The sequence below is a fragment of the Hermetia illucens genome, chromosome 1 (genome assembly GCF_905115235.1).
Source record: "Hermetia illucens chromosome 1, iHerIll2.2.curated.20191125, whole genome shotgun sequence".
Taxonomy (NCBI): domain Eukaryota; kingdom Metazoa; phylum Arthropoda; class Insecta; order Diptera; family Stratiomyidae; genus Hermetia; species Hermetia illucens.
Window position 1 is genome coordinate 29,336,167 of NC_051849.1, and position 288,358 is coordinate 29,624,524.

Consider the following 288,358-nt stretch of genomic DNA (forward strand, 5'->3'; position numbering starts at 1 on the left):
TAGTCTAAATGCATTGAACTTTGTAGACTTGTGGCAACAAATATCATCAGCATAAATTCATAAATAAACAGCTTTCATCCAAGCTGAATTTTATTTAATATTCTATTTCAACGAGGTCTTTAATGCAATTCAATTGCCTGCTGGCTTGCGGTGCTAAAAATTACTGAAATGTGTAATTATTGGTAGCAAGGCCACCTTGCACTGGCGCAATACGAATTTTTGCACCGCAAAATAGTAATGTTTATATCTAGCAATACTTTTTATCTTATCGCGACAATTTCTATCTTTTTTTCCATCTAAAAATCATTTAATTCCGCCATGACGTTGGCGGAATGTGAAGAGAGGGAGGTTACTGGAATCTGTGTAGATTGGTCTATTCTGGTATTTCGGAGTCGATATACTTGGCGAGTTCAGACTCTAATTTTTCTCTAATTGCAAGTTTTTTATTTAGCATTTCCTCCACACGTTTTCCATCGTGCTCAGCAGGAAAAAAAACGTGTCTGAATGAATCAAGCCACATTCATCTACGATAAAGAACGCTACGTTTCCACAATTTAGTACTGTGACCGTACACGATTCGTAAGATCGGTGCAAAGAGATTGCTTTTGCTCATTGTTACTGAATAGTGTGTAGTCTAGATTTTGAGTTAAGGTAATTGTTCAGACGAAAAGTTGTTTTGTGTATTAATATGGCTCCTTTCCTGCTGCCTGAGCCCAACTGCTAGTGCAACAGCTGGTTAACTCCGTTCATCTCTTAGTATTCGGTTAAATTCTGTCTGAACCAGTATCACTTTCGCTGCGCTGAAATCGCGTATCTTATCACCGATATTTAGCTGCATTAGATACTCAAACTCCCAGAATCTTTGAAACAGACGCAAGATTTCTAGAAATTTTAATAAAACCATAAATAATTAATAAAACCATAAATTTATTTATGGGCATCACGGGGAAACGTATCTGGGGCAGCAATAAAATTCTAGAGTGCTAAGGTGGATGAGAGCAACCAGTATTGAGTTGCACTTATTAAAGGAATATTTAAAATAAATGCATAACGTGGACATAACTTATTAGCAACTAAAAGTTCCTTGAAAAGTTTGGAAGTTTAGTGAATGGAATCCCTACAATGGTGACATGTGGACTCAGTGCGAATAGCTCCCGTTTCTAACAGATACTATGGAATATTTCCTCGCGGTTTCGTCGAGTTATATAGCCAAACTGTACAAACAACATTTATTTAACTCCTCTGTATAATTAATTCACATATCCAAAAACACTCGTTTACTTACGAAATAACACTAATTTGTTGAGATAAAGATGAAGAAAGAGTCGTATCTCGTCGGCCAAGTGTACAAAAGAAGATGATAGCATTCAATACTCTAATATTTTTTCGGTACCAGAGTAACTTGTTCTTATGCCTTACTGTGTTTTGGGCCTATAGCTACCTCTACTAGTCGCGATCGGTATAAATAAAACTTAAAATCCAATCATGTCTTATTGCTATTCGAACCGTAACCGTAAGCTCACCCTAATCATGGCTAGTGGTGGTTTAGTGTTAGTGTTTTTACTAATTGTAGCTACTTTTGGGTCAACTATAGGCCTGAGAAAAACAAGAGGTCGGGGCCTAACCAGCACTGTATCGCCTGAAAGGCAAATCCACCCTGATAAGGAGTTGCAGTTAGTTCATTTGGTATGTGCATTTTTATATACTTGCCTTTACGAAACATAGAAGCCTGAAAGAGTTCTAGGAACTCCGCGAAAAATTAGACAACAACCCTTAGAAAAGTTAAATCCTGAGGTTCCGGGATTCAGATACAGATCAACCATTCTCCCACAAGCATCTCAAAGTGGGAATCATAAAATTCGTGAATCAGTGAGTCCTGTGTCCTGTGAAAAACCTATGGACATGTATCCTTAAAGTATGTATCAGATAGTCCCTTGGATTGTGCCTCTAGTTTAGATTGCATAGTGAACACCATCAGCATCCCTTTTCATCTCGATCCAAATTATCTAGAATATCGCTATTATGTATTATGTAACCCCAGAATCAGTGAACAACAGGTTTAACCCAGAAAATGTTTGTGTAACTTTTTAATATCGAGAAATTTCAACTAAAATCTATTAAAGCGTGAAGTCAAGTTCATAAAATATAAAGAAATATGTTTACTTGGAATATTCAACATTCACATTTGCAAAATAACCGTGTAATGGAAATAGTGTAATATAAGGTCGACGGGTTGCTTTCATTCTAATCTTCGGCATTTTATACCGGTTTTCATCAATCATTTCTCTTTTTCCGTGTTGGGTTACAGTACATTATGGTGGTCCTTTTAGTACCTTTTACCTTTTTCAAAAGTTGATACCTTTTTGAACTGCGTTGATTCATCCAATTTTATTACGGAAGCCGCATGAATTTATTTTATTTATGTGATAATAATTTTTCCAATAATTATATACCTCGATGTTACGTTTGTTCGGGATCATAAATAGAAAATCGGGGAACAACCAATTAAAATAATTTCTTTGAAAAGCAATAAAGACCTCTTCCTTCGAAGTGCCCACATCTATTTCGTCGCCGTCGTCATTGAGGCTCCACTACCTCCAAAAGCCTCAATCCTTGGATCGCGTCCTTTGATTCCTGAACACGAGGACTGATGCGCTATATTCATCCATTGAATCCGTTCATCGTCTCCATAATAACCATCATCAACAGAGCAACAACCGGTATCCGGTCTAGGTCTGCTTTATTAAGGAGCTTCAGATAACCCGGTTTTAAGTCGAGGTCCAGGCATTCAATATGCCTAAAAGGCGTCCTGACCTACGCCAGTCGTTTCCATCGTCACTGGTAAAGGTTGAATTTTCAACCCCACCCTGGAGATAGTGTCTCAAAGTGGGAGGTTTTCGATATAATCATGGTAAAATTTGAATGTTTAACCCTACCCCTGGAGGGAGAAGGGATGTAGGAGGAAGATAAAGATTCTCTCTCTATAACTTTGTTAAGAAATCGCAATACCAGCTACCAGCCTCAAAAACATCGGTATTGCGTTTGTTCGGGGTCGTAAATAGAAAATCGGGGAATGGGGTGGAGATAATGCCCCTCCCCCGTGATCGACCAATTAATATAATTTCTTTGAAGAGCACTAAAGGCCAGAAAAGAATTATTTTCTCTTCCTTCGAAGTGCCTACATCTATTTTGTCGCCGTCGTCGTCATTGACGCTCTACTGCCTCCAAAAGCCTCAATTCTTGGATCGCGTCTTCTGATTTCTGAACCCGAGCATTGATGCGCTATATTCGTCTTCATAATCACCATCATCAACGGCGCAACAACCGGTACCCGGTATAGGCCCGCAGGGGCTCCAGAGTCGAGGTCTACCAATTCGATATGCCTAAAAGGGGTCCTGACCTACGCCAGTCGTTCCCATCGTCACTGGTAAAGGTTGACTTTTCCACCTCACCCTGGAGGTAGTGTCTCAAAGTGGGGGGTTTTCGATATCATCATGGTAAAATTTGAATGTTTAACACTACCGCCGGATGGAGAAGGGATGTAGGATGAAGATGAAGATTCTCTGTCTATACCAACCTCAAAAACAAGACATTTTGATATCCTAACGAAAGGACTTAATTTTGCACCTCATCCCTAGATAGAGCGACAAGGGCATTTCTCTGCAACCTTGTTAAAAAATAGCGGTAACCCCCCCCCCCCCCACTTTCTATAAACTTCTGGCTTCTCAAAGGGAAGATACTTTGACCTAATCATGGTGAAGACTGATTTGTTAAAACCACCCCTAGAGGGAGAGGGGGTAAAAAAGGTATGTAGGAAAAACAGAAAACTCCCATTCTAGGCCCACTGGGAACTTGTAGCGGCCGCCATCTTAAAAAATTACGGTGCACCAAACAAGGGACTATTTCCATGTCATTAATAAGCTTACTGGTGAGGACATGAAAGTATGGAGTATGTATGGAGGTGGAAATCTTAAAAAGATGCCCATATGCGCGGAAACACCGTGAAGTATTACCCCGCGGGGAGGTCTCTTGTTTACATCAGCAGAATTAAAACGTCCGTCGTATTTTCTGGACTCAATCTACTTCTTGTAGCTTTTCGTGTACGGCAGTTATTATTGCTCTTGGCGCACTCCAATTTGCTTCCGTCCTTAGCATTTCCTTCACGAGATTAGCATCATCATTAACGGCGCAACTACCGGTATCCGGTCTAAGCTTGCCTTAATGAGGAACTCCAGATATCCCGGTTTTGCGCCGAAGTCCACCAGTTCGGTATCCTTAAAAGCTGTTTGGCCAGGACGCCATCAAAAAAATTCCTCGGCAAAGAGTTCGCAATTTTTCTTGCCAAGAACCCAAGTTTCCGAGGAATACATGAGGACTGGCAAGATCATAGTCTTGTACAGTAAGAGCTTTGACCCTATGGTGAGACGTTTCGGGCAGAACACTTTCTGTAAACTGAAGTAGGCTCTGTTGGCTGCCAACAACGGTGCGCATATTTCATCATCGTAGTTGTTTTTGTGATTTTCGACCCTAGATAGGAGAAATTATCAACGGTCTCAAAATTGTAGTCTCCTATCTTTATTATTCTCGTTTGGCTAATGTGATTTGATGTTGTTGATTGGTTGGTTTTCGGTGCTGACGTTGCCACCATATATTTTGTCTTGCCTTCATTGATGTGCAGCCCAAGATCTCGCTCCGCCTGCTCGACCTGAATGAAGGCAGTTTGTACGTCTCGGGTGGTTCTTCCCATGATGTCGATATCGTCCGCATAGGCCAGTAGTTGGGTGGACTTAAAGAGGATCGCACCTCTTGCATTTACCTCCGCATCACGGATCACTTTTTTGAGGGCCAGGTTAAAGAGGACGGATGATAGGGCATCCCCTTGTCGTAGACCGTTGTTGATGTCGAATGGTCTTGAGAGTGATCCTGCTGCTTTTATCTGGCCTCGCCTAGTCAGTCTTAATAATTTCGTCGGGATACCGAATTCTCTCATGGCCGTGTACAGTTTTACCGTGGCGATGCGGTCATAGGCGGCTTTATCGATGAATAGATGGTGCAACTGATGTCCATATTCCAAAAGTTTTCCCATCATTTGACGCACAGAGAAAAGTTGATCTGTTGCTGATTTGCCTGGAGTGAAGCCTCTTTGGTATGGGCTAATAATCTGGGCATATGGGGCTACCCGGTCTAGCAAGATAGCGGAGAATATCTTGTAGATGGTACTCAGCAACATGATACATCAATAATTGCTGCACTGTGTGATATCTCCCTTTTTATGTATGAGACAGATAGTGCCTCTTTGCTAGTAGTCAGGCATTGATTTACTGTCCCACAGTTGATGAACCACTTGGTGTAATTGGTCGCCTCCATATTTAACCAATTCGGCTGTAATTCCATCGGCTCCTGGCGACTTATGATTTTTAAGCCGATGAATTGAATGGACTGTTTCTTCTATACTTGGTGGTGGTAGTATTTGTCCGTCGTTTTCAGTTGGCAGGACCTCCAACTTGCCGATGTTCTAGTTGTTCAGTAGTTCATCAAAGTACTCATTCCATCGCTCCAATATGCCCATTCTGTCGGAAATCAGCTTTCCCTCTTTGTCTCGGTAGGATGAGCATTGAGCTGTATAATGCTTCATCCTGCTGATTTGTTTTTAAAACTTGCGCGCCTGGTGCGGTTGCTCCCTGCACTTTTCTAGTTAACAGACTTGTTGTTTTTCCCAGGCTTCATTTTTCCGTCTGTGAAGTCGCTTCTCCGCTCGACGGAGTTCGTGATAAGTCTCTGCGCGTGTCCGCGTTCTTTGAGAATGCAACATTACTGCATACCGAGTACTGCATTCCAGTACCGAGTATTCTTCCGTGCCGTTGCTAGCTTACATTCATCGTCAAACCAGCCGTTCCGACTTTTCTTGCGGCTAGGGTCAAGTATCTTCAGGTGGTTGTGAAGATCATTTGTTGATGCTTCCCCTCCAGGATCTCTGTTGACTGCGGTTATTGCGGCATCCATTTCTCCCTTAATAGGTGTTACGAACGGGTGTGTTGTGAATGGTTTCGTTATTCACTCTCACCTGATTGTCAGAGGGGATTGTAATTCGTCTCGTAATTCGAGCTCGGAGCACTATGTCAACGAGATAGTGATCCCAGTCTATATTGGCCCCCTATATGTTCTGACATTCATCAAGCTGAGAGGTGGCGGCGGCGGCGGGTGGTCAATCAGCACATAGTCAATTTGGTTGAAAGTGGTCCCATCTGGAGAGGCCCACGTATGTTTGTGGACCGCTTTCCGCGCAAACCTGGTACTTCCAAAAACCATTTCGTGCGATACTGCTAACTGAATAATGCGCAGTCCGTCATCATTGGTATCCCTATGTAAGCTATGGGAGCCGACGTATCGCCTGAATGCGGGATCCGTCCCTACTTGACTGTTGAAATCTCCAAGTATTATTTTGATATCATACTTGGGGCAGGCGTCGAGGGTCCGCTCAACTGCTTCGTAGAAGGTATCCTTCTCCGGCTCTGCAGTCTAATCTGTAGGGGCGTGAACGATTATGAGGCTTATATTTCTAAACTTGCCTCGCAAACGCAGAATGCATAGCTTTATGCTCTTTCGTTTCACCTTAACCCATCACACTACGGATGCATAAGCGAACATTGGCTTAATAATGACAACATACATCCACATGACTACCTGAGGCCTAAGTTCCCATGTCGATTTTGCATTTCGGATAGAGTAGCGACAGCACACCATTTTGGGGGCAGGTTTCCATTGCTCCTGTTACTAGGTAGCGATCACCACCCACTTCAGTACACAGCAATCCCTGCGTTAGCTATGCTCTCTGGCGGCATCACAAAGCCTTCCAACGAATATGACCAACCAATCTCTCTAAACATTTCAACAAGAATGATGCTAAGCTGGTCTGTCTGAAGTTCTTTGAGTTTAAATAGTCATCTTTCCCAGGCTTAGATAAGAAAACTATCTTGACATTTTGCCAAAAAGTAGAAAAATATTTCTTAGCAGTTGCTCAGATGCCTCTTGTCGTTGGATTCGTGCGTGGTGCTTTGAACTGTTCAAAAGAGCAGCTCTCACTTTTCCATTGGTAATCACCGCTCTTGCTGGGTTTCAATTCCCCATGCAACACTTTGCAGGAACCACTAACTCTCCACTTCTGCCGCCTAATCTCCCGAATGGTGTACTTCCAAAAGAGTCTTTACTGATATAACTGTGGGGTTCGTGAAATTTCCATCCGGTTTTTTCAGAAAATCCAACTTGGCCGACTCAGGGGCTCTACACAACCTTGACATCCTTTTGCCTTCCAATTCATCACAATATACTTGAAATGAGTCTCGTTTCGAGCACTTAGCAGCCCTCTTATATTCACGCTGTGAGTTCCAAAAGTTTAACCAGTCTCCATTCTTATTGCTTTTCTAAGCAGGATTCAAAAGTCATCTGGTTCATTTTCTGAGTTATCGGTTCCACAAGACAATCGATTTACCGCGTTTGCTTCAGGAAATATTACAAGCCTCTTCAAAGCGGCGTAGAAGTGTGCGATTCAGAGTTTTCAATTGATCTTCTATCGCCAAAAGAATTAGTATGGGCGGACCCTACGTCATTTGACCAGCTGAAGTGATAAAATCAAATAGCTTCTCTCCTCTAGGATTGTATGGTATTTGCTACTGGACAACAAATTTGCTGAGCGTTTGCATCATAGCCTAAGAGCCCTTAGCTCTTAGGTTTTGCGTCGGTGAATGACACAAAGAATCATAAGGTAAGTAAGCAGAGGCAACTATAATGTTTCTCCTCGAGTCATTAACCTGGTATTGTAAGATGACCGCAACTAAGTTCTGGGAACAGAATTGTTTCAGCATGGATGCCTCTAATAATTTTAACATCAGGTCGCTGGTTCTCGATCTCCAGTCTCTAATTCACATGACACAGTACCATAGATTTTGTAAAACCGAAAACCAGGCCCTTGTGCCAGAAAGAAACAAGGGCAGTCCAGCAACTTTGCCCGCCTTGCTTCCAGTACAGGCTAATTTTACCAACCTTGTATGTTTATGGACATAAGTGTAGTCTAACGTAGAAACCGGCGCTAACTGAAGAGTATGTTGCGTCCGTCTTTCACCGAAAGTTCCGCTTTCTTGCATCCGATACTTGGTGATGGAGTAACGCCCATGTCCTCATTCCCAAACAGCCTCGCCTTCTTTCGCAGTACCATTCGCTATCGTGGGCTGAGAGCCTTCCCAGGTTCAAGCATTATTAGATCGGTTGCGTTCATATCTCCAGCTTGCCTTTCTTCTGCTTTTCGAGGTAGAACCTGAAGAGAAGACTCTGAAAATCAACATTCAGAATCTAGTTCCGTTGTCTTTGTGGCTGAAGTTTCCTTCTATTGAGCCTTCTTCTCCCGGCGAATTAGGTAACAGTGTCACCTACAGAACGGCCCCAGTTCCTCTTATTATGGGAGTTGCTGTACTCTCTTATCTGGCGAAACACGTCGTAGACACTGAGTGCAGGCTTTCCACTGAAGTGGAGACCATTGCATCTACAGATTTCTTCGTGGAGAACATGAATCTGGCGAGGCTTCCAAACCCGTGCCTCGGTCGCGAATTAATTGCTAAAAGCCGTGGGTACATTCGAAGTTTGACTCCTTACCACTTTGCAAACTTGTTAGCACTGATGAAGGGAACAAGTGGTTCCCGAAATATCGGTGATTGCAAGAATAAATATCCACACCAACGAAAAAGAAACAACAAGTTTTTATTATTTCAAAATCTAATTGTCTCGGTTCGATTTTAATCCATTTTATTTCATTTACTAGGTCTATCGCCATGGCCCGCGAACTCCAGCTGATACTTACCCAAATGATCCATACTTCAACGAAACATTCAGTCCGGTTGGATGGGGTCAAATTACAAACGTAAAATATTTTTTGCTTATCTACCACGGACATCATTTTACTGATTATTTATTCTCCCTGTTTAGGGAGGAAAGCGAACTCTTTATAAAATAGGCCAATGGTTGAGGAAGCGCTACGATACCTTCTTAGGAAGACACTATATGCCGGATGTAAGTATATATCTAATCCTTCCACATAACATTTTTGTTTCGTGGACTTTTGGAAAAGTAAAACTCTGGTAATTATAACAAACACATAGAGATATAACTATATCATTACTGTATCCTTCCAGTTACTCCATGCTCAAGCCACTGGCGTTTCACGAACACATATGTCTCTAGCAACAGTGCTGTCTGGTATGTGGCCACCCAAGAATACTCCTATGGAATGGAACCGAGCTTTGAATTGGCAGCCAATTCCTATATATTCCCAAGCTTTAGACGAGGATACTGTGAGTATCGCCTTCTCAGTTCCATGTTCTTTCTAATTTTCATCTAATTGTAGCTTCTCCTAGTACGTACGTCATGCCCACGGTATTATGAAGCTGTAGAAGAAGTATTGCAACTTCCTGAAGTCAAATCTGTGATTGATAAATATCGACCGATGATGAAGCAACTAGAAAAGATCACCGGAATGAAAATAAAAACTCCAGAGGACGTTGGTTCATTGTTCAGTACATTGAAGGCTGAGCAGGAATATGGACTAGAATTGCCACCATGGACTAAGGAATATTTCCCTGATAAACTCATTGAATTGAGTGAATTAAGCTATATCTATAATGTTTACACTGATGAACTTCAACGAGTTAAGGGAGGTAAGGCTATTTTAGAAGGGAAGAATGGCTATTTTAGAATTTTTTTATTGTGATTTGTGAGGACCAATAAACAAACTCCGGCAAAGACTATCCAAGACTGGGTAGGAAAAGAAGGGGAAGTAATTACTATAGGCTGCCAGTATGGAGGAACTTAAAGCATTCCCCTCGCGGGAGCTCTGGAAAGACTCACCTCTCGTTGATTTCCGAGCCGCCCGAAAGCCTTGCATTGCGTCTCAGCCTATCAGCAGGTTGACCTTCTTTGTTGCTATAGTGTTCGTCAGATGATGTAGTACTTCTAGCAGAGCTGATTGGTCGTGAGCCATGTAAGCCGAGGAAATATACACGTTCTCTGCCCCCGCCTGCTCCAGCTTGACGACGACTAGGTCGCTGGAACTCAGGTTCGGACACAGAAAAGCGTTCAGACTCTTCCTCGCGAGAATACATGCTCTAGGTCTGTCCTAATCAGTGTATCCTGTGCTGTAGAATAAATTAAAATATTTGCTTTGGAGCCTTTTGATGGTTCGGTCACCTCCGACCCAGGGCTCCAGTATTAATGTGATGCCGACAAGCAAATTAGCCGAGGCGCACTTCGAGTGCTGCAGATTTATCTTCGTTACCCTCAGCATGATCTGCTTGCACGTGGGGTTCTCCAACAGCTCGTTGGCGGTGTCGATTGGATCTAGGTCGTCGTCCGATTTTGCAGAGCGGAACACTTTTACCTTCGCGTTCCTAACTCCGAACCGCACTTTATAGTCAACATTTTCTAGTGCCTCCAGGCAATCTTCGTTTATACAGAGTAGAAAAGGTTGACTACTTATCTGGGATTCCTCCTCCTTGATAACAACCCAGTCGTCCATGAAAATTCTGAGGTTTTGAAGGCGCAGGGATTGGAAGAGCTTGTCCTTATCCATGCGGATTTTCGGCAACCAGATGCGGGCGACCGGTCTCCTGAAAATCTCGTCGCAAAGGATGACATTAAGCTTTACGCCCTTCCAGGCGTCGCTGATCTTAGCGACGCATGAACCGAGAAAATCCCTAGAGAATTGGTCCTCGCAAGCTATAACGTGGAACCCACGGACCACTTGATAGGAATCAAAGCAGGGGATGAACACCGTGTGTTTGCTTCGCGAGAACTCTGGAAAGCATTCTTCTGGCTCGTGCTGCTATAAGATCTTGAGTTATCTAGGCCTTACTTAACCCCTTATTTCCTCTTCTTAGCTTCCGACAAGGAAATTCAATAGATTTTCAAAGGCTATGGCTAAATTAACTTTTCCAATCGTATAATTTGCTGATTATTTATTTTATTACTTCCAGTATTTTGATGTTGAATTTGGTTCCCCATCTTTTCACCGAGCCTTGTCTCGCAATAGCCTTTTACTCTTACATGCCGCCTGCCTAGTTTGGGGTTTTAGACTTTCATTCATTTATATAGTTTAACTTTGTATTGACAACTCTTCTCATTCAAATATTGGATAGAATAGCAGAAGTCTATGTTTTCGCTTAGCGAGAAGAACTGCCATTAAGCAACTGGTTTCTGAAATACGTTTCCTTAACAAAAGGAAAAACGAAAAGTTATATTTCTTCTATTTTCCTATCTAATCTAGGAATATCGGCTTCACATAACTATGATTTTCATGAAGGTTTTCCCTATTCGATAAATCTAATCCCATCAGTATCTGCACGATGGGATTAGATAAATATTATGTCGTTTTATAAACCTTTGGAAGCCCGTGATTCTTTAAATGTATAAATGCAACACTTGAATTTATTAAGATTTTGTATAGAAGAAAACCTGGAATCTCACCATTACTTTAGGACCTTCTTCCCTATTTTTGCTGCACTAAATTGCAGCAGTGTATGGAATTCTCATCCACTAATATGACCCCTATTCTTTCCCCATGTTTCTGCGGCACCACCGTGAAGTATTACTTCATGAAAGGGTTCTGATCTACACCAGCACGTTCAAATCACAAGTCTGTCGCGCTTTACGAGCTCGACCCAGTCCATAGAGCATCCTTCGAATCGTGGCTACTGTTGTGTTTGCCCCACTTTCGACCTCTACATTCCCTTTTCGGGATTATGACTTCAATATTTAAGATGTCCCTAAACTTTCTTTCATCCATAAACCTCAGCTAACCTCAGGACGATCGGGAGACTTATTCAGTCGGAAGTGATATAAATGCGTGTTTCGTAAAGAACTACATCAATAGGTAATTGAATTCTCCATATTTTCGCTTGACTGTATGAGATCAGTGTGTAGGTTCTGCGGTCCTTTTCTGTACTTTCCCACCGTTGGCGTCGGCTCCTGTACAGCTTATTGCTAGTAGAGGTACGCAAAAAATTACCTTAGTAAGTGGTGTGATACCATATCACTTTCACGACATTTATTCCAATACATAACATTAAAAATCAGTAACTTCAAACCAAGAATCTGCACCTCCATATGCACATGAACCCGAAATCATTTTCTAGCCCAAAGTCAGCTCGAATCTAGTCCAAAAACCAGCCCCAAAACCAGTCCAAAAGCCAACCCGAAATCAACCTTGAGCAATTCCAAAGCCAGTTCGAAACCAATCTAAAAGCGAGCCCGAAGACAACCTAAAGCCAATTCGTTGCCGACGTAAAGCAACCCCAAAGCCAGTCCAATACTCGGCATGGGCATTGACAAATGTCGCCGGGACTTGTTAGTATAAGACGTGCTAATGTTACGTGATGCTATATTAATAATAATCGTTGGCACAACAATCCATATTGGATCAGGGCCTGGAAGTGTGTTAGAGCACTTCATTCAAGACCGTAACGGTACACTAGGAGGCAATGTGGTCAGCATTACGCTCGCCCGAGATTATTACCCTGATTTGACTCAGGTACTTATTCGCAGCTGAGTCGACTGGTATCCGACGTCAAGTCACGATACAAATCCCACTGCCACCAGTGAGATAGCTTTGTGCTCTAACCACTCAGCTATCCGGATGCTATATTACAACATGACTTTTTTAACGCGATGATGGGTGGTAACGCGATAACAGTTGGTAATGCAGTGATGCTTGGTAATGTGATAATGGTTGATAATGTGGTGATAATTTTTATTGCTGTAATGTTTGGATTGCGTTCGATGATAGCAATGTAATATCATACTTTAAGATTATGTCACTTTTGTAATATTACATACATCACCCACCCATCTCTAATTCCTAGTGACTTTTCGGTAGTCCGCATTCACTTTGGATGGATTTGCCGAGATGCATTCAGTCCGTTTAATAGCGATAATCCTCTTCATTAAATAGAAGGCCTCCTATATGTGCTGCACGATCTCAGTGTGGTCTGCCGATGCCACGGTTGCGTATAACAAGATGAAATTCAACGTCCCTGCAATAAACAGCTATCGATTATATTCTAGACCCTCGTTATTAGGCATAACCCTTGCGCCCTACACAATGTTCTATGCAGATGATCCCTTCCTAGCATCACACAACAACAAAGCTGATATCCAGCAACTCGTGATGATCTCATGCAACAGACTGCGACTGAATCTAAATATTATAAAACGGCCGAACGTAATGAAGTGGATACTAATACTGTCAATGGCAACAACCTGCTGAAAACTAAACGATTGAGATACCTCGGATCAATACTCTCAACCAATGGTGGGCTTCGCCATGGAGTCGCTTCAAGCATCAACGCCATTTAGATGAAGTGGCGTTCCACAACTGGCGTTCTTTGCGTTCGACCCATCATCGAACGTTTCAAATCCAAAATCTACCTCAGCGTCATTCAACCTGTCGTCCTCTACGGTTCCGTGTGCTAACCGACGACCAAAGACAATGGACACCACCTCGAGTTCTGAAATGAGGACGTTCGCCGTCGAAATGAGAATTGATCGTGGAGTTGCAAGTTGCAAGAAAATTGGCTCAAATGTTATAGTTATGTAATCCGTTCTAATGAGATCCTGAACAACGAAGTCAATGTCAAATAGTAAGCGACCAAAAATCGACCGAAACGACCGGCTTGATAAGATAGATGATTTATTTAAGAAAGTCTCAACTTTACTCGAATCTGTCCAGAGAAGAAGATTATTGATAGAGATGAACTTCTTCAACGCATAATCAAGTGCCGTCTGAAACTCATCTTTGCATTGATCATCGTCCCCAAATGTCTAAGGACTGATTTCCAAACGACCTCATAATCACCAGCCCGGAAGTTGGCAGTATTGTTTTTGCTATAATTGATAATAAAAACTGTCGCCATTGCTAGTTTAGCCATTCGTAACCTTGATTTGATGACGTAATTTTTTCCAAATTCATCACGTCTTCGGGTAATCCGCTAATACAATCACTAAACTACTAAACCAATCAAGGCTACCTCCTCTGGCACGCAAAGACCAGGCACTTCATCATACATGTTGCTCCAGAATATAGGTCTTACTACAGAACCTAGAGGAATACCTGCTCTTACAATGTACGTTTTCAGCCCGTCAACCGTCTTGTGCTAGTGAAGCCTCTACGAGAATTAAGTCAAAGCACCCTAATCTAACCCTTAGTTGGTTGAATTAAAGGTATTTCTGGCATCTAGCGTCGCTTCCCCATAACACTTGTCAGCTGTAGAACCCACTTGCTTAAACACATAATGTCGCTCTGATAGACCATCGGCCATTCCGATGAGCGGGGCTAGCCTGTTACATATCATCTGCTAGTAGTTTCATTTCCTTGTCGCCATCGTCGAGGTTCTACAGCGAGCCTTAGCCCTTTAGAAGGTCCTTGCTCCAACCATCTCGAACCATTGATCGCGTCATTCAATTTTGAAATCCCAGCAGTGATGCGCTGTCTTTATCAACAGAATCTGTTCAGCGCTTTCGAGGTTTTCCTACTAGTCTTCGTCCTTCTGCTTTCCCTTAGGATTCCTTTTTAGGTATCCGAGTGTGGTCCATACGGTGAACATGGCCACCCAATTGCAACTTCCGAAGTTTGATTGTTTAAGAATCTTAATGATTCTGATTAGCTATTGGTCGTCTTTAGTTTAGCTCCTATTATTCTTCGTAGGACCCTCCTCTTGAAGGTATTGACCAGATTTTCGGAAGTTTATGTTGATGTCCATGTTTTACATCCGTTACATAGCACAAGTCTTATTACCGTTTTGTATACTCGGAACGTCGCTTTCCTGTGTATGCAGCCGGCTTTCATTAAGGCGGAGAAGAAGGTTCTGTTTGCGAGCTCAATTTGGCGTTTTTTTAGTATATAAAGTTGTCTACATTTCCCAAGTTGTTTGGCGTCATTTTTCTCATCATAATTTTCGCTTTGTCTTCGTTAATTCGTAGACCAACTTCGTTTGCTATTTTGTCAAGATTTAAAAAATCTCCATTAGTGATATTTATATCGACTGCGTGTGGAACGAATTGGCGCAGACAACTTTCGTATAACCTGCTACCGTGCCAAATGGACCAGTAGAGATGTCAGTCCATCTCCGTGCCCTGTCAGACAGTCATTGACTCTGACCTGCGCTGTTGAATAGGATATTGTTTTTCTGATAAGACCTTCCAGTTTTGCAGGAATTCCCAAGTCATGCATTACTTTGTACAGTACTTTTTGGACAATGCTGCCATATGCCTGATAGAAGACAACGAATATGTGCTGGACGTTGACGTTGAATTCCCAGCATTTTTGTAGCGCGAATTTGACCATAAATAGTTGGTTAATTGTCAATCTTCCCATGCCAGTCAATCCAAAAACCATTTAGGTAGTCACCAATCATCTTATCGGCGTACAGTCTAATTCTCCTCTCTAGTATTTTTGTGAAGATTTGATAAAACGTGCGAAGCAGAGTTGGGAGTATAGTTGCTTTATTGAACTCATTTCTACTTTATCGGGTTCATCGGTTTGATTGAACAGTTTCCATGTCATAAAGTCGGTTCATGAATCAATATTTTGTTTTCATACATCATAGGATTACTCTTTCCCGATTATTTCTGACGGACAGTAAGCAAAAGTAAAATTTGGACACTGTCGTACATAATACGTAAGGGCTCAGAAATGGGGTGAAAGGAGGTAGTATGTGTTTTTTTACAAGAACGTTACGTATAGTCTGTTGGATACAATGCAAAACGAGTCAACGAAAAAGGGTAAAATAAAAGCCTTACTAAGTGCAAAAAAACATAGGAAACTCTATTAAGTGATGACGGCTTTACTCACCTCTGCCCTGGGCGCAGCATGACCGAAGCGGCTCGCAGATGTTAAGTACTCCTTTATATAATTCGGAGAACACAACATGACTACAAATTATAGTGACCGTAACTCCGCCCGTACTTTGAACCAAAACTTGCCCAGAGCTGAACATATTTTTTTAAGAATTATGGGGTCCTAAGTCCGCATCCGTTTGATGTTGGACCGGACCAAATGGGAAGCAACTTACTCCCTTCTTTTTTTTTTTGGTCCACGGACCCGTCGTTTAGGACTTAGCACCCAAACTTTAAAAATATTAGGCGATGACGGCTTTACTACAAAGTATGGGCGAATTTTCGCTCAATATAATTCGTAGTCATGTTATGTTCTGCAATTTATAATATATAAAGGAGCACTTAACATCTGCGAGCGGCTTCGGTCACGTTGTTCCCAGGGCAGGGGTGAGGCAGTGTCTGACGATTTATCTCTGCCCTGATAAGAACCCGTAAAGTCATCATCGCCTAATATTTTTAAAGTTTGGGTGCTAAGCCCTAAACGAGGGGTCCGTGGACCAAAAAAAGAGGGAGTAAATTGCTCCTCATTTGGTCTGGTCTGACATCAAGTGGATGCGTTAGGACCCCGTTATTCTTAAAAAAAGAAACTCTATTTTCGTATGCAAAATTGAAATCTGGACAGGGCCAAAAAATCGTAATAATGATATTAAAATTTCGTTCGAAATGGAACTTTCGCGAAGCCTACCGTTGATATAATCCTGCAGGTTCTTAATAATATTGCAGTCCGAGGATTGTGAAGAGGTTTTGAGTAGCTTCGGATAATTGACCACTATCACATGTGTGTTTTTCATTGATTTTCAGCAATAAAAAGGAGATTCTGATAATATATTGTAATCGATTAACACCATAGGAAATGAACCAAATTCAAAAAAGAATCAAACTTGGCCTTTTATAACCTATCAATTTCACCTCAGCATTTTGTGAAGTTTGCGAAAAAATTTCCACCTGTTCTACTATTTCCGGTGGCTCCAGTAAACATAATGTTAATACTACCCACAACAACCATAAAACTTAATCACGTATAACAAACACTTTCAACATTTCAACACTTTTTTCATCACCATTTCCAGGTCCCTTCCTAAAAAAAATGTTCAAGGAATGGGTCGAAAAACGTGACAATAAGCTAAGCCCCAAAGATCGAAAACTATTCATTTACACTGGCCATGATTCGACGGTAGTGAACATTCTGAGTGCTTTAAAAATTTGGGAACAACAAGTAAGTGCTTTCTAATTAAAATTCCATCTGATTTCACTACATTTTCCCAATTTATGTAGTACCCCGTCTACGCAATTATGAGCATGTTCGAGCTGTACAAAGATAAGAAAACTGGCGAATATGGAGTTGAGGTATTCTATTTTTCGCAGTGTGGAGAATGTTTGTTCTTAAATATTTTTAATTTCATCTTAGGTCTACTTAAGAAACACTACAGCCGGAGAACCAACACCACTCACAATTCCCGGTTGCACATTCCATTGCCCATTGGACAAAGTTATCGAACTAGCACAGCCCATAGTCAAGGAAGAGGCATCCTGTACAGCCAAAAACTCGGAATTCACCGAACCACCGCCAAGCGGACCGTAAGCCTTAACTAGGAGAATTTCAAACGTAATTTTAATGATAGGCTATTTTTGTAAAAAGATAAACTTGAAATATGTTCAATTATTACTTTTTATTTGTAATGAAAGTATATTTTGATACTTTAGTTGGTTGTTTTAATCTAATGTATTTGTCACATTCAATCCTTACTACCAATCGTCACTTTCGGCGAAAACTTTCGTTTTGTGTCTGCTTAGATCCTTTTTCGCAGATGTCCGCTTGGCGTGCTTTCCCTTGGGCTCAGTTTCATGTGTTGATGTTTTCATTTTCTTTTCGGTGGATCTGTTAATGAAATCAAATTGAATAATTACAATTATTTGTTTATTATTTATTTGTTGTGGTTTCCAAGCAATGGTTGGGAATAATACGTTGACAGTAAGGAGGGATATTTTGACTGAAAGGACTTGCCACACTCCGAACGAACCCTAAACTTGGATGAGACTATTTGAGTGCAATAATCAACGAGAACTTGCCAATATAATGGGTTCGACCATTTAACCGTCGATCAACATCTGAAATCCATGGTTAAGGTTTAAAAGCTAGGAAATGGGTACCATGTGGTTTGAACGAGAATAGCGAGGTTTGAACGAGCTTCAATAAGCGCTTCATTGCCCGCTCGTCATCATTCGACACAGCAACAGCACAAATCATTTTTGTCTCGCAGAGTCATCGGTGATGAAAAGTTGTGCTTGTACATCGCTTTTCCAGGCCAGAGCCAACCAAAAGAACAACGGTATCGGTTAGGCTCTCCAAAACCGTCAGGCTCACTTGTAATATGAACGGGGATGTTTCGTAATGTGATATCACACCTGCACTAACATTAGAAAACATTACTTATCTCAGGAGTAATATCATCATCACTTTGATGATGCGGTGATGTTAAGTGACGTTGTGATGTTTGAACCGCACTCGGTGACTGTAATGTGATATTAAATTTTAAGGTGATATTATTGAGTTTGTACACCACTTTATTAGCTTCTTATCATTCTTAGAGCGGAAGCCTGTCTTCTATCTGACTCTTTTTCTTTCACTCCTAACTTCCACTAAATTAACTTTGAAAAACAACTGTCAAAAAATTGTTTTTCCAGAGCGCTCAAAATGAAGATGTTCGTCACGCAAATTGCTCGCTCCACCACAGCGGCTACCAGATTTGGCACTCCATCGCCAGTTAAAACCAAAAGGGGGTTTCAGCGAGCAACCAGACGCGTGGCTCTCTCAGCGTGGCTGCCACAAGTCAGTCACAAAATACTGGTTGCGTTTTCTTCCGGAGAAAAGGCTTAAGCCGGTGAGGGAAACACTCTTGAGTATGCCTCCGATGTCGAGGCTAAAAACTTCGAAAGAGCCCTCCTAAGATGACTGCAGCGGCCTTCAACCCAATTAGGACCACGTTTTTCTTGTGGTTGGTGGCTGGTGGCGGCTCCAGCTTCGCCACAGCATCTTTGAGCAGGTACAACAATTGGCTGGAATTAAGGCTCGACCTAAAGTCTTAGGTTCTCCCTGTATACCAGCTCCGCGGAACTTGCAGCAAATTCTTGGTGATTGGCTGTCCGGAGGCCAAGTAGAACTAGTGGTAAGACTTGCGATCAAAAGGGTCCCTCTTGGGAATTATAGCGGCCTTCAGAGTACTTTGCCATCTTTCAAATATTCCATCAGACTACGAGTGGTAAACGATTTTCCAGGGGCGTTCGAATCCGAGGAGTTTGCCTAACTTAGAGAAAAAGACGACCCAAACTGCATTCACTGGTAAATGCACAACAAAGCATGGAATCCATTCTTTACAGAGGCCCTTAGCACAAGATTGTGTAGAAATGTCTTTCAGAGATATCGCCTCAGCCCACCTCGTGAACTTATCGATTATTTTGAGACCATACCTAAAACCGTGCAAACCTCGCAAAAGGTCATTTATATCGAGATGGATTGTGCGGAAGTGTTTGATGGACTAAAGGAACACGCCCACCTCTTTCTTCACATATTTTGTGGTTTTGCACTTCTGGCATACGATTCACTACGAGGATACGAGGAATTAATGTCCTCGTTCATGGACGGTCGGAATACTTTCCGGCGACTCACCGATTCGTTATCCAGAGGCGCGTGAAATACTTTCTTGCAGACGTCGGCCAGAATATGTGGCCTTGGTCCCTTGGCTGACAACTTGCAGTATGTACTGGACATTGAACCGAAGATAGGAAACTCCTTAAATGTTTATTTAAAGTTGATCCTGAGGTTCTGAAGAACTGCGTCACTCTTCTGCACCTCCGCGATTACCGGAAAATAACGATGGCGAGGCACTTGACCTCTGCGATACAGTTGCTGATGCAACTGTGTTATCCTCTCTGGTAAAGGGTTGAACCTCGAAAGTGAAATGACTGGTCAAGCTTCGGTGTCGAAGTTGACGAGGGGATGCTTTATCAGGCTTCTTTTTCAAAGGAAAGGTGAGTGGGTTATATCGAATATCGAAGATACGCGGCTAATAACTCACAATCCTAAATGATATAGTTCTGTTGAGTGGGGCTCAGCTGCTTGGAAAAGAAGCTCATCGGCTGCTAGATTTGGTTCTGACAATATCTGGAATATCAATGAATACGGCTAGAGGTTTATCTTGTTCAGGGAATGCCAAAAATGTAATTTCCACCAGCTGTAACTGGCGTTTAAAGCACAAACGCCTGTACAGTCTCTGGACACCACGCAATCAGGATGGGAAACAAGTAAGCGTTAAATATCGATGACGGTAGGCTTTAGGCAAGAAACGACACTAGAAGGTTAACATGCCCAAGAACCACCTCCAATCATGACCGATAACAGCTACGACAACGAAATCCGTGCACGGTTGTTGGCTGTCTTCATTGGTTATCAAGTGGCCGAGAAATCTCACCCTGCGATACTAGACCAGCCTCAATGTGATGTTGAGAAATGCACACGAAATGCTCAGATTCAGAGAAGAACGCAACCAGAACTTTATTAAACGAAACAAAAAGTGGAGGTTTCGCAGTCTGATGGACTACAAAGATTCTGCTTAAGAAAATTTTTTTGAGAATTGTGGGGTCCTAAGTCCGCATCAACTTAATTCCGGACCGGACCAAATGGGAAGATACTTATTCCCTCTTTTTTTTTGGTTCACGGACCCCTCGTTTAGGGCTTAGCACCCAAACTTTTCAAATATTAGGCGATGGCGGCTTTACGGTTTCTTACCAGGGCAGAGGCAAATCATCAGACGCGGCCTCACCTCTGCCCTGGGAGCAGAATGACCGAAGCGGTTCGCGTTTGATGATTTGTCTCTGCCCTGGTAAGAAACCGTAAAACCATCATCTCCTAATAATCTGCTTAAGAAGTTGTTCGAACTTTTTCCGCGCAAGTGTGAACTTCTGTTGTCTGTGCAGGTTGAGTTTCTTCCTGATGACCAGAGGAGGCTGTGGGGTCAATGAAGGATCTGTTGTGCAGTTCAACTAGCAATCTATCCAATGGCACAGGAAGTCTGCGCCTAAATGTAAGGGAGTATAATGAAACGGCAAGAAAACTCACGCTACATGCCGATCGCGTAGGACTGGTTACCGCGAGTTTTAACGATTGCGGTATTAATTTATGATCCTGGAATGTGGGAAAAGCCTAGACTTTAGCACCTGTATCAAGGAATCTTAAATTGTTAGGCGACGTAGTACTGGATTTCTGGTAGCCGTCGGCAAGTCCAGCTACTACTAGACCAATATAGCCCGTAATGTAGCCCTACTTCCCGGAAGTAATGCACCGACTTTTCCGGCAAACTCAAAAAAGATGACTGTAAGCTCTGCCGCTACTGAGCCAAATGGTTTGATGTGTCACGAGTCACGTCGCCAACCACGGGTTGTGCCTGTGTGCCCTCCAGAAGTCTTTGCAGCCACAAAGACTGCAGCAGCTCGGTGTCGACTTTGTCACTCAACTGTTTCATTTCGAGCAGCTGCTGGTTTGGGACACCGTCACCAACCATTAGCTCTGCCAATAAGTGATTGAATCAATTGATCAATTGTCTCGTCATCCAGCCCGACAAGTGCATGATCAAACTGTGTGGCGTCCATTGTGATGGAAGAGCAAGTTGGTAGGGCAGAAGTTCAGAAAGCTCAATGAGATGAACCACGGTCGCGGTGGCCTATGGCGGTCAATAATGGAGTTACCCGTGAAGCCAATCAAGCTAATCCATAAAAATGTGCGAAAATGCACAAGAAGGAAAGGACTAACAACTCATGCCGCAACATGCCCCTTCATGCATAAAGAATGGTATTTCAAAAGTCAAAAACAAAAGAATTTTGAAAAAATCGAATCGAATAGAATCGAAATCAAACATGGAAACATTAACTGTTGAAAAAATAGGTTAAAAAGGTTGTGGGGGTTGAAAAACTCGAAATTTGGCAAAACCAAATTCATCAAAAGAACGGAAATTATTTATGACGTGCAATAGTGGATGGGAAGGGGAATTGCTAAGCTTATAACTTCCTATAATGTCTCTTATAAGTTTCTACATTGTAGCTCAAGCTAAAACGTATTGAAATATGCATTACCCTTCCTCTTGATCGCCGCTTAACTTCCGCTTCTTTGCCTGGGAAGATGTGCTCGTATCATTTCCATTAATGCGCTGAAAAGTTATTGAAAATTATCATTCTATTCTTTTACAATTCCCTGAAGCACTTACATATTGCAAAGTCTCTTTATAGTCATTAAATGACTGCACTTTGAAGCCCGTGTATGGGCTAATTGTCTTCAGTACGGAGCTTGAATTCTCCTTTTTGTGCAGCGATATAAGAGCACTGGTTGCGTTTATCCATGTAATGAAAATCGGTCCGTAGTTTCGGAAATGATTTATAAGATCTGACTTGTTCCACTCTTCTGGAATAGTGACATGGAAAACATGATCACGAGATGGTACAGCTGGAGAGTGTTAAGATATTGTTAATTAACTTTATTTTTTGTGAAAATTTATATATACATATTACGTTCAACTCCGACAAGGTTTAGGTAGCCAATGTCCGGTAGTTTGACAAGAAACAGTCTGAAATGTGATAATAATTCATTTAGAATTTAATATTTTGATTAACCGTTCAGTTCCTTACCTATTAAGATAATCCTTAGCTTCGGTGAGATCATTCAAGAGTGTGTTGATGGATTCATGTAAAAACTTGGCTATGGTTAAGAATGCGACGGCTGTTAAATATGAATCATAACCAGCCTCGTGAGCCTTGTTATCTTGCAGGGAATAACTGAAGTTTGAATTGCCTGACTTCAGTTTTGGCAGTGAGAATGGCTCTTCACGAATTGTATTGATAATATCGCCTAATATACTCGACTTAATCAAAGGTTTAACCTTTGGTAAATTGCACATACACTTAGTATCTATAATACTGAAATTGAAGTATTTCATAGAAGAATGGTTCTGCATAATCTAGATAAAATGAGAGAATGAACTTACTTTGGAAAAATGCTAATTGCAAACTTCTTAAATTCTGCTAAATTGTCAGGAAGTGGTTTAAAAAATTGTCGAAGAATATAAATTAAATCTAAGAAAAGATTGTGCCCGATAATCGGCTTCCGCTGCAAAAGATAAAATTTAAAAAAACGCGTTTTAATCCAATCTAATGTTAACTAATAGTTTATAATTGTACCGAAATGGAAATCTTCTGTAATATTGTTGAAATCCCTATGCTATCTTCCAAATCTCGCATTTCACTTTCTTGCAACTCCTTCTCTATGCGCTCCTCCTCTTCCTCACTCTTGCGATGATGAACAACAATGACTTTGTTGTTATCCACGCTTTTTGTTGTAGCCCCTACTTTATCACCAAAATTAGCTTCTATCAACTCGTATATGAGCTTCCGTTGAAATGCATTACAGCCACCAATAACTTTCTCGTCCTCTTGTGAGTTGATAAAATTCTCAATTTCTTGTCTAAAGCAGAAAAAAATTCATGTTTACTTAAAACTAAGAAAAAACGCATTGACTTACTGTATTCTCGCAATAGCTTCCTTTTCCTCGTCCGGTACAGGAATATGATTAAACGAAGTGTTTGCCACTTCTGTAATATTTCTTGCTTCTTGTCGTGACTTTTGCTTTTCCTGCAGACGTTCTCGAAGAATTTTCTCTTCTTGTTCATTACAATAAGGAACGCCTTCGCAAAATAATTTGGTGAAATCAAAACCATTTTCTGCCAAAAATGCTATGCTTGATGCTTGGCACAGGAAGTTCGTTCTCCATGATTTTGGGCATACGTAAAAATTGTACGAATGATAAATGTAAGCATCATCGGAAGAGTTGATTGCTGGAGCTTGAATTAATGTAACACCAAGTTGAATGATAATGTAGCCCGCGGAATTTTCCACATATTTTCGATATGCATGATCTGGACTATCGTACGGCAGGATTTTACTGTGTTCCGCTGATACCCCAGTAAATTCACAGTCAATTGTGACAAAATCACTTTTTTCAAGGGCTATCTCAAAATCTTTGCATGCTTCGCGAAAATCTGAAATAGGCATAAGCATTTTCCAGTTCGATTAATAAATATTGAGTTGGGGAAAAAGAAATGTCGTTATTTTGTCAACAGATGGTGGCACTTAAACATATCTTGTGTTGTACTTATCGCATCGGATCATACTATATGGCGATTTGAAGACGACAATCTGTGCTACAAGTGTTGTGTTTGTACATTTCAGTCTCAAGTTATAGCGCGTCAAAGATGGAGTTTAACTTGAGACTGCAAGCAAGAAATTCATCATATTTTACGTTTTTACTACCTGAGAGGTAAAAATGCAACGAAGGCGGCCGAAAAAATTTGTGAAGTTTATGGGCCCGATACTGTAACGATTCACACAGCACAGCGTTGGTTTGATCGATTTCGTTCTGGTGTAGTGGATGTCGAAGATATACCCCGTACTGGTAGGCCAATCGTCGTAGGAACCGATAAAATCATCGAAATCATCCAGGTAGACCGGCATGTGAGCATTCGCTCGATTGACCAGGAACTGGGTATAGGCCACAAAATCGTTTGGAACCATTTGCAGAAGATTGTATTCCAAAAAAACTGAATGTTTAGGTGCCACACGAGTTGACGCAAAAAAATCTCTTGGATCGAATCAACGTTGCGAAAAGTGGCTATCTGAGTTTTTTTGCAAATAAGGAGGGGGGGGGGGGGTTTATAAGGGGGGAGTAATGAAGTTACCTCCTGAATGGCAACAAGTTTGCGAACAAAACGGCGCACATTTGACTTAAATCGGATAATTCTAAGTATGTTAAATAAAGCGTCAAATTTCGATCACAAATACGACATTTTTTTTCCCCTAACCCAATAAATTTGAGGTTATTTTTATTTTAATTTAAAAGAAAGGGTTTCATAATATCATTATTTAATATTGAAAATATATTGTGATTAGTCTGCATTGATGAAATCTTATTTTGATTAAACAGTTTCAAGTAAGATGACTGGACATCTCAGAGGGTATAGATAAACGCCCAAAAAACAGAATCCAGACACTTATTTAAAATATGTCAATATTCTTATGAAAAATGATAAAATGGACTATAGATTCCTGTTTTTAAATTAAATTGTGACACGTGATTGAAAATGGATTCATTCATCCTAAATTATAATAAAACAAACATCAGAGAGCATGTAAGTGAACTTAAGGCAGAAAACCACATTACAAGGTTTTTGTAATCGTAGAACGTTAGCCTAGCTATCCTAGAATACACTGACATTTGGAGCAATTCGATCAGCTCCACCGAAGTTGAAGAGACAATCAAATGAATAAAACTGGGAAAATCAACCAGTTGGGATGACGACATTTCTCTGAGATGTCCACAGTAATTTGTCTTTTTTCAGGTTTTGTGTTTACACAAAACAAGAGCAAGAATCGAGTCGGTGTCTGTCTGTCACAGCCGATTTATTCGGAAACGACTAGACCGATTGTCATGAAAATTGGTAAACGCGTGCGATCTGTTGTTCCCTTTACATGCAGCAAGTGGCGCCGTTTTGTATTGTTTAAGGGGGGAGGGGGGGCCTTTTTTCATAAAATGTGGCCATGTGGGGTATTAAATGAAAGGGCTCAATCAGTACTTTTCGAAGCTGGTTCCATATTTCATATCGGGTGAAACATAGGGGAGCGAGGGCTCAAAATATGACCATCAAAAAGTGTAACAGGTCTCGTTCTCAGAACCTATGCAACCGAAATATCTGAAAAAAATCACAGTGGTGCATCTCTACGAAATCTAGACCTCAAAATACATCCGGTTCCGATATCTGCACTTATAAAATTAATAACAGTATATTTCCACATTTTCGAAATTTGCTCGGCAACCCTCCTTATGTGCATCGCAGAAGCACAAAATTTGGCATGGGTTTAAGGGATAACATAGTGCATAATTTGATCAAAAAATGCAATTGACCCTATTTATGGTGTGTTATTAACTTTGAATAAGGTTAGTTATCGAATAAGCTGTTATTGTAGCTGATGAGAACGTTTGTTGAGAAGTTGATTGAGGTCTTGATACTTGATTTGCTGCTCTTTGAATGCCGAAGGATTGTTTGGCATGTGCTTATATTATGAAAAACCATTATCTCTCTTATTCGAATTAAGCTTAGAACTACTTATGCCAGGGCCGTAAAGAGAAAATCCAGTTCTGGGGAGAAAATTATGCAGATCCACAAAATTCCAGGCTTGAGGGAATTACCTTCTTCCACAAGGAAGCATTGTGGACTTGAAAATTTTTGAGCCTATAATCTAGTTCCAAACAAAAAAATGTGTAGCAGGCGATAAAATTATACCCACTTGGCTAATGTTTAGAGCCACAGGTGCGTTGACTTTAGGAGGAGACTTGAATAAAATTAGCTTGAGGTGAGCCCGTAAAATTTTTACTTCGGGTCCGTATCGTGGCCTCATCTCCACTTACTTCCAGGGTAGCGAGGAAGCCAGATTTTATCCACCGGATCAGTTGCTCAGTACGGCAACGGATCTGGCTAGAAGGCCTCAAGGCAGCATAAACGCCTGACAAATTGTAAGGTGCCCTACAGAATCTCTAGATAGAAGAACGTTTCACTGTGGAATTTCGGAAAGATTGGCCGAAGCAACTTATTTTCATGCCCTATTCTAACCAAATAAATTAAGCTAAAAGAAATAATTCTGAAAAAAGTTAGAGATTTTATCATCTCATATATATGTATCATAAATATGGGTGGCACTCATCCCTTGGTGGGGTATAGAGTGTCAACCACACCTACACGTTCACGGTTATCTGATATGCGCTTCAGCTCTCCCCACGACTCCCCGAGACGCAGGCGCCACCTCCAAATGCTCTTGGGACGTTCCATTCGTGGGTCATCTTCTGCGAGCGGGTTCCACTGCACGATATAAACAGCAATACAATTGTCGCCCCTCTCCCATATAGCAACATAGAAAGAACACTAGAACTTTCAGATTTCAGACAAAGCCGTGAAATCCGATCTAGCGTTGTAAATGCGTCGAGCGACATCCTGGTCGGTGTTCATAGACATACAAATTGATCGACGCCGTCGATGCTCTGCTTTTTAATGCAAATAGCGAGAGTTCCATGACCCGTGAGATTGAGTACATTGGTTTTGTTTGTACTTATCTTCAGTCCAACTCATTGGCCAAAGTCCATAACTCGAGGAGAGAGCAACCAGATGTCATCAGCGAAGTGGAAGTGTTTGAGGAAAGATGAAGGCGCATTGAACCCCTCTAGCTCCTTCAACAAAGCAGCTTGATAGCACTGATAACAGGAAGAAATAATATCAATCCTCTCGGACTCTGTTTTGGACCTCAAATTACTCTGAGATTTTACTTAGGTGCAGCACGTGACATTTTCCGCCATCATGTGCTGCTATGATAATAAATATTAATTTCTGCAGAGTACCCGTCATGCTTAAAGCACGCCAGATGTACTCCCTGTTCATGCTGTTGATAGCTTTCTCGAAATCGATGTAGAGCAGGAGAAGCGAACATCTAAAATCGTTGCACTGTTCCAAAATGTTCCGTAGGGTATTGATGTGGTCATTTCGGAAACTCTGTGCCCAGGATCTTTGTGACTATCAATTGTCACACTCAATACGGGTGTCTTTTTTTTGGAATCTTAAGAATCATCCGCTTCTTCCACTCTTTGGTAAATGTCTAGAGATCTACAGAAACTACAGGTGCAACAATAAATAACTCTGCGGGGAGATCTTCAAGCCCAACGGCTTTACTATTAGGTTGTTGCACATGAAATGGCCGATTTGGTACTAAAATTTGAAACGAATGTAAAGCTTACAAAAATTTATTTAATCAATCAAAATAGATGCCAGTCGATTCAAAACACTTCTCCCAGCGAGATACAAGAGTATGTATGCCAGTTTCGTAGAACTCCAATTTTCGGGTGTTGATAAATTCGACGAAGGCAATTTTGATGGCCTCTTCATTCCTAAATTGTTTTTCCGCCAAAAAAAGATCCAAATGCTTAAAAAAGTGGTAATCGGTTGGCGAAAGGTCCGGTGAATATGGTTAATGAGGCAGAGTTTGATAATGCAATTCGTTCAACTTTTGAACCGTTGTTGTTGTTGTTCTGGATACATGAGGCCGTGCATTGTCGTGAAGGAATATTACACCATCTCTGTTAACTGATCTCGGCCGTTGAATACTCCATTTTTGGTGCATTTCCTCGAGTTGAACACAGTATTTCTGTGCATTTATCGTTTCTCCAGGTCCCAAGAAAGAATAGTGGATAACTCCAGCTGTATACCACCAAACAGTCACCATTACCTTCTTCGGATGGAGGCTTGGTTTCGGCATATGCTTCTGTAGCTCATCAGCATCTAGCCATTGTGCTGATCGGCGACGATTGTCGTATGATATGCACTTTTCATCACGCCTCACTATTCTGTGCAAATGGGGATCGCTTCAGTTGCGGGAGAGTAAATAATTGCAAATTTCCATTCGGAGCGCCATGTTTTGCTCCGTAAGGATATGCGAAACCCATTTGACGAGCTTTTTCACCTTTCCAAGTTGTTGCAAGTGCCAGGAAACTGTCGAATAGTGTACGCCCAGTTTCTCTGCAATGTCTCTCACAGACTGACGTGTGTCGGATTCGACTAGCAAACGCAGCTCGTCGTTGTTAGTCGATGGTCCTGGATGTCCACGTGGCTCACTTGACGTCGCCTGACCGGAATTTTTCGAACCACCGCCGTGAGGCTTACCGAATCAGCTCCAAATGCGCTGTTAATGTTCCTGGTCGCCTCCGCTGCTTTATGATCGAGTTTGAACTCATACAGAAAAAGTATACGTTTTTGGCTCTTTCTCATCCTTTTTTCCTCTTTATTCACTGTTATCACAACGATGGTCAAAACTGAAATGGCTCCTTGATTAAATGTAGGAGTATTTGTATTTCATTATCCGACACCAACAGCGCCAAATGGTAGTGGCTTGATAGAGCAAAATCGCAACTAACTTCACTTGATTGCCAAATCGGGCATTTCATATGCAAGAACCTAATACGTTCCAATGCATTGATGGTCGAGATAATTTCTCTTATAATTGGAGGAATAGCCCGTATTCGTATGTAACGATGACTAGCTATTTCATCCAGAAAAGGTCACCGGATATAACACGACTAAGAACCTCCTTCTTTAGTTATTCGTCATCCTGGATGAGGAATAGACCATTGTGTGTGTGTGTGTGTATGGTGGGGGAGAAGCTACAGCTTCTGAGCACTCAGGTCGTGTTGGCCCATTGTACTCGCCTCCCCCGTCTAACGGAATATTCCGGATTCGTTAACGTATCGCAGGATTTCCATTAGTGGATGTGATGCTACCCGTCGCAATTGAAGGACATCGGCACCAAAGATCTGATGTCTGATGCGTCCATAGGCGGGGCATTCACATAGGAAATGCTCCGTGGATTCCGCTTCCTCATTACAGGAGGGACACGTATCATCCTCGGTAATTCCTATTCTGAACATATGCCCAGCTAGTGAATTATGGCCTGTCAGAATGCCCACAATACACCTGCAAGTCCTCCTGCTTTTCGACAGGATAAACTTTGCGGTACGTATGTTGAGTTCTGGCAAGAAAAGTTTGGTGTGTCGAGCAGCATTTAAGCTCTGCCACCTGTCGTTATGGGAAACTTGTTCCCAGTTTTTGGAAACAGATTTAGCCAATGCTACTGATACCCCAATTGCTGGCTCCGGTCCCGGCATAGGGGAGATTGACCCCTCTTTCGCTAAAGCGTCCGAGATTTCATTTCCCTCTATGCCACAGTGACCAGGTACGCAGAGTAGTTCCACCGTATTGAATCTAGACATAGAGTTCAAACGGTTTCTGGATCCCTGAACGATTTTCGAGGTGATCAAAGGACTGCTCAATGCCCTCAGTGCAGCTTGACTGTCACTGCAGATTGCGATGCGCCTGCCCTTCAACCGCTTGTCAATCACCCAGTTTGCCACCCTTAGGATCGCATAAACTTCGACTTGAAAAACCGTTGCATATTGTCCCCACTTCTCGTTTTTATTCGAGAGGTAGACTCCGGCTCCAGAACCCTCTTCTATTTTTGAGCCATCGGTGTAGAAGACTTCCGTATATCCCGCCACGCATTCCTCTGGGAGGCAACCATTAATGTCCTTCACAAAGAAAGATTTGCGGCCACATTGAAATTGTTCAGCAGCCTCGAGACTACTCCTGAATCTGCTGCTGATCGCGAAGTGGTGGATGTAATTGCACATACGATGTCGTTCAGTTTAAACCTAACCGACCTTATGACAAGCTCTGTGCTCACCAATGACGGGACGGAGGAAGCTGCAGAAATTCACAAAACTCTCACCATTATCGTTACAGTCGTCAAGGTCGTGCTTCCTCTTCATCTGTCTGATCAAGGTGTTGTCAGAGCCCACCTTGACATTCAGGCCCACTACGATCATAATGTCACCTTTAGTGTGGTGGTTCTTAACCTGGAACGATATCTTGCAATCAGAAGTCTCAGAGAAACCAGCCCTCAGACTGGAAGCAACTCGACACCGGATTTTTTCACCGAATATAGTCATGTGGGGAATCAGATGAAAGGGCGCAGATAGTACTTTTCGAAACTGATAATAGCTTTGATACTAGATGAAATATAGAGGAGTGAGGATTCAAAATGTGGGACCCAAAAAGTGTAACAGGTGTCGTTCTCAGAAACTATCAAACTGAAAAAAATTACAATTAGGGTGAGCGTAATATCTACGGAAAAATATGAAGGAGTATGTTGGATTTATAGCTATATTTGCATAGAAAAATGTGCGTTGAAGTTTCTTTGCATAAGATGAACACAATACCTTCATACCCGAAGCCCGAGCTTGCGGTATTCCGACTTATTTTCACTTAATAGCAGTATCTTGTATATCTTCCAAATACACCGACCAATACCATCGCTGATAAGTAACGATAATTCAAAATAGCGGCCCCAACTTTTTCTTATCTTCTTATTCTTATCGTTCAGCGGGCCCAGAAGTTCTCTAACACTTTAATGATTTTTTTTTTGCTTCTAAAGAAAACGAAGAAAGCACAGAGAAAAATTCAATATAATTCAGGATGAGTCCATTACATGAACGTTTAATATATATATTTTATTGAAGCAAAAATTCCAGCCTTAAGTAACCATTTGTTTCTTCCCAGTATTTCACAGTCGCTAAAAGGAATGATTTCCTCATTCTACTAACTAAATAGCCTCCAACCGCAGTTCTTTCAGGACAACAATCTTCGCTAATATTACCGAAACCAAATCGTATCAGAACACCTAATTTTCTAGTTTATACGTACTTGATTTAGTCACATCCATAATTGCTACAAGATCCTTTCCCAACCTAAACACAAAATGCTATAACACAATATTTCTGCTGATATTTTTCACCACACACGAACTGTAAACAAAGCGAAGCTAGTTGCCATATTTGACATCTCAGCTAGATTCCTTCATCTGATGTGTTCCCCTGCTTTTCAGATCCGAACGCAGCTACTACACTGTCTTAACTCTGATCTTTTCAAAAAGGTTCCGGAAAGTGCAAATTAAATTAATACAACCAGATTGTTATCTAACTCGTTAGTATCATTCTAATATTTTAAAAATTAATATCTAGATCAAAACAAAGTAGCCTTAGTGCCCTAGAAAAGAAGTGAAAACAATGCTACTTTCCTTATAGAATCATTCTAAGCTGACAACCCTTTATGTAAACATGTGCGAACTCCTCGCGGCATTTTCAAAATGTCAACGTCAGTCGGAGAGTGATGAAATCTGTCTCTAGTTTATTTCCCTTTAAAAATGCTTTTATTTTGCCCTACGTGCGGTAACCTTTTGCTAGTTGAAGAAAATACCGATTGTCTAAGGTTCTCCTGCAATACTTGCCCATATATTTGCAATATCAACAGAAAAATCACAACAAGGACATATCCAAAGTTGAAGGTTTGTATTCGAAGTATTCAGTTGTTGCTTTCATTTAATAAATCGTAAAATTTCACAGGAAGTTGATCATGTTATGGGCGGTGCTGCTGCATGGGAGAATGTAGATTCGACCGATGCTGAATGCCCGGCTTGTTCCCATAAACGAGCGTACTTTATGCAAATGCAAACTCGATCGGCTGATGAACCCATGACAACATTTTACAAGTGTTGTAATCAGCTTTGTGGACACAATTGGCGCGACTAATTCGTTAGAAGTAGATTATGAAGCGGATAGGAGGTCTATTGATGCGAAGCGTAAATATGATATCGGCAAAATCCTACTCGTCAGCCATTCCCATCGAAATGGATTCGGATCATATCAACTCAATTGGAGCAAGGATTCTCCACATAGCAGACCCGAAATCAGTGCAAACTGCATCCGAACTTCTACATCAAGGAGAGGTAATCGCTCTGCCAACGGACACGGTCTACGGGCTGGCCTGTAGCGCCAATGACCCACAGGCTATACAAAAGCTATACGCCATCAAAGGTCGTGACAAAACCAAACCTGTTGCAATTTGTGTAGCGAATTTGAAGAGTGTCCGCTACTGGGGCGAGGCGGAACACATTCCTCAAAAGCTTCTGGCATCGTTACTCCCAGGAGCCGTTACAGTTGTCCTCTACAAATCAAAAAACTTAGACAATCCACACTTGAATCCTGGTGTCGCAAAAATCGGAATCCGGATACCTGATTTTGACTTTATTGAGGATGTAACACAGAAGTTCGGTTTACCACTCGCTTTAACCAGCGCCAATCGATCATCGGAGAAAAGTACTTTAAATATAAACGAGTTCAGACATATTTGGCCGAAACTAAAGGCGGTATTCGATGCTGGGCAAATTGGACAGGATGAAAGGAGTCGTTCCGCATCGACTGTTATAGATCTCTCGAAACCAGGAAAATACAAGATAGTCCGCGAAGGAGTTGCGATAGACAAAACTCTAGAGATAATGAAAAAGTTTAATGTAGTTTTAGACGAGGATTAAGCATTTTATTACTGTGTAGCTTTGTTATGTCTTGAATATGAATTATTACTCAATAAATTATTGAATTCTACTCGCTGTGACTCAGACAGATTGATTGCAATACAATACAAGATACTGGAAACTGGTAAACTCAAGTCGAAAGCACACTTGTTGAAATTGTCGGATGGGGATTCTTTCTATGGAATTGGGATGTGTTGCTCGACATTGCAGCTTGTTGGCTTATTGTATGTCTTGCCAAAATTCACTTACTTAAATAGTACCGTCCTACTCAGTGGGTTAAGGAGATATTCTGCTACCTGTACCTGGTCGGGAACGTTTCGTGGCTTTTTCTTCCTCAAAAGTATATTTTCAATCGCCGCTCCGAGGAGCCCAATTAACGCTGTGATGCGTCTTTTTGATGCCACAGACTCCTAGGACCGTGACTGCTGTTATGAAAGCAAAAAGATGGGAGTCCAATATTATTCCTCTCTGAAAAGATCTTTCTGAGGTCCACGAAGAATAGTTTACCTAGTGTCCGTAGCTTGATCCTAACTGGACAATCGAAGTACAGCACAGGTAGTGAGCCTTCGCCGTCTGAGCGCGAGATTCCACCCTTGACAGTCGCCAGCGGGACACAGACTGTACCCTCCGACCGACTGCCAAAGGCAGAGCCCTGCCTGACGAGTCCGTCAGCCAACTCAATCCCCTCTATATTCTTTTGACCGGCGACTTAGAGCAAGTTGACCTTGAGTATGTTGCCCAGATTATTCAGCGCGTTTCTGCCTGCAAAATGTCGCCGCTGAGTCTTTGTTTTCTTCAGCCTTTGTGGTCGGCTCGTCGTGATCGGTTTCGCCATTTGGTCCTATCAAATGTCTGATCTAGATGCAATCTCATCATCATCAACGGCGCAACAACCGGTATCCGGTCTAGGCCTGCCTTAATAAGGAACTCCAGACATCCCGGTTTTGCGCCGAGGTCCACCAATTCGATATCCCTAAAAGCTGTCTGGCGTCCTGGCCCACGCCATCGCTCCATCTTAGGCAGGGTCTGCCTCGTCTTCTTTTCCTACCATAGATATTGCCCTTATAGACTTTCCGGGTGGGATCATCTTCATCCATACGGATTAAGTGACCCGCCCACCGTAACCTATTGAGCCGGATTTTATCCACAACCGTACGGTCATGGTATCGCTCATAGATTTCGTCATTGTGTAGGCTACGGAGATGCAATCTCGAAGCTTTTAAATCCGCATCTAGGGTATCAAGCCACTATTGTTTCGGCCGGCACCGGTACCGATCATCTTGTTTCTAACGACATTGGATCCATTTTCTTGGTCGGCCTGTCCCATCCTGCCACCAAGAGAAATCAGGTAGGATAACTCCAACTATACTTTATTTATCTCTTTCCCCGATCTCAGCACTTTATTTTTGTTTTACTGAGGATCGTACAAAATACGTTGCCTCAAACCCTCCTCCTTTACCTGGGGTTGGAACTAGGATAGTATATTAATAGCATGGCGGAGTTATGTCGTCGCTGAGTACAAGGCCTTAATGGCCGCTTGGCTGTCGATCAGAATGTCTACATTAAGCTTGGGGCTTGGATCATGCCCCAACCATCGATAGGTTCCAGTATCGCCAGTACTTTCGCTTGGAATAACCTTGCGAAAATTGGGAGACCGTACGACTTGGATGCACTGTGTGTATTCAAGAAAACCCCCGCACCGACTCCACAGACCATCTTTGATCCGTCATTAAAGAATACTGTGTCACAACTTTGCAACGCACCGCCAGTCTCAAAATCTGCCCTCGCTCGACAGTCCACAGCAAAGTATCTGGAATTCTCAGATTTTCCGAGGTACTTCGTCTAGGATGCTACTATGGCCGTAGGGTTTCGCTGTCCAGCATCCGAACTCACGTAGTCTGACGGCACTGCACACTACAACGTATTTAATGTGCAAGTCTAAAGCGAGGAGGTGCAGAAGTATTATACATTAAGAGCGCCTGCCGGGCAGGAGTGCAGAGCCCCGGCAGCACCTGCACACATGGTTCTTTAAATCCTATTAAGCTTCGTTCTATTGAACATTTTGCCCAAAACCTGCCCATGGGAGCAGAGGTGTTGATGGTAAGGTGGACGGTGAAATTAGGGTTTTAATTAAGGATTTTGGAGTAGACGACGTGGTTTGATGTGAACTTTGATAGATGCAAAATACGTTTGATTTGAGTTGATTTGGGAACACTTAGGTTGAGCGGCATCATGTAGTTTCCTCTAGATCTAGGAAGACATTAAGACCTTTTTATAAGTCTAGGCCAGACATGACTTTGTTAAGAAGTGAAGGACTTTTTTAGAGAAGGCACTTTCTACTATTTTCACGCAGAAATATGACCTATATCAGATTGGTCGTCAAAAGCATGCCTAGGTATTTAATCTGGATGTTTGTGATTCTATTTTGGTTGAAATCTATTTTTTCTCTTTTCCTGTTAAGACGGAGTTTTGATTTTGTGTATTTTGAATTTTTCTGAGAGTATTTAAACTTTACAACCCTATTTTACAGTGGTACTAGGAGAAGGTGGCAACAAATTTATTCCATTTGGAAGGCATACAATTGTGGTGGAATGGTTTAATTACTTGCTCTCTCTCAAGGTCGTCAAGTAGTCTGTCAAGAGTTTGATCAGGGGAACGGGTCTAATATCGTTTTTCGTTCGGTAACATTTTAAATTTTAAGGTAGATACGAATTTTATTGTATTCAATCCTTGTGGAATCTAATTTGGGTCCGAACATTGTTTCAGGATGGTAAGTAGCAGTGAGGCGGTGTTTTTAATTTTTTTTTTTCGTGGAGCTTTCTTGTCTTTCCATACTACTGAGAGCAAATATTTTAGGAATAGATGAAATAGGCGATTGACTTCGTTCGCTGGTACTTTAAAAAAGAAGACGATATTGGTTTTGAAATAGACTCCAATTTTCTTATAAGGTGACGAGGAGGAAGACAGGGAAGCGATTCTGTCGGCCGAAAGAAAACCAAGTTGCCGAGGAGAACCTCCACATAGTGGCATGCAATAGGCGAATTCTTCAAGGCCAAATTAGAGTGATCAAACTCGAGTCTGCACGGGGATTCATCTAAAATGTGTAAAATACTGTAAACTTATTCACTTTATCATCGCCTACTATGTATTATTTTCTCTAAAAATACTGTAAACTTATCATTGCCTACTATGTAATATTTTTCCTAAAATACTGTAAATTGATATGTACCGGCCTACTAAGTATAGGTAAAAATTGTATAAAAAAGGAAATATAAATTAAAAATACGTAGTTCGTTGGAACTATCAAACTCAAGCTTAACGTGTTTCATTCTGTGGAGTCCAAGCAATTCGCTGCTCCCATAATTTACACTGCTTGATTAGGTCATTGTGGAGTTCAGGCAATTGCTGCTCCCATAGCTGGTTAGTCTGGAGTTTTGGCATTTAGCTGCTCCGACTAACCATAATCTAATCTAGAAAGAAAGAAGAATAAGGTATTGCCGAGTGGATTGGCAACAATCACATAAGGTGGCACATCACAGGGATTGCCAAGTGGACTGGCAACAACCACATAAGGTGACACATCACATGGCGACCGTGACAGTCTAAAGACTTCATACATAAGTAACAGTCTAAAGACTTCTGCTTACTAGCGTTTCTACTTATTATCGTGAAAATTTGGAAATCAAGGTCGTGTAAATGAACGACATTGGGGAAAAGTTCGACCAGCTTTACCAGAAAATCTGGCAATTGCTCAAAAAACCAGAGCAAAACAATGGAGGCATAACACTATATAAAATTGGAGAGCAACCACCACGCTGGAAGCCGTCAGAATCAACATCGACAACTACGGTTGATGATAAACTTGCGGGACCTCGACGCCTTACGATAGAAGAATATAAGAAACGTACGAAACGACTATCCAATAACGAATCTGTCAGCGCTAAAGGAGGACGAAGAAGAGAACTCCAGCGGCAGTTCATAAAATATAAACGGTTAGAGGAAATCGCAGCTACACCAGAAGAGACCAACAAGTATAAATATTTAATAACCAAAGTTAAAAAAGAAATAAATTATTTAAAAAAAATGCAAAAAAAAAAAATAATAAAGTTAATCAGTAAAATAATATAAAAAAAAAAAATGTTTGTTCCAAATTAGAATTATGATAGTTTAATAAATGTAATAGTAATAAATAATAAATGATTTTTTTTTGTTTGTTCTAAATAATGTTAGTATTTATATCACATGATTGAAAGCACGACAATATAACAATATAAAAGTAGATGTCTGAAAATGTTATTCTTTGCTTTTTCTAAATGGACAAATTAGAATCTCTAAAAGAGAAACTTCAAATTACACTAATAAATCTACGGAAAAGTGTAAATCGTCCTTACAGTGAAAAAACTATACGTGAAAAACGCGAATTAATTGAACAAACACTAATAGACGCAAAGTCGACTGAACAAAATATACGAACAGACGTTAAAACAGCAACTCTAATTAAGGGAGTTTGCAAGGAAATACAGCAACTATCTGCTGAAATACTTTCAATATTAGACAAACAACAATTAGGGAACATGGCTTTCGACATTAAAACAGCCACAGCTTTAGTCAAATACTTTGACGGAAACCCAGAGGAAACAGAATCCTTCATTGAGTCAGTTTCACTATTGAACGAACTCACACCAGTAGAACACAAAGGTATTCTACTTAAATTTGTGAAAACCCGGATAACCGGCAAAGCCAAATACACGGTATCCGAGGAATTAAACACAATAACTAAACTAATCGATAAACTGAGAGTAAAATTCTCTATAAAAATATCGTCTGATGCCGTTCTGGCACAACTTAAAAGTTGTAAACAGGGAAATACCAAATTAACTGATTTTACAAATAAAATAGAGGACTTGTCAAGGCAATTGACAAGAGCCTTTATATCAGAAAAAGTCGCAGAGGGCGAAACTGCAGAGAAATTAGCCGAAAAATTTGCAATGCAAACAATAGCGGAAAATGTTTCGAACAGCGAAACCTCATTAATTTTGCGTGCCGGTAATCTTACAAATCTATCTGACACAATTGCAAAGGCAATTGCAGTCGATAAACCAATTCCCAAAAATGTCTATCATTACAAAACAAACAGAAGAGGTAACAATCACAATAATAACTTCAATAACCAAAACCGACGTAATAATCAAAGTTTTAATAATACCGCAAATAGAAATTCATATGAAAATTTTAACAGAAACAATACTCCAAATAGAAACCAAAATTATAACCGCAACCAAAATAACAGGTTCAGAAATAATAACAACAATTACCGAAGACCCTTCTGGAACAACAGTAACAACCGACAAAATATAAACCATTTGAGTTCGGGGGAATCCCAACCCCCTCAGTCGGTGCTAGAAACCAACCAAAATCGGTTGGGGGGAAATCAATAAGAAAGGTCACATTCCATACTATAAATCCATCGCTCACAAGCTTTGTACGAGCTTTCGTTGACATGTGCAACACAACATGTACCTTTATAATAGACACAGGAGCTGACATTTCTATATTTAAACGGGGAAAAATTGACAATAATCAAATATACTATCCAAATAACACATGCACAATACAGGGCATTACTGGGGTACAAAAAGAATCAATTGGTGCAACAAAAACCCATATAAAATTCGATAGTACTCTTTCAATTGAGCACACATTCCAAATAGTTGCTAATGACTTTCCACTAGACGCAGATGCAATTCTAGGTTTAGACTTCCTTACTAAACATAGGGCAATAATCGACTATGACACCTGGATATTGACAATTAATATCAATAATATTCTTCATGAAATTCCAATTCTAGATGGTCCTACACGGAACACAATCTTAATCCCGCCCAGATGCGAAGTAATACGCAAACTAAACAATCAATTCTTAAACGACATAGTTATACCCGGACAAGAAATACAACCCGGAATATTCTTAGCAGGATCAATTATTTCTCCTCAAAACCCACTAGTTAAAATCCTAAACACCACTTCAAGTACAGTAAAAATCAAAAACCTCAACCCTCAATGGGAACACCTTTCGGATTATTCTGTATACAACAATACCGATAAATTGCATAACAAACAAAGAATGCAAAAATTGTTAAATACATTGAACGTAGAACACGTACCAGAATATGCAATAAAAGACCTTAAAACACTATGCCGAGAATTCGCGGATATTTTTAATATGGAAAATGAGCCATTAACCACCAACAACTTTTATAGCCAACATATCCAGTTGAGTGATAACTCAGCGGTATACACAAAAAATTACCGTATACCTGAAGCCCACAAAACAGAAATAAATCGTCAAGTCAAACAAATGTTGGACGACGATATCATTGAGCACTCAACATCGCATTTCAACTCACCTATACTACTAGTCCCTAAAAAGTCATCAACAGGAGATAAGAAATGGCGTTTGGTAGTTGATTTTCGTAATCTTAACAAAAAAGTGGTAGCAGATAAATTCCCACTTCCCAGAATAGATGAAATTCTTGACCAAATGGGTCGAGCCAAATATTTTTCCACTTTAGATTTACTATCTGGATTTCATCAAATACCTCTAAAACAATCATCGCGAAAATACACAGCTTTTTCTACAAACCAGGGACATTACCAATTTACCCGCCTACCCTTCGGACTAAATATTAGTCCCAATAGCTTTCAGAGAATGATGACCATAGCATTATCAGGTTTATCACCCGACACAGCTTTCTTATACATTGACGACATAATAGTCACTGGATGTTCGAAAAACCATCACTTAAAAAATCTAACGTCAGTATTTCAGTGCTTACGAGCCAAAAATTTAAAGTTAAACCCTGATAAGTGTAAATTCTTTCAATCAGAAGTAACATATCTTGGACATCAGATCTCTGCCGAAGGAATACAACCTGATCCTTCAAAATTCGAAGTCATTAAACAATTTCCAGTACCAAAAAACCCAGACGAAGTAAGACGATTCGTCGCATTCTGTAATTATTACAGACGTTTTGTCCCAAATTTCGCTGAAATTGCCCTACCGTTAAATCAATTGTTGCGTAAAAATGTGAAATTCGAATGGACACCACTGTGTAGCACTGCATTCGACATCCTTAAAACAATATTAATGTCCCCACCCATACTTCAGTACCCTGATTTTAAACAACAGTTTACAATATCCACAGATGCATCCGAAAATGCATGTGGAGCAATACTATCACAGACAATAGATGGAACTGAATTGCCAATAGCTTTCGCTAGCAAAACATTCACTAAAGGTAAAAAAAATAAATCTACCATAGAAAAAGAACTAACAGCAATTCATTGGGCAATAATGTATTTCAAACCATATGTTTATGGAAGACATTTTATAGTAAGAACAGATCATAGGCCACTTATTTACTTATTTGGGATGAAAAACCCATCATCGAAACTAACACGGATGAGGCTTGATCTAGAAGAATATCAATTTGACATACAGTACATTAAAGGTAAAGAGAACATTGGCCCAGATACATTATCTAGAATAGAACTAGATATAACAGACCTGACAAACCTGAAAAATATCTTGCAAATACAAACAAGAGCAATGACCAAAAACACAAATCAATCAAAACTCATTCACAATACTTCAGAAAACCACATTACTAACAAAAACATGCAGCCTGATCAACTGCACGTTTTCGAGGTTCTATCACCTAATGAAGTAATGCATTTACCGGAATTGAAATTTAATATTGCGCAATATAAAAATAAAAATACTGATATAGAGATAAACATAATACATAAAAATAAAGTCCAAATAAAGCGGTATATAAATCTAAATAATAACCAATCAATTGAACCCGCATTAGTGCAGGAACTCACAGAGTTGGAAAAATATCTAAATAATAGGTTTCAGATCAAGACTCTGAAACTATCGGCCGAAAGTGAATTATTCACTATATTAAATACAACCGCATTTAAAACGCTAGCGAATCATACTTTGAAAAATATGGATATCCAAATATACAAACCACTAATTACGATAACGGACAAATCGAAAATAATAGAAATATTGCATAATAATCACTCTACTCCAACAGCAGGACACATTGGACAGAGTAGAATGTATAAAAAACTTCGTGAAATATACAAATGGAAAAACATGAAAAAAACAATCGCTAATTATATTAAAAACTGTAGTTCATGTACAAAAAATAAACATCAAAAACAAAATAGGGAATTACTAGAGATAACAACAACACCAACCAAAGTATTCGATACCATGTCCATAGACACAGTTGGACCGTTTACCAAAACCAACCAAGGTAATAAATACGCTGTAACTATGCAGTGTGATCTGAGCAAATATGTGATAATAATACCTATTCCAAACAAAGAAGCGAACACTGTTGCAAGAGCAATTGTCCATGGATTCATATTAAACTACGGACCCATGAACAAAATAAAAACAGATCTCGGTACTGAATACAAAAATCAAGTATTCTCAGAGATATGTAAATTGCTAAAAATTGAACAAATATTTGCAACACCAGCTCATCCTGAAACCATAGGAGCTCTAGAACGTAACCATAAGTGTCTAAACGAATACCTACGAAGTTTCGTTAACGAAAACAAAGACGATTGGGATGATTGGGTACAATACTACTCTTTCTGTTACAACACGTCACCCAATTCCATACATGGTTACACACCATTCGAGTTAGTGTTTGGAAAAAAAGTAAATATACCCTCAGAACTCTCTAAAACAAAACCAGAACCAATATATAATTACGATTTGTACAATAATGAACTAAAATACAGATTACAAAATTCCATTAGCAAAGCCAAACAACTTCTAGAAAAAGCAAAGAAAAAGACAAAGAACCAAAATGACCCAAAATGTAACCCATTATCATTGAAAATAGGAGATCAAGTTTTGTTATCCGTCGAAAACAGACGAAAACTAGACCCATTGTATGAAGGTCCTTATAGCATAATATCAATTGACAATGTAAATTGCCTGATAAAAGACCAGGACAATAAAATATCTAAAATTCACAAAAATAGGTTAAGACGAATAAATAAATAAATAAAATAAACAAAATTGCTTTGAAATTGCCTATACTGTTATAAATATAAATATACCACCTAATTAATCAATACCAATACAATACTATTACAATAAGTAGACTTTAAAAATATTACTCATTATTGTTAAAAAAAGAAAAAAAAAAAAAAAACTTCTAACTATACATAATATAAACAATAAAGAAAAAACGAATTGTCTACCGTTCCTAAAGACAATTCATTTTTTTCAAAAGGGGTAAGGTGTAAAATACTGTAAACTTATTCACTTTATCATCGCCTACTATGTATTATTTTCTCTAAAAATACTGTAAACTTATCATTGCCTACTATGTAATATTTTTCCTAAAATACTGTAAATTGATATGTACCGGCCTACTAAGTATAGGTAAAAATTGTATAAAAAAGGAAATATAAATTAAAAATACGTAGTTCGTTGGAACTATCAAACTCAAGCTTAACGTGTTTCATTCTGTGGAGTCCAAGCAATTCGCTGCTCCCATAATTTACACTGCTTGATTAGGTCATTGTGGAGTTCAGGCAATTGCTGCTCCCATAGCTGGTTAGTCTGGAGTTTTGGCATTTAGCTGCTCCGACTAACCATAATCTAATCTAGAAAGAAAGAAGAATAAGGTATTGCCGAGTGGATTGGCAACAATCACATAAGGTGGCACATCACAGGGATTGCCAAGTGGACTGGCAACAACCACATAAGGTGACACATCACAAATGGCTGCGGTCTCGAAACCTTACCACGGATAGCTCTATGAATTTACATGACTGAGGAGAATTCCCCGGAAATGTACTTTCATCACAGTTATTCGCGGTTGGCCCCCTAGGGGGGGGGGGTTTCATGGGGGTTGGAGTTGAGAGATCTACGCCTAAAACGTAGAGTAGCGTTTCAACTCGCTTGCCGTACTCCTTAGTTCAGTAAAGATTTAGGTTAGATAGGTCTTGCATCCACCAATATGAATGCTGAGCCATGCACTCTGTGTAGATTGCACCGCTGTTTCTTTTCCTTGTGTAGGTCACCAACAATTTTTCATTCTACTAGTAATTTTACTGGTACACATTTAGATTTTTTTTCATAACCGTTCTTTGAAATGAGTTTTCCATTCCGCGGGTGGTTCTTATCTTCACGCTTTCGAGTGTTTCCAGCAGTTTATTCTGATAGATGGCAGTCTGTGTATGCCGGTATTTCCTTACTGGAAAAGCAGGAAGGAAAATGGTTGGTAGAGTTCGATTGGCTCAAATTGATTAAATAGAGAGAACAATTTTAAATTTGTTCTTTTAAGGGAAACCATTTTTTTGGTGTCGCTGAATTTATGTGTAGTAATCGATGAGCAGTGAAAAGAGAGTTCACATTTAAGGATATTTTTTTTCAGTTTTTGGTGTGTTTTGGGTTTTTGTATACAATCTGTAAAGAAAAGCGACAAGTAGTAGTAGTAGACATAGTAGTCAGATGCGGGGTAGGTGGCTGGTCTGGGTTTTTTGTTTAAATGTATATAGTACAAGAAAATTGGCTCCAACATGAGTAAAATATATCAGAATATCGAGGCTGTTTATATTCTAAGCGATTGTTTTACTGGTTTCCTCCCTGGCAGAAACTATCATTACATCTATCGTTCTAACTTTACCAGGGGTATACTGATACCATGGGAACCGGGATAGCCTCTGGACTCACATACATCAGGAGAATTCCTGTTGTATGTGCGTTCAGTTCGGTTGTTTGGAGTTGGCCCCCTAGTGGGAGCTTCATGGGGGTTGCGGTTGTGTTCAAGCGAACAGAGACCTTCGGGTCTCAGCGTGGTGTTGCGTTTCAACAGGGGTGTGGTACTCCTTAGTTCGGTAGAGATTTTGGTAGCATCCACCAGTATGTATGCTGAGCTATGCACTCGGTATAGACTGGTACCGTCGTAGCATGCTGCGGCCACGAGATAGGTACTTACGTAATACCCCTAAGACTCTCGTATCCGAAATGACAATACCCGCGATTATCATAGGGTTGCACCGATCGTGGAATGTCGTCCGTCCTGTCGCTCTATATGGTTCTGAGAGTTGGCCAACTATAAAAGACAATGAACGGCGTCTTGCGGTGATGGAGACAAAAATGTTGCGTTGGACTAGTGGCGTGACACGATTTGATCACATCCAAAATGAGGATATCTGCAATCGATATGGGGTTGCACCGATCGTGGAAAAATTGTGAGAAAGGCGTCTTCGATGGTATGGTCACGTGATTCGCGCTAGCGAGAGTTCACGTGCCGGGATTGATCGAAGTCGATGGTAAACGACCACAAGGCAGGCCAAAACAACGGTAGCTTGATACGCTGAATCAACATTTAAAAGCCTCGAGACTGCATCTAGATCAGGAATTTGATAGAGGCAAACGGTGAACTCGATCACGACGAGCCAACCCCGGTGGAAGAAAAGAAGAAGACTATTTTTTTGAAAATCAACTGCGAACCTCCTTTAAGTCCATACTAAATCAGTGCAATAATATATGATAGGTACCACAACCAATCGAATATCGTATATATTCAAATATTATCACTTAAAAGATCAAAAAACTGCAAGCAGTAATCGAAACTTCAAAACGGTTTAAAATATAAAATGCACCGTTGAATTGATTGGGAATTGGTACTTAAACCATGGTTTTTTGATAAATCCAAATAAAATCACAATGGAATTATTTACCAAAAGGTGCAAACTAAGATATCTTTGCCTCATGGAGCTGAGAGAAATAACTTTTCAGCTTACCAAAGATATGAAATATCTAGGAATTAGTTAAGATAGGAAGCTTTTTTGGAACAATAATGATACGATCTCTCACAGCCTATAACCTACGCAATCGGAACTTTCCTTCAACATAGAGGCACAGGCCTCCTGTGTTAATGTAGAGATACATTGCTATAATTTACTCGCATGCAACCGTAGTATGCTAGATTACGGTGACGCAAAAGCATTTTCATTTGAAACTGGTCACACTTCAAAGAACTGTAGGTATTACTGACGCCATGAGCACGGCATCCAGTACAGATCTACACCGCCTTTGCAACCTTCGGGTAAAAGTATAAATATTCAGAGCACTACAATAAGCAGGTGCTAGACTAATTCCTTTGGATCTATGAACAGAGAGCAGACATTAGAGGCACAGAACATTGGAAGAGATATTAGGAGAACTAATTCCACCTCTTTGTTTTGTGCAAGATATAAAGTTTCTCAAGTCCTCAAACACAGAAAAACTGGGACAGACCAGAAGAATGCGGGGCGTATAACGAACGTATATGCGATCCTGAGAACGACAAATTATTAGATTGATTAACGATAGAAGGTCAAGTCCATCGCAATCTGCGGCGATAGCTAAGCAACTTTAATGGTTCTGAATAGCCCCTTGATCACTCAACAGTTCATAAATCCCTTTAAATAAAAAATATATTTAATCTTAGTGCCTGATCACTGTGGCATAATGAGAAACAAAATCCCAGAGGCCTTAACAGAAGAGGGTTCAATTTCTCCCATGTTAGGACCAGGACGAGTAATTGGTGTATCAATAGCATTGGGAAATGCTGCTCTGAAAAATTGGGAACATGTTTCTTATATCAACAAATGGAAGAGAGTAAATCCCATTAGACACATTTGGGCCGGTTGACTGCTCAAAGTAGAAGCGTTATATGGATAATCAAGTTTACCTCCTCTAACGGCGAAGCAGAATTTACGGAATGTGGATGATTGGCGCTAATGGACTCCAGTTGCGGTGAGTTGAAGGAATATCGTAGTGCTCCATTATGCGCTGTGCATCTATGTATATTTATTTGTGTATAAAAACATAATAAAAAGAACTCCACGTCGTTGAGAAGCTATGCCGCAGTGTATGAAGAGCTGACAGTACCGTGAACACATGCAGGAAAGTAGAGGAGACCGTTGATATCTACGAAGTCTCAAAAATAAAACACATATTGCACTTTGCTAGTAGGAATGGCTAATCAACTACTAAAAACGTTTGTCGTAGTCTGCTAAACATAAAACAAACATTTATCATACAATGTGAGGGATTCAGTTAAAAAGCTCCCTACAACCCTAATTTACTAGTATACGTTGCCACGTATATACTTGAAGACAAAATCTAATCAAATGATTTCTGAGCTGTGGTAAATTAATAGTAATCAAAACCTAGGCATGTTGGTGTAAGAATGATATCACACCTTTGCTAAATCTTCGTTAAAACTCATGTAATACTGTGAGGGTCAAAAACCATTCCCTCCATTTTCCTAGCATAGACAGAATTTCCACTATTCATTTCTCTATTAACTTCTTTAAAATAAGTCTTAACATGTACAAAAATTCCGAAATAAATGAGTTATGTGGATATTCCGAAAAATATGTATGACGCCGTGCAGTATTTACAAATTCGTGAGTTCCTCCATCGCTAACCAATATTCCTAAACGCTATTGGCTTTGACTACTGGTCGTTGCTTTTCCCAGGGCAATTGGCCACCGCTGTCTCGGCAGAGTCGAATTTAGTTTTTGCCATCGTGCCGGGGGCCAGACAATGTATGTGGCGCGGGCATTCATCAGTCCCAAGGACACGGGTCCAAAGTAATTACTGTCTAGTGAATTCCCTGAAAAACAACGGAGCAATATTTCTCTGTCTCAAGGTTCAACCATACAATCGCCACCTGTGTGATCACCTTCGACCCAGCAGTGCCCTTCTGGGACACGGACGAAGGGTTTTTTGTAGCCTATCGTCGACACCACATCTCCTTGAAGGGCAACTACCCGTTTTATGATTTTTGTGTCAGGATCCTTCGGCGACACTAAAGAGATTATATCGCCGCGTTTCACGTTCAAATCACGGATAGCCCATCTCGAAAGAAATACATAATCACTGATATTTTCATCTGGATTTAGAGCTGGTTGCATTGAAACGCCTGAAATACATTAGAGCAAGGGAACCCGATAAACAAACATGCTCCATTGCGATGCGGTTGAATCCAATTTTTACCTTCCACTCTCGCTACGTAGCCAACGCAGTCAAGGAATGTGACACCCACAGGCACACCGATCATCAGCGACCTTATAAAAAATCGAATCGTCATCGTTTTTATGAAGTTATTTTATTTAACCAAATCCCAAAAATAAAGATGGAAAATTTGAAGGAGCCCGGTCCGTGTTTACGAACGAGACTGGCTGTCAGATAATTGTGCAATTTTATTTTATTTTCAGCTGTCACTGGATTTTTCTTCAACTGAGTTACGAATTTGGGAAACACACTGAATACCTATGATTTGGCGGTGGTTGAGAAAAACCGTTGAAAGTCGAGATTGAATAAAATGGAAGAATTCATAATACCAATGTTTTCCAATGACAAAGGGAATATGTTGTTGCCAAAAAATATCGTTATCTGCAAAAAATAAATATTTTATTGGCGGAGGAAACGATCTCTCTGCATTATTTCGCAAGAAAGGTTTTCTTGGTTTAAAATTTTGCTAGAAGACTTTACAAAAATATTTGTCCTTCCTTGGACCAAAAGGATGCGATTAAATATGTCAAGGATTCTCCCTGTTCGATATGAAACGAGGAGAAAAATGAATTACTGCAGTTTGAAAGCCCGAGAAACCTCTAAGTATATTTAGGACCATAGGGAGAAAATACATACCCAGGAAGAAAATGATGCCCCTCTCCAGGAATTGCACAGCCACTCAAATTTTTTGAAAGTGCATATCCCCGTCCCTTTGACAAAACTTTAAGCAATGGGCAATCACCTTTTCCCACTCTATAGCTAATATCTTGAATAGCTTAGATTTAAAGGAATTTCTATCTATATAATTTCGAATCAGATGTTTTCAGGATATTTGCAGAGAAAATCACAAGACATCTTGCTCATTTGTTTTAATTATCGTAATCCATATTACGTAGCCAATATGGGGAAATGTTACTAATAAATCACATATATAAAGTCTAAATGTCTTTTGGATATTACAGTTTCTTCAATTCGACCCATTACTATTTAAAAGTGAATCAATGATTATGCTTGTTTCCTTTTTGTAAGACTTTAAAAGAAATGACTTTAGAAATAATGAGCAAATAGGTAAAGGCATCCACACGCTCTTCTCCTCATTCTTGATATTTTACCTTATTTTACTTCTAATAACATTATCTTTCAGTTTGATTGTCCTAACAATTAATGCTTTGCAACTGCTAAGCTTACAGTAGCGGGACAGGACAAAGATAACCACAAACATCCACGACAAACTGGGATTCGAACCTGGGCCAACGAAATAGAGAAGTCGGCCATCGCCCTATCAAAGTGCTTGGTCATAGGTAACTATGAAGACCCAAACACCAATACAGCATACCATACCAAAATGTTCAGAAGAATCAACTCTGTATAATAAATTTCTTTTGGTTACCGGGAACCTAGAAGATATAAACAACAATCAAGCACGCTAATCACAAGTTTTCAGAGAAACCAGAAACTCTTTACATCTGCGAAAACAAATTGCCTCGGTTATTGAAAACTAGGAAGCGATATAAGTTCTAACTTCGCGCATATTGTCAATCTGCTGTTATTACACTAACCTGAGTGAAATCGTCATCTACCCAACATGATACAATACAGTGACAGACTAGATGACCTCAATCACCGCCATGATAAAGGTAAATCTAGTGGCCAATCACCTAAAATTGAACTTATCATCAAAATCACCATTTGAAATCCATATATAGATATTAAACTGAATGACAAGAACCCAAACCAATACAATTCTACAACAAAAATTATCGGAAGGTTAATTTCACAATTTATTCAAACTAACAACAAACAAACAATTCTTTCATCAACTTAAGCAAAACATGCAATCTTCTTTGCACAAAGGCAGCAATAAACTTAATAAATATATCATATATTGCCATTTTCTAATTAATACTGATACAATATCATCATCATTAACGATCAACGACGGTACAACCCGTGTCCAGTCTCGGTATGCCTTAGGTTTGTTTCACATGCTGCCGACAAGTTAAAGTGAAACCTATTCATGTCGTCTGAGCTGAGATTTCGGTGCTATACAGCTTGAATTATCATCATCGTCATCAACAACGCAACAACCGCTATCCGATCTAGGCCTGCCTTAGTAAGAAACTCCAGATATCACGATATTTCCCCGTGGTCCACTACAGCTTCAATTAGATACCGAATAAATACTGAATGAAACCAAAACATCGTTTTACACTTGTCTTAAGGGAGAAACCACATTAGAAGGTTTTCAGAATCGATTTTTTTTTTATTATAAAGATCGTTAATTTAGCTATCCCAGAACACGCTGTTATAAATATCAAAGTGAAACTCGCCTTCCTCTAGATTTTATGAGTGTACAACCGAACAGTTATCAATTAGGCTCAGGCTCAAGCGCCCGGGGGTTATTTGCATTATATCCTTACGTAATCTTATAGCGTTATATAAATGGCGTATTTATAAATACTTGGCGTCAGTCCCTTCTACGAATATATTTGCTGTAATTGTATTTTGATTGTAATTAAAGTGAGAAATGCTTTCATATCCAAAAGACGCGTTTTTTTTTTCAAAGTGACTTTTTTTGTATTTGCGGGAATTCAAACTGAAAAAGTAATGAATCGATCTTTGTGAAATCTAAAGATATGATTCTTTATAAAATTATTGAGAATACGAACCAACGTTTAATATAATATCGTATTTTTAAGGAAACTTTTCTTTGCATTATTTGTAAAAAAATGGTAAAAATTAAAGTTTTTTTTCAATATCTACAATTTTTTTTATTTTAATCATTTTCACTCGCATTGAGGCATATATTCTTAAATAATAAGTTAGTAATGTAAAATTAAAAGCGTCTTTAGAAAAAAATAGTCGCTACACGTCCCGCTCTAGAACTCTAGTTGCGACCTTCAGCGGAATTATGTCCCCTAACTTTTTTATTTCTTGCCCAAATTTTTCAAAAAAATTTTAAAAGTTGCTCAGAATATAACCAATATAATGTCAAATATTAATTCAATTGCAATTGATTTTTCCCACTAAAAAAATCTTTTAAGTACTTTTAAGTAAGGGGTTATATACAGTCGTGATGGCCGGGAAAATTGAAAAAAAAATGATTGCACAGTCCAAAAGTACATTATCTCAAAAACATTTTCACCAAATCGTAATCATCCGAGCATTAGGCCCAAAGTTATAGTTATTACCCTACAGCTTCACCGTAGTTGCGTATATACTTCAAACTTTAATCGCCGAATATACTGCTTATAGTTGCAGCAACAAGATAGGTAAGGAGTCTGTAGACGGAATACTAAATGGTCCCGGAGTCGATGCTGCGATTTCTGAAAAAAACTACTTATTCAATTAACATCAACTTTATACTACTTATTTGTTATGATAATAGCTAGTCGCTGAAAGAAAGATTTTCAATTTCGTTTAAAGGTTGTTTTTAAGCGAGAAAATCAAAAATTGAACAACCCGAAAAAAAAAGAAAATTTTGTAAAACAGTCGCCATTTCTCTAAAAATTCGCATTTTGACAGCGACTAGATGATACGATTTATTAACGATAATTTCTTGAAATTCTGATATGTCCGTAGCAACTTAGTCACAAACAAGTCGGAACACCGGAAGCTGGTGTTCCTCTTATGACTACAAATCAACATATTTTTTTTTTATATTATATATATTTTTTATATTATATATATTATATATTTTTTTATATTTTAAACAGACATAAATATTATCCTCACCCTTATCAAATGAACTGCCTGTTACCGAATGCTGTGCATATACGTGCACGTATATAAATTGATCGTACCCATATTTCCGATTTACTTCGTGCACAACAGTATACATATGTAGAATGCACGAAATTCACTAAAAAGGGTAAGTTTCTTATTCTATAACTTAGTTAATAATAGTTGGATATTCTTCAAACTTGATGAAATTGTGTCTTATGTTATCCATTACATTACATAATATCAAATTTTGCACTTGTACTTTTGAGGCCTAGATTTCGTAGAGATGCACCACTGTTATTTTTTTTGGATTTTTTGTTTGATTAGGTTCTGAAAACGAGACCTACTTAATCATATATACGAAAAGTACTAATCGAGCCCTTTCATTTGATACCCCACATGACCATATTTAGTGAAAAAGAAAATGTTACATCCCCCTTTCACATGTTTAAGACGCATCCGTCAAACTCAACACAAAATGGCGCCACTGGCTATATGTAAAGGGATTCACAGACCACATCTTCTTACCAAATTTCGTGACAATTGGTTTAGCCATTTTCGAATAAATCGGGTGTGACAGACAAACAGACATGGAATCGATTCTAATAAAGTTTTGTTTCACAGAGAACCTTAAAAAGGACTTCATGGGAAAGCTCTTACGAGTACCTCACAGTCTGTGTAAATCAATGTTAACAGTTTTTAACGTTTTGTTTGTAGGACGAAATCTTATTATATTCGGTCCAATGTCTGTCTGTCACACGCAAAGTGTTGTACTGATTGACATTTTTTTCTTTTGGGAAAGTTGCTAATAAAGTTACAATAGGTCAAAGTTATCTTCTCCGTTTAAATTTACTGCAACCAAAATATTAAATATCAATATCATATTAAAGTGGGTAGTGCTAAGTAAATAGTGCTAAATATACAGATACATTACGGGCTACGTGCAAATGGGATAGTTCTGCACTCAGATATACTTAAATAAAAGACAAACAAAACCGTTCATACTTGAAGTGCCGAGTTTCTGGTGTCCTGACTTGTTTAATAGATATTTACAATGTTGTTGAAAAAAATTGGAGAGAATGTTATATTACTCATTGTAAAAGTCTGTAACTCCTTAATAAGGACCTCCAAAAAAATAGAAGCATTGACCTTATGGCGAGACGTTTTAAGCGGAAACTCCGTTGGCTTCCAACAACGTGCGCAGATTTCGACGCCATAGTTGTTATCGGTTGTGAGTTTCGACCATAGGAAAAATTTTTCCGTGCTTTCAAAGTTGTATTTGCCTATCTTCATTGTTTTCAGTTAAATAATATTACCTTAGACGATATTTTTCCTTTTTATTGGATAAAAGTTTTTGGAAATTTGTGCAAATACGTCTTTTGAGGAACAACTCATTTCATGTTAAAACTTTGGCTAACAAACTACCTCCTAGTTCAAACCATAAAGAATATTGTTTTCAGTTAAATAATACAATTTGATTTTGTTGTTTTTTTTTTTTTGTTGTTGATGCTGGCATCGTATACTTCGTCTTGATGCGCTATACAAACAAAAATTTGCAAAAACACCCTCTACAATAATTAATATTAATGCAATAAACAACAAGCTCCGTGGAAAAACTCATTATTCCTGCCAAAATCCTTCCAATATTTGATTTTTTTTTTATTGAACGCTATCCACAGATCTCTACAGAAGGAATCTCTTATATCAAGGATGCGAATGTAACTTTTCTTAATTTTTCGTTTTTTTTTTTTCTTGACCTAGGCAACCATATTTTTCTCGGTGCTAATCTCACTTTTTTTCCCTATTACTGCGAAACAATATATCCCTATTTACTGCGAAAGAAAATAACAACATAGATTTTGTTAGAATATTTTTTTTATCTATTTATGCCTTACATTTTGAAGTATAAACATTGAGCTAAGGTGAATCGGAAGGAAACAGCAAGGCAACGGTTGGAGAATTTTTTCTTTGTTCTAGACGACACCATCGATTGTTTTTTGAAAATTGTTCAAAATCAAAAACGAGTCGTTTTTGCGCAAAAGTACTACTGGGCCAACATTAAGTTGATGCAGGCTTTGGGCTAATTCGCATTTCTTAATTCGCAATTAAGAAATGGTAATTGTTTGGTTTGATTTTCTAAATTCTATTGTGTAATGTAGTTGTCCGTTGGCTTTTTTACAGAAAAAAATCCTTAAGCTGTCCGCTTGCCCTTTTATTATAAGAAACTTTCGTTATCTAAATTTTCCGTAAAAAAAACTTTCATCACTTATACGCTAGTCGATTATTTAAAATATTTTCGCCAATTTTTCTCACCAATCACAAAGAAACCAACATCGAAGTAAAATTCGAAAATCCAATTGGAATTTTCATGTTTTCGAATATCATTCAGCCAATCAAATTTAGCCACCACAAGTTCGGCAACTGAGCGCCGGCATATTGTATTTATTCGCTGGCCACGTCCCAAAGTGAGGTTTGTCGGGCACGGGATTCGTTTGGCATTCCACGTACTTTTGTAATTACTGTTTAGCATAGAGAAGTGAACAATTTCGTATAGTATATCGTTTAAGTGAAACATAAAACATGGTACGTAAATATTTAGCGGTTTTTCTGGCCGTGATTGTGGCTGGAGTGAACGCTGGAGAACAGGATGTCGTGGAGCTTACGGACAATGACTTCTCCACTAGAATTGCGGAATTCGATACCACCCTCGTTATGTTCTATGCACCCTGGTGAGTACATTTACGAGAGTTTATTTGGGAAATACTCATTATGCCGATTGTGGACTTTGTAGTAGCCGTTTTAAAGGTTGCTCTGACTCATATTCCGGGAAAGCCGGGGTTATTGTGTTTTATCTAATCTTGGCTGAAACAATGGATCTTTCATTTGTCGAATTAAGATTATAGTCCTTCTGAAGTGGTTTAATTCATCAGATAGATTCCGTTCCGCAACTATCATTTCCAGTGATCAGTTTCCATGCCAGAGAAAGTTCTCGGTTAACCGCAGAACCGCTTTCTCAAAGGTGTCGTTTGTCATCAAAAGAACTACCGTACAGTGAGTTTTTTTAACTTTCCAACTGCCTTGCAGCGGAAATCACATCGGTTATTAGAATTCCCTGACAACTTGGCACCGTGGCCGCTCAATGTTCTTTACTTTTCGTTTTATCACTTCTCTGCATTATCACTGTTGCTAGCAAGTGTAAGCTGATTTTTTTTATCAGAATATTCCCAACATTTCATCATACTAAGTACATGGGCAATTAAAAAACAGCCGCACTAAACATGGTAAATGATTTTCTCGATAGCACCCGCGGAAGAAACTTATTTCGACAACCAATAAGAAAAGCAGTCCGTCTTGGAGGTTCTTGAACTTGGAATACAAATGGGAGGTGGAGTTCGCGCTTTTTATCTGCTATTTCGCAGTTTCAACTATTTTTGGTTGTTTTACCTGTTGCCATAATTGAAATCTGTGAGGGATTACAAACCTACGCAGAGGCAAACAGCGAGCTATCTAATTACATGCAGAGGATATCAGGTTGCTTTTTGCGAACAAATCGACATTTTTGTGATGTGATATTTGCGATAACTAATCAGCGAATCAAACGAATTGCTTTGGCGGTAATAGTATCAAGAGAGGTATTAATTACTTTACGACTTTCATATGTGAAAGTTTTATGGAGTCCGCAATTGAATGAGTTAAAATGAGAAGGAAAGACGTCTTCGTTCCCAATTTTTCGTAATCCTAGAACTATATTTCATTTCAGTTCGTTTTAGATGTCCTTCTAGGAAATTCTTCCATTCAAGCTCTAAACTTGACTTATTAATTCTTTGAAGGGTAACTGTAACTGCAACGTCGGCTTTCCTGTGAATGTAGGGATATTACTTGTATAGTTTTTATTTTAAATAAATGGATTTACATATAATTTATCTGAAGAAAAGTGGAAGACACTTTGTAAGTGCAAGATTTACAATATATCGAATTTCATTGAAAGTAAGTCATCAAGGGTCTATCAATTTCATTCAAATGGTAAACTTGTGTAAACTTCAGATAAGGTGGAATTGGGTAGGACAGAATTAGCGATTTCTACAAATGGTTCAACTCGAAAGTGTTGCAGAAGATTGGAGAAGCTTTCATGCCACAGTCTTCGGAGGGTTACTATTCAAACTCAAAGAACTTCAGACAAATTAGCTTCACATCATTCTTGCGGAGACTGGTTGAGCGTCACATTCACCAGAGTGGAAAGTCCTTTGGATCTGCTCTCAATTCTTTCGTTTTGCAAATAAAGGACGCAACACTGAAATGCCAGCACCGCTTTTGATGGTATACTTTGCAATCTTAATTAACCTAAGTAAGTGCATATATGCTATGCTAACGAAGGTTTTAATCGCTATCGAACCATAGAAACAAAAAAAAAAAGCTGGGGAAGAAGGTATTCTATCGCAACTCTTGTGTAGTACGGGTAATCGATCTATGCTGAGTAAACTGCAAAGTTTGGCAATATACGGCCAAGAATATGCGAATGACGTGGTTATGCTTGTTGTTGACGGAGACTTTAGGAGGGTGTATAGAAATACATGACGTGCTGTGGATTTGATTAGTTGGTGCCTCAGGCATGAGCTTTCAGTAATTTTAAATAAAATCATGGTAGGTCGTGGTTATGGTAACATTAGCAAAAAATCGACGCTTCAGGCGGCAATTTGTTAATACTGTTTTATCTCGTAGGGAGCAATAATTTAATGTGAAAGGGGCTAACGTTGACTTATCATAACTTTGTTAAAAATAATAGGTTTTCGATCAAACTATGCAGATTAATGCTCCATACTAAATCCTATACATTTTATGTACCTTTTATGAACCTAACGGCGCGATGGTTGAGCAGGTAGAGCGCCAGCCTCCCAATCTAAATGCTCTCGGTTCGAATGCCAGTCGCCATGGGTACCTGTGTTTGTCTCGCTGCTGTGAGGTTATCACTTGCACAGCGTAAAGTGTGATGATAGTGAAACTAAAGCACAATCTGACTGTGTGGATGCCCTATACCCCACTAAGGAGTGAACAGGAAACACTAAACTTTATTTGAGCAGATATCTTAGAAGAGGGTATTTTAGAGCCTCGAGGACACATGATTAACTAAGACAGTTTCTTTTTTAGATTTTTCGGTTGAATAGTGTCTGAAAATAGATCCCATAAATAACTGACCATTTTCAATCCCTCGCCCTCCTTTACCACCAATTGCAAAACTGAGACTTTTTTCAAAACGTGCAAATCGAAACTTTTCATTTTGTTGTTTTCCACAAAATCTTAAAAGAAATAATTGGGATAGAGATATCGAATGTCGTTTTAGCTTTCCGACAATGGGGATATACATTGCATCTGTGGTGTGGTGGGCTGTAAAACAGACTATATTTCACTTTAGGCTAGCCTCATTACAAATAACTTCTAGTCTGGGTATTATTGGTACCATAAGCACGATATCCGGTACAGCTTAAGATGCGCTACTCAGTTTGCAACCCCTGGGTACATAATCTACCAAATAAAAGGTTGGACTATAATACACTTTGAAGTCAAACATCTCGAAAGCGAATGCGTTATCAAAGAAAAAACACTATTTTCTATTATCAATTTTTTTTAGTTTTATATTACACAAAAGAATTACGGAAAGGCAATAAAGTGCACATTCACCCCAGCAAAAAAAACTTGGACACTTCAGTTTATCTCATATGGCAACACGAAACGTGATATCGCTGTATTTAAAAGTTCTGGACTTCGTGGTATCTACCACAGGATATCTAATAGGCAGTACCCACACTAAATGCCCAGACTTGCAAATGTATTGCGGAAACTTATCCGTACACAAGATCGGCGCTAAAGAAGAACTAACCATAACCTTCGTCAAATCGTATTGGTGAGAGAGAGATGAAAATAATGTCAGCCTTGGCACTAATGCGTGCTCACCCATATAGTCAAAAGCAGTACACAGAAATGCGCCAATCTCACCAACTCATTGGCAAGTGCGGGCGGCATGTCAAACACAGTTGATCCAATTTTCGTTATATCTCCGTCATGCTCAAGGGAAGAGCAATTTGAAATCTACAGCTACAGTTTCTATATTAGGCTTGCCATCCGCTGTAATGTTCATGATAACGATCCAGAAGGAATGGATTCTCTAGAATGTCAAAAATACTCTTTTTCATCCGCCTCAGAGCCCGGATTTAAATCCGATAGAACACTTGTGGGCACACGTCGAAAACGAGCTATGCAAAAGAGGTAAAGAGCAAAAAGGGCTTGAAGAATCACAGAAAGGATATCTGGAGGTTTATCCCTGCAGAATTTGCATTTCACTTCAAAGTTTATTGCATTTGTCCAACTTGGTTACCTGTACATACTATTTGCAAGGCAACTGAAATTGGATGAAATTATGAATTCTTTAACAAATGAGATTAACGCTTTAACGAATGAAACGCTCTAAAATCTAAAGCTTTAGCAAATGAAAATAACTATGTTTCAAAACAAATTAACCATTTTTAGGACAAGCCAAATATCTGTCTTGTGAGATTTATGATCTGCTCAATATCACAACAATACTTTTCCAAATTCAAAAATTGTATTTCCTCTTTACATTTTCAAAAATTGTATACAATTCGTTTCCAGTCACCGTAGTTGGTAATAGCATCATTATATCCATATAAGAATTTTAACAGTCTAATGGCGATATACGTACAATTCCTGGCTGGATTAGATCTTTGAGTATACGCTCTCATGAATTATCAGCTAAGTCTTCGCATGCATATCTCTTTGTTTCGGAAAAACCTCAATGGGGCTTAACATAAGTGAATACGGGGACAAAAAACAGGATGAATAAGCCAGTAGAATGTACTATTTATTTTTATGGACTTTTGTGTTAATCTATGAAAAGCAATCACCCTGCTAGGATATACAAAGCTTCTCTAGTTTGTAGTATTTAAAAGAATATTAATCTGTTTTATGTAATTGTTATTTAGTATTTTAAAAGTATTATTTTCATTTGATAGACCGTAAATTTCTCTCGAAAGAATTGATTTGGAATATAGTTATTTTCATTAATTGAACCGTTAATTTCGTTTATTAAGGGATTAATTTCATTTGTTAAAGCGTTGAATTCATTTGCTAAAGAGTTAATTTCATTTATTAAAGTGTTAATTTTATTTGTAAGAACATTAACTTGATAAGTCCAAACGTTAACTTAATTTGACGAATAGTGAATTTGTCTTGCAAATGGTTTATATTCAGAGTACTGCAATGAAAGTAGTTTTAGACTAATTCGTTTAGGTCTGTGAATAAACAATGGACATTAGGGGCACAAAATATTGGTATAGATATTTGAAGACCTGAATCTAGCTCTTGTTATAACTTCTGATTCTCGGATCCCCCATTCATCTGTTTAATACGATATAAAAAGTAATCCCCAAGCACAGAGAAAACTGGGAGAGATCAGGAAAATGTGTGGCAGGGTATACTGAAGCTTTCTATAGCGATGGTCCAAAAACAGAACAAGTTTCTGAAGAAAATTACGTTTTTTCTTTTGGATGATACACCAAAAATCTCAGGAGGTTGAGGAACGATTGAAGGATAGGCAACCTCGTAAGCTACAAAGTTATCTAAGTAATTTTAAGAGTATTGAACAGTCCCTTAGTCACTTTAACTGTCGTCCAGGGCTACAAAACTCAATTTCAATACGATATTTGGTTTGGTTATCAATGTAGACACAGTTCGTCACATAATAAAATCTGGTATAATGCAACAAAAAAAAGAAAAAGAAACCAGCTCGTACGAAGGCCCCTGTTTTAGCGGAAAGGCACATCCATTGAAAAGAAGGAAGGCAAAAAATACTTTTTACTGACAGGAAGAAGTTTAATTTCGATGGATCTGAAGGTTACAGTTATCATATTCTCATGATCTACGAAATCAGAAATTGATATTGAACCTCTGTCAGACGGAAGTAAGGAATTGAGTACCACGGAAAAACAGCAAACAACAATTGTCAGTTTTTTCCGGTGGTAATATGAAGGGGATCAAGGCGACAAAAATACGATAGTTTGCTGCTGGAATTGCCGCAATCATATATAAAAATAAAAAACTAGACAAAAATTACATTATAGGCGGCGCAACCCATTATTGAAAATGATCTTTTTAATTAAATTTTCAAATTAAAATGGATTTTTCTACTTGGACTAAGCTTTTCCATGTTTGAGCTTTACATTTTCTCCTAATTTTTAGTTAAATTTGAAAATAATATTTTTTAAAACACAGTTTTTTCCATCAATTTATAAGCGTTGGATAGACTATTTTTTTGTTTAGAAATTGAGGAGTCCTAAGTCCGCATCCACTTAATGTCGGACCAGACCAAATGGAGAGTAACTTGCCCCCACACTTTATGGTCCATGGACTCCGCTTTTTGAGTTTAACATTGAATAAACTTCGTTATATTTGAATTTGATCTAAAAGTCTAAAGGTCAGCTGGTAATAGAAATTTCAAAGGTAAGCTATATTTTTGCATGAGAGTGAAACGAATCTGGCAATGGCTCTTTTCATCGAGAGAATTGAGTGATACGATTTGATTTACAAATGATTTTCTGCCTTTTATTTTTATACTTCGTTTGCATCACTTAATAATTTATTTCCCATCTACATATAGTTTTCAAAATTCTCCAAATTGTAGTCGCTATTTGTGAGGTTGTTTTTTAGTTGGCATCTGTTTTACAATGTGGGTCATGATCTTGGTTTTTCGTTGGCCAGTAATCGTATTCCCTTCGAAGCATTGTCGAATGTCACGAAGAGTTCTTTGGGGCCAAATAGGGAGTTTTGGATATTGATGTCATTAAAGTACTCTATTACTTATGTAAATTTATAGGAGACTTTCCTTATAGGTGGTCACCTCCGCGGCTCCCTGCTTCTCTTCCAAATTGTGAAGGGATTAGTAGTAGGGCGCATCAAAGCAAAAAAAGATCACTCGCATACTAAATTGTTCTTATTTTTGTAGATCAGCTATATCTTTCTCCATATTTGCCGCAAATATGTTGATAGCGCTTCTCATGATATTGTGTAGCCTTTTAAGAATTCCACGGGACTTCCGGCGCTATATTTTCGTTCAGTCCCTTTAACGTTCCATCAATCATTGGGTGTGGGACTTAGTTCCTTTTTTTAAAGTAGAATTATATGCCTACGCCACGGGTTCAGTTTGGAGGGTAACGATGTGTGTATCTTTTAATAAGGTTAACTTTTTTTCTTACAATACAACAATCGGACAATAACAGTAGCTTTTATTAGATAGTGATGATGATCGCAGTTCGCTCCTCAATAGGTATAAAAATCGAGAATGCTAGGAGCCATCTTTTCTGAATTAGCATAGGGTTATTCTGTTTGAAAGTTTTATCATCTAAACCCGCCCAGGTTCTATTGTGTGCGCGCATACGTGTTTTTAGGAAGCTGAACTGTTTGAATTTATTAAAACATCAAACACCGTATCCTGGGGTCGAAAAACTTCTCAAGTTAGATTTAACCATTTTGACTAAAAATATATGAATTGAAAATTATTTCACCCTTTTACAACATGGAAAATTTATGCGTTTTACTAAATTCCAAATGTTTTCCTCCTCTTTTTGCAGGTGCGGACATTGTAAAAAATTGAAGCCCGAATATGCAAAAGCCGCAGAAATGGTCCGTACCGATGACCCGCCAATAACTCTTGCTAAGGTAAGCTCTTTGAAAATTTACGCATAATATCATAGTCACTTCAATGGGCTCTGTTCTTTAGGTCGATTGTACCGAAGCTGGTAAGGAAACTTGCGGCAAACACGGAGTAAATGGCTATCCAACATTGAAGATCTTCAAAAAGGGCGAATTCTCACAAGAATATAGTGGTCCACGTGAAGCCAGCGGAATTGTTAAATATATGCGAGCTCAAGTCGGGCCAGCATCAAAGGATTTGTTAACCGTAGCTGACTTCAAGAAATTCTTGGAAAGTCCCGAAACATCAGTGGTTGGTCTATTTGAGAAGGAGAGCGATTTGAAGGGAACTTTCCTCAAATATGCTGATAAAATGCGTGAGAAATTGCGTTTTGGTCACAGCACTGCACCTGAAGTATTGAAAGAAGCAGGAGAAACGTAAGCTAATTATTAATAGAGAAGTTGCCTGTACTAATGACATTTTCCTTTTCAGTAACGCCATTGTAATCTTCCGTGCTCCTCAATTGCACAACAAATTCGAACCTTCCTCTGTCAAGTTTGAGGGCGAAACTCTTGGAGAATTGACTGAATTCGTACAGACTAACTTGTAAGTACTCTGAAATATTTCTGGCCAATAGTTTTTGTAAAAACAGCATCGTAATTCCAGCCATGGTTTGGTCGGTCATCGCACCCGTGAATCCACTCAAGAATTCAAGGTTCCACTTGTTGTTGCCTACTACAATGTCGACTATGTCAAGAATCCTAAAGGAACCAACTACTGGCGTAATCGTGTATTGAAAGTCGCAAAGGAATTCGCGGGACGAATCAATTTCGCTATCAGCGCCAAGGATGACTTCCAACATGAAATCAATGAATACGGCTACGATTACACCGGTGAAAAGCCATTGATCTTGGCTCGTGATGCTAAGAATCAGAAATTCATAATGAAGGATGAGTTCTCTGTGGAAACTTTGCAAAACTTCGTATCTAACCTTGAAGATGGAAAACTTGAACCCTACGTCAAATCTGAACCGATCCCAGAATCAAACGATGCACCTGTTAAAGTTGCAGTTGGCAAGAACTTCCAAGAGATTGTGATTGACAACGACAAAGATACTTTAGTTGAATTCTATGCTCCCTGGTGTGGACATTGCAAAAAACTGGCGCCAGTATTTGACGAAGTTGCCGAGAAATTGATTAAGGAAGATGTTTCAATCGTTAAGATGGACGCGACAGCAAATGATGTACCACCACCATTTGAAGTTCGAGGCTACCCAACTTTGTACTGGCTTCCAAAGAATTCGAAATCAAACCCACGACCATATCAAGGAGGTCGCGAGGTTAAGGACTTCATTGAATTCATTGCTAAGGAAGCCACAAACGAACTGAAAGGCTACGATCGCAAGGGCAACGAGAAGGCCTCGAAGGACGAATTGTAATTCGTGCAAAGATCTAACGAAGATCAAAAACATTCTTTAATAAACAACTAGTTTAGGGTATTGTTAGATTGTGCAATTTCTAATGATACTACATCTCAACATTTTCTAGGAAACATTTTCGTTATAAGAATTTTTCCTTTAATTTTACGTTGTGTCTTAATTGTAATCGCGTAATAGATAGAAAGAGGAAATCCATTCATTCGATTATTGTCATTGCATACGCAGGTGATAGGCGTTATTGTGTTGTGAGTTAATAAAATTCATACATTCATACATTTTACATAGAGAAAGAACCATTGCAAACAACAAAAAAGTAAAGCATCCGCCAACAATGACTATTTTAAGTTTAATTTATGCAGATGACCGCATAAATGATATGAGGAAATGTATAACATTGGATTGAGAAGAAACTGTCGAAAACAATTATCTCAGTATGAGTGATGAAAAGAAATTAGTAAAGAAACATTTTTATATTAATTTGAAATCAGTGTTTTTATTGCTTCCGAAGGGATGCTGACATGTTCACTTAATTGAGAGATGCATATAAACAAATTCAAGTATTAGAAAAGACTTATTCGGTACTGTTGTTTCATTGGGGCAGCGCAACAAAAATTCTCCAATTCATTCCATCAAAATGACTTGTATCTGTCCAATCTCCATCCTTAATTTTTATTAAAATGCTTAAGCAAAAAAAGTCCAACAAGCAAGAGTGAAAACCTAAAGGAAATTTTTGTCTTAAGTGTAGTTAGTCTTTTGAAAATTATCTTAAGGGGAGGGGCGATTTTTGCCCATTGGATGTAACACATAACGCTAAAGTTGTATTTTTCTTGTAGGAGGAAGTAGTAGGAAGTGAGCGCGTTGTCGGCAATTGGATCGACAACATGCTGGCCTATTGTACGCAAATGAACATCCCGACGGAAGTTTACATACTGGTGTTTCGCCAACGGCCAGAATTACTGCTTGAGGCGTTCAACGCTTGCTTGAGGGAGGGCATTTCGATGTCGCTGCAAAGTGACCACACTCGTGCTGATCAGCTCCTGTCTGCATACCGACCGCTGTGTATGCTTTATACGGCTGGGGAAGTGCTCGAGGAGCTCATCAGGAGTAGACTCGCTGAAGCGATCCGCGCTGCCGGGGACTTATCCCCAAGGCAGTTCGGATTCAGAACAGGGAGATCCACAGTGGATGCTTTTATGGAGGTGGTAGATGGGGTTCATCAAGCCGAGGCACACAGCCGCCGATCTCGACTGATAGTGCTCCTCATAACGCTTGATGTCAGAAATGCTTTCAATTCCTTAAGATGGACAGATATGCTAGGCACATTAAAAAATCACGTGCCAAGCTATCTCTTGCGGATATTGAGGGATTATCTGAAAGACCGCTCCCTGCTCTATGAGATGCTAGAGGGCCAAAGGAGGATGGAAATCACATCGGGAGTAGCACAGGGATCGATCCTAGGGACCTTTGGAACGCTTCTTATGATAGTTTGCTGAGACTCGATATGTCCGAAAAGTCGCGATTAGGCGGTTTTGCAGACGATGTTGCGGAGTTTGTTGCCGGACGCACTGTTGAACAGGCGCAAAGCAGACTGGCATATTGATGCGACGTGTAAGCGGATGGATGACTGCTCACGGTTCCAGCCTTACGCTGGAAAAAACCGAAATAGTCATCTTGACCAGAAGGAGAATCCCGACCCTGCGTCCCATATCGATCGGCAAGTTGACTATAGACTCAAAACCAGCGGTTAAATACCTTGGTTTAATGCTTGACTCGAAGATACGCTTGTTCGAGCAAATCAAAGCAGCAGCGGACAGGGCTACAGCTGGAATCGCGGCCTTGAGTCGGCTAATGGTGAATGTTGGGGGTCCTATATCTACTAGGAGACGTCTTCTTATGGGAGCAACGCAGTCGGTTCTGCTCTATGGTGCGGAGGTATAGGGTGACGCCCTTGACAAGGAGATGCATCATAAGCACCTTGCTCAAGTGCAAAGGCGGGGAGCTTTGCGAGTGGCGTCTGCTTATCGCACCGTCTCCGAACCGGCTGTGATGGTGATCGCGGGAGTGATCCCCGTTGTCCTCCTTGTCAAGGAGCGTAAGGCTATCTACCGCCGTAAGGGTGAAAACTTAAGAGAGGTGGTTGTCCGTAAAGAACATCAAAGCACCCTTACCGAGTGGCAACTTTCTTGGCAAAATGAGCCAAGGGGCAGATGGACTACGCGGCTCATCGACAATTTAGACCCGTGGTTGAACCAAATGCACGGTGAGATTTATTACAATCAATTTTTCTCATGACATCACGTCTTAGTGAACAAGACAAGACCATATGTATATATATGCATGCTGTTGTTGTGTAACTCACAGCAAAGATGCACAGGTGTGCATTTAAATTCCTCAAATATCCGTTGCCTTTTAGGTAAATTTGATGTCCTAGGCGTTATTCTATCGCTAGAAAAGATCTCGCTAGAATTTTATAGTCTTTAGAGTATGGAATTGAATCGGGTGATTGTATGTGAGTAGAATTGGGAAATAGTACTCTGGGAATTGAGGAGTTTATGATGTGAATTACAGATAACTGCTGACTCGAGGAGTGCGTTTACTGGAGCAGAGATGGGAATGTGTTAGCTTATATATAACTCCAGCGCGCGCAGGCTTTTGTATATTTATTCAAATAATAAATCTATTGTTTTCCAAGATTTCTTTCTAATTTCTGATTAGGCAAACTGTTAATTCTGGAATTAATTTAGATGTATTTTATTGTTTTAAGCTGATTTTTAAATTCTCGATACGAAATTTTCCTCCGGCGAAGTGAAAACAATTCTGGCTCGACTCAGCTAAGTGAGTTTAGTCGAAAAGAGTCATATTTCCCACCTGCTAGACTCCGCTCTTGCATGGCGGTCTCGACTTATGTTATGGCGACACCATAATGGTTAAATTAATCACAAGAAATCAACAGAGAGATGAGGAGATTGTTTGTTTCCCTTAATCCAAATTTTTTAAAACATTTTTTTTTAAACCTAGTTATCTACAAATAAGATATCAAGAGGATTTTGCTGGATGGGAAATGGAAAACGAGTTTTAAGGCAAGATTTGTGACGCGAACGACGGGTTTTCCGCGAACTTGAAACTTTAAACGAGTTTTTTTTAAAACTACGTTTTCGCTGCCCTGTCTTAATTGTAGAAATGCAGTTATCTCCACACAAAGATCAAGTTGAGCCGGTTCTGTGCGAGTGTTCTTTCTGTGTTGCTACATGGGAGTGTCACATGGAAAGTGACACCTACTGTTCCTCAAAAGTCTTCGTCAACACTTGTCTGCGTCGTAACATCGGAGTACGCTAGCCCGACACTATCTCAAACGAAGAACTTGGTTGTCGCACAGGTCTCGTAATGGTGCGCACTGGGAGCGGAAGTGACAGTGGAGGGGTCACATATTAAGGAGGGGCGACAATTGGGATACAGGCTACGCCATGCAGTAGAAACTACTAGGACTTTATCAAGCGCGGTTTACCCCTTTTTTGGTGGGTTAGGCCTAAACGGCGAAGCTCACGTTCAAGCGCCAACGAAGAGCTACGATATAGTGGAGAAAGGTAACATTGTGATAGTGATGGGTGATCTGAATGCACCTGACTTGTACTTGTGATGAGGAAGCCCGTACGAGCAATAAAATTGACTACTTTGCGATCAGCAGTAGATTTAGGAGTTCTCTCCTGGATGTACGTAACAAGAGAAGCACTATTAAACAAAAATCCAGGAACCGTTTCCTTATATTTTTCTGCGCTGATTGCAGGAAATTATACATTCGACAAACCAGAAGGAACGTGGATATATCTTTTAAGGAACACTTAAAGGAAGCAGAATTGGCGGAAAAAAGGGTGCGCCGGTTTTCAGATCAAAGGATCGATGAACGGAAGGAGTTGAAAGCTCTATTAACCGCTTCGAGGGTGACGAGAAAAGGGAATTTGCTATTGCACTGGTCGGGTAAGCGATGATTTCAGAAGTGTATTCCGCATCATGAGAGAACTTACATGTGGTCGCAAATCCTTCGATTGTCCTGTGAAGGACGTTAATGGTCGACTCCTTATCAACAATGACGAACAGCTGAAGGGGTGGAAAGAACACTTCACGTCGTTTTTAACCGCATCACATCTGGTGAAGTTCATCCTTTTAAAATGGCTCGTCATGGAGTAAAGTCGCTAGGCTTCTCGGTCTCGCAGATTTATTTATCGCTGCACTTGAAGCTACCGCAGATCTGCTACTTTCACTCATACAGAGATCTTGGGAATCCGAGACCTTTCCCAGAGAGTGGAAAAGGAAAAAAGGACACCCGTTTTGAGTATGACAACTGGAGGGGTATCTGCGTGCTTCATACCGTCGCAAAGATAATGGCTAAAATAATCCTGGTGTGCATAAAAGAACATCTCGAAAGCTTGATCGACAGAGAACAGTCTGCTTTCCGCTCTGGGTCTTCCTGCATTGGCCACATCAACAGCCTGCCGCTCATTTTAAAACAGTGTGTGAAGTTTAGATCTTCACTTCACCTGCTCTTCATCGATTTCTGTATGTGTATCGTGCTCTACGTAGGAGGGGCATTCCGGAACAGCTAACAGCTATTGTTAGAGCGACATATGACATAGCATTGTTGACGTGCTATACCCCACCAAGGGATAAATGGCAACCATATATACTATCTGCAAATGAAGTGGGTCATTTTCAAAGATCATAGCCAACAGCTGGGTAACCTACGTTTACAGAACGGGAGGCTCTAGTATTATTGGAGCGACCCTAAACCATTTGGAAGAGACTCTGATGATTGCGATCATATCGATAGATCGGCTTTGAGAAAATATTACCAAAAGAGAACAATGGTCAAAAAATGGCTTTTTGTATTACAGACTACAATAATTTATCGGACTCATCGATTGTATTATTGAACTGAGTCGGCTTGTCAAACAAATTATGACTATATTCCAGGCGAAGGAGAAGAGGCGACGGATTCACGCTTTTGGAATCTGTTTTGACAATCAGGCAGCCAACTAGATGTATGCCTGCGGTGTTTTTAGCGATTAAATTGAATGTGAATAATGAGACAATTTAATTTCCTATTCACTACTGATTATTTGTTATTCTAATATGCATATACAAAGTAGAAGAAGTAAAAGGTTGGCTTATTATTAATGATAAAATTAATAAAAATTACAAATACAAGCAAATGTACCCTTACGGCTTCCCTAGATGTCCTAGGACTTTCAAACAGTCTGGTTCAAACCATGTAGAAGTGCAGCATACTGCAAACGAGCTCGATGTTGCAGGAAGTTGTCGGCGGGTTTTCCCATTAACCTACCACTGGTCACCACCAGTAGTAGGTAGAATCGTCCGAAATTGTGATAACTCAAATCTCTACTTTGATTGAATCGATTCAGATCAAATTAGTCTGACATTTTTAAAAACAAAAAAATGCTCACTTCCTGTCCTTTATTGAAGTTTTTATTTTAATCAACGAAGACATGCTAGTTCTTTAAAAATATTATTCTTTCCATTCCAATATTCAAAATTTTTCAGAGTGCAAAGGAATTATGTTAAAAAATAGAGGATTTTTTGTTTAATTGATGATATCTATTTAGGGGATATATATATATTATAAATTACAAGGGCATTTCAAAACGGTTGATCGGAAACAATAATACGAAACCTGAAAAATATGGGATCCTTAGTCCAGCCAAATATAAATCACCTTACCAGTGTGGCTGAGTTCGAAAAATTTCTGGGGAGCTCGGAAACATCAGTTGTCGGTCTCTTCCAGGAGGACACCCAGTTAAAGGAGGTTTTCATGGAATATGCTTCTGAAATGTGCGATAAAATTCGCATTGGTTACAGCAATACAGCCTCTGTGTTAAGAAAACTCGGAGAAAAGTAAGCCTTTTTATATTTTAAATGATGAGAAAATTTAGAAACAGTTCCAATATTGCATTTTATATTTTTAGAGATGCTATCGTAATTTATCGAGCTCCACAGTTCCACAATGAATTTGAACCCAACTTTGTGAGATTTACTGGAAACTCGTTTGATGAGCTGGTCAACTTTGTGATGACTAACTAGTAAGCGAGCTATTTATTTGATTGAAATATTGTCTACCATCGCTTTAACAATTGCAGTCATGGCTTGGTTGGTCTTCGCACAAAAAAGTCCTTTCGAGAATTCGAACCTCCGTACGTTGTTGCCATTTATGAAGTCGACTACGCACTCCATCCAATACCGACGAATTACTGGCGCAATTTTATTTTGGAGGTAGCGAAAGAGTTCGATGGAGTAATGAAATTTGCCGTAAGTCCCCTAGAAGAGTTCCAAGGAGAAATCGAACATTTTGGAGTCATTTACAATGGGGAGGAACCGCTGGTCATTGCGAGAAATGAAAAAGGTCAAAAATTCGTTATGGAAGAAGCATTCTCTGTAGAGAATTTGCGAAATTTCGTTAAAAATATGTTTAGTGGGAAACTTGAGCCTCGTTTATTATCAGAACCAATACCTGAGTCAAATGATGGACCCGTAAAAATTGTCGTCGGGAAAACCTTCAAAGAACTCGTTATTGACAATAGACGGGATACGCTACTTCAAATCTACGCTCCTTGGTGTACTCATTGCGAGAAGCTAGAGCCTATATTTGAGGCTGTTGCCAGAAAACTCCGAGACGAAAAAGTGGTCTTTGCAAAAGTAAATGGTGTAGCCAATGATTTGCCAGAAGAATTTGATTACGACCGGTTTCCTTATATTTATTGGATTCCAAAACATTCCAAGTCAGAACCTCAAAAATATGAAGGTCCTCGCGAGGAAGACGAAATCATTAAATTCATTGCTAAGGAGGCAACATACGGACTGAAGAAATTCGATCGTGAGGGGAACAAGATGAACTCGAAGGTGGACAGATATGGATCAGCGCAAGAGGTGTCCCGCAAAATGAAGGAAAGGGGTTGGTGAACTGATCATGCCATTACTACTTTTCCAGGAAGAGTGGAATGGTGAGTGAAAAAGAATATTTTTGATATTCATTGGCATGATCGGCTCATTGAATTCTACTCAACAAACATATGAATAAGTGTTTCTGGAGTGATTTCCTGGAAATTTTAATTATGCTGAAAGAAAAAATAGGGCAGAAGGGAGGAGCAAAAAGAAATTTTCAGTTACACATCTAAGTACAATGTTTTATTGACATTTTAGAGAACTTTTATAGTGAAATACAATAAAATTCTTGATTTATATGGATCACAGTTTAATTTAAATGCCTTAATAAGGTCTGCCTGTTCTCAATACAGCCGATATCCTATATCGATAAATATAAAATGCTCTTTAGATATGAAGCCACTTGAGTCCCGGAAATTTGTGCGGTTTAATTAAGAATCCCAATGGTTCCAGTTGGACTTAACCCGATTAGGTAAGATAATATCATGGGACTGAAGAAGTCATGTCTCTTTTTTAAATGGCGAACGTATAATATAAAGATGTGACGAATAGTAGCTTCCACCACTGGCAATTGGTAACCTCATGCCGATTTTATTAAGGGCTTCAATTAGGCTTTTCCAAGCGTTTTTTGCAGTTCCTCCCTAGTAATGAATATTGAACTTGGTTTGGACTGATAAAGTAATGTTCTTATTCCAGTTATGTTTTCGGTATCATTTACAAACAAGTCGGCAGCCCGGAAGGTGGACGCTTTAGGTATGAAAGGTTTTGTGTATTTCTTGAGTGTGCATTTGTTCCATTAGTATGTAGCACGAAATATATGCATATATTATGTGAGGATATCCACTTCCTGGTGATATTGAATTTGCAAAGAAGGGACAATTTCGACTTATTACAACTTTGTTAGTAATAGTGCAATTTCCACCAAAATTATTACGATCATGCTCTATATTATAGCCAACAGTGCTGCAAAATTTCGTGGTGCGATAATGAACTTAAGGGAGGTTTGCAGTAAATTACTAAAAATTACAGTAATATACTATTATTCACTTGATTTGAGCAGATATCGCTATGGAAGGTATTTCAGAGCCTAGGCACAATATAGTGGACACCTCCTGATTTTTTTCAGATTTTTCGATTGAGTAGTTTCTAAGAATGGGCCCGTTAAAAAAATTACCATTCTCGCCCCCCCGCATTTCCTACCTTTCCAACAAATATCAAAAGGAAAACCGGCTTCGGAAACTGCTAATCGAGACCTTTCATTTGATGACTATATTTGGTGAAAAAAAATTCCACGTAAAAGGATGTAACTCACTGTATGCGTGAGCCTTCACAGTTCCCAGCTTACCACCAAATTTGGTGTCAATTGTTATAGTCGTACATGCCTATTAAACGGCGTCGGTAAACTTTTCGAACAAGTCATTCACCATAGGCTTGTACCGATCGCAGAAAAGGAGGGTGGCCTCTCAGATAGGCAGTTCGGATTCCGACAAGACAAGATCTATTGTCAGTGAGATCAGTACGGTGACGAAAATTGCTGAGGAGGCAGTAGAGGCTAATAAATCTTGCGCTTTAGTTACTCATGACGTGAAATCGTGGGTTTAGCCAAATTGGGCGCTCCCAAACACCTGATGCGCATAGTCATAGAATTCCTCCGGTTGAGGCAATTATGTTACAATTCGGACGATGGACCTAAGACATATAGATAACCTAAGGGGTTCCACAAGAATCAGTTCTCGGTCCTCTCCAGTGGATAATAATGTATGATGGAATTTTAAAGTTGCAATTGCCTAAAGGAGTGACAATCAATAATGACATTGAGGAGATCGAGGTCCGCACAAACGAGGTAATTTTTGTGATAAGGTCTTGGTTAGAAGACGCTGGTCTGACGCTCGTAGAGAATAAAATCGAAGTAGGCTTGATCACCAAGAGCAACCAAGGCTTCCGCGGTTGCTACATTATTGGCAAGAATGTTACCAGATGTAGGTGGTCCTAGGTAAACCCGCCGACGCCTTACCTCGAAACTTGTCAGCTCCATCTTGCTTTATGCAGCTCCAGTCTCGGCATCGGCACTAAAGCTAGATTTAATAAAAGAAAAATCGCAGCCCCATATCGATTGAGTGCATTGCAAACATCGTCCGCTTACCGTACAACATCAGACGAAGCAGCATTTGTGATAGCAGCCATGGACCCCCAATCGACACCTTGACGAACGAGGGTCGACGCCTCTATAATCCATATGCAATCGGTGAGTCCTGTATCTATCGTCGTCAATTAGCACGAAATGAAGCTATCATATTTTGGAGTGGCAGATTTTCTCTCTGCGGCAAGCGATGGAAAAACTGTTGGAATATGGACAACAGTTGCACCATCTCTTCATCGACTTTAAAGCCGCCTATGATAGCATAGCCAGGGTAAAACTGTACACGGCCATGAGAGAATTCGGTATCCCGACGAAATTAATTAGACTGACTAGGCTGACCCTGGCCAATGTGCGAGGCCAGATAAAAGCAGCAGGAAGACCAATCAACCAACAACATCAAACAGCACTGGTCAAACACGAAGAAGAATAAAGATAGGAGAATACAACTTTGAGACCGTTGATAATTTCTCCTATCTAGGGTCGAAAATCACAACCGATAACAGCTACGATGATGAAATCCACGCACGGTTGTTGTCAGCCAACAGAACCTATTTCAGCGTACAAAGACTGTTCCGCTCGAAACATCTCACCATAGGGTCAAAGCTCTTACTGTACAAGATTATGATCTTGCCAGAGAAGATTCCTCTGAAGAATTTTGAGCCCCCTACACCTGGGATTTTCCGAGATGGCGGCAATCCTGCTCTACTGGTCTGCGACAAGTTCCCTTGGATGATCCATTCGTCGGCCATCTTGAGAGAGTGGATTCCACTTCATGACGTAGCCTAATGCAACTGTCGTCCCTCCTTAACGTTGAGATAACTGCACTTCCACATTCTAGGCAAAGCACTGCCAGCAGTTTTAGCGCTGTTAATGTGTCTGACAACATCCAGTTCGGTGCTACCATAAGCAGAAATAACGTAAGCTAGAGACATAAATTGATTCAATGCTCTGCCCATTAATGTAAATAGGGAGAGTGCGATGACTCGTTACACTGAGAACCTTGGTTTTGTTGGTGTTTATATTCAGTCCAACTATACTTTCCTCTCTTTCCAAACCCAGAGCCATTTAAACAAGGTCTATGACTCGGTGAGACGGCAAACCTATCATCAGCGTAGTCGAGGTCATCGTTCGCATCCTCCGGACAAGGCAGAATGAAGAACGTCACCGATAACAGGAAGAAATAATGTCGGTGACAAGACACATGATGATGATGATGATAACAAGACACAATCCTAGCGGACTTCGCTTTCGACCTCAAAATCCGCTGAGATTTTACATCGATGCAGCACGTGACATTTTCCGCAAATATATGTCGCTCTGTTAATGGCCATTAGCGCAATTCACTCCCTATGAAGAGCAGGTAAGGCGAAGATCATCATCTTCACACAATATTGCAAAATTATATGGAGGAGTGTTGATGTGATCAATGCAGATAGATCCGGACATGAAACCAGCCTGTTCTCTGTCGATCAAGCTTTCGAGATGTTCTTTGATGCGTTCCAGGATTATTTTAGCTATTATCTTTGCGACGGCATGGAGCACACAGATACCCCATCCAATTGTCACCCTCAAAACAGGTGTCCTTCTTGGAAATCATAATTATCATCCCTTTCTTCCACTCCCAGGATCTGCAATAACTACAGATGCAGCTATAAATAACTCATCGGGGAGATCGTCAAGCCTAGCGATTTTACGCCGTTTGAGTACATTGATACCGGAGTGATTTCTCTTCTGTTTGAAGAAACAATCCGTCTCCGCATGTTACGGTGACTAGCCATTTTATCCACAAGAGGACGAACCTCTCCACTCCGTGGCGAAGTGTTCGTTCCACCTCTTCAGTTGCGACCACATGCAAGTTTTTTCGCGATGCAGTATACACTTCTGAAATCATTACGGCATCTTCCACTTCCCAGACCAGCGCAATAGCAAATTCACTTTTGTCACTCAGCGCGTCACATCTGCCATAACTCGAAGCCGTCAATAGAGCCTTCAATTTCTTCGATTCATCAATCCGCTTCCATGATTCCGCAGTCAGCCAGATCTTATGATGCTACTCCGGAACGTGGTCGATGGCCTGCGTGGCACCTGAAAAAAGAGCAATTTTGATTGCGGGGTTTTCAGTGTATCTGCTGTCGATCAGCAAGATGGCCTTTCCACTGTCGAGGGACAACTGGATCATACAAGCAAGCAGTCGATGTTAAATTTAGGCGGTCGCAGCTCTCGAAACCTACGATAAGTAGTAGACGCTACACGCAAGGGAAGATAAATGACTATCAAATGGTAATACCTTTCGAGGCCGATACGCACAAACGACAACTCTTAATCTGCTGCTGATCGCAAAGTGATCAATAAAATTGCTTATACGGTGTCGGCCGGTTGAAATCCAAAATCCCCTCCAGTATTTACACCCTAATTTCCAAAAGACATATGGTTCGTCTGGAGGTTTGCAGGTTTACCCGCTCTCGCTGTTCCCATGATATAGGAAATACCCCCTCCGAAATGCACACTTGGAATGACTTAACGAAAATTTTCGGTTTGGATTTTATCGCCACTTTATGTTTATTATTCGGTATGCCGCATAGGCCCTACCTACCATCTTATGGGTGGTCTGGTTAGGTGGTAAACCGATCAAAAGTAAGCTACAGTGAACTACCTTACCACCAATGGTTGATTTTTTGGCGGGCATCGCGGCTCTCACTGAGGAAGTGCTTAGGTTATTAAAGCAGTCTAGCCACACCTCCATAAAATATTGCCCATCTATTGCTTCCACAGAACAACTTGATGTATTCGCGTCAACTACGTTCCTTGGTATCATGTGTAACCGCGCAAAAGGTTCTAATAAACTGCGCCTGATTATGTTTGTTCCTCTACTTCTTCACTCTGACCTTTGAACTTGCTGACTAGCCTTTAGACTTTGCTCCTACGCTGAAATCAAAGTTAGCAAGCGTATCCTTACATTTCAACAATGTGAGACGCCATGGACCGCAGCGGCTATACACATGTATAATATATTGGTTATCTTCATCCACATGGAGCCAGTATCCGTCTGACTCATGGAGTGTTGTATAGTTCAGGAATGGGGTGCCTATATTGTTGCTCCACCATATGAATCTGTGACCTATACATTACAAAGATTTAAATAGAGTTCATTTGTGACGCTGATTTCTACTTCAAATTCGTAAGTGGGCCGTACAAGGAAATCCTGAGCAACCCTGCAGTGAGGTTTAAATGAACTTCGTTTTCTCATTGCAGTTCCCAGGCCTTCTTTTTTTCTTTGCATAGCATGCATTTGGAGTCCCTATTGCTCTCTTTAACAATACGTCCTGCGTTCTTATACATCCTGCATTAATCGGATCGATGCCGTTTGTACATGGCATTACGAAATAACCGTACATGAGATATCTCTTTAGTTAGGCTGTTCTCACAAATGACAGACAATCCATCCTATAGACGTTTCTACAGTTACTAATTAATTCTGTGCTGGCTCAATTGGTAGCCGCATCGTCACCGTGTGAATGCAGCCATATGCCTCTCTAAAGTTTAAGATCGATTCTTCTTCAAGTTTGTCCTTCAAGACGGGGCAGATTTTCCATCGGATGTTACTCCATTCAAACCCTTCATGCTGGTTTGACTTTTGTGGGCAAGCACTACGGTATTTTCCCTAAGCGAGCACAACCAAATTATGTAGAAGTCACAAGGTTTATCACTCACACAGGACCTTTTCAGTAAGAATATGATGTCTCTCCTCAGGTTCCTCGCAACCTTCTGATATATTTGCCTAGTGAGAAGCTTCGAATATCTTCAATCTGTCTACGAATGATTAGTCGTCCTTATTGAAAAGGCCAATACGCTCTGTGTCTTTTCTTTAGCAAGGATTCAGTCAGCCTGATTGGTTCTCTTGTTTTTCGCCCCACAGGCGCACAAACATTTGGGGCACCGGCTATCATTTAATGAACCATAGGTTCTTCTATTTTTTAAAATTTTTCCTTTTAGGCATTTGTTGGTTCACTAGATATTCCCCACTCTTTTGTTTGCTCATTTTTATCACTTGTAAACATGTCCACACAAGATGTCTTGGCATTTCTTTGATACCTTTTTCGCACTATGTGCCTATCCTTAGTAAATTTGAGCTCAACGATTTTCGCACCAAATAGCATGAATATTATTTTCTGCGAACGAGGACTCTATCTTCTACGAGTTTTCACCGGCTTCCGCTATCCTCCTTCTTCAACAAATACTGCCGATGTTATAGTAACTTTCGTTGACCAATGTCCTCTAATTGACTTATCCTTCTGCGTGTTTGCTGGCCAAGAGCTTGTTTGCTTACACCCAAAACCGCCCAGTATTGGGATTTTCAGTACCTACATCGTAGGTTTTATCCTTATTAAGTCTTTTTTAATTTGTGTTCCGGATGTACCTAAAAGTTCTTGCATAAGAAAAGCAGAAAACCTTTTTTCCTTTAGAGTTAATTTAACTCCACACAACTGCCTGATATGCACTTATAATGGGACAGCAGTAAAATTTAACCTACTCCTCCTTGCTTTCATGGCTCTATATGACGTTATTATTTTAAAAATTCAATTTGGCATTTCCACTAAACCAGAATATCCTTATTATTTTAAATTCAATTTGCCCTGATTAGGTGGCAGCCGTGAAAATCATTTATTTTATTATCTTCAGAAATCCAAATTTTGAATAGTTTTGTAAAATAAAAATTTTGAAAAATATTCTTTAAATTAAAAAAATCTTTTAATTACATTATTTGGTGCTAATTTGAAAATAAAATTATGGAAACAAAGAGATCAACAACTATCAAGCATTTCCGAAACGTTGCCGAATTTAGTAAATTTTTAAAACGTCCGGAAACGAAACTTGTTGGCTTTTTTGAAAAAGAAAGTGATTTATTATCAATTTTCTCTGAATATGCTCACAGTATGGATAAAAGGTTGCGTATTGGCTACTGCACAGATTCTGATATTCTGAGGTTGTACGAAGAAACGTATGTATTTTAGGAGTAACTATTTCAAATGATTCTGTTTTAATTGATTCCTTTTTAGAAATGCAATAATAATTTTCCGCGATCCTCAATTACAAAACAAATACGAACCATCAACAGTTAAGTTCGAGGGTAATACCCTACAAGAGTTGAAAGAATTTGTGAAAAAGAATTTGTAAGTTCTGGACTTTATTATCATTATATGCAAAATACCTTGTTTTCAATTTTTGAATCAAATGTCGCTGGAACAAATTTGGTTTTTATGGAACCCGCTCCTATTGAAACAAAAGGACATTCGGTTTTAGTGGATTCTATAAACTCTTATGTGAGGCGTAACGCGCCCACCATACCTACGCGAAATCGCTGCTAGTTCTCATTAATGTGCTTCAACTTTCCTCAAGGCTTACTGAGAAGTTTGCACTGTTCCTTAACTGTTCTAGGCAACATAGTTCTAGGAAGATCCATTCATCTTCTACTCTGGGTTTCCAGGATCAACTGCATGATATAGTCAGCAATGGACTTGTCGCTTTTTCTTAATATGTGAACTATTCACTACCACTTGCCTTCTCATCATCATGTCTACTGGTACTTGGCCTGTAAACCGACGTAGTTCTTCGTTCGAAATGATGTCGAACCAGAATAACCGATAACACCTCGAAGACAGGTGCTAAATGATTTGAAGAGTGTTGATGTGGTTTTTGCTGGAAAGTCCAGAAAGAAATCCAACCTATTCTCCATCGATGAAGCTATTGAAGGCGATTTTTGTCCTCGATACAATTCATACACATGTCGTGTTTTTCAATTGATATAAGGGAGGAAATGCCACCTAGTAACCACTTCGGTCATGCTGCTCCCAGGGCAGAGGGAGCATCTGATGAGTTGCCTCTGTCCTGGACGAAACCGCAAGTCATATACTTTCGAAGTTTGTTTTGGTGCATACTAGGCTCACTTAAGCTATTATATTATCCTTGCGACCACAAGGCAAACGCAAACACTTCTCCAATTGTTGCTCTCAGGGCGAGTGTCCTTTTTCGGAATTTTGAAGATCATCTCATTTCCACTCACTTGGGAGGGTCTCTGATTTTCGGAATTTGCAGATGAGTGGAAGTAGCAGCTCTGCTATTGGGGCGGGGAGACCATCACCCCGTTTGAGTTGCATTGATAACTGAGATGATTTAATTTTTATTTGGAGGAGCAGTTCGTATCCCCATATTAAGGTGACGAAGTGAAGTGAATGCCTACACAAGAAGTAGTTACATGACTGAGGATCATGGAGAAACGTTCCTTCCACCTCTTAAACTGATTTTCAACATGGATAAGGAGCCGACTTGTGACCATTTGCAAGTTCTTTCGTGGTGTAGTATATGTTAGCGCCAGCTTCCGTCTCCTTAACCAGCGCAATAAAAAATTCTTATTTGTCATGGCTCACTTGCCGAGGTTTGTTGCGATACCAGAGCCTAAGTCCGTTGCGTTCGTTCCTACACCCAGTGCTTGTCGCCCATATCCAAATTGTTGTAGTGAGACAAGTCTTATTGCACCCTTTTTGGATGAGGCTGAAAACTTGACTGGAACCTCTAAACAGAATTTGAATTTGTCCAGGTCAACAGTTTCGTAGACCCTACGTGAAAATTATATGCGCCTCTCTATTATGTGTGCCTCTCTATTATGTGTGCTTATCACCACTGTCATGTATTAGCTAGCTGATGACGCAGTTCTTAGCCCTCATAACAATATAATTCTCTTTAGCATTTCATGATGATGGGTACCTGGCATCTCTAAGATTTCGTGTAACCAGATAGCTTATTTTGGGTCATAAGTGATTGATAGAAATTGGGTAAATCGTTGTACATGATTTCTCAACACCGAGCTTAGTACAGAGTCCTTTACGAACCTGTTTGCGTGTATAATAATTTCATTGAGTCGTGAAGAAGACGAGGCAGACCCTGCCTGAGACCAGGGCGCCAGGACGCCAGATAACTTTCAGGGATGTCGAATTGGTGGACCTTGGCTTAAAACCGGGGTGTCTGGAGTTCCTTACTAAGGCAGGCCTACACCAGACACCGGTTCTTGGGCTGTTGACGATGAGTAGTACCAGAAGTGCCAAAAAAGCCACCAAACTAACATCAGTCATTACTAGGAATCTGCCGATTTGGTTTCAGTTGGCTGAGTTTAATGCACTTCCCACAGCAAAAAAACGACTTCACGGAATCGGACAACCTGAAAAACTTCCAGACCCGCAACTACCTGGAGCAATCACTGCTCTTTTCAGTATTCTTTCCACAGGCAGTAAGAGAAGAGGATAGGTACCGATACTAGTTTCTACCATATTCATAGTGGTGAGATTCAGAATTTTCCATTCTAAATTCAGAACAAAATGAAGGGTACTTCATACTTTTTTCAAAGAATTACATTTCTATCCTTAGCCAGTAGTATAATAAAATATTGCAAAAATTCTGAATTTTTATACAAAAATGCTGAATTTGTATGAATTGAACTTGGCTTGGAAAATTCTGAATTTGACTTGGCTTACTAGTCTTGACTTTCGGATCCGAAATTTCGGCTTCCGCAGTCTGCTACAAATTCTAGTAATCCTTCTCTGATTATTGGGATTGCCACTATCATCTCCCAAGTCTCTTGTGGCATGGAGATATTATCGCTCCCTTAAGGATAGAATAACCCCTGATCGATGTTAAAAGGAGTGCAGTCCCTCGCATAGTTTTTGAGTGAACCGATAACAACCATCACGACATTCTGAATCGAGTACTTTCAAGAGGTTCTCTCAATTCGCTACACAACTAACTTGAAATTTCTATAGACTTCTTTAGAGGATTGTTCTTCCCTTCTTAATTAATCTTACTTACACTCCTAGGCAATAGCGGGTTCGATGATGAGCAGAACGAAGGTTATGCAGTTCATTACTTAAACAATAGTTGGATTTTTCGCAGGGGAATATGTATCGCTAATATTTTAAATTGCATTTGTCCTGCGTATCTGTACAGGTACCTGATTTATCTATATCTATATAAAAGTTTGCGGATCCATCGCCTTCGATGAGTGGCTAGACGATCTCCTCTTTTGGGCTTGGTAAGCTCCTTACTGACTTTCTCTCTAACTGGAATAAAATTATCTGGTAAACACTATGGGGATACTTCTACCTTTTCAGTACCTACGCATATTATTTTTGTTGGCCACTAACTATACAAAGGCATGCATACAGCCGCCTATCATAGCTAATATAAGCCTGCCTCATAAAATCTCGTTTGGTTTGGCCACCGGACGCCTTTGCCGGGGCTCCACCAGTCTAATCCGTTGTTTACACATCATTGCAAAGATTTGCGGAAATCTCTATAGACCAGTCATTAGAGCTTTCAACCTCCGAATTCTTTCAGTCAAGACCGATTGATATGAAATTTGGGGCGGAAGTTGAGGGTGGCATAAGAAACAAAAGTTATATAATGTCGACGTGCGCTTCCCCCCTGGAGGGGTGTGGCAGCTCCTCTCAGGGGTGATATTTTTTCAAATAACCACAAAAATCGATTGAATGGTCAATTCTAAGTATTTTTCGTACATATTTGATAACAAAAGAATAACTGGACTAGTGGCTAAAAAATTAATACTTTCAAGATCAAATAACGCAAAACCAGTAACTTTTCGTGGAAATTGATCTAAAGCTGCCTGAATTGCTTAAGAAGATCTTTAAAAAAGGTATGATAGAAGCCCTTGGCATAAATAAAAAGGAGCCTGTGATCAAAATAAACTAATTACCTGAATTTTTTATATAAAAATCAATAAAAACAAAACCTGGTTTTCTCATATAAATCGAAAGTAAGCTGAATCCCTTCAGAATTTATTATATTTAAGCCCCGGAAGTAAATTATAAAAATGTCTCTGGATTTAAGGTGCGTGATTAGGAAAAAAGTGTGATTTACCCCCCAAAAAAGGCGCACATCCACCCTCAAATTTCATGTCAATCGGCTTTGACTGAAAGAATTCGAACATCACACCCGGTTTTCAACTTTAATGACTGGACTATAAGCGACTATTCACATTATTAAGCGTCGTCTATACGCTTGCCACTTGCTCAAACTCCAAACCTTCATCAAATATTTACCTTGATTTTGCGTGTCAACATTGTAATCGTAATCAAGTGCATTACCCTAGCCACAGGCGTGCAACCAAGTTGTCAACCAAGTTGTTAATTGGCACGAGATTGCACATGTGTGGGCTCGCTGCACATATACATTTTTATTTTTTTTCTTTTTCTGCTTTCGTGCACGAATTTTTTACAAAATTTTTAATTGATCTAAGCCATTTACTTAATGGTAGTGAAACGAATAAAAGGTAAATACAACAGTGCGGTGTTATAAATATAGACTTTAATGGGTAAGTAGAAATATTATATTTTACAAGTATATTATAGAAAAAACATAAGTTTAATTTTTTAAAAAAACAGGCAAAGTATTGTTTTTTAATCTCACGCAGTAAAAATGTGTTTGATGCATTCTTTTTCTGCTGGGACTCTACAAACTCCAAGAAATTCCCTTGTATCTGCAATGTGCAATGAACATTCCACGCCGGTAAAGTCGACAAGGTTCGTTCACACACTGCATTTCACACCGCTCGTTCATCTCGGACACATCTTTTGATTTTTGCCAAAAAAAACCGAGACCTCATCGGATCGGTAGCAAGCGCTCGCGGACGTACCCATACCAAACCAAAAACACTGTCCACACGTTTGCATTACGAATGCTTGTTGAGATTTGGCAAGTGTGTGGACACGCCAGACCACCAACAAGCGCTAGCTATCAAGCGAAACACCCTGTCTCCACGGTTACACCTGAGACTTTTTGTTAAGGCTTGACAAATATGTCAACACGGCTTTATAATTTCTCCCCCCCCCCCCCCCCCCCTTTTTTGCTTAACATGGATTAGAGGTCGTGTCCCATTCCTTATTCTTTACTCTTTATTCTCACAAGTTTCGCATCGAACGAACCGAAATATTCATACATGAGCAGGACCAGAGATCCAAGCCCAGGCCCTCTCTATTGCCAAAATGTTTATTTAATTTCCTTAAAGTCTCCATTCCGAGCCTGTTAGACAATATATCAAATGATCTCTAAAATTCTTCTTTCAATTACAGGCATGGATTGTTCGGTCACCGTACTCGCAAATCTGCTCGAGATTTCAAAGCCCCATGCATCATTGCATATTTTGATGAAGATTTAGTGGATAATCTTGACAAAATTAGTTACTGGCGTAAACGTATCTTAAAGGTCGCACGGATATTTGCTGGACGAATCAATTTTGCCTTTTGTGATAAGGAAGACTTCCCAGATGAGGTTGGGGAATTTGATTTCGACTTTGCTGATGGAAATCCGTTGATATTAGCTCATGACAGTAGCCACCGAACATTTAGGATGACGGACGAATTCTCCTTCGATAACTTACGTAATTTCGCCACAAAACTGGATAATGGCGGGCTTGAATCCACTATATCACAGGAGTCCATTCCACTGATGGATTCACACGTTAAAGTCGTGGGTGATGAAAGCTTTGAGGAGCTCGTACTTGAGAATGGCAAGGATACTCTTGTAGGGATATATGCCCCTTGGTGTGCTGACTGCGAATTCTTGAATCCAGTGTTTGAAGAAATCGCAGAGAAACTAAAAAAAGAAGCTGTTTCAATTGTACAAATTGATGATACTGTTGTCACACCACCAAAAGCTTTCCAATCTCCATTTTATCCCAGTATCCTTTGGCTCCCTAAGAATGATAAGTCAGAACCACAGCCATATACTGGACGTCGCCAAGTTCACGATATTATTAAATTTATTGCTGAGAAAGCGACCAGTGAGCTGAATGGTTATGACCGCGAGGGGAATGAAAAGCCTAAAAGAATACAAACTGTTACAAAGAAAGTAATGAAGATTTGAAATATTTTAGTGATTACAGCACCAATGATTGCTGGGGGTTTTTACAATTTTACGGGTAGACCCAATCTATGTGTAAATTGAGCTAAAGTAGTCTACTTCCTCTGTGGCAATTTAACACGTATAGAAGGGTGTTCAGCAGAAACCCATATTCAATTCTTTCTTTCTTTATATTTCTTTATAAAATCATTTTTAAAAAATTTATTTTATGTATTTTAAATCAAATTTCTATGGTGAATGATAATAAATTTATTTGCATAAATAATTTAAAATCGAATTTACTTATTCTGAAATGGCGAAGGAGATTTCTTAGTTCGCATAAGAATGGTTGAACATTTGCTTTATTAGAATTCTACATTAGGTCACCCACTCTTGGGCGGATTCTTGAGTTTCCTGGTCCCGGTTCTCACTATTATCTGCGCAGATGAGTTCTGCGCCTGGGTTTATCTCTCTCGATTGGCTCTCTAATTGGGTCTCCTGTGTATAGTTTTCTTGCTCCTGGGCTATGGAATAAGTGGACAATTTCTGTCTGTTCGCTCCTTGAAAGATTCCTAGATGAAGACCTTTCTTTTTTTACCTTCTGAATCTGACCGGGGAGAGGACCAGGGACCTGGATCAGGGTACCTCAAAGTCTTTTGCATTTAGCTAATATTAACTATATTTCGTCCGTTTGCTCATTAACAATCAGTTCTGTAGGGATACAATACTGTGGTGCAGAAATATGACTTTTGAATCCATGAATTCATAGCTACGATCCTATCACCTTTGCCGGAATCTGTGTAACGTTCAAATATTGCCTATGTATTTTTCATAAATAACCCGCAGGAGCTATGTCTGAACAGCAGCCTTTTTGTCGTTTCTCATTGAATTGGGTGGTCAGGCTATTGTAGCCAGGGAGTTTCTATCCGTACAGACAGCATCTATCGAAAGCGCTTTTCCGTAACGCCGTAACGACAGTGAATGTCCACAACATAGAGGACTACGTCACTGGCCTACCGCAATAGCATTATCTCCCACTTTTACTATTAACTATAACTATAAACTATTAAGCCTAGTAAATGTTCACGCCCCTACAGAGGAGATTGCAGAGTCGGGGAAGGATATCTTCTACGAGGCAGTAGAACGAACCCTCGAAGCCTGTTCCAAGTATGATATCAAAATCATACTTGGAGATTTCGCGGAAAGCGTTCCACAAACATACGTGGGCCTCTCCAGATGGGACCACGTGCTGATCGAACGCCGCCACCTCTCAGCCTTGATGAATGTAAGAATATACAGGGTGCGGCAGCATAACTTCTTTTTTTAAAATGCGCGCCACTCAGTTAGTTGATGTCATAGCGGAGCGCTAGTGGTTTCGTTCAAGAGGGGATACTGCAAAGTTTTGTCCCGACATGGTTCAGTCGACATCATGCGTTGGAATAGTGAGGAGCGTGCCTTTGCCGTTGAGGTTTACTTTTCAAGCGGATGTTCGGTTATTGCAACACAGCGTGCATTTCGAAATCGCTTTAATTTAGCCCCGTTGGCTCACGTCCCAGACCACAAATCAATTGTTACAAGGGTCACTACATTCAGACAAACTGCAAGTGCGACAAAAAGAAGAACTGGAGTCCCTCGGCCCATTAGATCACCTGAGAACATTGAAGCAGTGAGAGCGTCAATGTTGCGATCGCCACGGCGTTCTGCGCGCAAACACGCATCTGCCCCTGGACTATCCGATCGTTCTGAGAGAAGAATTCTTCGTGATGATCTTCATTTTCATCCCTATAAGATGGCGATAGTTCAGGAACTTTCAGAACGTGACTTCAATTCTCGGATGAACGCGTGTGAGCTTCTTCTTGACGTCGTTCCCGAGGGTGCTATTGTTTTTTTAGCGATGAAGCCCATTTTCATTTGTGTGGGTCGGTTAACAAACAAAACATGCGCTACTGGGCTGACAACAACCCTCGAGAATTGCATCAAAAGCCTTTGCATTCACCCAAAGTCATAGTGTGGTGTGCAATTTCCTCAGCTGGAATTATTGGTCCCTGTTTTTTTGAGGAAAATGAGGTTACAGTGACAGTGAATTCGGACCGGTATGTAAACATGCTACAGAATTTTTGGGGGACACTTGGTTCCAACAAGACGGTGCAACAGCACACACTTCAAGAGCATCGATGGCTGTTTTGAGGGAACACTCTCCAGAGCGCCTTATCTCAATTAGAGGCGATTTGGAATGGCCGGCACGCTCTCCCGATCTGTCCCCTTGTGATTTTTTTCTATGGGGTGTTTTGAAATCCCGTGTTTATGTGAACCGTCCAAGAACCCTACAATATTTGAAGACCAACATCCAAGAAGAAATTGCCAACATAACACCTGCTATGTTAACAAGAGTCATGACAAACATCAGAAATCGGTTTACGCAATGTACGGGGAATGGGGGACGTCACCTAACAGATTTGATCTTAAAAACAATGTAAATAAAAACTTTAGACATGTACCTACATTATAAAAAATAAATAAATATTTTCCGATGCATACAATAGTTTTTATTGAGTTTTGGAAAAAGGAAGTTATGCTGCCGCACCCTATATAGGGATGCCAATATAGACTCGGGTCACTATCTCGTTGGCATGGTGCTCCGAGCTCGAATAACAACACCACGTAGAGTCCCCTCTGACAATCAGGTGAGAGTTAACACTGAAGCCATCCACAATCCAGCCCTCCGCAACACCTATAAGAGGAAATGGATGCCGCAATAACCGCAGTCAACAGAGATACTGGAGATGAGGCATCAACATATGATCTTCACAAACACCTGAAGAACGTTATCATAAATACGGCCACAAAGATACTTGGCCCCAGCCGCAAAAAGAGTAGGAACGGCTGATTTGGCGATGAATGTAAGCTAGCAAGGGAACGGAAGAATGCCGCATACCGAGTAATGTTGCATTCTCAAAGAACGTGGGTACGCGCGGAGACATATCATGAACTCCGGCGAGCGGAGAAGCGACTTCACAGATGGAAAAAGAAAGCCTGGGAGAACCAACAGGTGTGTAAACTCGAATAGTACAGGGAGCAACCGCACCAGGCGCGGAAGTTTTACCAACAAATCAGCAGGATGAAGTTTTATACACCTCGACGCTCATCCTGCCGAGACAAAGAGGAAAATCTGATTTCCGACAAAATGGACATATTAGAGCGATGGATTGAGTATTTTGATGAACTGCTCAACAACCAAAATACCGTCGAGTTGGATGTCCCGCCAATTGAAGATGACGGATAAATGCTGCCACCACCAACCGCGGAAGAAATCTGATTTCCGAGAGAGTGGGCATAATACGCGATTGGGTTGAGTACTTTGATGAACTACGGAACAACCAGAACATCGGTTAATTGGAGGTTCTGCCAACTGAAGACGACGGAGAAATACTGCCACCACCAAGTATAGGAGAAACAGTCCGTGCAATTCATCGGCTTAAAAATCATAAGTCGCCAGGAGGCGATGGAATTACAGCCGAATTGGTTAAATATTGAGGCGACCAATTACACTAAGTGGTTTATCAACTGATCAAAGTATGGGACAGCGAATTAATGTCTGACGACTGGTAAAGAGGCATTATCTGTCTCATACATAAAAAGGGATATATCACACAGTGCGGCAATAATAGAGATATGACGTTGCTGAGTACCATCTATAAGATATTCTCCTCTATTTTGCTAGGCCGGATAGCCCCATACGCCAAGAACACCATTGGTCCATACCGAAGAGGCGGCACTCCAGGCAAATCAGTAATAGATCAGATTTTGTCTCTGCGGTAAGCGATGGAAAAACTGTTGGAATATGGACATCAGTTGCACTATCTTTTCTTCGACTATGAAGCCACCAATGATAGATAGCCAAGGTAAAACTGTACACGGTCATGAGAGAATTCGGTATCCCGACGAAATTGATAAGATTGACTAGGCTGATCCTGACCAATGTGCGAGGCGAGATAAAAACAGTAGGATCACTCTCAAGATCATTCGACATCAACAACGGTCTACGACAAGGGGATGCCCTATCATGCGTCCTCTTTAACCTGGCCTTCGAGAAAGTGATCCGTGATGTTTAGGTAAATGCGAGGCGTACGATCTTCTCTAAGTCCACCCAACTACTGGCCTATGCTGACGATATCAACATCATGGGAAGAATGACCCGAGACATACAAACTGCCTTCATCCAGATCGAGCAGGCGTCGATGGGCGCGAGATCTTGGGCTGCACATCAATGAAGGCACGACGAAATATATGTTGGCAACGTCAGCACTGGAAACCAACCAACCAACAACATCAAATCGCACTGGTCAAATGGGAAGAATAAAGATGGGAGAATACAACTTTGAAACTCTTGATAATTTCTCCCATCTACAACAGAGCCTATTTCAGCTTACAAAAACTATTTCACTTCGGGTCAAAGCTCTTACTGTACAAGACTATGATCTTGCGAATCATCATGTATTCCTCGGAGACTTGGGTTCTTAGCAAGAAAAATTGCGAACTCTTATCCACGTTCGAGAGAAGAATCCTCCGAAGAATTTTTGGCCCCCCTACATGAGGAAGGACGATTCCTTAGCCTACATAACGACGAATTCTATGATCAATACCAGGACCGTTAGGTTGTGGATAAAATAAAATAATAAATGCAGGCAGACCCTGCCTAAGATGGAGCGATGGCGTAGGTCAGGACGCCAGACAGCTTTTATGGATATCGAATTGGTAGACCTCGGCGCAAAACCGGGATGTCTGGAGTTTCTTATTAACGCACGCCTAGACCGGATACCGTTTGTTGCGCCGTTGATCATGATTATGACTCCAGATACACTTTCTATTGACACTGCCAAAATTTTTCTTGAAATCAATAAAAAGCAGATGAGGGTGATTTAAAATACGCACATTGCTCCACAATGATCCGGTATTGTGATCGGGATAGTAGGATCCAAAACGGAAACCTGCTTTCTTTCTTCCGAGATGTTATTGTACGCGCTTTAGGATGATTGTAGTCATTAGCAGAAAGTACGCATATACCCGGGACCAAGTCATGTAGCAATGCTGGAGGATACCTCTAACCAGATTATTAATTCTTTGATTACTGAAGTTTGGGTAGAGCCAAAGCCAGAATAGTAAAGCAATATAAACCTTGATATGCTGGAAGGACAATTGGTGATATGAATATGGCTGTCGAAGCGTAGCTTATCGCCGAGTGGATATGATTAGCAGCTGTAGCTCATTTATTGGTAAAAGTATGTAACGTTTAGAGGATGAATTTATGAACTGCTACTCATTAATTGTTCGATAAGAGTATTGTATTCCACAAATGTAATATTACATAGAAACTATTACAAAACATCACTGCTCAGCAGTTTCAGATTAATCTAATTTTTTCCCATACCAACATTTAACAGTCTGCAATAAACGAGCGCCATCCGTAGCACAGAGTGTATCCCCCAAAGTACTGCCCTGCCCACGATAAGCATTCCAATTCGACTTGGCAGACGAGCAAATCATAGCAAACTTCAGTTGAGAACATTTTGCAAAACAGGCAATACAATTCGGTTCGGTCGCGGTGGATCCACGGAAATTTTGCTCTCGCAATTTTCGGAATTTACATCAAAATTATTCAGTGATTGAACAAAATGTGAATATATCTCCCTTGCCTGTAACGTGAAATAATCATTTGATACAGACAACGTAACCAGCCCGTTGAGGAAATCACAGGAAAACATCTCGTGAGCCAGAATGACATCGAACGAACTGCTCTACGTCAAGGTTTGTATTCGTACGGATTCCCTGGCCCCTGAGAGATTTCTATTTATTGGAGTTTTTTGCTCATGCCGGGCGTAATTATTCATATGAATTTCAATTAAACGTGCATGTAAACAAATCGAGGGATCGGCCGTAATTTGATTTCACGTAATCCGATATGGAATTAGACAGGCCTTCGATTGGGCTTTGAAGATGAGTTAGGTCCCGCGACGGTTGGGTGTCGGGTCGTGGAGCGGTTTTGGTGTCGTGGCGGATGGAAATGAAAGGTGTTTTGTTTGATAAATAGAAATTACGTGTTTGACATTCTATTTGCATTGCACACCGACAAGGTTGACTGGATCGCTGCAATCAGAGCGCTAAAGCTGCGTATAATTCGTTGGGACTCAAGTCAATGGGGGGCGGATGGTATTCTGGAATTTCAGCGATTATTTGGCCTAATTCTTCGCTGGCGCAGAATAAATTCTTTATGCAGAGTGAGGAAAATCAATTAGTTTCTTGAAGGGACAGTTTTGTTTGTCCACGGGAGAAGGAAAATTCTTTGGGTGGAAGATCGCGGGTTGAGAGCTATGACGTAGGTTTTCGAGTGCGGGTGTGAGGTGGTTGTGTGTGGCGAAACAGGTGTAATCGGAGCAAGCGCATGTACCCGCCGCTGCCAGCTGATTGCCTTGCATGCAAATGAATCTTGTTATTGGGTCAGACGAGTGAAGAATTCGTCGTAAGAAGTGACACGTTTGGGTTCATTGCCACCGCAACGTACGGCCCATGTAATTCGAGAAATAAACGTAATTTTATTGCTCAAGAAACACAATCGATCCAAGAAACAGCTCCAGGGTTTATCACGATCACCAGGAACAACTCATTGTTAGTTTTGCCTCGTACGGGCACATCTTTGTCAGTTTTTGTTTGGCGAATTTCTATGAGTTTGAATTTTAATCTGGAACTCGTTTCGCCAGAACAATGCAATGCAATGAATACACAAAGCTACTGGTTTGGTACAAGATCCAAAATCAATGATGCATTAACATTACTTGATACCAGACTCTGCATTGTAATTCTGTTGATTTTCAGGAAATTGCAGTTAGAAATTGGATGAAAATAAAATCTCGCGCTTAATGAGATCAACTATGTCGATTTCTTATCTTTGTTAAAACATGAAAAGATAGTACTATAGCCTCTACTGACGCCATCACGTCTATGGTTAAGGAGTTTGAGTTGAGTTTGGATGAAGTCATTGCTTATCGCTAACCAATTGGGCATTAAGACACACTTGATAGGCTAAATCTAATGGAATAATAGGAAGCTAATTGTAATTTTTTGAGCAGATATTGCAGCATTAACTTTTATAATACTTTATTGTAGAGGCTACTGGAGGTCAACTCTTTCTCAATTTATTTATTGCACAGACTGCACAGCTCAGTGTCCCCTTCTTCGAATCTGAGCATCTACATTCGGTATAACTCGATAAAGCTAAATAGTCGTCAACTCAACTTCGACAAGTACTTTATAATGCAGCAGGATATAATACAAATAATGCGCAGTCAAACTCAAATCTTACAAGTTCTATTTAGAAACTAACGAATCGGCTAAAAGAAATTGTCTGAATGTGGGATCACGTGAGGTGGGACAGGTCCTGGTTGCCATTTACCCCTTGGTGGGTATAACGCGTCAATCACATCTATGCGTCATTGTTCGTGGTTATCTGAAATGCGCTTCAGCTTTCCCCACGATTTCCTGAGATCTTTGCACTTCTTCTCTATGGTTCTGCGCAAAGCGCCTTGGAAAAGTTCTATACCCCGGGCAACTTAGGAGTAGAGTAGATTCCAGTGTGTGACCTATCCACTGCCACTTCCACCTTCCGATCACAGTGCAGTGTGTGCCAGACTTATGTGTAGAGCAAATTCTTCGGTTGACATAGTATCAGGCCAATGTACACTGACGACATCGCGCAGATAAGTGCTGACGAAGGCTTGTAACTTTTGAGTAACAATGGGGTACACTTTCCATGTGCTACTCCCATATAACAACATAGAAAGAACATTAGCACAAAATAGTCTCAACTTGATTTTGGTGTTGAGAGATGTTCTGCCCATTAACGCAGATAGGGAGAGTGCGATAAGAAATAATATCGATGACAAGACGTTACCTTCGCGGAATTCGCTTTCGTCCTCAAGATTTTCCCGGTCTAAACTAAAATGATCCGTAGGGTATTGATGTGGCCAATGCAGAAGAATCTGGAGTGGAAGCTAGCCTGCCAATCAAGATTTGGCGATGTTCTTTAATGCCTCCCAGGACTATTTTACCCATTATCTTTGCAACGGCAGAATTGTCAAACTCATAGCGGGTGCGCTTCTTTGGAATCTTAGCTATCATGCCCTTCTTCCACTCTCTGGCAAATGTCTCGGATTTCCAAGATTTCCGTACAAGTGGAAGTAGCAGATTTGCTGCTTATGTAGGGGGCGAAAAATTCTTCGGAGGATTCTTCTCTCGAACGCGGCCAACAGTTCTAATTTTTTTTTTGCGAAGAACCCAAGTCTCCGAGGAATACATGAGGATTGGCAAGATCATAGCCTTGTACAGAAAGACATTTGGAGCGAAACAATTTTTGTAAGCTGAAATAGGGTTTGTTGACAGCCAACAACCGTGCGCGGATTTCATCGTCATACCTGTGATCGGTTGTGATTTTCGATCCTAAATAGGAGAAATTATCAACGGTCTCAAAGTTGTAGTCCCCGATCTTTATTGTTTTCATTCGATCAGTGCGATTCGATTTTGTTCGTTCTTTTGGTTTTAGCACTGACGTTGCCACCATGTATTTCGTCTTGCCTTCATTAATGCCCAAGATCTCACGCCGCCTGCTCGATCTGGATGAAGGTAGATTGTACATCTCGGGTTGTCCTTCCCGTGATGTCGATATCATCAGCGTCGACCGTAGTTGGGTGGACTTGAAGAGGATTCTGCCTCTCGCATTTACATCTGCATCGGGAATCACTTTCTCCAGAGCCAGGTTGAAGAGGACGTATGATAGGGCATCCCCTTGTCTTAGACCGTTGTTGATGTTGAATGGTTTCGAGAGTGATCCTGCTGCTTTTATCGGGCCTCGCACACTGGTCAGGGTCAGCCTAGTCAGTCTTATCAATTTCGTTGGGATACCGAATTCTCTCATGGTCGTGTACAGTTTTACTCTGGCTATGCTATCATAGGCGGCTTTAAAGTCGATGAAAAGATAGTGCAACTGATGTCCATATTCCAACAGCTTTTCCATCGCTTGCCGCACAGAGAATCCAATCTGTTGCTGATTTGCCTGGGGTGAAGTCCCTTTCGTATGGGACAATGATGTTCTGGACGTATGGGGCTGTCCGACCTAGCAAGATAGCGGAGAATATCTTATAGATGGTACTCAGCAATGTGATACCTATATAATTGCTGCACTGTGTGATATCTCCCTTTTTATGTATGAGACAGATAATGCCTCTTTGCCAGTCGTCAGGTATTGATTCGCTGTCCCATACCTTGAGCACACGTTGATGAACGACTTGGTGTAGTTGGTCGCCTCCATATTTAATCAATTCGGTTGTAATTTTATCGGCTCCTGGCGACTTATGACTTGTAAGTCGATGAATTGCACGGACTGTTTCTTCTATACTTGTGGTGTTAGCAGCATTTGTCCGTTGTCTCCAGTTGGCGGGACCTCCAACTCGCCGATATTTTGGTTGTTGTGGAGTTCATCAAAATGCTCAACCCATCGCCCCAATATGCCCATTCTGTTGGAAATCATATTTCCCTTTTTGTCTCGGCAGGATGAGCATTGAGGTGTATAAGGCTTCATCCTGGTGCGGCTGCTCCCTGTACGTTTCTAGTTCACAGGCTTGTTGGTTCTCCCAGGTTTCCTTTTTCCGTCTGTGAAGTCGCTGAGATAGTGACCCGAGTCTATATTGGCCCCCCTATATGTTCTGACATTCATCAAGGCTGAGAGGTGGCGGCGTTCAATCAGCACGTATTCAATTTGGTTGAAAATAGTCCCGCCTGGAGAGGCCCACGTATGTTTGTGGACCGCTTTCCGCGCAAACCAGGTACTTCCAACAACCATTTCGTGCGATACTACTAATTGAATAATCCGCAGTCCGTTATCATTTGTATTTTGGTGTAAGCTATGGGAGCCAACGTATCGCCTGAATACGGGCTCCTTTCCTACATGGCTGTTAAAATCTCCAAGTATTATTTTGATATCATACTTGGGACATGCTTCGAGGGTCCGTCCAACTGCCTCGTAGAAGGTATCCTTTTCCGATTCTGCAGTCTCCTCTGTAGGGGAGTAAACGTTTATGAGGCTTATATTTCTAAACTTGCCTCGCAAATGCAGAGTGCACAGCCTTTCGCTTATATTTTCAGCAGGTTTCACTTTTTGGCAGACGAAGAAACCTACTCCGAAGACATGGTTTACTGGATTGCCGCGATAATATATGGTGTAGTGGCTCTTCTCCAGGAAACCGGTCCCTGTCCATCGCATGTCTTGCAACGCTGTTACATCAGACTTATATTGGGACAGGGTATCGGTTAGCTGCTAAGCAGCATTCGGTCTGTACAGGGAGCGCACGTTCCATGAGAAAATACGCAAATCGTTAACCCGTTGTCGTTGCCGGGTTCGTCGTTGTAAAATCCATCGTGTCCGAGGCTCCTTCCGTGGCTTCGTAGCATCGGTTTTCCGTGTAGGGCCGCCAACCCCCAACCTGAAGGACTATTTGGTACATTTTGTCCCGTTTTTAGGTGCCTTCATCCTTCTCCGTCTGCAGTTTTTTATGAAGAAAGAATTCCTAGCGATCACCAAGTGGAGGTGGAGATAGGGTTTGGTAGTAGAGTTATTGGTGTTAGTTTAGCAGGTGTTTCCCAGGTTTTATGCTCCATCGTGGGTACCGATCCACGTTTCGCCCTGGGGCTTATACTACCCGGTGACCAACTGCATTGCCGGCTGTGAATTCAGCTCCACCAGACGCATTAAACTATCGCCGACATAGCTAGTGGTTCGGCACGAGTCCGACCTGTGTTTCCTCATTCTTCTAGTTCTACCGCCTGCGAGATTGGACGTATTTTTAATTGAACGTCTAAGTCCATAGTGGTGATCCCGACGGATACTTCCTGTGTCACTATGGACTGTTGGTGGATCTACAGAACAAAGTCTTAATAGACCCCGCAACCTCTTTAAAGTCGTCAACAAAAATTTCTACTTGCCTAAACGACACTCTTTCTCGAGGACATTGCCGAACATCGCTTCCGCACACTCTTCCGAAAATATCGCAACATTACTACTGAAAGTAATCTCTCCGAGCCGGTTAAGTACGATGTGCAGCCCCACATCAACACTATCGGCTCCCCGATTTTCAAAGGTGCGTCCCATATCACCCCAGAAGCTAACTATTGCAAAGAAAGATTTCAATGATCTCATGAAACAGGGTATTTGAGACTCTCCAATAGCTGTTGGTCCCTAAGCCAAACGGCGAAGCGGAGGTTACAGGCGCCTGAATGGTCTGCCAATTGCCGACAATTACCCTAATCCACTCATCCATGACTTTGGGCATTCACTGATAAATTGCCGTATTTTCACGACCTGGAATCTGGCCAAAGGTTGTTGTTTAGGATCTGCGGGATCCTAAGTCCCCATCCACTTGATGGTGGACCGGACTAAATGAGGAGCAACTTACTCCATCGTTTTTTAGTCCATGGATCCCTAGTATTGGAGCGTAGCACCCCAAGCATTAAGAATTGAAAAAATCAAAAATTTTTTCGATTTTTTCAATTCTTAATGCTTGGGGTGCTACGCTCCAATACTAGGGATCCATGGACTAAAAAACGAGGGAGTAAGTTGCTCCTCATTTAGTCCGATCCATCATCAAGTGGATGGGGACTTAGGATCCCGCAGATCCTAAACAACAACCTAGCTCTAGTCTAGCTTAGACTACAATGACTGGGGTTTTAAGTCCAATATAATTCGCAACCTTGTCGTGTTTTTGCGATGATAAAAGGGAGCGTTTTTCCACCTGTTGGCGCTTTCGGTCACGCTGCTCCCAGGGCCGAGGTGAGGCAGCGTCTGATGAGTTGCCTCTGCCCTGGACGAAACCGTCAGTCAAACATTTTTGATTTTTTCAATCTGACCAAAGCTTACCACCAACTCCCTGTTGCTCCCGAAGACATGCCGAAACCTGCACATAGTTCGGACTCTCCGAGTTCACCAGGATGACATTTGGCCTGTGCAACGGTGCGCAGATATTTCAGAGAATCATCCACTATGTCCTACGAAACTTTAACTTCTGTTTCGTTTATATGGATGATGAAGAGGCGACCAACTCTTCTTCCGAATCTGAGCAGTTGGACCATCTCGAGTGCATTTTTCAACGTCTCCTTGAGGCCGGACTCGTTCTAAACGTTGACGGAATTCAATCAGACCCAGACAAAGTTGAAGCGATCAAGAGCATGCTAAACTTTGGCGTTGGACAGGAAACGACGCCCAAGGCCGCTCGTCATCAAGCAATCCTGAACGCTTACTTATTTGTGCGCAAAACGAAAGGCTCTTGCGAGGTTGCGTGGTCTACTGAGGCCATCCGGGCGTTTGAAATATTGTTGATGTTACACTACTGGCATTTCCTCGGCCTGATGCAACCCTAGCCGTGTTCCTTGATGCCTCAGACACATCGGTAGTTGCCGCTCTTCACCAAATTGTGACCAAACCTGACAACCTAAAAAATGAAAACGTGCTGAATTTTCTTGCAACGGAGTAATGCTGCAAAATATTCAAAGGAAGCCAAAATTGTATCAAACAGGACTCCACAATAAACTTGTTTGACTTTTACAGGCGTCCTAAGTTCTTTGCAAAGGATCTTTCACAATTTTGGTTATAAGTGAAAATATTGTTCGTTACTGAAGGAAAACTTAACTGACAATCAATCGCACAAAATATATTTCCCTTGTTGTAATTTTTCCAACCAAGCTAATATAATACTAACACTCAAGCATTCGTCACGATTGCCTCTTCTTATCAGGTACTTACTTTTGCAAGCCTTTTTAGCTACTATTGAATTTCATTCTGTGTTTTTGTTGTCAGATACTAAACATTTTAATGAATTGTCGACAATGATAAAATCTATTCCAAAGATATTTGTGAGTCATTACATGACGTAGGCTCTTTGTCCATATCATTCGATAAACGAATTTCAAAGTTTCTATAATGATCGCTAAGTCTAGTGATTGGCAATTTGATAATAGCGCATTCTCTATTGATGAATGTTCGTATCTACAGTTGATTGAAATTTGCTGGAGAAAATATTTCGAACTAACTAAAAAGATGATCTTCACTTTAAACTAATTAAAAAGATAATTTTCGAAATTGAGAAGCAGTTTTTAAAGAAAACGAAACCATTTATACATCTTCCGCAATTCTCGGAATGTAATCGATAATTTTGATGTACTTTTCAAATTCAAAATGGAATAATGGAGTAAAACCTTGAGTAATTAATCTTTTCGGAATAAAATTAGACTCAGCATAAACCCAACCAAAACTCAACTGATGCTATTCACCACCAAGACAAGGATACCTGAATTCCATCTACTACGGCCTTCTATGCCTGCAAGAGAACTTTTGCAAAGAAATGCGGTCTCCGGCCGAGGATGGTTCTCTGGATGTACACCGCTGTAGTGCGTCCGATCCTAACGTACGGCAGGCTTTGAAGAAAAAATACAATAGAACGAAGCTTAATAGGATTCAAAGAACCGCGTGTGCAGGTGCTACGGGGTCTCTGCAGTCCTGCCCGGCAGATGCTCTCAATGTACTCTTGCATCTCCTCCCCCTAGACCTCCACATTAAATATGTTGCAGCGTGCAGTGCCGTCAGGCTACGTGAGTCCGGATGCTGGACAGCGAACATCCTAGATGAAATACCTCGAGAAATCTGGGCATCCCCCACGGACTATGTCACACGCAAGCTGAACTTCACGAGAAACTTTGCTGTGGACCTTCTAACCAGGGCAAAGTGGAAGACCGGCGGTGTGTTGCAAGACTATGACACGGTTTTCTTTACGGACGGATCAAAGATGGCCTATGGAGTCGGCGCGGTGGTTTTCTCGAATACACACAGTGTATCCAAGTCGTATGGTCTCCCAGGTTTCGCCAGTGTATTCCAGGCGGAAGTACTGGCGATATTGGAAGTCTGTCGATGGCTAGAGCCCCAAGCGTAACATAGCCATTCTGACCGACAGCCAAGCGTCCATCAAGGCCTTGTACTCAACGACATCTTCCCGGCTGGTGGGGCAGTGCAGATACGCGCTCAACCACCTGGGCGGCACGCTCAAGATCACTCTCCTCTGGGTTCCCGGGAATCGGAACATAGCGGGGAATGAGCGGGCTGACGGATTGGCCAGGCAAGGCGTCACAAAATCTGCACTATGGAGAGTCCATAAAAAGCAGAAAGAATGGGATACAATAGATTGTTTAAAAGGAAGTGGATGCCTACTACTGCTACTACTAACGAAGTCAATGCGCAAATCCTTGCTTAACGCTGCGTGAGACAATCTGGACAAAAATAGTACACATGTTCGAACGAAGCTGTTGAATTTTTAAATGGTGGTTTAAATGGTTTAAATGGTTTACTAATATGGCCTAATTATAATAACTTTCAGTAAAAATGGACTAATGGGATGAAGGCTATCAAAATAATCTTGGATTTCGAGGAAAAATATAAAAGATAGATAAAATATTCGCAGAAACTCATAAAGATTGATTAGTCTTGATTAGGGTCGCGTTTTGTGGAGCACCGAAAGCAAGCTTAATCTGTTTGGTACTGATGGAATGAGATATGTTCGCCATCGAGGTGGAGCTTTCAACGATCCCAACTACCAAGTACTCATAAAAAAGCATGGGGATGGAAGCATAATGAGCTGGGGCTGATATCACTTTTCTGTGAAATTTTCGGGACTAACAACATTTATTATAGGATGCTTTTCTTCAGATGGTGGGTCCATTTATTAAAATTGAAGAAGTTATGAGATCGCCTATATATTGTGACATTTTGGGAAAGCACATGTTTATTATTATACATGCTCATGACAAGATGGGAAAATACTGGGTCTTCTCACAGAATAGTGCTCCTATGCAAGCACACGTCCAAGTTTTTTTCAGAATTTTCCAAATGACAATCAAGTCGCAAAAATAAGCTGGTCTTCTCAAAGTCCTGACCCGAATCTTATTGAGCATCTTTGAGAAGAGTTAGATTGACGTATTTGAGATCAAAACTTTTCTAAAATAGTTGAACTAATGGCTGGCAAATAGTTCACATCTCTAGTTGATGTAATAATGAACTTAGTTCAATCTATTCCGCGAAGATGTGAAGCAGTAAGAAAGGCTAAAGTCTATTCAATAAATTGTTACAAAAAATTATTCCTTTTTAAGGTTTTGTGTGAAACAAAACTTTATTAGAATACGAGAATGTGTCTGTCTGTCTGTCACACCCGATTTATTTCACATTGTTATTGTTGTAAACCGCTTCTAAGACAAAAGTTTCCAATGTTTTGACGGTTTGAAAAAATGGCCACTTATAAAAAAAGCTTAAAAAAACAGTGGTATATATGACGTTCCGAATTTTTCAGGATATTCTTCGATGTTTATTCGTAAGTCGAGGAACTAAGAAAATGGATCCAAACTAAAGTATATGTAACAAATTATTACCAACTATATGAAACTTGGGGGTCACGTTTAGGTGACGCAATGGATCCAACAGATAATAACTCAGCGTGAAAAACTGGGTTTCGCGATTATTAAATCGACATCAATTGGAATTCAAGGCCGAGAAAAGTGTTAACGCTGCGAACATGAAAATAAACCAATCAAACTTTCATAAAAAGCCCCAAAATAATTTCATGTTATATTCAAGTCTAAAAGTTATTTCTTAATTACTTGGTGTGTTCATCCGAATTGTCGATTGTTTGTTGTGGCATCGCAAATCATTCATGTCGTAAACGCGACTTGATATATCAATGAAATTCACCTATTTTCAGGTAGAGAATTGCAACTTGTCTTATTACTGTTTTTATTATTAGAAAAAACATGCATTTGAAAAGCGAATTTATTAATATTAATAAATTCAAGCCACAGTTGTGTTTCTCAATAAACACAGTGCACTGAATTTTTTTTTCTCTTACGCAAATAAAACAGTAGAATTGCGGTTTGTCCGCAAGTGTTTGGAGATGATGTCTGTTTCTTATAATTTCCAACAAATATTCTATACATTTCTTCTTCAGTTGTTTTATTCGAATTGAAAATTATTCAAAATTTTCGGGCCTTTTCAGAACAGAATATGATATTTTCAGAATTGCAAATAATTAAGATGGTTTCACTTTCCCAACAAAATGTTACATAACTTATATCACTATCAGGTCTAACAGCTTTATATGTATTATATGCAATGACATTACGAGGTTGTAACATAAATGTCCGGTTTTAAATTGCTACAACTTCTATTGACAAGAAACAAATTTCGTAATTCCGCTAATAGGAAATTGGAGTTTTGCCTTCTTTCAAGGATTCAAAAGGTATTAGGTATGGATGCATAAGTTTTTCTTTTTTTTCCGCCAAAGCTGCTTGACAATATGATACTGGAATTGTGGAAGGAGGATAAATTCACTGTTGATGGACTGACATCTTCTTCTTTTTCTTCAGCCTTTGTCCCGTTCACAAGCGGGGTCAGCTCGTCGTGATCGGTTTCGCCATTTGTGTTTATCGAATGCCTGATCTGGGCGCAATCTCGAGGTTTTTAAATCTCCATCCAGCGTATCAAGGCACAGTTGTTTCGGCCTGCCTTTTGGTCGATTACCATCTATTTCGATGTTCAGACCAATCTTGGCAAGTGAATTCTCGTTTGCACGAGTTGCATGACTATACCATCGAAGACGCCTCTCTCGCAATTTTTCCACGGTCGATGCAACCCCATAACGATCGCGGATATCTTTTCGGATGTGATCAAAACCACTAGTCCAACTTAACATCTTCGTCTCCATTACCGCAAGACGCCGTTCATTGTCTTTTATAGTCGGCCAACACTCAGAAACATAGAGGGCGACAGGACGGACGACATTGCACAACATTTTAGATTTGAGAAGTTCGTTGATATGTCGATCACAAAGAACACCAATTGTGGAACGCCACTTCATCCAGGTTGCATTAATGCGTGAAGCAATATCATAGCGCAGTTCTCTATTGGCGGATAGAGTTGACCCGAGGTATTTAAATCACTCAGTTCTGGGCAGATCACTGCCGCTAACATTGATTGTTTCATGGGGATCGGTCGTCGTAAATTCAGTTTTGTTTAGATTCAATCTGAGACCTTGTTGCATGAGGCGATCATTCCATTTTTGGACAAGTTGCTCGAGATCATTTTTGCTATCAGATGCTAGGAAAACATCATCAACATGTGTGTAGGGCGCTGGACGTTGGATGTCCCGTGTGACGGTGTCCATAACAAGAACCAAGAGGAGCGACAAGAGGATGCTTCCATGATGAACACCAACACAGACACGAAGCGGAGTGTCCAGTTTATTGTAAAGATTTTTGTAATGGTTCGCTCGGGTGACAGTGATTGCGTTCTTTGCTACGCGGTTGACATTCTTATAAATTTGGCAATTGGCCGGTGTTTTATTGTTGGGAAATTTGTGGTAGAGGCGAAGCTTTTCACGGACCTTCATTTCAACATCATTATTCCAAAGCCAAGTATCTCGGTTGATGTACCTCTTACCCGGCTTTTCGGATCGTGTCCTTCATTTGGTTCCACGATTTTTCCACATTCGTAATGGTCGGTAATCGTGTGAGTGAGATAATTTCTTCTTTTTCCTCACGAACCATTTAATACGCCGCGGGCCATTGTGTTCCTCACGCTGTTTTATCGGTGGCTTAATTAGCAGGACGGCGATCAACGACCGATGTTGAGGTGCAATGGTCTCATAGGGAACGGCTTTACAATCAGTGATAGTGGTAAAATGTCGGCGTCTTATGAGAATATAGTCGATTTGCATTTTACTGTTCCCACTATAAAATATAGGAAGATAAGACAATCGTTTGATGAACCCTGTATTCATAAGTACAAGGTCATGGGTGTCCGCAAAATCCGCTCCGAACCCCTTTCCTCCCATGGCACCTGTTACCGTCTGCCTTTTTACCCACATGACCATTAAGGTCGCCGGCAATGATGATATAGTTGTAAGCAGGCACGTGATAAGTCTTTCCATCGAGAAGTTGCCAGAAGGCATCTTTCTCGGCATCAGGTCGACCTGTCTGTGGTGCATACGCGGTGAAGAAGTGAATAGTGCGATCAGCTGATATAATGGTGAGCTTCATCAGCCGATCATCAAATCGTTCGACTTCTTTAATGACATCACGGAAACTCTCTGAGATGGCACCATATTGAGTCTGTGGGCTACTAAAATAGAGCAGCTTTTTGCACCAAACCATGGGGTTTCTTGCAGAACGCAGATATCAATGCGCCTTTTCCGAAGGGCTCTTGCGAGTTTCTTGGTCTTTCCAGTTAGGGTACTAACATTTAGTGTGCAGACACGCATTTGTTTTGTTCGTTTTGTTCGGACTAATTTGCTTACTTCCTGACATCGTCCATGCGTCAAGAACCCTTGCCCATTTCTCGACAGGACCGGGACACGACTGAGGTGGACGCCCTAGCATTTCTCCGAGGCTTGTGACTCAATCCGATCATCATGTTTGTAACGACATTGTATGCATTTTCTTGATTTCAGCATTTTATTTTTATTTTACTGAGGATAGTACAAAGTACGTTGCCTCAAACCCTCCCCCTTTATCTGGGCTTGGGACCAGCATACTATGTTAATAGCATGTTCTTCTTCTTCTTTTTCGGCCTTTGTCGTGTGCAAAGCGCGGTCGGCTCGTATTGATCGGTTACGTGAATTTCGGCCATATGCCTGATTTGGATGGAGTCAAGAGACTCTCAAACCACCATGTTTAGAGCAATCTTGGCAAATAAGCGCTAGTTACATGTCCATACCATCTAAGACCCTTTCCTCGCGTTTTTTTACGATGGGTGCAACCCCGTATCGATCGCAGACGTCCTCATTTCGGAAGTGTTCATGACGTGTTACGTTACTAGTCTAACGTAATATTTTCGATATTTTTGTCTTCGTTTCCGAGGCGTACAAATGTTTCTGTTTGTAAATATTGGATGGTCGTGCTGTCTTCCATCTAACTGACTACCTGAATGCTCAAATGCCTGTCTTGCAGACGCACTCTCATGGCGGATAATTCATGTTTTTTTTTTCAAGTACAGTTAATTTATGAAACAATAATCGTTTGCTCCTTTAAAGAAGCTCTTCACTAGATTTTCAGTACAAGTACAGCTGTTGAGTTAGTAAATTCATAGTCTTCGTGATTGGGTTTTTAGTGAAGATTTAACTTAGTAAAAAAAGAAGTGCATTTGAAACAATTTTAGTACAACTTCCAGGAACATTATTTGAATTATAAGAACTTTAGAATAGTTGTTGCATTATTATCTAATCACTGTACAATATTATTCCTGTGTTTTTATATTTTTTTATTGTAGGGTGCCCAAATATGGATCCCCCATCCAGAAACTGTTTGGGAGAGCTGCACACTTTTGAAAGACTACAAGAAAGGCGATACGGTACTTCATTTACAGAAAACTTCAGGCGAAAAATACGACTTGTCGATAAAATCGGAAAATGATTTGCCGCATCTTCGAAATCCGTCCATACTTATTGGACAAAGTGACTTGACAGCGCTTTCATATCTTCACGAACCTGGTGTTCTACACAACCTGGAAGTGCGATTTCGTGATCGACAAGCCATCTACACATACTGCGGGATCGTTTTAGTTGCCATAAATCCATATGCAGAACTGCCACTCTATGGAGCTGATATTATTCGAGCCTATCGTGGCCATTCAATGGGTGAATTGGAGCCGCATATTTTTGCTGTAGCCGAAGAAGCATATGCCAAATTGGAACGCGAAAAATGCGATCTTAGTATAATTGTTAGCGGTGAATCGGGAGCAGGTAAAACAGTATCAGCGAAATATGCTATGCGTTACTTTGCGGCGGTTGGCGGCAGTGAATCAGAAACTCAAATCGAACGTAAAGTTTTGGCATCTAGTCCAATCATGGAAGCAATCGGAAATGCAAAAACAACACGTAATGACAACAGCTCACGATTTGGAAAATTCACTAAATTGCTGTTTACAAATGATATGGGTCAGATGACTTTGACTGGGGCCACAATGCAAACATATTTGCTTGAGAAGTCTCGTGTTGTTTTTCAATCGCCGGGTGAGAGAAATTATCATATATTCTACCAGTTGTGCGCAGCGCGCCAACAATGGCCTGAGTTGGTGCTAGGTAAGGGTGGCATTGGATATGAGTAAGTAAACTTGTATTAAGATTATTCTATTTTGAAGATCACCAAGATAAATTCCGGTACTTGAAATTGGGTGGCTCGCCAGACATCGATCGGGTCTCAGATTTGGATCAATTTTCCGAAACAGTTGGCGCTCTAACGACTTTAGGCTTCAGTACACATGAGGTGATTTATTTATATATCAGGTCATAAGTGTCTTGAATTTGCACTTTCAACGAATACTTCATTCATGCCGAACAAGGCAGTGAATGGATAGTCGAATCCGATTAACAACGTTATCCTTCTCTCCCTCTCATTAGATCAGAGATATCATGAAAATCTTGGCTGGCATTCTCCACTTAGGCAATATAAATTTCAGAGACATAAAGAAGAAGGATTCAGAAGAAATCGAAGAAGGATGTGATATATCGGTACTACCAATTGCATCGATGAATGAAACAGTTATTTTCAATTATGCTTCCGTTCTGATTTCCAGCAAAATGATATTCCGCTATTGCTAATGGCTGAGATACTCAAACTGGACGTCGACGAATTACGAAAATGGTTAATAATGCGACAGATTGAATCAGTCAATGAAAATGTTCTGATACCGAACAGCAAACTAATTGCTGAGACTGCTCGTGATGCACTTGCCAAACATATTTATGCAAGACTTTTCCAATATATCGTTGAAATAACAAATAAAAGTTTAGTGAGCGGAAGAAAACAAAATTGTTTCATCGGAGTTTTGGATATTTATGGATTTGAAACGTTTGATACAAATTCTTTCGAACAGTTTTGCATCAATTATGCGAATGAAAAGTTACAGCAACAATTCAATCAGCACGTGTTTAAGTTGGAACAGGAAGAGTATCTGAAGGAGGGTATTGTATGGACAATGATTGATTTTTATGACAATCAGCCATGTATCGATTTGATTGAAGCAAAATTGGGAGTTTTGGATTTGTTGGATGAGGAGTGCAGAGTGAGTTTAAAACTGGTTTTATTGCATTGTCCTGCGTATTTAAAAAAAAAAAATTATCCTATTTCAGATGCCAAAGGGAAGTGATGAGTCTTGGGCAGGCAAACTTTATGAGAAGTGTGCAAAGTACAAACATTTTGATAAGCCACGTTTCGGCGTATCATGTAAGTACCTTAAACATGAATTGAACTTTCATTTAAAATAATTTAGTTTGTAAAGTTTAGTAAATGATAAAGCTTGATGATACATTAACATGAATTTGGAGGAGGAGATAATTTTTAAAACATTAACATAAACTACATGTTTCTGCTGAGTTGAATCAAAATGTCAAAATTATATTTAGGAACGAAACTTTCTTGTGAACGGTAATTTGCAGTTCTTTTATTTTATTTTTGCATAGTATCCTAGGCTCGCATAGATCAAACTCGATGTCGGAATGCATGGTCTACAAGACTTTCATTTTGACTGCTGACTATACAACACACTTAATAAATTGTTGGATTGATGCCCCCAGATTCAGATGTTTCGTAGTTGATACTGTGACAACGGTTGGGATCCGCATCCAAGATGTTTCTCTTGGGTATCTAAACATTTACTTATTTGTTTTGGCCACTTTTCGAGCTCCTCCAACTATTAGAATAGCACTATCCTACAATGTGTGTAAGTGATATTTTAGTTCCCAATCAATATTCAACCTGCTGATTCGCTTGAGACCAAATTATGGAATAGAATAGAATCTATGGACTGTCTTGAGTTGTTTCGGAATTAATTTTGCTTCGGGCTACTATTAGTTGAGCACCACTACAATTTACAAAGGAACGATCGTTTTCCGGAAGGTTTTCACAGGCCTAGTTGATCGTATAGATCTCACTGCCAAAATTCCTTTGTTCCTTCGACATTTGAAATTCAGTCTTCGGAATATATGGGTCATATTCCCGATGGTTATCCCGGCTAGGACCGCTTCCTGTTGGATGGCTTCCAATTTCATTGCTTCCAGTCTTCAGCTTGGTAAAAATAGTCCTCGTTATTGGACAGATTCTCTGTGTCTTCGCTTGTTTTATTGTTCGTTGGATGTCCGTCCCCACCTACTCGAGGAGGGCGATCAGACCCGAGTCTGCAAGGGACTCATCTGAAGTGGCTCTGCCACGAAGCCTCACCGGAGGTTATCTGGTACCATGGGAACCGGGATGACCCTTTGAGAGCATATGCTCCAAGAGAATTCATGGAGGATGTGTTCTCGGCCCGGTTATTTGCGGTTGACCCGCTAGTGGGAGTGTCATGGTGGTTGTGGTTATGCCTACATCACGGACGTGGATTTGCGCTGTACAACTCAGGTGCCGTACCCCTTAGTTGCAGCAGAGGTGTTAGGTAGACCTCGCATCCATTGGTATGAATGCTGAGCCTGCACTCAGTATAAACCAGTACCGCTGTGCTAGTCATGGCGGGGCTCTGATTGTGATCCCAAGATCCGAAGAGGACCGTGGGATTATGCCTACACGGCAGGTACTCACGTTAAATCCCCAGGACTTTCATGTTCGTTGGATGCATCAAACGATAGAGTTAGTTTCCCTATACCGGAGGGGGTAGCAATCATGGCGCTTACTTCGAAATTTATGTTGCCATTGATCTTTTCAGTTGGTTTGAGATCTCGACGTTTGACTTGACCCTGCCCTTATGCTCGCATCGCTATGCCGCTTGCCAACGTCATTCTCTTGAGTTATTGACATTTTGCTTTATTTTAGCCATTCCGGGTACGTTCCCACGAGACAGACCACCATTTGCAGTTCATTCGTATAGTAAGACCTGTGATTCTGGACGGGTTTTTAAGGTGGTTAGGGGCAATACTCCAGGGCTTCGTCCGCCACACCATTTACTTCTGATACCAATAATCTATTATATATGAGATAAAGAGCTGCGGGGAGGCAAAACAGTTAACAAGATCTTCCCTCAGAAAGATGAGGCGCAAAATAATCACTGTTTTGCTGGACATCTCTTATCTCAAGAATCTAGTTTTTTTTTTATCATTACCAGTTTCTCTGAAGTTGTTTAGTCCTGAAACCTGACCGTCTAACAGAAACACATCGTGGAACACGCCTTCCACCTTTGTCGTCTTCATAATGATGAAAAGACGTGCAAGCAATTTTCGCTTCAAGGCGCCCATTTAAAATGAGCAAACTCCTTTGCCCACCCTTGTAAATTTCTTTATCACATTTTTTATCGATAGTTTGACACACTTTAAATAGCGATATGAGGTGGAACTTCCTGTGATAGTACAAGATTAAGAGATGGTTTTCTTGGTCAACCTTAAGATCCATTCCAACTTTGGCTGACAACGGATCGTACCCTATGTCGTCGTTCATTTGAATATTGTTAAGAAATGGTTGAGGGCTCAGAATTTTTTCTCGTGCTAACCGTCAACTTTGTAGAAGTTTATAGCATATTAAATAGTTTGGCATTGAATTGATTGATCAAAATAACGTGCCATTGTTGCATAATAATGAATTACTGCTCCATCTCATATTGGTGAAACTTTCTGGACATCGTGTTGTTAATCGAAACATAACTTCCGAATGGTTCGGATCTTTAAATATATGCATCAAAAATGGGGTTTTATCGTCTTGTTTATACTGAACACGTCAGTCCATCAGCCCAATTTTGATGAATTGACTTATGGCAGACTGATGATGATCTTCTAAGGTCAGCCAATGGTGTCAAGTGATGATCAGTCCTAGATATTTGATTGACAAGTGTGTCAGAAATCATTGTGACTGATTACCTGGTTTAACACCAAATTTAATTCAAAGGTTTCCTGAAGTATTATTATTATTTTTGTGGATGTCCCTAATGTGTATGAGTTTGCGGGGTTAAGGAGAAGGAGAAAAGAAGGAAGTCCTCAAATAAAAGAAATTATCTCAAATGGCGACGAGAAATTACGTTTACTGCACACTACAGGAAGGAAAATTCCTAATTTTTTCTTGAAATTCTGTTCTTGCACGCGCTACTCGCGGGCAACTCGATCACCAGACAGAGCGATAAGATTCGCAAATTATTGAGTGAGTATGGACTCGCTTAAGTATTAAATACATTAACTACAACCGGCCAATGATATATCATGGACTATAGTCCAGCCAACACTCCTTCGCGAACAGTTTTTCTTCGGAATCTTGGAGTTGAAAGTAGCTAAGCCGAACGCAAAACTTTTGCCAAACTATGAGTAATTTCTCCAAGCGCTTACCCTTGATTTCACACAATTTCAAGTGAAACTCACGACAAAGACAAAAATTTTGCTTTTTCACCACGCTCGGTTGCTAACTTTGAAAGTTTTCAGGCTATAAAATCAGAGAAAACTGCACGAAACAATTAACTATGGAAAAATCCTCCGAGCTACAATCTCTTCAAATAAAATTTCCTTGATTGAAAAAGGGAAATCGCGGAAAACCAAAAGCGGTCCTCCCGTTCGATGTGAATCCGTTGCGAAAAATTCACGTTCTCCTTTCTATTGTGATACCCTTAGAAATCTGAGAGGTTGAATTTCACAGAGGATGCTGACTGAAATGCTCCTTAGCGATTCGAAACAAAATCTGCTTTTACAGCAATTTAGCGGTTTCAATCCGTCCGGACAATGTCCAACGAATCTCACTAATCTTTCGTCTCTTTGTGAAGTTATCTAAAAGAAATAGAGATATTTACAAAAAATAAAATCCGCCCGAAATGACAACCTCACAATAAAATCTAGCGATTTCGATCCACCGCGATCAAAATCGCTCTCCCAAGTTTGTCAGCACAAAGAACAGAACTGCCCACTCGCTTCCAACAAGTCCGAAATCTAAGCCAAAAATGATCTCCTCTGCCCATCAGTCGGTCCCGCTAAATTTGGCCTTGAACTTCTCGAATGCATGTTGCCGCAGATCATTCTTCTCTGTCACAATCAATTCGCCCGAAAGCAATCAATAATGTTCGCGGCCACTACAAGAGAGATAAGGTTTATTTCTTCTTCATTTATTTGCCTAATTTTAGTCAATTGTCTTGGGGATTCCATTGACGAAAGGAGCGAATTTTAAACAGATGTGTTAAAATATTTTGCTGACGACTGAATATGAGTTCCCAAGAAGTCTTTTGTTGAAGGAATCCATGCAAATAAATACGTCTATATTTTCAAGGACATTGATTCTCTTCCTTTCAAGCCATTTTAGCTATAAATATTGTTACTTGATACTATATTTTTTGAAAAATCTTCACTATTCAACTATTTTTTTTTTCTTTACAGCTTTTCTAGTCAAACATTTTTCGGATCTAGTTGAATACGATGTGAATGGTTTCCTTGAGAAAAATCGCGATACCGTATCTAAAGAACTAGTTAATGTTGTAAGACAGTCAGAAATGGGACTGTGCAGGAGATTAATGGAAATGGACGATGAAGTGACTGATAAAGCATCGAGCACGTCGCTTGGCGGACGTGTCGTTGTTAGTGCATCAAAAACTCAGGTAGGATTATTTTTTATTTCAGATAATTTGATAGTGTCCGTCTTGTGTGTAAGACGTTCTAAAAGACTTGCGAACTGAAAATATTTATATGGTATTTTCTTTTTTTCTTTTTCCCCATTATTGACAGTCGGCCGAATCGAGGAAAAGAGTTAGTGGTATTTTTTTATTGATTTGCATGGGAACATAAAATCTAACCCGACTAATTAGACATTTCAACTAATCTTTAATTTAGATTTTCTCCTTCATTTATTATTGGGAATAGTTTAAAATTTTACTTTCTTTCTGAATTTTCATGTTAAAAGTACGGTATTAATTAATGACGGATTATTAACTAAAGACAAACATCCCAGGTCGGGGGTGCTAATTTTGATAACCTTAAAAAGAATTTTAGTTATTTATAAAATTAAGCAAGAATTTTGTCTTTGGGCACAATCTCAGCGCGTTTTCCAACGTAGATCTTAATAATTGACAAAGTTTTAAAATCGCATTTCCATTTTGAGGAATTTTTATAAGTAATTGATGAACGCGGTGAAAAAAAATAAAACCTTGAAATGACAATTCAATGGGCTCAGGGCCTTCCAACGTGTTAGAGCACTTCATTCAAGACCGTAGCGGTGCACTACAGGACTACAGTGCAGGAGGCAAAGTGGTCATCATTGCGCCTGCCTTTGATTATTACCCTGATTTAACTTAGGTATTCATTCACACCCAGTCACGTTAAAAATCTAGCACAGCTGTATATAATGCGATGTCCTGACACCATAATTATATTATAGAAATTCGTCTTGGTCCAGTATCTGTAGAGATTGTTCACCGGCTAGGCGAGCTGGTGTACCTTTTTGGCCATAGTTGATTAATGTAAGCCCCATGAAACGATAAATTGTGTCAACCATGGCTACCCAACGCCACTCGAAGCACAATAAACCTTGTGCTGCTTTTTACTCAAATAGTGGTGACGAAGGGATTTAAGTTGCAAAGTCTACAAGTCGTTCACCATAATTGTCACGGTCCCTGAAACTATGTTTTCCCATTATTTAATCGTGCAGCAATCAGTCTTCAAGAACTTGCCTTGGCATGTATATCCCTCATCATTCATTATATATCGGTGTCGCCCATGTTTCGCAGTATTGTGCCAATTTGATGAATTTGTATTAACAAAACCTAATTAGAGTGTTTCTCAACAGTCAGTTAATTTCTATGACCATAAACGATTCACATAATATAGTATCGTTTTCATTTCCTTGACCGATGTTGTAGGCGACTATACACATTTATATTGTACGCAATTTTACTTCTGTCTACATTTTAGATATTCGTTTTCCACCACAACTGGTATCCTCTGCAAGCAATTTTTTATACATTGAAATATTACACTCGAAGGAGCAGGTAGTTTGGTCAACAATAAGTGAGAATGTAAACGATTCGCACATTTATCTCATTGCCCCTCTTTCAAATTCTCTGTTGTTTCGAAGAATAGTTTTTATCTAAAAATACAGTAGATATTTCCGAGTTGTCATAATCTCGGCAGATGCCGGATTTTACCTAATACTGGCACTAAGTGCCAAGCATTTAAGCTTGGACGATCCTACCTACTTAACTAACTAAAGGGGCGCTGGTGGTGGTGGCCGGTGGTAGGTCAATGGGAGAATCCGTCGAGAACTCTCCGTAACATCGAGCACGTATACAGAATGGTGTACTTCTGCATGGTTTGAACCAGACTGTGCAAAAGCCCCCCAATACCTGTAGCAGACAATATTATGGGAACTACAACCACCCACTCGAGACGCCAATGTTCTTTGATTTCCAGAGCCAGTGGCTTATAGTTCACTTTCTTCTCCGCGTATTTCCGTTCGATGTTGCTGCTATGGGGGATAGCAACATCAAAAATATACGCGGAGCGAACCGTCTTGTCAACTAACAGTACGTCAGGCTTGTTATTTGCAGTATGGCGATCAGTCAGAACTTGCAGGTCCCAGTACATGCTGTAAGCATAACTATCAAGTATGCTTGCGGCTCATATCTGTAAACCAGACATATCCCCGTTATCAGCCCATGCTTGTATGCAAGGTTTTGATGGATAACCTTACCTACAGCATTATGCCTGGTGATGTACTGCACCGGTGCTAAACATTACAGCCAGAAATGAGATGGTCCAACGTCTCTAATGCCGAATCACACATTCTGCACTGGTCGTTCTCTACCCGTTCTTTCATGATGAGCTTCTTATAAGCTTGGGTGGCGACCACCTGAATGGCACACATGAACTCCTTCGTCTCAGCAAAGAGCTCCCCAGCATACAGCCATCTGTTCGACAAATGGCTGCCAAAGACAATTCACGTGTTTACCGTGCATTGTCTTCGACTTCCATTCATCGATCCGCTCTTGGACCGACTTCACCCCACTCAAAGGATTGAAAGATCGATGCTTCAAGTTAAGTGGAGTCAATCCACAATCTGCCTTACGGACAGCCGCATGCAAGAAACTCGCCTACTCTTTGCTGTAAAAATAAACACGCAGCGAGTCGACTTGGCGATACTATTGTGCCGCCATGTCAACCACGCACGCCCCTACCTCCGATGTCACGAGGCAGGTTCATTCGCTCCACGACAAAGTTTAGATAATGCATTCGGAATTTGGACATAGTTGTTCGTATCCGCCGCTGGATGTTTTTCATATCGGTCTTCGTTCACGGCAATATTCCGAATTTTATTCTTCCCCGAGAGATGCGATTTCGGTACTAGCTTTACACGTCGCATGAATTCGGAGAGCAGAGCATCCTTCAGATCACCAACTCGAGCATGGGTTCCTTGCAGAATTCCTAGAAGTCTGTCTCGGTCTTAGCTTCGATGTGGATGTCACCAATGCTATGTCCGGCATGCGACTCTTGATGATCTCTGCGGATGGCTTCGATTCGACACTTCGACACAAATTCCATCCGAATATCACGGTTGAACATATCTACTATTCACAGCAGACTTCTAAGGTTATCATAACAGCATACAGATTGATGTCATCTAAGTTTATCAAGTGTGTCAGTTCGCACTTAGCACGTAGGCTATATTTAATTGCAAAACCACCTCTAGCATCATTCAGTAACCATGAAAAGGGGTTCAGTGCCATATAAAACCAAAGCGGACTCAACGAATCCCCCTGGAAGATGCCCCTCCGTATACGGATGGGCTCCGAGGTATCAGCACCCTCAGATGTACGTACTGATAAGGTGGTATGCCACCCTTCCATGACTGCCGCCAAAAACTATTAGTTTCGGGTTAATGCAATACAAATGTCGGACATCGATTAGCCAAGTATGCGGAACGCTATCCAAAACCTTGGCATAATCGGTATAGTAACTAAAGAGGTTTCTTTGGCCTCTAGTTACTTATCCTACAACTACCGAGTCGATAATGAGTTGCTCTTTGCAACCCCTTGACCCAACTCGGCAGCCCTTCTGCTCCTCAGACAGAATGTTGTTGGTCTCGAGGTGTGCATTGACCCTTCCACTAATAATGGACGTTCACCTAGGAAAGCTAGGGATATCTACGGACACTGCCTGCAGGTTCTGTGAGGAGGAGGACGAAACCTCTATGCACGTCCTGGGACAGTGTCCAGCACTTGTGCAAAGTAGGTCGATACATCTGGGAGAACACTTAATACCAGATGCAAAGCTGAAACTTCTGGAAGTGGGGAACATACTAAAGTTCCTAACGGTTACTGGTCTGCTTGAGATACTATGATCAACAGGAACACTATAACCAGTAAAAGGGGCACAATAGTTCTTCAAGGACGCGGTGCGACTTTCCCTTAACAGAATAATAATAATAATAATGGACGTTATGAATTTGTAAAGGGCTGGTAAGTAAGTAATCGGTCTTGTGTCTGCGGGGTCCTGAGCCGTGTCCTTAGGGATAAGGTAGGCAGTCCCCGCAGTGAGGAAGGGTGGAAATTCCTCCGGGTGATTCATGACCTGATTTATGCTGTGTGCCAACCGACTCTGTACGCTGGTAAATTTCTTATACCAGAAATTCTGCATCCGATCCAGACCTGGACCCTTCCATTTCTGTTATGGCTCGTCGAACTTTCTCTTCGGTAACGTCCGCAAAATTCATGCCAGACGTATCGGCGTGGCGGGTGCCTTCGGCGGTGATTCACTCAGCATGCTGGGCGGGTAACCCCCAAAGTCCTCCTCAGTATTCTTTCACTTCTGTTATCGAAAACTGCATTGTCTGGACGCTCTGTTAGGATTGGTTGAGGGATCTGAAAAAGTTCCGCCGGTTCCTTGCGTATGTTGCATTCTGGACACGTCTGAAATGACTTTCGCCATACTGTCGTCGAATGCATATGACAGAAAGTTTCTGATTTAGTGTGTCTAGAATTTCAATTACGGGTGTCTCACCGGGAATGGGATAGTTTCTGTGAACCTTCTGCACTTTATTTCTCATCCACTTGCTGGCATTGCCAGAGCTGATTTGAATCAGTTTAGCAATGTCCTGCCTTAGTGAGTCCCACCGGCGTTCTAGATGAATTTTCCATGGTGGATCTCTTTGGTCATTCAAATCAATAACACGAAAGGGAATCTTCTGACCGTGCAATCTGACATTCGTAATTACACCTCAATACAAAAGTGATTGTAGTTGCAGCAGCGACATATCAGGACATAGTCGAGATATAATCTCATCATTGATTTGAGATAGAATTCCCGGAAATGCCGGAGATGCATAGAGCTTGGAAATACTTGGTCTATGCAAAGGATCCATTTCCGAGAATTCTATACACGCTCTTTGGATTTTGTCCCGAACTTCAGCGAAAACCTCAGCTGGACGGTGGAGAAGAGTGCTTCAGCGAGTACTGAAACTGTTGCCTGCGGTGCGGTGTTGTTGATGCCGCAGCCTCTGCCTCCATCGACTCACGGTCACCAGTTTCCGCGGTGACCTCAAGTCGAACACGCTCCCTGATGGTGGCCGGGATTGTGTCGCTGCGAGTTATAAAGCGGTACTGGCCTGCGACTCGCTGCACAGTCACGTGCGCGAATTGCGGGAAATACTCGACGAATCTCTGCTGCAACAAGGGACGGTAAGATGTTGTACCCGCCCCCGCCGTTATTTGGTAGTAGGAGCGGATGATGAAGAGGTTCATTTTTTCAATGCACTTCATCCGCTGCCTACGCGAACCTGCTAAAGTGGTCGCCACAGATTGTGGCGAAACAGCTGCATCAGGCGGAGCAATGCTCCTGGTCGTTGTGCCGCCTAGACATCGAACCGCCGCACGAATTGCGGTTTCGACGCCGTACTGTCCATTACGAGAGCCCGACCCAGTCATCAAGTCAGACGATTCCCGCCGGTTATCCGTACCGGACCTCAAGTTTCTCCTTCTTCTCATTAAGTGGGTTTGCATTATATGCCTAACTGCCAGGTGTGGGGATAGCTTCCTCAGTGAGTAATCTGCAAGACTGCAAAGTTCCTGCATTTTCATCATCCTACCCCCTGAGACACTGCGGTGGCGTACAGCCAGTCAGACTGAAGCTATACATCCCTCCTCCTTTCACAACCGGGCTTAGGAGTTTTTTTTTATTATATTATTATTTGTTGTTTATTCCTTTTTACTGTTTAAGTTTATTTCCTCTTCGATGAATGTCTTTTCACTTAATGCTTTGATAACATTACGCACAATAACTTAGTAAAGTTCTATAATTTCCATTAACATATCTCAATCATTTCTTTTCGTCAGCAAACCTCTTAGCTACTCTGAATAGTAAAGGAAATCTCAATAATATTACTAAATATTTCTGCCATCTACCAACAATTTTTAACGACCTTAATACTTTCTAGCTGACACCATCTAAACAACATAGAAAAACCGTTGGCTCACAGTTTCGCGACAGTCTCAGTCTCTTGATACAGACACTGCACGCGACGACACCTCACTACGTTCGATGTATTAAGGTACCCAAAAAAAGCTACAATTGTAACTTTCATGATATTTACTGAGTAAATAAAATTTCTAGCCAAATGAAGATAAATCGGCGTTCAAATGGGATGCACCTAAAATAGTACAACAACTTCGAGCCTGTGGTGTGCTGGAAACAGTTAGAATATCAGCTGCTGGGTTCCCTTCACGGTGGGGCTATATGGAATTCTACTCGCGATATCGTTTGTTATGCAAGAATAAGGAAATCGTTATAAACGATATTAAAAAAACGTGTCAGACGATTGTGAAAAAATGGCTCGTCGATGAAGATAAATATCGTTTTGGTAATACACAGATTTTCTTCAGAGCTGGACAGGTGAGTTTTGCACAAAAATTTGGAAAGATCAAATGCAAAATTTTTAGATAGAAATGTGATCTTTTGAAGTTAATTTGATGAAAATAATTTCATATTTGATTGGGGCGAATCAGTTTTTCTTCATGAACTGTATTGTTAACGTTCGCTTCGATTGAAATGTCAATGATTAATTGATTTCCATATTCCGAAATTGGAGATAACATTATACAAATACATTTCAGGTAGCATACTTGGAACAAGTTCGCTCCGATATTCGAAAGAAATACATAATAATTGTGCAATCCGTTGTTCGCCGATTTATTTACAGAAGATTATTCCTACGGTTGCAACGAACAGCTTTGGGAATACAAACCTATTCTCGTGGACTGTTGGCAAGAAGGTAAACAAACGACCCTTTGAATGTTGTCTTTTGTTCTCAGTTTTGATTTTGTTAACATCTTTACAGAAAAGCAAAATATCTACGAGAAAATCGTGCAGCTATTATCATTCAAAAGTATGTGCGAGGATGGTTGTGTCGAACTCGATATCTTAAGTTACGCTATTCGATTTGTGGCATCCAACAGTATGCCAGGGGAATGCTGGCCAGGCTTCGATTCAGAATTGCGATGGATAATTACAAGGCCACACAAGTTCAACGGTACATTCGCGGATATTTGGTTCGTCGGGAGTACAGAAAGAAAATCGCACATATTGTCAAATGTCAAGCAGTGGTACGCGGGTTCTTGGCCCGTCGTTTGTATAAGCGTATGAAGGCTGAGGCACGAACAATATCACATATGCAGAAAATGTACAAAGGATTGGAGAATAAGATTATATCATTGCAACAAAAAATTGACGAACTTAATCGGGAGAATAATTTGCTAAAGAGTAAAACATTGGAAATAGGCGATCTGAAGTTAGTATTAATGTTTATTTAGATTTGTTTTACTCTTTCTTATTACAGGCGCACTTATACTATTAATCAATGTATTCTTTCCAAAGGGCTAAGCTTGACGCCAAGAAGAATATAGAGAATGAGTTGAAATCGTTGAAGAGTGTTCTTTTGGAGAAAGACGCATCATTGATGTCAGTAACAAAACAACTAGAACTGGAACGGGATGAAAAGATGATGCTGCTCGAAGAAAAAGACCGGGAAGAGCAAGAATGGAATACTCAAAGGCAAACTTGGAGGGTGGAGAACGAGGAACTGAAGCGCCAATTCGATGAAATGATTGAACTTGCGAAAAAGGAGGAAAGCTGTAAAAGCATTTAGTTTTTAAATTCTCTTCAAGTTTTTTAACTTAGTCTTGAAATTTCACAGTGACTATGCATCGAACAAGAATCATGTCAGAGGTTGACACTAACGATTTGAATCAGGCCTACCAGCGAGCGGTGAAAGACAAAGAAGTATTGGAAAACGAGAATTATCTACTTAAGGAGGAGCTAGCTCGAGTGCAACGAACAAGTGCGAATCCATCTGATTACAATGGACATTCTCGCTCGCTTAGTAACGCTTCAAGTCAAAATGAAGAAGATTTTGGTTATTCTTCTGCTAAAAACACTTTGGAACTCAAACGGGGATCAGCTCTGCCTACGGAGAACAGTGAAAACTCTACACCAAAACGATCGCAGACATCGCTTATCATAAAACTACGAAAGATCTTGGAGGAGGAAAAAACTAAAAATGAATTACTTGAAAAGCAATATATCCGTATTCGAAATAAGAGCAATATTTACACTGCAACAGAAGACTCGCTAAGGTAAATATAAATTTTATTTCTTAATATTGCATATAAAACTTGACATGGGCGAATATTAATCCAACTATTCCCACATCGCTCGTTCTGAAATTCAGATAAACATCACAATATTTAATCCACTGATTGTAGGATAGATAAAGCGGAAATTTTAAATATATTTTTTCTTTATTTGCCTTCACAGTATGTGACATTTCCAAACCAAAAAATTATTAAGAAGCAAAAGGAAGCGATTTATTTTGCTCGAGGTATTATAGTTTGCTATTGTTTTGATGTGTTCTAATTTGCTATATTTTCGTTGTGTTTGCACTTTTCTAAAATGTATTCTTACATTATTCCTTTTTTTCTTGCTAATTTTCCAATAGTTATGCATGATTTGACGAATTTTTCATATTATTTTGTTTGAAATTTCTTAATATTCTGCAATCATTTGGATTAAAAGTGTACGGAACTGAATTGTTTTGACTAACAAATGATGTTTTTTTAGTTATTGGCTTTATTTGAAGGTTCTTTGAAAAATTATTTATTTAAAAAGTGGATGAGATTTTCCATATTTACAATTTTTAAAAATGTAGCAGAAGAATCATCACAATAGATACCTAATTTGCTTCTTTGAACATGAATTAACAATATTTTCATCGTATCGAATGGGGGATGCTATCATTACTGATTGTTGCAAGTGATATTGATTTCTGTCTTAAGGGGCTCAACTAGTGTGTTTACCTAAAACAAGTCGGGAAACCGGAAGCTGGGCGCTTCAGGTATGAAAGGTTTTGTGTTTATCTTTTATAAGGCCATTTCAGTGTGATAACTTCGAATTTAAGGGGGGGGGGGGGTGTACATTTTTTTTTCATCAAATATAGTCACGTGGGGTATCAAATTAAAGGTCTCTGTTAGTACTTTTCAATGCCGGTCTTAGTTTTGACATTTTTTGGAAAGGTGGGGAGTGCGGGGGGTTGAAAATGACTATTTCTTTAACGAACCTACTCTCAGAAACTACCCAACCGAAAAATCTGGGAGCTGCCACTATATGGTGCCTAGGCTTCGAAATACCTCCATACCGATACCTGTTCAAATAAAGTTAATAATGATACATTACTATAATTTTTAATAATTGACAGGAAAACCCCCCTTAAGTTCACCCTAGAATCATGAAATTGCAGCATAAAGCATGATTCTGTCAAATTTGGTGAACAAAGTTATACTAGGTCAAAGCTGTCGCTTCTCTGCAAATTCAAGACTATGAATGTCAATTTCACTTGAGAGTGAATATTTTCATATAATACATGCATATTTAGTCTTAATACAACCAGATTGTTCTAGATTCTTCAGATATTAGATATGAATATCGATAGCAACTGCTTTCGATTCGGAGCCTTAACATTTTAAAATAAACCTAGAAATCACAGCTTAAATAAATTTATTGATATAAAGTTAAGCAATAATTAGCAAGACTCTCTCAAAGTTAAAATTTTACTAATAATAATAATTTAATAATTCCTTTAGTTTGACTAAAAATTCATCGTGAACTCCCTTTTTAAACTTCAATTAACTTTCACACTTCATTTCCAAGCCTACTTCGCCACGGAGAACCACCGGTGGTGGCATCGAAATAAATTTTGAATGTTGTTAACCCTGCTGCGCCACATCATTTTCACATTTCATTTCCAAGCCTACTTCGCCACGGAGAACACCGGTGGTGGCATCTACCAGTCGAATTAACAACAACCTTTCATAACTGAAGCGTCTAGCTTCCGGTTTCCCGACTTGCTTATTGGTGGAGGTGGAAATCTTAAAAAGACGCTGCTGCGCCAGGTTGCAGCATTGTGTGGGATTCTCACCCGCTAAAACCACATCGCTTCCCCGGCCATATCCTCGCGGGACCGCCGTGAAGTATTACTTCGCGAGGAGAGCTCTAGTTTATACCAGCGTTTTCCAGGGCGCACGCTCAGACAGGAGCCCCGTAAAGCATAATGGATTTCACCACCACTGCGATAAGCAGCCGGCGGCTAGATTTTGGCCTTCCCATATTTGGCATCATCCTTACTAGAGATGAACTAGCCTTTGCTGCCTTTTCGCGAGCATAGTCCAGGTACCCCTTGAAGCTCAACTTGGCATTGATCATTATCCCAAGGTATCTAATGATCGATTTTGACACAAACTCGTGATTACCAACGCGTATTTTGGCAGTGTTGTTTTTCCTGCGATTGGTAATAAGGACCGCCTCCGTCTTATCTTCCGCCAGGTCCAATTTCACCATTTGGAGCCATGCTTTGATAGCATGAATGGTTTCACCTGCATACAGCTCCACGTCCTGGTGGTCTTTCGCAACTACCATCACTGCCAGGTCGTCTGCAAAACTAATCAATTTTGCCTTCCTTGGCACGCAAACGCCGACCACTCCTATATATATATATTCCTTCGGTCCGTCTCGTACCAAAGAAGTCTCTCCGAAAGGTAATTATCGATTATCCGAGCTAAGTAACCAGGGACAACCAGTTTAGCCAGGGTGCCCTTAATCCAACCCCAGTTAGCTGAGTTAAAGGCATTCCTGAAATACAGCGTTACTACCGCGCAGTACTTACCAGCGGCCGATGCCTCCCGGGCCAGTTCCAGGACCGTTGCAATGGCATCAAATGTAGACTGCGCTCTACGAAATCCATACTGCCGCTCCGATAGACCACCCGCTAGCTCGACGAACGGAAGCAGCCTGTTGAATATCATCCTCTCCAAAGTCTTCTCCATAGTGTCAAAAAGACAGATAGTGTGATATGAAGAGGGTGCGCCAGGTGGTTTTTGGGGCTTCGGTAGCAGAGCCAACCTCTGTCTCTTCCAATGAGCGGAAAACACTCCTTCAACCATGCATGATTCAAATGTAGTTATGAACCATGCGGGCCTGATTTTAGCAGCCAACTTCAGGTGTTTGTTCGGAATCCCGTCCAATCTCGGAGCCTTCTTGTCTCCAATTCGTCCACATATCTCCCGTAGCTCCTCCTCGGTTACCCGGGGATTGTGAAGACGTCCTGTTGAACCATCTCTCGTAGCTCCTCCTCGGTTACCCGGGGATTGTGAAGACGTCCTGTTGAACCATTGGATGAGGTCCGTTTTCTTCCTGTTGTGGGAAAAGGATTGCGATTATTTTGAACAAGAGCCGCGGGACTTCACTTGGGGTGATTTTTGTTTATTACAAGCAGCGTCCCACGGGTTCGTATTTGTTTCAAGGCACAACTGCTTACTTTCCCGTATAGCCTTCTTAAGGATACTTCGAAGATTGCGGTATTCTTTCTCAGACTGCTGATGTTCTGGGTTCCTTCTTGTCCTTTGGCAAACCCTCGATTGTAGGCACGATGCTTTCAACTGCGCGATTTCTTGATTCCACCAGTAGTTTGGCTTCCTACTGTAATGGAAGTTGCGTCGCAGCATTGTAGAGTCGCAGGCCTCAGTTATCCGTTGACAGAACTGGCTCACTTTTCCCAGCGCCGTTCCCCTCGGGTCGTAACCTCCTTCTAAAGCCGTCTAATATCCTCTGGTGATGTGACCTCGTCTAGTTCTTTGGACTCCATCACAATTTTTTTCTTCCGAGCTTTCACGTCTGCTTGCTCACCTACCACCTTCTCCACCTGGCCGCGAAAGCTATCCACTATCTTCTCGCTGGATACGGCTGATACGGCTCACACTGCCACCCAGGTCTGTCAGATCCGGATTGGATTTGACTTTCCGAAGGATGTCGGCGTAGGACATATCTCCTTTCTTGGAAATAATGATTCCTTCCGGACGAGTCTTCTTTTTCTCCTTGTGCTGTTTTGTGCCGGCCACCTTCGCCCATTCTTCGGGTTTATGAGCTGTAGGCTGCTCCCGGCGCAGCATTCTCTGGCTATGAGGCCTTTTTCTTCTTGGTGGCTTATTGGACACCAAGGGAATCACTTATTCCACTCGTACTCCGTTTGCCCACCTATCTTACGTTGAGGTGGCGTCACCTGCGTCTGCGGTATGACTTTCCCATATGACGCTGGACGTTTTTCTCCTCTATCGCCCTAATATAAGACAACTTAACACCTCGTATCAGAGCTCTGATATTTTGGTGGATATTCCGCCTCTCTTTAATGAACTCACAGAGTTTTGACGTGAGCTGCAAATTGCGCGAGTAAGGAGCCAAAATGTAGTCACTTAAAGTGAGACAGGACTCACTTTCGGAAACTACCCAACCCAAAAATCCGAAAAAATCAGGAAGGTGCACTTATATGAAATCTAGGTCTCAAGATATATCCCATTTCGATATCGGCTCAAATCAACTTATTAATAATATATTGCCAGCTTTTGGAAATTTACTGAAAACTTACTGAAAACGCCCCTTTAAAATCATCCTAGGAATACCAAGTTTCGTAAAACCAACATAGAGGGCAATATTTGCTATACGGGTGTCAAATTTCATGGAAATCTGGCCGTTAACGCCAAAGTTATACTAATTCAAACTTAGCAATTTCGCGCGAATTTATTGCTTCTAAAGCCATGCAAATAGGATACTGACATCATAATTAACGAGAATAATTGACATGCGCGTGAAATATTAAAGTCGCATTTATGAAGAATCTGCTTCTTTCCAGCCCTTTTTAAGGATTTCTGTAAAACACTCATGTTAAATCTAAGTCTCGAAAGACGTCCCATTTCGATATGTGCTCAAATAAACTTGCTAATAGTATATTACCAACTTTTGGAAATTGACTGGAGAGCAATTTACTCTCACTGGAAATTGACATCTGTTGACGTTAGACGAAACCATTAGTTATCTTTCTTTCTACTTTTTGAATACTTGGGTGGTATGCCCAAAACGAGGGATTCGTGGACCAAAAAAGTGAGAGTAATTTGCTCTCCATCTGGTCCGGCCTAACATCAAGTAGATGTGGATTAGGATTCTCCCCACATCCCAAACAAAAAATACTTGGTATGAGTTACTTAGAGTAACTCCTCTTTCCATTATAGATTATAGATCCATTATAGATCGACCAGAAAGTTGATTAGCGTCATTCCAGCAATACCGCGTGAAGCACCGTTCGAGGCGGTTCTAAAGGCGTGATACTACTCATTTCCTGAGCATTGTATGCAATAATGTTATGAGTGCCTCAAATTCGCGCTGCATAGAGCAGTATGGAGCAGCAGCCTGCGAATGCATTGCGTGTCTCTATTTGTTGTCATTCTCACCAAAGCAAATTTTGTAAAAGATGCGTTAGCGCAAGCGTGTATCAAACGCTTGTTAACGTTAGGCTATCGCGTCTATCATCACACTCGTTTTGAGACGATGATGTGGACCCCCATTCAAATACGCGCAGATGTTCCCTTATGACACTATGTGATGTTTTATCGCTTCCATATTATCTTCCGCACTAGCTTAATATCTTCCAGTCGCCCCCTTTATAGCAACGATTATTTTATATTAGTTCAACTCAACATATTCGAGCTGTTTTGCTCCAAAATCATATCCCACTATCGGGGGCTCTTCAGCAACCGGAACTTTGAGAACAACATTATAAGTTCAGAGGACAACATTTTAGGTTCAGCACACGATCCTGTATGACACGTGTGGAAATAAGGTTCTCTTTGGATGCGTTACAAGTGTCGTATCAGAGCTATCTTTCTGGGAAATACCTATCGATAGATGCAGCCAAGAAATGGGTACACCAATCATTGCTGTGAATTTCCTTTCTAAGGTTCGATTAATCGAGTTGAATGGATTCCTCTTCCTTGCTGTGAATTGCACTTTTCATGACACTGGTAGTCGTTTTAATTGCGTCCATTATTGACTTGATTCTACGGAAGTCATTGTCGATCTGATGGGCCTAATAGCGGGAAATAATCTTTGACATATTGCTCGCTTCATGCTTTTCCGCATTCCTAATGGATTCGGCAAGTTTCGGGTATACCCTTTTTTGGTGATATCTAGAAATCAGTTAAGAAACCCGCTTTGATCCATTTCAATAATTCTAACATCTGCGCAGGTGTAATCAAGATTAAAAATGTATTCTAATTGCAAAATTAAAAATTACATTGAAGTGTGTCAGTATCAACAGCTTCCTTGCTTATGTGCATGCCGAAAAGTTGTAAGTATGAAATTTGCACGAGAGAATCATGAAATAAAAGAAACGAACTGAGAACTAAAAATTAAAAACTTCTTTTTCTGTTTGAACGAAGAATTCTACTCAAAGTGAATGGACATATTTCTTAATTTGATTAATTTAACTAATTTATTCAAAAGACAGTTTTCAACCTCTTCCTCCTAAAACAATACTCATTCAAATGTCCATTTTGGTCTTTAATTTCAGAATCTCGGAATTGGAAGTGGAAAATGATAAATTGAAACATGATTACGAGTTATTACGCAACAGTATACATCGTGGTGTAGAACAACAAGAGCTTTACGGTAAAGTCAAGGCTGCTGAAACATCAAAAGCCTCAATTAACCTTTCAACGTTCCTTTTTCAGCACAAAATCTAGCACTACAAGAAGAAGTACGACGGCGACGAGAAGAGTGTATACAACTACGAGCTGTACTTGCCCAGCACAGTCAGTTGCTGAAACCATTAAATGCAAAAGACTCTGATCATCTCAATAATAATGGTGAACTGGTGGAAGCATTCCAAGCGTTAAAATTGGTCAATAAGTAAAAGATAGGACGTCATACTCTGAATTGTGTGTAATTAATGTCACGATTTCTTACAGGCAATTAGAATCTGAATTAACTGCTCTAACTGAAGAACACAATGCTCGTGTCGGTGAATTAGTGAAACAAAACGACGATGTACGTAACGAATTGAATCAGTTGCGGTTACTTAAAGTAGAAAAATTGGAAACATCGGGGGTTGAAGCAGATATTGAAACCTTACGGCATAATGATATGTATCTTCGGTACGAATTGGAAAAGGCTTATTCAGACTACGTTGAATTGCAAGAACAACTTAATGGCAAAAAGAAACAATTGGCTGAACTTACGAAACGGAATAGTATTCTCATTGGAAGATTACATGAACACGGTATAAGTGATGCGATTACGGAGAAAACTGATCAGAAAAATTTGCCTGCTGTAAAGAAGAAAGTTCAACAATATCAAGGTATCTTCCTAGTGTCATGAAACTTGTTTTGTTCCTTTTTAACGTACCCTTGTTAACTAGGTATCTTTAAATATCGCATTGAGGACGAGGGAAAAATTCTTCAAAGGTTGATAACAGACTTAACTCCTCGAGTGGCTATTGGTTTACTTCCTGGCTTGCCTGCTTATATAATTTTAATGTGTATACGGTAAGTAGTCTCGGGCGGGAAAGTATTTTGTCGCGTAGTTATAGTTTTTGTGCCAATGCTTTCATGTCCTTGTGATTTCTCCTCAGATATACTGACTTAGTAAATACTGATGAACACGTAAGGACTCTGCTCACGAATTTCGTAGTAATGGTTAAGAAAATTTATCGACTTCCAACCACAACAGAATGTCGGGTTTTGTGGCTCGTAAACACAATCACGTAAGTTGCTCACGTTTTAATTAAAAATGACCCCAAGACGATATATACTCTTCCTTCTTCGTAGATTGCATAATCTTCTAAAGCAATACGGTGGTATTGATGAATATATAAAATTGAACACAGAAACGCAGAATCAGCAACAGCTAAAGAACTTCGATCTGTCTGAATACAGGTACATTGGAGCATGAAAAGTTCGTCTTTCACAGATTCCAACATTCATACTTTTGTATTGTTTTAGGCAAGTCATCTACGAAACGATTATTAATTCGTACAGAAATCTTGTGAATCGTGTCCAAGAACTGATCAAACCATACATTGTTCCGGCAATACTTGATCATGATGAAATGTCTCGCGGTAGAAGTACTGCGACAACAGGTCGAAGTATGTCCCTAGACATTTCTCCAGAGCATCATCATCACCACAACCAACGTCCAGAGCCGAAATCGCTTGCCAATCAGTTGGAGCACTTCTACAAACAATTCCAATATTTTGGATTGGATAACTGTTATATTGAACAGATATTCAAACAATTAATGTTTTTCATTATGTCAGTTTCGTTGAACAGCCTAATGTTTAGACCAGAATTGTGTATGTGGAAGACTGGCATGAAGATCCGTTATAATGTCAGTTGCCTGGAAGATTGGGCTCGAAAGAAGAAAATGGTATTATCTTTTTGATCTTAGATTTGTTCATTGCTCATCCAAACTTGTTTCCACAGTCCGGCGAAGTACTTTCACCAATCCAATCATTGATTCAAGTTTCGTCACTCTTGCAATCACGTAAAACTGAGGAGGATGTTCATAGCATTTATGAATTATGTTCTGAGTTGCCGACAGCACAAGTTTTGAAGGTAAGATAAGAAAAGATTGTTGAAAAACAGTCCACTAAATTTATCTATTCTTTTGTAGATAATAAAATCTTATCACCCGGATGACTGTGAGAATCCTATTTCGAACGAGTTCATTGAAAAGTTGACAGAAAAACTTAACGAAAGGACCAATGTAGTAAGTGCAAAGATAATATTTAAGATTGTTTAGGTTTTGCTTGAGATTTGCAAGGTTTAGTTAAATTGTCGCTATCTCCACTCTAAAACCACTTCCAAATTCCAGGTGGTTTAATTTGCATGAATCTCGATAGAGAATCAAAGTTCACTAGAAGATGATATATATATGTGAAACATAACAGCAGTTCACCATCCGAGAAATTTGCAATTTTCCTCCTCTGTTCTCTCTCCAGAGCGAGCGACTAGCCGTCCTGGGATAGAAAATACCAGCAATGAAATTGTTGCCATTTTTCAATATGTGATCTATAAACTGCTTCTTTCGCCTTGTAATCAAACATCACGGGTATCTATCCCAACCAAGTTCTTCATTTATCATTGTCTCAAGCCAGAATACCCTTGATGACACGAGGAAGATAGATTTCAAGTAACAGTAATAATAACTTACCATGTGCTGCCCCCATATAGGAGCATGAAAGAACATTGGCGCGGAGAAGCCCCAGCTTGCTATTTCTGTTGAGATAGTTACATTTCTAAATTTCAGAAAAAAGGAAACCAAATTTAGCGCTGTTAATGCGTCGGCTCTGCAGAGACAGCATGAACTGCGATAGGCAGTTCTGCCAACCCTCCTAGAGTCCATTGATAGCAGAGAGGATTTCACTTTTGTTTGGAAGAGCAGTCCATATCCAGAGGCTACGGTTACTGGCAATTTAATCCACAAGAAATCAAATGTTCCCTTCCTCTCTTTAGTTGCTTCCCATTGTAGATGAGGAGTCAACAGTTAACAACTCTGTCCGGGCCATCGAAAGACTTACGACTGCCTGGAAGTTCTTCTGCTACGGTGGCGAAGTCATTATTTGCGGCAGCTTCCGCCTCCCTCACTCGCCCAATAACAAATTCTCTTTTGACACGGTACATCCTATGCTGTACTCGCCGAGATTTGTTGCGATAGTGAGGCTCAAGCGCATCACATTCGCCCACTCTCACTGCGGTAATAAGAACCTTCAGCTCCCCACGCTCGTCGATTCAGTTTCAAAATTCGGAAATCAACTAGATCTTATATCGCACTTCGCTTGTGCCAGAGGAAAGATCACTTGATCGTGATCCAATGCTGATCAATATTCTCCGATAAGCTGTTCCGATCAATAAGATAGTTTTTCCACTGTAGGACGATGACCGGGTCCCGAAACCGGACCGTGCTTGAGAGGTCAAGGCTCCGCGTCCCAAGAAAAAGATACCGGCGCAATGCGTGAGCGACAATCAAGTGATGATTTCATCATTCATTTTGTTAGGTACATCCAGAAGACAGCTCCGGAATCTATTGCTTATCGTGATGTGATCAATCTGATTAAATATACATTTTCAGTGAGTTGAAACTCAAATGACCTTATAGGAGAGCCATCACCCAATGTTGATCGTTGGTCGTCGTGAACGATTTTCTCAATTTCTTACACAACATCATTTTTCAAAATGGAAGGTCTTTCACAATTCTGATTTTTGACTATTCGCTCTCCTTTAATTAAATTCTCGACACCACTTGAACATGCTTGTTCGGTTCATAAAATTTCGCCATAAAAAAATTTGATTCGTGAAAAACATTTCAATCTATATTTTACCTTACCTTTACGAGAAGGAACCTTAAACTTCAAATAAATTGACAAAAAGACAATAGGGAGCCGTCATTGCTGAAGCACGCGTGCTTGTATAGGCAATACGCTGCGACGATGGTCTCACGCGACTCGTTAACGTAGTTCGAGTAGATCATACCGAGGTCGAGTAAGGTGGACACTCGAGAATTGCTTGAGAAACATTCTCCGATGACAGTTGCAGGTCGCCTTTCGCTTCCGCGAACTCTGACTTGAATCTCTCGATAGACACGTTAACTCGGCGTCCGTTCGCGTCGACTTCGTCAAGAATGTCCGACAGACGCTGAAGGACTATGTGGTCCAGAGTAGGGCGGCAACAGAGGCTTCCGCGCGACATCTGCGCGCAAAAAGACGTGAGTGCATGTGCTAAGCGTTTTATTCACAAAGATTCTTTTCGATTTCGGTGGGTCGTCGGCACTGGGTGGACTTCACGCATAACGTTATGTAGATTGGTAAGGAACTCGTGGGGGTCCGTTGATTCATTGCTGGAAACGAGGATTTTTCCTGGGAGCAACAGGGTAGTTCCATGGAGCATCCAAGCGTCCGACAATTCCGTTTGACACGGGGTGAGGCGACGTCCGGGTGTCGGAAATGTCTGCAGCGGGTTCATTTGGTGTTGAGAGATCTTCGAGCGTTGGCATGGTATACAAGCGCGGGCCCAAATACGGACGCCCCTTTTCATTCCAGTCCACACGAACTTCTTTGCGATGATTTTGCACGTGGAACGGCCGTTTGGATGCGCCGGTAGATGGAAGACGTCGAATATTTTCCTACGCAACGATGCAGGAACGAAGGGACGCAAACGTCCAGGAGATATATCGCAGATGATCTCCTTGTCTGAACCGAAGCGTTTGCGTATCAGCTTCAAGGATGTGGTGTTGCCACGAAGCAGGTTCCGTAGCTCCGTGGCCAGGAATTATTCATGGGACAGCTCATCTTCGCTGATGAAGGCAGGCATTTTGATGGTTTCGATACGGGAGAGTGCATCTGTTACTTCGTTGCTTGAGTCAGGAATGAAACGAAAGTTCATTGTAAACTGAGATATGTAGCTGAGGTGTCGCTATTGTCGTGGCGAAGCTTTGTCAGCTGACCGAGCAGACGCGTATGTTAGTGGTCTGTCGCGGTCATACGCGCTGTATTTCGCTTCCGGGGCGGAGAGCTTCTTTTCATAAAAAGGTAACGCTACTGTTTATTTTGTTGTTGTTCTGGGACTGCGACATCGGAGGCGTCGGTAGTAAGCCTCAACGGGGCCTTGGCCTGGAAATGCACGAGTAGTACGGCGTCGGCTAGACTGTTTCTGCATCCTAGGCTTCTGGCGTCCACGAGATGACGGTCTTGTCTCCCTTGGTGCAGTATTTGTTGAACAGAGCTTGCAGCGTAGCGGCGTTGCGGACGAAACGTCGATAAAAGTTAATGGTCCCGAGGGATTATTGGAGGTCCCTGACGGTGGCCGTTTTCTTCGATTTGTGAACTGCATCTACCCGAGACGTAGGTAGCGGGTAATCTTTTCGCTAATAACATGTCCTAGAAACTGCAGCTTGTTCACGCAGCCAAACTTCGTGAGACGTGCGAAAATCAGGCGCAAGTGCCTCATGTGCTCTTGGTTCGACTCTGATGCAACCAATATGTCGTTCATATAGTAAAAGCAACAGTTCAGTCCTTGCAAGACCTCGTCCATAAAAACGTTGAAAGGTTTGCGCGACATTACGGAGACCGGAGGTCATCGCCGTAAACTCAAACCGACCGAACGGTGTAGTGACGGCCATTTTGGAGACATCGCTTTCGGCGACGAGTATTTGATGGAAGGCTTTCAATAAGTCGATTTTGGAAAACATACCTTTGCCAGCAAGGTTCATGGTGACATCTTCAATGCCCAGGTACTTTTGGAAGGTCGGCAGTAACCTTACTGTTAGGAGCCGCACGTGCTACAATTTGATGAGCTGCCCGGGCGAAATTGCGCGCTAATGTGGCTTAGTTCCAAAGGCAGCTCTTCAACTTGCTTCGCCAAGGAGTCGATCTCGGGAACGGACTGCGAGCTAGTCTCGTTCTGAATGCTCTATATGGCGTTCGGCACGGAGACGTTGGCGATGCGATCTGTGGCGATAGCTAACCTTTCCAGGTCATTTTGCTCGTTAGCGACTACGATGACGCGGACGTGGGCGCCAGGCGCTGTAACCACACTGATTTCACTAGAGATTTTGGCACGGAACTCCCGGCGGTGCACACGCCAATGATGAAAAAACTCAGCACTTGAAAAAACAACAACAACGGTTTTATTTAAGCGAAAAGTAATTTAACAAGTTTAATGATTTGTAGGTTAGGTGTTAACCGAATGGTTGCTTCCGTTCCACAGGTTGATACGTACGACGGCTCCTGAAGTGGGCGCGTCAACCTCCGGTCGGCACAGTAGCTTTGCCCTTTCGATTAATAATAATTGTTGAAGCAACAATTCAATTGGATCAGGGCCTTGAAGCGTGTGTGTGTGCATTTCATTCAAGAGGATCAGGGCCTTGAAGCGTGTGTGTGCATTTCATTCAAGAGGATCAGGGCCTTGAAGCTTGTGTGCGTGCATTTCATTCAAGACCGGAACGGTACACTACAGTACTCATTCGCAGCTTAGTCGACTGGTATCCGACGTCAAATCGCGATACAAATTCCACTGTTACCGGTGAGGTTTGAACCGCGAACTTCCGTACGACAGCCTTGTGCCCTAACCACTCGGCTATTCGGACACACCCTTTCGGAAGGAACACTCCAACGGTCATTTAAAGTCATGGAAATAATAGCTGAAAGCCATTCTGGTCAGTTTGTGCTTTTCTGTGAGAGGCGGTTTTCTCTGTAATTTGCGGCGCTTAAGATGCTTTGCTCGTGCGATAATGTTTCGGACATTTCTAATGGCAGTGTTAACGCCTGCCTTGCCCGCGATATGCCATGCGGTTAGCGTAGAATTGGATGCTAATCTAATAATCCTCCGTTCAGAACGAGGATTTTCCGCTCTTGGCCGCCCTGTAGACATTTTCTTCCCATAATTTTCGGGATCCCGAATAACATTACGGACGGCATATCTGTTGCGCTTCGTAATCCGAGCAATTTCTGCTATGGACTTACCTTCGTCATGTAATGTTTGTATAATCTTTGATTCCGCCGTAGTCAACCGCTTTCATCTACTCATTATCACTTACGTCTTCTTTACTGGTCAAATATTCACACTCGAATGACCAAAAAATGATTTTTCCTTGGTGTCTTATCTTTTTTACCTACCTGAAATTCGAATTTCTTCAATCACTCGATATGTTTTCGGGGAATCCCACAGCAAATTACTCAGGAGAATATAATTCGGCACCATTATCTCGGATGTATACACACCTTCTTGGAATTGTTCTATTATTTTAAGGTTTCATGGAAAACATGGGGTGTCTTATCATTTTTATCGGCACTGTAGGACTTCAACTACTCCTTAAAACCATACGTTGTAGCCTGCCCCAGGCGAGGTTGTGAAAGGAGGGATTGATAGCTTCAATCTGAATGGTTGTCCGCTACCGTAGCGTCTCAGTGGGTAAGTGAGAGAAGTGCAGGAACTTTACAACCTTTTAGGAAGCTACCACCACACCTGGTAGGATGAAAAAATTGATATTCGGTACGGATACCCGGAGAAGTCATCTGACCTGGTGACAGGTTGGAATCCTGTAATGGGCAGCACGGCGTCGACATTGTGACAATTCAAAAAGAAAAACCGGGTGTTGATCTTGATGTTAGAAATAAATTTAAGCGCTTCAAATTTAAAATTTGTATTCTTTATTTACTTATTCATTGTTAATTTTTTATTATATAATTTTTGACTTTTGGAAAGACTGTGGCTTACTCTAAAAGCTGTGTTAAGTTTTGTATTAACTGTTATTTCAATTTTCCTTTCTAATTACAGTCACAAAGTGATAAATTTACAATGGACGAAAACGAAGTCTATCCATTGAAAGTCGTCTTCAAGCATAGCGACATAAAGTTAGAAGACATCGAGTTGCCGCCGGCTCTAAACCTAGACGGGCTCTTAACGAAAATCTAATAAACGTAACTAGTAAGTAGATCAACTCCGTAGTAACTGTGTGAATAAGTTAGGAAGCTTCTCCATATAATTATTAAATAAAAGGCACATTAAGTAGCCGACAATGTTGCAGCTCAAGCTTCTCTTAGAGAGTATTATTTAGAAAATACGCTACTTAAAAATGTATAATTCGGAAGTTACTTAATAGACACGTATTTAAGTTCCAGTCTTATCAGTTACTTAATCCAGTACTGTTATAGGTTGAACCTATATAAATGTAGTGCAAATGAAACGTACCTATATGCAAGCAATGGCAACCAATCGAAACATTCCTTACACAATTGTATTCAATACAGAAAAATGTACTTAATGAATTTGATTATTTTTACAAATATTTAATGATAATTTTTATTTTCGTAGTATGTAGATCTGTATAAAAAGAAAAAGTAATGGACGTGAGAAGAGTATTAGAGGACCCCAAGGCATACCCCCTCACGTGAAGGGAAGAACTAACAACGTGGAATGTATGGTAGAACATTTGGTTCAATCACTGAACTCATCAAAATTTTAAATTTCAAAACTCGCCTGTAATATCAGACTTTTTTACAATGTAAAATTCTAAAATCAGAATATATTGGTAAAGCAGACAAAAAGCTGTTACGAGTGATTGATCTCTGCATCTTTTGTTCCCTGAAAGGATACAACGTGTGGTCGTTGCCTTGATTTTTATGGTATTTCGGTGAACCACAATATCTTTCTCACGCTCCCCAAGAACGTCTTAAATATTTTCATACTAACATTCCTTACTGATTTAATCTATTAATGCGTGGACGCATAAAAAATATCCGATTTTCAATGCCTTAAAAAGTCTTACCGATCGCTATGTGTGATAAAACATTGGAAGGTTGTTAAAAGAAACACTTTTTTGATTTCTGTTTATCTATTATAAACACATATTTGTATATACAAGGAGATGGGATAATGAAGTGAACTTTAATTTGAACCATATCGAGAGCAGGAATGCATATTCATTGTTAATTTATTACATTTATGATTTATGTTCCTTAGATGATCAGAATTAACTAAAATTTTTAAGAGTTAATACGCTTGATGTCATTGATATCATTTGAATAAGCTTCTGGACCAAGACACGAAATTGTTGAATTAAATTTCCTATTATAGATAAATAGGTATTGCCACTACTATAATAATGGTCTCGTGACCTGCCTACAACATTAATGTTAAAACCCTTTTGTTTTAGTTTTTAGTTAGATAAGTTCTCTTGCCTATGTTCTCGCATTTACGCAGATCTAGCAATTTACGGCATTTCTAGTTTCATCAGAATTATTCTATATCACTAACGACATGAAATTTGAATCGTAGGGACTAAGCAAATTGTAGTACTTTAGTTTAAATGAAATTCATAGAAATTATTGCCATTATACAGGGTGCGTACGGTATTTGAGGACAACTTGAGAGTAAAACTAATTAGCTTTTAGTTAGAACATGAATGAATGAAACTTGACGAATTTTTGACACAACATTAACTTCTTATATTGGGTTAGGGAAAAAGTAATGTCGTATTTGTGATCGAATTTTAACGCTTTATTTAACATACTTAGAATTATCCTCTTTTGAGGCCAACTTAGTAGCACCAAGAGCATTTTGCATGGACCGGAAGAGATGGTAATCACTTGGTGCCAGGTCCGAACTATACGGTATGTGAGATAGAACATCCCATCCGAGCTCCCGTAGCTTCTGGCGGGTCATCAAAGATGTGTGAGGCCTAGCGTTGTCCTGGCGGAACAGAACACCATTCCTATTGGCCAATCCTGGTCAATCGCCTGCTTCACAGTAGAGGACCGAATTGAGGATCTGGCCATAGTTGAGCAGCTCATAATGGATGACTCCCTTCCAATCCCATCAAACACACAGCAAAACCTTCCTGGCCGTCAATCCGGGCCCGGCGATGGCTTGGGCCGGCTCGCCGCGCTTCGACCACGATCTTTTTTGCTTGAGATTTTCGTACGTGATCCACTTTTCATCACCAGTCACCATCCGCTTCAAAAATGGGTCGAATTCGTTCCGTTTCAGTAGTGTATCGCAGGCATTGATTCAGTCCACGAGATTTTTTCCCGTCAACTTGTGTGGCACCCAAACATCCAGCTTTTTTTGGAATCCAATCTTCTGCAAATGGTTCCCAACAGTTTTATGGTCCTTACCCAGTTCCTGCCAGTCTGCTTGGATGATTTCGACGATTTTATCGGTTTCTACGACGATTGGCCTACCAGTACGGGGTGTATCTTCGACATCCACTACACCAGAACGAAATCTATCGAACCGACGCTGTGCTGTGCGAATCATTATAGTATCGGACCCATAAACTTCACAAATTTTGTTGGCCGCCGTCGTTGCATTTTTACCTCTCAGGTAGTAAAAATGTAAAATATGGCGAATTTCTTGCTTGGTGGACTCCATCTTTGACGCGCTATAACTTGACACTGAAATGTATGATCATAAAACTGTCAAAGAGACACCTATAGCCCAGTTTGTCGTCTTCAAATCGCCGTACAGTGTGACCCGATGCGATAAGTACAGCACAAGATATGTTTAAGTGTCGCCATCTATTGGCAAAATACGACATTACTTTTTCCCCAACCTCATATATCGATAAACTCATTCAATAAAATTTCCATTAGCTGCAATAACCTCCTTGATCCGGGTCCGGAAACCATACGTAATAATCCCGAGGATTAAAGTCTGGGGAGCTAGGCGGCCATAAGTTCGGTGTTATGTGGTCATGGAAACTTTCAGCCATCCAATCTTGTGTCACCATCGCTTGGTGTGAAGGAGCAGAGTCTTGCTGAAAGATGTATGGGCTGTCACCGCAAACACTAGCAATCCAGGGTTTCACTACTGTCTCTAGAACCTCAATGTATGCAGTAGAATTCGAAGCCCTTGAGTGAAGAAGTGAGGTGGTATGACATGTCCTTTGTTGCTCACAACACTCAAAACCCTAACAATAGCTGAAAACTTCATGTGCATGACGACAGAAATCTCTGTACGATCGTAACAGAGCCATCTGTCATTTCTGCGGTTGTCCTATTGGTCTTGGTCAATATTTTTTTCATCAGAAAAAATCCATAACATCTCAGGCGCTTCAGGGTGTTTAACTTTGTTTAGAAGGCGTTTTGATCGTATAACTCGCTGTTCCCGTGTTTGCTTCGACATAAACTGTTATCTGCGCAAAATATAGGATTTATACCGTAGATCTTCTTGGACAAGTCGACGGATAAGATGGGTCAGAAACATTAAACTCCCTCGGAAGGGCCCTCATTGATTTTGAAAGGTCCTCGTCAATATTATTTGCATTTTTTGAATAAATTCTGCAGATCGGACAGTGTCAGAATGTCGCACGTGTTTTTTTGCGTTTTGCAATAGATTCTGTATGGCCGCCTGATGCTTCCAATTCACGGCGAACCTTATGAACGAATGAACGGGCGCACTTAAGAAAATTAGAGATTTCTAAATCGGTGTGATTCGCACATATAGCGACGATAATCGCATGTTTCTTCATTTCATGGGTTAAGTTGTAGTCCTCCATGTCTTATCTGAAAAAGAGCAAAAAGAGAATTAATGGTTTCGGGAAATTATGGTGACATATATGCATGTCCTCAGATACCGTACGCACCCTGTAGTTGCTGATCGTCTTTCTTGCTTGATCGTTGAGTAGCCATTTCATTTTAGTACAATATTCCGTCTTACCCGGTCAATAGGTGGCTAGTTTGGTTGTTACACTCCTATTTCGTCAAACATTCAGAATAAGCTTCGAATATGAATTTACGTAATTACAGCTTTAAATCCACAAGTCTTTCTGAAGCAATCAAAAACCAGCCAAATAACGTAAAATAGCCGTGGTTTTCCCAACACATTCTTCATAAGTTATCGACGCATTTATTCTTAACGATACTTGTTGCATTTCTAATTGAATTTTAGTATAATTTTACACATAACTGATGAAATTTTGAAACAGGAAAAACACTTAATTGTTTCAAAGTTTTCTACTATTTAAAATGAACTAAGCTTTGGTGGAACGTACTTAAGTTAATTCTACAATAATACATGCCTCGGTCTACCAATAAGTGTGATATCTGAAATTCTACTTTAAAATTTTTTTGTTATATAATGTTCAAAAGAATAATTTATGTTGGAAATTGTCAATACTTTAAAACGAAGACAGATATTCAAAAGTATATTTATAGGAAATTTATATATAACACAGAAATATTTTATTGCCCGTTGAATATAGAATTGTTTTTAAAGAACAAAAAAATGAAAAGAATATTTATATGTATACAATGTTATTTAAAATGTTAATAAAACAATATTGAATAGCGAATTAAAATCTGTCGTTTTTCATTTTTATGTTGACGTTCTGCTCCTACTATAACTATTGAGTTTCAAAATATATAAATAAGATAGTTATGACATATCCGGGTCCCTTTCCAGCCTCGATCGTCAGGCTTCCATGCGACAGGTGATTAAAACTAGGGCGGGTCTGATTCCATAACACGTGCACTCAGTTCTTGCTGAACGAAACTAAATTGCTTAAAAGTCTCATGTTAAACTTAAAAAAATAAAGTTGATGGCTACTGGAAGTACACCCACTCGAAGATACAAATGAATCATGAAATGGTGACCAAAGTCAGTTGAATAAGTCGCAAAGAACTAAAATCGGCATCATTGTGAATATCTGTTTCTCTTTTTAGTAATAAGGCATGCTTTAAAAGTAATGAGAAGATATTATTGACTATGAAAAATTTTTGAGAACTAAACTGGTGCATCACACTTTCTAATACATACACTCGTTTAAGAAGGTCCCTGGAATCCTGGATTTAAACTGGCCGCGTTAGTTGATGATATGAACATTTTGCAAACCAACCAAGCAACTTCTTTATTATTGTATCTTTTGTTTTTGTTTCCGAACCAACTTGCGAATATCAAGGAAGTAGAATCCTCCCTACTGTATACGACAGCAAATTTCTGCTTTAGTGTGTCCAGAATTTCAACTACGGGTATGTCACTGGGGATGGCATAGTCCCTGTAAACCCTCTGCACATTATTTCTCATTGCCAGAGGTGAGTGGAATCAACCTAGCAAGCGAGATGCAATCTCATCATTAATTTGAGATAGAATTCTAAGAGTTGCTGGAGATGCAAAGAGCTTGGGTATACCTGATCTATTCAGAGGATCCATTTTCAAGAATTCTATACACGCTCTTTGGAATTCGTCCCGAACCTCAGCTGAACGGTGGAGAAGAGTGCTTCGGCAAGTCCAGAAACTGTTGTTTGCAGGGCGGCGTGGTGTTGTTGATGCCTGCGTCTCTGCACCTCTCGGTCACCAGTTTCCGTGATGACCTCAAGTCGAACACACTCCCTCCTGATGACCGGGATTGGATTGCTGCGAGTAATAAAGCGGTACTCGTCTGCGACTTGTTGCACGAGGTTGTAAGGTATGGATTATTATAAGGTCTGTTACTTCCACTTGTACGGAAATCTTGAGAATCCGAAACCTGGAACAAAAGGATAATCGTTAAGATTGCACCCGTTTTGGGTGTGACAATCTGCGGGCCTCCTGCCGTCGCAAAGATAATAGCTAAATAAGCTCGGAACTAATCAAAGAACACCACGAAAGCTTGACCGACAGAGGTAGGCTGGTTGCCGCCCTGGGTCCTCTTGCAGCGACCACATCAAAACGCTACGGATCATTTTGGAACAGTGTCTGGAGTTTAGATCTTTACTTCACCGACTATTCATCCATTTCGAAAAAAGCGTTCGACAACGTGAACAGGGAGTGGCGCGCTGTACGTAGGAGGGGTACTCCGGAGAAACTAATAGCTATTATCAGAGTGGTATACGATGACGCAAATTGTAATGTGGTGCATCGAGGTAAAATTTGAGGTGAAATGTGAAGTCCACCAGGATTGTATCTTGTAGCGGATATGACATCTTCTTGTTATCGGTGACGTTCTTTTCCTAAGAAGTTAACATGAACGCGACGCACGACAGGCTCCACGACCTCGTAAGATGACTACATAGTCTCCGAGAGGCTTCCGTCTTAATTAGTATATTCTTGCAGAAGTCGAGATGGCGGGCGTTGGTGGATTCAATAATCCAGTGGCGTTAAGTTCTGACTTAATGTCAAATACAGGGTCGCTGTAGAGTGCCAGGTTCTCCTCGTATACCAGCTCCGCGGGATTTGCAACAAATTCTTCGCGATTAGCTGCCTGGCAACAAAGTAGAATGAATGACAGGACTTGCGACCAGAAAGGGTCGTTTTGGGCCATTTTATCAGCTTTCAGCACCCTGTGCCATCTTTCAATCATCCCATTGGACCGCGGGTGGCACTCGATGATCCGGTGACATTTGAAGCCGAGGAGTTGCGGAACGGGAGGACTCAAACTACATTCGTGGTTGGTGATTATAACTGATGGCACACCGAAGCGTGGAATCCACTTTCGACAGGGGGCCTCAATACAGAAATGTGTTTCAGAGGTATAGGCTCAGGCCATCGCGTGAACTTATCGATGATTATGAGGCAATACCTAAAACCTTGCGAACCGTGAAGGACTGCGCCGTCCGTCGGTGCCTCCATGATTCCTGGAAAATCAACGAAGTTGAAAACTGTGAATGGCCCACCTTCAAGTTAACATCGGAAGTATTTAATTGTGAAGTACGCGGCTAATAGTTCACGATCGTCCTGTAATTCTGTAGTTCCTTTGATCGGGGTTCAGTTGTTTAGAAAAGAAGCTCAACGGCTGTCAGATTTGGTTCACCTTTTGGTGAATGGTGGCACCTACGGCGATATTCCGAGGTATCGACGAATACGACTACGGGGACATCTTGCTGAGGGAATGTTAGAAGTTTAGCTTTTTGCTATTGCTTAGTGATCTTTAAACACTTGGATAACCTATGAGGGCCACATAATCAGGCGAGAACCTTTGGTCTTCGCTCCAGACAATCGCGCGCTAAGGACCGATTGATGTGGGGCCTTAGATTAGAAACGACAATAGAAGTTTAACATTTCCAAAAACATTCTCAGATCCTTAACTGTCCCTTCGGAAGTGGGAAACTCGAAATTGCCTTCATTTAAATCGTGTGGCGTCCACTATGTCGCTGCCTAAAGCGAAATGCGTTCCGAATTGGCAGAACCATGCTACTAGGTTCTTACGTTAAAACAGTGGAACACATACTATTGCGGCAGTTATTAAGGGACCTGTCTCTATTCTGTCCGTGGACATCCTAAGGCGAAGGATAACCAACACACAACAGAAACGAGGGCTGGAAAGAAAGAAAGAAAAGGGCCTTGTGCCGTCTCTTGCGGTATTTCCTTTGAATTAAAAGATCTACACGAATCTACCACTAATTATAATAACATCGCTGTTTTAAAATGAAATTTATCTTGCCGCTGGGCGAGGAGTTACTTACCACCTTAGTTGGCCGGATGGTCTTTCGTTCGACACTACGGAAAAACTTGGTTACCTCCCATTGAAATACCGTAAAAAGAACCAATACCAAGTACTGCGACAGCCACGGCCAACAATTCACTTAAAAACGACCCTTGGCAAGACACAATTGCGTCTGGAGGTAAGGTAGCCCTTATTCGCTCCCTAAATCCTTTTTATAGATTGTACAAAGCCCACACGATTCGCGTCCTTCACTTTCGCTTTCCCACGATTTTTCATGTCTGTACAAGCGCTCAACTTAGACCACAAATGTTGTACGTTTCCTAAGTTTGTGAACAAAAAGGATACATCTGTGCGCATTTTTTCGGGATGTTGATAATATTCCACAATTCGGAAAATCAGAGCAACCAAAAGTTTCTGCTGCAACTGTTATGGCAAAAGGGAATACGTGGACGTGACTAGATTTTTTTTTATTTCTAGTAACCTTACGTTAGATATGAAACAACAAGTTATCTTGGATTTCTACTGCTATATTTTCCTTAAGTGTAGAACATTATTAATAAAGATCAGCTAATCCTTCTCGATTTCTTATTTGTTTCTGTTTTGTAAATCTACTTCTTTGCTGACTATCTCTATTGAAACTTGCAGCAATCATTGATTTTTCTCGTCTTTGAGCTGTGTAACTTGTATCCGTAATTGGAAGACACAAAACAGTATCCAAGCTCTAGAAAACAATTATAGTTAGATAAAAAAACACAACTCAATCAGTGTCCTTACATCATCACTTATATGGCCTTGATCTGCTAAGAACTTCTCTATTCGAACAAAGTCCGCTTCTAAATCTTTTCGATTATTCTTTTTGATTGATTCTCCAACTTTATTCACCTGTGAAAAATATCAATGAATGATATATGATTCAAGTTGCTCGTTTTCTATCAAAACGTACCACATCTCTAATGAAAGTCCTTTTCCCTTTGCCCACAGGTTCGTCCACCTCTAGGACCGACCTCAGAATTGGTAAAGCATCTTCTGGCCGATTCATTTCAGCATAGGCTAAAGCTTTTATATTTCGCATGGTTATGTATTGTTGGTCCTTTTGGTTGGCAACGATTTCTAAAGCCACGTGAGGTGAATTCTGTCGTAAAGCCAGCCCTGCTGCGAACGCGGCTGCTTTGCGCATCGGCACATAATTTAGCTCACGTAATTCACGCAGGAGATTCAGAGCGAACTCGAGTGATTGTGGGGTGTTCTATAAAAATGTATAATTGATATGAGAGTACAGTGGAAGAATGAATTCAGTTTTACTAACCAGTTTGTAGCATGCAGCCATTGTTAGCACAACAATATGCCGGGCGTATTTTGTGCCCTGAACCTGGCGTGATTTAATGAGATCAAAAACATTTAGTATGTCTTGATATCGTCCCTTCTCGAAAAGTAAATCCATGAGGAGTTGGTAACTGATCAGCTGATCGAAGAATCCATCTAATTGAGGGTCTTTGAAGCACTATGGGATAAAAAAATTTATATGTCTGTGAATGCAAGGAACAGTGGAGTTGGGAAACGTGATTACTTCTAGTGCTGTATCAACATCTCCTAAATAATAGAACATCCGAAAAACAACTGGTCCGAACACAAAGTTTCCAAAGCGAAGTTCTTTGTTTTGTGAATTGAATCTGAAAAAAAACGCATACATTATAATTTTAATCCGTTGAAAGTGTACTACACTACAGAAGACTACAGGATTAATATTGCTTGTTGTATTTTGGACGTTCTGATTAAGAACCTATCAACCAATGCAATGCTAGTACCTCGAATAAGTAGCGGGCATAATTAAACGGTTTGACGATAAGCAGAGTGACCGATACTGAGTCTTTGCTAGAGAGAAAAATGACTCCTATCGGATTATTTTCAGCGAGAAAAAAATGTTTGTAAGGACTCACCGAAAGCAAAAAGCGATTAGTGAAATATGGATATAATCGGTTACGTGAGGTGAAGAAGGTAAGTTAGAGAAAGGATGAAATATAGGAACTATCCAAATGTAGCAAAATTGTGCTGCGTTTATAAAAATGAATTAAGCGCGTTCACGCGAATTATCTACAGAATATTCAAGCCTATCGACACTTTCAATTCATCATCATCAACGGCGCAACAACCGGTATCCGGTCTAGGCCTGCCTTAACAACGGACTCCAGACATCACGGTTTTGCGCCGAAGTCCACCAATTCGATATTCATAAAAGCTGTCTGGCGTCCTGATCTACGCCATCGCTCCATCTCAGGCCGGCTCTACCTCATCTTCTTTTTCTACCATAGTTGTGATTTTCGACCCTAGATAGGGAAAATTATCAACGGTCTCAAAGTTGCAGTCTCCTATCTTTATTCTTCCCGTTTGACCAGTGCGGATTCATGTTGTTGGTTGATTGGTTTTCGGTGCTGAGGTTGCCAACATATATTTTGTCGTGCCTTGATAGATGTGCATCCCAAGCTCTCGCGCCAATTGCTCTCTGCTCGATCTGGATGAAGGCAGTTTGTACGTCTCGAGTCGTTGTTCCCATGATGTGGATACCGTCAGCATAGGCCAGTAGCTGGGTGGACTTAGAGAAGATCGTACCCCTCGCATTTACCTCAGCATCATGGATCACACACATCTCTCATGACCATGTATAGTTTTAATCTGGCTATGCTATCATAGGGCTTTAAAATCGATGAATAGATGGTGCAACTGATGTCCATATTCCAACAGTTTTTTCATCGCTTGCCACAGAGAGAAAATCTGATCTGTTGCTGATTTACGTGGAGTGAAGTCCCTTTCGTATGGGCCAATGATGTTCTGAGCGTATATGACTATCCTGCCTATCGCTTCCATATTTAACCAATTCGGCTGTAATTCCATCGGCTCCTGGGACTTATTATTTTTAAGCCGATGACTCTCTCTTCTACCTTGGTGGTGGCAGTATTTGTCCGTCGTCTACAGTTGGCGGGACCTCCAACTCGCCGATGTTCTGGTTGCTCAGTAGTTCAAAATACTCAACCCATCGCTCCAATATGCCCATTCTGTCGGAAATCAGATTTCCCTCTTTGTCTCGGCAGGACGAGCATCGAGGTGTGTAAGGCTTCATCCTGCTGACTTGTTTGTAAAACTTGCGCGCCTGGTGCGGTTGCTCCCTGTACTTTTCTAATTCACAGACTTGTTGGTTTTCCAGGTTTCATTTTTCCGTCTGTGAAGTCACTTCTCCGCTCGACGGAGTTCGTGATAAGTCTCGGCGGTTCTTTGAGAATGCAACATGCAACATTACTCGGTATGCAGCATTCCGACTTCTTTTGCGGCTGGTGCCAAGTATGTTTGTCGCCGTATTTATGATAACTTTCTTCAGGTGATTGTGAAGATCATTTGTTGATGCTTCATCTCCAGGATCTCTGTTGACTGCGTTTATTGCTGCATCGATTTCCCTCTTAAGGTGTTGCGGAGGGCTATGTTGTGGATGGCTCCATTGTTAACTCTCACCTGATTGTCAGAGGGGATTCTGGGTGGTGTAGTTATTCGAGCTCGAAGCACCATGCAAACAAGATGCCCCGGGAGACTCGTCTTCATCCTTCTCCGTCTGCAGATTTTAGTTAAAAAAAGCGGAGGTTGAGAAAGGGTCTGGCAGTAGAGCTGTTGGTGTTGGTTCAGCAGGCGTTTGCCAGGTTTTATGCTCCATCGTGGGTACCAATCCACGTTTCGCCCTGGGACCTATACTATCCTTTGACCACCCTTCACCTTCAATATCGGTTTATAATATATCGGAAGATACAATGATACCACCGATATACCGGTATCTGTTCCACCACTACCCATGAACTGTTTTCCAGATCAAAGAAGGTGCGAAGATAAATTAGGGTCCTTCATAATTATTCGTGCCCAGTTTTCTTTGTTTTTCTCTTTGGAAAATGCTTGTATGTCCAGAAAACTGGAACGGAGTTAACCATATGATAATAATAATAATAATAATCGTTGGCGCAACAATCCATATTGGATCAGGGCCTTGAAGTGTGTTAGAGCACTTCATTCAAGACCGTAACGGTACACTAGGAGGCAATGTGGTCAGCATTGCGCTCGCCCGAGATTATTACCCTGATTTGACTCAGGTACTCATTCACAGCTGAGTCGACTGGTATCCGACGTCAAATCACGATGCAAATTCCACTGCCACCAATGAGATTTGAACCGCAACCTTCCGTATGACAGCCTAGTGCTCTAACCACTGAGCTATCCGGACACCATATGATAGTGGACTTTTAATATAGGCTGAAAGGGTGAAGAAGGCGTGTTTGAGAATACAACGGGTAAGCGAGGAAATAGATAAGTAACTAGAGTCAAGTTAATACTGTGACATTTTATTTTAGGATAGTTCTGCAAAGAAGAGGTGAAAAGTTAGGCAGCGTGAAGAAGGCCGGCATATGACAAAGGGGAGTTCTATCTTATATATCTTATTTCCGACATTCTGCGGCTCGCAGATGTTAAGTGCTCCTTTATATAATTCGCTGCTCCCAGGGCAGAGGTGGGGCAGCGCCTGACGATTTGCCTCTGCCCTGGTAAGAAACCGTAAAGCCGTCATGGCCTGACATTTTTTCAAAGTTTGGGTGTTAAGCCCTAAACGAGAGGTCCGTGGACCAAAAAAAGGGAGTAAGTTCCTCCCCCTTTGGTGCGGCCCGGCGTCAAGTTGATGCGGACTTAGGACCCCACAATTCTCAAAAAAATATTGCTCATGAATTTCGTCGTTATGTAGGCTACGGAATCGTCCATCATCATGTAGGGGTGATATATGGTGGCCTAAATGAAGAGAGATATGAATCTGGGGAAACTAGAACGCATCAAAAAAAACCTCGAAAGTTTGATCCGCAGAGGCCAGGTTGGTTTCCGCTTTGGATTCTCTTGCACCGAAACATTAGCAACTATTGTGTACCGAGCTTACATTCCACTATACCTGCTCTTCATCGATTTCGAGAAAGCTATCGACAATTCGGACATTTCGGGAAAGCGAATAACTGTTATCAGAGCGACATATGGCGGTACAAAATATTACGTTCTGCATAATAAAAATTTCAAGTCCAAACCGAAGTCCGTCAAGGGGGGGGGGGGGGGGGGGGATATAGAGTCGGGGAGGAATTCACTAGGAAATGTTATCTATTCTAAAGCATTTCGACTATGCCAATGACATAGCTTGCTCATGCGGATTGAAGAAGGCGAAAGACTCGGATTGAAGGCAATTACCAACACCATGGTCACCTCATTATTCCTATTTGTACACGCTGACGTGTTCAGCTGAAGTCGAAAGTTGCTGTGGATAGGCCATTCATTAGAAAGGGTGACAACTCCATTTCAGGTTATTCCATGCAATGTTTTCCACTATCCCAGGAAAGCTCTCGAGGAGGGCGATCAGACCCGAGTCTGCAAGGGACTCATCTGAAGTGGCTCTGCCACGAAGCCTCACCGGAGGTTATCTGGTACCAAGGGAACCGGGATGGCCCTCTGAGAGCATATGCTCCAGGAGAATTCCTGGAGGATGTGTTCTCGGCCCGGTTATTTGCGGTTGGCTTCCTAGTGGGAGTTTCATGGTGGTTATGCCTACATCACAGGCAGAGCTTCTCGGAGCTCAAGCGTGGAGTTGCGCTGTACAACTCGGGTGCCGTACTCCTTAGTTGCGGCAGAGGTGCTAGATAGGCCTCGCATCCACTGGTATGAATGCTGAGCCTGCACTCAGTATAAACCAGTGCCGCTGCGCTAGTCATGGCGGGGTTCTGATTTTAGTCACATAATCAATCCGTGTCCGAAGAGGACCATCGGATTATGCCTTCACGGCAGGTACTGACGTTAAACCCCCAGAACTTTCATCCCAGCAAAGCTAACGAGTTGAACGCTCGCGTTGAATAGAACAACATTCTTAGGACGAACATATTTAATAAAGGACTTTACTCACTTCTTTATCATCTTCACCACCAGCTCTATATCTTCCTTATTTTTTTCCGCCAAATGAATCATGTTACGTAAATCCTCCGTGAAAATCATATTTGTTGGTTTATCATCCACGAATGTCTTCATTTTTTCCTTAAATTTGTCCACAGTATTTATGAACTGACCATTCGTGCGCTCACGCATATCAGAGTAACCATTCAGCCCAAGTGTTGCAGGCGCGTATAGGTTCCTTCGAAACGTGACATCTACAATATTAGGTTATAATTAGAAGATTATCAATCCTGAATAGAGAAAGTCCTTACTCTCGATGATGTTATTGAGTCTGGAAAGTACGCGAATTGAACTTTGTACATTTATCCGGAACATCCTGGGAGGCCTTTTTGAATTACTAACAAACACGAGACACCGGCACAAGAAGCAGCTTCTTATTGGATGCTGCTAGCAACATTTGACTTTGCAACAAATTTGGGTTTGGCAGATAGTTCGAAATCAGCTGTTAATGGAGTGGTGAAATGTTGGTGAAAGTTGACATTTCGGGATTGTTTATGTTTGGTTGGATTTCACATAGTTGTGCGCTTATATTAGATATTGGGGAGAGAACTTACGGTAAGTACATGCACCTTTCTTATTACGATCGGCAAGACAGTGATATTGGATATGAATTCGGGGACTAAGTCGGCTTGCTTGATTTTGTTCATATTTGAGAATTTTTAAATCCTTACTCCTGCTTCCGCCTCTTCACACCTTCGCTTCTTAGATTCTACAAGACTTACAGTTTCTACACTTATTGATTATTTTTAAAACCATTTGAATCAGCTGAGAATGGGTACCAAGATCACGGCGAGTGCAATGCTGACCACACTGACCAAGATCTTGAATGAAGTGCTCTAACAGGCTTCAATGCCAAAATCCAATTGGATTATTATTGAATTGTCCCTGGGGATGCCGAATGTTACCTAATAATAGCACTAAGTGCTAAGCATTTAGTCTTGGACGATTCTACCTACTTAAAAGTGTATAGGGGCTCTGGTAGTGGTGGTCGGAAAATCCGTGGAGCAACATCCGCAACATCGCGCAACCGCGTGTCTGCAGAATGGTCTATTTCTGCATGGTTAGAAGCAGACTGGTGAGAGTCCCAGGACATCAAGAGAAGCCGTGAGAGATTAAGATTTTTTAACCTACACCTACCTACTTCTCGAGACGCCAAATTCCTTTGATTTCTCGAGCTAGTGGCTATGAGTTCATCTTTCCCACGTATTTCCATTCAATGTAACTATTGTGGGGCAGGCCAATATAATCTACGCTGAGCAACCTGTCTTGTCAACTAACATTACGTCAGACTGGTGCGGTGTATGGCGATCATTTAGAATTTGCCGATCCCAGTGCATGCTGTACGTAGAACTAGTACTGCAAGCGGCTCATATCGGTAAACCGGATATATTCCTGTGATCGGTCCATGCTTTTATGCAAGGTTTCGGTGGATATATAGAGCACTGAGAATATTGCATCGGCGTCATAACAGTGCAGCTGGTCCAACTTAACTATCACCAAACCACACATTCTATACTGGTCGCTCTCCGCCCACTCTTAAATTATGGCGCGGTCCTGAATAGCACACATGAAACATTTCGCCCCAGGAAAGAGCTCCCCAGCACACAGCCATCTGTTCGACAATTAGCTGCCAGAGACAATTCACCTGTCTTTGACTTCCATTCATCGATTCAATTTTGGTCAGACTTCACCTCACTCAGAGGATTGAAAGATCGATCCTTCAAGCTAAGCGGAGTCAATCCACAATCTGCCTTGAAAACAGCCACAATCAAGGGACTCGTCGTGCGAAGCGGGTCGATTTGGCGATGATGTTGTGCTACAATGTCCACTACGTTCCTCCTCCATGTGGTAGGTTTATCTGCTCCATGGCAGAATTTGCGAAATGCATTCGGAATTTGGACATAGATCGGTCTTCCCCTACGGCAATATTTCGAAAGCATATGCCAGTAAAGGGATAGCGAATACATTCAGTTTTGCTTATTTTTTTCTTCTCCGAGACAAGCGATTTCAGCTTCACACACTTCAACTGGGAGTATTGGTTCCTTGTAGTATTTTTATAGAACTCTTTCTGGGTCATACCTTGGATGTGGAGGTCATCAACGCTATGCTCGGCGTATGGCTCGTGATGATTTTTGCAGAAGGCTTAGATTCGATATATTGTATTATTGTATTATTCGCAGCAAACTTCCGCTACTATTCGCTTACAATTTGACGTTATCTAAGCCATATTTTATTGCAAGCCATGAAAGGGGGTTCAGTGCCATGCAAAACCAAAGAAGCATTAGTGAATCCACAAGATGCCTCTCGTATGCGGATGGGCTCTGAAATGTTGGTCCCCTCAGATAAGCGCCCTGATAAGGTGGTGTGCCACCCTTTCATGACTGTTGCCAAAAACTTTATTGGTTTGGGATCAACGCGATACAGACGATACATCGATTAGCAGCTAAAGGGATATCTTTGGCCTCTAGTTGCTTGTCCTACAACTAGTGAGTCAATAACTCACTCTCAATAATTCTTTGCAGCTCCTTAATTCCTCCCTAATCTGACTCGGAAGCCATCCTACTGCTCGGACAGAATGTTGTTAGTCTCGAGATGCGTATTGACCTTTACACTAATAATGGACTTTGTGAGCTTGTAAAGCGTTGATAAACAAGTAATCGGTCTTGTGTCTGCGGGATCCTGTACCGTTTGTTTTTAGGGATAAGTCGATTAATGACCTGGTTTATGCTATGTGCCAACCGGCCATGTGCAATGGTGAACTATTTACACCAGAAATTCTACACTCGATCTAGACCAAGACCCCTTCGCTTTTTCGAGTTGTTTATGGCTCCTCGAACCTCTTCTTCGGTAACTACCACAAAATTCATGCCTGGCATAGTGCAATGGTGGATGCCTTCGGTGATAATCCCAAATTGCACCCCAATTGTCTCCGATATCGTAAATTGTACTATCTGGACGCTGTATTGGGATTCGGTGAGTGATCTGACAAAAAACTACGCTAGTTTCTCGCATTCCTTGCATTCTGAACACGGAGTGATGTTCGCAATACCGTCGCAATAGCACACACAATAAGAAAAAAACATACTGTGGATGTTTCACGTCCCAGAAAGGGATGAACAAGAGACATACATGTATAACTGGTGCGTACTCTTTAAGTTCGGGGAAATAAGCCGATGCAATTATCAGTTATATTCGGTAACTGATTGGCAATCAGTGAGTTGGATTTTTTCCCAAACTACAGTTTTACCTTTCTGACGGTATGCACATATGAATAATATATATAAAAATTGGACCCCCTCTCCCTGTACTTCTCCAGTGCACAGACCTGTTTGTTCTGCTAGGCTTTGTTTTTCTGACTGTGAAGTTGCTTCTCCACTTGGCGGAGTTCGTGCTAGTTCCAGCGCGTTCCCGCGTTCTTTGAGATTCATCGTCGAACCACTGGTTCCGAACTTTTTTGCAACTGGGGCCTTGTATTTTTGTGGTCGTATCAATGGTTGTGAAAATCATTTGTCGATGCTTCATCTCCAGGACCTCTGTTAACTGCGATTATGTTGCATTCATTTTCATTATTGGCATTATGAAGGAGATATTATAGCTACAGTGTTTACTCTCACTTGATTGTCAGAAGGGATTCGAGGTGATGTTTTTATTCCAATGTCAACGAAGTAATGATTTGAGTCTGTATTGGTTCCCCTATATGTTCAATTACCACGTGGTCAATTTGGTTCTTAATTAGTGGATTGGTCAATTCTTCGTCTGATACCATACCTATGGCAGTTGTCCGTTCTACTGCCTCATAGGAGATATCCTTTTCCGACTCTGCAGCCTCCTCAGTAGGGGCGTGAATATTTTTAAATTAACCTCGCAAACCCAAAGTGCATAGCCGTTCACTTATGCTTTCAAAGCAAATAACAACAGGTTTTATTTGTGGGCTGACTACGAAACCTACTCGAAGCACATGGCTAACTGGATGGCTACTATAATATTTGTAGTGGCTCTGTTTCGGGAGACCACTCCTGTGCAGTGCATCTTTGGTCGCTTTGACATCAGCCTTATATTTGTGGTTCTGTAACACATAGTTTTTCGTGCAATGTCGCCATCATTATCCAACCCCCAACCTGGAAGACCAGTCGGTACAATTTGTTAGGCATAGGAAACGCGCTTTCATCCTTCTCCGTCTGCAGTTTTTCATTAAGAGAGAACATCTAGCGATCACCACATGGAGATGGCGATAGAGTTTAGCAGTAGAGCTATTGGTATTGGTTCAGCATACGTCTACCAAGTTTTATGCTCCCTCGTGGGTACCACGTTTCGCCCTGAGACCTATACTACCATATGGCCGAATAAAATTCACCTTCTTTATTTATAACAGAATTCCCCTCCCTTTTTCAAAATCAAAATACTTTTACTTAAAGCAAGTCTGGCGTTAGAAATCATGTAAATTATGAAAAATAAGTCGGAATACCGGAAGTTTGGCCCTTCAGGTGTGAAAGTTTTATGTTCGTCTTATGTGAACAACTCTCCATCAATGATGGGCATATTTATATTCATAAATACGAATACGAATAAATTCGTACGAAGAATTTTTATGAGTACGAATGCATTCGCATTCGAAAAAGTGAATATTTCGGTATTTACATAAGTGGATACGAATACGGCTGTATACTCACGTCCAAACGTAAATACAAACCAATTCGTATTTAGGAGTTGCCTCTGCCCTGGACGAAACCGTCAGTCAACTTTTTGTCTTTTTTTGTAAACTTGGGTTTTACTCAAAAAAAGAGGAGTCCGAGAACTAAAAAAAAAGGAGGTAAATTGCTTTCCAAGTGGTTCGGTCCGTCACTAAGTGGGTGCGGACTTAGGACTCCCAGCATCCTCAACAAAAAATATTATTTCCATAGTTATGTCCTATATTATCGCCTAAACTAATGCCAAATTGTACTTCTACGATGAGCTTAAGGGGGTTTCAGCTAAAATTCCAAAATATGGTAATATACAGGATGCGGTAGCATAAGTTCCTTTTTTAAAATGCGCGCCACTCAGTTAGTTGATGTCAGAGCGGAGCACTAGTGGTCTCGTTCAAGAGGGAATACTGTAAAGTTTTGTCCCGACACGGTTCAGTCGCCATCATGCGTTGGAATAGTGAGGAGCGTGCCTTTGCCGTTGAGGTTTACTTTTCAAGCGGATGTTCGGTTATTGCAACACAGCGTGCATTTCGGAATCGCTTTAATTTAGCCCCGTTGGCTCCCGTCCCAGACCGCAAATCAATTGTTACATGGGTCACTACATTCAGACAAACTGCAAGTGCGACAAAAGGGAGAACTGGAGTCCCTCGGCTCGTTAGATCACCTGAAAACATTGAAGCAGTGAGAGCGTCAATGTCAATGTCACGCATCTGCCCTTGGACTATCGACCGTTCTGTGAGAAGAATTCTTCGTGATGATCTTCATTTTCATCCCTATAAGATGGCGATAGTGCAGGAACTTTCAGAACGTGACTTCAATTCTCGGATGAACGCGTGTGAGCTTCTTCTTGATGTCGTTCCAGAGGGTGCTATTGTTTTTTTCAGCGATGAAGCGCATTTTCATTTGTGTGGGTCCGTTAACAAACAAAACATGCGCTACTGGGCTGACACCAACCCACGAGAATTCAATCAAATTCAATCAAAAGGCTTTGCATTCACCCAAAGTCACAGTGTGGTGTGCAATTTCCTCAGCTGGAATTATTGGTCCCTGGTTTTTTGAGGAAAATGAGGTTACAGTGACAGTGAATTCGGACCGGTATGTAAACATGCTACAGATTTTTTTTTTCCCCACGGCTAGAAAATTTGGATTTGGGGGACACTTGGTTCCAACAAGACAGTGCAACAGCACACACTTCAAGTGCATCGATGGCTGTTTTGAGGGAACACTTTCCAGAGCGCCTTATCTCAATTAGAAGCGATTTGGAATGGCCGGCACGCTCTCCCGATCTGTCCCCTTGTGATTTTTTTCTATGGGGTTTTTTGAAATCCCGTGTTTATGTGAACCGTCCAAGAACCCTACAAGATTTGAAGACCAACATCCAAGAAGAAATTGCCAACATAACACCTGCTATGCTAACAAGAGTCATGACAAACGCCAGAAATCGGTTTACGCAATGTATGGAGAATGGGGGACGTCACCTAACAGATTTGATCTTCAAAACAATGTAAATAAAAACTTTAGACATGTACCTACATTATAAAAAATAAATAAATATTTTCCGATGCATACAATAGTTTTTATTGAGTTTTGAAAAAAGGAAGTTATGCTGCCGCACCCTGTACTATTAACTTTCTTTGTGGAGATATTGGAACGAGATGCATTTTGAGGCCTAGATTTTGTAGAGATGCATCACTGTGTAAAGCGATGCACAGACCACAGCTCAAGTACACTTCCTGTTCGACATGAGAATGGGTATTGTATAATGTCCCACGCCAACTCTATATAACTCCCCAATCGGTAAACCTTAATCTAATTGAACATCTTGTTGCACTCGGCTGTGTTCATTTTGCCTTCCTTGGGTTATCTGTATGTGGGAATAAACGTTTTGGACTTTTTATTATATCCTCTCATACCTGCATAGTTGTGCTCTCTCCAATCTTCTTTTTTTTTTTAAACAATTTTTCGCAGCGTACCGACAATATTCGTAGTGCCATCACGTGATGTACATGAGTATGACACAAAATAAAACACCAGCAGAGGTGAAAATCTTTTTTTTTTGCGTAAACTTAGGTACGCGCTATTAAAGTAGCATTTAGTACCTTTTCGTTACTTTTTTTTATTGCATAGTAATTATAGTATTAATTTTCGCACTCCCGACAACATTGATTATATATAACGTTTCTTATTTCACAGTCAACTAAATGGCGAACTATGATACACATTTGAGTGCTTGGTACAATAATTACATCCCAGGACGATTTCCAATAATTAGGAAACCTCATATCATTGGATATTTTAGTTTGAATGGAGAACGGGAATACATTCCATCGGCTGAAAATTTGAAATATCTAAAATTACCCAAAGATATCAACAATGTTAACTTTGACTTAAACCATGGTTATGAGAATGTTATTCCTAAGCCAGCAAGTACGTCGGACGAGGGATTGAAACATTTGCTTGAGTTCATAATTCAAAATAAACAGAAATTAATCACAAGAAATGACGGTCCGGATAAACGTTATCTGGAGGCAGATTTCATTTGTTATCGCGGTCTCTTGCGGCTCGTAATGTGTTCGCCGTTTGAAAGGAGAGATGATTGGTGCATACTCGCAACTAGATATAAAGGCAATATATACTTGTGTCAGCGTGAAACAGAAATGAAGAAAATGCAAAAATTAAATGAAACCGAACAGTGGAAGAGAATTGGTTCGTATGGATTCAAGTTTGAGCAATATATCCTTGCAGGTGAATGTTTACTATGAACACGGTTTTCATTAACGGGCAGGTTATGACCAAATATTATTCGCATTTCAGACGATCCGGAGCATGAACCCGATATTTCAGCACCTGTGAATGAATCTGAAGAATTTAACTGTGTATTGAGAACACGTTTGGAGGGTCTTGATTTATTGTATGGAGCAGAAATGGATGGAATTGTATCAAACGAAAAATGTGATTTGTATGAAAACATGTTAATTCCTATTAGTACTTATAGCTATGTATATACGCAGTAATTTACCTCTATTCAGGATTAACACATAGCGAGCTTCGGTTCTTTCGTATGCCATTTTATTTTGCTCGGTTTTCGGCTAGTGTATTTTTCGCTTCATTGCAGCATTCTGCTTTTCAGTTGCTGGATACTAATATGATTAGTTTCTTCACGGCATTCTCCCTTTTACTTGGAGGAATATTTCTCGATATTCTACGAATTTTCATTTGGAAAGCCACTTAGTTTCCATCTGCTCGACGAGATTGGTCTACTATGGTTTCCTCTCGGAACCCAATTGGAAATCTGAATTTGACTCAGATTGCATCTTAAAATTCTGCAGTTAAAAACAGCAACCGTTCCTTCGCGTATTTTCTTGAAAGTCAAGATTTTACTTTCTTCCATCGACAACGGCAGCAAAGCACAGTTGAATTCTTTGCAGTATCTTGTGTTTCCACTTCCAGTTGTGATCTCCGGAAATTGAGTTCTGTTTGGTAGTCGCCCGTTTATAATTCCCAAACCGATTAAAAATATCTACCATGGACTACCTAACTAGTGCGAGGATACCTTTGTCTGATACCTCCTCAAGATTGGATATCATGTATCGGTCGTATTGTTCAGAATTCGGCTTCACGCGATCGATAAAGGTGGTTTATTTGTCCTTCTTTCTGCGAGAGTTCGCTTGTATCTGCCTAAGCGAATGGTTCATTCTGCCCATTGCTCTCGACTGTGTTCGGATCCGGCTTTTGCACTGTTGCCAAGATTACGAACATCGTTATTTAGTTGTTTAGCCAGTTTAACGGTAAAAGAGTGCCAGTTAGAGTCTTAATACACGTGACGCGAGTGCGGAAGTCATCCTTACTCGAGGGACACGAAACCACAGCGTGTAAAGGATGCGGAACCAGCTTACACTAAGCCAACCCTCATCCTCAGAGGAATCTCTCCCCCCCCCTCCTCGGAATTCACTCCCCTTAGGAAAAAATATCTTCTTGCGTAGACTATTTTAGCCAGCGTAGACTTATTCAGAGCCAAATCGCCAGCGGACCCCATCTGTAATTCGGTGGTCGCCACTACTATCAGCGATAAAAAGTTGAGCTTGGAAGGGTCTTACCTTTGCCTCTCTTCCCCCAGCTGGCCGGCTGATATGGTCAGAACAGGCCCGTTTACCTCCTTCTTTACCTCCCTAGAAAAAGTCGAACTCGCAATCTCCCGGTCCAACAATAAAAAATCTTCGGGCCCCGACGATATCTCTAACTTTGTCCTGCGGAAGTGTGTCTACCATCAGTAAACGTCTAGCCATCCTCTTCAACAACTGCCTGAACAACGGACACTTCCCGGTATCATGGAAATTAGCCCTCCTTATACCTATCCCTAAGAAGGGGTGTCCAGGCAATCTCAAAGATATTAGGCCTATCTCTCTTCTTTCCAATATTGGAAAAATCTTCGAACGTATCCTACTAAATCATCTCATTAGACACTATTCCCCAATCATTCCACTTAATCAATTCGCCTTCGAAAACTTCAGATCCACCGAGCAGGCAATCCTGTATCTGCAAGACCGTATCCTCGATCACCTGGAAAATAGGCATTGCACCGTAGCCTGCGCCTTAGACCTCGAAAAGGCATTTGATTCAGTTTGGAAAGAGAGCTTGCTCTATAAACCCGGAGACTTCATCTCCAACAGAACTTGCCACGTGCGCTTCCATGTGCTTCGCTCCATTGACTTCCCGGTAAACTCAGAAGTCCCTCAGGGATCTATTCTAGGTCCTAAACTTTTTAACATCATCCTTCACGATATTCCCCTTCCTCCCGTAAACTTATCCCCCACGCCAACGGCAACTCAGGCCCGAGCACTGTTCCCTGCCACCAAAACCCCTTTTATATAAAACTCTTATTCGTCCAATCCCAGCATGGGCTATCATGTCACCGATCGTAGCAAAAGCCTTCAACGCTTCAAAAGGACGATACTCAGGAAATGCACAGCCAAATACAGAAGGCCATATCTAAAATTTTATAAAAACTCTCTCCTGTACAACCTCTCCGAGGTTTGCCCCATAATTTCGCACATGATGAAGCTGTCGCGCGTCAGACTGAAAAATTGGCTGCTCCACCGTAACCCGCTGATAAAAAATTTCGCTAAGTGCAATGCATTGTTACGCGAGCGAAGGTACTACGTGTCAGGACTGGCTCTCCTCTCGGGCAGCAATTCTCCTCTCAACCATCACGCCTCCCCTGCCTCCTTCATCCCCTCCTTTTATCAAAGCTTCTCCCCGGACTTTCACAGAGGCTAACCGCGTGGGACCAATGTTCCGGCAGTGAATCCCCGCGCAGGTGTAGATCACTTTTCATTATTTTTCTTTACCTAGTCTAGATTAATACAACCAACATTAATTAGCCTATATAATAAGTGATATCTGCAATCATTAACTTCTCGCCTAAATTAAGGTCCCACCTTCTACCAATTAGGCTCCACAATACATGCCCCGCAATCCCACAGTCCTCTCCATACCTCCCTTTGGCGGGTATACTATTGCAACTAAAGCATTCATTAATTTTTGAAAATATTTTGTAGGACTTCGGTGGATTTAAATACTCTCGAGCATGTTGAAGTAAAAGTTCGCCGTAAGGAAACAACCTACCGCCAAGGACAAAATTTCCTAAAATTCAATCTGGTAAAATGGTGGTGTCAAAGTTTTCTTGTTGGTATACAGCGTATTTACATGGGTTTGCGTAACGATGAAGGCATTGTCAAAGAAATCCAGGTGTTGGATGTGAGCTCATTGCCTAAGATGGCTAAGGTGATTAGAAAAGTTATTTCTTATGGTTAATTCACGGCCAATCGAACACATAGTTACAATGTGCTAATTTGAAATTTCACCTTTCTCTTTCAGGAATATTGGTCGCCAGCGGTATGCGTTGATTTTCTCAATGAATTTCTGAATATGGTTAAAAAGACCTTGAGAAATACTAACTGTCCTTACAGCGTTTTTGAATTCTATTGGAATCCAGCTAATCAAAAAAGTATAACATATCGATATCATGAAGGAAACAATGACTTGAGCTTTTTACCAGATTGGTATATCGAGGGCGTTTCTAATAAAAGTACAAATAGTGTATAAAAAGCAAAAGTAATAAAAAGAATATGAAACAGAAAGTTAGGAGCTGAGCCATTAATTACAACTTTAACACCAGCTGTTCGATGCTTTAAAAGCGGAAAAAATGTTGAAACGCAAGTAAATATCCTATCCGTGCAACAAGAGTGACAAGGGAATCGCACTTTTGATTACCTCCTCCATGCATATAACATGCTTTATTGGATTTGTTCCGTACTTTACATCCAATATGCCTTTTAGAATACAGTAACGGAAAAAGCTAATGGGAGTTTCCCGAACTGATTCTTTTCAGACAAAAAAGTATCTAACGTGAACTAGAAGGGTAAAAGTTATGTTTTATTTATAGTATGTATACTATGTGTGCGTCGAAGACAACTAAGTAAAAGGCGGGTAAAACAAGACTATGTGAACTTAAATTCGTACCTGAAAGTGCTATTTTGAAAAAGTAATCTATTAACATTCCATCAAGGGTTTCAGCGAAGATGAAAATTAAAATTGTCTTTGGTAGTATGAATGTTACATTGTGGATTAAATAGTTAGTCACTGTAACATGTGGATACGAACTGTTGCTACAAGCAGTAGGGAAATCATCTCGGCCATCATTATTTCCGAGTAAACCTGCTGGGCTTGGCGGTCTCCCTGTAAAGTTATTTATCGCTGCGCCTGCAGTCTCTGCAAATCTGCTACTTCTATTCATACGTATCTTGGAAAACTGAAACGTTTCGTAGAGAGTGTACTAAGGGGTGATCATTAACATCATAAAGACGGACATCCATTTTGAATGTGATAATTGGAGGGATATCTGCTTGCTTCCTGCCTTCGCAGAGGTAAAACAAAAATAATCCCGAAACGTATCAAAGAACATCTCGAATCTTGATTGATAGAAAGCATGCTGTTTTCCGTTCCAGATCCTTCTGCATTGACCACATCAACACCCTACGGATCATTTTGGAAAAGTGCGCCGTATTTGAGGTTCAGAGCGGAGCCCGCCTGTTTAACACTGCCTTGTCCGGACTAAATGAAAGAATTCAATGGACCATGACATCATTCCTCAAACACCTCAACTACCCTGATCCTCCCACCGATCCCGGCCAGGTCACGAAGCTTGGCCAAGTATTACTGCAATTGGAAAGCGAGACAAATAAAGTCGGACGGGAGATAAACACCAACAAAACAAGATTTTCAAGTTGACTTCTCGTCGCACTCTCTGCATTAATGGGTAGAATATCGAAAGCGTTGACAAGAAAATGCCAACAGGGTTACCTAGAATAGCAAGTCCTCAGTGTGAATTGAGAATTATTCGATTAGCATCTAACTGTATACTAATCGCATGATAAATCACAGCCAAGGCGGGCATTATTAATACGATTAGAAATGCTCGAAACATTATCGTACAGGTATTTTAGTTTGCACTGCTATAGGATGCAAGGGACAGCAAAAAATTCGGTTCTTCATTGCGGCATATGAATGGAGTCGTCTTCCAAAAAGGGAACAATAGAATGAACACAATATTGGCCTCATAGAAAGCAACGGAAGCATTGCATCCCTTGCTTTAGTAAATAGAATATGGTAACAGAAAAATAAATAAAGAAGAAGTTAGAATAATAGCAACAGAAAATGCTCTTTGCGATACACATACATTCCTTGAGAGGCATGTTAAAATCTGTCTGTCCATTGGAAAATTCATTTCGTTGTGGAGCGTTCATTGCGAATTCATGTACAGAGCCAGTGGGATCAACTGCATTTTTGTCAAGGTGTTTTCATATTTGCCTCCGGAACAGCAGCATTGGTTGCTGACGAATCGTGTGGTGTATCGAAATAAATAATAAATGCTTAAGTTTTCAATTTGATTTGCGGTTGCATGTGATTTTAAGGGCATTGAATAGTAAAGAAATCGTGAGGAGTGGAAGGCATGGAGCCAATGTGATGAACTGTATTCTTGTGGAGGTATTGTCAGATTTGCCTCCAGAGCAGCAGAATTGGTTGCGGGATGAAACGTGTGGTGTGTTGGTTCGATCGAATGAACAACGAAGACTTAATTTCCAATCTGATTCTGATCGAAACGAACAGCGAATGCGTAAGGTTCCAATTTGACCTGTAGTGGCATGTGATTTGTAATTTATCGAATAGTGGAATTTTTTATACTTTGTAAATTTGCAGGTGGTTGCATGTAATTAATTTCAAGTTAAAATTAGTGTTGAATGGAAGTTTTGAATAGTTCATGTATTTATTGAATCAATGGAAAGTGATCTAAGTGTGACCTTGTGGTGTTTCTACCGAATAAATTAGTTCTCAACGGATTCTCCCATTTAACTACCACTGACCACCACCACCAGCCCTTAGCACACCACAGCACTTTAGTTTTTAAGTAGGTAAGATCGTCCGAGCCTAAATGCCTGGCACTTAGTGCTAGTATTAGATAAAATCCGGCATCTGCCGAAATTGTGACAACTCGGAAAATAATAATAATCGTTGGCGCAACAATCCAATTGGGTTAGAGCCTTGAAATGTGTTAGAGCACTTCATTCAAGACCGTAACGGTACACTATAGTACACTGTAGGAGACAATGTGATCAGCAATGGCTCGCTCGAGATTATTACCTTGATTTGACTCAAGTACTCATTCACAGCTGATTCGACTGGAATCCGACGTCAAATCACGATACAAATTCCACTGCCACCAGTGAGATTTGAACCGCGAATTTCCGTACTAGCGAAAAATCAAAACCCTTTGCTGGCCATGTCTGTTATCCTTTAAAAAAATTAAAAACCAGTTACCGTACTGAAACTTTATTATGGTTTTGGTATTGTAACATGGGGGCAAAAACGCGGCACGCTCTCGTTCGTGGAGAGAGGTTCTGACTACTTAAAATGATTTTAAGAACTTAACTTAAAGGCAAGACAATATACTATACGCACTTTATAATGTCCTAGTTATTATGTGGAATTTATCATTCACTCCCAGATTAACAAGTCGGAATACCGGAAGCTGAAAACTTCAGAGATAAAGGTTTAAGTGACGAACTTTCTATGCACGTTTATTCTTTTTGCAGATAGCTACAAATTCAAAATATTCCTTCATGTATGAATTTCCAAACTTTCAGATATATGTATGTACATATTAAAGACATAAATATTATACTTATTCTAAATAAACATTTTCTATGACCGCATACTGGTGTGTATGTTATATATACGCACTTACATTGAATATTTCCACTTTACTGCATGCACCAAACCATACATAAGTGTTTACATATATAATTACAAAAGTTGAATGGAACAGTACCCGGAAAAAATGTTTGTGGCTGGTCGGTTTCAATCGCGCCTCCACCTTGAGGAACACCGTGACCGAAATCCGCTGCAGGTGACACTACTTTGTTTAATTCAAAACTCGACAAGGATATGAATTATTGTTCGAAATCGCCAGGTTTGCACCTAGACTGGTTTTAGCTGATGAGTGGTCGTGAGCTCGTCATCTACTGAAAAGCGGAGCGGAATTGGTTGCTACTCAAATTAGTGCGGTCTCTGATTTCACCTAATTTTCCATAGCTAACCAGGCAAAGCTTGCTAAAAAGAATTCAAAAATGAAAAAATATAAAATTTCTACATGATAGAGATGAACCTACCTGTAAATTCATTATTCAGAACTTATTTAACAAAAACCATTATATTTTATAGATCAACTGTATAAATCTTTGTTATATCCAGCATCTGAAAAACAGTGAAAAATGATGGTTACTGCGACCATAAATAACAATATTTAAAAAAAATATTATAATAGTCCATAACACATATAATCGCCGATCTGCACATGATATAATCTTAACCCTTAACTGCTGTCGATATTTTTAGTTACATAATTGATGTCGTGGGGTCTGCATATTATAAAAAAAAAATAACCCGTTTTCTTAATAATAATCAAATTTTTGTTAACTTTATCATAGATCTTTCATTACATATTTAATTACAGTCTTCGGTTTTTGGTATGTTTTTTAAGTCTCCGGATAGTTGAAAAATATGAAAAAATAACGAAAAAACAAAAGCAAATACTTTTTTAGAGTTATTTAGGCTTTGATATTAAACAAAAAATAACCTTCTTCTTAGATTTATGAAATATAAAGAAATGACAAACTAAAAGTAACTTCAAAATGTTAGCGAAAACAAAGCGAGTTCCTTAGACTATTCTTAAAACTGCTTATATTTGATATTTAGAGCACATTACCGTCTTCACTAAATGCCTTTTACAAATATATTTGCAACATTTTGAATTTTTGTTTGGATTGTTTTTGGTTCCTTTTCGGTCACATAGATAAAAATGCCCTGTTTTGCGTTCAGATTCTTCCATAACGACCACACGCAAACTTTGCTTCTTCTCCTACGGGCTGCCGACGCGTGCAGATGCGATTTCTTTGAAGTGAAAAAAGCACTAACGGTTCTAGCCCTCTTTACAGAAGGATTCAGAGTTTTCTTTGTTGCTGAAGGTAGAGAAGTGATTCCCTGCTATCTGGACTTCAATTTACTGACAAACTTTGCGGGTAAATAGAACATTGGAAGATAATCCAATTCCTGAAATAGTTACCAATCATGTACGGACATCGCTGATCCCGTAAGGAGGCGTAACGGGCCAAAGAGGCTAAAGTCTGCGCGCCGGCCTGTTGCCAAGCCACCAGCCGCGACAGTACAGCGGAGGCGAATTCACCACTGCAATACGGTCGTGCTTCATGCCTCCGATGTGCCGCCACAACTGTAAAGGTTTCGACATGTTTCGTGTGCTCTAGAAAGTTTTTTGTTTTTTTTTTGAAATCTATGTATATATTCATATTGATTGTATTTCATAGATTTCTCTAAATTAAAAGGTTGTTACAATACTAACCATTTTCACCGATTTTTGCATCAAAATACTCGTAAGAGAACTGCACCCGTTTTTCCATTCTCAGAGCTAATTGTACTGTAAAATCTACCCACACGGATAATGGACCGCCTTCCGGGCAACTAACATTCTTCCCTTTTTCTCGATCACTAATAAGTTCATCGTCACATAATCCACTTCTACCGAGAACCGTATCGCTTTCGAAATCAAAATTAATGAAAAAAAAAACAAACATTATATTTATAAATTCAAATTAAAACAAGTCGAGAAACCGGAAGCTAGACGCTTCAGGTATGAAAGGTTTTGTGTTTTTCTTTTATAAAGAGATTTTAGTCGGCCCCATTGGTATGTAGCATGTAATATATGCAAATATTATGTGAGAATATCCACTTTCAAGTGATATTGACATTCAAAGTCTTGAATTTTCACAGAAGCGCCTAATATAACTTTGTTAATAATGGTGCGATTTTCGCTACCACCATTTGGTAGAATCATGGTCTATGCTGTAGCCTACATTACTGCAAAATTTCGTGATCCTAAGAGGAACTTAAGGAGGGTTTTCCTGCCAATTACTAAAAATTATAGTAATGTATTATTAATATCTTAGGTAACATGTATAGGTATGGAGAGTATTTTGGGGCCTAGGCGCCATACAGCCTCTTGGCTGTTTTCAGATTTTTCGGTTAAGTAGTTTCTGAGAATGAGTCCGTTGAAGAAATGATCACTTTCAACCCCCCGCACTCCCCACCCCACCCTATTCCAACAAATGTCAAAACTAAGACCGGCTTCGGAAAGTACTAACCGAGACCTTTAATTTGATACCCCACGTGACTATATTTGATGAAAAAGAAATTTACCCCCCCCCTTAAATTCCACGTAAAAGGATGTAACCCACTATATGCGTGAATATGCACAGTTCCCACGTTTCTACCAAATTTGGTGTCAATAGCTACAACAGTCTCCGAGAAAAATGCGTGTGACAGATAGACAGTAAACCGATTTTAATAAGGTTTTGTGATTACACGTGCGTGTAAGTTAAAAAATATAAATATGCAGACGATGGGGTCCATTTTGACCCCACGACTCCAACTAAGGGTTAAGTATTTATATCAACTGTTGAATGTCAAAAATGAATTCGACATTATAATATAAGAAAGGATAACAGACTGCATGGCATTTGTCAAGGTTAAGATGTTGAAAGAATTACCTCAATTTCTCCATGATTACATATGTGAATGTTTAGATGTCTGAACTCCCAATTACGTAAAACCCTGAGATTTCCATAGTCGAAATCTTTTCGTCTAACACTTGTACGTTCTTACAAAAGGCGCACTATTACCGTGGGTTCGTATCATTAGATTGCGTCACGTACTAATAAAACACTATTTAATCTAATACGTTTTCATAAATTCATCTTCGATTCATACCTATAATCCAGCATCAAGAAGATTATACACAGGAGGTGAAACTCGAAAATAAAAGCGGGACAAAAACTGAACGTTCCGATTTGAGATTGAATCAAGGTTGCATTCTGCTCTGAACACCTCTTACATGTATTGCGTGGCGTTTTTCTATACCAATACCGATAGTTTTCTTGTCTAAGGTATCCATATAACCAGGAAGCACGCTATAAATAGTTCAGCGAGTGTAATTGGCAAAGTGTAATTATGATATTATTTAGATTGTCTAAGTAATCGCTTCGGAAGAAGCCAACTTAAGCCGTTAATTTAACCCACTATTTCCACCACGTTCTCCCAATTCACTGATACGTCAGATAATAATTTTACACGAAAATTTCACAATTTCGCTTGAAAAGAGATATGGCCTAAACACAACAGCGTAGTGACTGCGTCCGTCCGCAGTGAGAGAGCCGTCAAATGAAGTTCAGTACACGGACTTGTATGAGGTAATATACAATAAGTGCGGTGCGCAATGCGGGACGCAGAAAAGTTCGGAAAATCGAAGTCTTGCGTTGTGTGAGAGAGAGAGAGAGTTTGTTGCGCCATTTGCAATATGGCCGCATTTTTCGTTTTCGATTGTTACATTTGAATGGGATTAATTAGCATGAATTCGTTTAGGAAACTGTCGTAGGCACTAATTGAATAGCAAATGCCAATTAGGAATGCCACTAGCATTATTTCCGAATCTACCATTCATAAAAATTGAATTTAGGCCGGAGGCAATATAGACTCGGATCGCTATCTCGTTGGCATGGTGCTCCGAGCTCGAATAACAACACCACCCAGAATCCCCTCTGACAATCAGTTGCATCGATTTTAAAGTCGCCTATGATAGCATAGCCAGGGTAAAACTCTACATGGACATGAGAGAATCCGGTATCCCGCCGAAATTGATAAAACTGACTAGACTGACCCTGACCAATGTGCCAGACCAGATAAAAGCAGCAGGATCACTCTCAACACCATTCGACATCAACAACGATCTAAGACAAGGGGATGCGTCCTCTTTAATCTGGCCCTGGAAAAATTGATCCGTGATGCTGAGGTAAATGCGAGGGGTTAAGTCCACTCAACTACTGACTTATGCTGACGATATCGACAGCATGGGAAGAACGACCCGAGACGTACAAACTGCCTTCATCCAGATCGAGCAAGCGGCGCAAGATCTTGGGCTGCACATCAATGAAGGCAAGACAAAATATATGGTGGCAACGTTAGCACCGAAAACAGACCAACCACCAACATGAAACCACACTGGTCAAACGGGAAGAATAAAGGTAGGAGACTACAACTTTGAGACCGTTGATAATTTCTCCTATCTAGGGACGAAAATTACAACCGATAACAGCTATGACGATGAAATGCGCGCACGGTTGTTGGTAGCCAACAAAGTCTATTTCAGTTTACAAAAACTGTTTCGCTCGAAACGTTTCACCATAGGGTCAAAGCTCTTACTGTACAAGACAATGATCTTGCCAGTCCTCATGTATTTCTCGGTGACTTGGGTTCTTAGCAAGAAAAATTGCGCATTCTGGGCCGTGTTTGAGAGAAGAATCCTCCGAAGAATTTTTGCCCCCCTACATGAGGTTGGGGGATTCCGTAGCTTACATAACGACGAAATCTATGAGCGATACCATGACCGTCAGGTTGTGGATAAAATTCGGCTCAATAGGTTACCGTGGACGGGTCACTTAATCCGTATGGATGAGGATGATCCCACCCGGAAAGCCTATCAGGGCAATATCTATGGTAGAAAAAGAAGACGAGGCAGATCTTGCCTGAGATGGAGCGATGGCGTAGGTCAGGACGCCAGATAGCTTTTAGGGGTATCGAATTGGTGGACCTCGGCGCTAAACCGGGGTGTTTGGAGTTCCTTATTAAGGCTGGCCTGGAGCGGATACCGGTTGTTGTGCCGTTGATGATTATTGACTAGCGATAAAACAACGACATTTCACAAAACACACTGGACACTTTGGTTATACTAAGCGCTGAGAAGGTATATAGATGCAGTGGATACTCATGGAAATCGCAAAACTGGAACTGCCTACCTGTAAAAAATACCGGACATCAGTAGTTAAGTGTTAAGGATGATATCGTGATCCAGTGATTCTTGCCACTGGGCAAGGATAGCAAGAGGACTATGTCGCTCTCATAATTGAGAGTAATTTTTGTATTTGATGAAAATAAAATACGTTCAACACTCGTTCTATTTCATGAATCTCATTCTCCATTATCATCTTATCATCCTACTGTTGCAGTACAACCTTTGAAAGTTTATTCGCTGGCAGATTGAGTGATTTCAATCTCTTCGTTATGACCCCAGTCGCCACCGTCGAGCCATTTTCCCGAATAGTGAAGCTTTGTCCAGGTGACATTACCATCTTTCTCAGTAAAGTTAGGTACACGGGAGCATGCTCGCCCGGCATAAGCATTGATCTGTCTTGTCCTAGGGAGATGTTAGTTATTTTGGGATCGTAAGCGAGTTAGTGATTTCAAACTTACCTAAATCAACCCGAGCTGATATATTCCACGTGCGACTGAAAAGCTGCTGAATATATTTGGAAGTCAAAGGTTTCGATCGCCCGCCTTCGTTCCTAGCGAGGAGGTACATAGATGCTTCGAAGTGATTGGAAACTTCTTCACTTCCCGCGGCACAAAGGAGCATTCCTCGCTGCACACTTCCAATTCGAACTCCACGCAACAAACATCCAATGTTGTCACCAGCTACCGCCTAGGAGTCTTATGCTCAGAATCAACCTCTTCGTTGAAATTGACGTACTCACCTTAGGTTGGCTTTTCTTGAAAATCTGAATGTCCGAAACAGTTGTCTTTATGCTTTCTCCAAAACCTAACAATTCCGCTTCATCGTTTCTGTTCACAACTCCACGTTTAATCGTTCCTACAACAACAGTTCCCCGCCCTGGAACTGTGAATGCATTGTCAATTGGAACTAGAAAAGGAGAAGTAAAATCGCGGGTGGGGGTAGGAATATATTCATCAATTATTTCAAGTAGCTTCCGAATTGATGGTTCGCCGTATTCTGTCTCCGCTCCCTGCAGGGCTTGTAAAGCTGAACCGTAAATCACTGGCGAAGCTGCTCCGTCGAACCCGAAATCCGTCAACAGTTCACGTATTTCGATATCCACTAGTTCTAAAACGTCGTTATCAACCAGGTCCGCTTTGTTAACGTACACGACGATTTTCTCCACCCCGACCTGCTTGGCAAGTAACAAATGCTCTCGAGTTTGTGGCATTTGTCCATCGTTCGCGGCTACTACCAGAATAGCTCCATCCATTTGTGATGTTCCGGAAATCATATTCTAAACTTGACGCACTGAATTGAGTATAAAACGGAGGCAATGTTAGAAACTGCAAAACAAACCTTTATGTAATCAGCATGTCCCGGGCAGTCGGTGTGAGCGTATCGTCGAGCCTTCGTTGAAAAACCAACGTGACATGCGTTTATTGTTATGCCTGCAAAAGTAACAAAATGTCTTATGTTTGTTGAACGTAATATTCCGAACTACAGCTAACCTCTGGCTTTTTCCTCCGGCGCTCTATCAATCTCGTCGTAGGGGATGAAGTCAGCGAGTCCATCTTTCGCCAGAACTTTCGTTATAGCCGCAGTTAGTGTGGTTTTACCGTGATCCACATGTCCGATTGTGCCTATATTGCAATTGACTTTTTCTGCTGTTTCACTACTAAAGGATCGAGTCAGTAAAAAATTTGCCCGCCGGTTCCTTGAGACAAGAAAGGAGTTAAAGACGCTGCTCTCACTGAAAGTACTTTTCGCGCCATAGCTCGTTGAAAGTTTCCTGCAAGCAATTGAGCTACATCTTGAAACTATTGGCCTTCCTTGTACCACATTCCTTCTTAAAATAATTAAAGCACAATCCCGAAAAATGGGCATTTTTGCCGGCGAATTAGAATGGCACGTCGGACATCAAAAATATTAACCTGAGTGGGTTCACTACCAAAACAAACCTATGACGAGCAGCTGATACCAAACTTCTGAATCTCACACATATTTGAAATAGTGGCAGCACAGTCGGTAGAGAAGTAGAGTTGGTGGTTGTTTTCCCGCGCTCTGCATTGAAGTTTGGCTACATGCAGTGTGGTTTAGGAATTGTGACTTTCGCTCGGAATTTAAGTGTTTATTGTTGAATTTAGTGAATTGTTTTGAGAAGTTAAACCGAAAATGTCGAGTCCAGCACGTGCACCATCTACACCACGTAGAACCCCACGCCGACAGGAAGGAACTAGCGAAATCGACCGGCAAAATGGACATAAGACACCAACGCGAGGTTCGTTTAATTTGATCTCATTGGAAACCACCTTTGTTTTTGACAAAATGCATTTTAAAAGAAAAATTTCTAGGTAGGAAGTGCTTGTAAGAAAAGAAAATTTGAAAGTTCCACCGTGAAAGAGAATGAGAACTGAGTATAATATGTCGGGGTATTCTGAATTTAGGGTATCCTGATACTCAATCAAAATTCTCATGGGATGACGAATACAACGGCAACTTCCTTGATCTGCTTAGAGCTCAATACCATCCACCATCGAGGCTGCCTCAGTCTAATCCAACTATGGCTGGTATACCCAAACCTTTTTCACTTGCGGATCTGATGAAAGTACTCTCCAAATACGCTTCCCCATCCGCCCCAGGGGTGGAACGTGTCACCTATGATATGCTGCATAGCCTGAATGAGTTTGCACAAGCACAGCTGTTAAAGGTCTCAAATTCTCTATGGATGTAGAAATCGGTATCACCTGAGTGGGGAATTATCCTAAAAAGACCAATATCGCTAATCAACGATGTTGGCAAACAATGCAATGGTTAAAGACAGTTTTACAATTTCCCAGAAGATTTTAAATTTTTACCAAGACGAAGCTATGCATATAAGAAGCATAAATCCACAAGTACACAGTTTAGTTTAGTGGGGGGAGCTGCAGCTCCAAGCACTCAGATCTTTGCTTGGCCCATTTTACTATCCCTGGAGATCGCCTATTCATCGGCCTCTCGCCGATGGCATTCGCAGGCTTTTGCGAATCTGAGAACATTCTCCAGGGACAGAAAATGCGCAGACTCTTCGGTGAAGAAAACCTTACCAGGGTATGTATCTTCGTCTGAGGTCTGAGGAGGCCGGGCAGCTGGATACGAAGTGCATGGCCGTCTCTTATTCCTTCCACGCATTGGTAGCATATTGCTCAGAGATCACCACTTCGAATTTTTCCATGTGATCGTTTAAGTTGCAGTGTTCCGTTAAAAGTTCTACTACTACATTTTTCATGTCCTACTTCTTAAGGGAAAACAAAAATACCGCTCTAGCGGCCTCGGGTTCCTTCATAAAGATTTTCGCCTGCCGGCAGAAATTCAAATTTCTCCATTCGGCTACGTGAATCCTTACTGTTTTCCCCTTCAGAGTAAAGTTGACAGTAGATGGCCGGATGCCAAAAGCTAGTTTTGGCCCTACCATTGAGGATTCTTAACCTTGGCGAACCAGTCTGTCAGCTTCCTCATTACCAGCGATGTGTAAATGCCCTGGCATCCGCACAGGAATGTTTCCTTCAGTCGGCCAAGTTTCAGCAGCATTTGATGACAACATCCACACCAACTGGGTTGATATGTCGTTGTTGTTTAGTGCTGATAATGCTGCTCGACTGTCGGAATAGATTCGAATGATGTGACCCCTCCATTTTTGCCGCAAACATTCTTCTGCTGGCAATAAATGGCATGGAATATGGTGGTCATTTTTCCGAGAGGTGCTGCCAGTTCCATACTCGGATTTCCAGAGAATACCCCTGCATCCGATCCGTTTTCCGTGACTGACCCATCGGTGAATATTATTAAGTTTGTAACCTCAAAAGGTTCGTGGCCATTTATTGACCATTCTTCTCTTTTGGTGATTACAACGAAATATATCTTTTCGAAGATGAATCTGGAAACCATATGATCGCCGGGCATCAGAACCATTTGATGCATGCATTATCGCATGATTCGCCGCCTTTCCACGCGCCAATGGTAATAAGCCTATATGCGTCGTTAACTGCTTTCCGTTTTACCTTCAAATGGATTGGGGGTAAATTTAGAATAGCTTCGAGTGCCACGGTCGGCGTACTACTACTATTAGGTATTCCCAGGCTCTATGCATCTCCAGCAACTCCGAGAACTCTATCTCAAATCGATTATGAGATTGCATCTCGGCTGTGTGCTGATATGCCTCTGCTGCAACTACAATCCTTGTGTATTGTGGTGCAGTTGCGGCTGTCTGTTTGAGTGACCAAAGAGATCCACCATGGAAAATTCATCTGGAACGTCGGCGGGACTCACTGATTCAAATCAGCAATGGCAATGCCAGCATACAGAATTTCTGGTATAAGAAATTTACCAGGGTATACAGTCGATTGGCACACAGCATAAACCAGGTCATGAGTGGGCCGGAGGAATTTCCACTCTTCCTCAGTGCGGGGATTACCTACCTTATCTCTAAGGACACGGTGCAGGACCCCGCTGCCACAAGACCGATTATTTGCTTACCAACAACCTCTACAAATTAATTACATCCATTATTAGTGGAAGGGTCAATGCCCTCCTCGAGACCAATAACATTCTGTCCGAGGAGCAGAATGGCTGCCGAGTTGGGTCAAGGGGTTGCAAAGAGCAACTCATTATCAACTCGGTAGTTGTAGGACAAGCAACTAGAGGACAAAGACACCTCTTTAGGTGCTATGTCGATTATGCCAAGGTTTTGGATAGCGTTCCGCATACCTGGCTAATCGATGCCCTACATTTGTATCGCATTGAATTGAAACTAATAAACTTTTTGGAGACAGTCATTGAAGGGGCGCATACCACCTTATCAGTACGTTCATCTGAGGGCGCTAATACCTCAAAGCCCATCCGTATACGAAGGGGCATCTTCCAGGGGCAATCGTTGAACCCCCTTTGGTTTTGCATGGCACTGAACCCCCTTTCATGGCTACTGAAAGATGCTAGAGGGCATGGTTTAGCAATAAAGTATAGCACTTAGCACATAGCTAAGTGCGAATTGACACACTTGATGTACTCAGGTGATATCAAGTTGTATGCTGGTACTGACGACCATCTTAGAATTCTGTTGTGAATAGTAGAAATGTTCAGCCGTGATATTCGGATGGAGTTTGGATTAATCAAGTGTCGAATCCAAGCGATCCGCAAAGGTCATCATGAGCCGCATGTCGGACAAAGCATTGGCGACCTCCACATTGAAGCAATGATCGAGACAGACTTGTACAAGTACCTAGGAATTCTGCAAGGAACTCATGTTCGAGTTGGTGATCTGAAGGATGCTCTGCTGTCCGAATATCTGCAACGTTTGAAGTTGGTGCTGAAATTGCATCTCTCGTGGAAGAATAAGATAAGCGCATTGAATTTATACGCTTTCCCCTCACTGGCTTATGTATTCGGAATATTGCCCTGGACGAAGACCGATCTGGAAAACGTCCAGCGGCGGATACGGACTACTATGTCCAACTTCCGAATGCATCATTCAAAGTTTGCGGTGGAGCGGATGAACCTGCCTCGTGACATTGGAGGTAGGGGCGTGGTTGGTCTGGCGATGGGATGAGCCGAAGCAAGAGCCAGGGGTCGTCCTTCCTGCACTGGAAAAGGTGCTAATAGGACACCAAGCCAAGGTGGAACAGCATACGCTGAGGGCTGCGTGGCCAATGGGAACTTGGTCTTTAGTATGAGAAATCTGAATACTTTGAGCACCTTCAGTTTCAAATAAGACGCTTCCCTTGCTGGCCGGGCTAACCAGGGTGGACATTATTCCACTCGTGGGCCAAGTAATGGACTCAATTTTAAAAACAAACAAACCGATGATAGAAGAAGAGGACGGAGGACGAGCTGCTGTAATCTAGCCAGGAAACAGTAGCCGTTAAGAGCAGCACATTTGGTGCCAGCCGTGTTGAAGCCAACCGCAGGAACCAGGGAGCGACGTCGGGGGACCCCTCCCTCCCCCACCAGAAAGCCTTGCATATTCTCAGCACGATCGCTAAGAATAAGGAGGCCGGTAGTGTCGACAGATAAAAAGTACCTCGCGATTGTTGAGGAATATAACAGCAAACGCCTGTCAGACAAGCAGAAGGCGATCGATCTTAAGACGAGGTCGAACTAAAACCGACGGGCCACGAACTGCGAACCTCTTCAGCGACGTGACTAGAAGTCACTCACGTGTGGCGCTAGCGGATGATAATTCCAGTGGACCAGTGTTGAGGCCAAGCTGTCGGAGATGGTCATTGAACATCATTTGGACGCCAATGGCGAACACACGGGATCCATCCCGTGCTTTGATTCCTCTCAGGTTGTCCGTGGATTCCACGTTATAGCTTGCGAGGACCAATTCTGCAGGGACTTTCTCGGTTCGTGCGTCGCTAAGATCGCCGGGAGGGCGTAAAGCTCAAAGTCATCACCTATGACGATACGGGTCGCCCGCATCTGGTTGTCTAAGAACCGCATGGATAAGGACAAGCTTATCCAACCCCCGCGCCTTCAAAATCCCAGGATTCCAATGGACGACTGGGTAGTTATTAAGGAGGAGGAACCCCGACGGGGACCGACGAACCCCTCACACAAGAAGATTATCAAGGGGAACCCTCAATCACTCAGCGATTGCCCAGCTCTAGCTAGAATCAGGCTAGGGACACTGGGTAAACTATTCTTTGAGGACCACAGAGAGATTTCTAGCTGCAGGGTAGGAGAGCTGCTTTCCTTCGTGAATGCTACGGGCTTGCTCTGAAGATCTGAGCCAGCTGGACTCTGCCTCCCTGCTCTCATAATAGCAGTCACGGTCTTAAGAGTTTGTGGCATCAAAGCGCTAATTGGGTTCCTCGGAGCGGCCCCTGATACCTACCTACCTCGTCGTCCTGGTCGTCTCTTATGGGAGTCCATGGTGTTTCGCAAAATTGTATACTTCGTCTTTGAATGTAAACTCTCGTTGGTATGTTCTATGGTAGTACTCCAAAGGTTTAAGGTCCATTCCACTATTGGTTTTAGTCCTTTGTAGTTGATGTTATGTTTCCTTATATTTGATGCATTCGGTTGGTTTGATCTACTTTATCGTAATGTTTTAGGAAAAATATTAGAAAATTGATATGGTTTATTTTTTTCCTACAGAAATTGAAGCTCAGGATGTAGAAACCCCTATGCGTATGGGGCGTTCAAGAACCGCCAGAGGACGTACAAGTGAGCAGTCCGATCACGTTATCGTGCCCCCAACATCTCCTGGAACGCACTCATTAGGCGCTACCAGTCCTCTCAGAAGTTCAATTCCGAACATCAGTGAGATTGATCTTAGCTCGCCTTTGAATTATGGCACGCCAAGGTAAAGATACAACATACTATTTTTTAGACGGTGCTTTGTCCAATATGTTAATCTGAAATTGCATATGATTTCCAGCTCTTTGGGCACGGGCCGTACTCCTCGTTCGGGTATCCGTGGCACTCCGTTGCGAGCTCGTCCTGATATTCGCACAGACAACAAGCGAATGCGGGAAGTACCAATTGGATCTGATGCGGTGAGTAAATAATTACTTTGTAATTGATTGGGATCGATTGAAGTTGAGAGTGTGGGTCATTGTGTATTGTTTGTGTTGTTTATGTTATTTCAATCTGCGATGACCAATTTGGTTTAGCGTTAGCCTCTAGATCTCGTGCCCTGGGTGGAGCTTAAGTTTTATTATTTACATAGAACTGTAAGCGTATTGATAATGAAACTGAAGACTGACAATATGAAATATGTTGGGAAAAACGATCGGAAAAAAAATAGTAATGTCCATGATGGAGAGAATGGGATACATATAAAGCGTACTATAGTTATATGATCACCTCTGATTTAAATTTTCGGTATAATCTAAGCTACAGGGTGGGCCATTCAATGTGGGCCCATTGGTTTCTGGAAAAAAAACATGAAAAAAAAACATTTTTTTTTGCTGTTCATATTAAAAATCATTTATTTTAGTTCAAGATTTGTTCCAGTTATTTTTTGAAAATATATCTTTCAAATGATTTCCTTTGGCCTTGATGGCCAAATGTGCTCTTTTATAGCGTTTTCCATCGTTTTGGCCGATATGTCGGCTATTTCGCGTCGAATGTTGTTTTTGAGTTGAGCTAGAGTCCTTGGATTGTTGATGTATACCTTGAATTTGAAAAAGCCCCACAGAAAAAACTGTGGTGGTGTCAAATCTGGTGATATCTGGGTGGCCATGGAAAATCACCATTTTTGAATATCAACCTTCCGGGGAACAATGGGTTCAAAAAATCGATTGTAGCCCGTGAAGTGTGGCAAGTTGCTCCGTCCTGCTGAAACGACAAGCTTTCCATGTCATTTTCTTCGATGATTGGCATGACAAAATCTCGAATCATGGCCTGATAACGCTCGCCATTGATGGTAACAGCGGCTCCTTCGTCATTTTCGAAAGAACGGTCCAATGACCTTTTCCGCACAAACACCGCACCACACAGTCACTTTTTGATCAAAGAGAGACCGTTCTTCAATTAATTGAGGATTTTCGGTAGCGTAAAAGCGACAGTTTTGCTTATTTAGGCCTCCATTCAACTGAAAATGGGCCTCGTCTGACATGATGATTTTTCGCTAAAAGTCTGGTTCATTGCGAATAATTTCGACGGCCCATATGGCATAACTAAGGTCTTTCGGACAATCAGCTGGGTTTAATTTTTGTGCGAATTGAATTTTGTACGGAAACATTTTTAAATCGATACGAATTATGCGCCTGAGTTTGTTCTTGCAATGCCTAACTCCTGGGAACGGCGACAACTCAATGTTCTCGGATTCTCCTCAATACTGGCTCGTACGGCTTCAATATTTTCATCGGAACGTCTTGTACGTTGTCTGGGTGCGTGACTGGTATTGCTGAGACTACCGTGGTTAATAAATTTTTTTGAACTTACGTTTCAAACGCGGTATGTCATTAGTCAATCTGACATTCTTGCCAAAAGTTACAGGGTTGCCAGATTGGCCCACATTAAATGGCCTACCTTGTAGCTGTTTTTTTTAAGTCCCAGTGAAATGGCCGAATTTCCAATAGTCACCACTTTTCATTTGAAGCATTTTTTCTACTTATAAATCCTAGTACAGTTGTATTGTTAAACAATTTAACTAGGATAATTCTATACATTATAGCGCTAGGCTGTCATAGCGTAAGGTAGCGGGTCAGGAATTTGTGTCTGGTAGAGGAATTTGTATCCTGATTTGATGTCGGATACCACTAGGCTCAGCTGTGAATGGATATTTGAGTAGCAATGACGGACAAGCGCAATCCTGACCACATTGCCTCCTACAGTGTACTGGAGTGTATCGTTACGGTCCTGAATGCAACGGTTATTTTTATTAATTCTATAAACATTTAAAAATAGTGATTAAAATTTCCACCTGGTATAATTTAAGAATGACAATCTCCACTGATAAAACCGTAATAATATATCGCGTTTGTGTTTACCTAGTATTTATTACCTTTTAAATGAACTTGCTCCCAACATATCTATACAATACTTAGAGGAATGATGAAATACTTGGTTGGCTATCAGGGAATGCATTTTCCTTTTTCATACGTGTAGAAAAATGCTGCTGCCAAGAAGAACCCAATTATTATGCAATTAGTGGATGGTCGCTGGAACAGAGCCTGTAAAGAGGTTCATCAATAAAAAAGAAATTAACTGCAAAGAAATTAAAATCCCTCTTACAATCGGCTCCGTACTATATATTTGTTTCCTACAAAGAGGACATTTTGCGTGGATTTTCTTATCAAATTCGGCGATATAAGTATTTATGCAGTCTTCACAAAATGAATGTCCACAATCTAAATCTCGTGGGGTTTCTTTTCTATCGAGGCAAATTACACATGTTTCAGTTGAGAACTTTGGATCTTGAATGGTGTACAAACGAACATTTAGAATGACCCCAACTAGACGCATTGAAAGTTAACTCACTCTTTTTCATCAATCTCCACATTTTCTTTCTGATAATCAGGATCGTATGATGTTTTGTACAGAAACTAGACAAGTACCACTTTATAAAATAAAAGTAGAAAAAGGAGAATAAGGTTTTAAAAATAGCAGATTGTTTATCTATTCGCTGAATAGTCAAACAGCCAATTCTGACTGATAATTGTAAATTCTGTCACAAATCATGGCCAACTATAAATATAATGAAAACAACAGTGGTTTGCTTTGCATCCGAACAGAATACTTGAAACTCCTTTAAACGTTCTGCGTTTTATTAATAAAATGTTATGAAGGAGACTTTCCTACGAAGACGAGGGGTAGATAAAACTTTGCACCTAAATCATAAGTATAAATCTGTAGTAAAGAATTGATATTAAGCGACGATGTGTATAAATCAACTAAGTCAGATATTAATGTAAATGGTTAAAGCGCTTGGCTCTCGTACCGGAAGGTCGCGGGTCAAATCTCACTGCTGACAGAGGGATTTGTTATCGTGACTGGATGTTGGATACCATTCGACTCAGCTGTGAATAATGAGTACCTGAGTCCAAAATTAGGTAATAATCTCAGGAGAGCACAATGATGATCACATTGCTTCCTATAGTGTACTGCGTATAGTCTTGAATGAAGTGCTCTAATACACCTCGAGGCTTTGATCCAATATGGATTGTTGCACCAACGATTATTATTATTGCAACATACAAGCTTGGAACCATCAGATATTTTTATGTGTAAGGGTTTCACTGCTTCCTAAAGCACTCAAATGTTTGTTGGATATTTGGGCTGTAATGACTTCCGTTTCTCCTTTTTAACCAGTGGATGAACAGCAGAAATAGACATGCACTTCGGGCTTGTTATTGAAACAATCCTTTCAAGAAGTGTGGAGGAAAGGGAGGTTTATGCCTGCACTTTCCTCGGAATGACGCAGGAAATTTTTGAAGAAACCTCTCTCTCCCTCTGTCCGAACCTAGATTTAGCTCCACTGAAGTATTCCGTCAATATGGGCTTGAGGACCTCTTCGCTGGCTAAGTTCGGATCGGTAGGTCAAATTTTTTGAATGTTTTAGCGGGCGCATGTGCGATTCGGATCTACTAAAAACCACCGCGGTCTCTCCAGCCTGTGCTCCACAGGACCGCCATTTAGGTATTACTCCGCGGGGTAGGTTTACCCTTAGGCATCCGTCCTTCTCATTTCGGCTTTTCTCCTTCTTGGTTCTTTCAGCAATTCCTGTATTTGCACGATTGCGGAGCAAACCGTAAGCCACTTCTCCTCGAACCTCAGCATCTCCGGAACTAAGTTCTCCGGGCTCACGCTCCTGCCCAACACTTGGTTTAGGTTTCTCCTCTTTATTGTCAATCTTGGGCAGTGAAACATCACATGCTTTGAATCCTCCTCCACTACATCTAGGACAATTTAGAGAATCATCCAAACCAAAGCGGTGCAGATATTGCCTGTAGCAACCACCGTGTCCCGTGAGGACGTGATCCCATTTTAATAAAAAAAAAATTATGGGTTTAGTTTACAATATAAATTGCAAAGTAAAGTCATAATAAGTAGGTGGACCATTGTGATATGTGATAACCGCTTCGTCCGGGTATGCTTGTTAGTAGTCCCCATTTATTTGGCTCACCGCTGTCTCTCATGGGTGGTTATGCTTTTGACTTCTGGTAAGGGTAGAACTGGATTTTTGACTCATGTCTTTAATATGCATGCAATTGGGATGAGAAATTCCAAAAGATTGCACTTGGGATTATAATGGAAAATAAGCAAAACAATGTGACCTTTGACAATGGTGTGCTCGAGCAGGGGTGATCTTTCGACGTTTGGTGCTGATTTCGGCTTCGACAGAAAAGGTTAATAGCTGTATTCTCTCGTTTGTGTTGTATCCACGTGTGCCCCCAAGGATATTGAATTTCTCCTCTCAAGTTCAAGCACCAAAGAATTTTAACCAATACTTGGGCCCCATTAAAAATGGTATCTTGTTTGGATCTGAAAAGCAGTTGACAGGTTTCCAGTTCATATCCTTCTATTGTGACGACAACCACATAATGTGACATGACTTCCGAGCAGTAGATTGCAAGCAAACTCATTGCTTTTATTACTGTATCAAATAAAAACGGAATTCATTTCGTATCCCACATCCATTTCAAGTGCCTCAAGGAAGACCTCTTGACTCCACTGTAACAGGTTACAAAAGATCTTCACTGGACAGCTTTCATGAAAGAATCTTTGTCAATCCATCAAATAGCATGTAGCTGCAAAGCTGCCTCCTTCCGAAGTCGGAAAACGTTACTTCACATGATCAGGATTAGTAGTCGAAGGTTTGGAGGTGTGAACTTGACTCCTTTATGGTTTTGATTAAGTCTTGATCTTGCTGAGGAAATCCTGAGTTTTCTATACCGACACGAACAGATTCCCATCAATTAGCCTATAGTTATATTTTCTTTCATTAAGAACTCATTTTGTTCCATTAAAACATTTTGCTTTTATTATTTCTAATTAACTTAACTGTAACAACAAAACTAAACTTAAAGAATCACAAGAGTTCTTCATTCCTCAAATTGTGACTTCTCACGTTAAACAACTGACATTAAAACTCAATTCATTTTTTTTTAAATTCATCATTTAAATCAGCCGCGGAGAACACCGATGGTGGCCACTGTCAATCGAATTAAAAACATTGAAAATAAATTTCGAATGTTGTTAACCCCGCTGCACCACATCATCCGCCCCCAGATGAAACCTAGGGGTTTCAGCGACTGACCTCGGAACTGCGTTCCCCATCATACGGTGAAGCGAACGCGACGTTGATTTGGGGCGCAAACGGGCTTCAGCCTGGATAAGGAGACAGCCTTTTTCTGTCCCCGATCTCGAATTTATTTCGAATGTTGTTAATTCGATTGACAGTGGCCACAATGGCATGCAACACTTCTTAAGAGATTCCTGGAGCGGTAACTTTACTAGCTAGTTACAGACAATTTCTTTAACTAGTGTAACCTTAGGTGGGGACTCATGTGTGTTGGTAAACTCTTTTTCAATAGCAATCATCATCATTATCATCAACGGTGCAACAACCGGTATCCGGTCTAGGCCTGCCTTAATAAGGAACTCCAGACATCCCGGTTTTGCGCCGAGGTTCACCAATTCGATATCCCTAAAAGCTGTCTGGCGTCCTGACCTACGCCATCGCTTCATCTTAGGCAGGGTCTGCCTCGTTTTCTTTTTCTACCATAGATATTGCCCTTATAGACTTTCCGGGCGGGATCATCCTCATCCATACGGATTAAGTGACCCACCCACGGTAACCTATTGAGCCGAATTTTATCCACAACCTGACGGTCATGGTATCGCTCATAGATTTCGTCGTTATGTGGGCTGCGGAATCGTCCATCCTCATGTAGGGGCCAAAAATTCTTCAGAGGATTCTGCTCTCGAACGCTGCCAAAGGTTCGCAATTTTTCTTGCCAAGTAAGAACCCAAGACTCTCAGGAATACATGAGGACTAGCAAGATCATTGTCTTGTACAGTAAGAGCTTTGAGCGTATGGTGAGACGTTTCGAGCGGAACAGTTTTTGTAAGCTGAAATAGGTTGTGTTGGCCGCCAACAACCACGCATGGAATTCATTGTCATATCTGTTATTGGTTGTGATTTTCGACCCTAGATAGGAGAAATTATCAACGGTTTCAAAGTTGTAGTCTCCTATCTTTATTCTTCCCGTTTGACCAGTGGGATTTGATGTTGGTTTTTGGCGCTGACGTTGCCACCATGTGCTTCGTATTGCCTCCATTAATGTGCAGCCCGAAATTTGGCGCCGCCTGCTCGATGTGGATGAAGGTAGACTGTACATCTCGGGTGGTTCTTCCCATAATGTCAATATCGTCAGCGTAAGCCAGTAGTTGGGTGGACTTGAAGAGGATGGTGCCTCTCACATTTACGTCTGCAAGGCGAATGGTGCAACTGATGACCATACTCCAACAGTTTTTCCATCGCTTGCCCCAGAGAGAAAATCTTGGAGCTTGGAATCCGTCACTGAAAATCGCTGTTTCCCGACAATTTCTTCGTTGTCTCTTATTCAACATGAAAAACCGAGAACCGGAAAATTTGATCTTCCTTGTTTGCGTGTGTGACTGAGATTGACCAAAGTCGCTTTTGAATACCGTTCCATCTTATATAAGTTTATAAAACCAACCGAAAGTGAATTATTAAGAAGGGCCTAAAAGTTCATCTAGATTAGTACCTCCATTTTTAACCTAATGCAGGCAATCAGGTTCCTCATTTCTGCAGGCAAGAAAACATCAATTATCGCGCGACAATGACATTGTCATTCACGAATATATCAAGAGTTGTTGAATACTATACAGGAAAGGACAGGAAGCTATATTCCACACGTCGGGATCGGAATGCCTGAACGAGCACTTCTAAAAGAGCAAAGCATTCAATAAGTTTGAAGTCGAAGGCAAGTGCACATGTCGCGACGCTTTCAAATCAACATTCAGCGTATCAAGCCATTGTTGACATTGACTTCGATGTTAAGACCAATCTTGGCAAGTGAATTGTCTTTAGCGCGAATTACGTCACTATGCCATCGAAGACAATTTTTCCACGATCGGTGCAAACCCATATTGATCGCGGATATCCTCATTTCGGATGTGGTCAAGACATGTTATGCCGCTGGTCCAACACAACATCTTCATCTCTATTACCGCGCCGCGTCGTTCATTGTCTTTTATTGTCGGCCAACACTCAAAACAATAGAGGGTGACAGGGAGGACGACAGTGCGGTACATTTAAGACAGTCGTGATGCCTGTTGGAATCGGTGGACGGAAAATCTATTTTATTGAGGTTCAGTCTGACACTACGTTACTTGAGACAATCATTCCATTTCTGAACAAGTTGCTCGAGACCAATTTTGCGTAAAGCAGTGTATAGGGCGTTGGATATTGGATGTCTCGTGTGAAAGTGCACATAACAAGAACAAGCAGGAGTGGTAAGAGGGCGCTTCCTTGATGAACACCACACTTCACACTTTTTTTTTGATCGTGGTAGAGCAAGTTAACCCAGCGCACAAGTTCGTCTGGTATTGCCGCAGAGCATAACAGATATATAGGTTCGTGTGACATACAGGCGTTGCTTTGGGTGTTTCTCCAGGAGTAACAGCGCAGAATAAAAGAAGCAATTGTTTCTATTTTTCAATTAAAAAAAACATTTTTTTATTTCCTCCTGAGATTATTGTGTGTAGGCATTGTGGAGTATGATAAGACAGAGTCTTAGAACGTAACGAAAAGGCAAAAAAAAATCACGAGGCTGTTTCTTCATGAGATTTAAACTTCGATTTTCTGCAGTAGAATGATAATGAATTAAATTTTGTCCAATAATTCGCTTAGGCATGACTGTCGTGACTCTAGAGATTTCAGAACGAATATTATTTTCGGTTGCTTATTGTTCCTATTTGTAAAATGCTCATGAAGTCTTCAAGTCTACATATGTGAATTTCCACTAGAAATTGTTTTGATCCAACCATCCATTGCAGCAGGTATGAATGTGTAGTCTGTGTGTTTATCTTTTTATGGGTTTCTTAATATTAATCTATTATATGTGCATTGACAACTATGAATTCTCCACAGCTTGAACCAATTTCTGAAGGTCGCTCTGAAACTGATCCGGTATCTGAATCCGGACCTCAACTTGTTATTTGGGGTACAAACGTTGTGGTTAGCGTGTGCAAGACGAAATTCAAGAATTTTATCTTGCGCTACATTGATCCGGAAGCTGAAAATGATGAAATCTCCGAAAATATTGACTTAAATGCGCCATTGTACTTGCAAAAGCTGGATGAGGTAACAACACATTATTTAAATGAAAATTACAAAAAAGTGATAAACATCCTTAAATCCTTAGATTTATGCTTTGGAAGAGCCTTTCCTTAATATAAATTGTGCTCACTTGAAAACCTATGACGAAACCTTATATCGTCAACTGATCTGCTATCCTCAAGAAGTTATTCCAACTTTTGATATGGCAGTGAATGAGATGTTCTTCGAACGATATCCTGCAGCTGTTTTGGAGCATCAAATTCAAGTGAGACCTTTCAATGCAGAAAAAACAAGAAACATGCGATCATTGAATCCTGAGGATATCGATCAGCTGATTACTATCAGTGGAATGGTCATTCGAACATCCAATGTTATTCCCGAGATGAGAGAAGCGTTCTTCAAATGTATTATTTGCTCATTCTTCACAACTGTGGAAATTGACCGTGGCCGAATTGCTGAACCGACTTTGTGCACCAATTGTAATACGAATCATTGCTTCCAATTGATTCACAACCGGTCACAGTTCACGGACAAGCAAATGGTCAAGCTTCAGGAATCGCCAGATGACATGGCTGCAGGACAAACACCACATAATGTGGTATTGTTCGCTCATAACGATTTGGTTGATAAAGTCCAGCCGGGTGATCGTATTACAGTTACTGGAATTTATCGGGCTATCCCAATTCAGGACAATCCGCGAGCTAGAAATGTTAAGAGTGTCTACAAGACACACATCGATGTTGTTCACTACAGGAAAGTGGACAGCAAGCGGCTCTATGAGGAGGAAGAAGGGTAATACTTAAACTTGCTCTTGCTTTAGTTTGAAATATACCAAATTATTATCGGATTGCAGGAAGGATCATATTTTCCCACCGGAGCGTGTTGAATTGCTTCGTACCTTATCACAAAAGCCAGACGTATATGATCGTTTGGCCCGTGCGCTTGCTCCTTCAATTTATGAAAATACCGACATCAAGAAAGGAATTCTATTGCAATTATTTGGTGGTACTAAGAAAAAGCATGTGGCGGCTGGTCGTCAGAACTTCCGTTCGGAAATTCATATTTTGCTTTGTGGAGATCCTGGCACATCGAAATCTCAGTTGTTGCAGTATGTCTACAGTTTGGTCCCGAGAGCACAATACACTTCAGGCAAGGGTTCATCGGCTGTCGGCTTAACAGCTTTTGTAACTAAAGATCCGGAAACAAGGCAACTGGTTTTACAAACGTAAGTAGCTTTCATTATCCTCTATATTTTAATAAATTGGTTGAAGGTCCGATTGGCTAGTATAAATTTTGACAAAAATCATATTCAGTGCAACATATGTAAACATTTTTATATGAAACTTATCTGATTTATCGATTTACAGAGGAGCATTAGTACTCGCCGATAATGGTGTTTGTTGCATTGATGAATTTGACAAAATGAATGATTCAACGCGAAGTGTCTTGCATGAAGTCATGGAACAACAGACTCTCAGTATTGCAAAAGCGGGAATCATTTGTCAGTTGAATGCTCGCACATCAATTCTGGCTGCTGCGAATCCATCAGAGTCTCAATGGAATAAAAACAAGAATATCATTGACAATGTTCAACTGCCACATACATTGCTCTCCCGTTTCGATTTGATATTTTTGGTGCTTGATCCTCAAGATGAACTCTTCGATCGCCGTTTAGCCTCACATTTGGTTTCTTTATATTATGTGTCACGGCATGAGGAAGAGGATACTATGTTTGTAAGTTTGTATAGGGTCAAATGAAACATGTTCGTTACACTTCTTTCTTCATAGGATATGAGTGTATTGCGTGATTATATCGCTTACTCTCGTGAGCATATACAGCCGACACTATCCGAGGAAGCACAGCAGCGATTGATTCAAGCCTATGTTGATATGCGGAAGGTTGGAGCTGGACGCGGACAAATCTCTGCATATCCTCGACAATTGGAAAGTTTGATTCGATTGTCAGAAGCACATGCTAAAGTTCGATTATCGCAGAAAGTTGAAATACAAGATGTCGAAGAAGCCTGGAGGTAATTTATATTTGGATGAAAATCTTTAATTTGTTATTAAATTGAAATCCTAATTCATGTCTATAGGCTGCATCGTGAGGCTCTGAAACAATCTGCTACGGATCCATTGTCAGGAAGAATAGATGTTGGAATCTTGACTACAGGCTTATCAACGGCAGCAAGGAAGAAGCGTGCCGATTTAGTGGCCAGCATCAAAGAACACTTGAAGAAGAAGGGTAAAACACCTACAGTTCCATACCAAAAACTATTCTCAGAGATTAAGGAGGGCTCACAAGTGGTAAGTCTTTGCTTATATTACAGATCGAAAGCTTTGAATTAATATGTAGATTTGTTTCTCTTTATTTCTTTCAAATTTGATATGCGGTTCAACATCATGTGGATGTGGACTTAGGATCCTCCATATCCCAAACAATCGATATCTCAGTAAAAAACTAAAACATCTTGGGTTAATGCTATATTCATCATCATCAATGGCGCAATAACCGCCATCCGGTCCAGGCCTGCCTTAATAAGGAACTTCAGACATCCCGGTTTTGCGCCGAGGTCCACCAATTCAATATCCCTAAAAGCTGTCTGGCGTCCTCACATACGCCATCGCTCCATCTCAAGCAGGGTCTGCCTGGTCTTCTTTTTCCACCATAGATATTGCCTTTATAGACTTTGCGGGCGGGATCATCCTCATCCATACTAATTAAGCGACCCGCCCACTGTAACCCATTGAGCCGGATTTTATCCACAACCGGTCATGGTATCGCTAATAGATTTCGTCGTTATGTAGGCTACGGAATCGTCCATCCTCATGTAGGGGGCCAAGAATTCTTCGGAGGATTCTTCTCTCGAACGCCGTAAAAAGTTTGCAATTTTTCTTGCTAAGAACCCAAGTCGCCGAGGAATACATGAGGATTGGCAGCTGTAAGTTGAAATAGGCTCTGTTGGCTGTCAACAGCCGTGCGCTATAATGTTCTCCAGAAGTTAGTGGCCGTTAGTATGATCATATGATGGGGAAATTGAATATGCGCTTCATATGATCGAAGACAGGTGTAATTTGATTGGATCGGTTTCGACTTTACAGGTGTTACAGAGTGTGCGTGTAATCTTTTTTCCCTCCTTTTTTTTCGTTTTTTTTTTCTTTCTTATGTCTTCTCCGGACAAACAGCATGAAGAACGTTACCGATATTAAGAAGAAATAGTATCGATGAGGAGATGTAACCCTGGTTGACTCCGTTTTGGACCTCAAATTCCTCTGAGATTTTACGTCGATGAAGCACGTAGTATTTTCCACCATCATATGTCTCTCTGATATAGCTATAATTTCTGCCCCGAGAATGCCCCTCCTGCGTAGAGCACACCAGACACACTCTCTGTTTACGCCGTCGAAAGCTTTCTCGAAATCGATGAAGAGCAGGTGAAGCGAAGATCTAAACTCGGTGCATTGTTCCAAAATGATCCGTATGATGTGATATGATGAATGTAGGAGAATTCGGAACGAAAATCAGCCTGCTCTGTGTCGTTCAAACTTTCGAGATTTTCCTTGATCCGTTTCAGTATTATTTTAGCTATTATTTGTGAGACTCAAAATGGGTACCCTTCTTTGGAATCTCAACGATCATCCCCTTCGCAGGATTTTCGTACGAGTGAAGGTAGGAGATCTGCAGTAGCTGCAGGTGCAGCTATGAATGAATCTTCTTTTCTGCTTGGACGAACTATCCGTATCCGCATTTTACGGTGACCAGCCATTTCATCGACAAGAGGCAAGTTTCACTGGATGTGATATAGTTAAGAACCGTAGTGAAGTGTTCTTTCCACCACTTTAGCTGCTCGTCATCGTGGATGAAGAGTTGGCCGTTAGCATTCTTCACAGGACCATCGAAAGATTTGCGACCACATGCAAGCTCTTTCGTGATGCGGTAAACACTTCTGAAATCATTGTGTTCTGCGGCATCTTCCGCCTTCCGCTCGGTGTCGGAGTTTAATCACGTCACGCTATACATCGCTCGCAGCGGTCTATATAGCTTCCAATCCGTTCGGGTCATCGATCCACAATTTCGTAGTCAGCCAGATCTTATCGCGCTCTCTCGGGACATGGCCGACGACCTGTGCAATATCCGAGAAGAAACAAGCATTTTAGATAGCAGTCCAATGCTCCCAGGCGGGAGACCATACAAGCAGTCAATGTTGAACTTAGTGGGTCCCCTCTCTCCTCCCAGAGTGAAGGACTCAACACGTAAGCGACCATCAAATGGTGTTCTCTCTTAAGGTCAATGTCCGCGTCTCTCTACGCACATTCAGGAGACAACTACTAAACCTACTGCTGGTCACAAAGTGGTGGAGCAATGGTTTTTTTTTCAGAGCCTATCTTGACATTCAGATCACACATCACGATCATAATGTCACCTTTGGGAAGCCTCTTCTAAACTGCGTGTAATTGCTCATAGAAGGCATCCTTCTCCGCTAAATTAGAAGTCTCCATTATTGTATAGCATTATACAATTGATGCTCCTTAACCTAGACCGGAATTTTGCAGCCAGAAGTCTGTCAGAAACCAGGTCCCAGGTGAAAAGAACACACCTTGTAGCAGCCGTCAAAAACATCTCTACACCAGATTCGCGTCTGTTACTACTTGGCTTTCCAGAGTCAAAAAACACACTGCCATAAGTGTGGCAAGAGAGAGAGCGTTACTGTCTAGAGTCCCATCATCTTTGTTTAGGCCCGGGATATCTAGCTCATATCGTTGGAATTCTCTGTCTTAAGTTGGAGAAAGCGAGCATTCTAAGGACTCTCGCGATCGTTATCGGTGAACATGCGCACACTCCAAAAATCAGTGATAGTTTGTTTTTGAAAGCAAAAGGTCTTCGGCGTGAGAAACGCCCCTATCTGAGGCGTTGCAGTAAAGTTCTAAGCCTTTTAGTTACCTCTTACAACAAGCAGAGAAAACTTTGAGTGTATTCTTAAGTCCCAACTCGCAGGGCAAATTTCTCGAATGTAGAGCATTTTGCATTTTTTTCCTTTGTTATCACATTCAAGTGATAAAAGTACAGCGGCGGACAGCATAAAGACAAAAACAAACTTGAAAATTAATGGAATTTGCTCGAACTGCATCGAATTGTAGCTCAACGAAACGCGACATACTCTTGCTTGCTTTTACGGTAGTAATGCCCGGGTAAATGGGTCGGATTTCTTGGATGCTTCAAGGCGTGTACAAAAAATTAATGTTTCTTTAATCCATGGTGTATTTGGGATTTGCTCCTGGATCGATTTGAAAATTTTTAAATCGGAAAGAAATCGTGAAAAATTACGAAAGCGCACATGAAGCTGAGCTTTTCAAGGAGTTCAAGAGGACGAATTCGGTAGGTGGCTAATATGTAGATCGAAACTGGAAGGTGTTTTTGAGGGATAGTGCTACTGGTTCTCAGAAATACGTGATTAAATTCTCTAACTATTGACTTGAATCAAATCAAGATTTGGAGACAACAACGAAGAGAACAGCGAAGAGAACCAGAAAAAAGAATGGGGATCACTCTTTGAGTCGGACACAGTCCTAAGACTAATACAAAGATGACAAACTTTTGTGTAGCCGCAAATTAAAAACTAAGTTTGAAGTCTAAAAAGGTACCATTTGTAATGTTGTTGTAATGCTAAATAATTTCGGAAGTTATTTTTTAGTCGATATAACTCGGAAGCGGTCCTCATCACCAAGCGCTGTAAGAGAAATTTTGCCCGTATTCAAATTGGGAATCATATCATTACTTCTAAGCCTGCCATCAAATACTTGGTGGTGAAGATAGACGGGCAGCTTAGCTATAAGCAACACGTGCAGTATGTTTATGACAAGGCATTCACTGCAATTGTGGCCCTGGCAAGGATGATGCCGAAAGTGGGAGGGCCACGTCATGCTTCCAAGTTGCTTATAGCTAGGGTAGTGAGTTCGATCCTGCTCTATGCAGCTCCAGTTTGGGGAAAGACATTGCAGGTTACATTTAACGTTAACAAACTGAGTTTAGTCTACAGAAGAACAGCTCTAAGGGTGTGCTCAGCATTCAGGAGTGTCTCAGAGGATGCAGCATTCGTCATCGAGAGATCTCTAAATAGATGGCAAGAACGTAGGGAACAATCGGGAAAGGGTCGGTGGACACACAGGCTCATCCCCGCCACCAAAGAGTGGTTGAAGAGACGGCACAGTGAGATTATTTGTAATCTTCCCCAGTTTCTCACGAGGGATGGAGGATATCGCCAGTACCTGTTCAGGTTTAATCTAGATACCTCACCCGATTGTCCAAACTACGATGGAATCCCAGAGCATGTATTCTTCCACTGTCCAAGGTTTGTGGAGGAAAGGAAGAACCTACAGGAAACTCTAGGAGAGATGCTCGTACCAGAGAATCTGTTGCGAAGAATGTTAACATGTCAGGAAGACTGGGATGCGATCAACTCCATGGTCGTATCTATCTAGAACAAACTGCGAAAGGCAGAGGAGACTAGAAAAGCGCGGTTACGTACGCTGTCTAGAGACGAACGGGGACCAAGCTAAAATGAGCTGACTCCGCTCCGTGGTGGTTCCACGAGGCTTGGTGAGATTCGGGGTGGTTTTGGTGGGTGAGAATCCCACCTCCTCAAAAAAAAAGACAGACAAACATTGAACTGATTTTAATAGGGTTTTGTTTTGCAAACAAAACCTTAAAAAGTCTTTAATCAATATAGAAAGTGGAGTATGAAATGATAAAGTGCTCCGGAAATTTTAATCTCCTTAACCAACCAGTGAGGTGTATCACTGATTATAATTATGAAACACTCTTTGTGGCATGATAACACATGGCAGTTACCTCTTTCATAAAAGTAAATAAGTCGATGGCGTCGTGTTTCCAGCTTTAATTTGATTTCAAAACATGACATCTTGACTAGAAATCGGATGAATTTACTGAGTCCATTTTCTCATTCAAAATAAAACGGAAAAGGAGGCATAAATATCCGCAATTTAACGAAAACCCTAATAACAACATAACATGTTATATGACTTGCTTCTTGGAAAACTTGTAAATCTTGTTTTCTCGCCTGCGATTATCTTAAGAAAGGTGAATGTGTTAATGGCTTGCCTCCTTCTCATAAAACGTCTCCTCGGGTAGATCCGGATTTTCACTATATTTCAGGTTAAAACTTTGGCAAATTGATTTTCTGCATGTGGTAAAAATTCAGGTAGATAATGAATCTGAGGGTCTGAAAATAATGTTAAGAGGCTTAAATGAAGCAGGTCAACGGTTGATAAGATTTCAAATCACAAACAACATGCACCTATCTTTTATGGCGTTCCTTAGTAGTATATTCAGTTTTACAATCGATTTATTTATGTACATATATGTGTATAAGGTTAATACCGAAGAAACAATTGAAATTTAACTCAAATTTTGTCCTCTTTTTTCAGCTGATTACACGAGAACAATTTGAGGATGCTCTAAAAGAAATTCAGGATGAAGGAGTTATAGTTGTTATGGGTAGAAATACAATTAGGATTTGTTAAGCGCTAGTTTGTAGCAGTATTTTTTAATTTTTTTTATATATATTTTAATAATCTTGTTTTTAGTTAGATTATGGATTCCGCAGAGTGATGTGTTTTTGTTGTAGAGGTATTATTTGGTTACTTGTTGAATTCCCATTGATTATTATGTCTAAACAAACCCCACAGTTTACAGCCTTTGTATGGGAATACAAATGGCAGTTATTAGATCATGATGCATCGCAAATAATATTTGAGAAATAGGAAAAAAAACTAAACAGTACAAAATTGAGAGAGAATCCTTAACTTCTGTTTCCTGGACAAAATACACTTTTATTTTATAAGACTATATACGAATAAACGGATAATTTTAAAATATTTTCTTCCTGTTTTGATTTTCGATTTTATTTCCATATTTGTGTTGCCTTTTCACGAAATATAGCTTCTTGGAAAAGAACTGGGGTCTCTGTTTCATATGAACTTTGCCGGCGTCATTTCTTCAACAGAACTCAAAGGGATGTGGATAAATAAATAAATAATAATGAATAAATCATATCAATTATATCATACCAGAAATTTTTCTGCCAACACCAAAGAAAATCAGGTAACCAACCAGAAGGGGAAACTTCAGGCTGCATTAAGCACATTTCTCCACGACTGTGACCAAGGCTGAAATACTGGCTGAGGATGGAACCGATGTTTAGTTTGAATCAATAATCAAAAAGTGGCAGATAGTTATGTGGTTACTCTTTGCTTCCAAAAGAAGAAGGAGAAAGGAGGCAAACTAGTTAGAAAAATAAAAATTATTTTTGATGTTATTGATATTTTCAGACCCACAATTCAGTATGTACGCTACCGTTTCGATAGAAAGCTTACTTGACCCTCTCGTATAACAGGTACTGCTCTGGATTCCCATCGTTAGTTGAATCAGGACAGTCAGCTAGTAGTTAAAATAATCGCTTAGTATTTCTTTATTATGAAAACAGTCTATAACTCGCAATATAGTAGTTCCTTGGCTGGGAACCTCTTAAATAGTACTATTTCATAATTGCTTCAATATTTTAAAGGGTAACTATCGTCTAGAGAATACATAAATATGTACTACCGACCACAGTCAAGATATTAAATTAATCTCAAAAATATGGACGATTGCTGTATACTTAGGACACTCTGGGAACATTTGAGTGATAGTGCCGCTCATTAACCACGTCTTTCAGACAAACCAGAATTGACCTATCACAGAAATCAATAGTGGAATATAATACATACTTATATCCTTACCAGCAAAGGATATAAAATTAGATTAAATTACGATTCGTTGTAGCCACCCTTTTCTAGAAGTCTCTATAAAGGCAGTATTGCAGTGCTTTTCAGACTATACCGGAGTTTTGTAGATAGAATTTTGTATGACACCGTTGTCTCGTGTCAGATGAAACCGAATTCACTTTTACTTCCGGCAAACCTATCAGGGTTGCACATGAGAGAGAGGATTGATTCAAATAATCGCGTGCTTCAATTAGCTAATAGTTAGAATTGCGGCTTTCAGTCTAAAATTCTTGATCGATACCTTTATCGAGGAGTGTCCTAACATAAAAATCGAGAAGTGCTCCGGTATTTATATGATTGGAAGAAATCGTGATCTCTTTTGCTAGCATAGGGATATATGGAGAACAATTTACTCTGTTCGTCAGTGCTTGGCGTCTGTCTAATGTTACTAGCGAAGAAACGGCTCTCCCCTCTTTAATTTCTTTTGGAATCATATTTGGTAAATATATGGTTCGTTTTGAGAATGATGGGATCCTAAGTCCGCATCAACTTAATGCTGGATCGGACCAAATGGGGAGCAACTTACTCCCTCTTTCCTGGTCCACGGACCCCTCGCTTAGGGCTTGCACCCAAACTTTTAAAAAAAGTCAAGCGACGACGGCTTTACGGTTTCTTACCAGGGCAGAGGCAAATCGTCAGACGCTGCCTCACCTCTGCCCTAGGAGCAGCGTGACCGTAGCGGCTCGCAGATGTTGAATGCTCCTTTATATAATTCGTAGAACACGACATGCCTACAAATTATATTGAGCGCAAATCCGCCTTATTGACCGAGCTTGGTCAGAGCTGAAATATTCCAGCATTAAGTTGATGCGGACTTAGGACCCCATCATTCTCAAAACGAATATTTCAGCTCTGGCCAAGCTCTGGTCAATAAGGCGGATTTGCGCTCAATATAATTCGTAGGAAAGACGGAGGAACTCGCAAGAGCCCTTCAGAAAAGGTGCATTGACATCTGCGCTCTGCAAGAAACCCGATGGTCTGGTTCCAAAAGCTGCGACATTGAACGAGAACGCGGTAAAAATGGCTACAAATTTCTCTATTTTAGGTAACCCACACACTCAATATGGTGTTGGCATTGCCATCTCAGAGGGTTTCCGTGATGCCATTAAAGAAGTCGAACGATTTGATGATCGGCTGATGAAGCTCACCATTATATCAGCTGATCGCACTATTCACTTCTTCACTGCGTATGCACCACAGACAGGCCGACCTAATGCCGAGAAAGATGCCTTCTGGCAACTTCTCGATGAAAAGACTTGTCACGTGCCTGTTGACGATTACATAATCATTGCCGGCGACCTTAATGGTCATGTGGGTGAAAAGGCAGACGGTAACAGATGCCATGGGGGAAAGGGGTTCGGAGCGCGCAATGAAGGTGGCGAGCGTATAATCGATTTTGCGGACACCCATGACCTTGTACTTATGAATACATGGTTCATCAAACGATTGTCTCATCTTCCCACATTTTATAGTGGGAACAATAAAACGCAAATCGACTATATTCTCATAAGACGCCAACATTTTACCACTGTCACTGATTGCAAAGTCGTTCCCTATGAGATCATCGCACCTCAACATCGGCCGTTGATTGCCGTCCTGTGAATTAAGCCACCGATAAAACAGCGTGAGGAACGCACTGGCCTGCCGCGCATTAAATGGTGGCGATTTGGTGAGAAGAAAGAAGAAACGGCCTCACTCATACGATTGCCAACCATTACGAATGTGGAAGAATCATGAAACCAAATGAAAGACACGATCCACAAAGCGGCCTCTGCAACCCTCGGGGTCACCAAGCCGGGTAAGCGGTATACAACCGAGATACTTGGCTTTGGAATGATGATGTTGAAATGAAGGTCCGTGAAAAGAAACGCCTCTACCACAAATTTCTCGACGATAAAACGCCTGCTAATTGGCAAATTTATAAGAATGCCAACCGGGAAGCAAAGAAAGCGGTCGCTGTCACCCGAGCGAACCATTTAAAAAATCTTTACGATAAACTGGGCACTCGGGATGGCGAGAGAGATCTGTATCGACTTGCTAAAAGCCGTGATGAACGCACACAGGATATCGAACACTTCTGTTGTGTTAATGACAAGAACGGTACTTTGCTTACCAACCGTCGAGCCGCAACGGATAGATGGCGAGAATACTTCGAGCAGATTTCAACTGAAGAATTTGCTCATCCTCCACTTCCACAATCATTGCCGACATTTGGAGCAGTTCCACCAGTCAGCGCAACTGAAGTCGAGGAGGCAATAAAACAAATGAAATCGGGGAAAGCAACAGGACCTGACGACATCGCATCTGAGCTCTGGAAAGCGAAGAGCTGGGATCCAACATTGTGGCTCAGTGAATTCTTTAACCGGGTTATTCAGGAAGGAAGAACGCCATCTGATTGGCAAGAAAGTACCACTGTTCCAATCTGGAAAAAGAAAGGTAGTCCAGCAGAATATTCAAATTACCGTCCGATCCGGTTACTTTCCCATACCATGAAGATTTTTGAACGCATTCTTGGCAACCGTATTCGCGAAATCGTTGAAATAACCGTGAATCAAACCGGATTTGTCAAGAACTGCGGAACTACTGACGCAATACACGCTGGGCGGTTACTCATGGAGAAACACCGTGAGAAGCATCGCCCTCTTTACATTGCCTTTCTGGATCTAGAGAAAGCGTTTGACCGTGTACCACACGAACTCATCTGGTATGCTTTACGACAACACTTCGTGCCAGAAGAACTCGTGCGCTGGGTTCAATTGCTCTACCACGATCCGAAAAGTTAAGTTCGAAGTATGGCGGGTGTATCAACACCGCTTCGTGTCTCTGTTGGAGTTCATCAAGGAAGTGCCCTCTCACCACTCCTCTTTGTTCTTGTTATGGACACCGTCACACGGGATATCCAACGTCCAGCGCCCTACACACTGCTTTATGCAGATGATGTTTTCCTAGCATCTGATAGCAAAAATGATCTCGAGCAACTTGTTCAAAAATGGAATGATCGCCTCATGCAAAACGGTCTCAGATTGAATTTAAACAAAACCGAATTTTTGACGACCGATCCCCATGAAACAGGCACAATCACTGTCAGCGGCAGTGATCTTCCCAGAACTGAGCGATTTAAATACCTCGGGTCAACGCTATCAGCCAATGGAGAACTGCGTTATGAAATTGCTTCACGCATTAACGCAACCTGCATGAAGTGGCGTTCCACAACTGGTATCCTTTGTGATCGACGTATCAACGAACGTCTCAAATCTAAAATTTACCCCAATGTCGTCCGTCCAGTCGCTCTCTATGGTTCTGAGTGTTGGCCGACAATAAAAGACCATGAACGGCGTCTTGCGGTAATGTAGACGAAGATGCTACGTTGGACTAGTTGCGTCACACGTTTAGATCACATCCGAAATGAGGATATCCGCGATCGTTATGGGGTTGCACCGATCGTGGAAAAGTTGCGAGAGAGGCGTCTTCGATGGTATGGTCACGCAATTCGTGCAAACGAGAATTCACTTGCAAAGATTGGTCTCAACATTGAAGTCGATGGTAAACGACCAAAAGGCAGACCTAAGCAACGGTAGCTTGATACGCTGGATGCGGATTTGAAAGCCTCGAGATTGCACCCAGATCAGGCATTCGATAGAGCCAAATGGCGAAGCCGATCACGACGAGGCTGAAGAAAAAGAAGACTAATTTTCTATACCGATCTGAAACATGTCATTCTTTAAAAATGAAAGCTGATCCCGCTATCTAGCGCCAAAAAAAAGAAGAACAAAATTGAATACAAAAACTCCAACAGCCATTCTGGACAGAAACGAGATAGCATAATAATAATCGTTGGCGCAGCAATCCAATCCAATCAGGGCCTTGAACTGTGTTAGAGCACTTCATTTAAAACCATAACGGTACACTACAGGATACCCTATGGGAGGCAAAGTCATTAGCATTGCCCTCGCCCGAGATTATTACCCTGATTTGACTCAGGTGTGCATTCACAACTGAGTCGACTGGTATTCGACGTCAAATCACGATACAAATTCCACTGTCACCAGTGAGATTTGAGCCATCTGATGGTCGCTTATGTTTGCTTGCGTGTTGCATCCGCCACTTCTCGTAGGAATGGGGAACTGCATTCTCCCCAAGTTTGACATCGACCGATTGTATGATCAAGTTGTCGTTCGACAGTGGGAGAGCCTAGTAACCTCCGGAGAACTTCGATGAGCATTGGGCTGCCATCTTAAGTGCTCTTTTCTCTGATGCTACACTGGTCGTCGGCCGGTCCCAAAGGGGCGTCAAAAGATCTGACTATGGAGTTGTGAAAGCAGATCGATGAACGGAAAAGAAGGGGTTAAAGGCTCTCCTGACCGATGCGAGCAATGGCGGGCGTGACGCGCTCGAACTCCGATACCGAGGCCATGACAAGGGAGAATTTGCGATTGCATTGTTCAGTGAAGCGGAAGATGCCGCATATCGCAATGATTTCAGAAATGTATATCGCATCACGAAAGAGCTTGCATGTGATCGTAAATCTTTAGTTGGTACTGTGAAAGACGTCAATGGTCGAATTCTCATCCACGGTGATGAACAACTAAAGAAGTGGACAGAACACTTCGCCACGGTTCTTAAGCTTATCACATCCGATAAAGTTCCCCCTCTTGTGGGTGAAATGGCTAATCATCGTAACGTGCGGATGCGGACTCTTCCTCCAAGCAGAAGAAGGCTATACCGTCTCCCCGCGGAGTTATTTATCGCTGACCTGCAATTACGGCTGATCTACTCCTCCCACTCGTACAAAGTCTCATACCGTCCAAGAGCACTCTCTGGGGTGATGATCGTTAAGATCCCAAAAAAGGGGGCCCGTTTTGAATGTGACAATTGGAAGGGTATCTGCGTGCTCCCTGCCGTCGCAAAGATAATAACTAAAATAATTCTAGAACGCATCAAAGAACATCTGGAAAGCTTGATTGACAGAGAGCAAACTGGTTTCCGCTCGGAATCTTTTAAATCTTCGCTGCACCTGCTCTTCATCGATTTCGAGAAAGCTTTCGATAGCGTGAACAGGGAGTGTATCTCGACTGATTTATGCAGGAGGGGCATTCCAGAGAAACTAGTAGCTATTATCAGAGCGATATATGCTGGCGCAAAATGTCATGTGCTGCACCGAGGTAAAATTTCGTAGGATTTTGAGATCCAAAGCGGAGTCCGCTAGGGTAGCATCCTGTCACCGATATTATTTCTTCTTGTTATCGGTGAAGTTCTTCTTGCTGCTTTGTCCCGAGGACGTGGAGGAGTTCAATTGTCAATGACATCTTTCCTCAAACGCGATCTGTTTGTTCTCTCACCAGGTCATGGACCTTGGCCAAATGGCTCTGGATTTGGAGAGAGGCTAATAGAGTTGGACTGAAAATAAACACCAACAAAACTAAGGGTTTCTGCATTTATGGGCAGAGCATCGAGAGCGTCGATCAATTTGTATTTCTAGGAGCATGGTTTTTGCGAACGGTGGCATCGAACGCATTAACAGCGCTAGATGCACACGGCGCATTGTATCAGATCTGAAAATGCAGTTATCTCTACACCAAGGTCAGACTGTTCTGTGCTAGTGTCCCTTCTGTGTTGCTATATAGGGGTAGCACATGGAACGTGAATTCCACTGTTACTCAAAAGCTCCAAGCTTTCGTCAATAGTGCGTTGGCCTGACACTATCTCAAACGAAGTACCTGGTTGGTGCACAGGCCTGCCACTCGTATACACTGTGATCGGAAGACGGAAGTGGCAGTAGATAGGTCACACTTTAAGGAGGGGTGACAATTGCAGTGCAGGCTACGCCATGCAGTGGAATCCACTCTCCTAAGATGGCCGACGAGTGGGTCACACCAAGTGCACTTGGCGCAGAACAGTAGAAAGGGGATGCGAACTTCTCGGGAAGTCATGGGAGGAACTGAAGCGCATTTCAGGTAACCACGAGCGATGGGCATAGATGGGGTTGACGCGCTATATCCCAACCGCTGATGAATGACAACCATGTATTTAAAAAAAGTCAAGCGACGACGGCTTTACGGTTTCTTACCAGGGCAGAGGCAAATCGTCAGACGCTGCCTCACCTCTACCCTGGGAGCAGCGTGACCGTAGCGGCTCGCAGATGTTGAATGCTCCTTTATATAATTCGTAGAACACGACATGCCTACGAATTATCTTCTTCTTTTTCTTCAGCCTTTGTCCCGTTCACAAGCGGGATCGGCTCGTCGAGATCGGCTTCGCCATTTGGCTCTATCGAATGCCTGATCTGGGTGCAATCTCGAGGCTTTCAAATCCGCATCCAGCGTATCAAGCCACCGTTGCTTAGGTCTGCCTTTTGGTCGTTTACCATCGACTTCAATGTTGAGACCAATCTTTGCAAGTGAATTCTCGTTTGCACGAATTGCGTGACCATACCATCGAAGACGCCTCTCTCGCAACTTTTCCACGATCGGTGCAACCCCATAACGATCGCGGATATCCTCATTTCGGATGTGATCTAAACGTGTGACGCAACTAGTCCAACGTAGCATCTTCGTCTACATTACCGCAAGACGCCGTTCATGGTCTTTTATTGTCGGCCAACACTCAGAACCATAGAGAGCGACTGGACGGACGACATTGGGGTAAATTTTAGATTTGAGACGTTCGTTGATACGTCGATCACAAAGGATACCAGTTGTGGAACGCCACTTCATGCAGGTTGCGTTAATGCGTGAAGCAATTTCATAACGCAGTTCTCCATTGGCTGATAGCGTTGACCCGAGGTATTTAAATCGCTCAGTTCTGGGCAGATCACTGCCGCTGACAGTGATTGTGCCTGTTTCATGGGGATCGGTCGTCAAAAATTCGGTTTTGTTTAAATTCAATCTGAGACCGTTTTGCATGAGGCGATCATTCCATTTTTGAACAAGTTGCTCGAGATCATTTTTGCTATCAGATGCTAGGAAAACATCATCTGCATAAAGCAGTGTGTAGGGCGCTGGACGTTGGATATCCCGTGTGACGGTGTCCATAACAAGGACAAAGAGGAGTGGTGAGAGGGCACTTCCTTGATGAACACCAACAGAGACACGAAGCGGTTTTGATACACCCGCCATACTTCGAACTTTACTTTTCGGATCGTGGTAGAGCAATTGAACCCAGGGCACGAGTTCTTCTGGCACGAAGTGTTTTCGTAAAGCAAATCAGATGAGTTCGTGTGGTACACGGTCAAACGCTTTCTCAAGATCCAGAAAGGCAATGTAAAGAAGGCGATGCTTCTCACGGTGTTTCTCCATGAGTAACCGCGAAGCATGTATTACGTCAGTAGTTCCGCGGTTTTTGACAAACCCGACTTGATTCACGGTTATTTCAACGATTTCGCGAATACGGTTGTCAAGAATGCGTTCAAAAATCTTCATGGTATGGGAAAGTAACCGGATCGGACGGTAATTTGAATATTCTGCTGGACTACCTTTCTTTTTCCATATTGGTACAGTGGTACTTTCTTGCCAGTCAGATGGTGTTCTTCCTTCCTGAATAACCCGGTTAAAGAATTCACTGAGCCACAGTGTTGGATCCCAGCTCTTCGCTTTCCAGAGCTCAGATGCGATATCGTCAGGTCCTGTTGCTTTCCCCGATTTCATTTGTTTTATTGCCTCCTCGACTTCAGTTGCGCTGACTGGTGGAACTGCTCCAAATGTCGGCAATGATTGTGGAAGTGGAGGATGAGCAAATTCTTCAGTTGAAATCTACTCGAAGTATTCTCGCCATCTATCCGTTGTGGCTTGACGGTTGGTAAGCAAAGTACCGTTCTTGTCATTAACACAACAGAAGTGTTCGATATCCTGTGTGCGTTCATCACGGCTTTTAGCAAGTCGATACAGATCTCTCTCGCCATCCCGAGTGCCCAGTTTATCGTAAAGATTTTTTAAATGATTCGCTCGGGTGACAGCGACCGCTTTCTTTGCTTCCCGGTTGGCATTCTTATAAATTTGCCAATTAGCAGGCGTTTTATCGTCGAGAAATTTGTGGTAGAGGCGTTTCTTTTCACGGACCTTCATTTCAACATCATCATTCCAAAGCCAAGTATCTCGGTTGTATACCGCTTATCCGGCTTGGTGACCCCGAGGGTTGCAGAGGCCGCTTTGTGGATCGTGTCTTTCATTTGGTTCCATGATTCTTCCACATTGAAAATTAGTAGGGCTTCAAAACTGAGGCCACTGGCCATATTTTATTCCTTTGGTACATTAATTGCATCAGAGGGTTTGTATGATTCCCTATTCTCTCCAAGAAATTTTCCATTAAGTTGAGAATGTGCACATTCCGAAAGAGATAATTTTTGCTCGCCGACAGATTTCAGCATTGTGTTCACACTTTTTGATCCTTCAATTGTAGGTCGAACTTACAGTGCTCAAGAGCTTTGTTTTGGTAGTTAGGTCTACTTTCCTGCAAAAAGGAGAGTAAACGCTTATAACTTCACCTCGCAATTTGCTGATGGCGAGCTACAGACGGGGACAGAATATTAGGAAGTCATAAAGTATTTCAAGTATTAAATCGAATGATCTGCTCAACGCGATACCTTCTATTTTAAGTTTTAATCCTTTAACTTTTTTGTGGACAATCTAGACTTCTAAGTTTTCAGATTTTTTTATTATTTCAAAAGAAATTTAGTCTGTCAACGATAGTCGAAAGCGCCATATCTACAATTATTGAATTCAGAAGTTTACATTTTATTTGCCCGTAAAATGTAATTTTTTCGTCCATTCTTTTTAGGGACCTAACTAGTACCTGAATTAGTAGTTCATATGTATATACATATCTAGCTCTTAGTCCAGTCTATTCTCTGAGATGAATAAATGTGCAAATGTTTTCCGGTAATTCATACTAAAGTCGGTTTTCGCGCTCGATTTAAGTTGCATATGTATTATCCGATTCAAAGGTAAAAAAAAATAATTATTTTGTATTTTTGGGACTTTGTACTTATTGGATAACGAATATTGTCCTGAAACACCTGGTTCCTGTTTTTCTGCACTTTGTCCTTATTTTGATGCAAATCAACTTCCTTTTCCCTATTTCTACGAACGATGCATCTTACCTATTCAATCTCCAAGGTCTATTCATAGAAAATTCAAAACCTAGAATGCTTCAAAAGGACATTGAAAAGCAACAAGCTGAGCTAGGGCTCTTTGAATAAATCCTTTCCTTGCAGATCTTTTTCGAGAAGATTTATCTTCCCTTATACAATATATAATAGCATTGTGTGTGCATTTACCCATACACACTCTCTGGTAACATCGCTTGGAAGATTTCTAGAAAATTACGGTCTTTAAAATCTTAAAATGCTTCAAGGTCTAAAATCTTTTTAAGAAAAGATCTTTTGCTCGCCTTGGGTATTTCATCATATTGTGTTGTTGTTCTTTGTCGGAAGGTTTTTCCTAAGCCTTGAAAAAAGCAGGAGACTCGGGACTGTAATGAGTAGTTCGGTTTTCAAAGCGTGATCACTTTTTTGTTAAAATTGCACTAAAGTTCCTGGAAATTTCCAATGGAGATTTTAGAAATTTTATGACTTTAGCCGAAGCAAATTTTGCGTCCTGTTCATAAGTTGAAACGCTGCTGGAGATGCATAGAAGGAGGCAGGTACAAACTGTACCCAGATTAAATTAACTATGACATGAAGAGTTAATTTTCAGTTTCCAGATAGTTTTTGTAACTTGCCGCAGGTATTTGGATACATAGGAACATATCAACGGATGCAAAAAATTAAATGCAACAGGACCATTTACTTGCGATATAATTGGCAATTTCTTGTTTAAAGACTCGAGAGGATAAAATAAAACTGTTGAAAAGTATTTTTTCCCTCAATTACTTCCATCTAATCCTAATCAATAAACGGCGATTGAACAATTGCAAACTAACGATCGTCATTGATTACAGAATGAAAATTATATGTTTTACAATAGAAGCCTTACTCTGGTGGGTTGAGTAAGGGGGTGGTTAGTTAGCCAAAGTCTAAGTAAATACTTAATTTGGAAGATAATTTCCTTTGTTTGCTAATAACTTTATAAAATGAATACAGCCAAAAGAGGGACGAAGGCGGTTACGGTTTCGTACCAGGGCAGAGACAACTCATCAGACGCTGCCTAACTCTGCCTTGGGAGCAGCATGATCGAGGCGGCTCGGATGTGTTATACGCTCCCTTTTATAATTCACTACACACGACAAGGGTGCGAATTATATCCAACGTAAATCCGCCCACTGTTCGAACTAAAGCTTGGCAAGAGCTAGACGATTTTTGTTTAGGGATTGAGGAGTCCTAAGTTCGCATCCACTTAATGTCGGGCCGGCCCAAATGGAGAACAACTTACTCCCACACTTTATGGTCCACGGACTCCTCTTTTTGGGTTTAACACCCAAAGTTGAAAAATCAAAAGAGGGACGAAGATGGCTTCGGTTTCGTACCAAGGCAGAGGCAACTCATCAGGCTCACCTCGGCCTCGTAGCCGTCTTCGTCCCTCTTTTGATTTTTGAACTTTGGGTGTTAAACCCAAGAAGAGGAGTTCATGGGCCATAAAGAGTGCGAGTAAGTTGCTCTCTGTTTGGTCCGATCCTCAATTTCTAAACAAAACACAAATACAGTATTTCGGGGTCCAACTGTCTCCCACTCAGTGTTTTATTTTCTCATGAGTTGAATATAAAACACTGGGAAAGGGTAACAGAGCATCGGAAATGTTGTTTCGAATATTTCGAATATCCCTATCCGCTATGATCTTGGGGTTTCGACTTTTTTCATCAGAGACTAGCATTCGTTCGAATTCTGCGATCGTCGCGCTTGCTGGAGCATAGCAACTATATATGTAGAAGCCAGCTATTTTTGCCATGAAGAATCCAACTACTACAAACCCCATTACTTTTTGAATGGCTTGATTTGCACACGCCCATATTGCCGCCTTGCCAGTAACTGTCGTCCAGGCACCGCTCTTCTTATTGCGATAAGGCTCGCTGATTATAGCTGCTTCGATTGCCTTCTCATAGATGGTCTACGAGAAAAAAAAAGTTTAGCGCTGCCTCGCAGTTTTGAGGTTGCTTTGTACCAAACTCTTTTCTTTACTGCCTCCAAGGCTCTCCTAAACTCTGGATATCTGCTGCTGCCTGCAACGTGTCCATAGTCGACGCCCTTTTTCCCCTTACAAAGCATATATTCAGGCTCAGCCTTACACTCCCTGAACATATGACCTTCTCCCCCATATTTTCTGCATTCGTTTGACCTGTCACAGTCACCGATGCATTTTGCCGCTATGTGGCCAAATTCAACGCATCCAAAGCAGCGCTTGAGGGACACTTGCTCCCTGAGTCGGCAAACGACCCAACCTATTTTTACTTTACCAGCCGCCATCAGTTTGAACGTTGCTTCGGCTGGTAAGCTCATAGTTGCCGTTTGCGGGCCCTTGTATGCCTTCCTTAGTCCTTTGATTGTGGAATCTTGCAAACCAAGTAGTCTGAACCGCTTTTCTAAAGTGTCGCGGATATCTTCCTTGCTCGCGATTTCATCAATGTCCCTACATTGTATCACATTCCCCTCCTTTCTGAGTCGTACTTGCGCCTCTCCTCCTAAGGACTTCCCCACCTTGCCAAGGAAATTTTCAACTATTGTGCCTGGAGACTTTTTCAGCTTCAGCATCAAATCTCCTTTTTGAGAACGTGTGATTCGACTAACGCTTTCTCCAAGGTCCATCAACTCAGGATCGGATTTGACCTACTTGAGGATATCGGCATAAGTTATATTACCTTTTTTCTAGACGATAATCAATTCTTTTATGTGCCGCATTTTTCTTTCCGCCAACCTTGGTCCATGCTCCCTTGCTTCCTTTTTGGGGCTTTATCTCCCTTGGGTCGATTGGAGCCCGCACCGCTGTTTCCACAATTTTGGTCACTTTTTTTGCCTTTCCCTTTGTCGGTGAGAGGTCTTTTTGCCTTGTCGCGCCCTGCGAAGATCCGAAAGAATCATTTGCGTCCTCTCTACTTTTTTCAACCTTACCGCCCTTTGGATTTTGAGGGGGGGAGTCACTTGTGTTGCTTGGGTGACGCTTGATTTTTTCGAGCAATTTTTTCGTCATTGTATAGTACACGAATGGCTCGCATCATGTGTTTGGTGCCCTGGTGCACATTGTGTTTGTTCTTTATGAATTCGGACAACTATTATTTTTACTCCGATTAGGGCAAACGATGATTCGTCCATGTTCTGACAATGCTTCTTTGCTGTGTTTTCGGACGAAATCGCAGGATCGTCGAACTTCTCCTAAGTGGATAAAACACTAAGTCCTGCGATATCTCCAGACCAGGTATAGTCACCCCTTATGGGCTACTGAATGGCCAGTTTTTGAGGCATCTTTCCGTGTTTTTTGAACAGGTGTTCTCGGGAGTGATGTACTCCTTTTAAATGTCTGTTTCTCCAGGTTACTTGTACTATTCGATGCATCGAAGCACTGCAGTCGGGATATCGACGGCTGGGAGCCTGCTTACCCACTCCCAGAAGCCGCCGGTACTGGGGCTCCGAGTCCCTGCACCGCAAATTTTTCTCTCCTTTCTTGTTTCTTGTTTATGGGTCCTTGTTTTTGTTCTGGGTATCCTACCCATAACCACTTTTGTCCACGGGTGGCTGTTTTTCTCCCATCTACTCGGCCTGTGCATAAACATGTACGCCCACGAACAAATGCGTACAAATTCATATTTCTAAGCATCCGCCGAGCATTTGCTTATGCGCACGAAGGGACGCGCCTGATGGCGGACTGTCTGTCTATCAGTCTGTAACACGCATTTTTCTCGGAAATGGTTATAGCGATTGACACCAAATTCGGTAGAAAGGTGGGAGCTGTAAACATTCACGCACACAGTGAGTTACATTAGTCTACGTTGAATTTAAGAGTGATCCACATACATGCAAAAGGGAGGCGTACATTTTTTCATGAAAAATATAGCCATGTCGGGTATCAGATGAAAGGTCTCGGTTAGTACTTTCCGAAGCCGGTCTTTGTTTTGACATTTGTGGGAAAGGTGGGGAGTGCGGCGGTTGGAACCATTCTCAAAAACTACCCAACTGAAAAACCTGGAGAAAATCAGGAAGCACTATTTGGTGCCTAGGCTCCGAAATAATAGTATATTACTATAATTTTTAGTGACTGCGAAACCTCCCTTATGTTTAGTCTCGAATAACAAAATTTTGCAACAATGTAGGCTATAGCATAGAGCATGATCTTACCGAGTTTCATACTATTATTAACAAAGTTATAATAGGTCAAAGTTGTCATTTCTGGGCAAATTCAAGACTTTGAATATGAGTATCGTGCGAAAGTGGATATTCTCATATAATATATGCATACATTACTTGCTAGGTACTAGTGGGACCAATGTCCACTGAGATGTTTTTATAAAAAACATACACCAAACCTTTCACACTTGAAGCGTTCAACTTCCGGTTTTTCTAAGTTGTGTATACTACTTCCGCAGAAGTTCGAAGTTGCGCTAAAAGAGTTCGAAGAACCTTTTAAGCAGAGTATTTGTAGACTTGATAACGGACTGCGGACTATTCAATTAGCAGGGTCACACGAAATGGTTGTTGGAAGTACCTGGTTTGCGCGGAAAGCGGTCCACAAACATACGTGGGCCTCTCCAGACGGGACCACTTTCAACCAAATTGACCACGTGTTGATCGAACGCCGCCACCTCTCAGCCTTGATGAATGTCAGAACATATAGGGGGGCCAATATAGACTCGGATCACTATCTCGTTGGCATGGTGCTCCGAGCTCGAATAACAATACCACCTAGAATCCCCTCTGACAATCAGGTGAGAGTGAACACTGAAGCCATCCACAACACAACCCTCCGCGACACCTATAAGAGGGAAATGGATGCCGCAATAACCGCAGTCAATAGAGGACCTGGAGATGAAGCATCAACTAATGATCTTCACAACCACCTGAAGAACGTTATCATGGATACGGCCACAAATATACTTGGTCCCAGCCGCAAAAGGAGTCGGAACGGCTGGTTTGACGATGAATGTAAGCTAGCAACGGAACGGAAGAATGCCGCATACCGAGTAATGTTGCATTCTCAAAGAACGCGGGCACGCGCAGAGACTTATCACGAACTCCGTCGAGCGGAGAAGCGACTTCACAGACGGAAAAAGGAAGCCTGGGAGAACCAACAAGTCTGTGAACTAGAAAAGTACAGGGAGCAACCGCACCAGGCGCGGAAGTTTTACCAACAAGTCAGCAGGATGAAGCCTTATATACCTCGATGCTCATCCTGCCGAGACAAAGAGGGAAATCTGATTTCCGACAGAATGGGCATATTAGAGCGATGGGTTGAGTACTTTGATGAGCTACTGAACAACCAGAACATCGGCGAGTTGGAGGTCCCGCCAACTGAAGACGACGGACAAATACTGCCACCACCTAGTTTAGGAGAAACAGTCCGTGCAATTCATCGGCTAAAAAATCATAAGTCGCCAGGAGCCGATGGAATTACAGCCGAATTGGTTAAATATGGAGGCGACCAGTTACACCAAGTGGTTCATCAACTTGTGCTCAAGGTATGGGACAGCGAATCAATGCCTGACGATTGGCAGCGAGGCATAATCTGTCTCATACATAAAAAGGGAGATATCACACAGTGCAGCAATTATAGAGGTATCACGTTGCTGAGTACCATCTATAAGATATTCTCCACTATCTTGCTAGGCCGGATAGCCCCATACGCCCAGAACATCATTGGCCCATACCAAAGAGGCTTCACTCCAGGCAAATCAGCAACAGATCAGATTTTCTCTCTGCGGCAGGCGATGGAAAAACTGTTGGAATATGGACAACAGTTGCACCATCTATTCATCGACTTTAAAGCCGCCTATGATAGCATAGCCAGGGTAAAACTGTACACGGCCATGAGAGAATTCGGTATCCCGACGAAATTAATAAGACTGACTAGGCTGACCCTGACCAATGTGCGAGGCCAGATAAAAGCAGCAGGATCACTCTCAAGACCATTCGACATCAACAACGGTCTACGACAAGGGGATGCGCTATCATGCGTCCTCTTTAACCTGGCCCTCGAGAAGGTGATCCGTGATGCTGAGGTGAATGCAAGAGGTACGATCCTCTTCAAGTCCACCCAACTACTGGCCTATGCTGACGATATCGACATCATGGGAAGAACCACCCGAGACGTTCAAACTGCCTTCATCCAGATCGAGCAGGCGGCGCGAGATCTTGGGCTGCACATCAATGAAGGCAAGACAAAATACATGGTGGCAACGTCAGCACCGAAGACGAATCAACCAACAACATCAAACCGCACTGGTCAAACACAAGCACGAACAAGAATAAGAATAGGAGAATACAACTTTGAGACCGTTGACAATTTCTCCTATCTAGGGTCGAAAATCACAACCGATAACAACTACGATGATGAAATCCGCGCACGGTTGTTGTCAGCCAACAGAGCCTACTTCAGCTTACAAAGACTGTTCCGCTCGAAACGTCTCACCATAGGGTCAAAGCTCTTACTGTACAAGACTATGATCTTGCCAGTCCTCATGTATTCCTCGGAAACTTGGGTTCTTAGCAAGAAAAATTGCGAACTCTTGGCCGCGTTCGAGAGAAGAATCCTCCGAAGAATTTTTGGCCCCCTACATGAGGATGGACGATTCCGTAGCCTACACAATGACGAAATCTATGAGCGATACCATGACCGTCCGGTTGTGGATAAAATCCGGCTCAATAGGTTACGGTGGGCGGGTCACTTAATCCGTATGGATGAAGATGATCCCACCCGGAAAGTCTATAAGGGCAATATCTATGGTAGGAAAAGAAGACGAGGCAGACCCTGCCTAAGATGGAGCGATGGCGTGGGCCAGGACGCCAGACAGCTTTTAGGGATATCGAATTGGTGGACCTCGGCGCAAAACCGGGATGTCTGGAGTTCCTTATTAAGGCAGGCCTAGACCGGATACCGGTTGTTGCGCCGTTGATGATGATGATGATTTGTAGACTTTCCGTACTAGCTGCTGGTCTTCGCCTCTGCATATGGCCCCTAAACCCAATGGCAAATGGAATGCCGTGATTAGAGTCGTCTAAATGCCCAGAACGATATTCTTCACCACTCATCCACGCCTTTGCGCACTCCACATTGGCCTTAGTTAAGATATATCACCAAATCCCTATAACTCGCAGAAACGACAATATGCATACCTTTCGGACCCTTCGAGTTCACTAGAATGACTTTTCTGAGATAACCCCCATTTTGTGCTACGAAACCGTCACTTTTGTTTCGTTTATTTGGATGATGTTCTAGTCGCGTCCTCTTCTGAGCTGGAGCATTTACATCACCTCGAGTACACTTTTCAACGACTCCATGAGGCCGGGCCAGTACTCAACGTTGAGAAATGAAAATTCTAATAATCGCAGGTGAGATTCCTCGCTCATCTTAATAACCCCATCTCACTCAAAGTGCAAGCGATTTTGGGATTCCCGCTTCCGAAAACAGTTAAGGATCTGAAAGGTTATTGGGCGTGCTAAATTTCAATCGTCATTTTTGATCCAAGGCCGCCATCAATCGATCCTTAACGCTTACCTGCGGGAAGTGCAGCCGTCAAAAGAGACGCGGCAGGATCGGTTGGAAAGGTAAGAGGCAAGCCATAAAACAAGCGGTATGGGAACGCTTAGAGACGAGATTTTGGATAGAAGTATGTTGTGATTTACAGCGTCGAAGGCTTTAGCGAAATCAGTGTAAATGGTATGTACTTCTTGCCGTGAATTTAGACATTTGGAGACAAAATTGGTAAAGTCAAGCACGTTGGAGGCAGTGAACCTACGCTTAACAATGCCGTGTTGCTCTTTCACTATGTGGTGACCAAAGTGGGCGGACAACCAGTCACTGGTATATCTTTCCAGGATTTTGGAAGGAGAGGAGGGAAATGGGACGGTAATTCTCGGCAAGCGTATGATCGCCACTTTTGTGTATGGGGATGATGAGAGCCTCTTTCTACAAGCCGGAAAAATGATTCCCTTCGAGGCTTTTGTTGAAAATAAGAGATAGGGGAAGAGAGATGGACTTACCAGTTTTGAGCAAAAAGAGGTTTGGAAGATTATCGTAGCCACGTGCGAGATTGGCATCAAGTTTGGTACTCGACAAGGAGAGGGGCAGGCTACATCCACTATCGCGAAGGATTCAGAGGAAGGAGGGGAACATAGACTGAGGAAAAGCAGCGGCAGAGTAAATCACAAGATAGTTGGGGGGAGTTAGCTGAGGACCCAGAGAATTTAATGGACGGAGTGATAACTGGGTGGGGCAGGGGGGGTTGCGAATGTGGGAGCAGAAAGATTTGAGGTGTCAGCGTTTTAGTGAGTCTTCAACACTGGTCAAATATTCGTTTCTGGACTTACGTATTAGGGATTTGACCGAGGAACGTAGAGATGTGAAAAAAACTAAGTCGGCATAAGTTCTAGAAGATAGGAACTCCTTCCTGCCCTGTGGCCAAAAGGAAGATTGAACGATAGCATCGAACTCGTAGGGATATGCCACTTTGAAGGAAGCTATCACTCGGTCAGGAGACCCATCCTTCGTCAGCTTCACACACGAGAGAGGTGACAAAGTTGAGTTGCCTTTGCTTCTGATATAGATCAGAATTACGTCGGACGTGGTGGAGTACGCTAGCCTCGACACGAACAGGTGTTTCGGCGGCGAGGCGATGTTCCATTGGGGCCCGCTCTGGCGACATGAGGACGGAAAAGCCTGCGGTTTAGCGGTGGCGGGCGTCGATGATGCATAGCAGGAAGCGTGTGGTGGCGCTAATGCAGTGACAGTAGGACAGTCGTCAGAAGCGCGTAGCACAGCCAATGCTGAGTAGGAAACATGTCCCTCGGATGGAGGACGATTTTTGAGTTGGCTAGCGGACGTCTTCGGGCTGATGCAATCTTTTATAGACGCAGTGACAGATAGAGGCAGAGAATTAGTCGACCAAGGCGATTTACGTATGGCGCCAGTATTATTGGCCACAGTAGCCGGCAGGGTGTAAGCAGAGCCAGTCAGCGGCGTCTCAGGAACTGAGGGTACGCTGGTGCTCGATGAAGCAGCAGCTTGAGGGAGTAAAGTTGACGGTGATTTTGAAACAGTACCCATTGCAGTCCAAAAAATTTGGAGCGAATAGATTCCGGCTCCTTACAAATAGCACATAGAGTACCATAAATCGACGAGGAAGTTGCCATAATAAATTTGGAAAAGGGATTCAAATATATAGCCTCGTAAGCTAATGATGCAAAATGCTATACCGTGTAATCGCAATAGTTTATCGTTGGTAATATGAAGTAGGATTGAAATTACGTGCACTCAGTGTAGATTCGGTAACAGTATATGTTATTAGCGGAAAAAAAAGTGGGAAACGACACGGAATCGAACTCAGCACTTAGTCACGTCGGTTCGACTTGAAGTTCAACTATCTAATCTATCTAACACATCCAGACAGTTGGACAATGAATCGGTTAGTCATCGCAAAATATTTCTGGCCGTCGATGAACAAAAACATTAATTCTTGGGCCAGATAGTGCATCGCATGCCAAAATGCAAAACTACAGAACATGAGAGGAAAGAGGTAGACACACGACATAATCGACCCTTTGCGAGACCTGTACGGTGGCCTGAGCCGAACGCAGTTCGAGGCCTCCTTTTTTTCAGAGTTAGGCAAACTTCTTGGCTTCAAATGCCATCGTATAACCGCGTACCACCCGCAGAGAATGTTGAAAGTTGCTGTAATAGCACAAGACGCTGCAAGTTCTGAGAAGCTGATATACGGGGAGAACTTGAGACTCCCCAATGACCCTCAACTCGACATAAGGTCGGGCGTTAACACCACCACATTGTTGCATCTGTTCAAGGATGCAATGCGGAAGTTCCTATCACCCAGTGTCCCCAGGAATCTTGACTTCTGCTAACACGTCCTAATTAGGACGGACGTCGCCCGGAGGCCGCTGCATTTACCTTGCGAATTTTTCGAACGAGGCCGGCATTGTTTTAACCTCGAGGTCGAAGGAATTCTCAAAGGTCTCACTAGCCTGACTAAAGCTTTTCTTCCGGATGAAAGCGCAGCCAGGAAGGTAGGCGCGCGACGTGTATGGACTGAGTACTTAACTGTATGCTGGTCAACGAAGCTTTATGGACGCAGCACTACTTGGATAACCACCCAAAGAACTGAGACAACTCCAGTAAACTATACCAAAAGAAGAGTTAGACTTGCTAAAATCTCGACAGTTCGGAGGATGTGGACGAATGGTGAATTGATAAACGATTTTAGCGCTGTGTTTTTCAGTTATGGGCCCAAAATTGGGAGACGAGATGAGTGAATTGACGAGTTCCCTAGACAAGATTTAGCAGACTAAAGGCAAAGGAAAATCGCGCTAAATACTAAAGAAGTTGAATTTTCTCTCATTTCCTTACTGTAGCTAACACCAGGGGCCAGGGGCTGGTTTTCTACACCACATTGACGGAGATGTGGGGTCCACGAGATTGTTAAAAATATTGGAGAAACCTGTACTTTATCATTAGTCGAAGTTAAGGGCCTGAACCTAATGAAGTTTGCAGTTCTTTTCATCAAAACAAATATGTAAGGTGATATAAAGAGAATGGTTAACCACCACTAGGTGCCGTTTATATAGTTTTCCAAAAATTAGGCTTTCAAAAATCTTTGATTTTCCATTTTCAACCAGTAAGAGAAAGCGCTCAATTTTCTATTTCCAAAAATAATTCCAAATAAAGAAAACATTTTGAACCAGGACAATTCCGAACCCGAAATTTCCATTCTTCTCTCTCAATTTCAAGGGTACCGCACCATATGGTCATTAGTTACGAGGGAAAATCCAGCACAAGCCATTTCTGCCCCCACGAACATGAAAAATGCATCGAAAAAGGATCTCTAATTTATTTTAGTGTAACAAGTCCTCATCCTGTGTTCATTCGATTCTTTCAAAATGGAGAGTTGCAACACATGCACACGAGTCAAACTTCATATGAAATCTGTGCTGGTGCCAGGATAATCTAAATCAGGTTTTACATGAAATCGTGCAGTTACGAAGAAGGACCTTGCTGCCATCGAGCTGCCTCGGTGGCAAGCTTCGCTGGCATCTTAACAAGGATGAAATACAACTATCCCGTGTTGGGATAGAGGTGCAGCAGCAACTCAGTGCCATGGGGAACAAATCTATAATGACTTCGTCCTGTATATGGGTTGGGCTGGGATATTTTTTGCTGTTCCATAATCTGTATTTTTTCAATGTGTGCGAAGGGAATATGCGATTAAATGGCAGTGATTGACAGTGTTGTCGAGGGTGGTTGGTTCCCAAATTTTATTATATTGGGATGAGAAGAACGAAAAGGTGAGAACAGATAAGTTCACCTGAAAAACCTGTACATAGTGATACTCGTTATGGAACCCAATTGAACAAGGATTTTGACTATGTTAGCAGTTCGCTTGGTAAGACTAATATCATGATTTTATACTACGATCACGTATGTGTTCATATATTAAGTATGGGATACTGAAGCTACAGAAGTTGGAGCAAAAAATAATACAATGCTGGCTCTGAACTGGAATAAGCCTGAATGAGAATGCCGAAGATGCTTAATTATGCCATTGAGGGAAGAAACAATTCTAACATGAAAAGTGGAACTGGACATCTGCCCAAAATGGGTCTATTGATTGAAACAACAATAGACAGATTCCCGATGTTATGTTTCCTGCACAAAACTGGAAACGGGCAAGTATGTAGGTGAACCTCGACGATGTAGAAAAAAAATCAAAATAATTGAGCGTTCAGCACCAATGAGTGTATAAGGGGCATCCTGTAATAATAGAAGCGATCCAGAACAATTGAGACTCGGCGTGATCATATTTAGGGTGGCCGGATATTGCGCGTATTTATGATATTCATAGTTACTTATGTGCATACATATGTATACGATAGCTGTTAGGATATCATTTTGCAAATTGTGTTTAAGGTCAACCCAAATGACGAATTTGGAGCTCTTTTTTTCGAGTCTGCTCGTACCACAACGGCAGACTAGATTCGATTCAGCGAAAATTTAGAGAAATTAGGAGTGGCTTTTTCAAAATGATGTTGTCCATGTTTATCAGGACGGTGCCCTTGTCGAGTTGATTGAGTATCAGCCTTTTGACCTTGTTTTTGGGGTGCCCCCATTTATGAGGTTAAAAATAAAATTTCTCCCCAGGATTAGGGGAAATGTTACCAAATTCACTTGTTTAGTAAAACAGTTCAGTTCAAATATCTGTAAATACAGCACTGAGGAAGTAACAATATACAGGGTACGGCGCTAAAATCCGGATAAACCATTTTTTTCAATGTTTCTTTTTACAAAGGAACGAAGTTGTTTTTAAATTTCTGAATCAATGATGAAACTTTTGGATATCTCGATTTATTGGTTCCCGTTAGAGATGGGTAGGTACAACATTGATATCACCTTAGAGTATAATATCATATTATCATCAACCAGCGCTATCAAAACATCACTAAACATTATAACATCACCCAGCGTTGCCGCATCAGCGCATTACCGCATCATCTAACTTCAACGCAGTACCGTATCATCTAACATTAGTGCATTACCTTGCATTACCGCATCGTCTAACATCAGCGCATTACCTTGCATTACCATATTAGCTAATATCTCTCTAAAAAGTAATATTTTGCAATGATGTATAAATTAGAATTGAGCGCCCGAGTCACGATCCCTGGGAAGCGTATCAAGTCCATTGCTGGAATTGAGAAGACAATCCAGCATGAGAAAAGCTTTCGAGGAAAGCTGTCCACTCAAGATGCCAAAAGAGGGGAAAACACCATGATGGAACTCGGATTTGATAAAACAGAGGAGAATGACAAGGATGCTCTTCAATCGTGCTCTGAAGTGTGATTCAGACTCTAGCTGTAGCTGGAATCGCTATAAAGAGCTACAGAAGGCTCTAAAGAAGAGCATAAGATCGGCTAAACGATCATCATGAAGACGCTTTTGCGAAGAGACTAACTCTCACGAGGTAACCTCAAAGCTGAAGCGGATTCTGGATAAAGAACGTAGCCAGAAAACTGAGTTATTTACGTTTACAGAACGGGAGATGCACAGAAAGCGATAAAGAAACGACAAACCATTTACTTGAACTGCACTTCCCAGGCAGCATCGAAAATCTAATCTCGGGGCCAACAGGTGCACATAGCCCTCAACTGAGAGACTCGAATCGGGCATGCAAAGTAGTATCACTGGAGCGAGTAAAATGGGTTCGTTCCATAGATAAAAGTCTGCAGGTCCGGATGGCATCATTCGTGCGCTAGTAATAGAGGGAATGGATGCCCTGGGTCTACATATTTGGAATATATATCGCGCATGCCTAGCACACGCTTATATTCCAATTAATTGGCGTGATGTGAAGGTGTTATTCATCGCCAAACCAGGGAAATCCACCTATACAGACGCAAAAAGCTTTCGACCGATCAGTCTAACGTCTTTTCTACTAAAAGGACTAGAAAGACTAGTAGATCGGTTCATAAGGGATATACACATTCCTAAGTGGCCATTTCACCATCGACAACTCGCCTACCAGAAAGGCAAATCCACGAAGACAGCACTCCATGAACTTACGCCAAAAATTGAAAAAAACGATGTCCGAAAAAGAATACGCCTTAAGCGCATTCGCGGACATCGAAGGTGCTTTCAATTATGCGTCATTTGCGGCAATTTGTGATGCGACAAGACAGCATGGAATCAAACCGCTGCTAATCAGTGGGATCCTTCACATGCTAGAGTGGAGAAAAATCCATATATCGGTCGGCCAGAAGTCTAGTGAAGTAGGATGTCTTAGGGGCTGCCCACAGGGAGGGGTTTTCTCTCTACTGTTATGGCTCTTGGTAATGGATACCCTGCTGTGGCTCCTGGAGGATAAAAAAGTCTTCGCGCCAGCATTTCCGGATGACCTAGCCGTAATAATTATCGGCAAGTTTGCGAACACAGTATGTGACCGCTTGAATGCAACTCTGCATCAAATCCGCAGTTGGTGCTTCCGCAATGGACTCACGGTGAACGCTAGGAAGACTGGACTAGTTATGTTCAATAAGAACGTCAGGTGGGGCAGCTGTGCTACTCACCTTAGCAGGGACAGAAATCTAGCTGGCACAAACAGTCTAGTATTTAGGAGTACATTTCGACTACAAGTTAACGTGGAAGCACCATATCCAGGAACAATATCAGAAATCCTGTAGATTGCTCTGGTGCTGTAGGTATGCGATAGGTAAAACCTGGGAACTTTCATCGAAACGGATACACTGGATGTCTACATTCATTATAAAACCTATTTTGATGTATGCATGCATCGTCTGGTGGCCGAGACTGAACTTTGCTAACAGCAGGAAGCTGCTAACGCAGATTCAGAGACTTGGTTGTCTAAGTATTACTGGAGCAATGAGTACTACGCCGACTGCAGCACTTCAAGCTATCCTAAATTTATCCTCACTCTAAGTGGTGAAACGGAAAGCAGCTAATGGCGCATATAGACTCGATACCATTAGGGCGTGGAAAGGCGGCCAATCACACGGTCATGTGTTTACCTGGGAATTCCGGTAGCCCTGATGCCGACCGATCATATGATTTCCAGATTCATCTTTGAACAGACATACACTGCCGTAATCACCGAAAGAGAAGAATGGCTGACAAATGGCCATGAGTCTTTTCAGATTACAGGCTTAATAATCTTCATCGACGGGTTAATCATGGAGGACGGTTCTTGCGCAGGGGTGTTCTCGGGGAATCCGATTATAGTACTGGCCCGGCCCTTCGGAAAAATGACGACCATATTCCAGGCGGAGATATGTGTCATTTCATTGGCAGTAGAAGAATGTCTGCGACAAAAATGGAGGGGTCGCATCATTCGAATCTGATCCGACAGTCGGGCGCCATTATCAGCACTAAACAGCAACAACATATCAAGCTAGTTGGTGTGGAGTTGTCATCAGGTGCTGCTGAAACTTGGCCGACTAAACGAAACAACAATGGTGGGCCCAGAACCAGCTTTTGGAATCTGGCCATCCACTGTCAAGTCTACTCTGAAGGGTGAAATTGCAAGGATTCACGCAGCTTGGGGTCACTAGAGCGGCATTTTTGTTGTCCCTTAAGAAGTGGGACATGAAAACCCTAGTAGGATGTTGAAGTTAATAACGTTCGATAAAAGCAAGATTTAATGTTTCCGCAGCCAAGTCACTCAGTGTATGGACCTAGACGTGCTCACATCCGGCCTTTAAATCTGTACTACCGTACTGGAGGAGTTCAAACTGCAGGACGTATGAATTATATATTGGTACATAGGCAACGGCCATATGACTGTCAACGGAGGTAGCCTATAAATTTCTGGAGATAAGAAAAATCCGTGTTGGATGTGTTGTTTATCGTTTTAAGGAGTAGATCTCTATGAAGAGATGCTTTAGATGTTTCATGTATAGGCACCTCGTGAGAGTATATATGCCTAAACGTCCGGCAAGTGTTCTGAATGTAAGAAAAAGGAAAGTGGGGTTGATTCTACGAATCAGAGACGCGATCACCCTAAAAATCTTAAGGACAGTGAATGACTAATTTGGTAGGTGGAGTGGCGCTGTGGCGTGGGGTGAATAAACCATATAAGAAAGCTATGTATAAGTAAAAGTAAGGGGCATATACTTCTACCAAATCCGACGAATGCAAGAGACCATTGATTCCTGGAAGTGTTCGCGCAGCAAGGCATTATATTGGTTAAAGAAGGTCAAGGTAATAACCACTTGAAAGGAAGGGAGGAGGGTCATTCGGTTATAGATCTAGCTTTTGTTAGTTCGTCGTTAGGCAAGGATATGTTTTGAAACTCTTTTTCAATCTAAAAAACAACAACAAAGAAGACGTTATATGGAAGTAATGGTTGGACTCGAACACCATAACAGGCACCCCCTCAGAAAGAGCTCCCCATATGACAGAGTGCATCATCTATAGTTCATCTATGACATAGGAAGCCTAACTGCTGGCTAAATAGTGAATTTCCGACCTTCAGTCGGCGTGGCATCGTGCTCGAAGAACGATTCAGAGAACAGTGGTTAGCACTGACTAAGAGATTAAGAAACGAATCTACATACAAGGAAGCTTCTAAGAATCCAAAGCTAACTGTATAGTGAAGCAAGAGAGATAGTTTTAAACTTAGAGGCTGTCCATTTCCGCGGATCACATGATTCGATCTTCTTCTGTTGTTTGTTTTGCTATTGTTTGTTTGTTGAAGGGTTACTGCCTCAGGAGGGTAGCTGCGACGTCTGCTTTTAGAGATGATAGTGGCCCAGGACCCTTCAATATTCTCGGCCGGGTTAAACAGAGTTTGCATTATTTGCCCAGCAAGGAAGTGTTCTCACTGCTGGATGCTCTTTCTCTTTGGGGTCAACACTTTCTTATACAGGACAATTGATGATCTTAGCAGTTCTGATGTATCCTCTGAAAACTCGGTTTATGAGCAAATAAGATTACGAATTCATGTCTCGCATGCGCGAGAGGAATATTCTCTGAAGAATATTCGACTCCCTACAGGAGGAAATCTTTGAGTAATATCATCACTGTACAGATATTAACAAAATCATCTGCGGTCAGTGTGTCACTTGATCTGAATGAATGAGCTAGACTATAAGGATATAATTACAATCCAGTGTGGAATTGTCAAATCTTCCGTAGGGCGCGTTTCTTCGTGTAGGGCGTCTCATATGATACAGCGTTCGTCATCTCGGGAATGATGCCGATTGTCATCCTGGTAGACGAGATGATGAACATATGTAACATCAGGTCCATTTTTCCTCTGATTTCCGACCGAATGGACATATTGGAGCGATGGGTTAAGTGCTTTGATGAACAGACAAATACTGCCACCAACAAAAATAGAAGAAACAGTCCCTGCAATTCATCGGCTTAAAAATCATAAGTCGCCAGGAGCCGATGGAATCACAGTCGAATTGGTTAAATTTGGAGGCGACCAATTACACCAAGTGGTTCATCAACTTGTACTCAAGGTATGGGACAGCGAATCGATGCCTGACGACTGGCAAAAAGGCATTATCTGTCTTATACTTAAACAAGTCGGGAAACCGGAAGCTGGACGCTTCAGGTACGAAAGGTTTTGTGTATTTCTTAGTACGTAGCACGTAATATATCCATATATTATGTGAGAATATCCACTTTCGGATGATATTGTCATTCATAGTCTTCAATTTGGGAAGAAGCCACAACTTTGACGTATTATAACTTTGTTAGTAATAGTGCGATTTCCACCAAACTTGGTAAGATTATGCTCTATGTTATACTCTATATTGCTGTGAAATTTCGTCGTGCTAGCATGAACTTAAGGGGGCTTTTGCAGTCAATTATTAAAAATTATGGTAATATACTATTATTAACTTGATTTGTACAGATATCACTATGAAAGGTATTTCGGAGCCCAGGCACCATATAGTGGCAGCCTCTTGATTTTTTTCAGATTTTTCCGTTGGGTAGTTTCTGAGAATGGCCCCCTTAAAGGAATGATCACTTTCAACCCCCCGTACTCCCCACCTTTCCAACAAATGTCAAAACTAAGACCGGCTTCGGAAAGTACTAACCGAGACCTTTCATTTGATACCCCACATTACTATATTTGATGAAAAAAAAATTTACACCCCCCTTTTGCATGTATGGGGACCCCCCCCTTAAATTCAACGTAAAAGGATGTAACTCACTGTATGCGTGAGCGTTCACAGTTCTCACCTTTCTACCAAATTTGGTGTCAGTCGCTACAACTGTCTCCGAGAAAAATGCGTGTGACGGACAGACAGACAGACAGACAGACAGACAGACAGACAGACGGACAGACAGACAGACAGACAGACAGACAGACAGACAGACAGTAAACCGATTTTAATAAGGTTTTGTGTTTACACAAAACCTTAAAAAGAGATATCACACAGTGCAGCAATTATAGAGGTATCACGTGGCTGAGTACCATCTGTAAGATATTCTCCGCTATCTTGTTAGGCCGGATAGACCCATACGCCCAGAACATCATTGGCTCATACCAAAGAAGCTTCACTCCAGGCCAATCAGCAACAGATCAGATTTTCTCTCGGCAAGCGATGGAAAAACTGTTGGAATATGGACATCAGTTGCACCATCTATTCATCGACTTTAAAGCCGCCTATGATCGCATAGCCAGGGTAAAACTGTATACGGCCATGAGAGAATTTGGTATCCCGACGAAATTGATAAGACTGATTAGGCTGACCCTGCGTCCTCTTTAACCTGGCCCTCGAGAAAGTGATCCGTGATGCTGAGATAAATGCAAGAGGTACGATCCTCATCAAGTCCACCCAACTACTGGCCTATGCTGACGATATCGACATCATGGGAAGAACGACCCGAGACGTACAAACTGCGTTCATTCAGATCGAGCAGGCGTATATCGACGCGAGATTTTGGGCTGCACGTCAATGAAGAAAAGACAAAATATATGGTGGCAACGTCAGCACCGAAAACCAATCAACCAACAACATCAAACCGCACTGGTTAAACGGAAAGAATAAAGATAGAAGACTACAAGTTTGAGACCGTTGATAATTTCTCCTATCTAGGGACGAAAATCACAACCGATAACAGCTACGATGATGAAATCCGCGCACGGTTGTTTTCAGCCAACAGAGTCTATTTCAACTTACAAAAACTGTTGTGCTCGAAACGTCTCACCATAGGGTCAAAGCTTTTACTGTACAAGACAATGATCTTGCCAGTCCTCATGTATTTCTCGGAGACTTGGGTTCTTAGCAAGAAAAATTGCAAACTCTGGCCCCGTTCAAGGGAAGAATCCTCCGAAGAATTTTTGGCCCCCTACATGAGGATGGACGATTCCGTAGCTTACACAATGACGAAATCTATGAGCGATGCCATGACCGTCAGGTTGTGGATAAAATCCGGCTCAATAGGTTACGGTGGGCGGGTCACTTAATCCGTATGGATGCGGATGATCCAGTTTGGAAAGTCTATAAGGGCAATATCTGTGGTACAAAGAGGAGACGAGGCAGATCTTGCCGGCGATGGAACAATGGCGCAGGCCAGGGCGCCAGACAGCTTTTAGGGATATCGAATTGGTGGACCTCGGTCCAAAACCGGGATGTCTGGAGTTCCTTGTTAAGAATACCCGTTTTTGCGACTTTGATGGTGATGTATATCGACGTAAGCTATGAACGATATCATCATTGTACAGAATAGAATAGAATCAGCTGTGGTGACGATGCTGATCTTGCCCTATGTCCATATCTACATATGTGGGGCATAGTGCATCAACCGCTCATACCTGCTGTTTGTTTCCAACAAAAAGTCTATAAGGGCTTTAAACATTGCAAAAGACAGCGAGATAGGCTCTGTCTCCGATAGAAAGATGGCATATACTCTGATGATAGGGAGGATAGGAGCGATGAACTGGGATGATGAGCATCTGGAACTTTCGATTGAAGTGGGTTGGGTGCCACACTGCTAATGATGATCCATTTAATAGCGCCTACTATCAACGGCGCTTGTTTCTTCCTTGTGCTCTCTATAGTTTTTTTTTTGTGGAGTAGGGTAGGTGAATGCATTTACGCACAGAGTGTTGGACTCCCGCAACAGTACCCTGTCGGATTACCAACTAAACACCTCCCTGTCATAAGAGAACTAGTCTGGAACCGTTTGACACAATACTTCGGGTTAGCCCTCCCGCTCTCCCGGCTTTGGGGGTCTTCAAGTCAGGGAATTCCTTTCATCATCGGGAGGGGAGGGGAGGAAGGGAGTTGTCAATTCAGGGAACCCCTTACCATCCGATCCCTCCGCCGGTCCAATTCAATCTTCTTCGCAATAAAAAGAGCCATACATAATTCACAATACGATTCCAGCTGCCAGTGCTCTTCAGCATCTCTTTGGGAATGTTGCCTGGAGAGAGCTTCCCTGTGTCTGCATAGAGCTGCCGACGAAAGCCCTCCCGCCTCTCGCAAGAGAAAAAGGTGCGTTCTGCGCCGTCCACCACTCCATTGCAGAACACACAGTCAGAAGATCGCGCCTTCCCCATCCTATGCAGGTAAGACTGAAAACCTCTATGTCCGCTTCGAAGTTGGGTAAGGAAGTAATCAATCTCACCGTGTGTTCGGTTCAACCACGGGTCTAAATTGTCGATGAGCCGCGCAGTCCATGGCAAGGAGGACAATGGGGATCACTCCCGCGATCACCATCGTTCGGAGACGGTGGGATAAGCAGACGTCACTCGCAAAGTTCTACACTTGAACAAGGCGCTTACGATGCACCTTCTTGTCAAGGGCATCAGCCCATACCCCCGCGCCATAGAGCAGAATCGACTGCGTTGCTCCCATACGAAGAGGTCTCCTAGTAGATATAGGGCCCCCAACATTCGCCATTAGTCGACTCAAGGCCGCGACTCCAGCTGCAGCCCTGTCCGCTGCTGCCTTGACTTGCTCGACGAGGCTCATCTTCGAGTTGAGCATTAAACCAAGATATTTAACCGCTGGTTTTGACTCTATAGTCTACTCACCGATCGATATGGGACGCAGGGTTAGGATTCACTTTCTGGTCAAGACGACTACTTCGGGTTTTTCCAGCGCAAGGCTGAAACCGCAGCAGTCATCATTCGCTTACCCGTCGCATCAATATGCCAAGTCTGCGCTTGTTCAACAGTGCGTCCGGCAACAAGTGCCGCAGCGTCCTCTGCATAACCGACCAGGCGTGACTCTTTAGGCATATTGAGTCTCAGCACACTATCATAGGAAGCGTTCCAGAGGTCCGGTCCTAGGATGGGTCCTCTAGCGTCTCATAGAGCAGAGAGCGGTCTTTCAGATAATCCCTCAATATACGCAAGAGATAGCTTGACATGTGGAATGAGTTTTCTGATGTGCCTAGGATTATGGGTCCATCTTACGGAATTGAAGGCATTTCTGACATCAAGCGTTATGAGGAGCACTATTCGTCGAAAGTGGCGGCTGTGTGCCTCGGTTCGATGAACCGCATCTACGACTTCCATAATAGCATCTACTGTGGATCTCCCTGTTCCGAACCCGAACTGTCTTGGGGATAAGTCCCCGGCAGCACGGATCGCTTCAGCGGGTCTACTCCTGATGAGTTTCTCGAGCCTTTTTCTGGCCGTGTCGAGCATACACAGCGGTCGGTATGCAGATGAGAGCTCTGGGTCTCCTTTACCCTTGCTGATCAGCACGAGTCTGGTCACTTTCCAGCGACAAGGAAAACTGTCCTCCTTCATGCAAGCGTTAAACGCCTCAAGCAGCAATGTTGGCCGTTGGCGGAACCCCAGTTTGTAAACTTCCGCCGGAATGCCATCAGGACTTCGCTATAGTGTCTAGAATTTCTTGGACCATATAAGCTGAAAGGATTCTTCCCTTTTTTTCAAAAGGACTTCGTAGTGGGTTCTGATGCAACAGTGAGCGAATCTTTCCTGCAGATCAATATAATCTTTGATAGGGTTCTGGGTTGAAAATTAGTAGCCGAACCATTAACAGATATCCTGATTGCGAATGATTTTTTTCAAAAAGTGGTTGAATATAATTCTGAACAGTTCATCCCCTATTCATATAAACCTCTGTTTTGAAATTATCTTCGAGAATAAAGATTAATCTGGTTCTGGTATTTTGCGTGGGGGAAGATATTAGCTTTACAATGTTATTGCAAACGAAAGTTGATGTTGCTTCAACTGTTTAGTCAAGGTAATCCTCGCAAATATAAATCTATGCGCCGCCACTTCTGGAAAAATCAACAAATATTTTCAAGCGATTTTCCCGGAAAATTCTTTTATTACCCCATCCTAGGTAGGGTTAGTTCCTAGCGATCTATTTCAATTTCCTAGAAAAAGATTTCCAAGCATTTCTGCAAGAGGTACAACACCGCTCCTAATTTTCCAAAACAGGATATACGCACGTGCATGTGTTGGTCAATAAACGACAGTGGCAAAATGTGAAAACATATACAATTCCGCCTGCGACCCCTCGCGTGTGTGTATGTGCCCGGTGCTGCGTATCGGGTTCCTTGCCGTCTGTAGCGAAAAGGGAAAAGTCTTGGGATACTTTCGTCCGCTTTGCAGGCATTCGCAGGTAGAAGAAAAGTCGTGGACGGGACGGGAGCAGTGGGAGGGGCGACCACATACACATCTCCTTGAGCTGTTTGGCGGGACCGCAAAGTTGTCCCAGTTGCGAATGGGGAAGGGAATCAAGGATATGTACAGTGAGTTGAGCCTGTGTAGTTGCAGCGGAGGTGAATTCGAGGAGTTGTTGGCAAAGTGAATCATTCGGCAGCTCGGTGTCGTCAGTTGTGAAGTGAAACGCAAACGATTAAGTGCCTGGCAGCTTCTCAGGCGTGTGTGCCTCCAGCTTCCATCATCTGCTCATCGTTGATTATCGAGTTGTGCGTTCTTCTCGCTTCAGTTCTCGCTCAGCCAAGTAAGCAGACATTCTTCCTACGAAACCCCGTCCATTCCGAACTGCCGCCATCGCAGCATAGACACACGGAGATAGTGCAGACGGCGATACTGTCCGTGTCCCAGAATTTCCTACCTTGCCTCCCGGCGTGGTGGTTTGTCCAGTTGCTTTGCTTCCGCAGACGACACACATTTCCCAGACACTCGTCTGCTTTGTGTACGCCGGTTTGATGGGGAGACTGGGCCCCATGCCTGCCGCTAAGGAGTTGTAGACGATCAGCTGCCCGACCCGGCCGCCCTTGTTTGTGCGGTGTTTCGTGCTTTCCTCGCCGCCATAGGCGCTGCTACGTGAAATAAAAATAAACTCCTCCACGGCGGAAACTCACGCACTCCATTGCGAGTAGTGTGGCGGAGTGTCCCTGCAACGCAGCGTTGTGCGTAGCGTACTGTCTGCGGTGTCTAACACTGTAGTATTGAACTTTCTCGATTTCGGTAAAATTTTAATGTTATAAATCGCGTGGAATCGAAAGGTGCTGCTATTCTTTTGTGCTCAGAGCGTTTAATTTAATTTTCCCGGAATTTCCACTTAGTGGTGTGTGATAGGGAATAGTCACTGTGCGTCTCCCTCGGGGAAATCGACAGCAGTGGAGAATTGTAGCCGCCGAAAACCATTTTCGAAAAGTGCTATTAAAACATGCTGAAATCCGGAGAAGGACCTCTGTACGCTTCGAGATAAAACTGAAATTCTGCCAGCAACAGGAACTCTATCGAAAACATCGTTTCATTTTTTTTTCATGCGAAACTCGTTGAAAAAAACTCAGTGATTAGGACGTCCATAAATCCTCGCAGACAGTGTACACAGACGCGGGCGAAAAAAATTTCTTTCCCTGGAGGTACGTATCTTATTATTTTGGACTGAAATGATATAACTCTAGCGTTAGGACAGGCGTATTTACACTATGCGCGCTTTTATCTAGTTGATAAGGAGCATTGCTTTGATTGGTTGCTCTTTTTTGCTTGTTTTGTGTGCGAGACTGAAATAATATAAATAACATAAAAATGGAATAGTACCCAGGAAGCGTTTGTCGTTAGAAAGTGCTTAAAAAGTCGCTGTCACACTGCATGAAGTTGGATTAGTTCTAGGAAATCTAAGGTTCGAGATATGAAGGATACAACCTGAACTCATCAGGGGATCATTTTTCATATTCATACTCAGGTAGCAAAATGCAGATGGTAACAGCCATTAAATTAACCAAAATTCAATAAATATTGTCCTCAATTAGCTATATATGTATAGTTGAAAGAAACGAGATGAATATGTATTAGAGAATCGGCTGGAACCATCTGCGTATATTAAGATATTCCTTATATCACAATAATCGGATCATCTGGAATACTGAACCTGATATTGCAAATATTAAAAGAAGTAAATCTGCTGTGAGTAATGTCTCTCGTTCAAGTTTCTCAATGAGTTCACTGCGGGGTCAATATTTTGCACCTACATACACCCAGATTTAGTGACAACAAGGGCACTTATAGCTGCACTTCCTCATCAACCGCCTAATCCTTGATTCAGTTGTTAATCAAATCCCTATTTCCCAGAAAAAAGTATTGAAATCAAATCCGTTGCTGTTGAAAAGACAATTGTTTTTTCAGTTATTGGTCTTTTTTCCTGCCCTTGCGTAGGTATCACACGCAGTTGATAGCTTTATAAGGAGTCATTGACCCGGTAATGTCCTGTAAATATTTGCTGATGGTTGTGATTCCTTAGGGCAAGATACCGAAATTATATTGTTGAGTCTATTTTTCAGGCAGACGAAAAGGTTTAAATTCTCCTCTGTTCAATGTAGTGATCTTCTGAGAATTTATTTTGTTGGAATAATTGTAGCTATAATTACTTTCTAGCAAGGTTCAATTTGTGGGATATTTCTCTCTTAATACTAAGTTAGTTTTAGTCACCAGCAGCAGCAGTGCAGGTGATTTACAGTCACTAAAATCGTCCCCCGTATTAATTGGCGGGGAGGGCTGTACAGCTTCTTTCTAACGCTCCTCGATGACACACGCCACCTCATCCGATCCTATCCTATATGTTATACACACTCTCAATGTGATAGTCAGTAATGTCGAACTCCGCCCACACAGGATCCCCATATAGTAGGCTGAATTTCACCATTTCCGCGATAAGTGGCCAGTGAATATACTTTGAACCTCTAATATTAGTCATCATCCTTTCTAGAGATGAACTTAGCCATCCTCTTCTCGTGCATAGTCTACAACATGTTGCACTTCAAGAGTAAACGCCCCATTACTCCCAAATATGGAATGATTTATTTTGAATTGACCTCCCGGCTACCAAAAGGGGTTTTGACGCTATTGTTTTTCGTGCGATTGGTAATATAACCATGTTGACTTTAAACATTCGCAACTATAATTTGATAGCATGAATAGTTTCACTTCTATCGAGTTGCAAATTCTCGGAGTGCTTGGCAACCAGAAACACCGGCAGGTCGCCGCCAAAAATAATCAGCGTTCCCCTCTGACAGGCGAAGGCGAAGCACTCGTCTTGTTTATTATGTTCCACTGCAAGGGTACCAATACGAAATTCTGGAGAACAGCTATTGGAAAAAAGTCTCGCTGAGAGGTAACTCTCAAATAACAGAACTAAGTGATCAGAGATATCCAGTTTAGTCGAAGGTACTCTTAATCTAACCATTTACCGTAGAAAGGGCCCACCAAAACATATACTACTGCTTTGATATAACACCCACGAGCTCGATGACTGGAAGCAGCTTGTTGTATATCACCCTCATAAACATCTTTTCCATAGTGTCTAAAAGACAGACAGTACGATACTAAGAGGGCACGATCGATGGCTTTTGGTTCTTTGGTAGCAGAACTAACTCCCTTTGTAGCGTTGGGGATCAAGATAATGCCTTGTTGTCGCCCAGTGCAACTTTCCTTCTGTTGCGGAAAAGTTGTAATTACTTTGAACAAAAACCACGGACGCGTCACTTGGAGTGATCATTACAATGCTGGAAGGAGAGCCGCACGAATTCGTATTTACCTCAAAGCACAGCTGTCTATAGCAATTTCGTTTGTTTACCCGTATGATTTCTTTAAGACTACTATCAAAACCTCGGTATTCTGCCTCCAACTTTAGGGATTGTGGCTTCCCTCTTACCCCTTGCTAAAATCTAGTCATCAGCAGAGAAGATTATCTCAATGTCTATATCTCCTGGTTCCACTAGTAGCCTGGTTTCTTACTGTGGTGGAAACGCTGCCACTGTATTGTAGCTTCAGCATGCTGGCCCAGTTGAGTTACTTTTTTCATGGCTGTTTCTTTCGAGTTAAAATATCCTACTAGAGCCGGCAAGGATGTTTCCTCTTCAAAAGCGCTGTAGATCAGCCAACTATCCAAGTTTTCCTAATTCCAATGCCCCTTCGGTTGTCCCCTTCGTTTCCAATGTCGAGAAAGATGTCTAATAATCACAAGGTTTAGTATGCGCTCACTCGCTAGACTATCCTACTCGCGACGACGAAGGGCCGAGATATGTCAGATTGACAGTCGAGTCTAATCCCCCACCACGGAAGGTGAACATTCGCCAAACGTTAGCGAATACAATGTCCAGTTCGGCGAAAGTTTCAAGTAGGATTTTGCTCTGGTGTTTGCTCACTCGGTTTGCTCACTTTAAAACCCGACGCGTGGAAATCGCTGGAAATACTGTTAGGGCCACCATCTCTAGCTCCCAATACTAGACTGTCTAGCATCTCTTCATATTGTGCTATTGTTCCATTAGGAGGAGCGTGGTAGCTGTGGATACGGACATTCATTTAGCCAAGTAATTGAGCTCCCACCTATATGTGAGTCGCCTGCCATCACTTGTAAGATTTCGGTCGTCCGCTCGCGGTTCGAAGAAGCATACATACATTACCTATTAAAAACTGTTTTCGATAGCCAGAGACCATGAGGTCAGTTCCTATTCTAAGCGCTGCTGACATTTAAGTAGTAAAAAAATTTCGAAATTTGCACAAATTTATATCTCTTTCAGTCGCCTTTTATGACAGGCAGGGAAGACTTTGAATGTATTCTTACATCACAGCTTAAAAGGAACTGTGAGCTTAGTTTTGAGCTGTTTGTCTAAGGTGTCTTGCAATGAACTTGGTTCATCACATTTTTCACAATATGCAGACGACCTGCTGCATTATCTGACACGATACTTCAGACAATTACCTGAGTGAGGTATACGCCTGTCTGAACAATACGTTGAGAAGGAAATTCTTCTTTCGTCTGGTCCCCACCGCCAGCTTCAGTGCTTTATTTGGGATGCTATCCAAACCCGGAGCCTTGCCATCGCCGATCCTTCCGCAGACCTCCCGAAGTTCCTCCTCGGTAACGCGAGGTATTACCTCCACCTCGAATTGGGCCGCCAATGATGTTAGTTGCTCGCCGTATGGTGAGGAAAGAGCGTGGTTACAATTTTTTGTAGAAGCCGTGGACCTTTGCCCCTGTAACTTCTTCATAACCAGCCTATAGGCATCCACACACAGTCGCCTAAAGCAATCTCTTTTGCTCCTACGAATGGCCTCCTTTATTCTGCCATGCAACGTCCTATAATCTCGTTCGCGCTCCTCGTGATCGGGTCTTCTCCTAGATCGCTGGAATCGCCTTTTTGCTCGATGGCATGCCGATATTAGCTCCGCAATTTCGCTATTCCACCAATAGTTTGGCTGTTTGCTTGCAAACTCTCGCCTCCGGAGCATAGCAGCGTCGCATGCCTCGGTTATCCATCGCGTGATTCTCGATGCCATTTCGGTTGCCGTTCCATTCAGGTCGGCATGGCTCGCTTTAGAGAACGTATCTTGCTCGAACGGCCTCGTCGACCAGCCCGGCATTCTTACTCATTCAACACGCCACTTGGCCCACCAGCGACTTTAATAAAGATCGACTGGTGGTCGTTGTGAGTGTAATGGTCACTGACATACCAGGTAGTTCCCCATGCCAATGCGGTGCTCATGTACGTGAGGTCGACGATAGAGCCCAGGCCTCTCCCTCTGTACGTAAATGAGTTCCCATCATTAGCAAGTACAACATCCAACTCGGCAAATGCCTCGAGCAGGATACGTCTTGTCTCGTTTGTTCTTTAACTACCCCACTCATAGGCCCAGGCATTGAAGTCACCCACTATGATTTTTGGGGTATGACTCCTCGCGTCCAGCACCAAATTGTGTAGCATCTCCTCGTACTGCGCACATGTTGCGCTAGGAGGAGCGTAGGCCTGTCGTATCGATTTGACTGCCGATTCCTGTAGTCCCAGAAGCTCGAACACCTTTTCGAGTGCTGCGCGGACATCTTCCTTCGTGGTGAGCTCATCGATGTCCTTGCACTCAAGAGTTACTTCCTGCCGTATGGCCCTTACTTCAGCCTGCCGACCAAGGGATTTTTCCACCTGATCGAGGAATTTCTCCGCTGTTTTATTATTCGACTTCTTTAGCTCAAGCATGAGGTCTCTCTTCTGCGATCGCCTAATTCGGTTGATGTTGTTTCCTAGATCCCTAAACTCCGGGTCCGACTTAACTTTCTTAAGAATGTCGGCATAAGTTGCTTCTCCCTTTTTGGAAATGACGATCACTTCTGGCCGTATCATCCTCCTATCCTTCCTCTTCTTGGAGATAACCTTGCTCCATGCCTCCGTGCCTCGCACTTCATGCTCTGCGTCATTTGCAGGCATCACAGCTACCGCTTTTCTTTGGTATCTTTGGCTTCTTTAGAGCAGGGCGTTTCATCCTTTTGGGGATCTGTTGGCGTCCAGGTATTTCACCCATCCCCTTGCGGCTTCTTTTTCCAGCGTTCTCGCCGAGTAACCTTTGCAGAGAAGGTGTACCTGTGTCGCCTGGGTGACTTTCTTCCCTGGTTTACCGGCTCCTTTCTCCTCCTGGGCTCTACCATACGCTATTCTGATACCTCTGATCATAGCCCTAATATTTTGGTGGATGTTCTTCCTATCCTTAATGAACTAACAGAGCTCTATTATCTTCTCACCCAGTACGGTGAATGCCGCTTCCGGGTGGTCGTTCGCTCGCTGACGTTCTTCACACCCACCATCTGGTATCAGAATCACATCGCTGGGCTTGGCTTCCTTAAATTTTTCCGTCATTGTCTGACAAACTAGAGCAATCTAACAAAACTTAAATAACAGTTTTTGAAAAATATAAACATTCCAAATGCGCTGACAAGTACACCCATGGTATGTGACATCATAAATCACGACGAGAAACGTGAATATTTCAACAACTTACGGTTAATATACATTAATTGTACTCTCCCTACTGCATGGTCTTCATTACTTTCTTGTTTGATTCTGCAAATTCATTTATGTACAAATATGGAGAAGATTTACATTAATTAAACATTAATTTGACACAGCTTTGATTCAAATCACTCGCCTAGTGACATCATTAGGCGTTTCAGTCAAGGGTAGGAAGGTAGGTATCAGTGGCCACTCCGAGGAGCCCAACTAGCGTTATGGTGCGCCGTTTTGATGTTACAAACTCCTTAAGACCGTGACTGCTGTTATGGGAGCAGGCAGGCAGAGTCTAGTCGGCTCGGATATTCAAGAGCCAGCCTTTAGCATTCACGAACGAAAGCAGCTAGAAATCTCTCTGAGGTTCCCAAAGAATGGTTTAGTGTCCGTAGCCTGACTTTGGCTAGAGCTGGGCAATCGCAGAGAAAGTGCATGAGGGTTTCCCTTCCTTCTCCGCAGCTTCGGCAATGCGAATTGTAAGGTATACCGAGCCTGGTCCTCTATAAGTACGGTATGTCGAGTCTGGTCCGCAATGGGTCAGTGCCCCGTGCAGAGGCCTTGGCACAGCTCGTAAGCCTTCGCCATCTAAGGCCCGCCTCTGCTAGGTAGTGCGAGTAGACTCTGCCCCTGACATCTGACAGCGAAACAGCGATTGTGACGATGTCGCCGCTGCCAGGGCTGCTTCACTGTCGGTCATAATGGCTATGTTACGCTTGGGGCTCGAATTCCGCTTCAGCCATCGACAGACTTCCAATATCGCCAGTAATTCTGCTTGGAATAAACTGTTGAAACCTGGGAGACCATATGACTTGGAGAAAGCCCCACACCGACTCCACAGGCTTCAGTCCGTATTTATTCCCGCCTTGCAAAAATTAAAAAAAAAAACTATAATTAATAAAGAAGTGGACAAATGGATTTACTATTTCGACACAAAAACGGCTTTTCTTTTAAAGGTGGGGAATGTAACTTGGGAAGCCCTTGTTAGGATAGTCGCAGATGAATTCAATATTTTTCTTTTTTTCCGATGCTCCTATTTATTTTTGACATTTTTTCCACAATAAAAACTAAAACAATAGTACGCCCTTATTTTCATTTATTTTATTTTAATTTTTAGAATACCATCGGCAGGGGGGAGAGCAATTACAATGCAAAATATCTTGTCAAATTTCAGCGAATTTCTAAGGTGATTATTGAGGAAAAATAGTTAGAAGAGCGTTAGCTACTAACAATCAAACATCCTACGTAGTCCTTTCATTTAAGCATGCTGTAGTGAGAGTATAGAAGTTTTCAGGGTAAAATATAACCTTCAGTAGAAAGTATAGCAAAATTCGATATAGAAAATACTCGTCCTAATTACTGTTGTGCTCAGAAGTATCAGTGGGTTTCGACATTCCTAAAGAGAGGATAGAAAAAAATATATCTCCGTGGCAGGTACATTTCAGGCACCTTGAAGGATCAATTCCAGATTCGGTTTTGTACATTTCAAATATCAAATTTCAAAGACACTTAAATGCCCAAAATTTAGTGTACTCACTGCAGACTCAAGTTACAGAGGCAGTTACGATACCATTTTTTTTAATTACCTGCTCCTGAGGGGTTCGGGACGTTTAGGTTTATAAGTTGTTGAAAAATATTCATTCCTTCGGTCGATTCATGCGGCTTGTACTGATTCATCCTCCGAGGACTAGATTCAGCACGAACAAAAAATTCCATCCCTGCAATTTCTCGTAGCAAATTGCCCTTCTTGAAGTAAAAACGTAACACCATATTCACTTGGTCACGCCCTTATTTCGGCAAATGGAACGAGAAAATCCAAAAATTCACGGTCATGAACAAAATATGTTATCAGACCCAGAAGGAGCAATGATTTCATCGATTTTTGTTTCCTGGCTTGTTTCAAGCTGTTTCACACCCTCGTGATATCCGAGCGCCTATGTACATTCACGCATTTAATGCGTAAGAAAAAGACGAACTCCCACAATAATGTAAGATTATTTTTTCCAAAAGGGATGTTTTCCGTTGAAGTAAAACACCCCAATACAAAGGCAACTATTATGAGGGTTTTTTCCATTTTTGGTATTTTTCCATCTATGGCTGAAGAAATGTAGGGAATAAGTTTGCATTCTTATGTACTTAACGTAGTGCGGGTCACAATAGTGTATGTGTTGCAGAAATATATGAAAAATTGGGAGGGATGCTGCAATAGAAATTAGGGTTTAGTTGTAACCTTGGATATGGATGATATATGGTGGACTGCGATAAGACGGATGGAAGTAACGCAGTTCGAAACCAATCAAGGAGTAACCATCAATTGTATTTTGTTTGATGGTAAATTCTATCGTGGGTCATAGATTTTCTTTTGAAAATTGGGAAAATAAATTGACGGATCAAGTAAAGGACATTATTTATGCATGAGAAAGTTGGCAGCTTTTGGGAAATAAATGAATCCATTTAAATCTACATATGTATGGGAAATTTAGGATTTAGAATCACTGAGGTCAATACCATAGAACGGATAAAGGAGATGAAAAACGTAATTAAGCTTCACTTTAGCCTCTCCATGGCTGAATAAAATCAACCTTTGTTAAATTAAAGATAAATTCCTGACAACCGGTATCCAGTCTAGGCCTGCCTTAATAAGGAACTCCAGACATCCCGGTTTTGCACCGAAGACCACCAATTCGATATCTCTAAAAGCTGTCTGGCGTCCTCACCTACGCCATTGCTCCATCTCAGGCAGGGTCTGCTTCGTCTTCTTTTTCTACCATAAATATTACCCTTATAGACTTTCCGGGCTGAATCATCCTCATCCATACGGATTAAGTGACCCGCTCACCGTAACTTATTGAGCCGGATTTTATCCACAACCTGACGGTCATGGTATCGCTCATAGATTTCGTCGTTATGTAGGCTATGGAATCGTCCATCGTCATGTAGGGGGCCAACAATTTTTCGGAGAATTGTTCTCTCGAACGCGGCCAAGAGTTTGCAATTTTTCTTGCTAAGAACCCCAAGTTTCCGAGGAATACATGAGGACTGGCAAGATCATTGTCTTGTACAGTAAGAACTTTGACCCTATGGTGAGACGTTTCGATCGGAACAGTTTTTGTAAGCTGAAATAGGCTCTATTGGCTGACAACAACCATGCGCGGATTTCATCGTCGTAGCTGTTATCGGTTGTGATTTTCGACCCTAGATAGGAGAAATTGTCAACGGTTTCAAAGGTTCAAAGTTGACGTTTCCACCATATATTTTGTCTTGTCTTCATTGATGTGCAGACCAAGATCTCGCGCCAATCCCCGACTGCTCGATCTGGATGAAGGCAGTTTGTATGTCTCGGGTCGTTCTTCCCATGATGTCGATATCGTCAGCATAGGCTAGTAGTTGGGTGGACTTAAAGAGGATCGTACCCCTCGCATTTACCTCAGCATCACGGATTACTTTCTCAAGGCCAGGTTGAAGAGGACGAATGACGCGGCATCCCCTTGTCGTAGACCGTTGTAGATGTCGAATAGCCTTGAGAGTGATCCTGCTGCTTTTATCTGGCCTCGCACATTGGTCAGGGTCAGTCTAGTCAGTTTTATCAATCTCGTCGCGTACAGTTTTATCCTGGCTCATAGACGGCTTTAAAGTCGATGAAAAGATGGTACAACTGATGTCCGTATTCCAAGAGTTTCTCCATCGCTTGCCGAGAGAAAATCTGATCTATTACTGATTTGCCTGGACTGAAGTCTCTTTGGTATGGGCCAATTATGTTCTGGGCGTATGGGGCTATCCGGCCTAACAAGATAGCGGAGAGTATCTTATAGATGGTACTCAGCAACATGATAACTCTATAATTGCTGCACTGTGTGATATCTCCCTTTTTATGTATGAGACAGATAATGCCTCGTTGCCAATCGTCAGGCATTGATTCACTGTCCCATACCTTGAGCACAAGTTGATGAACCACTTGGTGTAACTGGTCGCCTCCATATTTAACTAATTCGGCTGTAATTCCGTCAGCTCCTGGCGACTTATGATTTTTTAGTCGATGAATTGCACGGACTTGTTGGTTCTCCCAGGCTTCCTTTTTCCGTCTGTGAAGTCGCTTCTCCGTTTGGCGGAGTTCATGATCGGTCTCTGCGCGTGCCCGCGTTCTTTGACACTAACTAAACAATAACTTCATAAATGTTTAATTATAATTTCGTTGCACCTCCTTTTGCCTTAATTACGGCTCTAATCCCCACTGGTGTTGATGAAATGAGATTCTGCAGAATTTGCAGGTCAATTTAGTCATTCTACGTCCTTAAGAGGATTAAATCCAGCTCAGGTTGGCTTTTCGGCTTCTATTCAGTTACCTTTGTCTTCATTAGTGCCCACAAGTTTTCTCTGAGGTTTAAATTCGGGCTGTTCCCGTAAAAGGAAGTAACTCACTCTATGCGCGAGCGTTCATAGCTCCCACCTTTTCACCAAATTTGGTGTGAATTGTTATAACCGTCTCCGGGAAAAATGTATGTGAAAGACAGACAAACAGACAGACAGTAAACCGTAAAACAAAACCTTAAAAAGACATAATAGAAAGCCTGCACAATGTTTAACTTGATCCCGCTTTTTTCTGGATATTTTTCAATTTACGCCTGCATTTTTTCTCTATGATCGTGATGTATATATATTATCCCCGCGAAAAAATAAGTGAACTCAGATAAATCCACATTCAAAGGGAATACATGACATTGCATTGCCTGGTTTAGATTTACTAGCAACCTTCAATTAGATTTGAAACTATACTAACTTAAAAAAAAATTATTTCTAACATTTTTTCAACTTAATTTTCGTTATTTGTAACATTACTTATAATTTTTCTATTTGAAATTTCAGTTATTCACCGAGAATGCTAGCCATGAATAACGAAAACGAATCTGGACCTAATGATCAGCAAAAATCAATCCGCGACAATAACAATGAAAATAAACCAAAGAAAAAACCTATTAGACCCCAATTGCTTTTTCCGGATGTAAGACATAAATTCGCAATGAAGGAACGAAATTTGGCACCTGGGGCCAGGGACAACAATGTGAACAGGTAAGGCGTTTCTTGAATTGGAATAACTAGTAGATAATAGATGAACTCATTTGGCAGCTAGGTTTTTTAAATTTCTGCAAAAAATACCTCCCTCTTCTCTCCTCAGTCCCAAAAAATCTACGAGCACACCTTGCACCTGTTGCGCTCGGCATCATCTTAGCCTGGGTCATACTGTCATTGGATGTTTTCTGAAGAATTACTGCAGGAGCTCCTTAAAATTTAACGTTGCACGTTTTACCCCTTCCACATATAAGCAGATTTAAAAGTAGATGATAGTCATAAGACAACTGCGGGTACCAGTTGTTGTTGAGGATTTTCAATTGCTGACGAGGTTGCCGCCACCAGAGTTGATGACCATACGGGCCCGTTTTATAGCATTTTCAATCAATCTTACTAGAAGTTAGGGCGACAGGTTCTCAAATTCCTGGCGAATATTTTCGTTAAAGGCTTCAACAGCCTGAGGCTTGTTGACGTAAACCCGCGACTTCAAAAAACTCCATAAAAATAAGGTAAATCGGGTGATCTGGTCGGCCAGTGCAAATGATCAAAATGAGAGATAAAGTGACTCGGAAATGCTTTCTTCAGAATATCAGCTGTAGTTCGAGCAGTGTACGCCGTTGCACCGTCCTGTTGGAAGCACATGTTCTCCAGTACAATTGAGGAAAAAAAAATGTGGTAATCATAGCTCTGTAGTGCGCGTCGTCCACAGTCGTTGTTTGTCCCGCGGCGTTCTCAAAGAAAAATGGCCGGTTAACTCTACCAGCGTAAACAGCACACTACGCAGTAACTTTGAGCATTGCAATGGTTCTTCGTACGTAATACACGGATTTTCAGTGCCGCAGAAACGATTATTTTGTTTATTCACGTAACCGCTAACATTTAAATAAGCTTCATCGCTCATGATAATTTTCGATGAAAAATCGTCCTACTCTTCGTTGAGATTCAGGATGGCTTGAGCGTAGGTTAGACGCATCAGTGTCAACAGCTGCACTGTCTTCACTTTGTAAGGGAACATCTTCAAATCTTCCACCAAAATTCTGCGAAGGGATCGCCGGCTAATGCCAAATTGCTTGGCACGTCTTCTGGTCAATGTTCCGGGCTCCTCTTCGACATCTTGGGCAACAGCAGCGATATTTTCAGCAGAACGGCTGCTCCGGGGTCGACCACCCTTGGGAACATCTCGCGTTGTAATAGTCTTTTCAAGGGGAGTGGCTAATTGCCGCAGTTTGCTCAGTTGTGCGACGAAATTCACGTTGCGCCGACACAACCAACAAATTGTTGCGCAAGAAAATGAAAACAATTATTCCGCATTCTTGCGGAGGAAACCAATTCATAGCTTGTCGATTTGTATTCTGCGTTTGTTTACTTCACAAACGTCAAAACGGAATTGACAATTGGCGCCATTTGCAAAAGTTTCTTCTATCGTTGTCAGGATCAATGTTTTGCTGCGGGAACAACTCCTGAATGGTGATGTGTTCTCTCGTGTGGCTTTTGAGCGGCACCATCACAACCATCTAGATTCTCATTATCCACTTATGCTCACCTGTAAGCAGGGTCCTTTCAAACATTTTCCTTTCAAAATTGATGAAAAACTGACCGTGTAGAGTAGGTCTACAGGATTGCTTTTTCCTTTTTAATCAGCCGTAACTACCCTCTTCTGGGCAATTATTTGGCTCGATGGCGACTTAAGCAAAGATTAGGCAATTCACTATTTCACCAGTAGTTAGGGTTTCTGCTGAGGGATCTGCATTATCTCGACATGGATTAACATTTTATTCTTGAGAAAGTCCCGTTGCTTTTGCTGTCCAGGTTGATATCTTATTCATTTTTAATTGTGCTTCCTCCCTAACTGCAATAAAATTGTAGTAGTCTGCGAGGAAAACTCCATTAAACTGGTTGGACATTACTATGTACCAGAAGAAAAGTTTACAAATAACAGTTCCACAACTGAGCCTAAAACCCCTTTTCAGTACTTATTCTTATGAACTTCGTTGACCAACTGGGCCAAAGCTAAAAATGAACTACACTCCCTTGGATCTTTGATAGTCATCAACAATCATGGGCGTCAGAAAACAGACCCCAGTAACATATTTTCGAAGTATGTCGAAGTGAGGCTTGGAGGAGTGTACTTGGCTGCGCATCTACCCAATTTGGTTTACCACGGCGATCCATAAAAAGATTTGCCTGAAGCCTTCACTGCGGAAGAAGTTTCTGGCTTCTAAGCATGCCGCTGACGTGGCTCATTGTGAACAAACGTCTCAAATCTAAAATTTACTGCAATATCGTCCGTCATGTGTCTCTCTATGGTTCTGAGTGTTGGCCGACTATGAAAGACAATGCGGTAATGGAGACGAAGATGCTGCGTTGGACTAGTGGCGTGACAGGTTTTGATTATATTAGAAATGCACCGTGGAAAAATTGCCAGAGAGGTACCTTCGATGGCATGATCACCCAATTCGCGCTAACGAGAATTCACTCGCCAACCGACCAAAATGCCGGCCGAAAAAACGGTGGCTTGATAAGTGGATGGGGATTTGAAAGCCTCGCGATTGCATCCAAATCACGCATTTTATAGAACCAAGTGGCGAAACTGTCCGGATAGCTGAGTGGTTAGAGCACAAGGCTGTCGTACGGAAGGTCGCGGTTCAAATCTCGCTGGCGGCAGTGGGATTTGTATCGTGATTTGACGTCGGATACCAGTCGACTCAGCTGTGAATGAGTACCTGAGTCAAATCAGGGTAATAATCTCGGGCGAGCGTAATGCTGACCACATTGCCTCCTACAGTGTTCTGTAGTGTACCGTTACGGTCTTGAATGAAGTGCTCTAACACACTTCAAGGCCCTGATCCAATATGGATTGTTGTGCCAACGATTATTATTATTATTATTAAGTGGCGAAACTGATCACGACGAAGAATACTTGATGAGCATCGAGGTCGACCTTGCTTGCAATCTTCTTTTCCCCTTTCTATTAATTTTGGCGTTTCCACTGCCACAACAATCCTATTCTGCTCTTATTTCTTTTCCGTGTTTACCTCCTCGATCACTGCGCCCTCTATGTCTCTTCTAGGTGCAGAATGCCCAGAATATCTCACCATTCCTTTTCTTACTCCTTGGTTGACTTCCTGATTGATAATCTTGACAATCTTCACACCAATATCAGACCTGGTTCGGAAGGGTTTCCTAGTTTCTTTCTTGTTAACTGTAGACAATATATCTCTCTCCTTTTGTGTATAATCCTCAATAAAAGTTTCGAAGAATGCTATTTTCCTGTTCTTTTGAAGGAGACCGTTAATTTTCTCTATCCTCAAAAGCGGAAAATAGCTGTGAACTATCGTCCTATCTCTATTCTTTCATTTTGTTCCAAAATCCTTGGGAGATACGTCAACGATTAGTTGACCACGCAATTTGGTCATATCATAGTGAAAGAGCATCTTCCGGATTTTATCAACTTCGTTGCTAAATGCCTTAATTCACGGCAGGAAGTTCACGATGTTTACACTGATTTTTGTGAAGCCTTTGAAGTGGCTAACCATAAATATTTTTCTCTCCAAATCATCTCTGCTCTCTCTCCTCAATCAATCACATGGTCCTCCCCCTACTTATCAAGTTGTTCCTGCAGAGTTTCTTTTCATGATTACTGATCCCGTTCATTCTTTCTTCCTCTGGTGTTCCGCAAGGATTTATACATGGCCTCCTAATCCATTTTCACTTGTTTGCTTTACAGAGACGAGCTTTTGTTTCGTCTCTGCTGGATTGTGTTCCCTTGTAGTCTAAACTAGAAACACTGGTCCATTCATGCTCGGTTAACAAGCCGCCGTTAAATATCAGCAAGTGCCACTGGATGCGCTTAAATCCTCTCCAATATCTTTTTTCTACTCTCTTGATGGACAAACCCTTTCACTACTGACCTCCTTTCAAGATCTGGTTGTAATCTTCGATGACAAACTTCGTTTGAATTTCCACTTCGCTTGACATCATCAATTGCACTTTCAAAATACCTGGTTTTATCCTACTTCCTCCTCTGAATTTACCTCAACCCACAAGCTTTAACACTTTTAAATTCCCTTGTTAGAAACATCCTGGAATATTGTTGTGTAGTTTGGCCTGTTTTCCGCAACTGAGACTGTCACACTTTTGAAGCTATACAATGAAAATTCACCCGATCCCTTTTTTTCAAAAAGAACTTTCCCCGTGTTGACTATCCTTCTTGGCGTCGCTCTCTCAATCTGCCTTCCCTAAAACAACGTCGAATCTTCCTTGATATGTGTTTCCTTTTGCAAATCTTTAATTACCTGATGGGCTGCTCTGCCACCTCGGATATTATATTTCGCATTACCTTCCGTAATACACATAGTGCGAACATTTTTGAAGTCCCCTTCTCGAAGCTCGACAGTTACTTCCACTCTCCGATTCCAAAATTACATAGCCAGAACCTATGTCTGCCTTCTTTCTTAGTTTTAAGCGTAAGTTAAGCTACTTACTGGCTCCTCCTTCTGTCATTCAAGATGCGGTTCCACCAGTCTAATCTGTATCAAAGACATCTGTAGGGTTCGGTTCAGAAGTTTTTTGGAAAAGCGAATCCTGACGGAGCTCTTTTAAGTCAGGACCTAATCAACTCTATTTTTCCGCTCCAGTTAACACCTATCTCAGCTATGCGTGATTCCCTCTTCCTCGCACAACATGGATTTGAGGTCCTACCTCTTTTTGGTAATGTGCTCTTTACACTGTTTTTTTCTCGAAATATTCACACATGAGCAGGGCCACAGAAAGAAAATTTGTGTTCAGGTTGAATGGTGGGCCCAATGTATTGTATTACTAAAACATCTAATTCTGTTAAAGTTTCTATTCCGGGCCCTCAGAACTTCCAGCAGAGGGAAGTAACTCCCTTTCCTCCGCTCTCAGTAGGCTCTCTTACTTATCAGTAACTTAACGATAATAATATCCTGAGTCGGCAATTAACTTCTCCCGTAGTGGTACAGAAAAAGGATAACTCCCAGAGTCCAATCTTATTTCGTTAATATTGTTCCAATCATCATCATCAACGGCGCAACAACCGGTATCCGGTCTAGGCCTGCCTTAATAAGGAACTCCAGACATCCCGGTTTTGCGCCGAGGTCCACCAATTCGATATCCCTAAAAGCTGTCTGGCGTCCTGGCCCACGCCATCGCTCCATCTTAGGCAGGGTCTGCCTCGTCTTCTTTTCCTACCATAGATATTGCCCTTATAGACTTTCCGGGTGGGATCATCTTCATCCATACGGATTAAGTGACCCGCCCACCGTAACCTATTGAGCCGGATTTTATCCACAACCGGACGGTCATGGTATCGCTCATAGATTTCGTCATTGTGTAGGCTACGGAATCGTCCATCGTCATGTAGGGGGCCAAAAATTCTTCGGAGGATTCTTCTCTCGAACGCGGCCAAGAGTTCGCAATTTTTCTTGCTAAGAACCCAAGTTTCCGAGGAATACATGAGGACTGGCAAGATTATAGTCTTGTACAGTAAGAGCTTTGACCCTATGGTGAGACGTTTCGAGCGGAACAGTCTTTGTAAGCTGAAGTAGGCTCTGTTGGCTGACAACAACCGTGCGCGGATTTCATCATCGTAGTTGTTATCGGTTGTGATTTTCGACCCTAGATAGGAGAAATTATCAACGGTCTCAAAGTTGTATTCCCCTATCCTTATTCTTGTTCGTGCTTGTGTTTGACCAGTGCGGTTTGATGTTGTTGGTTGATTCGTCTTCGGTGCTGACGTTGCCACCATGTATTTTGTCTTGCCTTCATTGATGTGCAGCCCAAGATCTCGCGCCGCCTGCTCGATCTGGATGAAGGCAGTTTGAACGTCTCGGGTGGTTCTTCCCATGATGTCGATATCGTCAGCATAGGCCAGTAGTTGGGTGGACTTGAAGAGGATCGTACCTCTTGCATTCACCTCAGCATCACGGATCACCTTCTCGAGGGCCAGGTTAAAGAGGACGCATGATAGCGCATCCCCTTGTCGTAGACCGTTGTTGATGTCGAATGGTCTTGAGAGTGATCCTGCTGCTTTTATCTGGCCTCGCACATTGGTCAGGGTCAGCCTAGTCAGTCTTATTAATTTCGTCGGGATACCGAATTCTCTCATGGCCGTGTACAGTTTTACCCTGGCTATGCTATCATAGGCGGCTTTAAAGTCGATGAACAGATGGTGCAACTGTTGTCCATATTCCAACAGTTTTTCCATCGCTTGCCGCAGAGAGAAAATCTGATCTGTTGCTGATTTGCCTGGAGTGAAGCCTCTTTGGTATGGGCCAATGATGTTCTGGGCGTATGGGGCTATCCGGCCTAGCAAGATAGTGGAGAATATCTTATAGATGGTACTCAGCAACGTGATACCTCTATAATTGCTGCACTGTGTAATATCTCCCTTTTTATGTATGAGACAGATTATGCCTCGCTGCCAATCGTCAGGCATTGATTCGCTGTCCCATACCTTGAGCACAAGTTGATGAACCACTTGGTGTAGCTGGTCGCCTCCATATTTAACCAATTCGGCTGTAATTCCATCGGCTCCTGGCGACTTATGATTTTTTAGCCGATGAATTGCACGGACTGTTTCTCCTAAACTTGGTGGTGGCAGTATTTGTCCGTCGTCTTCAGTTGGCGGGACCTCCAACTCGCCGATGTTCTGGTTGTTCAGTAGCTCATCAAAGTACTCAACCCATCGCTCTAATATGCCCATTCTGTCGGAAATCAGATTTCCCTCTTTGTCTCGGCAGGATGAGCATCGAGGTGTATAGGGCTTCATCCTGCTGACTTGTTGGTAAAACTTCCGCGCCTGGTGCGGTTGCTCCCTGTACTTTTCTAGTTCACAGACTTGTTGGTTCTCCCAGGCTTCCTTTTTCCGTCTGTGAAGTCGCTTCTCCGCTCGACGGAGTTCGTGATAAGTCTCTGCGCGTGCCCGCGTTCTTTGAGAATGCAACATTACTCGGTATGCGGCATTCTTCCGTTCCGTTGCTAGCTTACATTCATCGTCAGACCAGCCGTTCCGACTCCTTTTGCGGCTGGGGCCAAGTATATTTGTGGCCGTATCCATGATAACGTTCTTCAGGTGGTTGTGAAGATCATTAGTTGATGCTTCATCTCCAGGTCCTCTATTGACTGCGGTTATTGCGACATCCATTTCCCTCTTATAGGTGTCGCGGAGGGTTGTGTTGTGGATGGCTTCAGTGTTCACTCTCACCTGATTGTCAGAGGGGATTCTAGGTGGTATTGTTATTCGAGCTCGGAGCACCATGCCAACGAGATAGTGATCCGAGTCTATATTGGCCCCCCTATATGTTCTGACATTTATCAAGGCTGAGAGGTGGCGGCGTTCGATCAACACGTGGTCAATTTGGTTGAAAGTGGTCCCGTCTGGAGAGGCCCACGTATGTTTGTGGACCGCTTTCCGCGCAAACCAGGTACTTCCAACAACCATTTCGTGTGACCCTGCTAATTGAATAGTCCGCAGTCCGTTATCATTTGTTTTTTCGTGTAAGCTATGGGAGCCAACGTATCGCCTGAATACGGGCTCCTTCCCTACTTGGCTGTTAAAATCCCCAAGTATGATTTTGATATCATATCTGGGACAGGCTTCGAGGGCTCTTTCTACTGCCTCGTAGAAGGTATCCTTCTCCGACTCTGCAGTCTCCTCTGTAGGGGCGTGAACGTTTATGAGGCTTATATTTCTAAACTTGCCTCGCAAGCGCAGAGTGCATAGCCGTTCGCTTATACTTTCAAAGCCGATAACAGCAGGTTTCATTTTTTGGCTGACTAAGAAACCTACTCCGAGCACATGGTTTACTGGATGGCCGCTATAATATATGGTGTAGTGGCTCTTCTCCAGGAAACCGGTCCCTGTCCATCGCATCTCTTGCAACGCTGTTACATCAGCCCTATATTGGGACAGGGTATCGGCTAGCTGCTTATCAGCTTCATCTCTGTACAGGGAGCGCACGTTCCATGAGAAAATGCGCAAATCGTTGTTCCTTTGTCGTTGCCGGGTCCGTCGTTTTAACATCCGTCCTATCCGCGGCTCCTGTTGTGGCTTCGTAACAGGTTGTTTTCCGTGTAGGGTTGTCAGCCCTACCCAACCCCCAACCTGGAGGACCAGTTGGTACAATTTGTCCCGTTTTTAGGCGCGGGAGACTCGCCTTCATCCTTCTCCGTCTGCAGCTTTTCGTCAAGAAAGAGCTCCCAGCGGTCACCACGTGGAGGTGGAGATAGGGTTTGGTAGTAGAGCTGTTGGTGTTGGTTCAGCAGGCATTTCCCAGGTTTTATGCTCCATCGTGGGTACCAATCCACGTTTCGCCCCGGGACCTATACTACCCTTTGACCACCTTCCAATGTTCTGTATTATTAGGGTCTTCTCCCTAGCTGTACAAAGCAAATATTATGCAGGACAATGAAACCGTCATCGGAGAGTGCTGCTTCTGCTCGACAATCCTTTGATATCCTCGGAGCTCAAACAAGAACGATTTCTTATTTCAGTTCTAGCTTATATTATTTGCATTTTAGAAGAACGCTCTCTATTTTGATAGCTTATTATAACAAAAATATGTCTTTTTTCCCTTCCAGTGTATATGCAGCAAATCTTGAACTTGCACTTCCAATGTTCGATCCTTCAATGCCTATGTCGTCCAACAGCCTTAACATCAATCTTGAAAATATAGATCTATGCGAAGTTTTCGGTGTTCGTAGATCATCAACATCCTCGCCTGGATCTGGTCAGTCTAAAAATAGTTTCCAATGTACCTGGTGCGAGATCAACTCTGCAGGACGTTGTCTAGATTGCAACGAAACATTATGCAACGATTGTTTAACAAATCATCGGCATATTCCATCCATGGAAAACCATACTTTACTCCTAGAGAATAACTCACAAATGTTCTGCAATCTTCTTTGTGAAGCACATAAAGAGGTCTATACATTTGTTTGCGAAACATGCAGGAAACTTGTTTGCCAATGCTGCACCATACGTGACCATCCAGGACATACGTATGTACCATTATCAACCTACATAAACACTGCCATGACCAAGGTAGAAACTGCGCTTGATAGTACTAAATTGGGGACAAAGTGTGTCAAAGGTAATTTAGTAGAAACTCTCGCTTTTTGATGTATTACTGAATAGTTCCTTTATTTTTCTGCTAATAGGCAGTATCGATCGGGCACTACATTTTTCCCGAGCCATCGAACGCGATGCTAATGATATGGTTCAACAAATCCGTAAAAGTTTCCGTGTAATATACACTGCAGTGGAGGAGCGCGAACGTCAACTCCTTGAGATGGTGGAACGATTCCGCCAACGGAAACAAACCCAATTCTCTGAACAGACGGCTGGCCTTCGTTCTGCTCTTTCTGGACTTGCCCAAAATGCCGAAATGATGACCAAAGTTGGGAATAATCTAACACGAATGGATCCTGTCGAAGTTGCGCATATCATTACAAAATCGCAATGTCAACTGGAGCAATTCGCTTTGATCTACCAGGATCTGCAACCGAAGCAAGAGTTTTACATTTACGTCCCTCCTTCAATAACTTTGGCTTCTGAAATCCGTTCGCAAGCAGATGTAGTTATCTCTGACACTAAGGTGGTTCCAGGTTCCAGTAACTTTGCAGCGGCTGTAGGAGCAGGTCGTCGTCCAATAATGCGAGATTACACTGAACTCACCCCGCAACAGCTTGCGGATTGCGAAACTGCATTCAGTATTGGAGCTGTTCCTGTAAAGACTCCAGGTCCGGCTGTTCGTATCGGTCAATGCATCCCTGGAAGTTATGAGAAGGTTTCTGTTAGAAAATCACCAATGCCTACCAGAACCTTTGCTACTGATGGCCATGAAGACGGTCAAGTGAGTCGGCCATGGGGAGTCTGCGTTGATAAAGAAGGCACTGTCTATATATCAGATCGTCGCAATAATCGTGTTCAAGTTTTCACTGGGGATGGAGTTTTCAAGTTTAAATTCGGCTGTAAAGGAGCTGGAAATGGACAATTCGACCTTCCTGCCGGGATTTGTATCGATTGTGATAGTAGAATAATTGTAGTTGATAAAGATAACCATCGTGTTCAGATCTTTTCGAGTATGGGAAGATTCTTAAATAAATTCGGATGTTTCGGTCGTGAATTTGGACAATTCCAATATCCGTGGGATGTTGCTGTGAACACGCGACGTCAAATTGTTGTTACTGATTCAAGGAATCATCGCATACAGGTAAGAGCCCGGTTGATGGTTTGCAAAACTACTGGTAGTAACTAAGTGTAACTATTTTCCTTTGCAGCAATTTGACTCCGAAGGACGTTTTATCAAGCATTTCATTTTTGATAATTTCACCCACTGCAAAGGTCCATCATCGCCACGCGGAGTTTGCTTCACACCAGGTGGCGAGATTATCGTTTCCGATTTCGATAATCATTGCCTTATGCTGTTGGATTCTGACATGGCAAATGTAAGTAAAATTACTTTTAAATAATAGGCCTAAGCTTGTTGTGTTTTCCAACTAAAAGTTCAACTGCTCTTGTGAGCCAACATCTCTCGACGATGCTCGGATAGACGTTCGGCTTTCCTAAGGTTTTTTTCTTGACCCTAATTTGTATTCTGTCCCTTAATTTTAATTAGAATTTCATGACCTAGACTGAGACTGAGACTTCCACCTTCTCATCAGGCTTGGGTGTGACAGACAGAGAGACACACCAACTATAAACTGTTTTCCTTGTACATAACACCTTTGTAAAAAGGGAACAGGGTTTTCAAATCGGATTACATTAATATCGCCTCGTGTAATTTTTTTTCCTTTTCCCTGGATACATTTGATACTCTATAGTTTTTATGTTGTGAATCCTATATCGTGCTTAGCTGATCCAACATCGATGGTTTTTTTTTGGGGGAGTAGGGTAGGTGAAGGCGTTTACGCACAGAGTGTTGGACTCCCGCAACCGCACGCTGTCGGACTACCAACTAAACACTTCCCTGTTATCAGAGAACTAGCCTGGAATCGTTTGACACATTACTTCGGGCTAGCCCTCCGGCTCTCCCGGCTTTGGGAGCCTTCAAGTCAGGGAATTCCTTTCACCAACGGGAGGGGAGGGGAGGAATGGAGTTGTCAGTTCAAGGAACCCCTTACCGTCCGATCCCTTTGCCGGTCGAGTTCAATCTTCTTCGCAATAAGAAGAGCCCGAACATAATGCGCAATACGATTCCAGTTGCCAGCGCTCTTCAGTATCTCTCTGACAATGCTATCTGGAGAGACCTCCCTTGTGTCTGTATAAAGTTGCGGACGAAAGCCGTCCCACCTCTCACAAGAGAAAAAAGTGTGTTCAACGACGTTCGCCACTCCATTGCAGGTAAGTTGGGTAAGGAAGTAATCAATCTTACAGCGCGTTCGGTTCAACCATGGGTCTAATTTGTCTATGAGTCGCTCAGTCTATCTGCCCCTTGGCTCATTTTGCTAAGAAAGTTACCACTCGATAAGGGTGCGTTGACGTTCTTCACGGGCAACCACTTCTCTTATGTTCTTACCCTTACGGCGGTAGATAGCTTTGCGCTCCTTGGCAAGGAGAGCAATGGGGATCACTCTCGCGATCACCAACACAGCTGGTTCGGAGACGGTGCGATAAGCAGATGCCACTTGCAAAGCTCCTCGCCTCTGCACTTGAGCAAGGCGTTTAAGATGCACCTCCTTGCCAAGGGCATCAGCCCATACCTCCGCGTCATAGAGCAGAACCGACTGCGTTGCTCCCATAAGGAGATGTCTCCTAGTAGATATAGGGCTCTCGACGTACGTCATTAGCCGACTCAAGGCCGCGACTCCGCTGCTGCTTTGATTTGCTAGAAAAAGTTCATCTTCGAGTCGAGCGGTAACCAAGATATTTAACCGCTGGTTTTGACTCTATAGTCAACTCGCCGATCGATATGAGACGCAGGGTTGAGATTCGGTTTTTTCCAGCGCAAGGTTGAAACCGTGAGCAGTCATCCATCCGCTTACCCGTCGCATCAATATACCAAGTCTGCTTTGCGCCTGTTCAACAGTGCATCCGAGAACAACACGTCGTCTGCATAACCGACCAGGTGCGACTCTTTGGGCATATCGAGTCTCAGCAGACTATCATAAGAAGTGTTCCAAAGGTTCGGCCATAGGATGGATTCCTGTGCTACTCTCAACGTGATTTCCATCCTCCTTTGGCCCTCTAGCGTCTCATAGAAGGCTACTTCTGATGAGTTTCTCGAGCACTTTTCCGGCCGTGTCAAGCATACACAGCGGTCGGTATGCAGACGGGAGCTCCGAATCTCCTTTACCCTTACTGATCAACCCGACTCTGGCCACTTTCCAGCCACAAAGAAAAATGCCCACCTGCGTTGAATGCTTCAAGCAGCAATTCTGGCCGTTGGCAGAACACCAGTTTGTAAACTTCCGTCGGGATGCCATCAGGGCCTGGAGCCTTCTTGTTTTTCATAGTGAGAACAGCTTCTTCGAGCTCTCTCATTGTGAAAAGGGGGCAATCCTCGAAGCTTTCCGCGATATCTACATCATTCCCATACAAGGTGTCTGGGGAACAATGCCCGCACAATACGGTCCATCTGGTCGGTACTTAGTATGCAGGGCCTCCGCAGAGCCACGATTTTCCTGGTGACAAACTTATAGCCAAGTCCCCACGGACCTGGATTTTCCTTTTTACTGATCTTTATTATGCCTTTATGGCACATGCATCCTCGTTTGCGAGCAAATGACGCTCCCTCCATAGGTCGGCAATTTATGCCGTCCACCAGTACATAGAAGGCTTGCCGCGCCTGGGGACCCTCCGGGGCATGGGAGCCTCACAAGCCGTCGTTATCGAATGTACGACGGTGCCAGCTGCGACATTGCCAACCTCCGGAACGCCCTCCAGCGCGGCCCTGTCTGCCCCAAGAGCTGCGACGAACTTTCCGATGTTCACCCTAGCGACATTTCACAGGCAGGGGGAGCGTGGCGTTGGTGCCACTTCGAATGCGATGTACTGGTGATGCCGAAAAGTCTTCTAGGACTCGCCACCTGTCCACCGATGGTGCCAGAGATTCTAATGCAAAAGTGATGTCAGGAATGCTCCCTGGACAGCGTTTTCCTCTGAAGTCTGACTGAGGCATGCCCCATTCAACACCCCTGGCATTAAAATCACCGCCTACCAGGATTCGTCCCTCCGTGCTCGAAACGGCGTCCTCCTGAGTATCAAGCCGGAGATGATTAAGAGAGTTTCGGAGATTAACATTCATACAATCATTTTCTTTCATTTACAGATTCTAGCGGCTAAAGGTCATGAAGGATCTGGAGTTCAGGAGTTCAATCGACCATCTGGATTGTGTTGCGATGATGATGGAAACATTATAGTCGCTGATTCGAAAAATCAACGTGTTCTCGTGTTCACCGGGGGTCTAGAATATCTATGGACTGTAAGTATTATTTTAGCACTAAACCTGTTAGATTATCTCTACTATGCTTGCAGCAATTTCTTACAATCTACATTTATGCTATTACAGATTGAGATTCGTCCATCTTTGAATCCTCACTACACATCCTCTCTCGACGAGAAAGACAGACCTTGTGACGTAGCTTTGCTACCAGATGGTCGTATCGTTATTATGGTTGAACTCTCGCCGGATGCTAGGGACAGTTCAAATCCACTCAAGAAATTTGTGCAAATTTACTAGAACGTTATTCTATGCACTACTCATTTGTTGAGACAATTCAGAATAATTTCGAAGGAAGGAAGGAAGTAAGGAAGGGTAGGGCTTTTTTTTGCGTTCCGCAGTTATTTGAAGTTTTATATATAAAACTAGGAAATGATCCAAGTTGAGACTGTCTAAACCGTAAGACTGAATCAGTACAAAAAGAGAAAAATTAAATTTTATTAAAGACTGAAAATGTAAGACACTTAGGAAAATTTTTTTTCAATGTATTAACATTGAATTTATAACCCACGATGATGTTGTAAGGTATATTTGTGTTTGAGAGACTGAATATCGTAATATTAATAGTTAATTTTATATACACGTTTACATATATATGCTTAGAGGAAGAATCAAGAATTTCTTACTTTTTAGAGTCTATTGAGACTCAGGACATGAGGCCTGGAAAATATGTATTCTCAATTTGGGAGATGATTTTACCATTTTGAGGACACTATTCTCACTTTAATTCCTACGGGACATTCTTCGATTATGTTCCGGGAATTAAGTTTCTTTGTGTCGTTGAAAGTTCGATGTACTTTCAAAATACTTGAATCCGTGTAAAGTTTAAAACTGAACACTAATGGGCACCGTTTAAGACGGAATAGGTAACTTTTACGAAGTTAAGTGGCTCATATTGATGAGCGTTTCGCATCGTACTAATATAACTACTAATTAATTTGGTTCGGAATAATAGTTCCGGTTATTGAACAGCACAAAATTATTTTGGAAACATTACTCTTTTATAACAAAATGTTTGCTTTATTTTGATAAAGCGGAAAATCGTCGGAAATTAGTTCAATTGAACTGACAGGGAATTCACCCTTTTAGGCTTCTGTAGAATCCCAAAATTCTTCAGTATCTAGTGTGACATATACATTGGTATATGATTATAGAAAATGTCCGAAACTTTTCAAAATTTCTGGAGTCTATTTAGATTCCGATCTTTGGCTTCAAAATCGTTTTTAAATTTAAGAGGAATTGTAACATTTTACGAAAATAATTCTAAGCTTAATTCGTTAGGAAGGTTCATTCGATTTACTCAAGAGACGTTGGGAGTTCGTAGTCTCTATCTGCGAGGTGGACTAGGTATCATTAAATAAATTCTTACACTCATATTAATGGGTGATTTACCAATCGAGCCGGTTCTCAGTAACTGGAGAAAACATTGCGGAAAATCTCATGTATTTAAAATATTTTTTTTTTCCTAATATAAATTTATGCTTTATGTTGATAAAGCGGATGCGAACACTAAAAGGATGGATGCATCAAATTAACAGTGGGATTGAAATCTTTAAACCTCATAATATCAAAAACTCTTCAGTATCCAACGCTAACTAAAGAATGAATAAATGGTCATGCCACGTATTACTGCAACCAAGTTTTTATTGAGTTCAATCAAGCTTTTGTTGAATGGAATTTACCACTCTAAAATCCTAACAAAAAAGGGAAATCATTTTGCCCTGTGCCACCTTTGGGAGAGAACATTAGCTTCCAATTTGCAATCATTTCATATCTTTTTTATCAGAGAAAAGTACTTCTGAGTGTAATTATGCGTTGTTTCCCGCGATTAATTATTTGAAATAATAAAAAACTTGTTTATTTTTCGCTGGTGTAGATATTTATTCTTGCAAATAACGATATTTCGGGAACCCCTTATTCCCTTCATCAGTGCTAAACGGTCGGATTTGTTAGCACTGATGAAGGGAACAAGTGGTTCCCGAAATATCGGTATTTGCAAGAATAAATATCTACACCAGCGAAAAAGAAAACACAAGTTTTTTATTATTTCAAAGAAAAGAACTTTTTGCACCATTCACGAAGTTCGAGATAAAATGAAGATGTTTCATGGGTAATTTTAGGAAATGGAAAATATATGCTTTTGACGCTGGAGAAACTAGTCCTTCGTCATCTCCATTTTTCTCAGCTCATCCAATAAACTTGAATGCAGTATACCTCGCTATTGATTGTCCTAAAAAATATAATGTACTTATAACGCTGTTCCATATTTGGACACCTTGAAAATGAGTATAGCATGGATATTGAAGACTCAGTTAACACTAAGATTTTTAGAGCAAATAGACCAGTTCAAAATTGCGTAGCTAAAAAACACTATAGATAACTTAAAATATACGAAATAGCCGAAAGTTATGAACTTCAGGATAGATTCCAAATAATATGGATTCTCCATATTCAACAGAAACAAATCAAAATAGTTTTAACAGAATTTCTAACCCCAAACACATTTCACTGGAAATTTGAGAAAGATTTTATGAAAGTTTATATCTCAGGGATAAATTAGGGTATTATTAGGTAGTATTGCGATTCTTATCATATTTAAGTTAATAAGTAGATATTCAACGAATAATTATTGAGGGAGTCATTCAGATATGAGTAGTGTATCGTTTAGGGCTTTTTTTTGGAGAATGCTAACAACTGACAATGTTACTGACCGTTTCCTTTTTAAATTGTTTTATATTTTAATATTGGAATTGATAATCGAGGAGGGTTTATGTTTAGTAAACTTTATGTTTTGTGTTTAACTACTCCTGCAAACAAAAAGTATCATTTTGGCTTTCTTTCGGTTCCACATTACTAATTTGTAGGATGACACCAAATAGTCTTATGTTAAGATCGAAATAAGCGACCTAGAACATGATGATATTTTATGTGTGATTTGATGGCACAAAAAATGGTTTTTAGATAGACTTTTGAAAGTAAAGATTTAAAGACTTAGTTCAAGATTAGTAGCAATCAATCACCTTCATATAGTTAAAGACATGTATGCCTCCTTTTTACTCTTTTGTGGGGTATAGGGTAAACACACAGTCTGTTTTTCGTGTTATGTGTTTCGTGTTTGGATCTTATCAGATAATAAGCCTACAGCAACGCAACAGCACGAAGACAGAAACGAACATCCATGACCAAGCGGCATTCGAACCTGGAACCATTAAGTGGAGAGACTGACACTCAACCAACTATCCCATCGCACCATCAGAGGTTCTATCCTGACTGTACAATGGTCGAGGTAAGTCAGTTTCGTGATCTTGTCCTCATGTCCATGTTGGATAGGATAGTAGTTCGGGATTTCAACATTGAATAACGTTGATGCTTTTGAGTCGATTCTAAAAAATGAGCAAACTTTATATAGGTTCTTTATTACCATTTATTGCAGGCTTGAATACAATGTCAAGTACACAATCACCTCCATTCGACGGCTTTTCTTTGGATATTCTGGCCAGAATTTTGGGCGATACAATTTGGGCTATTAACTTTAAATTCACGAATAGTGTTCGGCTTACTAACATAAATTTTTGCTTTTCAAATAACCCCGTAGAAAACAGTCTGGTGACGTCAAGTCCGGGAATAGACTAGTCCAAGTCAGTTATTTTTTGCAGTCAATGTCATTTTTTTTCGATACAACGTATCCAATAACGCTGCAAGAGCTACATAGTTGCGGCTGTTGTATGCTTGCTCCATCTTGTTGCAAATAAAAATTCGTCGAACGTTTTTCACGCATTTGTGTACACACAAAATAAGCTGTAACCCAACAACAACGTGGCGTCGGCGGATTCCCCAATTTTGAAGTGTTTAAGCACACTTTGGCCCTAACATTCACTTTGTCCTCGTGCAGTAGTTTTTTGTGTGTTCCCTAAATTCAACAATTTTGTTTTTTGGCTCCGGCAGAGAGTGTACAGTGGGCTTCACCCGTCATCAAAATTTTGTCGCAAAAACCAGGGTCAGCATCGGTCATTCTTGCGATGGTGTTTCTATATTGCAAGGACGCAGCTTCTCCATTTGCAACAATCTTTCACTAAGTTGCACTTTCTATGGGAAGAGGCATATCGTTCCACTCCACTGACTCCTGAAGTCGTTGGAGGTACGATACTTTTCGATTATTGGCAACATTCTCTCTTACCACTTCAAAAATTTTCTTTGGAGTGTCGCGGATGCTGGCCTGCGAATCCGTACAAAGGAAATTCTTCATCAAACTACGAATTGTGTTCTCTGAAGGTGCCGCATTGCCCCCATAGTTCTTGTAATAAACGTTTTTATAATCGAACGATAGTTTTTAATGTGGGGCGCTATAATTTCAGTCCACTTTTTCCATAACTAAAATGGTACTGGATGACGTTACAGGATCGTGCACCTTTGGCAAAATCAGCTGAAAAATTTCAGAGTTATTCAATTGGAAATACCGAACATGTATGTAGTTGGGACATTCTGTATGGCCTAGACATATTTTCCGAAATTACTGCTTTATATCTCAAGTTTGCGGTATTTCACTGGTATCAGACTTCAACCATGTTCAGATGGCTTATTCTTATGAAAAATTATTGTAATTTCCTCATATTTCACAATTCTTCCCCTTTTCACGTTTCGAAATTGAGGAGGCAAGACATTATTATCATCATCGGTATCCGGTCTAGGCGTGCCTTAATAAGGAACTCTAGACATCCCGGTTTTGCGCCGAGGTCCACCAATTCGATATCCCTAAAAGCTGCCTGGCGTCCTGACCTACGCCATCGTTCCATCTTAGGCAAGGCCTGCCTCGTCTTCTTTCTCGACCATAGATATTGCCCTTATAGACTTTCCGGGCTGCATCATCCTCATCCATATGGATTACGTGACCCATCCACCGTAACCTATTGAGCTGGATTTTATCCACAACCAGACGGTCGTGGTATCGCTCATAGATTTCGTCGTTATAGAGGCTATGGAATCGTCCATCCTCATGTAGGGGGCCAAACATTCTTGGGAGGATTCTTCTCTCGAACGCGGCCAAGAGTTCGCAGTTTTTTTGCTAAGAAGTCTCCGAGGAATACATAAGGATTGGCAAGATCATTGTCTTGTACAGTAAAAGCTTTGACCCTATGGTGAGACATTTCGAGCGGAACAGCTTTTGTAAGCTGAAATTGGCTCTGCTGGCTGCCAACAACCGTGCGCGGATTTCATCATCGTAGCTGTTAGAGGTTGTGCCGCCTGCTCGATCTGAATGAAGGTAGACTTCCCATGGTTTCGATATCGTCAGCGTAGGCCAATAGTTGGGTCGACTTCAAGAGGATGATGCCTCTCGCATTTACGCGAATCACCTTCTCTAGGGCCAGGTTGAAGAGGACACATGGTAGGGCATCCCCTTGTCGTAGACCATTGTTGATGTTGAATGGTCTTGAGAGTGATCCTGCTACTTTTATCTGGCCTCGCACATTGGTCAGGGTCAGCCTAGTCAGTTTTATCAATTTCGTTGGGATATCGAATTCTCTCATGGCCGTGTACACTTCTACCCTGGCTATGCTTGTCTGGTCCCTGGTGCGGTTGCTCCCTGTATTTTTTTAGTTCACAGACTTGTTGGTTCTCCCAGGGTTCCTTTTTCCGTCTGTGAAGTCACTTCTCCGCTCGACCGGGCTCGTGATAAATTTCTGCGCGTGCCGGCGTTCTTTGAGAATGCAACATTATTCGGTATGCTGCATTCTTTCGTTCCGTAGCTAGCCAGCCGTTCCGACTTTTCTTGCGGCTTGGGACCAAGTATCTTTGTGGCCGTATGAAGATACTGCTGGACAAAAATCTGGAAACTTTTGCTCATATTTTTCATGGCATTCTTTGTTAACGATAACAATTCGTTTTTTATGAAAATCAATCCGATTTCTTATCGCGAAAGGTTGGCCTTACTTCGGTTTGCAGGAGTATTTAACCCTTTTATTGTGTTGAGTAGGATGCAAATAAGTTTGAAATTTTTAGGGCGGTTTAGGTAATCATTGTCAGAAGCGAAAGTATTAGCTTTTAGGTAGAATTTGCTAGCTATCTACAATAATAAATATCTATCAATTTTACCCTTTGTTAATTTTAACAATATTAGTTTAATTTTTTAATTATAAAAATTCGAAAAGATTAAAGAGCAATTAGCAAACTATTGTACATGCGCGAGGGGTGCATAGAGGCACGAAAAATATTTAGTTGTAAGAATGATAAATTGTACAATTGTTCTTATTTAAGATACCCTTATGGATACGCTTTCCAATTTGCAAAATGAAATTATTAGAACGTATAGAATCTTAGAATACTGAAACCGTATTGACGGTCGATTGGACGATGACTAATAGAGTTAGATTTGGTATATGGCAAATTTTTGGAGAAAAAATGCGGGAAAATCAGGAGAAATGCACGTTTTTCAATGTCCAAACACAAAATTTCCCCTAGTTTAAGCGGTATATTCACCTCATGGATTATCAACTTGTCCATTGGGTGTTTAGTATAATCATGCGAAAAAAATGACTATAAATTACGCGATCTGTTTTCATTTTAGTGTGCTCATATGTATATCTACCGAAAAAGAATTTTAATTTAGAATAGATGCTTGCGAAAAATATTTGCTTCCTCGAAATGTTTAAGCTATTACAAAAAAAAAGCATTAGGAACCCTTATCATTATCGAAAATATATAAGATGTTTGTGAGATTTGAAGAATTAAGAAAAATTAACCTTTTGAGATGAAAATAGCTTAATAAAACGCGCAGTAATAAATAGAATCCTGGAAAATATTTAGAAAAATGAAAACTAGTAGGGAAAGCAAAATTTACTTGCAATCAACCATTTGGGTGAAACTCCAACCGCTAAAAAGACTTTCACGAAAACTGTGGTTAAAAGATTCCCACTGAAAACAGACATGACAAGCCATTAAAGATAAACTACCCAATCTATCGTTTCTATTGAAAACTTTTCAATTTTCTTGTTACGTGCCATGAAACAATTTCCTTTAAAATGTAGTTACTATGAAAATTTTCAAATTGCATATTTATTTAGATTGCAACCAGGATTAAATCCTTTGGTGGCATTTAAAGTCCGGAATTTTGATTTATGTATTTTATTTCATAAATATTATATTTATTTATATATTCAAAGCTGTGTTAAACTATTTGAAATATTGAAGCCTGGAAGGATCTAAGCGGTTAGAGCGCTTGCCTTCAGAGCGGAAAGTTAATGCTTCGGAAATTTGCCGGAGCATGTCTAGACGCCGGGCTTCCAGAACCCTCATTGAAAATGAGCGCCCGACTTTGATCGGGGTGTCCAAAGTGCGATACTGATCACATCGTCCTTCTGGTGCACGGAATAGCAGGGAGGTCTCTAACACGCTTCCAACCAGTTCCACTTTGAAACTGGCAAATTTTATCCAGATCAATTTGTTTTCTAATTTCTTGAATTTTTGCTTGATTACAAAGATAATCCATACAAAGAAAAAAATATATACGAAAATATAGAAGTGATAATTTTGAATAATTATAGATTTTCATAAAACTTCCATCTGAAATTCATTTCAAATACTCACTTGCACTTGATCGCTGCTGATCAGTTGAGTGTTTGTTCTAGAAAAGACTCGTAGTCAGGCCTGCTGATAAAATAAGGCCTTATACAATGGACTGTCCGAAAAGATATTTTCAAAAAATATATGAAAGGATTCTCAACACCTAAACGAGGTTTAGCGAAGAGCTAAATGAATAAATGAAAATACGCTGAATGCAGTAGCAACTAGGAATTGCACACACGGCGTTTAAAAATACATAGACTGCTGACTCACTAAAATTATAAGATTTTTGAAGTTTTATAAGATTTTATATGAAAATTAGTTTGTAAGGAGACTCCTAAGAAATTATACAAAACCATACATTCGAATATTCAAAGAAGCAAAAAATGAAACAAAAGAGAAAGTGAGCAAAAAAATTTTTTTTTATATCATTTCGATGCTACTACTGTGTATAGAAAAAAACGGCAAACCTTGAAGGTTGACATTGTGAGTGGACGAAATTGTTTCGTAATTTTAATTTGGAACGAAAATTATAAATAAACGAAAACTTGAAACAGGTGGCCCAACAAAATTTGATTATGGCCCAAGAAATTATGCATTGAACAAATTCGTGTGCTTATTTTCATAACATGAAATTTTAGATTAAGCGAAAAATTTGTATCTCTAACCACAACCTTGCTTAGCTATTATTCATTTCATAAAAGTTTGGCACCTTTTTTTCACTTTTTGGCAATTTGGCAGCCCATTGATGGCCCAAACCCAAAATTTTGCATGGACATTTTTAAGTATTAGAAAGAATAATTCATAACACTGGTATTTGGCATGGAAATAAATCAAAAAAGTACAAAAAAATATTAAAATGAAAATAAAAAACGTTAAAAAAAATAATAGTTACGAAAAATGTAGAACTCGACGAGTAGCTTAATCGTCGTATATAATTACTAAATATCAGAAAGTCCAAAGTCGCAATATTGGACTGTTCTTTCGAAATAAGAACAAATAAGTTATTCACTTTTCAAGTTCACCCACCAAGTTGAAATTAGACCTTATTTTAGACCAATTGAACTGTACTTTTACTACTATAAAAAAAAATTTATTTTGATGTCCACATTTTTAGTTTATAATTTTTTTTTAACCATAATTTTGTCAAACATTTTATTTTGAAATAAATAATATTTTTTCGCAAGTAAATTTTTGCTTTTTTTCTTATTTTTTTATTTTAAGTTTGAAACGTTCATCTATAGAAGTATATAGAAAGCTCCGAGAGTCATAAGCTAAAATTTACTCTCTAAAACGGCTTTTTCCTTCAATTTCGGATCATTTTTTAAGGTTTTGTGTAAACACAAAACCTTATTAAAATCGGTTTACTGTCTGTCTGTCCGTCACACGCATTTTTCTCGGAGCGATTGCAGCGATTGACACCAACTTTGGTGGAAAGCTGGGAACTGTGAACGCTCACGCATACAGTGAATTACATCCTTTTACAACGAATTTAAGGGGGGTCCCCATACATGCAAAAGGGGGGTGTACATTTTTTTTTCATCAAATATAGTCATGTGGGGTATCAAATTAAAGGTCTCAGTCAGTACTTTTCGAAGCTGGTCTTAGTTTTTACATTTATTGGAAAGGTGGGGAGTGCGGGTGGTTGAAAGTGACCATTCCTTTACGGGGGCCATTCTCAGAAACTACCCAACCGAAAAATCTGAAAAAAATCAAGAGGCTGCCACTATATGGTGCCTGGGCTCCGAAATACCTTCCACACTGACATCTGCATAAATAAAGTTAATAATAGTATATTACTATAATTTTTAGTAATTCGCTGCAGAACCCCCCTTAAATTCATGCTGGGACCACGAAATTTCGCAACAATATAGGGTATAACATAGAGCATGATCTTACCAAGTTTGGTGGAAATCGCAGTATTACTAACAAAGTTATAATACGTCAAAGTTGTCGCTTCTTCGCAAATTCAAGACTACAAATGTCAATATCATCCGAAAGTGGATATTCCCACATAATATATGCATATATTACGTGCTACGTACTAAGAAATACACAAAACCTTTCGTACCTGAAGCGTCCAGCTTCCGGTTTCCCGACTTGTTTTTTGTTGGGATTGCCCAGGTGTTCGGCTCTTATATGGTCGTCCAGCGACACTCGCTTCTGATGACATTTATTCTCCACTTAAAGGTTGGCTCCCCATACAAAGAGGGCAAGCAAAATTATTTTTCACTTGATGTATCCATGTGGGGTTTGCAAAAGGGGTTAGTGGGGGGTCAGAATGTGCACACTTAAAGTGAAACTACCCATAACAAAAATCACGATGTTAAGTTTATCTGAAATCTAGACCGCATTGTGTCCCATTCCGATATCTGCTCAGATAAACTTCAAAATTTCACAATAGTATATTGGCAACTCATTGAAATTGACCCGAAAGCTCTCTTAAGTTCATCCTAAGACCTACCTACTGGCAGCATAGAGGATAATACCTCTCATGATACTGGAAAGTTTCGTAGAAATCCGGCAATTAGTATCAAAGTTATAGAAGTTCAAAGATATCAGTTTTGCGGAAATTTAGCACATCTTAAGGAGACTTGAGTTAAAAAAATACTTTTTAAATCATTTGTTGTGCGAAAGCTATTATATGTAATGACATAAATCTTTTTGCACATTGAAGTATTTGTCAAAAAGTATCCGGAATATTTTTTTTGACTCTTTTATTTCTTTCACACATTTATTCAATTGTGTTTTAAACGGGGCGACATTTTTCTCGGCACCTTTAACAGATTCCAATAGGATTCGATTCACAAAAATCAAAACTAGTGGCCAAACCTCTGAAAACCCAAAATTTTTGTTTTATTATGTTTTCATACGAACCTACTTAAAAAAATCGAAAAATAGGACGTTTTTTGGATGGAGCTATCATCACCATCATCATCAACGGCGCAACAACCAGTATCCAGTCTAGGTCTGCCTTAATAAGGAACTCTAGACATCCCGGTTTTGGGCCGAGGTCCACCAATTCGATATCCCTAAAAGCTGTCTGGCGTCCTGCCTTACGCCATCGCTCCATTTCAGGCATGGTCTACCTCGTCTTCTTTTCCTACCATAGATATTGCCCTTATAGACTTTCCAGGCTGAATCATCCTCATCCTACGGATTAAGTGACCTACCCGCCGTAACCTTTTGAACCGGATTTTATCCACAACCTGACGGTATCACTCATAGATTTCGTCGTTATGTAGACTACGAAATCGTCCATCCTCATATAGGGGGCCGAAAATTCTTCGGAGGATTCTTCTCTCGAACGCGGCCAAGAGTTCGCAATTTTTCTTGCTAAGAACCCAAGTCTCCGAGAAATACATAAGGACTGACAAGATCATTGTCGTTGCCACCATATATTTTGTCTTACCTTCATTGATGAGACTCGCCTTCATCCTTCTCCGTCTGCAGCTATTCATTAAGAAAGAGCTCCGTGGAGGTGGCGATATGGTTTGGTAGTAAAGTTGTTGGTGTTGGTTCAGCAGGCGTTTCCTGAGTTGTATGCACCATCGTGGGTACCAATCCACGTTTCACCCTGGGACCTATACTACGCTTTGACCACCGGGTTCGATTTAATCATTCGTAAACACGACTTGGCTGGCTGACTGATTTCAACTCCATATAATTCGTTGGGGTGTTTCCTAACTGAAAAACTGATCAACGTTGCCTCCTCTGGCAGGCGAAGGCGAAGATGCTCCAATACAGAACCTGGAGGAACACTCTTCGTCATTATGTACTCTCTCGATAACTCTCAATTAACCGTGCCAAATAGCTAGTAACATCCAGTTTAATCAAAGTCTTTTTAATGCAATTTCCGTCAAAACGTTGGGATCAGGGCACAGCTGCTTGTAGCAATCTCGTATGTTTCTCCATATAACTTTCTTGAGTTTACTTTGGAAATTCCTGGTAAGGTTTCCTTTCTCGCAGAATTGATGACTTTAACATTACTTTTCATGATTTCACCAGTAATTCGGTTTTATGTTTTGATGCAAATACCGCCTATGCATTGTAGTATCACATCCCCCAGTTATACGCTGACACAGCTTACCCACAATTTCCATTGCTGCTCCCCACAGGCTATGACCCCCTTTTAAAGCCGTAAGGGATATCTTTTTGCTGAAATCCCGATAGACCTACCAACTATTCTGATTTGTCCGCCACCAGTGTGCTTTCGTATTTCGTTTCCGTCGTTTTCAAGGTCAAGAAAGATGGCTTGGTGGTCGCTGTAGGTTTAGCGCTCACTGATTCGCCAGACTATCATCCTCACTAGCGAGGTACCGGGATATGATAGATCCTACCACGGAAGGTCGGCGCACATCCGGTGTTGGCTAGTATGCGATCTAGCTCCGAAAAGAGTTGACGAGAACTTTGGTACACTTTGCACCCTTTTTCGAAGTGAATTTGTTGGGCAGCTTCTCCAGGTGCGCCGAGATTATTTCTGGGTTGGCCGAATCTTCCTCCATGATAACGATTGGAGGGATCTTCTCACTGATGGGTTTTTTGGCGTCATTCGGTGCACTTTGTGACGTCGAAGGGTGCGTGACTGGTGCTGAGGCGACGGACGGTTGTTAAGTTGCGGCTTGGGTGTTCTCCACCCGCTCGATCTTCCTCCTGAGTTCGAGAATCATGATGTTCTGCCGGTAAATAATATTATTCAAACTGGCAATCCTGTCGGCTGGGTTGTTCGATCGTGACACTGACTGTGAAATATGGTCTTGGACTGTGAAATATGAGTTTAAGGCGGGCATGTGAAAGAGGGGTGTACATTTTCTTTTCACAGAATTTGGTTGTGTGGGGTATCAAATGGAAATGGAAAATGGGGTGGGGCGGGGGGGTGCTGTATCAAATGGAAATGGATTCAATTAGTACTTTACGAAATTGATAATATTTTTGATAATGGGTGAAATATGGGGGACTAAGGGCTTAAAATTTGTGTTTCAAAAAGTGTAACAAGTCTCGCTTTCAGAAAATAACAATGGTGGATCTATAACCCATATCCGTAAACTGGTTAAATAACGTTAATAATAGTATATTGACAAATTTTGGAAATTTACCTGCAAACCCTCTTAGGCTTATCCTATAAGAACAAAATATGCGGTTATAAGTAATAACATAATGCACAATTTTAGAAAGTTTGACAAAAATCAAATTACTATTAATAAAATTATAGAAAGTCAAAATTGTGTATTTTACGTGAATTTATCGCACTCTAACGGCCAAGTCGAAGTTCCTCCTTGGTGAAAAGGCTCATGGCACTTTGGCTAGTATAAAGCCTGCCAGAAGTCGCAGTACCCTCCGATAATGGAACAACTTTTAGGGTTCAAAATGATTACTGGGATGGTAGTTCCGCTAGTATAGTTAATAAAGTCTGTTTTTTGGAGGATCCTAACAGCCAGTGTTGACTTCTTCTAAGGGAATAATTTTTTATATATTATTTTAATTAGTGAACATGATTTTTGTTTATAGGAAAAGTACAGTCATGATTAAAAAAATTGAAACATTTTCTTCATTATAAAGTACACAAACTAGCAAATAAATGCTTTTATTAAATTAAACCAGACACAACATTTTTAACATTAATTTAAACTTAGCGCAATTGAACATGCAATGGATGTGCTTTATATCTAGATAAAGTGAAAATAATAAGACTAAGACTATGAGAAAACATTTGAAAGTAAGTTAGACTACAAGTTAACATTAAGACTGCAATAACTATTTAAACAATCGATTGTTATAAAAGAATAAAAAGGAAACAACACCAACATTGCAATTTCAAGTACAAATTTTTACATTTCAAACGAATAATTAAGGTTTTGTCCGAATTTAAAATTAGACTTTGCGTATAAAAGCGGAAATACACTTTGCACGTAATCGAAATATGCGATTATTATTGTAATCGACTAGTTTGATGATATTAACACTATTTATAATACGACATGTTGTTAACAGTAACTATGAAGTTTGTGGTGTGCTTCAATAAATAAACGAACGGTCTTATTTCATAAAAAAACGAACGAGCATTGTCTGTCAGACATTAATATTGGTAGATTTAGGTGTGTTTTATCCGTAATGAATTGTCCTAGAATGTGAACATATATGTCCTCATTTCAAAAATAAAGCTAATAGTTCCTAGAGACAATATTTTTTGGTAGTACTTTGGTAGCCAATATCTTAAGTGAAAAAAGACGGATCTCAGAAAGAAGCTTGGGCCCCTCCAGATGGGACCACTTTCAACGGACCTGACCGCATTCTAATCGAACACCTCCGTTTCTCAGTCTGGGTAAGTGTCAGAGCATATTTATCGGTGCAACTATTAGATGTCCTGAAGATGAAGCATAGGGAACTGAGTTCTGTTTATTTATTATTTCCGAGTTATCACAATCTCGACAGATGTCGGATTTTATCAAATACTAGGCTCGGATGATCCAACCTACTCAAAAAACAAGAGGACGCTTGTTTAGTTGGCCGGTGTTAGCTTTATGGGAGAATTCGTCGAGAACTTCCCGCGCCATCGAGCACGTAAGCAGAATGGTGTACTTGTGGCGCGGCAGGATTCGCAGCATTCGAAATTTATTTATTTATATAGTCTATGTTCCGGTGTACCTAAAAGTGTGGTTGGCAAAGAAATTAATATTAAAGTTAAATTGGTCACCCCGAAGAGCACAAAACCCTAGTACTATCAGTATCCAAAGTGAAGAAAGAGAGGCTGGACCCTCACCTGTAAACATAACTATTGAACAACCTGTGCAGCCGATACCTCAGGTGACTCGTTCTGTTCCTCTGATCTCGAGCGCGTTTTATCAAGTTAACCAAATATCAGCACCGCAGCCCCAGACGCCAGCACTGCAGCGCCAGACGTTAGCATCACTGCCGCAGCCACCATCGTTGCCGCCGCAGCCGCAGCCATCACCATCTCAAACGTAGCTGACACCAACATTATTGCCGCATCAGAAATTCAACGAGCGCGACCACCTTTCAACATTGGCAGCAGCAACTTAGGTTATAGATTATTTGGCAATCAATCTTCAAATTTAATTGTTAAAAGTTAAAATTGTGATAATATTTCAATAATAATAATTGAAAATCGCTGCAAGAGACGGGGTTAGGTGTTTCACATCGCGGGTTCTCCGTTTCCTTGGTGGTGTTTTTGGTCTGCGCTGGAGAGCGTCCGTTTTGGTTGTCATTTCTCTGGTCGTGCGTGCATTTGTGGGTGCGGCCTGCCGTGTCGGAGCAAAATTCACCGCGTTTCATCATAAACTCACCGGGTGTTCATTGAAAACTATTACTTTTTTTTTGTTGTTACTCGAGATGTCGTTTGACAGTAAAGACGCGGCAGGCCCATCGGACCCGCAAGTGACCGCCCTCGCCGTACGCGTTCCTCCGTTTTGGCGGCGGAACCCGGAGCTGTGGTTCGTGCATTTGGAAGCGCAGTTCCAAATGTCCGGCATCACATCGGACGCGACCCGCTTCAACTACGCGGTGGTCGGCCTGGACGAGGAGTCTATTCTTCTGGTGTCCGACGTAGTGAAGTCGGCATCGTACACAGCTCAAGAGCGAGTTGATCAGGCGCCTGTCGGCAAGCGAGTCGGCAAAATTAGACCACTTGCTGGCGGGTTTAACGTTGGGTGATCGAACTCCCAGCCAATTGCTTCGCGAAATGAGGCAATTGGGTGGGAGCAAGATTGGCGATGACCTGATCAAGTCGCTCTGGCTGCGACGGCTCCCGGAGGGCACCCAGGCGATCCTCGCTTGCGTCTCCGGTTCCTTGGAGGAACTGGCAGCGACGGCCGACCAGGTGCAGGAGGTGTACGTACGCCCAACCTTGGCGGCCGTTCAACCACCGTCGAATGAGGTGGGTGACTTGAACCGCGAGATAGCCGCTTTAACAGCCAGTGTGGCCGAGATGCGGGCGACGTTGGACGCTCAGCGTTCGGGCGCCAGATCGCGAGTACGCTCGCGGTCTGCCACCCGAAAAGGGCGATCAGGTAGTAGGTCGTCAGGACAGTCCGCGGACCGAGGGATTTGCTGGTACCACCGCAGATTCGGGGATAAAGCGACAGGATGTACGCTACCGTGTAAATTCGCTCCTACCGCAAAAAACTAGGTCCGCGGGGGGTCTTGCGACGGCCACCCAGAACGCAGCGCCACGTCGCCTAACTATTTTTGACTCCCTCAGCAGGCGCAGCTACCTCATCGAAACTGGTGCGGAGGTTTCGGTTCTTCCCGTACCTCGGCAACATCAACTTTTCCCACAACCGCTCAAACTTGCGGCAGCAAATTCCTCCCGCATAAACACGTGCGGGTATAGGCAAGTGGACGTGAGTCTTGGCTTGCGTAGGACGTTTTCGTGGCGTTTCATCCTGGCGGATGTCAGCTTCCCCATACTAGGCGCAGACTTCCTGTGTCACTATGGATTGCTGGTGGACTTGCAAAACAAGTCTCTTATAGATTCCACGACCAACCTTAATTCGTCGGGACAAATGGTATCTCACCCAGGCAATAATCTTTCCGTTCTTTTAGAAGACATTACCGACTCTCGTGTTCGGGCACTTCTCCAAAAGTTCAGCCAGATTACTACCAAGTGTAGTCTCTCCAAACCAGTGAAGCATAATGTGCAGCACCACATTATCACTACTGGTTCCCCGATCTTCTCGAAGGTGCGTCCTCTACCATCCCAGAAACTGGCTATTGCACGGAAAGAGTTTGAACAACTCGTTCAACAGGGTATCTGCAGGCCCTCAAACAGCTGTTGGTCTTCCCCACTGCATATGGTCCCTAAGCCAAACGGCGAATGGCGCCCATGTGGGGATTACAGAAGGCTAAATGCACAGACTGTTCCTGACCGATATCCAATTCCACTCATCCACGACTTTGCGCATCACCTCGCGAATTGCCGCATCTTTTCGACCTTGGACTTAACCAAGGCTTATCACCAAATCTCAGTAGCTCCTGAAGACATTCCAAAGACGGCAATATGCACACCCTTTGGACTCTTCGAGTTCACCCGGATGACTTTCGGATTGTGCAATGCGGCGCAAACCTTTCAAAGGTTCATTCACTCAGTCCTGCGAAACCTCGAGTTCTGCTTCGTATATTTGGATGATGTTTTGGTCGCTTCTTCCACTGAGTCTGAGCACTTAGCCCATCTCGAGTGCATTTTTGAACGTCTTCTTGAGGCCGGTTTAGTCCTAAACGTTGAGAAATGCAAATTTCTCCAAAAACAAGTGAGATTCCTCGGCCATTTCATTTCCCCTGAAGGAATACAGCCCGACCCAGACAAGGTGCAAGCGATAACAAGCTTCCCGCGTCCAAAGACAGTGAGGGAGTTGAGGAGGTTCTTGGGCATGCTGAACTTCTACCGTCGTTTCCTGCCCAAGGCCGCCCATCACCAGTCCATTTTGAACGCGTACTTGTCTGGCCCCAAAACTAAGGACACACGAGAGATCGTGTGGTCTGAAGAGGCTATCTGCGCGTTTGACAAATCCCGTCAACAATTGGCCGACGCTACACTCTTGGCATTTCCTCTGCAAGATGCACCCCTAGCCGTTTTTGTTGATGCCTGTGACATCGCAGTAGGTTCTGCCCTTCACCAAAAGGTGGATCAAGTTTGGCAGCCGTTGAGCTTCTTCTCGAAGCAGTTGAATTCCGCTCAACGGAACTACAGTACCTACGATCGCGAACTGCTCGCCGCGTATTTGAGCATCAAATACTTCCGTTTCTCCCTAGAAGGCAGGCCGTTCACAGTGTTCACGGACCATAAGCCTCTCACGTATGCTTTGAAACAGAAGCCCGACAAAGCATCCCCTCGTCTGCTTCGTCATCTGAGCTTTATAAGCCAGTTTACGTCAGACATCTAGCACGTGTCCGGCAAGGACAACATAGTTGCTGACGCTTTGTCTCGTGTCTCCGAGGTTAACATCCCCGCCTCACTCGATTTCTCGGCTATTGCCAAGGCGCAGGAGGATGACGCAGCATTTCAGAGCCTCAAATCCAACCCCAAATACAAATTTCGGGAGTTGCCCATCTTCGGCTCAAACCTCTCTCTCTGCTGCGAAGACTCGGAAAAGGGACCTCGGCCATACATTCCGGCCACATTTCGCAAGGAAGTGTTCCACGCAGTTCACGACTTGGCGCATCCCGGCATCAGGACAACAAACCGGTTAGTCACCGGAAATACTTCTGGCCCTCCATGAACAAGGATATCAATTCCTGGGCCAGAGAGTGCATCGCATGCCAAAAGTGTAAAGTCTCCAGGCATGTAAGGAAAGAAGTGGGCTCATTCCCCCGCACTACCAAGCGTTTCCACACGATACACCTCGACATAGTAGGGCCTTTGCGAGATTCGCACGGTTATAGGTATTGTCTCACAATCATCGACAGGTTTACGCGGTGGCCTGAGGCAATACCTCTGAAAGACATTACGGCGCAATCATGTGCCGAAGCCCTCTGTCGAGAGTGGATACCTCGCTTTGGCGTCCCTGCAGTGGTCATCACTGACCAGGGAATGCAATTTGAGTCCACCCTTTTCTCCGAGTTAGGCAAACTCCTTGGTTTTAAACGCCAGCGGACTACTGCATACCACCCGCAATCCAATGGGATGCTAGAACGTTGGCACCGGACGCTGAAACCCGCCATTATGGCACGCGACGATCCGTCCTGGTGCCAAGTCTTGCCTCTCGGCCTACGTACAACCCGCCGAGAGGAATTTGCTGCCAGCTCCGCGGAGCTAGTATACGGGGAGAACCCGAGACTCCCAAGCGATCCGGTCTTCGACAAGAGATCGGGTCTCACGGAGTCGGGGTTGGTGCGTCTGCTGAGGGACAATCTCCGACGCATCAAAGCGCCACCACTCACTCGACACTCGTCCATACCTGCTTGTTCGCCCAAGGAACTGGACACATGCACGCACGTGCTGATCAGGACGGATGCCGTCCGGAAGCCGCTGCAGCCTCCACATGAGGGCCCGTACCGCGTTCTCGAGCGGGGAGAACATTTCTTCCAGCTCGAGATCGGTGGACGCAGGAAGGCGGTCTCTCTGTCCAGGCTGAAACCCGTGTCCGCCCCGAAGCAGCGTCGTGTCCGTTTTGTGGATTGACGGCGAACGAAGTTCCGGGATCAGTCGCCGAAACCCCTAGGTTTCATCTGGGGGCGGAGTGATGTGGCGCGGCAGGATTCGCAGCATTCGAAATTTATTTTGAATGTTGCGAATGCGAACGAATAGATGGCGCGGATCTATCCACTTTGCGGAGCTCGCCACGGGAGTGGAGGACCGGCGAGAAAAGTGTGCCATGAGTTAGGGGCAGAAAAAAAACACATGAAGCGAGACCTTCTTCTGCCTCTAACGAGCATACAGTCACAGTCACACAAATTATTTAATAAAGTCTAATGGTTAAATATATCGAGTATTGATTGTAAAAACCCAGTCTATGTTCCGGTGTACCTAAAAGTGTGGTTGGCAAAGAAATTAATATTAAAGTTAAATACTTCTGCATGGTTTGAACCAGACTGTGTGGGAGTGCCAGGACATCAAGGGAAGCCATGAGGGATTTAGTTACAATACCTGTAACTGATAATATTATGGGAGCTACAACAATTACAACTACCAAAGGGCCAAATTTTCTTGATTTCCCAAGCCAGTGGCTCGTCGTTCATCTTCTTCTCTAACATCAATAATATACACGGAGCGACCCGTCTTGTCAACTAACAGCACGTCAGGCTTGTTGTGTGGTGTATGGCGATCAGTTCGAATTTGCCAGTCCTAATACATGTTGTAAGCATAATTTTGTTTTATTTTATCCTTTTTATATAGTGATTCTAGGAATTTTAACATAACCATTTTGATATTATTAAAAAACAGAAATAATACAAAGTCGTTTCACTTTCGGAAACAGTTAAGAGAATCTAGGAAGAATCTGAAAATGAAGCATTAAAAGTGGAACAAAATGTTTATACAATTGTGATTTAACCTGAATAAAAACTCAAATTTTCAGTACCAGCCTGTAATAACCATTTAAAGAAAAAATCAAATCCAATCTGAGGAATGCTGAGCTTTCATAGAAAGAAATTGAAGGTAAACAAAAAAAATACAAATTGAAGTAAATTTTAAAAAAATCTATTGCGGTTTTCATACTGTCCCTAAAAATCTAACTTACATTCGCGTGTCCGCTCCATCTCTGCGTGCTTTGTTGCTTGATCCCGATCCCTTGATCGGCATCACTTGCGTGACTGCTGACAGTAGCTGCTACTACGATTGCTAGTGCTACGAGTGCGGCTTTGAGATCGGGATGGCTGTCTACGACTGTTGCTCGACTTTGACTTCCCCTCACCACTTAGTGACCGATGGATACCAGACCGTCGATCCAATTCCCGACCTCCTACATAATACGCTGACTTGTACTTGTCATCGTCACGATCACGATATCTTCCGCCACGTTTCATTTCAGCCTTATGCGGACCGGCTGCCTTTCCCAATTGGCTAGCTTTTCACGGATAGCCATGAAACTCTGATGTAATTTTACACTGAAATGGTCGCATTATGCCTATTCGTGTATTGCATCGTTGTCATTGCGGTGCAGCCAGAAATGAGATGTTCCAACGTCTCCAACGCCCAACCCGCCCGTTCTTCCATCATGGGCTTTCTATGTATAAGCTTGGGTGGCGACCACACTGTCCTGAATGGCACACTTAAATTCTTCGTTTCTGCAAAGAGCTCCCCAGCACAGAGCCATCTGTTCAACAAATGCAAATCGACAAATGGCTGCCAAAGACAATTCACGTGTTTACCGTGCATTGCCTTCGAATTCCATGCATCGATCTGCTCTTGACTTCACCCCTACTCAGAAGATGGAAAAATCGATTCTTCAAGTTAAGTGGAATCACCCCACAGTCTGAATTACAAACAGCTGCATGCAAGAGGCTTGCCTGCTCTTTGCTGTCATAATAAGCACGCAGTGAGTCGACTTGGTGGTGATATTATGCTGCTACGTCAATCGCGCCCCCGTCTTCGACGCCACGAGGCAGGTTCATCCGCTCCATGACAGAGTTTGGATGATGCGTTCGCATTTTGGACATATTAGTCCGTATCCGCCGCTGGACATTTTCCAGCAACATTTGTTGAAATCAAACTCCATCCGAATATCACGGCTAAACATATCTACTATTCGCAATATACTTCTAAGGTGGTCATCAGTACCAGCATACACGTAGGTCATCTTTGATTGCAAAACCATGCCCGTTACCATCATTTAGTAGCTATGAAAGAGGGTTAAGTGCCATGCAAAAGCAAAGGAGGCTCAACGAGTCCCCCTGGAAGATGCCTCTCCGTATATGGATAGGATCTGAGGTATTGGCAGATGAATGCATTGATAAGGTGGTATACCAACTTTCCATGACTATTGCCAACAACTTTATTAGTTTGGGATCAATGCGATACAGATCTAAGACATCGATTAGCCAGGTATGCGGGACGCTGTCAAAAGCCTTGGCATAATCGATATAGCAAGTAAAGAGGTTTCTTTGGCCCTAGTGGCTTGTCCTACAACTACCGAGTCGATAATGAGTTACTTTTTGCGACCCCTTGAATTGACTCGATAGCACTTAGTGAGTCGCGTCGACGTTCCAGATGGATTTTCCATGGTGGTCTCTAAGTTCACTCAAACCAATAACGCGGAAGTGAATCTTTACACCGTGCAATCTGACAGTCACAACTGCACAACAATACACAAGTGATTGTGGTTGCCGCAGCGATATATCAGCACGCAGTCGAGATGTAATCTCAGTAGTTGTAGTTACTGGAGAAGAGAAGAGAAGAGCCTGGAAATATCTGGTTAATGTAAAGGTTCCATTTCCGAAATTTCTATACACGCTCTTTGGAATTCGTCCCGAACTTCAGCGGGGACTTCAGGTGGACAGTGGAGGAGAGTCCTTCGGCGAGTACTGAAACTTTTACCTGCATCCGGTCTAGGCCTGCCTTAACAAGGAACTCCAGACATCCCGGTTTTGCGCCGAGGTCCACCAATTCGATATCCCTAAAAGCTGTCTGACGTCCTGACCTACGCCGTCGCTCCATCTCAGGCAGGGTTTGCCTCGTTTTCTTTTTCTACCATAGATATTGCCCTTATAGACTTTCCAGGCTGGATCATCCTCATCCATAGGGATTAAGTGACCCGCCCACCGTAACCTGTTGAGCTGGATTTTATCCACAACCAGACGGTCGTGGTATCGCTCATAGATTTCGTCGTTATGTAGGCTGCGGAATCGGCCATCCTCATGAAGCGGGTCCAAAATACTTCGGAGGATTCTTCTCTCGAACGCGGCCAAGAGTTCGCAGTTTTTTTTGCTAAGAACCCAAGTCTCCGAGGAATACATGAGGACTGGCAAGATCATTGTCTTGTACAGTAAGAACTTTGACCCTTTGAGACGTTTCGAGCGGAACAGTTTTTGTAAGCTGAAATAATCTCTGTTTGCTGCCAACAACTGTGCGCGGATTTCATCGTCGTAGCTGTTATCGGTTGTGATTTTCGACCCTCAAACCTGTAGTCTCCTATCTTTATTCTTTTCCTTATGACCAGTTCGGTTTGATGTTGTTGGTTGGTTTGTTTTCGGTGCTGACGTTGCCACCATATATTTGGTCTTGCCTTCATTGATGTGCAGTCCAAGATCTCGCGCCAATTGTTGCCTGCTCGATCTGGATGAAGGCAGTTTGTATGTTTCGGGTTGTTCTTCCCATGATGTCGATATCGTCAGCATAGGCCAGTAGTTGGATGGAATTAAAGAGGATCATACTCCTCGCATTTACCTCAGTATCAGGAATCACTTTCTCGAGGGCCAGGTTAAAGAGGACACATGATAGGGGATCCCCTTGTCGTAGACCGTTGTTGATGTCGAATGGTCTCGGGAGTGATCCTGCTTTTATCTGGCCGAATTCTCTCATGGTCGTGTACTATGCTACTATAAGCGGGTTTAAAATCGATGAATAGATGGTGCAATTGGTGTCCATGTTCCAACAGTCTTTTCATCGCTTGCCGCAGAGAGAAAATCTGATCTGTTGTTGATTGCCTGGAGTGAAGCCTCTTTGGTATAGGCCAATGATGTTCTGAGCGTATGGGGCTATCCGGCCTAGCAAGATAGTGGAGAATATCTGTGTGATATCTCTTTTTTTAAGTATAAGACAGATAATGCCTCTTTGCCAGTCGTCAGGCATCGATTCGCTGTCCCATACCTTGAGTACAAGTTGATGAACCACTTGGTGTAATTGGTCGCCTCCATATTTAACCAATTCGGCTGTAATTCCATCGGCTTCTGGCGACTTATGATTTTTTAGCTTATGAATTGCACGGACTGTTTTTTCCATACTTGGTGGATGTCCGCCGATGTTTTGGTTGCTTGGTAGTTCATCAAACTATTCAACCCATCGCTCCAATGTGCCCATTCTGTCGGAAATCAGATTTCCTCCTTGTCTCGGCAGGGTGAGCATCGAGGGGTGTAAGGCTTCTTCCCGCTGACTTGTTGGTACAAATTGCGCGGCTGGTGCGGTTGCTCCCTGTACTTCTCGGGTTCACAGACTTGTTGATTCTCCCAGGCTTCCTTTTTCCGTCTGTGAAGTTGCTTCTCCGCTCGATGGAGTTCGTGATAAGTCTCCGCGCATGCCCGCGTTCTTTGAGAATGCAACATTACTCGATATACAGCATTCTTCCGTTCCGTTGCTAGCTTACAGTCATCGTCAAACCAGCCGTTCCAACTCTTTTTGCGGCTGGGGCCAAGTATGTTTGTAGCCGTATTTATGATAACGTTCTTCAGGTGGTTGTGAAAATCATTTGTTAATGCTTCATCTCCAGGATCTCTGTTGACTGCAGTTATTGCGGGATTGTTTCGCTGCGAGTAATAAAGCGGTACTGGTCTGCGACTCGCTGCACAGTCACGTGCGCGAATTGCGAGAAACGCTCAACGAGTCACTGGTGCAACAAGAGACACCCCTTTGTCGGGAAAAAAGGGTGGAGAGCTCTCCAATCAGGTTGAAATGCAAGTCATCTCAGGAGAGGATGGACCTCGCAGCCCCAAGTTGCGCGAAACGCAATACACAAAGGGAGGCGAGGGGATAACAGCGAGTATCTGCAGATGAGGATGCAGCAGGAGGGATTCCGTGAGGTGTTAATCAAGCAGCGATGAAAACAGGAGAAAATTCAGCAACAACAACCTAAGTTGAATAGCGACAGCAATGGTTCCACTGTAGCAAAGTCGAAGTCGACTACGACGGCAGCATCACCATCAAAGAAAAAGAGAAGGGGCAAACCACGGTCTGAAGTTAGAAGACGCTGGGGTAGATGTTAAATCTATCTGGTGGACTCGACCTCGCGATATATTTGTAGAGCTTGAGTTAAAGAGGGAAAAGAAGAGTACGTTCTGCGAAAACAGTCCTGAGCATTGTAGACACAAAGGCACTGGTTTCCAGCCTAGAACGCGTGTACACCATTAAAATAAGGAATCTGGATTATCTCACTTATACGGAAGAGGTGGAGGAGGCGATAAAAATGGATTACCCAAATGTGGGTAACCTTAAGGTGGGAGTTACGTCTTTCAACCTGCCGCTTTAAGTGCTGGGCATACAGAAGCATTGTTCGCTCAATATGTTGGACACACCGAGGCAGCTGCTTGAGAAGCTCATCAAACCACGACTGACTGGGACTATCATCAACACAATATGGTTTTAGAGCGGGGCGATTCACAATTGATACTACTGAGGACCTGGTCCAAGCGGTAAAACTGGCTGAGGTGCTCCTGGTGACCCTCGACGTAAGAAGCGCCTTTAATTCTGCGAGATGGATCTCAAGGATCTATCCTTGGTCCGGACCATTGGAGCGCCTTATACGATAGCCTTCTACGACTCGAGATGCCTGATGAATCGTATCTGTTCGGATGTGTGGACGATGTTTCGGCACTGGTTACCGTACGTACGGTTCAGCAAGCTCAGTGCACACTATGAATAGTAATGCGGCGAGTTAGTAGATGGATGGCTGAGCATGGATTTTCCCTAGCTCTAGACAAATTGAAGTCGTTGCGCAGACTAAGTTCTCCCTATTCAGGTTGGTGTTATCATAGTTTTGTCGATTTCGCCGGTGAAACACCTCGGCATCATGATAGACACGAAGATGAGGTTCTTCGAGCAAATTCGCAACACCCCAGACAAGGCTGCGGCTAGTCTATATGCGATTTGTCGGCCTAAGTAAGGAAGTGTGCCGTAAGCGCCTAGAGGAAATACAAAGACCAGGCGCTCTGCAAGTTGCGTCCGACTATCATACCGTCTCGGAGTCAGCTGTAACAGTGATAGCAGGAGTTATTCCGATTGCTTTCCATGCTACCGAGCGGAGGTTTATATACCCCAGGAAAGGCGACAGAAATAATGAAGCTGTCGCTTGTGAAGAGAGAACCCGTACTCTCTGCCACACCTTTTTCTGCAGAAGGTGGAAGCTGGAAGGGTGACTTGGTTTCCCGGACACCAAAATTCAGGCCATTCTGTTGAGCGAAGACACGTGGAGCCGAGTGGCACGTTATAAACGTATTATGCTGCTGATTACCATCTATAAGATATTCTTCGCTATCTTGCTAGGCTATAGCCGCAAACGCCGAATTTTATGGGAAGAACAACCTGAAATATACACTCCATTGTAGGAACGAACCGAATAGCCGTGGGCAACTAAAACAATAAAGATAGGAAAATACAACTTTGAAACTGTTGATAATTTTCCCTATCTAGGGTTGCTGGCAGCCAACACAGCCGATTTCAGCTTACAAAAACTGTTCTCCTCGAAAGGTCTCATCATAGGGTCCAACCTCCTTCTGAGTTCTGAGGAAAAAATCCTCCGAAGAATTTTTGGGGGGGCTTTGTTATCTATGTGCATTTAAACTTGAATCTTAAAGCAGTTTTGGGAAGCGCGCATAACGACGATGAGATATTAGTAAATGGGAACTCCCAAAGCGATTCAAATTCATGAACCCTTCTGGGTCAACTATGAATAAATAAATAGGCGCTAGCGAAACCAAAAATAATTTAGAAGCCTTTTGGTCAACACTATTCAGGGTCGCCCTTTCAAAGAATCAAGGGTTGTAATGAGGAACAATGTTATGAAAATGGTCACCAAGTTTTCACTTCTTCGTTCCCGGATAAGCGTAAATAGTTTTACCAAAATTTGATTGATGTGTTGAATATCAAATATTCATATGAGAAAAAGCTGGAAATCAGCTAACTCATATTTGAAACGAAAACAAAACTTTTTCCTTCATAGATTTCCGAGGCAAAAAAAGATCAACCGGTTCCATGTTAATGAAATTTTTTCATTGACGCTTTTGATTCAGGGTATTTTCGATGAATTTTGTCTAGCGTTTTTTGCACGGTCTTCGGAACATAGAAGGTAAGAAAACTAGCCGGGGGACTTCTTGAAAGGTGTAATTGGCAATACAGCCATTGAGGAGATAACAATGTGTTTCAAAGCTGAACTGCAGGCGTGCAAATTTGCGAGGGGCTACGTGAGGTTCGGCAAAATGGGTATCTTTCCGATGAGTTCGGTTTTTGCATGGCGAAAGTTTTCGCTTAGATTTTTGCTCGATTATCGGTGAGTGTTGGACTTGAAATTTTTGGCCGTGATGCTGACATTAAACCATTTTCAAGAACTCTCGAGAGATGGATGGAAGCGAATGGACTTGGCGGATATTAGATGCATGTGGAAGTTTGTGGAAGTAGCGGCAAAAAATAGAATGTTCGAAAAATGCAATTGACCCTATTTATGGTGTGTTATTAACTTTGGACCAAGATTAGTCATCGAATTAGCTGTTATTGTATTATCTGATGAGAACGTTTGTTGAGTAGTTGATTGAGGTCTTGATACTTGATTGGATGCTTGTTAAATCTACAGCCCTTGGAATGCTCGCATTAAGGTTAGAACTACTTATGCCAGGGCGGTAGGGAGAAAATCCGGTCCCGGGGAGAAAATTATGCAGATCCTTTATCATTCCTTTATTTCAATAAATTCCTTCAACAAAATTCCAGGCTTGAGGGAGTTACCTTTTGGACCTGAAAATTTTTTGAACCTATAGTCTAGGCACTGGCTCATAGGGGACCCTGCCGCTAGGCTCGGCATACCCTACAACTCGCATTGCCGAAGCTGCGGAGAAGGAAGGGAAATCCTCATGCACTTTCTCTGCGATGCCCAGCTCAGGCTAGAGTCAGGCTGCGGACACTGGGTAAACCATTCTTTGGGGACCTTAGAGAGATTTCTAGCTGCAGAGTCGGAGAGCTGCTTTCCTTCGTGAATGCTACGGGCTGGCTCTGAAGATCTGGATCTCTGAAGATCCAAGCTGGCTGGACTCTGCCTCCCTGCTCCCATAACAACGGTCACGGTCTTAGGAGTTTGTGGCATCAAAACGGCGCACCAAAGCGCTAATTGGGCTCCTACCTACCATAGTCTAGTTCCAAACAAAAAAAATGTGTTACAATCGTTAAAATTATACCCACGTTACTAATGTTTAGAGCCACAGGTCTGTTAGCTTTGTCTGTTGACTTGAATGAAATTAGCTCGAGGAGAGCCCACAAAATTTTTACCTCGGGTCTGGATTTTCTTCGAACGATTGCTCGTAGCTTCATCTCCACTTACTTCACTCCAGCGTGATTATGAAACCGGATATTATTCACCGGATCAGTTGCCGCTAGTTGATGTACGCATGGCAACGGATCTGGCTAGAAAACCTCAAGGGAGCATAAACTCCTGACAACTTGTAAGATACCCTACAGAATCTAGTGCTTCTATTGTTGCAACTATGAACCTCTGGATAGAAGAACGTTTCATTGTGGAATTTCGAAAAGATTTTGATTCCAAAGATTCCCTATTCTGACAAAATAAATAAAACTAACAGAAATTATTCTGAAACAAGTTGAACATTTTATAATCTCAGAGAAGTTCGGTTCTGGGAGACTAGGCTATATAGGATTCGCCAGATCGCGTTCTTCTTATATATGTGTATATTGTTGGCACTCACCCGTTGGTGAGGGGGTTCACGATTATCTGAGATTCGCTTCAGTTCCCCCATCGATTTCACAGGACGCTGGCACCACCTTCTATATTGTTCTGCACCAAGAGCCGTGGGGGCGTTTCATTCGTCGGCCATTTACTGAGAATGAGTTCTGCTGATGTAAACAGCCATACAATTGTCACTCCTCCTTAATATGTAACTTATCCACTACCACTTCCACCTTCCGATCACATTCCAGCTTTCGATCACATTGCGTGCAGGTGACAGGTCTGTGCCTCGAACAAGTTCTTCGCTTTAACCTTTGCTTCTTCTTCTTTGTCCCGTTCACAAGCGGGGTCGGCTCGGGGGGTTTCGCCATTTAGTCCTATCGAATGCCTGATCTGGGTGCAATCTCGAGGCTTTTAAATTCCCATCCAGCGTATCAAGCCACCGTTGATTCGGCCGACCTTTTGGTCGTTTACCGTCGACTTCGATGTTCAGACCAATCTTGGCAAGTGGATTATCGTTAGCACGAATTGCATGACCATGCCATTGAAGACATCTCTCTTGTAATATTTCCACGATCGGTGCAACTCCATAACGATCACGGATATCCTCATTTCGGATGTGATCAAACCGTGTCACGCCACTATTACCACTCCATTGCCGAAAGACGCCGTTCATTGTCTTTTATAGTCGGCCAACACTCAGTACATATACATCAACAGGGCGGACAGATTGAGTCACAAGCTTCGGAGAAAATTCTTCACTTTAACCCTTATGTCAATACTCAGTCTTTACAATGTGTTCAATACCCAGAGTACCTGCGCTTCGACAAAAACGATTAGTGGCCGGGAAATGTCTATTTTCCACTTGTTTTTCGGAAATAAGAAAACTATATCCAGTGCAACTGCGGACTCAAAACTGTCTGATGATATATGAGCCGAGGAACCAGGTTCACTCCACTCTTTGCCTCTTGTTTTAATTCAAGATCATAGTGATAGACCCAAGTCTCATCCATAGTCATGAATCGATCCTCAAAATTAACTTTATCCTTTCGAAAACGCTCTAAATCTTGCTGAGAAAATCGCATTCGAATGCCTTTTTGTTCCATTGTTAGCGAATGCAGCACCCATTGCGCACACAGCTTTCTGAAGCCCAATACTTCAGTCAAAATATTGCTTACACTGCCCAATGAGATGCCATCCTTCAGTCACTTAACGATTTTTGGTGTTGTTGCTGTTTTTGGACGTCCTTGACGTGGATCGTCTTCCAGGCTTGTACTACCACGGTTAAATTCAGCAACCCATCTTTCTACTGAACTTATTAAAGACGAAGAGTCCTTATGCACTTTCAACATTCGTTCATAAATTTCCTTTGCTTTTAACTCTTCCAAAAATAAAAATTCAATCACTGAACGATACTTGATTATTTCCATTATAAAAAAATACTGTGACACGTCGATACTAAATGGCTTGTAAACAAAGAATGAATTGACAGATTGAAATAAAATTTCACATGTGTTCATATAAAGAGTATACCAATGTAAAAAAAATTAGGCTAGTAGCAACGCCCTATCTTATCGAACCGCAAAACTTATTGAACAACCTAATACATAACAGCTTTACATAATCCTTTACCAACTGCTTTAAAAAAAGTGTTTACCAGCTTTGAGTTAAAAACCGGGAGAATCAAATCTAAACTGAGAGGTAGCCTATATTATAGCCTACATTCCTGCAAAATGTCGTGATATGACATGAATGATAAACTTAAGGGCGGTTTTCTAGTATAGAAATAGTAATATACCATTATTAACTTTATTTGAAAGGATATCGATATGGGGGGTATTTCCTCCTATTGAATTTTTCAGATTTTTTGGTTGGGTAGTTCCTGAGACTGGGTCCGTTAAAGAAATGATCACTTTCGATCCCTCGCATTCCCTACCTTTTCTACAAATGTTAAAACGGCTTCGGAGAGTACTAACCGAGACCGTTCATTTGATACTCCACATGACTATATTTGATGAAAAAAGACAGACACCATGCATGCAAGTATGGGGACCACCCCCCCCCCCCCCCCCCCCCCCCCCCTTAAATTCGATGTAGAATGATATAACTGTATGTATGTACTGTATGGTTTAGCGTTCACAGTTCCTACCTTTCCACCAAATTTGGTGCGAATCGCTACAACCGTTTCCTAGAAAAATACGTGTAACAGACAGACATACATAAAACCTTAAAAGGGAAATGCGATCATCCTAAGTGGCAGAGACGACCAAGAGGGGAGAGCTATCCAAAAAGCCAAAAAGATGGGGAAATTGACTGTGAAAGTCCAGCCGCAAATATTGAAGCTCTATCGAAGCGCTTCGTCGACACGTACTTGGACGCCTCTATGATAGTGAGGGTCGGGAACGTGGAGTGGTCCTTTGAGCACTTTTATCCTTCACGTGTCATTAAACCAAAATTCACATGAACTTTCCGTGGGTCCACAACGGATCCTGAAAAATAAACAAAAAGGGATTCGCGCAAGCCTATCGAAATAACGTCACGTAAGCTAAACTGGAATGAATATAAAAAAAATACGGCTTAACCGCGCGCATGAAGCCGTAAATTCCGCACCCGAGTGCGGCGATTGAAACGGAGGATCCACGATCACAGGATCAATCCTCGATCGATGTTTCTCTAAACATACATCTGAATTCCCAGTTGTGTTTCTATTCAAAAATCTCTTCGCAGTTGAACTGCATAATGCCACATGCTTATCATTGAGAGAACCAAGAGCGTGCGAATGTTTCTACTTCAATAGGGCGTTAAATTGATGATAGGATTGTTATAATTGTTGATGCCACAGCCGGTGTCACTTTCATTGCAATACTTTACAACAGGACAACCCTTTTAATTATCCGAAATTGTCTAACGTCTCCTTATGAATTCTTGTAATTAATTCATGTCCTCTGTAGTCTCATGCACAATTTTCAGGTCACGAAATCATTACGTTCCAAGTCAACAAAATCTTTTAATGTTCTTTCCCTATCACTGGAGTCACGATGGACAGATGTACATATGACCCGTGGAATTATCATCTACATCTTATAATTGACTTCAAAATCGGCGTTAATTGCACTTTAAAGATCTTAATCTGTAACGTTTTGAATTTCACTCCATTGCAAACACTGAATTATTACAGCTTATTTAAAACTTCAACAGAAGGAATATTTAAAGTTTTAATAAAAAAATTCACAGAATTGTCTCAAGTATTTCAGTGCTATCTACATACCAGAACTGTGAACCACACAATCTAATCGACTCCTCCTCACCAGCTGTTTTTTCTCGTCTTTCCTCTTCAAAGCATTCAAATGAATTTTTCTCTCTAATCAGCCGGTCCCGCTCCCGGTAATGCCGATCCTGTCGACTCCGGCCTTGACTTCCAAATTCAACGGAGACTAAGCGAAAATAACGATTACAACAACAACACTCACCATGCCTCGTCCAGAAACAATCGACGGCTAGAGCATAAACCCAATAACACGATGATCCCTTCGCTATGTTGGAACACTTTGAAACCAACAACAACGTTACAAGCTTAGATACAGGAAAGAAGGTGATCGTACTGTGGCCGTGCTAATTACCCCCAGACACTTGACTGAAATTAGAATTTTAATTACCTTTGTTTTCTACCCAAGTGATCTACACCCTGAAATTTTGCTAATTAGCAATGCTTAAATTCACGATAGGAGGTACATGCTATTTATACCGATTTCTCCAAAAACTTTGATACCGTTGACCATAATATTCTCCTCTCTAAACTTTCATTACTAGACTTCCCTCCCTCAGTCATCTCCTGGCTTTCCTCCAATCTCTCATTACGTTCCTGCAAAGTTTCTTCTTCTTCCTGTTTTTTATTAATGACCTCACCTTCATCCTCACCTGCCCGTATTTGCTTTACGCAGCCAACCTTAAATTGTTTGCCTCTGTTTCGTCTCCGTTGGACTGTGCTCTCTTACAATCCAACCTTGATAATTTAGTCCCTTGGTGTTCGGCCAACAAGCCAACACTGAATGTCAACAAATGCCAAAGCTATTCGCTTAAACCCTCCTTAACGTCCTTTTCCTATTCTCTCAGTGAACAACCCCTTTCACTACTGACCTCCTTCAAAGACCTGGGTGTAATATTCACATTCGGGACTGCCGCGCTCTTGAAGTTGTACAACGCAAATTCACCCGAACCCTCTAGTTCGAAAAGAACCTTCCACGGATTGATTATCCGTCACGACTCCGCACCCTCAATCTCCCCTCCCTACAGCAACGCCGTATCTTCCTTGATATGTGAACTCTTTTCAAACTCTGCAATTGTCTGATGGACTGCTCCGCCAACTCGGATATTACTTCCCGTATCGCCTCGTCTCATAACACACGTTGTGCGGACATTTTTGATGTACCCTCCGCGGAGCTCGAGATTCCCTTCCACTCTCCAATCCCGAGACTACAGCGCCCCACAGCTTGGGTCCTTCGACTCTATTTCCTTTTCTAGTGTCAAGCGTAAAATAAGCCATTTACTTGCTCCTCCCTCTGAGGACAATATGTAATAAGGAATTTGTTTTCTGTGTATTGTCCTCATTAAATAAATAAATAAATAAATAAATAGTTGCTGGAGGGTTAAGTAGAGCAATCACTCGGTAGAAGAGACAGTCTACTCACAGTTCTCTCCTTGTGAATACCACAATGAGAAGCAGGATCGGTGTTGAATTAAATAGACAAAATCAAATATATAAATACGGCTTTCATTCAACTCCTGCTATGAACCTCAACTGGTAATTCCAAAAGTACATTTTCCCCGTTCAATATTACCTTGCACTATTCGAAAATTAAGATAAAATTTATAATGGTCGCATGTAAATGGATAATTGAATTTAGGGGAAAACCACCAATTGTTAGGTATTTTGAAAAATAATTCAAATTAATCATTTTAAGTGTTGATTGTTGGAGGTAAATGAATGTAGGGATCGGAATTGGGAAATTGATAGGAGTAAATTGAGAATGCTAAGGAGTGTTAGAGCGGGAATATTGCATGCCATTAAATGTATTCTCCTCGTAAAGTCGCGCGCACTGCAGAGCCCTTCCGTTTATAGTTGTAAAATGGGGCTGATAGTTTTTACCACCAAGGCAACAATACCCTGAGTTCCACGTCCCACCCACTTTCTGCTAGTGTGAAGTATCTGTTTCTGATAGAAAAAAAGCAAAATTGGAGATTAAAAATAGAACTGGGGGTTAGTTTTGTACGCTTGCAGAAACACTTCCTTGAAGAAATGAGGTCTCCAGCTGAGGATGGTTCTTTATATAAATATACCCGTGGTCCACTCCATCTTAACGTACGGTTCTATTGTATAGTGGCCGGTGCTGAAAAGGGAATACAATAGAACCAAGCTCAATAGGATCCATGTGTGGGGTTTCATATTCCTGTCCAGAAGATGCTCTTATTGCATCGTGTAGTGCCGCCTGACTCCGTTAGCCATGAAGCTAAGCTTAAAAAGGAATTTTATTGTGGGGTTTGGGATGGGAAAGTGAAATACCGGCGACGTGTAGCAAGCTCATGACACAGTACTCTTTACCGACGGATCAAGGGTAGTTTGCAGAGTCCAAGCGCGAGTATTCTCGTATCACACAATGTAGCCAAGTCGTTAGTTCTTCCAGAATAAGCCAGTATATTCCAAGCGTAGGTATTGGCGGCACTGGGGTTCCGGTCGGTGGGTTAGGTGCCATTAAGGCAGGCCTAGACCGGATACCGGTTGTTGCGCCGCTCGTGATGATGACTTAGTGCTATCCTTCGCTCTTAAGATCTGAGCTGGTTAAATTCTGCTCCGTTGCCCTGTCCATAGCAGTCAAGGTTTTAGGGATGTTTGGTACCAAAAGTGTGCACTACAGCGCTAATTAAGCTGCTCGGAGCAGCTACTTTTACCTACCCCTTGAAATCTTTATTGATAGGTAGAAATCTTCAGAATCAGATATGAGATGGTTTTCCGAAATTTTGAATAATTTCCATAAATTCGAACGTGGTTTCCCACTTTTTCCCTGAACTTCTTCAATATCGCCTGCGTGCGTAAATTATTAACGGTTTTTTCTTTTGATTTAATTTTTTCATTGTTTTAAGTTCAAGCTGCGCAATAAAAATATCGAATTAAACAAACAAAATTGCTTCTAGAGGCCGTTTTGCCACCAGGCATAGGAGATCTCTTAGGTGACCGCTAAATTTCTAAGGTTAATTGTTTAGATAAGAAGAATCGAGAAAGCACATTAGTTCGCTTTTATAGTAACAGTTTTGCATCGTAAACATTTAATAGGCCAAAATCGAATTTCATCTATGTAGATCAATGTGAACATGTAGATATATGGAGGCGATGCACATGTAGAGCTGCATATCTGCATTTACATACATATTAAGTGGTAACATCTGCGTGGTGCATATATTCGAGAGTAGATTCAAAGAATGACATCATAAATGTTCAATAATTTGTGTAGAAGGTGAATTTAAGAGATACAAATCAAACATCGTGGAAATTTAAATTTAAATCACTCATTTCTGAAGTGGCAGTTTCTAACATGTGTGGAAATAAAAATTAATTTCTTATAAATTTTGATGATTGTCCCATCCGAATAAATTGAACACTCGGAGGTGATACCGATGTAAAAAGACTATAGATTACCTGGCATGCCAATAATGACTTAATAATAATAATTGTTGGCGCAACAATCCAATTGGATCAGGTCCTTGAAGTGTGTTAGAGCACTTTATTCAAGACGATAACGGTACACTATAGAATTACAGTATCCTATAGAAGGCAATGTGGTCAGCATTACGCTCGTCCGAGATTATTACCCTGATTTGACTCAGGTATTCATTCACAGCTGAGTCGACTGGTGTCCGACGTTAAATCACCATACAAATCCTACTGCCACCTGTGAGATTTATAATGACTTAATTTGCGTTAATTGCATCTAATAAAAAAAAACGAAAAGGTAATAAGGGTAATGTAAAAATACGTAACAAAAAATAAAATCAGAAATAAATTGTACTTTGGCTGGTCCTACCCGATTGTGAAAGGGAGAGAAATAGGAAGCTTTAATCTGAGTGGCTTAAAACGACCGTATTGTCTAAGGAAGTAGAGAAGAGTGGTGGAAAATCTTTGCGGTTTTGCAGATTACTCATTACGAGGAAGTACGCACCCGCGTTAGCCAGCCACAAATCCACGTTTGAGCGCTTAAGGACGGGATGAAGACATAACTACGACCCCCGTGAAACTTCCACTATATAACTGGGCCGATAACACATACCCCAGGCATTCTCCTGAAACAAATGCTTTCGGAGGACTATCCCGATTCCCAGGGTACCAAATAACCCCTGGTGGCCGAAGCCGCTCCAGATGAGTTCCCGTGCAGACTTAGGTCTGCCTTGGAGCATTCGCCTATTGCATCGCAACTAGCAAATCAATGTGAATACAGCCTTTCCCGGTGTCACCATGTGGAGGTTCTCCATGGCTATTTGCTGTTGATTTAGTTAACAGGTTTGCTGCCTGCGTACCTCCACGCCATATCTGAGCACTACATTGAAAGAAAGAAAAAAATTCTGGATAAGTGGCAGGAATCAAAAGTCAAAATCACAAATCGTTGGCAGTTCAATATATAGATGCCACAATGATAGGAACATGCTCCGCAGTAATCTTGTTGAAATCTATGATGATCATTTTAGTGGGTTCGTGTAGACAATGCATGAAATGGACAGAGACAATGAACCTCTTTATCAATCATTCCTACTTGAAAATCACTAAGGAAGAGGTAAGTCGAGCGTTTGTTGGAATAAGCACACGGGTCTGTGCAGTAAGGTGCAGACTAAATCTATCACTTGTAGCGACATACTCCCTGCTGGTAGCAACACACTTCCTCCCGTCGGTAGAGTGGCTCCCTGAGATCAGGGATTGCTTAGTGGTATCCTCGAGGTGCCCGAACAAGTTCTAACCAATACACGTCGGGACACACTGGGAGTCTCCTAAGCTGTAAACCACTCTTTGTAGACGCTGACTGAGTGATGTGAGCCTAGCTCTGCCAATGTGAGAGTTGTCCCCAAGAGTATACTCATTCCTGACAACTGCTACCCGCTCTCTTACACATAATGGGCTAAAAAAAAATATAAAACTGAGGAGATAGGAATGGAATACCCGACGAAATACCGGGATGCGCACAGCCAAATAAAAAAACAAATCGGAATACCGAAAGCTGGACGCTTCGTTAATGAAGGTTTCGTGTTCGTCTTGTGTGAGAAATTTTTTAATCAAGATTTTCCATTCCTATATACTTCCAATTCAAAATATTTCTTGATATACGTTCACTCACGGTGAACGCTAGGAAGACTGGACTAGTTATGTTCACTAGGAACGTCAGGTGGGGCAGATATACGCTACCCACCTTAGCAGGGGCGGAAATCCAGCTGGCACATAATCAAGTACTTAGGAGTACATTTCGACTCCAAGTTAACGTGGAAGCATCATATCCAGGAACAATACCAGAAAACCTGCAGATTGCTCTGGTGCTGTAGGAATGCGATAGGTAAGTCCTGGGGACTTTCACCTAAACGGATATATTGGATGTATACATCCATAATAAAACCTATCTTGATGTATGCATGCATCGTCTGGTGGACAAGACTGAACTTTACTAACAGCAGGAAGCTGCTAACGCAGATTCAGAGACTTGGTTGCCTAAGTATTACTGGAGCAATGAGTACTACGCCGACTGCGGCACTTGAAGTTATCCTAAATTTACCCCCCATTAACTTGGAGGTCAAACGGAAAGCAGCCAACGACGCATATAGGCTCGATACCATTGAGGCGTGGAAAGGCGGCCAATCTAACGGGCATGTGTCTATTTGGAAATTTCTTGGAAAACATCCGGTAGCCCTGATGCCGACCGATCATATGGTTTCCAGATTCGTCTTTGAAAAGACATACACTGTCGTAATCACGGAAAGAGAAGAATGGTCGACAAGTGGTCATGAATCTTTTCAGATTACAGACCTAATAATCTTCACCGACGGGTCAGTCACGGAGGATGGATCGGGTGCAGGTGTGTTCTCGGAGAATCCGATTATAGAACTGGCCCGACCCTTCGGAAAAATGACGACCATATTCCAGGCGGAGATATATGCCATTTCATTGGCAGCAGAAGAATGTGTGCGACAAAAATGGAGGGGTCGCACCATTCGAATCTGTTCCGACAGTCGGGCGGCATTATCAGCACTAAACGGCAACAACATATCAATCCAGTTGGTGTGGAGTTGTCATCAGGTGCTGCTGAAACTTGGCCGACTGAACAAAACATTCCTGATGTGGGTGCCGGGGCACTCTAACATCGCCGGTAATGAGGGGGCTGATAGACTGGCTCGCCAAGGGTCTGGATCCACAATGGTGGGGCCAGAACCAGCTCTTGGAATCCGACCATCTACTGTCAAGTCTACTCTGAAGGGTGAAATTGCAAGGATTCATGCAACCGAGTGGAAAAATTTGGTCTCTTGCCGGCAAGCGAAAATTCTTGTGAAGGAGCCTAGGGCCACTAGAGCGGCATTTTTGGTGTCCCTTAAGAAGAGGGACATGAAAACCCTAGTAGGGCTTTTGACGGGACACTGCCCCTTAAACTACCATATGGAAAAGATTGGGGTAGTGGTTTGGGACGTGGGATCACAAAGCATTGGAAGAGTCATTGGGAGAGCTGAATCTAGTTTTCGCGATGCCTTCCGATTCTCAGATCCCCAGACATCTGTTTGGTAGAAGATATGACGTTATCTTGAAATGGAGTGAAAACTGGGACAAACCAGAAGAATGTGTGCTAGGATATGCTGACGTCTTCTACACCGATGGCTCAAAGACAGAAAATGGTTCTGGAGCAGGAGTCTGCCTCTCTAATAAAAACGAGAAGTGGGCTTTTCCTTTGGGACAATACACAACGGTCTTTCAGGCTGAAGTGTATGCGATCCTAAGTGCGGCAACCTGGTTGATTGACGAGCGGTTGAAGGGCAGGCGCATCGCAATCTGTAGCGATAGTCAAGCTACATTGAGGGCGTTGAATAGTATTTTGATTACTTCAAAAATCGTTCAGGAATGTAGAAATTGATTGAATTCTGTTTCCAGATTCAATACGGTGGATTTACTCTGGGTACCTGACCATTGTGGTGTAGAGTGAAATCTCGGATGCGTTAGCAAAAGAGGGTTCAACTTTCCCCATGCCCGGACTGGAACCGGCAATTGGGGTCTCAGTAGCATTGGCTGATGCTGCTATTAAAAACTGGGAACAAGCTTCCCATAATGACAGGTGGCAAAGCCTTAATGCTACTAGACAGACCAAAATCTTCCTGTCAGAACCAAACAAACATACTGCAAAGTTTATCCTGTCGAAAAGCAGGAAGACTTGCAGAAGTATTGTAGGCATTCTGACTGGCCATAATTCACTAGTTGGGCATATGTTCAGAAAAGGAATTATCCAAGATGATACGTGTTCATCCTGTACTGAAGAAACGGAATCCGCGGAACATTTTCTATGTGAGTGCCCCGCTTACGGACGCTTCAGTCATCAGATTTTTGATGCTGATGTGCTCCAACTACAGCGGATAGCATCACATCCACTAACGGAAATCCTGCGATACATAAACGAATCTTGGATATTCCGTTAGACGGGGGAATCGAGTACAATGGACCACTAAGGTCTGAGTGCTCAGAGGTTTTGCTTCTCCCCCATCTCAAACACACACACACCACCTGTCAGCACTCCTCAGCATCTCGTCGACAAAGATCTTCTGTGTTTAAATAAAAATGTTGATGAATCCCATCGCACTTTCCACAAGAAAAAAGTCTGGTACAACCCCATTGCAAAACGCATAATTAGGAGATCGTGCCCTCCGAATCCCGTGCAGGTAAGACTCAAAACCTCCGTGCCCATTTAAGAGCTGGATAAGGAAATAGTCAGTCACACCAAGGTTTCGATTTAGTCTCCTATGCAAGTTGCCAAGCATCCCCCTGCTTTAAAACCGAAATTTCGTTGGGATAATTCTCCGGCAGCACATATCGCTTCAGCGAGTCAGTTTCTGATGGTTTTTTTTTTGGCCTTGGACATGAGTCGGAGGTATCTTAGTTAGTCTTATTAATTTTGTCGGGTTACCAAATTTTCTCATGGTCGCGTACAGCTTTACCCTGTATTTCTCGAGTTTACAGACCTGTTGGTTCTCAGACGCTTCTTTTTTCTCACTGTGATGTCCACTCGACAGAGCTCGTGATAGGTATCTGCGCGCGTTTGCGTTTTTTACAATTGCTTGTTTGCTTGGTATGCAGCATTCTTCCATTCCCTTGCTAAGTTATATTCATCGGCGAATTTGCCGTTCTGAGTTTTTTCTCGGCCGAGACTTGTACTTGTTATATCATCTACACCTTCCCCGAAACCTGGTAAGATTATGTGTTCATTAGTCTCTCTAACTTTACAAGTGTTACATATGTCCGAAGCTATGTTTCCAAACTTCTTGAGAAAGATTTTATTATATGTGTGATTGGTTTGAAGACAGTTCAGTAAATTTTCCTCAGAAGCTGTAAGTACACGCGTGGCCTCCGGTTTAATTATAGGTAAAGTCACGTGAATGTTGGCGACAAAATGTCCTTTCACTCGTGATGTCGCCAAAAAGTCATCCTCCATCTCCTTGTATGAGGGTTCCTAAACGGCCTTCAGAACATCAACAGGGGAAGGCTCGACCAATCTCATGGGATACGAACCTAGAGACTTACGGGCCTCTACATGGGCAAGTTGATTTAAAGGGGCACCAGAGAATTTTCAGTGACATAAAACAGGGGTCAGAAGGCAGAGCATGTATTTTGCCCACTAGGTAGTGCGGTCGCGAAGTTTGATTGATAAATTTACTAATCTATACCAAGTGCATTGCTCAGCATTCATACTGGTGGATGCAAGACCTACCAAAATCTCTACCGAACTAAGGAGTACGGCACCCGTGTTGAAACACAACACCACGCCGAGATCCAAAGGTCTCTGTTCGCTTGAATACAACTGCAACCCCCATGAAGCTCCCACTAGGGGGCCAACCGCAAATAACCGAGCTGTACTCACATACAGCGGGAGTTCACCCGAAGTATGAGAGTCCAGGAGCTATCCCGGTTCCCATGGTACCAGTATACCCCTGGTAAGGTTTCGTGACCAATTTGCCACTTCAGATGAGTCCCCGTGCAGGCTCGAGTCTGATCGCCCAAATTAGGTTTTTGGAGCATTCGCCTACTGCATCACGGCCTACAAGCCAATGCATTACAGCGCCTCCCGGTGTCACCACTATGGAGGTTCTCCTCGGCCACTTGGTTTTGGTTCAGCCGACAGGGTTGCCGCCCCGTCTTCCTCCCCGCCACCTCTGAGCACCGGCCTCTGAAGGATAGCAAAAACTTCAGCCACTAAAACCGAACTAACCTGGATCTCGTCGGGACCAACCATCGCGCAGGCCGAACCATCACGCCAGAAGGCAGCATCAGACGCCAGGACCGGAAAACCTCTAGATTTAAGGCCTTGGGCAAATCTACTACAAGCACCCTCCAAGTGGGCCCTGTCACAGGTTCATCCTAAATTATAAGACAAGATGATCTGAACCTTATTTGAAATCACGGCAGTTTTTTTATTATTAATTTATTTATTGGGAACTACAGTGTCAAACAAGCTCCGAAAAGACCTATAGATCGAGGACAGACTGTTGTCAGTATCTGGGTTTCGTACCTCCAAATTATAGGTTCTAGGATTCCTTTTCTTTAGTTTAAGAAGTTTTTTGGCCGCCAAGAGGGGTCTTCTGAAACGGAGCGACAGCTCCTAATCCAAAGCAAAAATCTGGTGCAAGGTCATGATTCTGATCAGCCCTTTTCTCAGAATACAAGTAGATATAGAGTTCGGCTTGTTTTCAAAGTATCTGGGCGGATTAATGGTGGACGTAGCTGCATACTCTAAGATAGGCCATACCATCGAACTATCGAGATTGGTGGCCTTCTGTGGTGTGAGGCCACAAGAAAACCAGTTGCAAAATTAATCAACCTGCCAGCTTTTAAGGTTTTCGAGATAACAGTGTTCAAATGATCTCTGACCGAACAAGTCCTCGTTATTTCCCTGCCTAAGAAGGTGGTGGACTTGATATGAGCAAGGATATGATTATTAACTTTAATGAATAGCAGTGTAACCCTGCTTCTCTTAAAGGATATAGATTGAGATTTAGTTGCGTTGATTGGCAGGCCAATTTACGGGATTCATCAACAAAAAGATTAACCTGGCTTTGCAGATATTTAATTTATATTAACTCCAATTGTCTCCGGTTGCCAAAATAAGGAAATCGTCCGCATATTTCAATACTATCAAAATATTTATTGTGCAAGGATGCTGTATTAAGGTTGAACAGCATTGAACTTAAAATGCATCCTTAGGAGGATGCCATTGTCAACTTGGACGCTGTCAAGTCCTATTTGAACGCGTTCATTGGACATTATCCTTGCCACCCATGAAACGATTTCAGCAGGAAACCGGAAACGTGACATTATGTTACACAGAGTTGCAAGATCCACCTTTTCGTAGGCATTCTTTACATCCAGCACCACAGCCAAAACCTGCTGACCCCCCCCCCCCCCCCCCCCCCCCCCTTAGCTAAAGTCTGTGTACTTTAGCTAAGGGCGATTTGTCTGCAGAATAGGCGTAACAGTTGGCCGCAGGACTTTGAATTCATCAATGAAATTATTGATACGAACTTTGATCATCCAATTTAATGAGGGCGATAGGGCGGTAACTCGTCAAAATTTCAGGGCACCACCCGAATAATGGACCAATCCTCATCATCATCATCAATAGCGCAATAACCGGTATCCAGTCTAGGCCTGCTTTAATAAGGAACTCCAGACATCCCGATATTGCGCCGAGATCCACCAATTCGATATCTTTAAAAGCTGTCTGGCGTCCTGACGTACGCCATCGCTCCATCTTAGGCAGGTTCTGCCTCGTCTTCTTTTTCTACCATAGATATTGCCCTTAACCCCCCCCTTAACCCTTAACCTATTGAGCCGGATTTTATCCACAACCGGACGATCATGGTATCGCTCATAGATTTTGTCATTGTGTAGGCTACGGAATCGTCCATCCTCATGTAGGGGGCCAAAAATTCTTCGGAGGATTCTTCTCTCGAACGCGGCCAAGAGTTCGCAATTTTTCTTGCTAAGAACCCAAGTTTCCGAGGAATACATGAGGACTGGCAAGATCATAGTCTTGTACAGTAAGAGCTTTGACCCTATGGTGAGACGTTTCGAGCGGAACAGTTTTTGTAAGCTGAAATAGGCTCTGTTGGATGACAACAACCGTGCGCGGATTTCATCATCGTAGTTGTTATCGGTTGTAATTTTCGACCCTAGATAGGAGAAATTGTCAAGGATCTCAAAGTTGTATTCTCCTATCCTTATTTCTTCTTCGTGTTTGACCAGCGCGGTTTGATGTTGTTGGTTGATTCGTCTTCGGTGCTGACGTTGCCACATATACAGGGTGCGGCAGCATAACTTCCTTTTTTAAAATGCGCGCCACTCAGTTAGTTGATGTCATAGCGGAGCGCTAGTGGCCTCGTTCAAGAGGGGATACTGTAAAGTTTTGTCCCGACACGGTTCAGTCGCCATCATGCATTGGAATAGTGAGGAGTGTGCCTTTGCCGTTGAGCTTTACTTTTCAAGCGGATGTTCGGTTATTGCAACACAGCGTGCATTTCGGAATCGCTTTAATTTAGCCCCGTTGGCTCCCGTCCCAGACCGCAAATCAATTGTTACATGGGTCACTACATTCAGAGAAACTGCAAGTGCGACAAAAGGAAGAACTGGAGTCTCTCGGCCCGCTAGATTACCTGAGAACATTGAAGCAGTGAGAGCGTCAATGTTGCGATCGCCACGGCGTTCTGCGCGCAAACATGCATCTGCCCTTGGACTATCCGATCGCTCTGTGAGAAGAATTCTTCGTGATGATCTTCATCCCTATAAGATGGCGAACGTGACTTCAATTCTCGGATGAACGCGTGTGAGTTTCTTCTTGATGTCGTTCCCGAGGGTGCTATTGTTTTTTTTAGCGATGAAGCCCATTTTCATTTGTGTGGGTCGGTTAACAAACAAAACATGCGCTACTGGGCTAACACCAACCCTCGAGAATTACATCAAAAGCCTTTGCATTCACCCAAAGTCACAGTGTGGTGTGCAATTTCCTCAGCTGGAATTATTGGTCCCTGGTTTTTTGAGGAAAATGAGGTTTCAGTGACAGTGAATTCGGACCGGTATGTAAACATGCTACAGATTTTTTTTCCCACGGCTAGAAAATTTGGATTTGGGGGACACTTGGTTCCAACAAGACGGTGCAACAGCATACACTTCAAGAGCATCGATGGCTGTTTTGAGGGAACACTTTCCAGAGCGCCTTATCTCAATTATAGGCGATTTGGAATGGCCGGCACGCTCTCCCGATCTATCCCCTTGTAATTTTTTTCTGTGGAGTTTTTGAAATCCCGTGTTTATGTGAACTGTCCAAGAACCCTACAAGATTTGAAGACCAACATCCAAGAAGAAATTGCCAACATAACACCTGCTATGCTAACAAGAGTCATGACAAACGCCAGAAATCGGTTTATGCAATGTATGGAGAATGGGGACGTCATCTAACAGATTTGATCTTCAAAACAATGTAAATAAAAACTTTAGACATGTACCTACATTATAAAAAATAAATAAATATTTTCCGATGCATACAATAGTTTTTATTAAGTTTTGAAAAAAGGAATTTATGCTGCCGCACGCTGTAAAAGAAATCGTCACATAGGAAAACCTCTTAAGATGGTCATTAGGTACCAGTTCTCTTCATTGCATTTTTTAAATTTACGGCCCCTTTATAGAGAAGCTATATGTCTCTAAACTAAAACACCATGGTTTATTTTGTCCAGATCATAAGCTACGAGGCGCCTAAGTGCACGCCGATTTAGAACTACCTGCCGAAATTATGTGCCATAACTCCGCCATTTTGTTTTGTTTTAATATAAGAAATGTTTTTTAAAAGTCAATATATTATTTTCAAGACTATATAGTTTCACAATTGTTGAATGCCAATTTCTAGTAAAAAAAACAATTTGATAAATAAGCTTTCCATTTTCGTCTAATTATCTCCCCCAAACAAGAAAAATTGCCAACTCTCAATTGCGTTCGTGGAAAAAATTTCCGAAAAATGTTTGGCCTCCCTTTTTCTTGGATTTCCTAGCCTATATGACGATGAAATCTATAAGCGATGTCATTACCGTTTGTTGAATGAAAAATGAAATGGCTGTTTGCGGTAACATGCAAATACGGACTTCTCCTTCAAATAGAAATGGAATTATCTTGGCCATTAATGCACTAAGCCTAAAAACGGGACGAATTCTACCAACTGGTCCTTCAGGTTGGGGGTTGGGTAGGGCTGACAACCCCACACGGAAAACAGAAGTTACGAAGACACAACAGGAGCCTCGGACTGAACATGGAAAGTGCGCTCCCTGTACAGAGATGCAGCTGCTAAGCAGCTAGCCGATACCCTGTTCCAATATAGGGCTGATGTAACAGCATTACAGGAGATGCGTTGGACAGGGACCGGTTTCCTGGAGAAGAGTCACTATACCGTATATTATAGTGGCCATCCAGTAAACCCTGTGCTCGGAATAGGTTTCTTAATAATAATAATAATCGTTGGCGCAACAATCCATATTGGATCTAGGCCTTGAAGTGTGTAAGAGCACTTCATTCAAGACCGTAACGGTACACCACAGTACACTGTGGGAGGCAATGTGGTCAGCATTGCGCTCGCCCGATATTATTACCCTGATTTGACTCAGGTACTCATTCACAGCTGAGTCGACTGGTGTCCGACATCCAATCACGATAACAAATTCCTCTGCCCCCAGCGAGATTTGAACCGCGACCTTCCGCTATGACAGCCCAGCGCTCTAACCACTTGAGCCATCCGGACACAATAGGTTTCTTAGTCAGTCAAAAAATGAACCCTGGGGTTATCGGCTTTGAAAACATAAGCGAACGACTATGCACTCTGCGCTTGCGAAGCAAGTTTAGAAATATAAGCTTCATTAATGTTCACGCCTCTACAGAGGAGACTGCAGAGTCGGAGAAGGATACCTTTTACGAGGCAGTAGAACGAACCCTCGAAGCCTGTCGTAGATATGATATCAAAATCATACTTG

The 288,358-nt window shown here is 41.7% G+C and overlaps 15 protein-coding genes and 2 long non-coding RNA genes across 23 annotated transcripts; 10 read left to right on the forward strand and 7 right to left on the reverse strand.

Annotated features, from left to right (window-relative positions):
* The first annotated feature begins 387 nt into the window (after window positions 1–387).
* On the forward strand, window positions 388–17,636 carry LOC119649948 (prostatic acid phosphatase). Its single transcript, XM_038052372.1, has 8 exons — window positions 388–1,686; window positions 8,813–8,911; window positions 8,977–9,060; window positions 9,183–9,341; window positions 9,395–9,704; window positions 17,004–17,149; window positions 17,209–17,280; window positions 17,342–17,636. Exons 1-8 carry the CDS (start codon window positions 1,486–1,488, stop codon window positions 17,513–17,515), a joined length of 1,245 nt encoding a protein of 414 aa, XP_037908300.1. The 5' UTR covers window positions 388–1,485; the 3' UTR covers window positions 17,516–17,636.
* LOC119649938 (poly(A)-specific ribonuclease PARN-like) lies at window positions 17,585–31,611 on the reverse strand. Its single transcript, XM_038052360.1, has 9 exons — window positions 31,326–31,611; window positions 23,498–24,014; window positions 23,158–23,440; window positions 22,965–23,086; window positions 22,609–22,896; window positions 22,492–22,547; window positions 22,191–22,426; window positions 22,060–22,133; window positions 17,585–17,812 (listed from the first exon to the last, which is right to left on the reverse strand). The coding sequence occupies exons 1-9, from the start codon at window positions 31,342–31,344 to the stop codon at window positions 17,680–17,682; spliced, it is 1,728 nt and encodes a 575-aa protein (XP_037908288.1). The 5' UTR covers window positions 31,345–31,611; the 3' UTR covers window positions 17,585–17,679.
* A 128-nt stretch (window positions 31,612–31,739) lies between these two features.
* LOC119649958 (DNA-directed RNA polymerase III subunit RPC10) lies at window positions 31,740–32,246 on the forward strand. The gene is made up of 2 exons (XM_038052397.1): window positions 31,740–31,965; window positions 32,024–32,246. Exons 1-2 carry the CDS (start codon window positions 31,825–31,827, stop codon window positions 32,207–32,209), a joined length of 327 nt encoding a protein of 108 aa, XP_037908325.1. The 5' UTR covers window positions 31,740–31,824; the 3' UTR covers window positions 32,210–32,246.
* On the forward strand, window positions 32,209–33,064 carry LOC119649952 (yrdC domain-containing protein, mitochondrial). The gene has a single exon (XM_038052388.1). It carries the CDS (start codon window positions 32,227–32,229, stop codon window positions 32,989–32,991), a length of 765 nt encoding a protein of 254 aa, XP_037908316.1. The 5' UTR covers window positions 32,209–32,226; the 3' UTR covers window positions 32,992–33,064.
* A 13,150-nt stretch (window positions 33,065–46,214) lies between these two features.
* On the reverse strand, window positions 46,215–47,309 carry LOC119655301 (mitochondrial inner membrane protease subunit 2). Its single transcript, XM_038061128.1, has 3 exons — window positions 47,087–47,309; window positions 46,761–47,012; window positions 46,215–46,703 (listed from the first exon to the last, which is right to left on the reverse strand). The coding sequence occupies exons 1-3, from the start codon at window positions 47,178–47,180 to the stop codon at window positions 46,531–46,533; spliced, it is 519 nt and encodes a 172-aa protein (XP_037917056.1). The 5' UTR covers window positions 47,181–47,309; the 3' UTR covers window positions 46,215–46,530.
* A 5,918-nt stretch (window positions 47,310–53,227) lies between these two features.
* Window positions 53,228–62,444, forward strand: LOC119653008 (protein disulfide-isomerase A3). The gene is made up of 5 exons (XM_038057440.1): window positions 53,228–53,556; window positions 60,466–60,553; window positions 60,615–60,964; window positions 61,020–61,133; window positions 61,194–62,444. The coding sequence occupies exons 1-5, from the start codon at window positions 53,408–53,410 to the stop codon at window positions 61,963–61,965; spliced, it is 1,473 nt and encodes a 490-aa protein (XP_037913368.1). The 5' UTR covers window positions 53,228–53,407; the 3' UTR covers window positions 61,966–62,444.
* A 4,961-nt stretch (window positions 62,445–67,405) lies between these two features.
* Window positions 67,406–69,219, forward strand: LOC119653013 (protein disulfide-isomerase A3-like). Its single transcript, XM_038057453.1, has 3 exons — window positions 67,406–67,872; window positions 67,944–68,057; window positions 68,115–69,219. The coding sequence occupies exons 1-3, from the start codon at window positions 67,661–67,663 to the stop codon at window positions 68,932–68,934; spliced, it is 1,146 nt and encodes a 381-aa protein (XP_037913381.1). The 5' UTR covers window positions 67,406–67,660; the 3' UTR covers window positions 68,935–69,219.
* Window positions 69,220–75,635: 6,416 nt separating this feature from the next.
* Window positions 75,636–82,214, forward strand: LOC119660076 (protein disulfide-isomerase A3-like). Its single transcript, XM_038068458.1, has 3 exons — window positions 75,636–76,055; window positions 76,114–76,227; window positions 81,193–82,214. Exons 1-3 carry the CDS (start codon window positions 75,844–75,846, stop codon window positions 81,983–81,985), a joined length of 1,119 nt encoding a protein of 372 aa, XP_037924386.1. The 5' UTR covers window positions 75,636–75,843; the 3' UTR covers window positions 81,986–82,214.
* A 5,294-nt stretch (window positions 82,215–87,508) lies between these two features.
* LOC119648738 (unconventional myosin-Va) lies at window positions 87,509–134,244 on the forward strand. 5 transcript variants are annotated; one of them, XR_005249056.1, is made up of 25 exons: window positions 87,509–87,766; window positions 101,361–102,171; window positions 102,231–102,355; window positions 102,490–102,600; window positions 102,666–103,154; window positions 103,222–103,315; window positions 107,419–107,636; window positions 107,764–107,784; window positions 113,462–113,575; window positions 113,638–113,916; window positions 114,138–114,295; window positions 114,362–114,811; window positions 114,898–115,154; window positions 115,217–115,655; window positions 121,970–122,067; window positions 122,130–122,307; window positions 122,367–122,755; window positions 122,816–122,942; window positions 123,029–123,160; window positions 123,225–123,332; window positions 123,399–123,822; window positions 123,879–124,010; window positions 124,069–124,164; window positions 129,729–130,207; window positions 130,266–131,050. XR_005249056.1 is itself a non-coding variant. In XM_038050579.1 (25 exons), exons 1-24 carry the CDS (start codon window positions 87,737–87,739, stop codon window positions 129,864–129,866), a joined length of 5,418 nt encoding a protein of 1,805 aa, XP_037906507.1. In that variant the 5' UTR covers window positions 87,509–87,736; the 3' UTR covers window positions 129,867–129,878; window positions 133,700–134,244. The 5 variants fall into 5 exon arrangements, 4 of the variants coding, with proteins under 4 accessions (XP_037906507.1, XP_037906499.1, XP_037906488.1 ...); XM_038050579.1 differs by lacking the exon at window positions 130,266–131,050 and adding an exon at window positions 133,700–134,244 and having other exon boundaries at window positions 129,729–129,878; XM_038050571.1 differs by having other exon boundaries at window positions 129,729–129,878.
* A 3,575-nt stretch (window positions 134,245–137,819) lies between these two features.
* On the reverse strand, window positions 137,820–143,720 carry LOC119646137 (pentatricopeptide repeat-containing protein 2, mitochondrial-like). The gene is made up of 7 exons (XM_038046493.1): window positions 143,568–143,720; window positions 143,270–143,510; window positions 138,881–138,983; window positions 138,620–138,814; window positions 138,257–138,559; window positions 138,088–138,195; window positions 137,820–138,034 (listed from the first exon to the last, which is right to left on the reverse strand). The coding sequence occupies exons 1-7, from the start codon at window positions 143,629–143,631 to the stop codon at window positions 137,867–137,869; spliced, it is 1,182 nt and encodes a 393-aa protein (XP_037902421.1). The 5' UTR covers window positions 143,632–143,720; the 3' UTR covers window positions 137,820–137,866.
* Window positions 143,721–143,746: 26 nt separating this feature from the next.
* LOC119646138 (decapping nuclease DXO homolog) lies at window positions 143,747–154,406 on the forward strand. The gene is made up of 5 exons (XM_038046494.1): window positions 143,747–143,871; window positions 150,195–150,746; window positions 150,816–150,960; window positions 153,560–153,785; window positions 153,879–154,406. The coding sequence occupies exons 2-5, from the start codon at window positions 150,203–150,205 to the stop codon at window positions 154,104–154,106; spliced, it is 1,143 nt and encodes a 380-aa protein (XP_037902422.1). The 5' UTR covers window positions 143,747–143,871; window positions 150,195–150,202; the 3' UTR covers window positions 154,107–154,406.
* A 2,716-nt stretch (window positions 154,407–157,122) lies between these two features.
* Window positions 157,123–160,873, reverse strand: LOC119661399. 2 transcript variants are annotated; one of them, XR_005250581.1, is made up of 4 exons: window positions 160,401–160,873; window positions 160,181–160,344; window positions 157,730–157,814; window positions 157,123–157,670 (listed from the first exon to the last, which is right to left on the reverse strand). It is a non-coding gene; the product is annotated as an uncharacterized LOC119661399 (long non-coding RNA). The 2 variants fall into 2 exon arrangements; XR_005250580.1 differs by having other exon boundaries at window positions 160,181–160,873.
* Window positions 160,874–162,624: 1,751 nt separating this feature from the next.
* LOC119660208 (elongation factor Tu) lies at window positions 162,625–164,405 on the reverse strand. Its single transcript, XM_038068646.1, has 5 exons — window positions 163,968–164,405; window positions 163,816–163,907; window positions 163,217–163,753; window positions 162,936–163,164; window positions 162,625–162,879 (listed from the first exon to the last, which is right to left on the reverse strand). Exons 1-5 carry the CDS (start codon window positions 164,341–164,343, stop codon window positions 162,680–162,682), a joined length of 1,434 nt encoding a protein of 477 aa, XP_037924574.1. The 5' UTR covers window positions 164,344–164,405; the 3' UTR covers window positions 162,625–162,679.
* A 114-nt stretch (window positions 164,406–164,519) lies between these two features.
* On the forward strand, window positions 164,520–186,146 carry LOC119660201 (DNA replication licensing factor MCM4). The gene is made up of 10 exons (XM_038068633.1): window positions 164,520–164,737; window positions 169,591–169,798; window positions 169,874–169,991; window positions 178,064–178,276; window positions 178,338–179,044; window positions 179,106–179,477; window positions 179,620–179,986; window positions 180,041–180,282; window positions 180,349–180,559; window positions 185,699–186,146. The coding sequence occupies exons 1-10, from the start codon at window positions 164,632–164,634 to the stop codon at window positions 185,792–185,794; spliced, it is 2,640 nt and encodes an 879-aa protein (XP_037924561.1). The 5' UTR covers window positions 164,520–164,631; the 3' UTR covers window positions 185,795–186,146.
* Window positions 171,922–172,615, reverse strand: LOC119660218 (peroxisome biogenesis factor 10-like). The gene is made up of 3 exons (XM_038068657.1): window positions 172,423–172,615; window positions 172,177–172,358; window positions 171,922–172,115 (listed from the first exon to the last, which is right to left on the reverse strand). The coding sequence occupies exons 1-3, from the start codon at window positions 172,442–172,444 to the stop codon at window positions 172,017–172,019; spliced, it is 303 nt and encodes a 100-aa protein (XP_037924585.1). The 5' UTR covers window positions 172,445–172,615; the 3' UTR covers window positions 171,922–172,016.
* On the reverse strand, window positions 186,059–186,785 carry LOC119660225. Of its 2 annotated transcripts, none has more exons than XR_005250411.1 (2): window positions 186,647–186,785; window positions 186,059–186,554 (listed from the first exon to the last, which is right to left on the reverse strand). It is a non-coding gene; the product is annotated as an uncharacterized LOC119660225 (long non-coding RNA). The 2 variants fall into 2 exon arrangements; XR_005250410.1 differs by having other exon boundaries at window positions 186,627–186,785.
* Window positions 186,786–238,606: 51,821 nt separating this feature from the next.
* LOC119647226 (protein wech) lies at window positions 238,607–244,072 on the forward strand. The gene is made up of 5 exons (XM_038048063.1): window positions 238,607–239,111; window positions 239,179–240,233; window positions 240,301–240,468; window positions 243,291–243,443; window positions 243,531–244,072. The coding sequence occupies exons 1-5, from the start codon at window positions 238,634–238,636 to the stop codon at window positions 243,699–243,701; spliced, it is 2,025 nt and encodes a 674-aa protein (XP_037903991.1). The 5' UTR covers window positions 238,607–238,633; the 3' UTR covers window positions 243,702–244,072.
* Window positions 244,073–288,358: the final 44,286 nt, after the last annotated feature.

Coding starts and splice junctions, on each gene's coding strand:
- LOC119648738 (XM_038050579.1), top strand. CDS start 87,737: ATGACATCGAACGAACTGCTCTACGTCAAG. Junction 107,637..107,763: donor TTAGTGCATCAAAAACTCAG/GTAGGATTATTT, acceptor CATTATTGACAG/TCGGCCGAATCGAGGAAAAG. Junction 124,165..129,728: donor TTAACGAAAGGACCAATGTA/GTAAGTGCAAAG, acceptor TTCTAATTACAG/TCACAAAGTGATAAATTTAC.
- LOC119647226 (XM_038048063.1), top strand. CDS start 238,634: ATGTTCGATCCTTCAATGCCTATGTCGTCCAACAGCCTTAACATCAAT. Junction 240,234..240,300: donor CAAGGAATCATCGCATACAG/GTAAGAGCCCGG, acceptor TTTCCTTTGCAG/CAATTTGACTCCGAAGGACG. Junction 240,469..243,290: donor TGGATTCTGACATGGCAAAT/GTAAGTAAAATT, acceptor TTTCATTTACAG/ATTCTAGCGGCTAAAGGTCA.
- LOC119646138 (XM_038046494.1), top strand. CDS start 150,203: ATGGCGAACTATGATACACATTTGAGTGCTTGGTACAATAATTACATC. Junction 150,747..150,815: donor TGAGCAATATATCCTTGCAG/GTGAATGTTTAC, acceptor TTCGCATTTCAG/ACGATCCGGAGCATGAACCC. Junction 153,786..153,878: donor CATTGCCTAAGATGGCTAAG/GTGATTAGAAAA, acceptor TTTCTCTTTCAG/GAATATTGGTCGCCAGCGGT.
- LOC119649952 (XM_038052388.1), top strand. CDS start 32,227: ATGAAGCGGATAGGAGGTCTATTGATGCGAAGCGTAAATATGATATCG.
- LOC119649958 (XM_038052397.1), top strand. CDS start 31,825: ATGCTTTTATTTTGCCCTACGTGCGGTAACCTTTTGCTAGTTGAAGAA. Junction 31,966..32,023: donor GGACATATCCAAAGTTGAAG/GTTTGTATTCGA, acceptor AAAATTTCACAG/GAAGTTGATCATGTTATGGG.
- LOC119653008 (XM_038057440.1), top strand. CDS start 53,408: ATGGTACGTAAATATTTAGCGGTTTTTCTGGCCGTGATTGTGGCTGGA. Junction 53,557..60,465: donor GTTATGTTCTATGCACCCTG/GTGAGTACATTT, acceptor CTCTTTTTGCAG/GTGCGGACATTGTAAAAAAT. Junction 60,965..61,019: donor TTGAAAGAAGCAGGAGAAAC/GTAAGCTAATTA, acceptor TTTCCTTTTCAG/TAACGCCATTGTAATCTTCC.
- LOC119649948 (XM_038052372.1), top strand. CDS start 1,486: ATGTCTTATTGCTATTCGAACCGTAACCGTAAGCTCACCCTAATCATG. Junction 1,687..8,812: donor AGTTGCAGTTAGTTCATTTG/GTATGTGCATTT, acceptor TTCATTTACTAG/GTCTATCGCCATGGCCCGCG. Junction 17,150..17,208: donor TAAAAATTTGGGAACAACAA/GTAAGTGCTTTC, acceptor CAATTTATGTAG/TACCCCGTCTACGCAATTAT.
- LOC119660076 (XM_038068458.1), top strand. CDS start 75,844: ATGGAAACAAAGAGATCAACAACTATCAAGCATTTCCGAAACGTTGCC. Junction 76,056..76,113: donor CTGAGGTTGTACGAAGAAAC/GTATGTATTTTA, acceptor ATTCCTTTTTAG/AAATGCAATAATAATTTTCC. Junction 76,228..81,192: donor GAATTTGTGAAAAAGAATTT/GTAAGTTCTGGA, acceptor TTTCAATTACAG/GCATGGATTGTTCGGTCACC.
- LOC119649938 (XM_038052360.1), bottom strand. Junction 23,087..23,157: donor TACAGAAGATTTCCATTTCG/GTACAATTATAA, acceptor TATCTTTTGCAG/CGGAAGCCGATTATCGGGCA. Junction 22,134..22,190: donor ATAAAGAGACTTTGCAATAT/GTAAGTGCTTCA, acceptor ATAACTTTTCAG/CGCATTAATGGAAATGATAC.
- LOC119655301 (XM_038061128.1), bottom strand. CDS start 47,180: ATGACGATTCGATTTTTTATAAGGTCGCTGATGATCGGTGTGCCTGTG. Junction 47,013..47,086: donor CTACGTAGCGAGAGTGGAAG/GTAAAAATTGGA, acceptor AATGTATTTCAG/GCGTTTCAATGCAACCAGCT. Junction 46,704..46,760: donor GGTCGAAGGTGATCACACAG/GTGGCGATTGTA, acceptor GTTGTTTTTCAG/GGAATTCACTAGACAGTAAT.
- LOC119653013 (XM_038057453.1), top strand. CDS start 67,661: ATGGGATCCTTAGTCCAGCCAAATATAAATCACCTTACCAGTGTGGCT. Junction 67,873..67,943: donor TTAAGAAAACTCGGAGAAAA/GTAAGCCTTTTT, acceptor TTATATTTTTAG/AGATGCTATCGTAATTTATC. Junction 68,058..68,114: donor AACTTTGTGATGACTAACTA/GTAAGCGAGCTA, acceptor TAACAATTGCAG/TCATGGCTTGGTTGGTCTTC.
- LOC119660208 (XM_038068646.1), bottom strand. CDS start 164,343: ATGCCCATTTTTCGGGATTGTGCTTTAATTATTTTAAGAAGGAATGTG. Junction 163,908..163,967: donor GCCGGAGGAAAAAGCCAGAG/GTTAGCTGTAGT, acceptor TTACTTTTGCAG/GCATAACAATAAACGCATGT. Junction 163,754..163,815: donor GACATGCTGATTACATAAAG/GTTTGTTTTGCA, acceptor CGTCAAGTTTAG/AATATGATTTCCGGAACATC.
- LOC119660218 (XM_038068657.1), bottom strand. CDS start 172,444: ATGTGGAGATTGATGAAAAAGA. Junction 172,359..172,422: donor GTGGAGATTGATGAAAAAGA/GTGAGTTAACTT, acceptor ACACCATTCAAG/ATCCAAAGTTCTCAACTGAA. Junction 172,116..172,176: donor TATATAGTACGGAGCCGATT/GTAAGAGGGATT, acceptor ACCTCTTTACAG/GCTCTGTTCCAGCGACCATC.
- LOC119646137 (XM_038046493.1), bottom strand. CDS start 143,631: ATGTTCCGGATAAATGTACAAAGTTCAATTCGCGTACTTTCCAGACTC. Junction 143,511..143,567: donor ACTCAATAACATCATCGAGA/GTAAGGACTTTC, acceptor CTAATATTGTAG/ATGTCACGTTTCGAAGGAAC. Junction 138,196..138,256: donor GGACTTTCATTAGAGATGTG/GTACGTTTTGAT, acceptor TATTTTTCACAG/GTGAATAAAGTTGGAGAATC.
- LOC119660201 (XM_038068633.1), top strand. CDS start 164,632: ATGTCGAGTCCAGCACGTGCACCATCTACACCACGTAGAACCCCACGC. Junction 169,799..169,873: donor TTGAATTATGGCACGCCAAG/GTAAAGATACAA, acceptor TATGATTTCCAG/CTCTTTGGGCACGGGCCGTA. Junction 179,987..180,040: donor AGGAAGAGGATACTATGTTT/GTAAGTTTGTAT, acceptor CTTTCTTCATAG/GATATGAGTGTATTGCGTGA.